A 251106-nucleotide genomic window follows, 5' to 3' on the forward strand; every position below is an offset into this window, starting at 1 on the left:
AGCAAAAGCAATCGTTACTTGTTTGTCGGGTGATCACCGCAAAAGACTCACGACAGAAGCCGCAAGGATTCGCAACAAAAGCAATCGTTACTTGTTCGTCAGGCGATCACCGCAAAAGACTCACGACAGAAGCCGCAAGGATTCGCAGCAATAGCAATCGTTGGTTGTTCGTCAGGCGATCACCGCAAAAGACTCACGACAGAAGCCGCAAGGATTCGCAGCAAAAGCAATCGTTACTTCTTCGTCAGGCGATCAGTGCAAAAGACTCACGACAGAAGCCGCAAGGATTCGCAGCAATAGCAATCGTTACTTCTTCGTCAGGCGATCAGTGCAAAAGACTCACGACAGAAGCCGCAAGGATTCGCAGCAATAGCAATCGTTACTTCTTCGTCAGGCGATCACCGCAAAAGACTCACGACAGAAGCCGCAAGGATTCGCAGCAAAAGCAATCGTTACTTGTTCGTCAGGCGATCAGTGCAAAAGACTCACGACAGAAGCCGCAAGGATTCGCAGCAAAAGCAATCGTTGGTTGTTTGTCAGGCGATCGCCGCAAAAAACTCACGACAGAAGCCGCAAGGATTCGCAGCAAAAGCAATCGTTACTTGTTCGTCAGCCGATCACCGCAAAAGACTCACGACAGAAGCCGCAAGGATTCGCAACAAAAACAATCGTTACTTGTTCGTCAGGCGATCACCGCAAAAGACTCACGACAGAAGCCGCAAGGATTCGCAGCAAAAGCAATCGTTACTTCTTCGTCAGGCGATCAGTGCAAAAGACTCACGACAGAAGCCGCAAGGATTCGCAACAAAAGCAATCGTTACTTCTTCGTCAGGCGATGAGTGCAAAAGACTCACGACAGAAGCCGCAAGGATTCGCAGCAAAAGCAATCGTTGGTTGTTCGTCAGGCGATCACCGCAAAAGACTCACGACAGAAGCCGCAAGGATTCGCGGAAAAAGCAATCGTTAGTTGTTCGTTAGGCGATCACCGCAAAAGACTCACGACAGAAGCCGCAAGAATTCGCAGCAAAAGCAATCGTTGGTTGTTCGTCAGGCGATCACCGCAAAAGACTCAAGACAGAAGCCGCAAGGATTCGCAGCAAAAGATATCGTTACTTGTTGGTCAGGCAATCAGTGCAAAAGACTCACGACAGAAGCCCCAAGGATTCGCAGCAAAAGATATCGTTACTTGTTGGTCAGGCAATCAGTGCAAAAGACTCACGACAGAAACCCCAAGGATTCGCAGCAAAAGCAATCGTTACTTGTTCGTCAGGCGATCACCGCAAAAGACTCACGACAGAAGCCGCAAGGATTCGCAGCAAAAGCAATCGTTGGTTGTTCGTCAGGCGATCACCGCCAAAGACTCACGACAGAAGCCGCAAGAATTCGCAGCAAAAGCAATCGTTAGTTCTTCGTCAGGCGATCACCGCAAAAGACTCACGACAGAAGCCGCAAGGATTCGCAGCAAAAGCAATCGTTGGTTGTTCGTCAGGCGATCACCGCAAAAGACTCAAGACAGAAGCCGCAAGGATTCGCAGCAAAAGATATCGTTACTTGTTGGTCAGGCAATCAGTGCAAAAGACTCACGACAGAAGCCCCAAGGATTCGCAGCAAAAGATATCGTTACTTGTTGGTCAGGCAATCAGTGCAAAAGACTCACGACAGAAGCCCCAAGGATTCGCAGCAAAAGCAATCGTTACTTGTTCGTCAGGCGATCACCGCAAAAGACTCACGACAGAAGCCGCAAGGATTCGCAGCAAAAGCAATCGTTGGTTGTTCGTCAGGCGATCACCGCCAAAGACTCACGACAGAAGCCGCAGGGATTCGCAGCAAAAGCAATCGTTAGTTCTTCGTCAGGCGATCACCGCAAAAGACTCACGACAGAAGCCGCAAGGATTCGCAGCAAAAGCAATCGTTACTTGTTCGTCAGGCGATCACCGCAAAAGACCCACGACAGAAGCCGCAAGGATTCGCAGCAATAGCAATCGTTGGTTGTTCGTCAGGCGATCACCGCAATAGACCCACGACAGAAGCCGCAAGGATTCGCAGCAATAGCAATCGTTGGTTGTTCGTCAGGCGATCACCGCAAAAGACCCACGACAGAAGCCGCAAGGATTCGCAGCAAAAGCAATCGTTGGTTGTTCGTCAGGCGATCACCGTAAAAGACTCACGACAGAAGCCATAAGGATTCGCAACAAAAGCAGTCGTTACTTCTTCGTCAGGCGATCACCACAAAAGACTCAAGACAGAAGCCGCAAGGATTCGCAGCAAAAGCAATCGTTGGTTGACGAAAATAAAGGAAAATATTTATCACTGGGAAGACCGCGTGAGGAAATGCGGCGGCAAAGCAACACTATCCTTCGATTAGGTGTGATAATCTCCTCATGCCGCACCAATGAGATATGATCATTGCTAAAACCCTTTGACGGAGATAGAAAGCAGAACTTGTTTGTGACAATCAATGTTCACTACACGAAGAAATTTGTCTTCAAACAGCACTTCCCCACATGCAAATCTGATGAAATTGCATGAGAATAGATAGTTATGTGCGAACAAGAGCCTGTTCAATTCTCTTTCATTTTTTTAGCCAAACAGCGCTAAGGTTTAGGGAAAAACTTTTGAATTTGGCGCTTCTTGGTTGAAAACCAATCAGAGCTGCTCTTTGGTAATTATTTCGTGCTTGTAGTAAACGGCTGCCGCTGCCGGAATCCCGCTGATTCCGCTATAGTTCTTACGCGAACCATTACTTAATCGTATACTTGTCATCAATGAACATTCGTATTGTATTTACCCTGACAAAACGATTATCGATTGTTTAATCACAGCAACTCTTTCGTTGACAAAAATATAAAACAGCACATTTCCAAAACTTCATAAAAACTGAAAACTCCAAATAAATCGTACCCTGACTTCATTATCACCACTGTAAACAGTATATTTCAGTTCTCATACAATGCTCATACAGTGCTCTCATGGTGCTCATTCAGTTCACACAATGCTCATTTAATTCACTTCAAGACTGGCAAAACTACAACTGCGCTGCCAATCCGTAAATTTGATATAGACCCTTCAGCTATCGCGTGTGCGACTTGCTTGTCTATTTAAATTTGTATGTATGGACGATATGTTCTTGTTATGAGTTTGCCAGTGAGCGCAAATTTATCCGACCGTGTTTAAACCAAAATCAACCTCTAAATCTTCGTTTAAAAGCTCAAATTAAAAGCACTCCGCTGATCCTACAAACAGAAAAGGAAAGCGGCAAACGACCCTATTAATTACCTCACCGGAAATTAATTTGTTGTTTTAACTGTATACTTTTCATATCGATTCAATGCACTCCGCTGATCCTTCAAACAGCAAAGGAAACTCGCAAAGCCTTCACCTATCGCCTGTGCGACTTACTTGTCTATCTAAACTTGTATGTATGGAGGATATGTTCTTATTATGAGTTTGCGCGTGAACGCAAAGTTAAACAGCGAAGGAAAGCCGCAAAGCCTTCACCTATCGCCTGTGCGACCTGCTTGTCTATCTAAACTTGTATGTATGGAGGATATGTTCTTATTATGAGTTTGCGCGTAAACGCAAATTCAAACAGCGAAGGAATACCGTAAAGCCTTCACCTATCGCCTGTGCGACTTACTTGTCTATCTAAACTTGTATGTATCGAGGATATGTTCTCATTATAAGTTTGCCCGTGAATGCAAATTTATCCGATACTGTATAAACCAAAATACAACCCTAAATCTTCTTTTAAAAGCTAGAATTAAAAGCACTCCGCTGAACCTACAAACAGCAACTCCCAGAGTGCATTTCGCTTCCACAGAGGGATAAAAAGTGCGCGACAAAAGCGCGACGGACATAAGCGCGACGAAATCACTATCCAAAGGAATTCAGCACGCCAGCATAAAGCGATGACGTCACACCATACGTCATCGCTTAAAAAGGTAGCCAAATCCTTTTGAATTGACGCCAAGTCTGCGCTCTGAAAATAATCGCAGTATTCTTGCAATCATTGTCTGGTAATCATATAGAATCTTTTAGACTTAGATATCCTTCGTGGATAGGGTGTCTTTATTAAATCAAATTAAATTCCTTGGAACAATTGACCAACTGAATTGAAAACCCTCTTACGGTTTTGCGAACATTATTTACCAAGTATGCTAACTGGGAAGTTTGAACTTAATATTGAAATAACAAGGCATCTGTGACTAATATTGCATACAGGGCTGACCCTTCGAGACCTTGGTGAAAATAGCTTTTATTCCAATTTTACGAGAAAGTTAATTCAATGAGGCCCTAATAAAAAGAGCTTTGACTAGTGAAACTTAAATAGGTGACAGGAACTTGTAGACATGACAGACAGGTAGACACGACAGAATATTTAGGAGTGTGACAGGCTGTTTGCGGTCTCAAAGTCGACAGTGAAACTTAATAGCGCGCGAAAAAATAAAAAAGCGTGGCGAGAGGAAGCTCGCCGCGCTTTTTTAATTTTATTGTGCGTTTCTTTTCGCGCTGCGCCTCAACTAACCGAACGAATGAAAGAGGCATTTATCAAATAGATCATAGTATCTGCCCGAATATCAAGCTCGAATCAAGCCGTTACCAGTTAAATATTAATCACACAGGTAATAAACCCCACCCAGACTGAATGATCACTTTATTGACATACAGTTAATACAGTAGAGATCATCCTGTCTATATAATGACAGACAAATCACTATCAATACTTTGATTCTGGATCAGTTTCTTTTTAAAGTTCTTTTTGCCGACATATCGTACACTCATGCAATGCTTTAACGATTTATGGCCATTCAAAATGACTTTGTTTTTTTGTTCCTTTTTAAAAGTTTGTCACAAGAACCTAATATTTAGAAGAAAATATTTTGGATCAATTTTGGCAAATCAGTAAAAAATATTGAAAGTTTTCCGCAATTTACTGATTTTCTTGCGAAAACTTGCAATCCTGTAAATATTCTCAAATTCAAAGACAATTCATAGAATCAGTTATAAAGGAACTTAAACAAATGATTTTTGAAAAACTTTGAAATACTCTCTATTCCTTTAATATATTTATCAGTGGACGAAAATCCCAGCTCCACAGCAATAGGAGAGCTAGATACCCATAAGCACTTTGGTTTTGGAGCACCAAAAATGACCGCGAGAAACGGAGCGGGCTTTCCTGTTACCGGGTTCGTTGCAGTGCACCTCTAGTCCTGTCTGACACTTCTTCAGGTGGCCAAGGTCTCTGGTTCTGATTTCAACTCTTATTTTGTCCAGGATCGTTCCCCCGAAAACACCTACAAGAAGTAAAAAAGGAAAACAAAAGACCTTCATTTTTTTAAAATCTTATTTTAGTTCATTTTATTTTACCTTTTTGTGTTCCTCTGCAAATATGTTTTAACTGCTATATATAACAAATCCTTCCTTGATTTTAACCGTTTCAAGTTCTATTATTGAGACAAATAATCCTTCATCCGTTGCATCAGTTTCTTTCAGTCCTTCCTCTACACAAAAACGCTGCAGTTTTGTTGCAGCGAGCTTCTCCCACTCAGCTTTTAGACTGCAAGCCAAAACAAATCAAACGAAACTCCGATTTAGGCAGAACACTAATCTAAGCCTGCGTATCAGCAAAGAGAGTTGTGCTGAGTTTGAGTTGATATCGACAACGCTAGCCATAATAGTTGGATTATATTACGTTTAAGTCGTATAGTTACACGAGACAAAGCAACGTGAAGTGGTGAAACTAAAGAATCCAAGGGCCACATTAATATCCCTTTTTTTGAGTCCTGTTATTCAACATTAAACCAATGGTAGGGAACTACTTAAATACCATTTTTAACGTGTCCCAAATCTTAATACTAGGACTATGGAGAAGAAATTAAAGCTTGTTCCTAAATCCCCCGGGGTTGGTTGTTCTCAGTTATTAGTATACCTGGAATCAGAGAGTCCACGTCTTCGTTGACTTCCGGCACTTGTGAGCAGTCCACTGTCTTGAAGTAGAAGTACGTTTTTTGATAAACTGGTTTGTCACTTCCGGGTCCAGTCTCTCTTAATAACAATTTGGAGGTGATCTCCGGTTTGAAACCATGTTCCTCGAGAACAACCTTTCCAGGCATTCTCCCAAGTTGGCATCTGTGTACCGTGGAAAAAAAAAGACATCATTAGTCCCTGTTCTGCCTCTAACTGCCACAAAAATGATATCACTTTAAAAAACTGAATCTAATCAAGATAGACTGGGCTCAGTTCAATGTCTCTCCGTAAATATTATCGTGCCATTTGAGAGCAGCAGTCGAAGTGTCAACAAATTTGAAAGTTCAAAGTTTAGTAACTTTACACGATTATGTCATCAGTAATATCCAGGTCTTCAAACAGGAAAAAAAGGAACTATTTTCCATATATAAAAAGAAATTGTTTTGTTATGTTTGAAAAGCCCAATTCAACTGAGGCGATTGTCATTTAAAATGAAATACTACTGATAAATGTAATTATTGAGTTATTAAAAATTAAGATCTCTAAAACTGGGATGGGGCGGGAGTGTGGAGTGAGTGAGTGAATTGTAGTTGAAAGACGTAAAATCAAAAATGTTCGGTGTGTAGCCAGGCATGTTAAAAATTGGTAAAAAAGGAATTAAATGGTTGTCACTGGCCAAAAATATGGCTATCGGACGTTTCGGCCACTACTGTTGCCTTCTTCTTATATCATGGAAACAGCTAGTCTCCTCCGCAGCCGTTTTTTTGGGATGTCACGCAACGCTCACATCTGAACAACATTCCTTTCACGAAATTAGCCAATCACCGCTTCCGTTTCATTTTCAAGAACGTTTTCGCGCCAAATTCGCCCTTTGAAACTTGTCCAATCAGGGACTGTTTTTTATTTTTGTATCCCGTCGTGGGAGATGTCACAAATGAACATACAGATTTCCGGCTTTTGTTTAGGGACGCCGCAAAATACCGGCGACGCTTGAACGAGCTTTCTATGTAGCTGAAGACTCTTCAAAGTTCAAGTTAATTATTAGAAGCTTTCAACTCCAAAAATTACTGTCGAGAAGGAAAATGTTTATTTTAACTTAATAAAGGAACCAGGAAATCGAGTAGCTTCGCTCGATTTGCTGACAGCGAGTTCTGACTGCCGCTCTTTCCTCCTGATTACAATCTGTAGGAAGCGTTTAGCCCTCGATTGACGCTTACAATTTGACATTTCGAGAAAATATATATTATCTCATGAGCACATGAAGCACTTGCACTTAGGACTTTCACTTACATTTGTTTTCATCCGTCATGATCGTAGCCTGCGAACATCGCCTATTTTTGGCTACGTGCGGCGTGAAACAAAACCCAGAAATCCCTCGCGTTTTCGCACCGCAGACCTTTTCGCGCGAAAGCTCACGTCATTCACACTTTGCTATTATGTGATTGGTCTGTTCAACAAAGCGCAAACAAACCACAAACACAAAAGGAAAAGAATGTGGTTCGGATGTGAGCAGCCGCTTCCTGGGGAGCGTTGCGTGACATCCCAAAAACAAACAGCTGCGGAGGAGACTAGGAAACAACTGACCTGCGGCATTCCACAAAGAAAACAAAGCGACGAATATCACAAGAATGTTCACAGTCATCAAGAAAGGCTTGTGAAGATGGAAGCGTTATCTTGAAATTAACTTCTGGTGAATAAATGACGGTGATTCCTCCTCGATTTTGAGAAAAAGTTTCAATGTAGCCCGAGATTTATACAGTGTGTTTGTTGTGTGATAAGCCTCTAACTCGAGTTCCTTGTTGCTGGGGCTTTCACTTTACTTTAGTCAGATGTTTGTTTTGATTCAGATATAAGGAGGAAATAGTGGCCCGAGCTTCCTTTAATTATTAGGCACCTTTTACAAAGAGGCAATTGCTACGCATTAAATGTGATTCCGACTTCAGTAAGACAACGTTTCTCATCGTTATATTGGTCAGATCCATAAAACACTTTGCTAACTCGAATACTTTATTCCCCGGTTTATTCGAAGGGAAATAACATCCCAATTCTAAATGAGGCACGTTTAGCGGAAACGCATATCAGTGGCGAACCGTCCACCGGGTTATTTGTTTTCCTTCTTTGTTTTGAGGTCAAGTATACGTTACAGCAAACTGTATATTAATTCTTATTTTCGGCTTATTCCCAAGCAGACTTTATTTACTTTATGTTCCCTGTTCCTACGTAAAGTGTTTTAACTTAACTTGCCTTGAAGTAACTAAGCAGTAGTAAGATCACAAACAAATCTTGCTTGCGGACTGTTTTCTTGATTTCCTAATTTGTATGTTGTAAGGACACGGTCACCGTTTGTACAAATAACAAGCGACTATTGCGAATACTTAATAAAATCTTCTTCTCTAACAGAGCACAAGCTCGTTTAGACGAGCAACTGTGCAATAACGGAGGGTCGACAGTTATTTATGCAATAGCGCTGAATAATCACGTTCTACTTAGTTTCATCTTCTGGCTAGAGCGCGTTTTACAAAGTGAGGTGCAACAAAGGATGATGGAATTTTCAAGATCCTGATTCCATTGTCTGCTGTATGTCAGGTACATGTTATGTTCTGCAAATAGCTCCAAGTTTCCCGTAATTCTTAAGCACGTTTTACAAAAGTGTGTGTAAAGCTGGGTAATCGATTGATTTCTTGGTTGTCTAGTTTATCGCATGTGACTACATGCTACTGTTTCCTTAATTCTTGAGCACGTTTCTCACAAAGGGTTTCATTGTTTGCTGTATCACGTCCATGGCTCGCTTTTACTTGCCTCTTTACCTTGAGCACCTCCCTTTACCTTGCTTGTTTTATCTCTCCTCGTCGTCAGTTTCGACGAAATTTCGTATCTGATCTCTAAATCCTTACCTGCTGTTTTCAAAACTGATCCAGATTTGAAACTCAAGATGACATGTTAATAAAAGACTAACCGAGCACCGCCGAACAACCTTAAAATGGCAACTTTAATTTGGTTTTTAGGTTTAAAATGCTTAATGTAGATTAGTTTAGTTAGCCCTGTTTCACTTTCAACGACTTTTTTCCATTAGAGCGGGGACAAAGTTTTCACTTTATTTTCACTCACTCAGATGGCAACATGGGAGAATTTTTGCTTTCCCCATACAAAACATAGAACTCGCCCAACGGGTTAAGCTCTTTGCTTTCTCGTTAACTTGAAATCAATCCCAACTGAGGGAACCACCCTTTCCCCTCCCTCAACAGGCAATGATATTGTTGCTCCTACCTCACTTTGCAAAACGTGCTTTCGCCAGAAGTAGAAACTGACTAGATTTATTCTGATTATTCAGTGTAATTGCATGTATCCAATAACTAGCCGTCGACCCTCCTTTTATTGTACTTTTGCCAATAAAACGATCTTGCATGAAATTAAAAAAATACACGATTTTATTTGCAGTTGTACATACGGTGACCTTACATCATGCAATTTAGGGAATTAAAGCCCCATTTATATGGTCTCGGGTGCCCGAGACAACCCTTCCCCCGGTTTACCTTGGCTGAGGTAACTTTTAGCTATTTCTTTGCAAAATTCAATCAACCGTTTACATTAGGATCGCGATCCCGTCTCGGGGAGCGAGAGAACTCGGGCGCGCCTCGGCAGGTAGGGTAACCCTGGCAAGCGGGACAACTTTTCTTAATATAAACGCTTTGGCTCGGCTAACCGGGAGAACACTCGGCGTTGCGTGTGTCTCGTAATGCCTAGATTCACTGAATCTAGGCATTACGTGTACGTGAAATTCGTATCAAAGAAGTGAAAATTAACTCGGCAAAACCCACTATGATCGGAATGACCGAGGGAAACTCAAAGAGGGAGGGATATTTACACATTTGATTATTCAGTTAGGGTTATCAATAATCATGTAGGGTCAACTTTGACTCGACCTACAGGGTCTATGTTTTCACATACAAACGCTCGACAAAGTTGCCTCGGGGGGAGGGGGCCTAAAACACAGACCACCATCCTTTCTCGTACCCATGTTACACGTGCTTGAGAGTTAAAGGAAACATTTTAAAAGTTATTCGTGGTTTAGTATACCTAACCTAAAGAAAACAGGAAAGCCATATAAGAGATGATCATTCTTGATTGTTTTCCTTTTTAGCTCTATATAATAAAACGTGCTTAGGAATTAGCGATAGACTAAGCTGTAATGGCCAACCATGTTCAGTTGCCTCTTTGTAAAACGTGCCTAATAGTTAAAGGAAGTTCGGGCCACTATTTCCTCTTTAGATCAAAACAAACACCATAACTGCAACAAACATCTGACTAAAGTAAAGTGAAAGCCACAGCAACAAGGAACTCGAGTTAGAGGCCTATCACATTACAAAGACACTGTATAAATCTGGGGCTACATTGAAGCTTTTTCTCAAAATCGAGGAGAAATTACCAGAAGTCAATTAATTTGAAGACAAGCGCTTTCATCTTCACAAGCCTTTGATGATGACTTTGAACATTCTTGTGATATTCGTCGCCTTGTTGTCTTTGTGGAATGCAGCAGGTCAGTTGTTTCTCATGATATAAGTGATTTTTATCTTGAGTTTTTACTTCTTTCAACCACAATTTCATGGGTTTTTTTTTTAATTACACAACAATTAAATTTCTCATTTATAGTATTTCATTTTGCATGATGACCGGCTGAGGTGCAATGCTTTTTACACAGATGACTAAATCTTATTTGGATGTTTGGCAAATTGTTTGTTCTTCCTATTTGAAGGCCTGAAAATTATGGATTATTAACTACTTAATAACCAAGAGTGAGGTCGTTACGGGAAAATCTCAAACTGAGGCCTTGCCGTATTAATACGGTATCATATCATATCCGTATCAATACGGTAGGCCGAGGTTTGAGAGTTTCCCGTAACGACCAAACAGTCGAGGTTATTAAGTTGTTTATTATATGGCTCATGAATTAAAGAAAAGAATTACATCCGGCGATGCGCGCGTTTACCGATTCACTGATCGTCTCAAACCCAGGGCAAAACTACACAGTCAGTGAACTTCACCACTGTATTATGTATTCCGTCAAAAACACACATTTCTCTACGGGAAAAATGATTGTCACAGCCTCAAAAAGTTATTTTAGCATAGTGGTGCCACAACTTGCTGGGGAAGTTTTTACGACTTTTGTGGCGAAACGTCAACGCATATAGAAAAGACAGGAAGTGCTTCAAAATAGTCCAAACAAACAGTCTTTCGGTGAAAGAAAATTCTAATGGTCCCGAATGCACTGCTCAGAATAACTCGATCTTCGCATTCGCTTTCGACAACATATCTTCGCCTTCTTCATTCTGGGAGATTTATGGATGAACTTTTCAAGCCTTGTGAACGTCTAAAACTTCCTGTAGTTGTCAGAAGCACTGCTGCCGACAGAAACTGCCCGATTGTTTACATGTGATGATCCTAGCACAGGCAGACCACCCTATGTGTTCGTGGTTAATAGTTGGTTATAGAAACGAAGAGAATCTATGAGGGTTATGACTAAAGCTCTGAAAATTGCATATCTAAATTACATGTTGGTCTGTATATCCCAATAAAGTTAAATGAAACGTTAATTACGAGTGGTGTTTTTTCGCCTTCCTGGGCCGTCTGAAGGGTCTTTTTACGAAATTACTTTTGGTCGGTTACCGGTAAGACCAAGTGATAACCTGCGATCATACCCTCCCTCCCGCATATTCCAAAAAAAAGAAAAAAAAAAAAAAAACCGCCCGAGCGGGTTAGACAAGAGTGGGAGAAGGGGATTTTCCTATCTAGACCGGCATCTGAATCGGTAATATTTCGCAGTGAAAAAGTTGCAAACTAAAATGCAAATGGACTATTTTCTTCTAATAATATTCATTAATGGCGGTGCCAGACCTCGGTCGTTGTGTACAGACCTCACTGCGTTTGGTCTGTACTCACCATCTCCGTCAAGATTCTCCCATACAGACCGACTGAGCTCGGTTAATAAGAGCTAAATAATGACCGCTAAGATCTTGCTCTTAGCCAATCAGAGCGCGCGTTATATCGGCCACAAGCCAAAGTCATATAATAAACTCCTGTAAATTTTCAAAGCTGTTGAAACTTCGACTGCTGCAGATGGCAACATACTAATTAGCAGGGGGTTAAAGGGACTGAACTGAGCCAAGACCTTGATTTTACTCTGACGTGGCAAACTAGATCTTCTTTTACATTGTTATCATTTTTGTGCTAGTTAGATTCCATTTTCGTTTTTGTTTTCACGTACACAGATGCCAACGTGGGAGAAACTTTGGACATGAGGATTTATGATCGCGACTTTGAAGTGTCGGACAATCAGATGCGGGTCATGCTGGATAAGGCAGCTCTTGAGGAACATGGCTTCAAACTGGAGATCATCTCCAAATTAGTGAGAGAGCCCGAATCTGGAAGTGACAAACCAGTTTACCAGAAAACGTACTATTACTACAAGACAGTGGACTGTTCACAAGTGCCAGAAGTCAACGAAGAACTGGACTCTCTGATTCCAGGTAATTTCCAAATGCTCTGTGGGAACTAACCTGAATTTCTTGTTTTTAATCCCTTAGTCAGCATACAGTAGATTGCTTATGATTTGCGACAAAAAAAGAAAAAAAATAAATCCGCAAATTTCAGCTCAAGCGTGAATTGCTGGTTCTCAGTGTCACGCAATTCAAAATAGACCAAAATAAAAAACAAAACCGGTCAATAGATAAAGTCCAGAATCTGGGAAATGAAAGAAGGTAAATATGCAAAGACTCTCCCCAAAATTCTGTTCACAGGAATTTTTCTTATGCGAGGTATGCGGAGAAATTTTATATCCAAATTTACAGAGATTTGTATGGAGACGCCATACTGGTGCCCATCCGTATCGGCACCAACATGGCGGCCGGAAACCAACAGAAACATCTGTCACTGAGTTTTACTACAAAAGCGTGAATTTATCCCTCGAGAAACTCTAAAACATTAAAATAATATATTTTCTAAGACATTAACTGTTCAGATAGCCAAGTTCCCCGAAGTAAGTCACTTTTTTAACCATCATGACAGCTCTCTGGGTCGTCATGTAAATGCTGCGTCACGCAAAAGCTTAGAAATTCAAGCGTAGTGTATCACAAAACCAAGAACCCATTCGGAGCGAAAATTTGTATGAATATTAGTTTTCAGCTGCTCTTATACATCATTAAAGTAAAATCTCAGGAAGACCAATAGTTTTGTAGTTTGAATTTTAGTGACGTCATGTGAAAACCAGCTATAGAAAATGCTGTTTCAATACTTCCGGCGGAAAAATGGAGCTTCTTTTGGTTTGGTCGATTGATAAGAATGGATTTACGTAACTGGTTCCAGGCCGGATGACTCTAGTTAATTTATTTGACCCAGTGCAGTTTGTTTTTACTACGTAGCCTTCTAGATGAGGTTTATCTTCAAGCAACATCAAAAAATGAACTAGTAATTAAATGAAAAAGAGCAGGAGACGTCGCCTGGAATTAACCTGACCACCAGTAAAACACTTACCCTTTCGAACGGTTAATTTGAACTGAAATTCCTGAAAGATTTTTGTTGAATGATAAGCACGCATCTAGCTTTCTTCCGATGTAGTGAAGGGCTAAACCAATCAGGTGTGACTAATTCCATCCCGGGACTTCGATTTCCGAAGGCTCAATTTCCGCCTGCTCTCGATAGTCCGGTCTGCAGGGTCCTTTGCCTACTAGAGAAATAGAAATACTTCGGGCAAGCAAGGCCAAAATTGTCAAAATATCTTGACCAACATTATACGCACAGCTTTTAAAATAATACACCATGCTCTATAGTAGTTAGCACCCTATCTAGACATTTTTATTGGCTCGTCACGTAATCTTTCAAAAAAAGATACGCTGTCTGTGTATGAAGTCTGAGCAAAAATGAACAGGTCATGATTTTGTATCATTTCAGGTGTTTTAGGAAGCGTCATCCTCACCAAAATTAGGGGGGAAATCAAAACCAGAAACCTTGACCACCTGAAGAAGTGTCAGACAGGACTAGAGGTACATTTTAAGGAAGCTGAGGGTTGCTATGGGAACAACAAGGCCCGGGTTACACGCCGCACCAAGCGTGGGTGCAGCTGGTGCATTGGGTGTTCATCGACAAGAGTACTTATCGGCAACTGACAACTAAAAGCAAGGAGAAGTCCATATCGCTTTATAGAGTACAGTAACAGCAATTTTAGTTGGGAATACCCATTTCCATTTTTAGTTACATGTATGTCAAGGAAATCTTAGTTTGACTGATTACCAGTCGTTTAGCCCCTAATCAGTTAGCTCCCAACCAGAAGTCTATCAGCCCCCATTCATGCTTCACGAACGAGAGAATTAGACAGTATTTTCGACTTGTAGTTGGGGGCTTAACGGTCAGGAGTTAATCGACTTGGGGGCTAAACGACCGGTGACCATTTTGAATTGATCTGCAATAATGTCTGTAGAATGTCTGTAACTGTAGTCAAGGTTTAAATAAAAGATATCAACACATGTATTCATGTCTGGTTGAAGCATTCGTTGGGGCGAAACTCAGTTTTCTTCTGGAATCCTAAGGGCTCTAATATGTAATGTTTGAAAATTGCTCAACATTCTGTTCAGTTCCGGTTTTATTGTGGGAAACTGTCCCTTGGAAATGTGCAATGCCGTGTGAACAACTCTGGAGAGCAATATTTTTAAACAAATCTAAGATCTGCTAATTTTACACCTTCAGTACTAGAATAGTCACGAAAATATGCCATGCTAGAAGGGAATCTTTGCCGAGGTCATTACTTATATTTTGCTTAATAAATATTTTACTTGAAAGATCTAATTGCAATATTTTTGGGCTTACAGACACTGTAGCCTTATTCGCTAACGAAGCCCGATTTTTTCAGATTTAGGTTGTTCTTCCGGGCATGTTCTCTCCAAAACAAAGTCGGTGACGCCCAATTTTTTTTTTTACATTTCTAACATAACAAGCCCATCATCTTACTCTGGTAAAAGTCTCAGAAAAAAAAATCAACAAATTTTGAATTACAACTTTTAAAGAAGAGGCCAGATCATCCATGTTTGCTTTTTAGCCGTAAGGGTCCTTTACCCAGGTCGGATTAGAATTTAGAAGTGTTGTTGTTGTTGTTGTTTTTTTTTGCCACACAATTCTCGTTGCTGGCATTCTTAAAGTCCATACTTTAGATTCTTCACTCATGCATGTGTAAACAACACGCGAACATTTACCATGCTTTGCATGGCGAATAAATGAACCCATGAAGCTAAGAGAAGTAGATAAAGCATGAGATATCAACAGTTCGAGTCACAGCGAGGTGTTCAGTAAATTCGAAACATCGAAGCCTGGCATGAAAGTAATGGCGTGTTCTTAAATGCACGTTGCTCTATTAAAACAAATTGTTCAAGTGGTCTTTTCCGGGTGTTCTCGCGCGGTGTCTATCACGTGAGGTATTTATGGAAATTAACCATAAAGCTTCCTTGACAGCTTTCTAACCTTTCCGTTATAACACAGACGACGATCGAATAGTATCCCATGATGAAATTTTCTACCTACGTGACACAACAGCGAAGTTATCATGGATTTCAGCGTGAAATAACGTGGTTTTCTCCGCGGTCTATTTCTTGTTTTTATGGCAGTGTAAGGTTAGAAAAGTGCATTATTTAAATCTTTGACACGATTATAATGATTTGTAAGTGTTTAAGAGCGCGCCCTTATAATAGTATTCTTGTCTTTGATTGTGCTATGTGACTATTCGCATCACAAAGTGTTTATTGACCCGTAACAAGGTCATGAATATTCGCTTTTCTTTGCACAGTATGTTGATGTCTTCGATTTTTGGGCATCACGCCACAAAATATAGACATAATAATGATTTTTGGCAAAGAAGTACCGAGAAGTACCCACATTTTTATGACCTTTTAAGCGATCGAAGTGGACTGAAATTTCGTAACATACCAGTGTTACGTGTGTGAATGTCTGCTTCAAGTCTCAGTTCGTTTGGCGGTTTATTCCCGAGCTTGGTCATCTTTTAGAGTCAAAATGATTATTTTCGAAGGTGTTTTGGTTACTATTCTTTCCGAAACTGCAAAATACTCAACAGCCGGATAACTAGCCTTAATAACGAAGTGTTAAACTTTGTAAATTTCGAGCCGTAATCAAGAGATGTCATGCAGCAAACGGCACAACACGGAGAAAGCCTGCTAAGAAGCGGACAAGAGATGTCAAAAGAAAAATCAGAAAACCCCTTAACTTCTCTTCAGAGAATGTACCTGTTTAACTTATTCGTATCAGCACAGGGCTTCTTACCCCAGCGAATAATTCGTCCGAAGGCAGGGACGAGAGGGACGAGAGCTCTTCTTCACTCGTCCATGCTTTCCACATAGCTTATATGTATTTCTCGACAGACCAACGAAACACAAGTAAACCCCTTCACTGTAACGGCAAAATTCTCCTTTGAAACGCAGTGAATATAAACTAACTCGGTACTCTTAAAAGCAGAAGCCACGGAATCCAGACAAGTGTGAAAACATGCCATGGCTTCATCGCGAGAGCGCGGAATAAATGATGACGTCACGTACGCAGTGATAATATAACCCTAAACCAGATGCATCATGGGATACTATTCGATCGTCGTCTGGCTATAAAAGGTCGCCAAAGCCCTTTTCAATCGACGCCAAATCTGTGCTTTGAACGATAACTTGAAAATTTCCGGCTCACTGTGGGGTGCAGTAAAAACCCGCATGTAAGACCCTGGTGGTTTTAAGAACCTGCTGGCAGAAATTTGCCATTTAATACCCAAAAATATAGGAACCTGTTCACCAAGCAAGATCAAGCAGGTTCTTATATGCATGTGGGTTACAGTTAAATTAAGATAACCATTTTAACCTAGGAGTCTGACTTTGAGATTGCAAATTTACATCACAAGAAAATACATAATGCAGTTGTGGATAAGTACTGTATATTCAAGGACCAAATGGTTTGAAACCCAAGTTTATTTATTTTTCTGGTAATCAGCTCATAATATCCTTCATCAAATTAAGAACCTAACAGAACCTACTTAGGCTAAAATGCCAATAATTACCCCAGATACAAGAACCTATTTTGCCAGACTTCAAAAATATATAGGTTCTTACACGCGGGTTTTTACTGTAATCATATGAAACCCTTATAGACTAAAAGATATCTTCGCTGATCTTGTACACATGCAGGGGTGTCTCCAGTCTAAAAGAGGAAGCCGGGTGTTCGGTACACGGTTTGCCTGGCATCACAAAAGATCATTTACTCCGCCCCAAAGCCACTTTAAGAGTAATTCCTTGCTCGCATTTCAGATCTCTTCCACCCGGGAAGAAGTTATTCCGCCCCCAAGCCAGTTTGAGAACAACCTCTATACATGCTGACTTAAGGGCTGCAGCAAATGTAGAATCCAGGTTAAGACTTGGAATGTTCCTTTGACAGTGAAGTGACGAACTGAGATAGAAAATAGTCCACCAAGTGTGTCGCACTAACAAGTTGTGCTGTTTTCCTTGACTTTTTATATGAAATAAAGTTGAATTTCTCAAGGCATATGATGAGCCTGTAAATGGTACAAACTTTTTCCCTTTTTTTTTTTTTTTTTTTTTTTAAATATATGTTGAACTATAAATATAAATATTTGGTAAATAGAGTTGATTTCACATAGCTTGAAACAGGCAAACTACCTTTGGCAGTCTCTCATTACATGAAAATGAATTTGTTTGAGTACTTAAGCATTCCCGTTTAGTGGGCTTCTATGAATTGCCTGGCAATCGCCGATGTCAAAAGCGATCAGTAGCCACGCACTGCTTTGATCACGCGTTTCTGCGTTCTTTCCTATTTCCTCTCGCCACGAAAACGGCCCCACAAACATTAAAGTGGTTCATACGGTATTACTTGTGGGAGGCGCGGTGACCTCATAGTTTGTACGCTCGTCTCAGGATTGAGCGGTCCGACTTCAAGCCCTGGCCGGGGACATTGTGCTACGTTCTTGGGCAAGATATTTACTCTCACAATGCCTCTCTCCACCCAGGTGTATGAATGGGTACTGCGGCGAACTTAATGCTTGGGGTAACCCTGCGATGGACTAGCATCCCATCCAGGGGAAGTAGAAATACTGCTAGTCGCTTCATGCTACAGAACCGGGGTAAGCTCCGGCCTGATGGGCCACTTGCAAACTTTACCTACCTTTACCTATGGTATTAATTGAGGCAAGCGCATAGGATGAAGGGCAGTGGGGTCGATCGCATATAATTTCCCCAATTCGAAGGAGGTAGGTCAGTATTTTTCTAGATGAAGCTCATTGTTTATTCCCCCTCCTGATAATTCTTGCGCAGTCCGTTAATACGTAGTCTCCTTCGCTGCCCTCATTTGGACCTTTCTAGCCAGGTGTCAAACGGAAAAACACGAACATCGGAAGCCAATTAGTCAAAGAAGGCGGCTTTCACCATCACAGTCCTTGACCCTTTGGCTTTTTTTTGTCTGCAGCTAAACATTGGCATCAGACGTGTACACACGGAAGCACGTAGACCACTAATCGTCTAGACTTATACTCTAATCTAACAATAATTGTTTACATATGTGGCATGATACCCTTTCTTAATTTTTACTCTGAGGAACATGTCTGGTGGATCTAGAGCGTGATTTGTATTATCTGTTATTACGTTGCAAACTTGAACATCGTCGTTTCAATCTTTTCTAAGATTTCTTGTTACATTGTAAAGCTTTGTTGATAAAAGCAAAATTTCCTTCCGACGGAGTTGTTTTATTCTATGAGCATTGTTTAATCGCTCTTGTATACTTTTTTGCAAAGACCTATGTTAGCTTATGGTCGCTGTTTACTTGTTTAAACAAATACATGTTCAAACAGAAGAGGATTGAGGCAATGACCTTGTAAAAATTATTGTAAGCATTCTTGTATGCCTTTAAAATAGCGAAGGCCTAGTTTGCCTCGAATCGCCGTTCTGTAAATAATTATATGTTTAAACAGAAGGGGAATAAGGCAATAACTATGTAAACATTCTAACAGCAGTGATGTATTCGCGGTGGCGATTTTCAGCAACGAGCAAATGAATGTAACGACAGAATGCAGTTTATTTCTTTTTAACAGTTAGAACAGAAATGGACCAACTTTTTAACACTTGAGTTGCGGACGTAGTCGTTTTTACAATTGCCTTGAAAACCAAAACTAAGAGATGTGGAAGAAACAAAGTCAGCAAAGTAATTTGAATTGTATCGTACAAAGTCAGTTTACATGATCCATAGATTTCCCGATTCCTAAAAATGTCGCGCTCAACATGATTGTGCTAAGCTCAGCCCTACCGACCGGGTTGTCTCTACGGATCCTGGGTAATTTCTTGAACAACTTATTACAGAGCTAGCGTGATGTATGTACCAGGTTCCTGCGCCAAGACGTCCAAAGAGGTCCCGATTCCTAAAAATTTTCTACATGATTGGTTTTTCCTCAGCTAACGTTATCTGTAAGGTCTTATCCGAAGCCTTTTAAGCGAGTTATCGCTTTTTGGTTTTCCTTTACTTAAATTATACCTTTACTTAAATTAGAAGAAACTTACGTACATCTATTAGCATAAGAAACAAACGATGGACAAGCGAACCATCCAGGTTGGAGTAGCAGTACTCTTAGTTGATTGACCTGGGGAACGTAACGGGAATACGTACTGGACGCTTGGGCTTCTGTGGGTAATGTGTGAATTTCCTTTTTTTTTAAAAAGCTCTCAACCAGTAACGACTTGATTTTCTCGCACAACCGCACAAGGTTCCCTTCGCCATCATTCAATACATCGTATTTCATTGAACTTAATTTTTTCCACTCTTTAAATCTATTACTAATTGTTAATGAAAATAATTCTAAAACAAGCCTACCTTTACCGTGGAAATCTTGGCTTGACGCTGAACATTCTTCCTTGCTCGGTTCTGTGATGTTCCCTTTTTCCTGATTTGCAAAAGCAACACTTGCACTAGATGACCAGAATGGTAAAAAAGGAGAAACAGTTTTCACTTAATCCAAAATAATCATGCACAGGTATCGGGCTGGCCTAAAAAAGAAAGTTGTGCGGTCCAGTTCCTCACCTCTCATCCATTTCCCCTTATCAACTGACGTTTGAAGTTTACCAACCAAGCCTTATTAACTTCGCGTTCGACCTTTATTTTTGCTGGTAATTGGTAAACCACGTGTACGTACTAGGAAGCCTTGAAGGTTATTGCCCGTAAGGTGGCTGAACACAGTTTTTCTGAGAAACGATCGAAATCTTAAATATTTTTAACTAATTAACGTAATTTCAAACAAACTGAATATATTCTGTCCATGCCAACTTTGTTCTTTATACCTACAAAGCGTCATCCAATGAATGGTAGTCACTCACAACCTATAGAGGCTGTGTTGAGCCACCTTATATGCATCAGAATGCGCACTTTTCGCCAGCAGATATTCAGTTGAAACGACAAACCAAGCTACTATCAAGTCTTTTACCCGTATCGCAATGACCGCATTAATTTATTATGAACTGCTATCTTGGAGTTAGTTATAAGTTAACAAATTGCATACACTGATTAAAACGTAACGCAAAACGAGAGAAGAAAGAAAAGAGCTACAAATATACAAATTCTGAAACGGTTAACAGGTGAAGTGGTCACAAAGAAGTGTTTGTTATCTATGGTTGGCATGGTAACATCAATTTGTCTGACAGGGGGTACATTAACGTAAAGGTTAAATAAGAAACTCATACCTTTCCTGGAGAATAGATCCCTGAAGCCAACCGACTTGACTACCTTGATGGAGCAACTGTAGGGCGTTTCTTGCATCTGGTCTTCCACACGGTTGGACAACTGTGCAGGCTTCGTATACGTTCCAAACGTTGCGCCACTCCAATTGACATCTCTCAGTATACTTCTGAGTTTGCTTTAACCTTTCACCTTTGTGGTGGAAACGGATAATCTTTTCTTTGGTGTCACCATGTTCCTCTTTCTTCAGGACTTCTTGGAACGGATGATGAAGACAGGGGTTTAATAAATTAAAAAGCAGCATCCCGTAGGCCCACATGTCCACGCGCAGTAAATCCTCAACTGTGGCTCCCCCACGTGAAATGTCACTTCCGATAAGTATTTCCGGCGCCATAAAGGGTACAGTGCCCCTGTCAATGTCCAAAGTTCTCGATTGGCACACAGATCTTGTTTGAAGAAATAATGACCTACTCTCACCAAAGTCAGTCAGCTTACATACAACCGGCTGGTGACTCCACGCATAAGCGAGTTTATCGCGATCTTTCTCCTCGCGATAATGGTGATTGCTCACTAGGACATTCGCTGGTTTTAAATCTCGGTGGGCAATCCCTCTTTCGTGCAAATAAAGCAATCCAGCGGCAATATCGGACGCGATCTTCGTCATGAAAGATCCTTCGATCCCCTCGCAATTGTGGGTGTCAAGGCAAGCCATAAAATCTTTTAGTGAGCTGACCTGGCCTTCTCCTCCGAAAACGCTAAGGTCAAAATAAACGTATTCCAGTGAAACAAACATATTCCAGTGCCACTGGATCGTAGCATACAGCTTTGAATCCAACTATGTTGTCGTGCTTGAGGTCGTCCAACAACCTAGCCTCTTTGGCGAACGCATCGATGAAGTCGAGTGAAGACCCGAGCAATTTCTTAACAACAACTGTTTTACCTTTCCTGGCCGAATCTCCGTCCTTCCTCCTTGTGTATTAGGTGACAAAAACGACTCCAAATGACCCTTGCCCAATAACATCTTGTCCGCCGAGATCAGTCCACTTAAACTGCGGAAGATCTTCGAAGCGACCGATTCTTTTTTCTTGGAAATAAACGTAATGGGTATTTTGAAGTTGTCTTCGGAAGACCGCATCGCGTAGAAAGAGGTACCATGAAGCACACAATGACGGATTATACGCGAAATTCCTGCCAAAATATCTAACAACCGACCGATGAGAGTTTCTGTGTCAGATAGCTTATAACATTATCATGAAATAGTAAATTCTCCTCAACTCTTGACTTAAAAAGTAAGCTAATATAAATTATGTCAACGAATACCGCCGGCACATCGTTCGGTATTCAATTACTGTATTGCTGGTTTTCAGTGTCACGCCACTCAAAATACATCAAAATAAAAATAAATTAAAATCAAAACCGTTTAATAGATAAAGTCCAGAATCTGGGAAAAGAAAGAAAGTAAATATGCAAAGACTTCCGCCGAGATTCAGGTCACAGCAATTTTTCTTATGCAAGATATCCGGACAAACTTTGTACCAAATTTAAAGAGATTTGTATGGAGACTCCATGCCGGCCGGAAACCAACAGAAACATCTGTCCCTGAGTTTGCCACAAAAGCGTGAGAAAATCAAAAACATTACAATAGTACCTTTTCTAATACTGTTCACATAGCCAAATTCCATGGAATACGTCACCTTTTTAACAAACATTACAGCTCTCTCGGCCACCGTGTAAATGTCACGTCACGCAAACCTTAAAAATTCAAGCGTAGTCTATCACAAAACCAAGAACCCACTCCACCTGTGTGTGCCATATTTTTGTCGTTAAGTAGTACGTCTTTCCATTAGAACTTAATAACGCTAGAACAAATATCTATTGCTGCGAAACTCAATTTAAAAACGTCACAGTACGGAGTTAAGGTGAATCGAGGGGGTTCGATTCTTCGGTCGGTGTAGCGGATCTCAAAGAGTAAGAATCGACTGAGATTTGAACCGCTCCACTATCCCGCTAAACATATATGCTTTAGCGTGCGATATAATTACAATGAATAATAATTCCCAGAGATTCCCGCTTTTAAAGATTCCCCGTTTTAAAGATTCCCGCTTTTAAAGATTCCCTGTTTCAAAGATTCCCGCTTTTAAAGATTTCCTATTTTAAAGATTCCCCGTTTCCCGTTCTCCATTCTCCATTCTTCATTTCCATTTCCATTCCCATTCCCCGATTCCCCGATTCCCTGTTCGCCGATTCCCTGTTCTTCGATTTCCTGTTCTCCACTTCCCCGTTCTTCGTTTTAAAGATAGCCATTTTTGGCTACGTGCGGCGTGAAACAAAACCCAGAAATCCCTCGCGTTTTCGCACCGCAGACCTTTTCGCGCGAAAGCTCACATCATTCACACTTTGCTATTATGTGATTGGTCTGTTCAACAAAGCGCAAACAAACCACAAACACAAAAGGAAAAGAATGTGGTTCGGATTTGAGCAGCCGTTTCCTGGGGGAGCGTTGCGTGACATCCCAAAAACAAACAGCTGCGGAGGAGACTAGGAAACAACTGACCTGCGGCATTCTACAAAGAAAACAAAGCGACGAATGTCACAAGAATGTTCATAATCATCATGAAAGACTTGTGAAGATGGAAGCGTTATCTTGAAATTAACTTCTGGTGAATAAATGACGGTGATTCCTCCTCGATTTTGAGAAAAAGTTTCAATGTAGCCCGAGATTTATACAGTGTGTTTGTTGTGTGATACGCCTCTAACTCGAGTTCCTTGTTGCTGTGACTTTCACTTTACTTTAGTCAGATGTTTGTTTTGATTCAGATATAAAGAGGAAATAGGTGGCCCGAGCTTCCTTTTATTATTAGACACCTTTTACAAAGAGGCAATTGCTACGCATTAAATGTGATTCCGAATTCAGTAAGACAACTTTTCTCATTGTTATATTGGTCAGATTCATAAAACACTTTGCTAACTCGAATACTTTATTCCCCGGTTTATTCGAAAGGAAATAATATCCCAATTCTAAATGAAGCACGTTTAGCGGAAACGCTTATCAGTGGCGAACCGTCCACCGGGTTATTTGTTTTCCTTCTTTGTTTTGAGGTCAAGTATACGTTACAGCAAACTGTATATTAATTCTTATTTTCGGCTTATTCCCAAGTAGACTTTATTTACTTTATGTTCCCTGTTCCTACGTAAAGTGTTTTAACTGAACTTGCCTTGAAGTAACTAAGCAGTAGTAAGATCAAAAACAAATCTTGCTTATGGACTGTTTTCTTGATTTCCTAATTTGTATGTTGTAAGGACACGGTCACCGTTTGTACAAATAACGAGAGACTATTGCAAATACTTAATAAAATCTTCTTCTCTAAAAGAGCACAAGCTCGTTTAGACGAGCAACTGTGCAATAACGGAGGGTCGACAGTTATTTATGCAATAGCGCTGAATAATCACGTTCTACTTAGTTTCATCTTCTGGCTAAAGCACGTTTTACAAAGTAAGGTGCAACAAAGGATGATGGAATTTTCAAGATCCTGATTCCATTGTCTGCTGTATGTCAGGTACATTTTGTATACTGCAAATAGCTCCAAGTTTCCCCGTAATTCTTAATCACGTTTTACAGAGTAAGGTGCAACAAAGGATGATGGAATTTTCAAGATCCTGAGTCCACTGTCTGCTGTGTATCAGGTACATGTTGTAGTGTTCTGCAAGTGGCTCCAAGTTTCCCGTAATTCTTAAGCACGTTTTACAAAGGTGTGTGTAAAGCTGGGTAATCGATTGATTTCTTGCTTGTCTAGTTTATCGTATGTGACTACATGCTACTGTTTCCTTAATTCTTGAGCACGTTTCTCACAAAGGGTTTCATTGTTTGCGGTATCACGTCCATGGCTCGCTTTTACTTGCCTCTTTACCTTGAGCACCTCCCTTTACCTTGCTTGTTTTATCTCTCCTCTTCGTCGCCGGGTCTTCAATCGGCGGTAGGGGAAATGAGAGTGGAGGAAAATGATGCCATTGAAGTTGTTTCCACGGGATCTGATTGACAGGCCAATATAGCCGTGTTGTGCAAGATTTAATATTGCACCAGACTCTGTTTCTCGGCATCAGACAGTCGTTGAATATTTATGCTGATCCGCAGGGAAATTTCGTGTCTGATCTCTAAATCCTTACCTGCTGTTTTCAAAACTGATCCAGATTTGAAACTCAAGATGGCATGTTAATAAAAGACTAACCGAGCACCGCCGAGCAACCTTAAAATGGCAACTTTAATTTGGTTTTTAGGTTTAAAATGCTCTTTGTAGATTAGTTTAGTTAGCCCTGTTTCACTTTCAACGACTTTTTTCCATTAGAGCGGTGACAAAGTTTTCACTTTATTTTCACTCACACAGATGGCAACATGGGAGAATTTTTGCTTTCCCCATACAAAACATAGAACTCGCCCCACGGATTAAGCTATTTGCTTTCTCTTTAACTTGAAATCAACCCCAACTGAGGGAACCATCCTTTCCCCTCCCTCAACAGGCAATGATATCGTTGCTCCTACCTCACTTTGCAAAACGTGCTTTCGCCAGAAGTAGAAACTGACTACAATTATTCTGATTATTCAGTGTAATTGCATGTATCCAATAACTAGCCGTCGACCCTCCTTTTATTGTACTTTTGTCAATAAAACGATCTTGCATGAAATTAAAAAATACACGATTTTATTTGCCTAGATTCACTGAATCTAGGCATTACGTGAAATTCGTATCAAAGAAGTGAAAATTAACTCGGCAAAACCCACTGTGATCGGAATGACCGAGGGAAACTCAAAGAGGGAGGGATATTTACACATTTGATTATTCAGTTAGGGTTATCAATAATCATGTAGGGTCAACTTTGACTCGACCTACAGGGTCTATGTTTTCACATACAAACGCTCGACAAAGTTGCCTCGGGGGAAGGGGGCCGAAAAGACAGACCACCATCCTTTCTCGTACCCATGTTACACGTGCTTAAGAGTTAAAGGAAACATTTTAAAAGTTATTCGTGGTTTAGTATACCTAACCTAACGAAAACAGGAAAGCCCAATAAGAGATGATCATTCTTGATTATTTTCCTTTTTAGCTCTATATAATAAAACGTGCTTAGGAATTAGCGATGGACTAAGCTGTAATGGCCAACCATGTTCAATTGCCTCTTTGTAAAACGTGCCTAATAGTTAAAGGAAGTTCGGGCCACTATTTCCTCTTTAGATCAAAACAAACACCATAACTGCAACAAACATCTGACTAAATTAAAGTGAAAGCCACAGCAACAAGGAACTCGAGTTAGAGGCCTATCACATTACAAAGACACTGTATAAATCTGGGGCTACATTGAAGCTTTTTCTCAAAATCGAGGAGAAATTACCAGAAGTCAATTAATTTGAAGACAAGCGCTTTCATCTTCACAAGCCTTTGATGATGACTTTGAACATTCTTGTGATATTCGTCGCCTTGTTGTCTTTGTGGAATGCAGCAGGTCAGTTGTTTCTCATGATATAAGTGATTTTTATCTTGAGTTTTTACTTCTTTCAACCACAATTTTATGGCATTTCTTTTTTAATTACACAACAATTAAATTTCTCATTTATAGTATTTCATTTTGCATGATGACCGGCTGAGGTGCAATGCTTTTTACACAGATGACTAAATCTTATTTGGATATTTGGCAAATTGTTTGTTCTTCCTATTTGAAGGCCTGAAAATTATGGATTATTAACTACTTAATAACCGAGAGTGAGGTCGTTACAGGAAAATCTCAAATTGAGGCCTTGCCGTATTGACCGAGCGATAGCAAGGTCAATACGGTAGGCCGAGGTTTGAGAGTTTCCCGTAACGACCGAACGGTCGAGGTTATTAAGTTGTTTATTATATGGCTCATGAATTAAAGAAAAGAAAAAAATTATTCGTGCGGAAGTCGTCAATTTACATCCGGCGACGCGCGCGTTTACCAATTCATTGATCGTCTCAAACCCAGGGCAAAACTACACAGTCAGTGAACTTCACCACTGTATTACGTACTCCGTCAAAAACACGCATTTTTCTACGGGAAAAATGATTGTCACAGCCTCAAGGTATTTTAGCATAGTGGTGCCACAACTTGCTGGGGGAGTTTTTACGACTTTTGTGGCGAAACGTCAACGCATATAGAAAAGACAGGAAGTGCTTCAAAATAGTCCAAACAAACGGTCTTTCGGTGAAAGAAAATTCTAATGGTCCCGAATGCACTGCTCAGAATAACTCGATCTTCGCATTCGCTTTCGACAACATATCTTCGCCTTCTTCATTCTGGGAGATTTATGGATGAACTTTTCAAGCCTTGTGAACGTCTAAACCTTCCTGTAGTTATCAGAAGCACTGCTACCGACAGAAACTGCCCGATTGTTTACATGTGATGATCCTAGCACAGGCAGACCACCCTATGTGTTCGTGGTTAATAATTGTTTATAGAAACGAAGAGAATCTATGAGGGTTATGAATAAAGCTCTGAAAATTGCATATCTAAATTACATGTTGGTCTGTATATCCCAGTAAAGTTAATCGACTCATGAGTGGTTTTTTATCGCCTTCCTGAGCCGTCTGAAGGGTCTTTTTACGAAATTACTTTTGGTCGGTTACCGTTAAGGTGGAATGGTACCCTAATTTTCGTCAAATTTGGTGAAATTGTGAAAAAAAGTTTTTAGTGAGTTTTCATACCTTGAATCATTGCTGATCACTATGAAAGATATTTTTTTGCACAAAGAGTAGACCTTCACTACTTTTTTTAAAGGTTTCTAAGGCACACTGTTTGGTTGCTATGGGCAACCGCTTTGTTTACAGCTTGTTTATTGACGATAACGGCCGAAAACAAAAGAAAAGTGCGGTTTTTCTGACTGATATCAACTCCGTTATAGATTGGGACATTCTGTGCTAGCATACATGAGTAGAGGAAGCTTTTCCGCGAAAGCCTGGAGCGGAAAGCTTGTTTTGTTGAGTCCTCCAGTGTCATCAGCCGTTTATATCTCTCGCAGACGATCAGAAATTTGCTCATTTTAGGAATTGTTCAGGTCAAAATCGTTCTTATTTCGCGTAATGCCAAAGCAACGTGCTGTAAGACGTCCAAAACGAAAATTTTCGGGCAATCAGTTCACGAAATCGAGCAGAAAGACAGCCGAGAGTGTGGTGAGCAAAGAACCATGTGCTTCGACCGACGCTAACGGGATACCAGAAGATACAGAAGATATTGCCTCAGTGTCTTCCAAAAAGGCTGAAAAGCTCTTCCCAGAGTCTGCTGATGAGCAAAAGGCTAAAGAGTCCAGCAAGGATGGAGTCAAGGATTCCTCCATTACCGGATATAGGTTGGTGGATATGGAGATTCTTAGCAGTGTGTTTTCGTCGCTACGGTGTGCTGATTGTGGATCTTTCAGTTTGACACTAACCGAGAATCGCTTCAAAAGAAGTGGTTGTGCCTCCTGTCTGCGGATTTTTTGCGAAAACTGTGGCTGGAGAAGTGAGTTCCACTCATCAAGGAAGCAGACGCAGAGCTTTGAGGTAAATAAACGCCTTGTTTATACAATGAGATCGCTGGGAAAAGGGCATGGAGGTGCCAAGAAATTTTGCACTCTAATGAACATGCCACCACCCTCAGCAGCAAAGCCATTCAAAAAGAGTAGCAACACCATAACTAAAGCAATCAAAACAATTGCAAAAAAGAGTATGTCAGATGCTGCTGCTGAAATTAGAAGTGCACAGAATGCCGAAAATAATGACATGGTCAACTGTCCTGTGTCATGTGATGGCACTTGGCAGAAGCGTGGATTTTCCTCGCAAAATGGATGTGTTGCTTTGATTTCCATCGACAGTGGCAAGGTTTCAGATGTAGAGGCTATGTCAAAAGCCTGGAAGCAGTGTCAACTCCATTCTCACCTTGATAAGGACAGTGTGGAGTACCAGTTGTGGAGAGCAGATCACAACAACTGCACTGCAAACTTCCAAGGATCTGCACCAGCCATGGAGCCTGAAGGGACTGAGCGCATATTTAGACGTTCAATAGAAACTCACAAACTGAGATATTCAGAACTCTATGGAGATGGTGACTGTAAAAGTCACAAGCAAGTTAAAGATGTTTATTCAGATGCTGGAATTGAAGTGACCAAACAGGAGTGTATTGGACATGTGCAAAAGAGAGTTGGAACAGCGTTGAGGAAGTTGAAGAAGGAAACACCTGGGCTGAGAGGAAAGGCAGATTAGCTGATGCAATGATAGACAAATTGCAAAATTATTATGGTATTGCAATTCGGAGCAATGTAGGAAACTTGGAGGGAATGAAGCAAGGGGTCCTAGCAAGCCTATTCCATTGTACCTCCAATCAGTCACGCAAACTCCATGATTACTGTCCCGTTGGACCTGACAGCTGGTGTGGGTACCAGCGTGATAGGGCTAGCTATAAACATGGTCCTGGCCTTCCTCTGGCTGTCATAGCTAAGGTTAAGCCAGTTTACCAAAGACTCAGCAAAGATGGTCTCCTTCAGAAATGTCTCCATGTAAAAACACAAAACCGAAATGAAATTTTAAATGGCATGGTCTGGCAACAGGACCCCAAAGAAGTGTTTGTTGGCAAAGATGTGCTGGAATTTGGCGTCTTTGATGCTGTTTCCCATTTTAATATGGGTGCACAAACTGTTTTACAGCTGTATGAAGCACTTTAAATTCCTTCTGGGAAGTACACTGAAGATGGTTGTCAATTCCTGGATGCAGAACATACTTACAAGGCAGTGTACAAAGACCAAGAACATAATAAGAAGCGAAGAAAGTTACTGAGAGGAAAGAAAAAGAGAAAGGAAGACAAAAATCAACGCACAGAAGGAGTTACTTATGCTGCTGGACAGTTTTAGTGTTTTACTGCAGTTGACAGTTATGGTATAGCTTGCGAAAACTATACTTAAACTTTAACTCTCTTTTTCTCAAGTATTAGATATTGACTGTAGGTACTGCGGCTCAACACTTCTCCTTGGAAAAGTATTCAACATAAGGCATTCATTTTTGCTGTAGACTTTAATCAATAGTGCTTCTGTGATATGAACCTAAATGAAGTCATTCCCTTTAATTTGTCATGCATTGTTTGGCCAATGTTGTTAATAGGTGTGGTCCAGAATTAATTACATTCCCTTGCACATTGTAAATTAAGGGCAAAAAGGCTTAAGCTGATGAGGTTTTAGGTTCATATCACAGGTCTATGTATGTTAAACATACGCTGAAAATTTCAGAATCAAATGTTTCTTTGGTAAGGAGATATAGCTGTTGACGTGGAGGATATAAAACAAAGGTTTTGAGGGCATGGCACAGTTGCCATGGTAACTATTTACGTCATAATTGGTGTCAAACAATTTCCCTCGTTGAACTTAATAACTGAACATTAAAGACAATTTGTTGAAACTTAATACAAAAATTTCTATGTTTGAGGGTACCATTCCACCTTAAGACAAGAGAGGGAGACAAGGTTTGCAACTTGGTGGCCGCCAGCCGCGACCTCCTCCTCTTCAAACTGGAATAAACGCCAAAATACTGAAAATCTCACGTAAATGGCGACGGTTGTTGATCGATTAGATTTTTCTCTTTCTCGTCGCCGAATTTGAACTTCATCCCTCCAACATTTTACGAGAAAATCGATGCTGAAATCACTAAAACAGCTTTATCAATATGATCGGTGCCAAACTCAGCGACCAGAGGAATTCAAGGCATGCAGGCCGTTTCAAATCTACCAATCAGCGCTTGGCATACCACGGCAACCAACTGTGATGCTGCTTATTATTTGGCTCTGTCTCACAAGGACTGGGAACTACCAAATTCACGAATTTTATTGGCTGAAATCCATATTGACCACGGTCTAGATTTTCCCATCTAGACCGGCATCTAGACCGGTAACGTTTTGCAGTGAAAAAGTTGCAAACTAAAATGCAAATTGACTATTTTCTTCTAATAATATTTGATTAATGGCGGTGCCAGAAAGCCTGATGAGAAAAGAAAGTAAAGAGGACGAGCAAACTTTGGCAGAATTAAATTCAGCTCATCGCTGCTTACAAGCAAAATGTCGATTTAGACCAGTGACATTAAACAAATCAAATTGTTCTTGTTTGCCATATAATAAACATCTTATTAACCGAGCTCAGTCGGTCTGTATGGGAGAATCTTGACCTCGGTCGTGTGTACAGACCTGAGTGCGTTTGGTCTGTACTCACCACCTCGGTCAAGATTCTCCCATACAGACCGACTGAGCTTGGTTAATAAGAGCTAAATAATGACCGCTCAGATCGTGCCCTTAGCCAATCAAAGTGCGCGTTATATCGGCCACAAGCCAAAGCCATATAATAAACCCCTGTAAATTTTCAAAGTTGTTGAAACTTAGACTGCTGCAGAGGCAACATACTAATTAGCAAAGGGTTAAAGGGACTGAAATGAGCCAAGACCTTGCTTTTACTCTGACGTGGCAAACTAGATCTTCTTTTACATTGTTATCATTTTTGTGCTAGTTACATTCCATTTTCATTTTTGTTTTCATGTACACAGATGCCAACGTGGGAGAAACTTTGGACATGAGGATTTATGATCGCGACTTTGAAGTGTCGGACAATCAGATGCGGGTCATGCTGGATAAGGCAGCTCTTGAGGAACATGGCTTCAAACTGGAGATCATCTCCAAATTAGTGAGAGAGCCCGAATCTAGAAGTGACAAACCAGTTTACCAGAAAACGTACTATTACTACAAGACAGTGGACTGTTCACAAGTGCCGGAAGTCAACGAAGAACTGGACTCTCTGATTCCAGGTAATTTCCAAATGCTCTGTGGGAACTAACCTGAATTTCTTGTTTCTAATCCCTTAGTCAGCATACAGTAGATTGCTTATTATTTGCGACAAAAAAAATATATATCCGCAAATTTCAGCTCAAGCGTGAATAGAAAATGCTGTTTCAATACTTCCAGCAGAAAAATGGAGCTTCTTTCGGTTTGGTCCATCGATAAGAATGGATTTACGTAACTATGGTTTTTCTTCAAGCAACGTAAAAAAAAATGAACTAGTAACGTCGCCTGGAATTAACCTGACCACCAGTAAAACACTTGCCCTTTCAAACGGTTAATTTGAACTGAAATTCCTGGAATATTTTTGTTGAATGATAAGCACACATCTAGCTTTCTTCCGATATAGTGAAGGGCTAGACCAATCAGGTTAGACTAATTCCATCCCGGGACTTTGATTTCCGAAGGCTCAATTTCCACCTGCTCTCGATAGTCCGGTCTGCAGGGTCCTTTGCCTACTAGAGAAATAGAAATACTTCGGGCAAGCAAGGCAAAAATTGTCAAAATATCTTGACCAACATTATACGCACAGCTTTTAAAATAATACACCATGCTCTATAGTAGTTGGCACCCTATCTAGACATTTTATTGGCTCGTCACGCAATCTTTCATGTTCCTGGTTGGGGAAGAATGCGTGACTAGCCCCCCAAAAAATACGCTCTCTGTGTATGAAGTCTGAGCAAAAATGAACAGGTCATGATTTTGTATCATTTCAGGTGTTTTAGGAAGCGTCATCCTCACCAAAATTAGGGGGGAAATCAAAACCAGAAATCTTGACCACCTGAAGAAGTGTCAGACAGGACTAGAGGTGCATTTTAAGGAAGCTGAAGGTTGCTATGGGAACAAGGCCCGGGTTACACGCCGCGCCAAGGATCACTGCAGCTGGTGCATTGGGTGTTCATCGACAAGAGTACTTATCGGCAACTGACAACTAAAAGCAAGGAGAAGTCCATATCGCTTTATAGAGTACAGTAACAGCAATTTTAGTTGGGAATACCCATTTCCATTTTTAGTTACATGTATGTCAAGGAAATCTTAGTTTGACTGATTACCAGTCGTTTAGCCCCTAATCAGTTAGCTCCCAACCAGAAGTCTATCAGCCCCCATTCATGCTTCACGAACGAGAGAATTAGACAGTATTTTCGACTTGTAGTTGGGGGCTTAACGGTCAGGAGTTAATCGACTTGGGGGCTAAACGACCGGTGACCATTTTGAATTGATCTGCAATAATGTCTGTAGAATGTCTGTAACTGTAGTCAAGGTTTAAATAAAAGATATCAACACATGTATTCATGTCTGGTTGAAACTTTTGTTGGGGCGAAACTCAGTTTTCTTCTGGAATCATAAGCGCTGTAATACGTAATGCTTGAAAATTGCTCAACATTCAGTTTCTGGTTTTATTATGGGAAACTGTCCCTTGGAAATGTGCAATATCGTATAAACAACTCTGGAGAACGAAATTTTTAAACAAATCTAAGATCTGCTCATTCTTACATCTTCAGTACTAGAATAGTCACGAAACTATGCCATGCTAGAAGGGAATCTTTGCCGAGGTCATTACTTACATTTTGCTTAATAAGTAGGGGATAAGTTATAATGCGAGTGCAAGGAAGGCTTTACACCAGGTGTGGTATATGCAATTTGAAAATTCGCTCAAATTTGGCCCAGCCTTCAGGTAAGTGCAATTTGCATGAAACAATTTTCAACTATCACAAGTAGGATAAATCCTTAATTCCTTGAGGTTTCATACAATTACTCATTTACTATATGACTGAGAAAATTATGAACGCATGTACATCCATTTACACTGTAATGACAAGATTGTTGGCTCTCGGTCAATCACAAAGAAGTAATTCTCACAGTCATGTGACAAAGTGGACTACTGGTAAATAGCGATTTCTAGTCAAAAGATACTACACCTGTAATATAGTTTCTACTCATTCTATCTACATTAGTTTTACAAACTTCTAGATAAACTTTGTAGAATGTTTTATCAATCTGTTTACATTAAGAGATTGAAGAAAAAACTTGATGCTTTAATAATACTTATGGTTCGTTCACTGTAATCTGATCCAAGATTGAGTTATGGCAAGTCTGACAAAAGTTTTGTTTTAACACAAGTACTTCCTGTCACAGGATAGGTGGCAAAGAACGATTACATTTACAGGATTATTACTTAAAAACTGCAAGAGGATTGTACACTTCCCATAAAATAGGTAACCATTGAGAGTCACTCCGGTGCTTCGTGTAGAAGTCTCAACAAGGGCTGTTTCATGAGAACATTTACAGTATGATGACTTGCCACAGTCTTTCCTTATGAGAGAAATTTTTAGGTGAGATAGATGATGAGAAAGAGGAAAGAAAACTGGGGATGAGCTAACAAGGTGTGCTACAGTCTATTCACCATCACACCTATGTAGCTTCAATATAAGTGTATTCAATGTTCAACAGGGTCAGCTGTGCAGGACAGAAATCACGTGTACTGTAGGTCTATCTTGACTGAGTCTTGTAACACGACTTTATGCAAGTTGTAGCCAGATATGATCCTAAAAGAAGTAACGAAGCCTTCATCCTGGTTTTTATGTTGCTGAAGATATGACTTACACTGTATCATGATATGCCAGTCACCTTAAGTAACAGGTTTTGTCAAGATTACCAGCACTTTCTTTTCTTGATTGACAAACAAGAGTCAGCGACTGTTTTTGTACATGTGCAATATACCTTGATGAGGCACAATAAACCACTTCTCCTTCCCAGTTGCAAAGGGGATAGGACAGGATGTACAGGGTATGGTTTTCCACCTCAACACACCTCACAAGGTAGAGGTCCATTGTGTTGCTTTTGCTATGATTGGTCTCAAGGCAGACATTGTGACAAGTATGGCCTCCTCTGTTCTTATCGTTCCACTTCCTTGACCAGGACAAGTGTTCACGTAATAGTCAAACACTAGAGATGGATCATTTGCCGGTAAATTCTCATCAGACTCTAAACTAGTCTCTAGTCCTTTCAATCCACCAAACACCACTAGCAAATGTCTAAAAGAAAAAGTACATCAACACTGTAGATACAGTATAGACAGCAATGGATTCACCCTACTTACGAACAACAAATTAAGTGTTTTCAGTACATGGGAGGATTTGACTATTTATTTTATATCCCCTCTGTGACATGTTTCTTATTTTTCTGCTTGCACTCAGAGCTCTCTGTAGGGTAGTTTGTATGAATGCTGGTATTTTAAAAAAAATTGACTTGTCTGTAATAAACTAAGGAAGTGTGTGTAAGAAGAAATTTGGCTATGAATTTAAGATTACAGCACTGTAACTTTAATTTGAAGAAACTTTTACAAATCATCCATGAATCTAAAATAATAGTAACTATAAATAAACAATCATTGTAGGTGCCACAGATTAACATCACATACTTGGGAAAATCAAAATTCTTAATTTAATTTGGAAGTTATTGGTAACATTCTTTGTACAGTACCTAAAGTTTGGTAGTTCTAGAGCATCTACCGAGGTCCCCCTTTCTGAAGTTCCAATGGTGATGTCATAGCCCTCTTTGTATGGACTCTGTGTGAACACTGCCCCAAATGAAGAAGCTAGCCTTACACTGTAGCCCCAATACAGTCCTTCTTCTGTTCTGGGTGTGCTAGGAGAAACAACCGCTCCAGTGTAGAATTTTGTGCCTGTTAAAATATGTGCATAAGAACCATTTAGAAGACAGGTGCAATGCATCAAGCGGCCAAAACATTCCTGTTCTATTTTATTACTGGTCAATGTTGGTAAGGAACAATGTGAGAGATTTAAATATGAATCTTTATAATACCATAACAAGCAATCTAGTTTGTTAGCAAATTATTTTGTTACACTTCAAGTAGATCGAGAGGCAGGGCACATTTGTATAAACCTACACTGCTCACTGTGAATTGAAAGGATAGGTAAAAGAGACAACACAAGAAATTCAATTCTGTTGACACACTGAGTTGGTTAAGAGGCTTAATTGATTCTTACATATATTAAGTAAGTGTTGTTTTAACCAAATAACTCTTGAGACAAGGCATTTTCCAAACTGAAGTTTGAGATTCTTGTAGTTTAATCTATATTAATCTCAGAGAGAAACACTTGTCATATGCACCTGATGTGTCCCCCATCTTGACCGTGACTCTCACACCTGGCTTGATGGATTTATCAATTCGCACCTCTTTCTGCATTCCAACATTCACAAACGAACCACTCCCTTTCTTGACAGGTCTTTCAAGGACCACTCCCTCCCTATAGGGGATGTCATCATCCACTTTCATATGATGTGGGGTATCCAATGGATTTAACAATCCTACAAAGCAAGGTTTCTCAAAATTATTTGATTCTTTAACAACAAACCTATTGCTTAAGTCTTAAATTATACTGATAAGTCATAAAACAAAATGGGAATTTGAGAGCACCAGGGAAATTAAGAGAGTATGAGCAGTAGGTCACCTGGTGAATGTTTTCTTCATCTCTCAAATAGCCACAGAGTGATTTATGTATCATGGTTGTCACTTCTTTATGATAAATATTATGCTTGATGATAAAGAAACAACAAACTTCAGGTAATGTATTTCTACACCTACATGTACATTGTACCTGCATATTGTAAATCACTGTGTTTTGGAAAGAAATTTTTCCTTAGATACTGAGGACATTCCAGATACTGAAGTATTCTTGCCAGCAAGATATTAGGGTCTGATTTTCGGTTCAGTCCACTGCTAGACTCACTCTTGGCCTTTCCAGACTCATCAAAGATAACAACTTCATCTACATTGAAAACAGCTAGAGCTCGAGCAATCTGCAAGAGTAACACTCAAAGAATTCAGATCTTTAAACAGGATTTGACCTGTCGGTGGGTATGGTTCTTGGATGAATAAACGGTCAGTTCCAACTCCATAGGAGACAAAGACAAAAGAATCAAACGAACCAAGACTTTTGTCTTTGTGGTGGACCTGAAAAGAGCCTTTTAGAATGGCTCCACACAGAACCATTTAATAATTTTGTTAATAAAAATGTTTCTTGAAATTATTGAACATGGAAGAAATAATTTTTTCTTTTAATTAGTTTCTGATTTTACTTGGCCGGTGATCAAAGTCATAGAGTATGCAAGGTTTCAAAGCAACTAATTTTGGAATTATAACAGGTTCTTTCCAATTTCAACACTCACGCATTCAGGCGTTGTGTAATCCTTTGGGGGCAAGAAGGCCACCATCTCCCAAGTCTGAAGGTACCTGTATACCTATGGTTAAATGTATCTGCGGCATGATGTGGCACAGCCTGTCAGGACGGTCTAAGTTAAGGGTGGCACCTACATATAATAAGAGCTTGACTCAAGGATACTGTCCAGACTGAAACTGGGCCAGTAGATATGGAGACCAGCTTTTCACCATATCAGGGAAAGGCATTCGTAGTAAATAAAAGCTTCCCCTTGAAACTGGCTAATGATGGGTACATGGACACAAGAATCAATTGTGTTATATGCAATTTAGCAAATGATTTTTCTCACCTGCCCTGCTAAGTATGTCCTCAGTTCTGGCGATTGCGCATTGTCAAGGATGGAGCCAGGTAGAGCAAGACTAACAGTAAATTGGCGACCTGCAGCAAAATGATACCATGTTTACTGTGCTATGATGATTCGGTTTATGGACATTTCGATGCTAAGTCATTTCAATACAAGTCATTTTGATACAACTCAAAGTCGATTCAATATACATATGAAGTCAATTCGATACAAACTGAAATCAATTTGCTACAAACTGAAGTCAATTCGATACAAACTGAGGTCGCAAAAGTAAACAAGAAATAGAATACTCTTGGGGGGTTTCAACTGCAATTTTTGACGATATCAAGGCCAAAATAATACTTGAACATGCTTGGCATTTCTGGACAAAGATTTATTATCCTAAGAAGAATTGAATGAGATATTCCCTGGTTCAGACTGCCGGGTATAGTTTTTTGTAAACACCTCTCGGCTGCCGGGTATCTACATGCGTCTGATTTAGCCCAAAGTTTACAGTGCAAAATTTCTGCAGCGAATTGAAACTACTTTAGGTAAATTGAGGTGATATTGAATTGACTTCAGTTTGTATAAAATCAACTTTAGATATGTATTGAATATTGAAACGACTTTGCATCGAAACGACCAGACATCGTGGATTCATCAATTCGTGCTAAAAACCACTGCAAAAGTGTTTATGTACACCTCTTATAATAATATTATTCTAAGGAACGGCGGAGCCAGGTTACTTATCAGTACTAGTACTTAATGGTGTCTCCAGTTTCCATAACTTAAACTACAAAGGAACTTAATTTCTGGATTAAATTACACCCCACAATCAAACATACATGTAAATTTTAAAGGCACATTATAGAATAAACAGTAAGGAAGAAACTGCATGTTCTTGACCTCTACATGTCGTAGAGCTGTTGTTCTCCGTTTTCGTCAACTTTGAGGGTAAAACACCATTATCTCGTACCAGAGATGAATCCCTCTTTCTCTTTTCAGGTTTGTGTTTCGCTGCAAATTAAAATTAATATTCAGGTTAAATTGCAATAACAGCTCAATGCAAATAAGAGCTTACAAGCGCAGTTGTCACTTAGAAAGATCGGATTTACTCAAGAGATTCATCAACACCCGTAAGAGATAAAATATAACTGACCTTTCTTTTTCGCCTTCTTCTTACGCTTTCCCTCTACCTAAAAATCACGCCAAAAATTTCAAGGTTTTGATAAACAGATAGGTGCTTCGTCAAAATTGTTAGAGCTTTTTAGTTTTACTCACCTCGTCCGCCATCTTGAAGATTGGCATCGCAAGGAATTGTTGATAACGCTGATGCACTCCTTAATTTCACCGCTAACCAGAACATCGCGGTCTCCGCAGATTTGTCGCTGATTCACGTGTGAAAAGAAGGGCTATTTTCGACTGACATTTTTTAACATTTAGGAAATTATCAGAACACAGATGCCAGTTCTTGATAAAGACACCGAGTAAGTGCTTGTCTTCTCTTTTTCTGTGTAGTTTAAGTCCATTTTCAATAAACGTAGCTCTCCTTTCAACTTCACCCAGCCAGACGCCATCTTATAAGCTTATGCAAACTTAAGCTTAAGCTTAGTAAATTTTTAATTCAGGGAAACTTTGTAATGCCCAGTCACTAGTAAGGTGGTAAAATTCTTGACTAATCTTATATTGTTTGTTCCTAGCGAGAAGCCAAGTTGGGCTGATCTAGTGGAAGAAGGAGAAGAAGGTACAGCTGATTCCTATTAGTCCAGTTTAATTTCGATTATCGAGAGCTAAACTACAGAATATACTTGGCCACTTATTTACATCTCATTGAACCACGAGAGTGTTTATGGTGTTATGCCTCGTTCTACAAAAGGTTACAAGATACTTGTAAATGAGGTGGTCCAAAGTGACCCTGCATTCTGTAATTGCTCTTATTGAGTTTACACGTATCTGGATCTGCTAAAGGAACTCTCCATTTTCTTTCCTATGAGAAACGACATACATTTTGATGGTAATTGTGATTTTGAGATTCTCATACATGAATACATTTTAATAACAAAGTACAAGGATCCAACTGGGGAAATTTTGGTTCAAGGTAAATGGACGTACTGGTTCAAGGTAAATAGACCAAGCACAGCTGGGTTCATCCAAACCAACAATTGATGTTCTCCCAGTAGGGTCCTTGACAAACTCAGTCCATAAAAGGTTTCTTATATAACAGAAAAAATTTTTCTGTTACATGTTTGTTAAACATTCTCAATTCTGAGCTGGACAAGACTATTTTTTTAAGTAGCATTTTATGGAGAGCTTTTCCTATTCATGATAATATTACTTGTAACCTTCATGTATTAAATAATTTATAAGTATGGTCATCATGTAGTGATTACACCTGTACTTTGTTTTCATTCAGACCACTTACCGCCCATATCAGAGGTCATTAATGGAGACACAAAAATTGTAACAGAATTTAAAAGGAATGAGGAGGGGAAGTTGCTCAAGGTTTGGACTACTAAGTCAATACATATTTTACTTTAGCAATATTAAATGTTCCCTATGATTAAGAACTTACTGGGCTAAATTTAGAAAGGAGAAAGATAATAAAAGATTGTTGATGAGGGCTCTGTGTGACAATTTACATAATACCAGTGATATGCTAAACATCAACAAACAAGTACTGCCTTGAATTGTTGTAGGCGACTGGTATCTATATTGTCGAATGAACACCATTTTTCACACTCTTTTCACATTTTTCACACTTTACACCTTACACTCTTGCCTACTCAGTTATTAAGGTAGTCAATTATTTTTAATCTTTGCCTGTAGAGCTGTATCTGCTTAACAAGACGGTGTACATGTATATTGTTGATGCTAATTACAGTAAAATTAAATGGTTCAGTCGATTCAAATGATGCCATTACAAGACTGGTTTTCCTATACATATAGGGTGCATTCCTTTGGGGTGATCTGGATCAGGATTAGTTATCCAAAATCACTAAGGTAATGGCTCATATGATCACAGATTCATCAGCTCTTTTGATGCACCATGATCCGAGTGATCCTGATCTAGATGACCCTAAACTAATGCGCCTGTAGTCCCTTGTTGTGCTAACTACGTACATGTATGGTACGTATGTAAGTATGTACAGGTACTAAAGACATTAGAAAAAGGATTCAAAAGACAAACACCATATTATTTTCAACCAACAAATGGATTCTTTAACTTGTTAGTTATACTTGAGATTATGAGTAAATTGTTGTGGATTTTTCTTTTTAATGTACATAGATTGTGAGGACCTTTAAAATTGAAACAAAACGGGTTTCAAAGACAATAGCAAAAAGAAAGGTAAAAGGAATATTCTTGTAATTGTACACTGTACTTTAACTCTTTTTTTAAATTACATGTAATTATCTCTAGTACATTTATGAATGAATATACTTATGAATGTCATAGATAATAATAATATTTTACATACAATTTTCTATGACTACTGATATCTGCTTCCATGCCTGTACCTGTAACTCTGATTAGCAGCACCAAGGAATCCTTCAATGTTGCCATGATTCACTTCAGGACTACATCAAGTTCTGTTCTCAATTCTCCTATGTTGAGGCCTTGTCGGTGATAAATTCTTGGCCAAGTTTGAAGAAACAATTTGGCCTAAATCCATGGTACGCACACAGTTTGTAGACGTACTGGATGAGGCACTTGGAGAATTAATTTTAAAAAGGTATCAAGAAATGTGAGGGCCTGTCAAGTGACAAGTACTAAACTTGTCAACAAGGTTTTGACGCTGTTTTCCTTATTATTTAGTAACTAACTAGAAGAAAACAAACTACATAATACAATGTAGTTGAAATTAAAATTAATTGAGGTCAATAATTAATAACAACACGTGCATGTATGTTGTGATTCCAATTTTTTTCGTCTCACGGTAATGGTAATGAGTATCACATAAAGGAAAATACGTATCAAACTAGTTTGAAAAATTCCCAATCTAAGACAAGTTTAAACTACAACATAAACATCTCTAATCGACAGGTTATAGATTCAATTGCACTTAAAATTAACAATCATTTCAGTTATGGAGAAAGTTTGGAGATGCAAAGAATGACGGGCCAGGTCCAAATCCATCCACGACGACAGTTACTGATGATGTGTTCCTTATCCTCACCACCAACAAGGAGGTAGATATTTTAACTGCAGTAAACACTGACCTTCAATAACTCAAACCTTGAAAGGTTGGAGCTATTGGGAGTTTGCATCACTGGGAGATGGAAACAAATCACTAGAAACTAGGGAATAAAACATTGTGCAGTTCTATCAGGTTTATTACAAAAGCACCATTAGGGTAAAATTGAGATGCCAATGAAAATACATGTAATGATGAAAGCAGGTTGACTTTTGTCAAAATTGTTTTACCAGCATAGCAAATCATAACAGATATGAAGGGAATAAGCGAAACAAAGCATCACAGCAGAACAATACAATGGTGGGGGCTACTGATAAGAGATTTGAAATATCAGTGGTTAAATTACTGTTAATGTACATGTAAGATTGTATACAGGGGAAAACAATTTTAGTTTCACTTACATGTATGTGTAGTGCAAAAGTTGAGTTACAGTGTACTGTTGGTTCAGGTTAGCAGGAGTCATTGTACATGTATTACCAGTTATACAATGTTATTTGAATGAAGTATAGCTGCTTAGCTCCTCTTTTCTTCTGTTATTTATATAATCTGGTAGTACATCAAGACAATAATGTACAGTTAATAACTCTAATGCAGAGGAGGTGATGTTGTAATTTGCGCCAGACAATGGTTTGTGGGAACAGACTGCCATCTGTTCTTAACCACAACACTAGTTTGAAGACTCTCTTGACCTCTGATCCTCTTGCATAAAATATTAGAACAATTAGTGTCATCTGTAGTTAATGCTTATTCTTTAGACCTGCTCACCTGACAGTACATTTGATATAATAATCTAATGCAAAGGCAATATGCAGATGTTCAGTGCTGTTGGATTTTTTTTCTAGGACCTACAACAAGATATGGATGACCCACTGAAGAAGCTGGGTCAAAGTACTCAGAAGATTGTGCAGTGTCGTATCTGTAAAGGAGACCATTGGACAACTAAGTGTCCTTACAAGGATCGACTGGAGGTTATACAGGCACAAGTCAAAGAGGAAGAAGCTAAACCTGCCACTGGTGCTGGTAATGTCTAGCTTACTGCTTGATTGATATGTACAATCTGTAAACTTGATGTGTTTAACATACATGTACTATAATGTCACATTGGTTCAGTCATGTCTCAAGCACCACAAGGCCTGCGCCAACATTGTTCCAATCATCACTGAAATACCACACCAGAATTGGTTGAATCATTGCATTACAGGTAATACCACAGGACCCACACAAACATTAGTACAATCATTACTTCACAAACATCATCATCATTATCATCATCTATCCTATCAATGCTGAGGTGGCAAACACTGCTTCAGATTCTGTGCAATTTGCTCCAGTGGACAGCCACTTGGTGGGTCTTCTCTTAACTCTTCCATCCCTACCACTACCATGAGGCCTTTTATTCCATTGTTATTCCATTGCACCTGTACATGTATGTACACATAAGCCATAAGATACCCAAGAAGTCCAGGCTTTAATGTTTATACTTTTGGAGTGTTTTAAATAGAGTTGTTGTAATTTCATGATGGTAGCAGGAACAGCAGGAACAGCAGGAGCTGGAGATCAGCCTGCGGCATCCAAGACTGGAAAGTACATTGCCCCAGGACTGAGAGAAGGAGCAGCCAACAGACGTGGGGAGGCCATGCCCAGGTCACAGAGAGGTATGTACTCACAGCAAAGTAACTGAGTTTCAAGCTGATGGAACTCTGCTTTTTAGACGCCCGCTTCATTTGAAAACCCACTTAGCTTATAACAGACAGTTTCATTTTTCCTCTTACATTAGCCTGAATAAAACCTGCTTTAAGCATTAGCCTGCTTAATGTGTACTTTCTGTGACACAATTGACATGTTCTTATACATGTACAAACTAAACATTGCTTTATGGACGCTGGTTGTGTGTGTACTTTATATTATTTTTTTATTTTTATTTTTCACGACTACAGCCTATGTTCCACACGTAATAATTATTGTTCCCTGTTGTAAAATGAAAGCTTTCTATGGGTTATTTTTTTTTAACATAATAGGATGAGATATTTGGCACTAGTCTTCCATCAAGTTTGACCTCTTAACATGAGGCCTTTAACATTTTGAATGGGCATAAGATTTCTGTAGTTTGAAACTAACTTTAATGTATTGGAGACATTATTCTGTTAGGTAACTATGCTTTAGTCTTTGTATCAATAAAATATTTGTGTGAGTTGCCTATTCTGATGGTCTCCTTCATAGACACTTGGTAAATGCTGACCCTCTGGCTTTTCCCTTTGGTGTCTGTATCATTCTTGTTCCACTTTACTTTAAAGTTAGAAAAAAAGGTTAGGTTTTCTTCAGCGAATACAAAATGACAAACGTGCCTGTGAGTAATACATTATTGTGATTTCAATTTTTGATGCATGAGAGGTAGATGCTGAAATTTATTGTTTTCATATGTCTCTTATTAGACGAATCAGCCACAATAAGAGTGACTAACTTGTCAGAAGATACCAGGGAAGCTGACCTACAGGAACTCTTCCGTCCTTTTGGACCAATTTCCAGGATCTTCCTGGCCAAAGATAAGCACACCAACCAGTCAAAGGTGATTGTTCTTTTGCCTTTTTGGTAACCAGAATAAAAGGCTGCATTTTTAACCGAGCGTTTGCGCAGTGATATGTTGGCGAAACGACCGGCTGCCACCTCGACAGGTATATTGAGGAAGGAAATATAGAAAATGAAACAGATTTGGGCGCCAACTACTCCATAATTTGCGTTAATAAAACTTCGTGCGAATCGACTTTGATTTGAGCCGAAACGACTTTGAGTTGGGGCGAAACGGAGTTGGGGCGAAACGACCTGTTTCCGCTATATCGGTGCTTTACCAAACTATAGGGATTTGATAGGAAATTACTTACCAAGGAAGGAAATTTCATTGTATGAGAACACTAACCATGATGTGATGTGATATGAAAGTGCTCTTAATGTGCCTTTTACTTAAAAACAAAAGAAACAATGACGTTTGCCTATACATTAATCTGACAAAATACCACAAAGGACTACAGATAGCATATAGCTACAGATCTTCATTACGGTTTCATAAGCTCTAAGCGTTTGTGTTAATGTACCTAATTGGGAGGGCAGTACCTGTGACAATGCTCCGAGGTGTTTCATGGCACACAGACTTAAGTATCTTGACCTATTACAAGGTCTTAAGTATTTTAACCTATCATAAGATCTTATGCAAGACATTTTCCTAAGTAATTAAAGTGATCATAGGGTGGTTAGACTTTAATTTTAATATCTCTTTCATCCACAGGGATTTGCATTTATCAACTTTGTTCATCGTGAAGATGCTGCACGAGCCATTCAGAGCGTTCAAGGATTTGGCTATGATCATCTCATCTTGAACGTAGAATGGGCTAAGTAAGTTGATGAATTGTTTTGAGGATAGGGCCAGGTACTTTTAGTTGGACCACCTACCTCACAGGATCTGTAGTTTTATTGAGATATCCCCATGTAATTATAGTGACGGAGAAAATCGATCTCTCGTGTGGGCCACTACTGATGTCACTACTGACACCTTCCCCATTTGTCCACACGAGACATAGTCTTCATGTAACACACGAAAAGGATACCGCCACAGGTCACTCCACTTCTTTAAGAATAGAGCTTCAAAATATTCTATTTAACATTTGTTAATTCTGTTTCTCTCCACAGACCATCAACAAACCAACAATAAAAATAGGCCTGAAATGATGCTTGTCACTAATTGAAAAAAAGAAAGTAATTAAAGCCTAAGATTACGATAGGCTGGATCATATTTTAACCTCTCTTATTAATTCATCTTATCTCATGTTTGATAAACAGCCACTCATTACCTACTCCACGAAGTAGATAACAAATATAATGCAGCTGCATCCCCGTTCTTTAGTAAGTCACGCATGGCGAGAAGCGTCACACGTCAACGCGCAAGGGGCCAGCGAAAGGGTTTGGCGTTCTTTTCAAGAGAAACGCTCTCGATGAGCTAGAAATCTAAAACTCCCTTCCCTCAATTTGCTGCATTTTTACTTCTGTAAAGAAGAATAGAGTGAGGTAATCAGTTTGTACGGCAATCACCCCCCCCCCCGCCCCGCCTTCTGTTTCGCCTTTCCCCCAAAAAGTAAGTCGAGCTAGCAAAATATGAACAAACTATCAAACATACTTAATCAGAGCTATTATTGTTATCTTCCTCATTCAAAATTTAGTCCAGGTTGCTCTGCGCTCTGTGAGATTCTGCATGATACTACATTAAAAGGAACCCAGGTGCCACTGGCCTTTTTGGTATCTAGAAATGTGCTTTAATTAGCAAGAGGGATTAAGGATCAGGGAGAGGATTTTGAGAAAGGGGGCATTGCGTGCGACAGCGTCATACCTTTGCCCACCGAAAAGTCGGCAAAGTCGGTTTCGAAACCGCTTTCTCTGGGGAAATGCAAAGATGTGTGAAATGCGAATTCAAAGTAAATGTGTTGACAACTGACCAATTTCGATGTATTAAAATTCAGCCTAACACAGTAGACCCCAGCACGAGGCTCTGGGGGAATAAACCCCACAAACTCTCTAGTTATTCTCCAGAGCCTCGTGCTGAGGTCTATGGTTTTAGGCTGAATTTTACTATATCAAAATTGGTCTATTACAAAATATTTATTGAGCCATGTAGACCCTTCAAATGGCGTCTAAATTTGAACAACGATACTTGTACATCCTAAGCCTCATATTCATGTGAAAAATCTTCTGTTTGGAAACCCAATTACGAGGCTAAGGATGTACAATTTATTGTTATTCAAATTTATGCACCATTTATGCAAAGGTCCATTGCTTTTCTACCCATTTATTCGTCAAAAACGTCTACGTTTATAACGTCATAACTTACTAAACCCTTCATAAGGAACTCTACTGAGAGAAACACAGAAGAAACTCGATGAATGAAGATCACTTTAGGACTAAAAACGTTCGATTCTTCGCTTAAGTAATTGACGATCATGGAGCGGGGTATTTCGAGTACGGGCCGCGTCTACTTTGGTCTAATTTGTTATTCAGTGCTCATTTTGCATTGAATCGCAGCCATCGTACCTTTAACTTTTAATATTTTATTTTTGATACTAATCTTATATAACAGGATAATGTTATCCCTCACTGCAATGGTTTTGTCACCAAGCCAACTCCGATTTTTCCAAAACCGCACGAACCTTACCTACAAACATTGTCTTATTTTTGTCGAATTTCAATTAGATACCTGGAAAGGGATTTTTTTGTATACAAAAATCTCTACCAGAAGCTTGACTCCAAACGCCAGAATAAGGAGTGAAAGAACAATGGCGACTGTATGGTCCAGATACCACACCGAAGGAAACTCATCAAACACTAATGCGCTGATAGCCAGACTAAATAAGAGCACGCTTGTAACTCCGTCATCTATACACAGAGAAATAAGTACAGAACTGCTGAGCTTCTTCGATATCCAGAACTCTAGAATAGTCAGCACACAGTACGTTAAGCTAAACCCCATCAGAATGGGCCACAACAAATTTGAATGCGTGGGCCAAGTTTTGTTAAGCAAGTGAAGACTGGATACGGCTATTGTAATGAGACCATTAATGGTAAAGACGATGCCAAACGCAATCGAACCGTATTTCTCTCTCTTGGGTCCTATTTTGTTGTTGGAATCGTTCCCGCAAAACCGCCAGATAACAACAGAAGCACTGAACATTGCCAGTAGAGTGTCAAGTGCCGACGCAAGAACAGAAGAGCTTTCGGTAGTGGCCGAGCCGAAAAATGAGGCTGCACAGAAAAGCACCGAAACGGCCAGGCTCGCTATTGAAACATTAATCGCAGCTTTTCTCCATTTCTGTCTTTCGATTATTTCCAAAACTGTTTCTTGTTTCTTTTCACCATTATCATCCGTTGTAAACGATACACATGGAGAATTTTCCAAAACATTGTCACTTACTGCGGCGTTCAATTCTGCCTTAAAGTTGGCTGCTAATTTAGGCGAACTTGGTGTGGACCAGCTCTCCTGGACATCGCAGACTACATTCCTTGAAGGGAACGAAAAGGTATTGCCTTTGTCGGTTTCTTGCTTTTCCAATGCGGATTTCCCCACCATGCCACTGAGGTGCAATGAATCATCACAACTGCTGAAAATGGGAACTTTGTGGAGTTACCTTGAGTACCATTAGTGCGGTGATAATGATGAAGAATGTGTTTTGCGATGATCTTAATAATTTAAATTGTAAATAAACGCAAGGGCTCATTGTTGTTTAACAATTGGGCGGAAGACTAAAGAAATCTCTCCATTGGATAGGGATTAACCCTTGCCTCACACCCACAAAGGGACTCGGACTTTGTATGCACGTACTGATCACTTAACCGTTTACCTTTAAAACAGACATTCAAGGACTTAAACATGAAGATATCGTTCCCTTTTTATGTAAAAAAAACCTTTCTATTCTTCAAGATTCGACGTGGCCGTCCCTCAGTACCTAAGTTATGTCAGCCAAGCGTGCATATGATCTCTAAATCAATATGCAATATTATTTGGTAAAACGAGTTCCATAAGACAATGACCGGACACAAAGCACGAAAATGAATTTAAATAATTCAATTCATTTTCTCTTGTTCGAGTGAATAGACCTTAAATCCAAATGTGTTTACTAAATCTTCAGAAAAGCTAACACGTAATTAAGCTAAGAGCAAACTGAGTCCTTATCCATAGCAGGTGGCATTGCAACAACGGTATATACAAATACCGTTCAATTTACCGTTTGACCAAAAAGAGGTTACCTAGTCTGCTTTTATACCACGTGACCCGAGGCCGATAGCGTCTGGTCAATCGAGCTACAGGAATGAAGAGAGGTTGAATCGCTTTTAATCCCGGCTTCTAATGTATCTGTTCGGTGAAGCTTACGAAATGATTACCACGGCAAAATGTAAAATGCCAGAGGAACAATGAACTGAGGGATGCGTCCCACCGGCGAACTGTTGCCTGGAAATGTTGAGACCCGGGAGAGCGGGGTACTCACTTATATGGGTTATATAGGTATGTGCGGCCCCAAGGGGTAGGGTTTTCAGCCGTTTTGTTCATAAATAGGGTATCGATTTTGGCCATTTTGGTCATAAATAGGGTATGGTTTTTGTAACCTAGTCTTGAACTGGTTATGTTAGAAGAAGCTACTTCTTCGTCATAAATAGGCCTGGGTAGGGAAAATCGCAGATTTTTGTCATAAATAGGATAAGGGTTTTGGGAAGCGGGCCGCACAACCCCAGCCAATTTTTCTGGGAGTACCCTACCGGTGTTGAGATTGATCGAAAATTGAAATTTCGCAATTTATCGGACATTGTGGCGTGCGCAAGTTTTTCTCTCGATAGAAGCCCCGTTGAACAAGCAACACAGATCTGGCGACCAGTGGTAATTAACAAAACAAATCTATGTGAAAAGACATGAAAACTGGCGCGGTCTACTCACCGATTGGCCACAAAAGTCCGAGAAGGCTAAATACCTATGATCAGTTATGCTACTGTGGTAAGGGCTCCTTTTGATAACAGAGTCAACTTTGACTCTGACTAGACTACCCTGGTTTAAATAAATAAATAAAATTTAAGGTGGTATGTTAACTTTCGTCGCGTCGATTATCATGCTCGGATTATTTCCGTGTCGTCTCGACTAACCACCTCCAGTTCTCCGAGTATTTGGTCAGGAATTTCTTTATTTTGGAACGAGTGGAAAATAAGAAAAGGTTGTGTTATATTGATAAAAGCGTCTCTATGTTCCGAACTTCTCTTGTGTTTTTAATGGCTTTTGGCTTTAGTTGTCAACGACATTTTTGGTAGAAGGGAAGAATTACCCTGCGAGCAGTACTCACTGACTGACTTATTGACCGGCTGACTGATTGACTGACTGACTGACTGACTGACGACGGAGGGACTGACAGACTTCTCCTAACTCAGTCTGACTGACTGACTGACTGACAAGCTTATTTTCTTAATTTTTTAAAAAATATATAAAAAATAATGTCTGTACTCAGAACGCAGTTAAAAATCATATTAACTGCGCTCTGAGTACAGAAATTATTTTTCTTTTATATATTTTTTAAAATCATGATTCCAGAGTGGGAAAACAATATTTTGGATTCTACTTTCTTCATTTTAACTTACTTATTTTTTTACTTACACACTACTGACTGGCGGACTGACTTACTCTACCGTCGTGACTCGCTCGCACACGTTTTCCAACGCTTCGACGGCTTGATGTATTTACTCAGTTCGAGGTGTGACAGGGTGACTGTACTGTCTAAGGCGTTTATGACTCGTCAGAGTGATAACTTTACTTTTGGTTTTACGACACTTAATTTAAAACAACCCTATTACGATTTATTTGCATACTTCACGTATAACGATTTTAAGCAGGATAAGCAACTAGCTATAGATACATAAGGAACCTAAAGAACAACTCTGAGTCATCAAGAGAGTATAATCTAGATCTACCTACATTAACTCTTGTGTTTAATACAGGACTAAGACGGTTAGTTCAGAGTGCCAATATATAGCATCATAAAATCAACGATTCCGATTCCGATTCCGGCAGATTGTTCTATTGCTGGCTAAATATTTCCAAGTATTGGACCAGGCATTGTCTCGACACTATTGAAATATTTTCTATCTTGTCCCCTGCTGTTCTAACTGAATTAATCTAAAAGTAATATATTCAGTCTTCAAGTTTTTATTCCAAATTACTTTTCCTTCTTTTCTGGTTTAAACACGATTTGTTTGTAAACACTAATCCTGATCTCAATAGAAATCGCATCACCTCGGCCAACTGGAAAGTTTTTCAACGAGACACCCTTTGGAAATCTTCAGGTGAACTTCGGCCAGACCAATGCACCCACTGCTGAAAAAATCCGTTTCGTAGACCCATTACTGTCGATCATTGTTACGTTGTATTCGCAGTATTTTGCAGAATGCTGTGCGGTATTTCTTGCTTCTGATGCAATAAATGTGGGGATTAACTGCTGAGTTGATAGCAAGCAGAGTCTGAATCCCGAGAAAACCTTTTCTAAATAAAAGCGGGTTTCCGAAAGGGCGGACAAAGGCTGGGAATAGAAATAAGGGCGCCCAACACAAGGAGTACGTTCCCACGACAATGAAAATGGTTTTGGCCACTTTTTTCTCCGCTGCGACCGCATCAGGTCCCAGAGGGATGTTTTGAACTCTGTTTTCTTGTCGTTTGGCGGCAACGAAAATGTAAATGTACATGATTAAGGTTGTAAATAGCAATGATAGGTTGTACATTGAGACGTAGAACCTTGAAATGAAATCGCGAGCGTACAGGGCCCCGAATGTAAGAGCAACTAACCAGATAACCACTATCCCGGCCAATGTATTTCTCGTTGTCATGACATTGACGTACTTGAAAGGGAATCTTATCGCGATAATACGATCGACTGTCACTGCAAACATGTTGGTCGCGGAAGCGACCATGGAGGCATGGCCAAGGAAACTTTTAGCGGAGTCAAATGCAACGTACTCGTCGGCACGAACTCCGCAATTGAGGCTGAAAATCATCATAGGCAGATACAGCGCGCAGACTGAAATATCGGAGGACGCCAGACTTGAGATGAAAAGATCAGGCATCTTGCGATGGTTTTTGAGATTGTAAACTGCAAGAAGCACCAATGAGTTTCCCAGGGTTCCGATGACGCTGGCCAAGGCGCAAACTACAGACAGGATTATCACTTCATCTTTAGTTAAGAGGACACCCATCTGGGACTGAAACACATTCGTGCCTTGAGGAATGCTAGTGGAACAGTTCCAACACGATTGGTTTAATGGTTTTAACGTGGTTTGAGTCATACTTTGATCTAGGAAAAAACTACGAGAACAGTGAGTTAGTAAATCAAACTTCTAGTTAGTTACTTTTTTATTAATAAATCTCTATAGGGATGGCGCAGTGGTGAGAGCGCTCGCCTCCCACCAATGTGGCCTGGGTTCGATTTCGGCCCGGTGCCATATGTGGGTTGTTTCTGTTGTTGGTTCACGCCTTGCTCCGAGAGTTTTTCTCCGGGTTTTCCGGTTTTCCTCCCTCCAGAAAAATCAACATTTCCAAATTCCAATTCGATCAGGATAGAGTACGCTCATGGAAACCCACTAGGGCTGAGGTGGCTTCCTCTCAATGTTATAATTTATTTATTTACTGACTTGGGATAAACTCAAAAAAGTTACGTAACTAAAAGAAAACGAATCACAAATATTTGAAATCTGAAAATTGAATCAAAAATTACTATATCTTTATTTAACTTTCTCTGCAGTTCAAATGATCGTTCCTTATTTTCATTTGCGTTTGTTTTTCTCCCTACGCCCTGGAGATGTATGTCTGATGATTTAAGGTTGTCTTAACCAGTTAGATTAAAAAACTAAATCGTGGGAATCGTTGATTTTTTTCTCCGAGGGTATCTGAGATTTTGTTTGCGTGTTAAAAAGTTAGCGAATGATTGATCGAATTATTTAAAGGAATCGATTTTAAGTTAAATCTACCAACCTTCAGTTATCCAGCCGGTCACTGTTCCGTCTTTCAGTGAGCAACCTGCCTAAGTCTGTGAGGAATGGAACGATGAATACAATATTCTCTGATTATATGAAGGCTTGCATTGAACCTTCAGTGCTCAGTTATGATTAAAGTTGCTATTGTGGAGTGAAAACGAATTCCTTCCTGTCCTGTTATTATCGTGGAAGATATTATCCATTTACATCTTCTTCACAGTTCTTTGGTAGGATAATGAAAACGATACTAAATTACTTACCTGAGGTATGGTTGAATAATCTTAACTTATGATTAATTTTCAAATAAAAAACTTCAAACGTCTTGCAGCCGCTTTTTGTCATTAGATTTAAGTTTTGCAACAACGTAATTTGCACATTTCGTGCGACTTTTTGGCAGAGTGTAAGTACTTATTCCTATTTTTAATTACGTTTAATTACGTTTATTGTTAAGTGTATGATCCATGTTTGATTTAGTTATGAAAAATCCTCTATTCAGGTCCCGAGAGAGGCGTGGAGCTTATCAGTTGATTTATTTACGGATGTGTATCGGAAACCGAATGTAAAGGAAGTGAATTACTTGGAAAATTCGTTCGCGCTTAAACGAGTTCAATTCCGAAAATTATCTTTTAAATGAAGTAGACCTGAAAATAGTAGTTTACTAAGATAGAAAAAGACCAAAGAGATAATAATAAACCATAAAAGAAAAAGGATGGTTTAGGATTGAGAAGATTAACACGAATTACAAACCACGAACTTGAAAATTCTAGGCTTAACTTTTCAAGATGCGCAAGCCTTGACGCATCTCCTTCAAGGGCCAAGATTGGGTTGGTCAACTGTTAACAGAGGGTTGGTATTCAGTCCTCCTGAGGATCAGTGATGTTATGATGCGCGTCAGTTCAGCGTAGATTGTTTCGTGAAGAATGAACTGATATATGTGTGGTAAAGCTTCTTCGGCTGTCCGCGTGATTAAAATTCACTTCACAGGATTAGCTAGGATTGACAACTTCTAAACCTGGGATCTCTGAAACCGAGAGAGATCACAGATAACTTGACAGGGATTACTTTTGGAATAAGGCCTATATGGGGGATTACCTCTCTTGCTCTTCATCTTCCAATGGCCCATTTCCCTTCAAGATCATGCTTGATACAGGACACATGGATTATATAGTTTTGATTCCCATCTCGAACATCAAGATGAATGACCATGTCATTGTTACTGAGAATAGAGAATTTAACGATCCTCGATTCCGTGCATCAAGGCTGATAGAGCGAGCTTTCTTTCGACGCAAACGAAAAACGACAAAACGATATTCGCAGAAAGATCCTTGAAACGCACCGAGTGTCTGTTGTACATGATTTTAGCTGTGTAAGGTTACCTTTTCAGCACTCTGCCATTTCATATGAAAATTGTTATTTAGACGGTTAATTTTAATCATCGATAATCCAGGGGCGGATCCAGAAAATTCAGAAAGACGGGGCTGAGTCCCCCACCCTCCCCCCCGAATGAAAACTTCACTTTTCAGGAGATGCAGCATACACGATTGTGGGCGTATTCGTGATGCAAAGTAAAGTAACGTCAACGTTTCGGAAGATAGAATTAAAGAACATTTTATAAAAACGACTTTCAAAGCAAAATCGCAGTGTTAGTGGTAGGCGAACTGTTAACAGAGTCATTACATTGCATTTATACATCCAGTATTAAACGAAATAAATCACTGCAGTGGTTTGATAAATTTCATCCTTCTCTGGTTTCGTTTGGCGTACTCGTCAACAGCTGCATCATAATTTAAAGGTATGTCTTTGTAAATAAAGAGCAATAACAGTGCATTTAGACGTTCTTCTCCCATGGTGCTGTGATAAACATTCTTCACAAAGCGCAGTGAAGAGTTGCTACGTTCAACAGTTGCACTTGCGACTGGGGTGATTAACAGGAGGCGCAGAATTGTATGGACATTTGCGTAGAGGCTTGAGCTGCAGGCTTTCAATGTCTCTTGCAGTGTCGTGAATTTTACGGTAGCGTTGTTCCTAAAAATGAAAGCAAGAATTAACACATATTTCAAGACAAGGTATAATCGGTTTTTTCAGCTTATCACAGTTTCACCATAAACTTGGTAACCCATGTATAGTCTTAACGCAGAATAACATACCAGAAGCACTTCCGCACTGCTTGGGGACGGCAGATCAGGGGAATAATGCTGAATAAGTTTCTCTTGACAAGACTCGTTAAGCTGCTGTTAGTTGGCAGGTATCAGTAGCAGTCCAAGCAATGCCGCTTCTGATCGTCCATTAAAGCGGGTATTTGTTTGCTCCAACAAGTTGTCAAGGAAAGGAAGAAATATTGCCCGACGAAAGTGGGCGACTGGTGTCCTGGCATTGGTGTTTCTTAATGTCTGCCTACCAAAAGTTCGAGGGATGCTTACTTTGACGTTTGCCTTCTTAGCCATCTTCTTGATCTTTTCATACACAGAACTTGCAAATGTTGTTTTAGCATTCTTGCGCATACCTTTCAGCTGTTCCTTCACAACGTTAACATGCTTGCTGCCTCAATAACATTCAGTGTGGAACCCTGTAACGAACGGCTGAGTCCTCCAGTGAAACGTTCCAGAAGGGAAACGTTACTTATCATAAAAACACCGAATGATAATCAAGCTTACTCTTTAAAACTCGCTTTCACCTGGCACAAGTAGAAACAGCTGATCCATTTTTGAAACATCATCAGCAAACTGTTATTGCTGTAATGATTCGAATCGTTTCTGTCAGAATTTTCTATCGAGAAATTAACTCAGGATTATAAATCAATTTACGCAAAACCTTTTGCGACAAATCATTACATTGAGTGCTTTAATATAAGCTGAAGTTTAATATTTTTACTTCATTTGCCTTTTTGCTGGGGCAGATGATCACCAAACGGCAAAGTCTCCAAGGCAGAGCTCGAACGTTACCCGCTAACAGACAGATACAGATCTATAAAAAAACCATTACGTTTAACTTAGGTCAAATAAGTAACGTACTCACCTGGTTCACAATGAAATGTAACCAGTGTCTTCTTTGCTTTCCTCGAAAACTTCAGAAAAATATTTCACTCTTCAGCAGTGCAGCAAGGGACACGGCGTGACAATATTCGTGTCCGGTGTTTCTCGTCATTTCAAACCGAAAGAAACGCCTGTTACATTTGGCGTTAACAATGAGCGCGAATTGTAATTTTTGGGTTAAGTTTGTTTGAATATTTGATAATACATTGTAATTGTTAACACAAAATATATTTTAACTAAGGAAAGCTCCGAAATTGAATACAATTGGCACCTGATTGTATAATTATAACAACACTCAAAGGACGCCGGTTAGAAGGGTTGGAGTCGTACAAAAACGTTTTGAAAAAACAAGAAAAGAAAGGGGGGGCCGCGGCCCCCTCGAACCCTCCCCTAAATCCGCCAGTGAATAATCAACTAAGTGGCTAGTTAACCATAGTTTTTCGTCCAGCGCGTTTAATTTTCACTGACCAAACTAACCATTTAGATATGGTATCCATTAGCATAGCTCTTTTTTAGAACCTCTTATTTGTCCAGATATCCGTATACTAGTAGAGTGACCCTCTCAAATCAGTTGAAATTTGGTAAGTAATTGTTGTATTTTTTAAACGGCCAAAAAATTAAAGCGGCAAATCGTGTTTACCTGAGATGAGAAATAGCTCAAACAAATGATCAAAGCGTAAATTACATACTATGTGAATATGAAGTCAAGGCAAGTTTCCTTCTCACTGTACCAGGGGGCCTGTTGAAAATGCTCAATTTTGCCCACTAGATTCCATCGGTCATCTTGGTTGATGAGGGGTATAACTTGTCCAGATTTCACCAAAATGTGAACTCGCTAGAACTTTTAAAGTATGTTTCTGAAAATAGTTCCCGAAAGGGTCTTTTTGATCCGTCGGCGGATTCTCCATATTTACAGGTAGTGGCCCTTAATTACCTAACATTTGCTTTCTTTAATAAGTTCACCTTTCTACTATTCTAAGATGTCTTTGTCTTAGATAACGTTGTCTATTAAAGGGACATAATTATAACATTACCGTATAAGTAGAAAAACCAACGAAAAAAGGTCGTGAATTTGATAAAGGGCCAGTTTACTACTACATGAGGTACGAAAGAAGATGCACATTAGAACAGTTCTGATAACGAATATGATGACAAAATACGTTGATGTGAAATAAGTTGCGGTCCGATTCCTGAACCGGGCGACTCACCCCAAGCAAAAATACAAAGGATTGTCCTTCTCCAGTAGCTATCGTTTGAATCATTTCACTTGGTGTTGTGAAAACTCTTTTTTCAGCATAAACAAAGAGTAGGTTTCCTGCATTTACTATACTGCAGTCTTCAGTTAATAATTATGGCAACGAAGACTGCGAACGTTTCCTTTATTTTATCAGTTCGATCACCAATTCGCCATACGACGTCCGATCGATCGTCAACAGCCGCCTCGTTCCCAGGATTTTTGAGTTTCATTAAGAGTATTAAGACTGGGTGGGGAGATGGCAAAACAACTCCGGAGGGGTCGGGCAGGGATGTTCATAGTCTTGCGATCTTCGAAACATATCCAGAAGTATTCTTAAACCTACAATCATGGACAAAAGTCTTGGGACAAATTTGCACTTTTGGCACTTTTGCACACATGCCAGACGTGAATACAACTTCTTCACCTGCCTAACCTCGCCCCCCATGTTGAAAACTAGTACGTGCAATTTCACCTGATTTTCCACATTGTGTTGGGTGGGAGGGGGGACAGCGACGTGTCTATAAAAGATATAGCAGCGTTTTTTTTCCAACTTCAGCTCTCTCCGTTACATTACGTAAGTGTCCCAAGGACTTTTCTCCACGATTGTAGCTTATACGACAGCATTTCAGTCGGTAGTCTTCGATAATTTTGCAAAATCTTCAGTCGGAACTCTTCGAAATGTCTTCAGTGATCATTCAAAACGTACTTCGACCTTCGAGAGTCTAAATATAAACTGTGCTTCGTTACCACGTTATGAAGTAAGCCTTACATTCTTACTGAGTGACTTTACTGATGACTATTAAGTGGCTTAATGTAACGTTCCAATTGCAATATTTGTCCAAATGCTGTGCGGTATTTCATGCTTCTCATGCAATAAATGTAAGGATTAACTGCGGAATTACAAGCCAGCAAAGTCTGCACTCAGTGGAAACCTTTTCCAAACTGAGCCATGTTTGTTGAAGGGTTGGCAATTGCTGGGAGTAGAAGCATGGGTAGCCAGCACAAGGCGTAAATCCCCACCACTGTGAAAATAGTTTTAGCTACTTTTTTCTACAACACTGAACTATCAGATGCAGTTCCCTGATGCCTTCTGTTTTCTTGTCGTTTGGCGACAGTGAAAATGTAAATGTACATGATCATGGTGGTGAATAACAGAATGCCACTGTACAATGCAATGTACATGTTTGACACCAACGTACGAGCGTACAAGAAACCGAATGTAAGAGAAACTATCCAGACAACCACTATGCCAACCAAAGCACGTCTTTTTGTCATGGCAGCCACGTATTTAAAAGGAAATCGTATGGCAACAACACGATCAACTGTCACTGCAAACATATTTGTCGCGGAAGCGACCATAGACGTATGACCAAAGAAACTCCTCGAAACTCCTCGAGTCAAAGATGACGTTGTCATCGTGTCCTCCCGTACTGAAACTGTGGATGAAGTAGGTGATCGACATTGGCAAAAACAACGCGCAAACAGTGATGTCAGAGAAGGCCAGGCTTGTGATGAAAAGATCAGGTATGTTGCGAAGATTTTCGTTTTTGTGGACGGCAAAAAGCACCAAAGAATTACCTGAGGTTACGATGAAACTGGCCACGACGCAAACTACAGAGAGAATTATGGCGTCATCTTTAGTTAAGAATGTACTCAGATCAGGAACTGTTGTTGTTTCTTGAGGAGGGCTGGTAGAACAGTTCCAGCAAGACTGGTTAAACAGGTTAGACGGGTTTTGAGCCATACTGGTAGATCGTGCTGGATCTAGAAACAACATCAACAACATTGAGTTTTTCAGTTAGGAATGTGGGGACTGCATTTCTAAAACTAATCCAGTGTTTTTTTTAAACTTTTAAACAATATACGCTAGTTCTCTACAAGTTTTATCTTTCCGTGAAATTATTCGGTCACGAAACCCCATCACTGTTTAGCTTACTTAGTTACGCGCCTTTCATAGTCCATTTCCATATCTATCACAAAGTGCTCAAAAGCTACCGTCTCCCGATTGCCTTCACGATCAGTGTAACATACTTAACCTTATAACAATGTCACCATATATACTCGCATCTGAATACTCGAAAGTAGGTCAATTTCCCCAAAATGCATCCACAGCGCGAGATATGTTAAATAGTTGACAATTATTGTGTCCCAGCATGACTTCATTTATGGCAACCTTTATTATGAAAAAACTTCTTCTTTGATAGTAAACATTACGAAGCTTGTATTTACGGTTGGTGTCTTATTCAAAGACAATCATGTTTTTTTTTCTTGACGCAATCTTTAGATTTCCAATGATGGCTTTCTTACTAGGCTCGATTTGGGTCGCTTTCTCGAGTCCGGTCTACGTTCCTCCCCGAGAAGAGATGGCTGGACGCGTGAGCGGCAAAGCATGTCTGTGACGTAACTTCATAACGTAATTCTTGCAGCGCTTCAGGTGGCCGGAAATGTCATCTGATGACAATCATAGGCAGGCCCATATGACGACTACGGCTCATAAAATTTGTGGCGCTTTCGCCACTTCTTTTAACTTTGGCCCTCCAACCTATTTTGTTTCACATTATTGTTGCGGAAGGGCATTACATACTGTGTTCTATAGAAGAGTGTTTGTTTTTTAAAAAAGTATTGCAGAGCTGTTTGATTATGCATCAGTCAATTCCAGCAGTGCCCATCCCCCCCCCCCGGGCTAACCCCCGGGCATTAGCATTTTTTTAAAAAAATGGGCAAATTCCCCGGGGTGGGGAAACATTAGCTGTCTAAATGCCCCGGGGGGGGGGGGGGGTCGAAGAAAGAGGGCAAATGCCCCGCCCCCGGGATCGTCGCCTTCCAACACCTCCGCAGTTTTTTAATTAATCAGTGAATACAACGGTCAACTGTTCAGTATTTTAATGCAACGGTAAGACTTCAAGGACAACAGTACGTGTTAGTTGATTCTGATTATATTTATTTCTTTATATTTGTTTTTAACAGTTTGCTAGAGGATAGCAGTTATTGTTTTGTGATAAACAAAATATAGTTCACCTTGTCGCTTATATTTATATGCTTACAAGTAATGAAGAAATATCTAAAATTGAGAAAACATAACTTTAAAAACAAGTTTCTCTAGTCCCTGACGGACAAGCCATTGTTCGACAAACGCCTCGTCTTTCCCGATGAACTCATCCATGGCACTTTCTAAAACACGTGTGTCGAATGCCCGGGGGTCGCCCCGGGGTACGCAAATGCCCAGCCCCCGGGCCGCGATAAAATTGTGGATGCCCCATCCCCGGGACTGACAACTTGAGCAAATGCTCCACGGTTGCCCGGGGGGGGGGATGGGCACTGCTGGAATTGACTGATGCATTATGCTGTAGCAACTGTCATGTCAAAGGTAACACATATGTTGGTGTGCATGGTGTTGACACCAGGTTTATGTTTTGCTAGTTCGGTTTACTTTGGCTCATTTAAAAATCTAATTTTGTCTGGCTTCTTCGCCAGAGACTGGTGTTGCTTCTCTTCAAGAAGACTAAGGTACACATCAATTTGACTGAGTGTTTTGTTTCTTGAAATCGATGTTTGCGTTTATCCCTCCCTTTGTTTACTTTGTTCGTTATCTCATATTCTGGCACCACATGATTCAAATATAGATGCTAACGTATAAGTCTGTTGACTATTTTGCGTGTTGTATATGCCACTATGGTTTAGATCAGGCAAGATTTCATCAGTTGACGGTATTTGGTTAAATATCCCACTAATGCGATCGCACTTCATATCGCACAACTTCTTTGCTACTGCGAGAAAGCTAATTTATGCAACCTGCTCGATTCAGGCAGGCAGATTTCTTATTGGTTGAAATTAACAATGCCAAGTCCACGAGTCCAGCCGTGTGTTCGGGGAAGGAGCGCGGGCTCTTTTCCCGAACAGCGCCTGGTAATCGAGCCTACTTTCTTACTCGCAATAAGTACTAAAAAGTCTGTTCTGTTCACGCTCATCAATGTCTCAGCCGAGTAACAAAGTGTCTAATCACAAAACTCGCCAATCGTTTACCTGATTGGACTCCATCTTTTGACTGAAATTTCACTTTTGAATTTTCCCAGAACAGTTTCCTAAATAGGTTTTTCCCTTCAATTTTGTCATTAACGTTATTCGCTAATTTCTTAACAGAACTTCCTGTCGCCCAATATTTTTCCTTCATCATAACCGCAATTGAAGAAATCTGACGACAGTCGCGCGCTTCTGTCCGATTTGGTTAGTCAAGCATATGAGAACTGACCGAGCTAGATTCCACTTTGTCCTATCTCCTTTATTAAACAAACAAAAAACAATGCATCAGTCAATTCCAGCAGTGCCCTCCCCCCCGAGCAACCGCGGGGCATTTGCTCACGTTGTCAGTCCCGGGGGTAGGGCATCCGCAATTTTATCGCGACCTGGGGGCTGGGCATTTGTGTACCCCGGGGCGACCCCCGGGCATTCGACACACGTGTTTTAGAAAGTGCCATGGATGAGTTCATCGGGAAAGACGAGGCGTTTGTCGAACAATGGCTTGTCTGTCAGGGACTAGAGAAACTTGCAGATGTTTTTAAAGCTAGGTTTTCTCAATTTTAGATATTTCTTCATTACTTGTAAGCATTTAAATATAAGCGACAAGGTGAACTATATTTTGTTTATCACAAAACAATCACTGACGTGAACACAACTATTTCGCACTTCGCATTCAAAACAGATCTTGCGAGGTTCCGAAGAAAGATATTATCCTCTTATTACCTTACTTAGGTGTACAAAGTGACCAAATGTCCAAGCGTCTGAAATCATGTGTATATAATCTCTGTTCATTTGTCAATCTTAAGATAATTTTTCAAAGCACTCGCCGAATCAAATCTTTCTTTCAATACAAGGACCGTCTAAATCGTTCACAGAAATCTAAGGTCATTTATAAAGCTGCTTGCTGGGACTGCAGTGACGTTTACATAGGCAAAACAAAACGACGGCTTCATGATAGGAAAACGGAACATTTCAGGGCTCTCACTAAGAATGACCCCACATCAGCCATTGCCGACCATATAAAAGCCACAGGTCACAACATCAAGTGGGATCATTTTGATATTCTAGCTTCTGGTAAAACAGATTATCATTGTAAAATTAAAGAAACTTTGCTCATCCAAGAACTTAAGCCGGCTCTTAACGTAAAGGTCAGCAGTGAGAAGCTGATACTTCAGTAATAAGCTTAGGCTTTTATTGTTTTACTGTTAAGAAACAGATGTTTCTTAATCTCATTTCCAGACCCCTTATTTACATTTCATATATAGTTTTCAAAAATTGTAACGGTCTTTATTCCACTTTTGAAAATGTATGTTGCGTAGCATACGAAACGTCAAGTTATTAAAATGCGTAAGTTTAATATGTTTATCACCGCTATTTGTGTTTTATTCCTCGTTAAACTACGATGGCCCAAGAACAAAAGCCTTTATCATATCTTACGTTTCTTTGGCTTATGCGCTTCGTAAATGTTTAAGGGAGTGAGTTATTAACTTTATCAAACTCATTAAAATCTATTTTATCAAACAGTGACTCCGTAGAGTACAAATAATCCGTCAAACGAGTTCGATGTAGTCCTCTGCATGCTATGTAAAGCACAGTTGGATCGATATCAGCAGCTGGGCAAAAGTGCCTCATCTAAAAGGTCCTAAAACTAAGTACGAATAATTACCAAAATCATCTTACACAACTCACAGTCATAATATAAAATTATTTAACAGTCATTAAAGGCCACTTTATCATCTTTATAAGTCTAACTTTTAACACTCCATAAAAAACTCATTTGAAGATACGACATGGACGTGACAGGATGAAGATGTGCTTCCCTTTTACACGTGCAAATTAGCAAATTAGCAAAATTAGCTGTGACTAAGGCTACATCAACACATACGTTTACACTTAGAAGAGCACACACCTTCACTAATCTTTACGTATTTCTGCCATACTTAATTACAATCATCTTTAAACTGAACGCTCTCCAAAGTGGACAAATTCTGAAACTTAGGGGTTAGGGTTGGGAGCGTACAAGGCGCCAAATGCAAGAGAAACAATCCAGACAACCACTATACCAACCAATGCATTTCTTGTCGTCATGATAGTGACGTATTTGAATGGGTAGCATATCGTAATAGCACGATCATCTGTTACTGCAAACATGTTGGTCGCGGAAGCGACCATGGAGGTATGGCCAAGGAAACTTTTTACAATCACGAAGATCTCGTTTTCACTGTGGTTGAAGGTGTAAATTGACGTCGGCAAAAACAACGCACAGACTGAGAAATCTGAGAACGCCAGGCTAGTAATGAAAAGATCAGGTATCGTGCGGAGAGGTTCGTTTTTGCGAACGGCAAGAAGCACCAAAAAGTTTCCCAAGGTTCCCATTACACTCAGTAAGGAGCAAACTACCGACAGGATTATCACTTCATCATCAGGAGTTCACTGACATGGGAAGCTGCCGTTGTTTCTTGAGGAAAGCTGGTAGAACAGTTCCAGCACGACTGGTTTAAACAGGTTAAACTGGTTTTGAGCCATAGTCGATCTTTCTTGATCTACAAACAAACAATAGCAACAATCTTTAGTGGTTTGGTGAACGTTTCGATAAATTTTAACCAAACTTATCATATCTGCGCCCATGTATGCCAGAAACATGATAAAAACTTTCATAGCAAATTTCTATCTTTTATTGCCGTGTAAGAATTACCATAATATAGAGCAACTTCGAAAGTTTGTTTTACATGTGAGCAAGAGTACCAATCCGATTAGTGAATAATCTGTAGGTTGCGCGCGCAATGCATGATTTCCAAGAGCAATGTCATGTCATTATTAGATTCAGTTTTTGTGATGTCCGAAATAACCAAGGTCTCGGTTGGTGTTATCAGCCTCAGCCTTCGGCTTCGGCCGATAACACCTACCTCGACCTTGATTATTCCAGATATCACAGAAACCTTAACCAATAATTGTTTAATTATTTGCGCCATATATCCTGTTATCCTGCCTTCACTAAACACACCTACAGCGTCAATAAAAGTTAGCGTGTTGTTTTACCGTAGGATCTAAACTTATCAGGAACCATAACGAATGTTTAGCCTACGTGCATGATTTTCATACCAAGAAAGCGATAAATACACTCAAAACAATTCGGAAACTGATATGAAAAAAGTAAAAGAAAACGTTATGTCTTAGTACCATTGTAAAATAGATAAGTGTTGAACGACAACGTACTCTGCATTGACTAAAACCCGATTTACATTGTAAATTGTCGTAAAATGAGTAAGATGACAAGGAACTTAAACCAACTCTCTCCTTGACAAGGTGGTTTAAGAAGTCGTGTCGTCCTAACTTACTTATTTGCAGATCATGTGTTTTTGAACCTTAACAGTTTAGCTTCATTGACGTTTCTTTCTTTCTAGCAGATATGCAGTTTCAGTTGAAACATTTTAGCTTTTTGCAATATGTATCTTTTTTTGGCAATAACTCTTTAAGGAAACCATTAGCTAGTTTCTTTCTGTGTTAACACAGGATGTGTACGGATAAACAAAATGAAAGCTTAATTTGAATAAGCCACGACGCACTCATACCTGTTTCCATGTTTTGGTATATTTTTCAGAAAATGTTACCAGACGTTGATTCAGGTTATCGGACGATTTTACAAATGCCACACTTTCCCCCAACAGTCTTCACTGGCCAGGCCGGTAAATTAATTTACTGGCATCTTCGTTTATTTGAAATATGAGGGCTTACAACATATTATTTTTGATAGTTAGTCTCGTGTTACTCTCGGCTTTTTTAGAGGAAAATAGTAATTTTACTCACCTTCCGTTTAGCCGTCAATATTTTCTCTTTTCCTTTAACTCAGTAATGAACTTTGCACTTTGCACGTCTGCTCAATAAATTGCGGTATAAAACATCCCACGATTGTATAAAGGATAGCGCTATTGTGCCATGATAATTTCAAGTTTAAACTCCCGCAGCCGGAGGTAAAAATTATGCAATTGTTTGGAAAGTGCTCCTATCAAATTCTAGCATTTCGATTGCAAAATGACTATATAATTGACGCCATTTTCAGATACGACTGACAAACTTCAGTGTATATGATGTTTTCCCGAGACTGCTGGTTGTCTAACGCTAACCAACAAGTAATTCACACTCGGCGAAATTTGCACACCTTGCAGCTGCTGTTTGACAGTTAGCGCACGTTTAATGATTGTAGTTATCCCTTTTCAATCAATCGAGTTGAATTCTTTTGTAATTTCTCCATGAAGACCGGCAAACAGACTACCCTTCACTTCAGTGTGTCTGATATAAATCTGTATTCTTTTGTCGTAATACGGAGCTGTTTGTTTTAAGCTTCATAAACATCATAAACGCCTTATTCTTCCCATCCATTATAAAGTTCTGGGACCCCCCTCACTAGCTGTGTTGGTGACTGCATGAGACGGTGAGACTCAGTAAAATGACGCCTAGAAGGTACAAGGATATTTTAAGAGGTACAGTTTCCAGAGACTTATAATAATAAATAAACATGAAATAAACGTGTTTAGGTACAGGAGGGGTCAATCTTAAAATTATTCACTCTATTGATATGTCACTAACTTGCACACAAAGAGCACGAAAAGGAATTTAAATAATTCAAGTGAATAGACCTTAAATCCAAATGTGTTTACTAAATCTTCAGAAAAAAGCTAACACGTAAACTAAGGACAAACTGAGTCCTTATCCATAGCAGGTGGCATTACAACAACGGTATATAAAAATGCCTTTCAATTTACCGTTTGACCAAAAAGAGGTTACGTAGTCTGCTTTTATACCACATAATCCGAGGCGTCTGGTCAATCGAGTTACAAAACTGAAGAGAGGCCGAATCACTTTTAATCCCGGCTTCTAATGTATCTGTACGTGAAATGAAACTCGGTGAAGCTTACAAAATGATTACCACGGCAAAATGTAAAATGCCAGAGGGACAATGAACTGAGTGAAGCGTCCCACTGACGAACTGTTGCCTGGAACTGTTGAGACCCGGGGGGTAGAGGGTACTCCCTCTTATGTTTTTTTTTATGGGCTGTATTGGTAAGTGCGGCCCCAAGGGGTAGGGTTTTCAGCCGTTTTGGTCATAAATAGGGTATGGTTTTTGTAGCCTTGTCTGGGTATGTTAGAAGAAGCTACTCTTTCAGGTCATAGATAGGGTACGGAAAATAGAAGATTTTGGTCATAAATAAGGTAAGGGTTTTGGGAAGCAGGCCGCACACCCTCAACCAATTTCTCTGGGAGCACCCCACCGGTGTTTAGACTGATTAAGAATTGAAATTTCGCAATTTATCGGACATTATGGAAAGTTTTTGTGACTCCTCTCTCGATGGAACCCCCGTTGAACACGCGACACAGATCTGGCGATCAGTGGTAATTAACAAAACAAAGCTATGTAAAAAGACATAATTAACAACTGGCGCGGTCAGATGCTGCCCACGGATTGGCCAGAAAAAATACAATGTCACGGACTTTGTGCCCAATGAAACGCCGACATTCCAGATGTTTTTGAAACTAGTCCGACAAGGCTACAAGTGCCCTGGATAAGTCCTATTGTGGTAAGGGCTCCTTTTGATAACAGAGTCAACTTTGTCTCTGACTAGACTACCCTGGTTTAAATAAATAAATAAATAAATAAATAGATTAATAAATAAATAAATAAATAGATAAATAAATAAATAAATAAATAAATAATGGTGGTATGTTAACTTTCGTCGCGTCGATTATCATGCTCGGCTTATTTCCGTGTCATCTCGACTAGCCACCCCCAGAACCACGAGTATTTGGTCAGCAAATTCTTCATTTTAGAACGGGTAGAAAATATTAAGAAAGGATTGTATTTATAAAAGCGTCTCTATGTTCTGAACTAGTCTCGTGTTTTTAAAAGGGATGTTGGCTTTACTTGTCAACGACTTTTTTGGTACGAGGGAAGAATTACCCAGTTAATTATTAACTGCGCTCTGAGTACAGAAATTATTATTTTTTATATACTTTTTAAAATCATGATTTCAGAGCAGGAAAACAATATTTTGGATTCTACTTTCTTCATTTTAACTTACTTATTTTTTTTACTTACATACTACTGACTGGCGGACTGACTTACTTTACCGTCGTGACTCGCTCGCACACGTTTTCCAACGCTTCGACGGCTTGATGTATTTACTCAGTTCGAGGTGTGACATGGTCAGTGTACTGTCTAAGGCGTTTGAGACTTCTCAGAGTGATTACTTTACTTTTGGTTTTGCGACACTTAATTTAAAACAGTCCTATTAAAATTTATTTACATACTTCACGTATAACGATTTTAAACAGCTTATAGCAGAGAATAAGTAACTACCTATAGATACACAAGGAACATGAAGAACAACTCTGAGTCATCAAGAGAGTATAATCTATTATCTATCTAGATTAACCCTTATGTTTAATACAGGACTAAGACGGTTAGTTCAGAGTGCCAATATATAACATCATAAAATCAACGATTCAGATTGTTCTATTGCTGGCTAAATATTTCCAAGTATTGGACCAGGTACTGTCTCGACACTATTGAAATATTTTCTATCTTGTCCCTTACTTTTCGAATGGAATTAATCTAAAAGTAATATATTCAGTGTTCAACTTTTTATTCCAAATGACTTTTCCCGCTTCTTTTCTGGTTTAAATATGATTTGTTTTTAAACACTAATCCTGATCTCAATCGAAATCGCATCACCTCGGCTGAACTGGAAAGTTTCTCAACGAGACATCCTTTGGAAATCTTCATATGAACTTCGGCCAGACCAATGCACCCACTGAAAAAATCCGTTTCGTAGTAGACCCATTACTGTCGATCATTGTTACGTTGTATTCGCAGTATTTTGCAGAATGCTGTGCGGTATTTCTTGCTTCTGAAGCAATAAATGTAAGGATTAACCGCTGAGTTGATAGCAAGCAGAGTCTGAATCCCGAGAAAACCTTTTCTAAATAAAAGCGGATTTCTCAAAGGGTGGACAAAGGCTGGAAATAGAAATAAGGGTGCCCAGCACAAGGTGTAAGTTCCCACGATAACGAAAATGTTTTTGGCTACTTTTTTCTCCGCTGCGACCGCATCAGGTCCCAGAGGGATGTTTTGAACTCTGTTTTCTTGCCGTTTGGCGGCAACGAAAATGTAAATGTACATGATTAAGGTTGTAAATAGCATCAATAGGTTGTAAGTTGAGACGTAGCGCGTTGAAATGAAATCACGAGCATACAGGGCCCCGAATGTAAGAGCAACTAACCAGATAACCACTATCCCGGCCAATGTATTTCTCGTTGTCATGACATTGACGTACTTGAAAGGGAATCTTATCGCGATAACACGATCAACTGTCACTGCAAACATGTTGGTTGCGGAAGCGACCATGGAGGCATGTCCAAGGAACATTTTAACGGAGTGAGATATAACGTACTCGTCGGTACGAGCTCCGTGAAAGAGGCTGAAAATCATCATCGGCAGATACAGCGCGCAGACTGAAATATCGGAGGAGGCCAGACTTGAGATGAAAAGATCAGGTATCTTGCGATGGTTTTTGAGATTGTAAACTGCAAGAAGCACCAAGAAGTTTCCCAGGGTTCCGATGAAACTAGCCAAGGCGCAAACTACAGACAGGGCTATCGCTTCATCTTTAGTTAAGAGGACACCCATCTCGGACTGATACAGATTAGTTCCTTGAGGAATGCTTGAGGAACAGTTCCAACACGATTGGTTTAAGGGTTTTGACGTGGTTTGAGCCATACTTTGATCTAGAGCAAACTACGAGAATAGTGAATTAGTAAATTAAACTTTTAGTTAGTTACTTTTTTTTCAATTTATCTCTACATGGATGGCTGAGTGGTGAGAGCGCTCGCCTCCCACCAATGCAGGTGGCCCGGGTTCGATTCCGGCCCGGTGCCATATGTGGGTTGTTTTTGTTGTTGGTTCTCGCCTTGCTCCGAGGGTTTTTCTCCGGGTTCTCCGGTTTTGCTCCCTCCAGAAAAATCAACATTTCCAAATTCCAATTCGATCAGGATAGAGGACCAGCTGGGCTGATGTGGCTTCCTCTCTTAATATTACGATTTATTTATTGACTAGGGATAAACTGGAAAAAGCTACGTGAGAAGAAGAAAACGAATCACAAATAGTTGAAATTTGAAAATTGAATCAAAAATTACTATAACTTTATTAACTTTCTCCGCAGTTCAAATGATCTTTCATATTTTCATTTGTGTTTGTTTTTCTCCCTACGCCCTGTAGATGTATCTCTGATGATTTAAGGTCGCCTTAACCAGTTAGATTAAAAAACTAAATCGACGGAATCGTTCGTTTGTCCTCCTAGGGTCTGAGATTTTGTTTGTGTGTCAAAAAGTTAGCAAACGATTGATTTAATTACTTAAGGGGATCGATTTTAAGTTGAATTTACCAACCTTCAGTTATCCAGTCGGTCACTGTTCCGTCTTTCAGTGAGCAATCTGCCTAAGTCTGTGAGGAATGGAACGATGAATACAATATTCTCTGATTATATGAAAGCTTGTATTGAACGTTCAGTGCTTTATAATCAAAGTTGCTATTGTTTAGTGAAAAGGAATTCCTTCCTGTCCTGTTATTAAGATGGAAAATAATATGTACTAATATCTTCTTCACGGAAAACGATACCAAATTACTTACCCAAACTATGGTTGAATAATCTTGACTTATGATTAATTCTCAAATAAAAATCCTCAAACCTCTTGCAGCCGCTTTTCTGCCATAGATTTAAATTTTACAATAACGTAATTTGCACATTTCGTGCGGTTTTGACTTTTTGGCAGAGTGTAAGTACTTATTCCTATTTTTAATTACGTTTAATTACGTTTATTGTTAAGGCTATGATCCAAGTTTGATTTAGTCATGAAAAATACCCTATTCAGGCCCCGAGAGAGGCGTGGAGCTTATCAGTTGATTTATTTACGGATGTGTATCGGAAACGGAGTGAATTACTTGGAAAATCCGTTTTAATTTTGGCCACTTATAAAATTATCTTTTAAATGAAGGAGACATGAAAATAGTAATTTACTAAGACAGAAAAAAACCAAAGAGATAATAATAAACCATAAAGGACCAAGGATGGTTTAGGATGGAGAAGATTAACACGAATTACAGATCACGAACTTCAGTGAAAATACTAGGTTAAAGGCCTAAACTGGGTTGGTCAACTGTTAACAGAGGGTTGGTATTCAGTCCTCCCGAGGATCAGTGATGTTACCATGCGCGTTGCGTAGATTGTTTCGTGAAGAATTAACTGATATATGTGTCAATCTTCTTCGGCTGTCCGCGTGAGTAAAATTCACTTTACAGGATTAGGTAGGATTGGCAACTTTTAAACCTGGGATTTCTGAAACCGAGAGAGATCACAGATAACTTGAGAGGGATTTTTTCTGGAATAAGGCCTATATTGGGGATTACCTCTCTTGCTCTTCATCTTCATCGTTCATTTCCCTTCGAGATCATGCTTAATACCAGGAGCCATAATCGGGGACGGAGACCGTAAGTCTTGGAATCCGCGCGCACCTATTGTAAGATCCAAGTGTAACATTTTTTCTATTATTCGTTCTTGCGTAATTTGTTTTTCCTTTGCGTACGCAAATTAGTTTATACTTCTTTTCGTCCTTTTGTTTAGTCTTTTTTTTGCGTCAATTTAGGTGTTTATTCCTTTCTGTCAGTTTTCGCGCCCTCGTTAGCGTTTCTTTGCTGTTTCATCTTCATTAGCGCCCTTCTAAGTTTCTATAGTTTTATTTTCCGCATGTTCTAGCGTATTTTCCATATCACAGCTTTGCAGTACAGTTTTGGGGCAGTTCATTTTGGTCCGCGCTTAGCGCAGTTCTATTTAGTTTTCGTGCTAGTCTCTTCGCGTTATTCGCAGTCCGTTTCACAACAGTTTTCTCTGGCCGAAACAATGTAAGTGTAATTCACAGTCCTCGTTTTGCAGTTTTGTTATTTCTTTATTCGAATTTAGCTTAGTCGCAACTTGTAACTTTTGCTCTTTTACTGTTTTAGTTTCAACCCACGCTGTTTGTATCCACGCTGTTTGTATCCACGCTATTTGCATCTACGCCGCTCGTATGCACACTCTTTGTACCACGCCGTTTTGATTTGTGGAGTTGTTTATTAAAGGCCAAGAGAGTTTTTTACGCTTATTGCAGTTTCACCTATGATATGGGACAATTTTTCTATTTTTAGAACAAATTGCGCCATCCTGACGTCATATATCCGCGCGGATCCACGCATATGTCGGAGGCTCCGCGTGGATGTTGTCACGTTGCTTGATAAAATGGTCAGAGTTGAGAGATTCTCTTGCGTATTTTTCACTGCGATGGCAGGGAATAAGGCAGGGACTAAGAACCAGGGCGCTTGCATGTAGTTTTATGCTCTGAGCTAATGGAAAAAGTGAGTTTTTCAAGATCGAAAGCAAGACTTCAATTTTGCGCTTTGAATGAATAATAAGATCTGCTCTCGCTAGTTGTAAGCTTACGCGTACGCTTTTGCGTTTGTTCTGACGTACGAATATAGCAAAAAACTCTCTACTCTGATATCGAGTTAATTTGTGAGTTGCTCAAACAATGCTTAAGGGCCATTAACCGATTCATGCGCGCGCTCGCGCGCGTTGCTAAGGAGGTGAAATTTCACTTCCGGTTACTTACGTGAGCCTGAACGCGGAAAATAAAAACAACTCAATAACTTGCAAATTCGCCTACATTTAAGATGTTTTTCTTTGTTTTTAACAAAATGCAAAGTAAAAAAAGTACAAGCAAAGGCAAAGTAAGAGAAAGATAGAAAAACAAGAGCAATACAAAGAGAAAAACTAACTCCATGTGGCTTTGTTTGATCTTACCGAAGTGCGCTGGTAGTGTAAATTGCGCACGCGCTGTTAGGCTAACTTCCAATACATATCGGGCGCACTTCCGGTTTCTTTAAATGCTAAAGGAAACGTGGTTTTACTTTAAATCCGGCCTTTTTCGACGAATTTCGATTAAAGCCAACGTTGGGAACATAGCTATGTATTCCTTTTTCGAAATCATGTTTTTTTCGGGAAATTACGAATTTTTCAATATTTTGAAATTCGCTCAAAATCCGACCTTTTAGAAATGAAACAAAATCTATGCATAGCGTTATGAGGATTTAAATTAAAATATTAAATCAATGAAAACAATTCAGATACAGTAATTTGCCTGGGAGTCTTTGCATTTTGTTAGAATTAGTCACATGACCATGGGCGCGGCCTGATGGCGTCATCACTATTGTTACTGATCATGAAAAAGTTAAAACACATGAAATAGCTCTGAACTAACTAAAATTGATGAGATTATATGAGAATAAAGTTTCCTTAGCAACGGCTCGAAAAGATCAGTTAATGGGCCCTTAAGTATAACCAAACCTGTTTTTGATGGTTTCTTATGGTTTCTGCTTGTTTGGCGAGTTTGCAAAAGTTTTTGAAAAGAAAATCTGACGACAAGTAGCTTATTTGCATGGTGCAGCCCGTGCACTTTCAAGTCTGAGTCCGTGTTTTCAATTGTCAACAAATTTTGACAAATATTTCTTTCGTTATTTTATGTGCTGAAATGCTGCAACAATTTTCACCAACGCCAAAGGCTACTAACATCATGTCTGTTTCTTTGACATGGTGAAGTTTTACACAGCGAAAATGAAATTGACAAGGAGTTTTGATAACTCGACCAACAAAATCGAAAGTTGAATAAAGAGAGCGTCATCGTAACTTTGCTGATTATTTCTCCTGTATTCAAATATTTTCAGCTAAGCTTTTAACCCTTTGAATACAAAACTTTCGCCAAAAAATACCGTTTTTAACCGTTTAGTCAGGTTTTTTAGCTGCCATGACGCTAAATAAGCCTGAGTTTTGCTAAGAAAGCTTTTTTTTCACTAAAAGGAGAGATTTTTCGAGGATTAGGTACAAAATTGAGCAAAATTTCAATTCCGGGCATTAACATATGCAAAATTTGGACTTTTTTTTTTTGCCATTAACCGTTCTCAATTTTGTTTGCTGCCCCTTCCTTTCTGTTTTTCTCGGCCCTTTTACACTGGCTACCTTTTGCATTTTATGTTCTTTCTGGCTGCCGTGAAAAGTTGGATGTTAATATTACGGGCGAAGCCTAGAAATGGACCTTGATCAATCATCCATAAATGGACCATTTTACCACCGTTTTTGCACCAAAACTGATGTTGTTTTTCGATTTGCGACGTCGGAATGTCGTCGATGTCTAAACCTTACCATTGTGCGGAAAGGCCTAGCCTAGCACTACTATCTGCTTATCAAGAATATCTGATGACATTTAAATTGATGACGTCACAGGTGGTACAAAGAGCACGACCATTAATTACGCATATATGCGTATATGCGTAGTTGGCATTCCCCGGCAAAGGGTTAACATGTTCTCAAACATTTATCAAACTTAAGCATATTTAAAAGCTATAGAGATATTATATGAGGTCGATGAACGTTTTCACACGAAAGTGGGGAAGTCTAATTTGTCACGTTTACTGACTGAACAAAACACGCTTCGACGGGCCCTCTTATCCATCGACAACAGACAATTTATTGGATCTTTACACAAACAAAACTGAGCAGTATCTACAGACGTAAACTTATTGGACCTTGGTTAAACATAGCATCAAGCGTTGCTTACAATTCAGGCGAAACTCAAACTTGCAATTTTGTTTTACTTTTCGGTCGCGACAGACTCTGGCGAAATCCCCGCAAGCGTCTGGTAAGAGGAGGGAAACTTTCAAGTCATAAAACACCGCTATATCCAAATATATCCAAGTATAGTTTTTCACTGTGTTATGGAATAGCTTTTAATCCCGCTCATGATATGTGAAATTTAGAGTGGAGTAACGTGGAGATCTTGTAAAAGAAGCAGCGGAACCCAACTTGGTTAGTGGTATAAAGCGGGACATATCTAAATTCGATACGGTCTTACTTCACTCAAATTGTGCAGCTTACGACCAAAATACTGAGCAAAATTCCAATAGACATAAACGTATTGAGTGGTGGAGCAAAAATCTCAAAAATTTCCGGAATTTTGGACGCCATTTCCCCCGGACTACATCCGCAGGTCAGAACCTCCCGCCTCCCGTACCCTGCTCTCCCACTTCCCGTACATTTATCTCTCGCCTCCCGCCCTTTTGCGTGCTGCTCCCGTTCCCTGTAAATTGGCAATCAAAGCACATCCTACTCATTTAGCTTCGCAATTCTTAAGCATTTCCTTTGTTTTTAAATAATTTAACAAGATTACCACTGCCATATGTTTCAATTCAATGAAGTTTTGACCTACTTGTTTATTTTCTTTGAGTTTCACCATTTCAGTCCATTTTCATCAGCTCTTCAGATTTGTTTCTGAAATCCGTTTTCAGTGACGACGGTCTCAAAAGTTAATTCTAAGTTGTCTCGTGTTGTGATAAAGTATACGCATTTCCAGTAACCAGTCCGGCGTTTATTGGGATCAGACAATTAAATCATAGACGTAGGTCGTCTCACCTTTTTGCAATTTGACGACTTACGCGACGCGTGCACTCATGCCGCTTGACATTCGTGACTTACGACGTAACCACTGTAAACGGGTTTACTATTTCACCGGAAGTAAGCCTGTTTTTCAGCCCAAGCGCAAATTTTCGTTTGCTCGTTTGCTCAGAAATCTCAGAAGTGACTGAGAAGACGTTAAATACAAGTCAAATATATTTTGGGTTCTTGTTTTTGAAAGTATTCTAACGCATTGTTGAATTCAACAAATTTGCGTTTCGCATTTCTCTCCCGCTTCCCGCCCTCTTAGAAGTCCCGCTTCCCGCCCTTTCCTCTCCCGCCTCCCGTACCCCTCCCGCCCCCTATTCTCCCGGGCTCCCGCCCCCCTGTCCTACCTCCCTCTCTTAATACTTATGGCAACGAAGACTGCGAGTGTTTCGTTTATCTTTTATCACTTCCATCATCAAGTCGCCATACGACGTTCGATTGATCGTCAGCGGTCGCCATCTTGATTATCGCTGCAAGCAATCTCGTTTCCAGGATCTTTGAGTTTCATTAAGGCTGCATTAAAGGTATTAAGACTGGGTGGGGAGATGGCAAAACAACTCCGGAGGGGCCGGGCAGGGATGTTCATAGTCTTGCGATCTTCGAAACATATCCAGAAGTACTCGTAAACCTAGCTTACACGATAGCATGTTAAACCCTTCGGAAACTATTTGGGCCACTCTGGCCTATCTTCGGTAGTCTTCGATAATCTTGCAAAATCCTCAGTCGGAACTCTTCGAAATGTATTCAGCGATCATTTAAAACATACGTCGACCTTCGAGAGTCTGAAACTGTACTTCGTTACCACGTTGAGAAGTAAGCCTTAAAATCTCGCTGAGTGAGTTTACTGATTGCTATCAACTGGCTTAATGCAACGTTGCAATCGCAATATTTGTCCAAATGCTGTGCGGTATTTCATGCTTCTCATGCAATAAACGTAAGGATTAACTGCGGAATTACAAGCCAGCAAAGTCTGCACCCAGTGGAAACCTTTTCCAAACTGAGCTAGGTTTGTTGAAGGGTTGGCAATTGCTGGGAGTAGAAGCATGGGTAGCCAGCACAAGGCGTAAATCCCCACCACTGTGAAAATAGTTTTAGCCACTTTTTTCTCCGCCACTGAACTATCAGATGCAGGTCCCTGATGTATTCTGTTTTCTTGTCGTTTGGCGACAATGAAAATGTAAATGTACATGATCATGGTGGAAAATAACAAAATGCCACTGTACAATGCGATGTACATGTTTGACACCAACGTACGAGCGTACAGGAAACCGAATGCAAGAGAAACTATCCAGACAACCACTATGCCAACCAAAGCACGTCTTTTTGTCATGGCAGCCACGTATTTAAAAGGAAATCGTATGGCAACAACACGATCAACTGTCACTGCAAACATATTTGTCGCGGAAGCAACCATAGACGTATGACCAAAGAAACTCCTCGCTGAGTCAAAGATGACGTTGTCATCGTGTCCTCCCGTACTGAAACTGTGGATGAAGTAGTTGATCGACATTGGCAGAAACAACGCGCAAACAGTGATGTCAGAGAAGGCCAGGCTTGTGATGAAAAGATCAGGTATGTTGCGAAGATTTTCGTTTTTGTGGACGGCAAAAAGCACCAAAGAATTACCTAAGGTTCCGATGACGCTGGCCAGTGCGCAAACTACAGAGAGAATTATGGCGTCATCTCTAGTTAAGAATGTACTCAGACGAGGAACCGTTGTTGTTTCTTGAGGAGGGCTGGTAGAACAGTTCCAGCACGACTGGTTAAACAGGTTAGGCGGGTTTTGAGCCATACGTAGATCGTGCTGGATCTAGAAACAACATCAACAACATTGAGTTTTTCAGTTAGGAAAGTGGCGACTGCATTTCTAAAACTAATCCAGTGGTTTCTTTTTTAAACTTTCAAACAATGAACTCTAGTTCTCTACAAGTTTTATCTTTCCGTGAAATTATTCGGCTACGAAACTCCATCACTGTTTAGCTTACTTGGTTATGCGCCTTTCATAGGCCATTTCCATGTCCATCACAAAGTGCTCAAAAGCTACCGTCTCCCGATTGTCTTCACGATCAGTGTAACGTCCTTCACCTCATAACAATGTCACCATTAAGACTCGCTTCTGATTAGTCGAAAGTAAGTCACTTTTCCCAAAATGCGTCCATAGCTGAACAGCAGATTTTTAATTGTTTAGTTTGCATTTTACGTGAGATAGGTTAGATGACAATTGTTGCCGGATCCCAACGTGACTTCATTTATGAAAAAAGATCTTCTTTGAAAGCTTGCATTTACGATTGGTGTCTTATTCAAAGACAGTGATGTTTTTGTCTCGACGCAATTGTTTGGCTTTCTCACTCGGAATAAGTACTAAAAAGTCTGATGTGTTCACGCTCACAGCTAACCGTAATTTTCAATTACAAAGTATCGACAACATGGCCACAATTTGTGTCCTATAATTAAATATATAAGTGCATAACAAGAACATGTCTAATTACAAAGTGTTATTAACAGCATGTCCAATTAAAAAGCGCCCTATAAGAACGTCAACTCATGATTGCACAGTATAATGCGATCATGTTCAATCACAAGGTGTTGTTGTGTTGTTGTAATGTAGTTTTCCCTGGGGCCATAAGGGAGACTAAAGTCTTTGACTGTAACTATGCACCGTATCGAAATAAAGTGTCATTCATTCAAGGTGTAAGATCATAAATGTCTCGCCGAGTTTCAAAGGGTCAAATCACAAAACTCGCCAATCGTTTACCTGATTGAAGTCCATCTTTTGACTGAAATTTCACTTTTGTATTCTCCCAGAACGGTTTCCTAAATAAGTTTTTCCCTTCAATTTTGAAATTGACGTGATTAATTTCTTAATAGAACTTCCTGTCGCCCATTATTTTTCCTTCGTCATAACCGTAATTGAAGAAATCTGACGACCGTCGCGTGCTTCTGTCCGATTTGGTTAGCCAAGCATATGAAAACTGACCGAGCTAGATTCCACTTAGTCCTATCTCCTTATTAAACAAACAAAAAATGAACACTTAACAGGACTAAAAAACGAAATAGAAAACACAAGGAAAACGTCGACAGACCGCCGGTTTTAAAACTGGTAGCAATTTTTAGAGAAAGTCATGCTCGTTTGGGTGACAAAGTGAAAGCGTTCATCGCTATGGTAGTGCTGTTGAACATTTTGTTTCATGTTGACTTCATTTCCTTCGCTTTGAGATCAGTTCGCTTTCAGCTACTCTTCACGGATTTTCAGTGTTTATCTTGGACTTTACCATTCTAAGTAAGCACATTTTCTGTCGCCCGTTTTTTCAATATTATTTTATGATATGATATATCGTTTTTGGTAACTTTAATTTTGAAGGTTTATTTGTATAATTCTCTCACGAAAGGCAGTCTGCTTTGTCTACATTCAAACAAGTTGCGTGAGGGGAATTCTCATGGGCAAATAGAAAACGTATTTGACTTGTTCGGTCACAGCGCAGGCCGTTTTGCTGTTGCTACCCTTTGACTTATCCCTCAATGACGACACTTCACATTATATAATTTATTTTGTGTGGAAAAATATGTTTTCAGTAGTATTTAACAACAAAACGCAGACTACTTACATGATCTTAACTGAATCGCACTTTGAGGGCTGAGGTGTTACCGTTATAGTGATTTAAAGTGATAGACTGTAATCTTACTCACCTTACTGATTAGCCGCGGTGAAGTTTCTCTCTTTTCCCTTTACATTCAATGTACTGAGTACTTGCATTAGTCTGTGCAAAGCAGAAGGGAAGAAAAATGCCATGAATATATAATGACACAGTTATTGAAACATGCCATCTTAAGTTAAAATACCGTGTGCGTTTTCCTCTTGAATTAAAAGAGTTTTACTTTCTTTAATCAGAATGTTTTCGAGATAGAATCATTGGCTAATCGATTTGGAAGTCTCCGTTCTCTTAAGATAACAAAAACTATATTTCATTTACCTTATTCTAGTTGTCTGATGCCAAACGATTATTCACAAATGGAAGTTTGAACACCTTGCGGGTGCTGTTTGTATTAGGTTTTAAAGTTACAGTTTTGCATCTTATTGGCAGAATTGATTCTACATATCGACCAATATAACATATCTATCAATCTGCCTAAAAACTGATTCAACACAGTTTTTGTTTATTTCTGGCAAATCCCCCTCTAAGTGCCCCTGGTACGTTTGCATATAAGGTTGCCCTATTGTAATTGGGTTTCCCATATACTGTTGGGATTATAGAGGAAGTGTCTTGTTTATTAAATTGGTTTTCCAAACGTTGTTCCGATAACGCGTAGGCGTGAGGAATTAAATACGAAGGACAAGATTAATAATTCGCGACCGGCTGTTTTTGTCTCCGAGGATTATTAAAACTTAAATTGATTTCGGTTTCTTTCTATCCGTTACGTATGGATGTCGACTAAGGGTTACGCTCTTTTCCCTCCGAAGACTATCATCGTCTCTTTGCTTTGTTTAACGTAGCCAACTTTTGATGAAGCACCTTCCCGAAATTTACAAAACGGTCAATGTCTTAGACCGCTGGTTTAATCGAAGGATGAAAACAAGCTAGCGTATGAGATAAGCACAAAGCGACATACAGCTTATACAGGCGCAGCTCCCCGAAATAATTGAGACCAACAAAGAAAGAAAGTGCTCGTACTTATCCTAATATTAACTATTTCTTAGATTAGTTCTTAGGGTAAGGGAGGGTGTGTATGGCAGCTGCAAGAGACTGCAGAATCTGCCTTCGCTTGCATGAATCTGCCGAAGCCGCGACAGACGCGATCGATCGCTTAATGCTTTAAAGATGGATTCCATCTTATGATGTTATCAGGAAAAGAGCGACTTAACGATGTGTTATTTCAACAAGTATTCAGCTGCGGTAAAACCTCACTATGTCGAACCCGGTTATCTTGAATTGAATTCCTCGCTATCTCAAACTCAAATCATTTTCCCTTGAATATACTTTTCAGTGACTTCCTATCGGCCAACCCGAAGCCCCGACATCTCGAACTATGCGTCGTTTCCCTTAAAGGGCCACAATCAACCATGAGCCATTGCGGACAGGTACTCCATCCGCTGCATTAGGTAATGGTAAAGTCTGCATGCGAGCCAAGTGACCCATCAGGCCGGAGCTTATCCCGGTTTCTGTAGCATGAAGCGACTAGGAGTATTTCTACTCCCCCCTGGATGGGATGCTAGTCCATCGCAGGGTTACCCCCAGCATTAAGTTCGCCGGTACCCATTTATACACCTGGGTGGAGAGAGGCACTGTGAGAGTAAAGTGTCTTGCCCAAGAACACAACACAATGTCCCCGGCCAGGGCTCGAACTCCGCAGTGTAATCGCTCGACTAATTCTATCTTTGCGATCTCAAGCCCAAATCTATTTGGCCTTTGTATGGAGTTTTCTTGATATTCACCTGTTTGATTTACGTGGTTATTTGCCTGCGATTGCTATGTTAATAGTGGAGGTCAACTGTAGTTCCCACTTGCGTAGCTGTGTTAGCCGTGTGCTTTTATATTACGTTGCTCCAATTTACACATGCACTGACTTGGATATTTCATGCCACACAGTTCTCTTCACAAAGCTAAAATCTTCAGATACTTTTAATTATTTCGATTTAATGCTACATCAACCTCAACCGTTAATTTTAGACTTGACAAATTTGTATATACAAAGAAAACTTGTAATTTGTAATATTATGTCCCTAATTCTTTAACGTTTTATTCGCATCGATTGGAGATTTTGTATAGTTATTTTTAACTGAAGGTCTCTTTACACGGCCATGCATGCTTAGCAGTTACAATCATCGTGATTAAATAAAAGTTATCTTATCTTACGTTTCTTTGGCTTATGCGCTTCGTAAAAGTTTAAGATAGCGAGTTATTAACTTTATCAAACTCATCAAAAATCTTTTTATCGAGCAGTGACTCCTTAGAGTACAGATAATGCGTCAAACGAGTTCGATGTAGTCCTCTGCGCGCAATGAAAAGCACGGTTGGATCAATATCAGCAGCTGGGCAAAGTACTTTACCTAAAACTAACTAAAAATAATTACCAAAACCATCTTACATAACTCACAGTCATAAAATTATTTAATAGTCATTAACGGCCACTTTATCATCTTTAGAAGTCTAACTTTTAACGCTCCATATAAAACTCACTTGAAGATACGACATGGTGACAGGATGAAAATGTGTTTCCCTTTTATACGTGCAAATAAGAAAATTAGCAAAATTAGCTGTGACTTAGCAAGACAGCTGAATCTTAAGCTACATATACATCAACACATACGTTTACACTTATAAGAGCTCACACCTTCACTAATATTTAGGTATTTCGCCCACACCTAATTACAATCATCTTTAACGTTCTCCAAAGTGGACAAATTCTTAAACTCAGAGGTTAGGACCGGTTAGGGCTAGGGTCGGAGTCTTCTTTTGTGCCTACCGGCATAGACTTATTCATTAGTAAACGCTGACATCACATCAAGCATGCTTTATGTTAGTCTCGTCCTTGGTGCTTCGTTTCAGTTAATGCTTTTAAGTGCTTTTAAGTGTTAACGATTCCTTGCATCTTTTTCGTAAACGATCACTGGCCTCGTGTGGACAAATAAACTTCAGTCTTATGCATTTAGAAAACTGAAACAAAACAAATAACTGAATCGTGGAAAACTTCGAAAGTTCTCAGTAATCTTCGAACGTCTTCAGATGTACGTCGAACTAATGTCAGTAACAAACTTGTGTAGAGGTGACTTATATATTACCGAATAGTCAACGAGTGTTCTGTTAGATTTCGATCAACATAACGTTGTATTCGCAGTATTTTTCCGAATGCTGTGCGATATTTCTTGCTTCTCATGCAATAAATGTATGGATTAATCGCAGAATTACAGGCCAGCATAGTCTGAACCCACGGGAAACGTTTTAGAAACTCGACGGCTTCCGTTGCAGGGTTGATAATTATCGGTAGCAGGAGTATGGGTAGCCAGAACAAGGCATAAATCCCAACCACTGTAAAAATGGTCTTAGCTACTTTTTTCTCTGCCGTGGAACCAATAGATGCCTGCTGTATGTTCTGTATTCTGTTTTCTTGTCGTTTGGCGATAATGAAAATGTAAATATACATGAATATGGTTGTGAGTAGCAGGGCGGTGCTGTAAAGTGCAAGGTACATCCTTGACACCAAATTAGGAGCGTACAAGGCGCCAAATACAAGAGAAACAACCCAGACAACCACTATACCAACCAATGCATTTCTTGTCGTCATGATAGTGACGTATTTGAAAGGGTATCTTATCGCAATGATACGATCAACTGTTACTGCAAACATGTTGGTGGCGGAAGCGACCATGGAGGTATGACCAAGGAAACTTTTACAACTGCGAAGATCTCGTTTTCACTGTGGTTGAATTCGTAGATTGACATCGGCAAAAACAGCGCACAGACTGAGAAATCTGAGAACGCCAGGCTAGTGATGAAAAGATCAGGTATTGTGCGGAGAAGTTCGTTTTTGCGAACGGCAAGAAGCACCAGAAAGTTTCCCAAGGTTCCCATTACACTGGCCAAGGCGCAAACTACAGACAGGATTATCACTTCATCATCAGCTAAGAGTTTACTGACATGGGAAGCTGTCGTTGTTCCTTGAGGAAGGCTGGTAGAACAGTTCCAGCACGACTGGTTTAACAGGTTAAACTGGGTTTGAGCCATACGTTGATCTCAGTTTCTTGATCTACAAGCAAACAATAGCAACAATCTTGAGTAGTTTGGTGAACGTTTCGATAAATTTTAACATGCAAACTTATCATATCTGCCGTCCTGTTTACGAGAAACATAATGAAAACTGTTGTAACAAATTACCATAATATACTGACAGCAACTTCGAAAGTTTGTTTTACATGCGAGCTTGCAAGTGCATCCACCTTTCAGCGGCGTGTTACAAGGTGGTTGTATTCCTTATGGATGAGATTCTAGATTTTGATCATTCAAATGAAAGCTAGCTAATGACCTGTAATGCGGTTTTTTATCAACAACTACATGGTGCTTCTAACCTATAAAAGGCTGTGTAAAACAAAAAAAGTGTAATAATAATAATAATTTGTTTAATAACCGAAATCATTTTGTAAAAACACAAATGATGAAAAACGCAGTTGAATTTGCTCTTAGAAAGAAGTGTAATTAATGTGGTTCACCTGCAGATCATCACCTCATAATAACTACATATATTGCCCCATACACTCAGTTATCCTCTCTTCCCTAAACACACCTACAGCATCAATAAAAGTTAACGTATTGTTTTATCGTAGGATCTAAACTTATCAAGGAACCATAGTGAATGTTTAGCCTAAGTGCATGATTTTCACACCAAAAAAGCGATAAATGCACTCAAAACAATTCGGAAACTGATTATGAAGAAAAGTAAAGGAAAACGTTATGTCTGGGTACCATTTTAAAATAGATAGGTGTTGAACGACGATTGACGTACTCTTCATTGACTAAAACCCGATTGACATTGTAAATTGTCGTAAAATGAGTAAAATGATAATAAACTTTAACCATCTCTCGCCTTGACAAGGCGGTTTAAGAAGTCGTGTTGTCCTGACTTACTTATTTGCAGTTCATATGCGTTTTTGAATCTTAATAGTTTAGCTTCATTGACGCTTCTTTCTTTCCAGTAGATTTATAGTTTCAGTTGAAAAACTTTTAGCTTTTCACAAAATATTTTTGGCGCTATACTGAACTCTTTAAGGAAACCATTGGTTGGTTTCTTTCTCTGTTTACACAGGATGTGTGCGGATAAACAAAATGAAAGCTTAATTTGAATAAGTGACGCCGCATTCGTATCATGCTGTTTCCATGTTTTGATATATTTTTCAGAAAATGTCACTCGACGTTAATTCAGGTTATCGGACGATTTTACAAATGCCACATTTCGCCCCAACAGTCTTCACTGACCAGGCCGGTAAATTAATTTACTGGCATCTTCATTTATTTGAAATATGAGGGCTTACAACATATCATTTTTGATAGATAGTCTCGTGTTACTCTCGGCTTTTTAGAGGAAAATATTAATTTTACTCACCTCCCGTTTAGGCGTCAATATTTTCTCTTTTCCCTTACTCAGTAATAAACTATGCACTTTTGCAAGTCTGCTGAACAAATTGCGGTGTGAAACATCCCACGATTGTATAAAGGGAAGCGCCATTGTGCCATGATTATCAAGTTTAAACAGCCGGAGGTAAAAAATGATGCAATTCTTCGGCAAGTGTACCTTTCAAATTCCAGCATTTCGATTGCAAAATGACTATCTAATTGACGTCATTTCCAGTTACGACTGACAAACTATAATGTATATGATATTTTCCCGAGACTGCTAGTTGTCTAACGCCTCGAAAAGCCAACCAACAACTAATTCACACCGCGAAATTTGCTCACCTTGCAACTGCTGTTTGACTCAGCGCACGTTTAATGATTGTAGTTATCCTTTTTTAATCAATCGTGTTGAATTCGTTGATGATTTCTTGAATAAACACCGCCAAATAGACTACGCTACACTGCAGCGTGTCTGATATGAATCTTTATTCTTTTGTCATAATACGGAGCTGTTGATTGTGCGCTTCATAAGCATCTTAAACGACTTAATATTCGCATAAATGATCCTCTATAAAGTTAAGAGACCACTCTCAATAGCTGTGTGGGTGGTGGGATCTAGGCGAGGGGTGGGGGGGATGACTCGCGATAAAAAAGGTGACTGCATAAGATTGCGAGATTCAGTAAAACGACCTGTCGTCATTGATTTTCAGCCCTATTATGCACCTAATTTTAACGAAGAAATTAGCGAAAATGGTAACAAAACAAGAAAAAAAAAAGATTTTAAGTTCGTCGTTGGTTGATAAAATTTAGAAATAAGATTTAAGGAACTAAAATGGAGCTTGCACCGGTAATTGAAGATCTCGACAAAAATTCTCCTCTGAGTTTTAATAAATGTTAACAGGGTTAGTTTCCAGCATTACTGCTAACGGTTCGATGGATATATGAAGGACGGTCTCAAAAGAGCTGCATAAAAACTTGTTTACCAAGAGCAGAAGTCCCCCCCACCCCCCGCCAGGAAGCGGAGAGGGAGGGTGGGAAGGGCTGCTGATGTTCTTAATAGTATTGTCTGAAATATGCTTATTTCGGTATCTCGCGATATTTTGCAGTGGGACCATGAAGCGAAAAAGAAGGAAAAATGAAACATAACCAAAAGGGTACCGGCATGAGTTTGAAAAAAACGCGTTCAGCCATCGCTTTAGGTGCTGCATAATATGTACAGGTTAGAAGTGATGCTTTATAGATATTGAAAAATAATATATTTCGTTTTGAAACTAGATTAAACCGGACAGACAACCCAAAACATTTTGTACGAGTTCCCAGAACACATGTTAGGTGTCCGCTCAAAACTAAACAGAGCTGTAAGGAATTCAATTTCTTTTTCGTTAACTCAATGAAAATACTAAATTGTTAAAAGCAGAAACACTTGGCGGAATTATTAACGAAACAATACTGCAGGCTAAATAGGATTTTCCGCTTGTTAATAATGGACATGGCGCTTTGAATGAATAATAAGATCTGCTCTCGCTAGTTGTAAGCTTACGCGTACGCTTTTGCGTTTGTTCTGACTTAAGAATATAGCGAAAAACTCTCTACTCTGATATCGAGTTAATTTGTGAGTTGCTCAAACAATGCTTAAGGGCCCATTAACCGATTCATGCGCGCGCTCGCGCGCGTTGCTAAGGAGGTGAAATTTCACTTCCGGTTACTTACGTGAGCCTGAACGCGGAAAATAAAAACAACTCAATAACTTGCAAATTCGCCTACATTTAAGATGTTTTTCTTTGTTTTAAACAAAATGCAAAGTAGAAAAAGTACAAGCAAAGGCAAAGTAAGAGAAAGATAGAAAAACAAGAGCAATACAAAGAGAAAAACTAACTCCATGTGGCTTTGTTTGATCTTACCGAAGTGCGCTGGTAGTGTAAATTGCGCACGCGCTGATAGGCTAACTTCCAATACATATCGGGCGCACTTCCGGTTTCTTTAAATGCTAAAGGAAACGTGGTTTTACTTTAAATCCAGCCTTTTTCGACGAATTTCGATTAAAGCCAACGTTGGGAACATAGCTATGTATTCCTTTTTCGAAATCATGTTTTTTTCGGAAAATTACGAATTTTTCAATATTTTGAAATTCGCTCAAAATCCGACCTTTTAGAAATGAAACAAAATCTATGCATGGCGTAATGAGGATTTAAATTAAAATATTAAATCAATGAAAACAATCCAGATACAGTAATTTGCCTGGGAGTCTTTGCATTTTGTTAGAATTAGTCACATGACCATGGGCGTGGCCTGATGACGTCATCACTATTGTTACTGATCATGAAAAAGTTAAAACACATGAAATAGCTCTGAACTAACTAAAATTGATGAGATTATATGAGAATAAAGTTTCCTTAGCAAGGGCTCGAAAAGGTCAGTTAATGAGCCCTTAATCATAACCAAAACCTTTTTTTCATGGTTTCTTATGGTTTCTGCTTGTTTGGCGAGTTTGCAAAAGTTTTTGAAAAGAAAATCTGACGACAAGTAGCTTACTTGCATAGTGCAGCCCGTGCACTTTCAAGTCTGAGTCCGTGAATTCAATTGTCAACAAATTTTGACAAATATTTCTTTCGTTATTTTATGTGCTGAAATGCTGCAACAATTTTCACCAACGCCAAAGGCTACTAACATCATGTCTGTTTCTTTGACATGGTGAAGTTTTACACAGCGAAAATGAAATTGACAGGGAGTTTTGATAACTCGACCAACAAAATCGAAAGTTGAATAAAGAAAGCGTCATCGTAACTTTGCTGATTATTTCTCCTGTATTCAAATATTTTCAGCTAAGCTTTTAACCCTTTGAATACCAAACTTTCGCCAAAAAATACCGTTTTTAACCGTTTAGTCAGGTTTTCTAGCTGCCATGGCGCTAAATAAGCCTGAGTTTTGCTAAGAAAGCTTTTTTTTTACTAAAAGGAGAGATTTTTCGAGGATTAGGTACAAAATTGAGCAAAATTTCAATTCCGGGCATTCACATATGCAAAATTTGGACTTTTTTTTTTTTTGCCATTAACCGTTCTCAATTTTGTTTACTGCCCCTTTCCTTTCTGTTTTTCTCGGCCCTTTTACACTGGCTACCTTTTGCATTTTATGTTCTTTCTGGCTGCCGTGAAAAGTTGGATGTTAATATTACGGGCGAAGCCTAGAAATGGACCTTGATCAATCATCCATAAATGGACCATTTTACCACCGTTTTTGCACTAAAACTGATAACGTTGTTTTTCGATTTGCGACGTCGGAATGTCGTCGATATCTAAACCTAACCATTGTGCGGAAAGGCCTAGCCTAGCACTACTATCTGCTTATCAAGAATATCTGATGACATTTAAATTGATGACGTCACAAGTGGTACAAAGAGCACGACCATTAATTACGCATATATGCGTATATGCGTAGTTGGCATTCCCCGGCAAAGGGTTAACATGTTCTCAAACATTTATCAAACTTAAGCATATTTAAAAACTATAGAGATAGTATATGAGGTCGATGAACGTTTTCACACGAAAGTGGGGAAGTCTAATTTGTCATGTTTACTGACTGAACAAAACACGCTTCGACGGGCCCTCTTATCCATCGACAACAGACAATTTATTGGATCTTTACACAAACAAAACTGAGCAGTATCTACAGACGTTAACTTATTGGACCTTGATTAAACATAGCATCAAGCGTTGTTTACAATTCAGGCGAAACTCAAACTTGCAATTTTGTTTTACTTTTCGGTCGCGACAGACTCTGGCGAAATCCCCGCAAGCGTCTGATAAGAGGAGGAAAACTTTCAAGTCATAAAACACCGCTATATCCAAATATATCCAACTATATCCAACTATAGTTTATCACTGTGTTATGGAATAGCTTTTAATCCCGCTCATGATATGTGAAATTTAGAGTGGAGTAACGTGGAGATCTTGTAAAAGAAGCAGCGGAACCCAACTTGGTTAGTGATATAAAGCGGGACATATCTAAATTCGATACGGTCTTACTTCACTCAAATTGTGCAGCTTACGACCAAAATACTGAGCAAAATTCCAATAGACATAAACGTATTGAGTGGTGGAGCAAAAATCTCAAAAATTTCCGGAATTTTGGAGGCCATTTCCCCCGCACTACATCCGCAAAAATCCACGCAGCATGTACGCGCGTGTGCCGCACGCAATGGCGCAATTTGTTCTAAAAATAAAAAAAAATTGTCCCATATCATAGGGACAGCCCCAATACTAAAAATGGCGCGCGCCTACGATCTCCGTCCCCAATTATGGCTCCTGTTAATACAGGATACATGGATTATACGGTTTTAATTCACATCTCGAACATCCAGAGGTGCTTAGAATAGTGAATTTAATGATCCTCGATTCCGAGCAGCAAGGCTGATAGAGCGAGCTTTTCTTCGACGCAAACGAAAAACGACGAAACGATATTCGACTGGGCACGTGGATTATTATATAGCCTGCGTAGCAGGCGTTTTCACACTGAAAAGCACGCGAAGGGGACGAAACTGCGAGTGAGCGCGAAAAATAAGGAGCAGAAGGGGAGGGGGGGGGTGAGGGGTGGGGTGATTCCTTTCTCCCCACCTCCTCCCGCTTCTCGCTCATCCCCTGCCCCCTTCTCCCCAATTTTTTGCTCACCCCAGGCACTTTTTCGCTCGCCCGCCTGCTCGCTGGCTTGTTCGATCTCTCTGCCTAGAAAAGGAAAGGAAACGACTGCTACGCAGGCTAATAGTTTTAATTCCCATCTCGAACATCAAGTGTTACTGAGAAAAGAGAATTTACTGATCCTCGATTTCGAGCAACAAGGCTAGTAGAGCGAGCTTTCCTTTCGTCGCAAACAAAAAACGAGGAAACGATATTCGCACAGAGATCCTTGAAAAACGTTCGGTGTCTGTTTGCAAGATTTTAACTCTGTAAGGTCACCTTTTCAACACTCTGACATTACATACGAAAAATGTTATTTAGTGAATTTTAATTAACTAAATCGTTAGTTAACTATAGTTTTTCGTCCAGCGCGCTTAATTTTCATAGGCCAAACTAACCATTTAGATATGGTATACCCATAGCATAGCTCTTTTTTAGAACCTCATATTTGTGGAGATATTCGTATACTAGTAGAGTGACCCTCTCAAATCAGTTGAAATTTGGTAAGTAAATTAAATTGCGATAGTTGTATTTTTCAAACGGCCAAAAAGCAGACCGACAAATCGTGTTTACTTTGAGATGATAAATAGCTCAAACAAATGATGAAAGCGTAAATCACAAACTGTGTGAATATGAATTAAGTCGAGGCAAGTTTCCTTCTTTCTGTACTGGCCTGTTGAAAATGCTCAATTTTGCAAAAATTATATCTGTCATCTTGGTTGATCGAGCGTTTTTCCTAAGTTTCCGAGATTTACCAAAATGGCTGGAACTTCTAAAGTTTATTTCTGAAAATATTTCCCGAAAGGGTCTTTTTGATCCGTCATCGGATTCTCCATTTACAGGCAGTGGCCTTTAATTACCTAACATTTGCTTTTTTAATTTCTTCTTTGTTCTAAGATGTCTTTATCTGAGATAGCTTCGTCCATTGAAGGAACATATGATACACAAGACATTGCCTTATAAGTAGAAGAAAAAAAACGAAAGAAGGTCCTGAACTTAATAAAGAGCCATTCCACTAACTACATAAGGTACGAAAGGGGATGAACATTATGAATTTTCTAATAAAGAGTATGATGACGAAATAATTTGGTGTGAAATAGGTTACCGGGCGACTCACCCCAAGCACAAATGCCAAGGATTGTCCTTTTCCAGTAGCTATCGTTTGAATCATTTCACTTGGTTTGTTTTAGCATAAACAAAGAGTAGATTTCCTGCATTTTCTATGCTGCAGTCTTCAGTTGATAGTGGTTGGGAGGGGGGGGGGGGGGGACAAGGGGGTCAGATCCTCCCGCCTCCCGTATCCTGCTCTCCCACTTCCCGTACATTTATCTTCCGCCTCCCACCCTTTTGCGTGCTGCTCCCGTTCCCTGTAAATTGGCAGTCAAAGCACATCCTACTCATTTAGCTTCGCAATTGTTAAGCATTTCCTTTGTTTTTAAACAATTTAACAAGATTATCACTGCCATATGTTTCAATTCAATGAAGTTTTGACCTACTTGTTCATCTTCTTTGAGTTTCACCATTTCAGTCCATTTTCATCAGCTCTTCAGATTTGTTTCTGAAATCCGTTTTCAGTGACGACGGTCTCAAAAGTTAATTCTAAGTTGTCTCGTGTTGTGATAAAGTATACGCATTTCCAGTAACCAGTCCGGCGTTTATTGGGATCAGACAATTAAATCATGGACGTAGGTCGTCTCACCTTTTTGCAATTTGACAGCTTACGCGACACGTGCACTCATGCCGCTTGACATTCGTGACTTACGACGTAACCACTGTAAACGGGTTTACTATTTCACCGGAAGTAAGCCTGTTTTTCAGCCCAAGCGCAAATTTTCGTTTGCTCGTTTGCTCAGAAACCTCAGAAGTGACTGAGAAGACGTTAAATACAAGTCAAATATATTTTGGGTTCTTGTTTTTGAAAGTATTCTAACGCATTGTTGAATTCAACAAATTTGCGTTTCGCATTTCTCTCCCGCTTCCCGCCCTCTTAGAAGTCCCGCTTCCCGCCCTTTCCTCTCCCGCCTCCCGTACCCCTCCCGCCCCTCTGTCCCCCCCCCCCCCTCACTTAATCCTTATGGCAACGAAGACTGCGAGTGTTTCGTTTATCTTTTATCACTTCCATCATCAAGTCGCCATACGACGTTCGATTGATCGTCAGCGGTCGCCATCTTGATTATCGCTGCAAGCAATCTCGTTTCCAGGATCTTTGAGTTTCATTAAGGCTGCATTAAAGGTATTAAGACTGGGTGGGGAGATGACAAAACAACTCCGGAGGGGCCGGGCAGGGATGTTCATAGTCTTGCGATCTTCGAAACATATCCAGAAGTACTCGTAAACCTAGCTTACACGATAGCATGTTAAACCCTTCGGAAACTATTTGGGCCACTCTGGCCTATCTTCGGTAGTCTTCGATAATCTTGCAAAATCCTCAGTCGGAACTCTTCGAAATGTATTCAGCGATCATTCAAAACATACGTCGACCTTCGAGAGTCTGAAACTGTACTTCGTTACCACGTTGAGAGGTAAGCCTTAAAATCTCGCTGAGTGAGTTTGCTGATTGCTATCAACTGGCTTAATGCAACGTTGCCATCGCAATATTTGTCCAAATGCTGTGCGGTATTTCATGCTTCTCATGCAATAAACGTAAGGATTAACTGCGGAATTACAGGCCAGCAAAGTCTGCACCCAGTGGAAACCTTTTCCAAACTGAGCTAGGTTTGTTGAAGGGTTGGCAATTGCTGGGAGTAGAAGCATGGGTAGCCAGCACAAGGCGTAAATCCCCACCACTGTGAAAATAGTTTTAGCTACTTTTTTCTCCGCCACTGAACTATCAGATGCAGGTCCCTGATGTATTCTGTTTTCTTGTCGTTTGGCGACAATGAAAATGTAAATGTACATGATCATGGTGGAAAATAACAAAATGCCACTGTACAATGCAATGTACATGTTTGACACCAACGTACGAGCGTACAGGAAACCGAATGCAAGAGAAACTATCCAGACAACCACTATGCCAACCAAAGCACGTCTTTTTGTCATGGCAGCCACGTATTTAAAAGGAAATCGTATGGCAACAACACGATCAACTGTCACTGCAAACATATTTGTCGCGGAAGCAACCATAGACGTATGACCAAAGAAACTCCTCGCTGAGTCAAAGATGACGTTGTCATCGTGTCCTCCCGTACTGAAACTGTGGATGAAGTAGTTGATCGACATTGGCAAAAACAACGCGCAAACAGTGATGTCAGAGAAGGCCAGGGTTGTGATGAAAAGATCAGGTATGTTGCGAAGATTTTCGTTTTTGTGGACGGCAAAAAGCACCAAAGAATTACCTAAGGTTCCGATGACGCTGGCCAGTGCGCAAACTACAGAGAGAATTATGGCGTCATCTCTAGTTAAGAATGTACTCAGACGAGGAACCGTTGTTGTTTCTTGAGGAGGGCTGGTAGAACAGTTCCAGCACGACTGGTTAAACAGGTTAGACGGGTTTTGAGCCATACGTAGATCGTGCTTGATCTAGAAACAACATCAACAACATTGAGTTTTTCAGTTAGGAATGTGGCGACTGCATTTCTAAAACTAATCCAGTGGTTTCTTTTTTAAACTTTCAAACAATGAACTCTAGTTCTCTACAAGTTTTATCTTTCCGTGAAATTATTCGGCTACGAAACTCCATCACTGTTTAGCTTACTTGGTTATGCACCTTTCATAGGCCATTTCCATATCCATCACAAAGTGCTCAAAAGCTACCGTCTCCCGATTGTCTTCACGATCAGTGTAACGTCCTTCACCTCATAACAATGTCACCATTAAGACTCGCTTCTGATTAGTCGAAAGTAAGTCACTTTTCCCAAAATGCGTCCATAGCTGAACAGCAGATTTTTAATTGTTTAGTTTGCATTTTACGTGAGATAGGTTAGATGACAATTGTTGCCGGATCCCAACGTGACTTCATTTATGAAAAAAGATCTTCTTTGAAAGCTTGCATTTACGATTGGTGTCTTATTCAAAGACAGTGATGTTTTTGTCTCGACGCAATTGTTTGGCTTTCTCACTCGGAATAAGTACTAAAAAGTCTGATGTGTTCACGCTCACAGCTAACCGTAATTTTCAATTACAAAGTATCGACAACATGGCCACAATTTGTGTCCTATAATTAAATATATAAGTGCATAACAAGAACATGTCTAATTACAAAGTGTTATTAACAGCATGTCCAATTAAAAAGCGCCCTATAAGAACGTCAACTCATGATTGCACAGTATAATGCGATCATGTTCAATCACAAGGTGTTGTTGTGTTGTTGTAATGTAGTTTTCCCTGGGGCCATAAGGGAGACTAAAGTCTTTGACTGTAACTATGCACCGTATCGAAATAAAGTGTCATTCATTCAAGGTGTAAGATCATAAATGTCTCGCCGAGTTTCAAAGGGTCAAATCACAAAACTCGCCAATCGTTTACCTGATTGAAGTCCATCTTTTGACTGAAATTTCACTTTTGTATTCTCCCAGAACGGTTTCCTAAATAAGTTTTTCCCTTCAATTTTGAAATTGACGTGATTAATTTCTTAATAGAACTTCCTGTCGCCCATTATTTTTCCTTCGTCATAACCGTAATTGAAGAAATCTGACGACCGTCGCGTGCTTCTGTCCGATTTGGTTAGCCAAGCATATGAAAACTGACCGAGCTAGATTCCACTTAGTCCTATCTCCTTATTAAACAAACAAAAAATGAACACTTAACAGGACTAAAAAACGAAATAGAAAACACAAGGAAAACGTCGACAGACCGCCGGTTTTAAAACTGGTAGCAATTTTTAGAGAAAGTCATGCTCGTTTGGGTGACAAAGTGAAAGCGTTCATCGCTATGGTAGTGCTGTTGAACATTTTGTTTCATGTTGACTTCATTTCCTTCGCTTTGAGATCAGTTCGCTTTCAGCTACTCTTCACGGATTTTCAGTGTTTATCTTGGACTTTACCATTCTAAGTAAGCACATTTTCTGTCGCCCGTTTTTTCAATATTATTTTATGATATGATATATCGTTTTTGGTAACTTTAATTTTGAAGGTTTATTTGTATAATTCTCCCACGAAAGGCAGTCTGCTTTGTCTACATTCAAACAAGTTGCGTGAGGGGAATTCTCATGGGCAAATAGAAAACGTATTTGACTTGTTCGGTCACAGCGCAGGCCGTTTTGCTGTTGCTACCCTTTGACTTATCCCTCAATGACGACACTTCACATTATATAATTTATTTTGTGTGGAAAAATATGTTTTCAGTAGTATTTAACAACAAAACGCAGACTACTTACATGATCTTAACTGAATCGCACTTTGAGGGCTGAGGTGTTACCGTTATAGTGATTTAAAGTGATAGACTGTAATCTTACTCACCTTACTGATTAGCCGCGATGAAGTTTCTCTCTTTTCCCTTTACATTCAATGTACTGAGAACTTGCATTAGTCTGTGCAAAGCAGAAGGGAAGAAAAATGCCATGAATATATAATGACACAGTTATTGAAACATGCCATCTTAAGTTAAAATACCGTGTGCGTTTTCCTCTTGAATTAAAAGAGTTTTACTTTCTTTAATCAGAATGTTTTCGAGATAGAATCATTGGCTAATCGATTTGGAAGTCTCCGTTCTCCTAAGATAACAAAAATTATATTTCATTTACCTTATTCTAGTTGTCTGATGCCAAACGATTATTCACAAATGGAAGTTTGAACACCTTGCGGGTGCTGTTTGTATTAGGTTTTAAAGTTACAGTTTTGCATCTTATTGGCAGAATTGATTCTATATATCGACCAATATAACATATCTATCAATCTGCCTAAAAACTGATTCAACACAGTTTTTGTTTATTTCTGGCAAATCCCCCTCTAAGTGCCCCTGGTACGTTTGCATATGAGGTTGCCCTATTGTAATTGGGTTTCCCATATACTGTTGCGATTATAGAGGAAGTGTCTTGTTTATTAAATTGGTTTTCCGAAACGTTGTTCCGATAACGCGTAGGCGTGAGGAATTAAATTCGAAGAACAAAATTAATAATTCGCGACCGGCTGTTTTTGTCCCCAAGGATTATTAAAACTTAAATTGATTTCGGTTTCTTTCTATCCACTATGTATGGATGTCGACTAAGGGTTACGCTCTTTTCCTTTCGAAGACTATCATCGTCTCTTGGCTTTGTTTAACGTAGCCAACCTTTGATGAAGCACTTTCCCGAAATTTACAAAACGGTCAATGTCTTAGACCGCTGGTTTAATCGAAGAATGAAAACAAGCTAGCGTATGAGATAAGCACAAAGCGACATACAACATAAACAGGCGCAGCTCCCCGAAATAATTGAGATCAACAAAGCGAGAAAGTGCTTATACTTATTCTAATATTAACTATTTCTTAGATTAGTTCTTAGGGTAAGGGAGGGTGTGTATGGCAACTGCAAGAGACTGCAGAATCTGCCTTCGCTTGCATGAATCTGCCGAAGCCGCGACAGACTCGATCGATCGCTTAATGCTTTAAAGATGGATTCCATCTTATGATGTTATCAGGAAAAGAGCGACTTAACGATGTGTTATGTCAACAAGTATTCAGCTGCGGTAGAACCTCACTATGTCAAACCCGGTTATCTTGAATTCCTCGTGACTTCCTATCGGCCAACCCGAAGTCCCGACATCTCGAACTATGCGTCGTTTCCCTTAAAGGGCCACAATCAGCCATGAGCCATTGCGGACAAGCACTCCATCCGCTGCATTAGGTAAAGGTAAAGTCTGCATGCGAGCCAAGTGGCCCATCAGGCCGGAGCTTATCCCGGTTTCTGTAGCATGAAGCGACTAGGAGTATTTCTACGCTCCCCTGGATGGGATGCTAGTCCATCGCAGGGTTACCCCCAGCATTAAGTTCGCCGGTACCCATTCATACACCTGGGTGGAGAGAGGCACTGTAGGAGTTAAGTGTCTTGCCCAAGAACACAGCACAATGTCCCCGGCCAGGGCTCGAACCCGGACCGCTCGATCCGGAGACGAGCGCACTAACCATGAGGCCACCGCGCCTCCCACGCATTACGGGACAGAAATTACGGAACTCCGCAGTGTAATCGCTTGACTAATTCTATCTTTGCGATCTCAAGCCCAAATCCATTTGGCCTTTGTATGGAGTTTTCTTGATATTCACCTGTTTGATTTACGTGGTTATTTGGCTGCGATTGCTATGTTAATAGTGGAAGTCAACTGTAGTTCCCATTTGCGTAGTTGTGTTAGCCGTGTGCTTTTATATTACGTTGCTCCAATTTACACATGCACTGACTTGGATATTTCATGCCACACAGTTCTCTTCACAAAGCTAAAATCTTCAGATACTTTAATTATTTCGATTTAATGCTACATCAACCTCAAGCGTTAATTTTAGACTTGACAAATTTGTATATACAAAGAAAACTTGTAATTTGTAATATTATGTCCCTAATTCTTTAACGTTTTATTCGCATCGATTGGAGATTTTGTATAGTTATTTTTAACTGAAGGTCTCTTTACACGGCCATGCATGCTTAGCAGTTACAGTCATCGTGATTAAATAAAATTTATCTTATCTTACGTTTCTTTGGCTTATGCGCTTCGTAAAAGTTTAAGATAGCGAGTTATTAACTTTATCAAACTCATCAAAAATCTTTTTATCGAGCAGTGACTCCTTAGAGTACAGATAATACGTCAAACGAGTTCGATGTAGTCCTCTGCGCGCAATGAAAAGCACGGTTGGATCAATATCAGCAGCTGGGCAAAGTACTTTACCTAAAACTAACTAAAAATAATTACCAAAACCATCTTACATAGCTCACAGTCATAAAATTATTTAATAGTCATTAACGGCCACTTTATCATCTTTAGAAGTCTAACTTTTAACGCTCCATATAAAACTCACTTGAAGATACGACATGGTGACAGGATGAAAAGGTGTTTCCCTTTTATACGTGCAAATTAGAAAATTAGCAAAATTAGCTGTGACTTAGCAAGACAGCTGAATCTTAAGCTACATCAACACATACGTTTACACTTATAAGAGCTCACACCTTCACTAATATTTAGGTATTTCGCCCACACCTAATTACAATCATCTTTAACGTTCTCCAAAGTGGACAAATTCTTAAACTCAGAGGTTAGGACCGGTTAGGGCTAGGGTCGGAGTCTTCTTTTGTGCCTACCGGCATAGACTTATTCATTAGTAAACGCTGACATCACATCAAGCATGCTTTATGTTAGTCTCGTCCTTGGTGGCTTCGTTTCAGTTAATGCTTTTAAGTGCTTTTAAGTGTTAACGATTCCTTGCATCTTTTTCGTAAACGATCACTGGCCTCGTGTGGACAAATAAACTTCAGTCTTATGCATTTAGAAAACTGAAACAAAACAAATAACTGAATCGTGGAAAACTTCGAAAGTTCTCAGTAATCTTCGAACGTCTTCAGATGTACGTCGAACTAATGTCAGTAACAAACTTGTGTAGAGGTGACTTATATATTACCGAATAGTCAACGAGTGTTCTGTTAGATTTCGATCAACATAACGTTGTATTCGCAGTATTTTTCCGAATGCTGTGCGATATTTCTTGCTTCTCATGCAATAAATGTATGGATTAATCGCTGAATTACAGGCCAGCATAGTCTGAACCCACGGGAAACGTTTTAGAAACTCGACGGCTTCCGTTGCAGGGTTGATAATTATCGGTAGCAGGAGTACGGGTAGCCAGAACAAGGCATAAATCCCAACCACTGTAAAAATGGTCTTAGCTACTTTTTTCTCTGCCGTGGAACCAACAGATCCCTGCTGTATGTTCTGTATTCTGTTTTCTTGTCGTTTGGCGATAATGAAAATGTAAATATACATGAATATGGTTGTGAGTAGCAGGGCGGCGCTGTAAAGTGCAAGGTACATCCTTGACACCAAATTAGGAGCGTACAAGGCGCCAAATACGAGAGAAACAACCCAGACAACCACTATACCAACCAATGCATTTCTTGTCGTCATGATAGTGACGTATTTGAAAGGGTATCTTATCGCAATGATACGATCAACTGTTACTGCAAACATGTTGGTGGCGGAAGCGACCATGGAGGTATGACCAAGGAAACTTTTTACAGCTGCGAAGATCTCGTTTTCACTGTGGTTGAATTCGTAGATTGACATCGGCAAAAACAGCGCACAGACTGAGAAATCTGAGAACGCCAGGCTAGTGATGAAAAGATCAGGTATTGTGCGGAGAAGTTCGTTTTTGCGAACGGCAAGAAGCACCAGAAAGTTTCCCAAGGTTCCCATTACACTGGCCAAGGCGCAAACTACAGACAGGATTATCACTTCATCATCAGCTAAGAGTTTACTGACATGGGAAGCTGTCGTTGTTCCTTGAGGGAGGCTGGTAGAACAGTTCCAGCACGACTGGTTTAACAGGTTAAACTGGGTTTGAGCCATACGTTGATCTCAGTTTCTTGATCTACAAGCAAACAATAGCAACAATCTTGAGTGGTTTGGTGAACGTTTCGATAAATTTTAACATGCAAACTTATCATATTTGCCGTCCTGTTTACGAGAAACATAATGAAAACTGTTGTAACAAACTACCATAATATACTGACAGCAACTTCGAAAGTTTGCTTTACATGCGAGCTTGCAAGTGCATCCACCTTTCAGCGGCGTGTTACAAGGTGGTTGTATTCCTTATGGATGAGATTCTAGATTTTGATCATTCAAATGAAAGCTAGCTATTGACCTGTAATGCGGTTTTTTATCAACAACTACATGGTGCTTCTAACCTATAAAAGGCTGTGTAAAACAAAAAAAGTGTAATAATAATAATAATTTGTTTAATAACCGAAATCATTTTGTAAAAACACAAATGATGAAAAACGCAGTTGAATTTGCTCTTAGAAAGAAGTGTAATTAATGTGGTTCACCTGCAGATCATCACCTCATAATAACTACATATATTGCCCCATACACTCAGTTATCCTCTCTTCCCTAAACACACCTACAGCATCAATAAAAGTTAACGTATTGTTTTACCGTAGGATCTAAACTTATCAAGGAACCATTGTGAATGTTTAGCCTAAGTGCATGATTTTCACACCAAAAAAGCGATAAATGCACTCAAAACAATTCGGAAACTGATTATGAAGAAAAGTAAAGGAAAACGTTATGTCTGGGTACCATTTTAAAATAGATGGGTGTTGAACGACGATTGACGTACTCTGCATTGACTAAAACCCGATTGACATTGTAAATTGTCGTAAAATGAGTAAAATGATAATAAACTTTAACCATCTCTCGCCTTGACAAGGCGGTTTAAGAAGTCGTGTCGTCCTAACTTACTTATTTGCAGATCATATGTTTTTGAACCGTAACAGTTTAGCTTCATTGACGTTTCTTTCTTTCTAGCAGATATGGAGTTTCAGTTGAAACATTTTAGCTTTTTGCAATATGTATCTTTTTTTGGCAATAACTCTTTAAGGAAACCATTAGTTGGTTTCTTTCTGTGTTAACACAGGATGTGTACGGATAAACAAAATGAAAGCTTAATTTGTGTCGTGTCGTCCTGACTTACTTATTTGCAGTTCATATGCGTTTTTAAATCTTAATAGTTCAGCTTCATTAAAGCTTCTTTCATTCCAGTAGATTTATAGTTTCAGTTGAAAAACTTTTAGTTTTTTACAAAATATTTTCTTTTTTGGCACTATACTGAACTCTTTAAGGAAACCATTGGTTGGTTTCTTTCTCTGTTTACACAGGATGTGTGCGGATAAACAAAATGAAAGCTTAATTTGAACAAGTGACGCCACATTCGTATCATGCTGTTTCCATGTTTTGGTATATTTTTCAGAAAATGTTACTCGACGTTAATTCAGGTTATCGGACGATTTTACAAATGCCACATTTCGCCCCAACAGTCTTCATTGACCAGGCCGGTAAATTAATTTACTGGCATCTTCATTTATTTGAAATATGAGGGCTTACAACATATCATTTTTGATAGATAGTCTCGTGTTACTCTCGGCTTTTTAGAGGAAAATATTAATTTTACTCACCTCCCGTTTAGCCGTCAATATTTTCTCTTTTCCCTTACTCAGTAATAAACTATGCACTTTTGCAAGTCTGCTGAACAAATTGCGGTGTGAAACATCCCACGATTGTATAAAGGGAAGCGCCATTGTGCCATGATTATCAAGTTTAAACAGCCGGAGGTAAAAAATGATGCAATTCTTCGGCAAGTGTACCTTTTAAATTCCAGCATTTCGATTGCAAAATGACTATCTAATTGACGTCATTTCCAGTTACTACTGACAAACTATAATGCATATGATATTTTCCCGAGACTGCTAGTTGTCTAACGCCTCGAAAAGCCAACCAACAACTAATTCACACCGCGAAATTTGCTCACCTTGCAGCTGCTGTTTGACTCAGCGCACGTTTAATGATTGTAGTTATCCTCTTTTAATCAATCGTGTTGAATTCGTTGATGATTTCTTGAATGAACACCGCCAAATAGACTACGCTACACTGCAGCGTGTCTGATATGAATCTTTATTCTTTTGTCATAATACGGAGCTGTTGATTGTGCGCTTCATAAACATCTTAAAAGACTTAATATTCGCATAAATGATCCTCTATAAAGTTAAGAGACCACTCTCAATAGCTGTGTGGGTGGTGGGATCTAGGCGGGGGGAGGGGGGGGGGATGACTCGCGATAAAAAAGGTGACTGCATAAGATGGCGAGATTCAGTAAAACGACCTGTCGTCATTGATTTTCAGCCCTATTATGCACCTAATTTTAACGAAGAAATTAGCGAAAATGGTAACAAAACAAGAAAAAAAAAAAAGATTTTAAGCTCGTCGTTGGTTGATAAAATTTAGAAATAAGATTTAAGGAACTAAAATGGAGCTTGCACCGGTAATTGAAGATCTCGACAAAAATTCTCCTCTGAGTTTTAATAAATGTTAACAGGGTTAGTCTCCAGCATTACTGCTAACGGTTCGATGGATATATGAAGGACTGTCTCAAAAGAGCTGCATAAAAACTTGTTTACCAAGAGCAGAAGTCCCCCCCACCCCCCGCCAGGAAGGGGAGAGGGAGGGTGGGAAGGGCTGCTGATGTTCTTAATAGTATTGTCTGAAATATGCTTATTTCGGTATCTCGCGATATTTTGCAGTGGGACCATGAAGCGAAAAAGAAGGAAAAATGAAACATAACCAAAAGGGTACCGGCATGAGTTTGAAAAAAACGCGTTCAGCCATCGCTTTAGGTGCTGCATAATATGTACAGGTTAGAAGTGATGCTTTATAGATATTGAAAAATAATATATTTCGTTTTGAAACTAGATTAAACCGGACAGACAACCCAAAACATTTTGTACGAGTTCCCAGAACACATGTTAGGTGTCCGCTCAAAACTAAACAGAGCTGTAAGGAATTCAATTTCTTTTTCGTCAACTCAATGAAAATACTAAATTGTTAAAAGCAGAAACACTTGGCGGAATTATTAACGAAACAATACTGCAGGGTAAATAGGATTTTCCGCTTGTTAATAATGGACATGGCGCTTTGAATGAATAATAAGATCTGCTCTCGCTAGTTGTAAGCTTACGCGTACGCTTTTGCGTTTGTTCTGACTTAAGAATATAGCGAAAAACTCTCTACTCTGATATCGAGTTAATTTGTGAGTTGCTCAAACAATGCTTAAGGGCCCATTAACCGATTCATGCGCGCGCTCGCGCGCGTTGCTAAGGAGGTGAAATTTCACTTCCGGTTACTTACGTGAGCCTGAACGCGGAAAATAAAAACAACTCAATAACTTGCAAATTCGCCTACATTTAAGATGTTTTTCTTTGTTTTTAACAAAATGCAAAGTAAAAAAAGTACAAGCAAAGGCAAAGTAAGAGAAAGATAGAAAAACAAGAGCAATACAAAGAGAAAAACTAACTCCATGTGGCTTTGTTTGATCTTACCGAAGTGCGCTGGTAGTGTAAATTGCGCACGCGCTGATAGGCTAACTTCCAATACATATCGGGCGCACTTCCGGTTTCTTTAAATGCTAAAGGAAACGTGGTTTTACTTTAAATCCAGCCTTTTTCGACGAATTTCGATTAAAGCCAACGTTGGGAACATAGCTATGTATTCCTTTTTCGAAATCATGTTTTTTTCGGAAAATTACGAATTTTTCAATATTTTGAAATTCCCTCAAAATCCGACCTTTTAGAAATGAAACAAAATCTATGCATAGCGTAATGAGGATTTAAATTAAAATATTAAATCAATGAAAACAATCCAGATACAGTAATTTGCCTGGGAGCCTTTGCATTTTGTTAGAATTAGTCACATGACCATGGGCGTGGCCTGATGACGTCATCACTATTGTTACTGATCATGAAAAAGTTAAAACACATGAAATAGCTCTGAACTAACTAAAATTGATGAGATTATATGAGAATAAAGTTTCCTTAGCAACGGCTCGAAAAGATCAGTTAATGAGCCCTTAATCATAGCCAAAACCTGTTTTTGATGGTTTCTTATGGTTTCTGCTTGTTTGGCGAGTTTGCAAAAGTTTTTGAAAAGAAAATCTGACGACAAGTAGCTTATTTGCATACTGCAGCCCGTGCACTTTCAAGTCTGAGTCCGTGAATTCAATTGTCAACAAATTTTGACAAATATTTCTTTCGTTATTTTATGTGCTGAAATTCTGCAACAATTTTCACCAACGCCAAAGGCTACTAACATCATGTCTGTTTCTTTGACATGGTGAAGTTTTACACAGCGAAAATGAAATTGACAGGGAGTTTTGATAACTCGACCAACAAAATCGAAAGTTGAATAAAGAAAGCGTCATCGTAACTTTGCTGATTATTTCTCCTGTATTCAAATATTTTCAGCTAAGCTTTTAACCCTTTGAATACCAAACTTTCGCCAAAAAATACCGTTTTTAACCGTTTAGTCAGGTTTTCTAGCTGCCATGGCGCTAAATAAGCCTGAGTTTTGCTAAGAAAGCTTTTCTTTTACTAAAAGGAGAGATTTTTCGAGGATTAGGTACAAAATTGAGCAAAATTTCAATTCCGGGCATTCACATATGCCAAAATTTGGACTTTTTTTTTTTTTGCCATTAACCGTTCTCAATTTTGTTTACTGCCCCTTTCCTTTCTGTTTTTCTCGGCCCTTTTACACTGGCTACCTTTTGCGTTGTATGTTCTTTCTGGCTGCCGTGAAAAGTTGGATGTTAATATTACGGGCGAAGCCTAGAAATGGACCTTGATCAATCATCCATAAATGGACCATTTTACCACCGTTTTTGCACCAAAACTGATAACGTTGTTTTTCGATTTGCGACGTCGGAATGTCGTCGATATCTAAACCTAACCATTGTGCGGAAAGGCCTAGCCTAGCACTACTATCTGCTTATCAAGAATATCTGATGACATTTAAATTGATGACGTCACAAGTGGTACAAAGAGCACGACCATTAATTACGCATATATGCGTATATGCGTAGTTGGCATTCCCCGGCAAAGGGTTAACATGTTCTCAAACATTTATCAAACTTAAGCATATTTAAAAACTATAGAGATATTATATGAGGTCGATGAACGTTTTCACACGAAAGTGGGGAAGTCTAATTTGTCACGTTTACTGACTGAACAAAACACGCTTCGACGGGCCCTCTTATCCATCGACAACAGACAATTTATTGGATCATTACACAAACAAAACTGAGCAGTATCTACAGACGTAAACTTATTGGACCTTGATTAAACATAGCATCAAGCGTTGTTTACAATTTAGGCGAAACGCAAACTTGCAATTTTGTTTTACTTTTCGGTCGCGACAGACTCTGGCGAAATCCTGGCAAGCGTCTGATAAGAGGAGGGAAACTTTCAAGTCATAAACACCGCTATATCCAAATATATCCAACTATAGTTTTTCACTGTGTTATGGAATAGCTTTTAATCCCGCTCATGATATGTGAAATTTAGAGTGGAGTAACGTGGAGATCTTGTAAAAGAAGCAGCGGAACCCAACTTGGTTAGTGATATAAAGCGGGACATATCTAAATTCGATACGGTCTTACTTCACTCAAATTGTGCAGCTTACGACCAAAATACTGAGCAAAATTCCAATAGACATAAACGTATTGAGTGGTGGATCAAAAATCTCAAAAATTTTCGGAATTTTGGACGCCATTTCCCCCGCACTACATCCGCAAAAATCCACGCAGCATGTACGCGCGTGTGCCGCACGCAATGAGGCAATTTGTTCTAAAAATAAAAAAAAAATTGTCCCATATCATAGGGACAGCCCCAATACTAAAAATGGCGCGCGCCTACGGTCTCCGTCCCCAATTATGGCTCCTGTTAATACAGGATACATGGATTATACGGTTTTAATTCACATCTCGAACATCCAGAGGTGCTTAGAATAGTGAATTTAATGATCCTCGATTCCGAGCAGCAAGGCTGATAGAGCGAGCTTTTCTTCGACGCAAACGAAAAACGACGAAACGATATTCGACTGGGCACGTGGATTATTATATAGCCTGCGTAGCAGGCGTTTCCACACTGAAAAGCACGCGAAGGGGACGAAACTGCGAGTGAGCGCGAAAAATAAGGAGCAGACGGGGAGGGGGGGGGTGAGGGGTGGGGGGGTGAGGGGTGGGGTGATTCCTTTCTCCCCACCTCCTCCCGCTTCTCGGTCTTCCCCTGCCCCCTTCTCCCCAATTTTTTGCTCACCCCAGGCGCTTTTTCGCTCGCCCGCTTGCTCGCTGGCTTGTTCGATCTCTCTGCCTAGAAAAGGAAAGGAAACGACTGCTACGCAGGCTAATAGTTTTAATTCCCATCTCGAACATCAAGTGTTACTGAGAAAAGAGAATTTACTGATCCTCGATTCCGAGCAACAAGGCTAGTAGAGCGAGCTTTCCTTTCGTCGCAAACAAAAAACGAGGAAACGATATTCGCACAAAGATCCTTGAAAAACGTTCTGTGTCTGTTTGCATGATTTTAACTGTGTAAGGTCACCTTTTCAACACTCTGACATTACATATGAAAAATGTTATTTAGTGAATTTTAATTAACTAAATCGTTAGTTAACTATAGTTTTTCGTCCAGCGCGCTTAATTTTCATAGGCCAAACGAACCATTTAGATATGGTATACCCATAGCATAGCTCTTTTTTAGAACCTCATATTTGTGGAGATATTCGTATACTAGTAGAGTGACCCTCTCAAATCAGTTGAAATTTGGTAAGTAAATTAAACTGCGATAGTTGTATTTTTCAAACGGCCAAAAAGCAGACCGACAAATCGTGTTTACTTTGAGATGATAAATAGCTCAAACAAATGATGAAAGCGTAAATCACAAACTGTGTGAATATGAATTAAGTCGAGGCAAGTTTCCTTCTTTCTGTACTGACCTGTTGAAAATGCTCAATTTTGCAAAAATTATATCTGTCATCTTGGTTGATCGAGCGTTTTTCCTAAGTTTCCGAGATTTACCAAAATGGCTGGAACTTCTAAAGTTTATTTCTGAAAATATTTCCCGAAAGGGTCTTTTTGATCCGTCATCGGATTCTCCATTTACAGGCAGTGGCCTTTAATTACCTAACATTTGCTTTTTTAATTTCTTCTTTGTTCTAAGATGTCTTTATCTGAGATAGCTTCGTCCATTGAAGGAACATATGATACACAAGACATTGCCTTATAAGTAGAAGAAAAAAAACGAAAGAAGGTCCTGAAGTTAATAAAGAGCCATTCCACTAACTACATAAGGTACGAAAGGGGATGAACATTATAAATTTTGTAATAAAGAGTATGATGACGAAATAATTTGATGTGAAATAGGTTACCGGGCGACTCACCCCAAGCACAAATGCCAAGGATTGTCCTTTTCCAGTAGCTATCGTTTGAATCATTTCACTTGGTTTGTTTTAGCATAAACAAAGAGTAGATTTCCTGCATTTTCTATGCTGCAGTCTTCAGTTGATAGTGGTTGGGAGGGGGGGGGGGGGGGGGACAAGGGGGTCAGATCCTCCCGCCTCCCGTACCCTGCTCTCCCACTTCCCGTACATTTATCTTCCGCCTCCCGCCCTTTTGCGTGCTGCTCCCGTTCCCTGTAAATTGGCAGTCAAAACATATCCTAGTCATTTAGCTTCGCAATTGTTAAGCATTTCCTTTGTTTTTAAACAATTTAACAAGATTACCACTGCCACATGTTTCAATTCAATGAAGTTTTGACCTACTTGTTTATCTTCTTTGAGTTTCACCATTTCAGTCCATTTCCATCAGCTCTTCAGATTTGTTTCTGAAATCCGTTTTCAGTGACGATGGTCTCAAAAGTTAATTCTAAGTTGTCTCGTGTTGTGATAAAGTATACGCATTTCCAGTAACCAGTCCGGCGTTTATTGGGATCAGACAATTAAATCATGGACGTAGGTCGTCTCACCTTTTTGCAATTTGACGACTTACGCGACGCGTGCACTCATGCCGCTTGACATTCTTGACTTACGACGTAACCACTGTAAACGGGTTTACTATTTCACCGGAAGTAAGCCTGTTTTTCAGTCCAAGCGCAAATTTTCGTTTGCTCGTTTGCTCAGAAATCTCAGAAGTGACTGAGAAGACGTTAAATACAAGTCAAATATATTTTGGGTTCTTGTTTTTGAAAGTATTCTAACGCATTGTTGAATTCAACAAATTTGCGTTTCGCATTTCTCTCCCGCTTCCCGCCCTCTTAGAACTCCCGCTTCCCGCCCTTTCCTCTCCCGCCTCCCGTACCCCTCCCGCCCCCCTGTCCCCCCCCCCTCACTTAATACTTATGGCAACGAAGACTGCGAGTGTTTCGTTTATCTTTTATCACTTCGATCATCAAGTCGCCATACGACGTTCGATTGATCGTCAGCGGTCGCCATCTTGATTATCGCTGCAAGCAATCTCGTTTCCAGGATGTTTGAGTTTCATTAAGGCTGCATTAAAGGTATTAAGACTGGGTGGGGAGATGACAAAACAACTCCGGAGGGGCCGGGCAGGGATGTTCATAGTCTTGCGATCTTCGAAACATACCCAGAAGTACTCGTAAACCTAGCTTACACGATAGCATGTTAAACCCTTCGGAAACTATTTGGGCCACTCTGGCCTATCTTCGGTAGTCTTCGATAATCTTGCAAAATCCTCAGTCGGAACTCTTCGAAATGTATTCAGCGATCACTCAAAACATACGTCGACCTTCGAGAGTCTGAAACTGTACTTCGTTACCACGTTGAGAGGTAAGCCTTAAAATCTCGCTGAGTGAGTTTACTGATTGCTATCAACTGGCTTAATGCAACGTTGCCATCGCAATATTTGTCCAAATGCTGTGCGGTATTTCATGCTTCTCATGCAATAAACGTAAGGATTAACTGCGGAATTACAAGCCAGCAAAGTCTGCACCCAGTGGAAACCTTTTCCAAACTGGGCTACGTTTGTTGAAGGGTTGGCAATTGCTGGGAGTAGAAGCATGGGTAGCCAGCACAAGGCGTAAATCCCCACCACTGTGAAAATAGTTTTAGCTACTTTTTTCTCCGCCACTGAACTATCAGATGCAGTTCCCTGATGTATTCTGTTTTCTTGTCGTTTGGCGACAATGAAAATGTAAATGTACATGATCATGGTGGAAAATAACAAAATGCCACTGTACAATGCAATGTACATGTTTGACACCAACGTACGAGCGTACAGGAAACCGAATGCAAGAGAAACTATCCAGACAACCACTATACCGACCAAAGCACGTCTTTTTGTCATGGCAGCCACGTATTTAAAAGGAAATCGTATGGCAACAACACGATCAACTGTCACTGCAAACATATTTGTCGCGGAAGCAACCATAGACGTATGACCAAAGAAACTCCTCGCTGAGTCAAAGATGACGTTGTCATCGTGTCCTCCCGTACTGAAACTGTGGATGAAGTAGTTGATCGACATTGGCAGAAACAACGCGCAAACAGTGATATCAGAGAAGGCCAGGCTTGTGATGAAAAGATCAGGTATGTTGCGAAGATTTTCGTTTTTGTGGACGGCAAGAAGCACCAAAGAATTACCTAAGGTTCCGATGACGCTGGCCAGTGCGCAAACTACAGAGAGAATTATGGCGTCATCTCTAGTTAAGAATGTACTCAGACGAGGAACCGTTGTTGTTTCTTGAGGAGGGCTGGTAGAACAGTTCCAGCACGACTGGTTAAACAGGTTAGACGGGTTTTGAGCCATACGTAGATCGTGCTTGATCTAGAAACAACATCAACAACATTGAGTTTTTCAGTTAGGAAAGTGGCGACTGCATTTCTAAAACTAATCCAGTGGTTTCTTTTTTAAACTTTCAAACAATGAACTCTAGTTCTCTACAAGTTTTATTTTTCCGTGAAATTATTCGGCTACGAAACTCCATCACTGTTTAGCTTACTTGGTTATGCGCCTTTCATAGGCCATTTCCATATCCATCACAAAGTGCTCAAAAGCTACCGTCTCCCGATTGTCTTCACGATCAGTGTAACGTCCTTCACCTCATAACAATGTCACCATTAAGGCTCGCTTCTGATTAGTCGAAAGTAAGTCACTTTTCCCAAAATGCGTCCATAGCTGAACAGCAGATTTTTAATTGTTTAGTTTGCATTTTACGTGAGATAGGTTAGATGACAATTGTTGCCGGATCCCAACGTGACTTCATTTATGAAAAAAGATCTTTGAAAGCTTGCATTTACGATTGGTGTCTTATTCAAAAACAGTGATGTTTTTGTCTCGACGCAATTGTTTGGCTTTCTCACTCGGAATAAGTACTAAAAAATCTGATGTGTTCACGCTCACAACTAACCGTAATTTTCAATTACAAAGTATCGACAACATGGCCACAATTTGTGTCCTATAATTAAATATATAAGTGCATAACAAGAACATGTCTAATTACAAAGTGTTATTAACAGCATGTCCAATTAAAAAGTGCCCTATAAGAAGGTCAACTCATGATTGCACAGTATAATGCGATCATGTTCAATCACAAGGTGTTGTTGTGTTGTTGTAATGTAGTTTTCCCTGGGGCCATAAGGGAGACTAAAGTCTTTGACTGTAATTATGCACCGTATCGAAATAAAGTGTCATTCATTCAAGGTGTAAGATCATAAATGTCTCAGCCGAGTTTCAAAGCGTCAAATCACAAAACTCGCCAATCGTTTACCTGATTGAAGTCCATCTTTTGACTGAAATTTCACTTTTGTATTCTCCCAGAACGGTTTCCTAAATAAGTTTTTCGCTTCAATTTTGAAATTGACGTGATTAATTTCTTAATAGAACTTCCTGTCGCCCATTATTTTTCCTTCGTCATAACCGTAATTGAAGAAATCTGACGACCGTCGCGTGCTTCTGTCCGATTTGGTTAGCCAAGCACATGAAAACTGACCGAGCTAGATTCCACTTAGTCCTATCTCCTTATTAAACAAACAAAAAATGAACACTTAACAGGACTAAAATACGAAATAGAAAACACAAGGAAAACGTCGACAGACCGCCGGTTTTAAAACTGGTAGCAATTTTTAGAGAAAGTCATGCTCGTTTGGGTGACAAAGTGAAAGCGTTCATCGCTATGGTAGTGCTGTTGAACATTTTGTTTCATGTTGACTTCATTTCCTTCGCTTTGAGATCAGTTCGCTTTCAGCTACTCTTCACGGATTTTCAGTGTTTATCTTGGACTTTACCATTCTAAGTAAGCACATTTTCTGTCGCCCGTTTTTTCAATATTATTTTATGATATGATATATCGTTTTTGGTAACTTTAATTTTGAAGGTTTATTTGTATAATTCTCCCACGAAAGGCAGTCTGCTTTGTCTACATTCAAACAAGTTGCGTGAGGGGAATTCTCATGGGCAAATAGAAAACGTATTTGACTTGTTCAGTCACAGCCCAGGCCGCTTTGCTGTTGCTACCCTTTGACTAATCCCTCAGTGACGACACTTTACATTATATAATTTATTTTGTGTGGAAAAATATGTTTTCAGTAGTATTTAACAACAAAACGCAGACTACTTACATGATCTTAACTGAATCGCACTTTGAGGGCTGAGGTGTTACCGTTATAGTGATTTAAAGTGATAGACTGTAATCTTACTCACCTTACTGATTAGCCGCGGTGAAGTTTCTCTCTTTTCCCTTTACATTCAATGTACTGAGAACTTGCATTAGTCTGTGCAAAGCAGAAGGGAAGAAAAATGCCATGAATATATAATGACACAGTTATTGAAACATGCCATCTTAAGTTAAAATACCGTGTGCGTTTTCCTCTTGAATTAAAAGAGTTTTACTTTCTTTAATCAGAATGTTTTCGAGATAGAATCATTGGCTAATCGATTTGGAAGTCTCCCTTCTCTTAAGATAACAAAAATTATATTTCATTTACCTTATTCTAGTTGTCTGATGCCAAACGATTATTCACAAATGGAAGTTTGAACACCTTGCGGGTGCTGTTTGTATTAGGTTTTAAAGTTACAGTTTTGCATCTTATTGGCAGAATTGATTCTATATATCGACCAATATAACATATCTATCAATCTGCCTAAAAACTGATTCAACACAGTTTTTGTTTATTTCTGGCAAATCCCCCTCTAAGTGCCCCTGGTACGTTTGCATATGAGGTTGCCCTATTGTAATTGGGTTTCCCATATACTGTTGCGATTATAGAGGTTTAATTGGTTTTCCGAAACGTTGTTCCGATAACGCGTAGGCGTGAGGAATTAAATTCGAAGAACAAAATTAATAATTCGCGACCGGCTGTTTTTGTCCCCGAGGATTATTAAAACTTAAATTGATTTCGGTTTCTTTCTATCCACTATGTATGGATGTCGACTAAGGGTTACGCTCTTTTCCTTTCGAAGACTATCATCGTCTCTTGGCTTTGTTTAACGTAGCCAACTTTTGATGAAGCACTTTCCCGAAATTTACAAAACGGTCAATGTCTTAGACCGCTGGTTTAATCGAAGAATGAAAACAAGCTAGCGTATGAGATAAGCACAAAGCGACATACAACTTATACAGGCGCAGCTCCCCGAAATAATTGAGACCAACAAAGCGAGAAAGTGCTTATACTTATTCTAATATTAACTATTTCTTAGATTAGTTCTTAGGGTAAGGGAGGGTGTGTATGGCAACTGCAAGAGACTGCAGAATCTGCCTTCGCTTGCATGAATCTGCCGAAGCCGCGACAGACTCGATCGATCGCTTAATGCTTTAAAGATGGATTCCATCTTATGATGTTATCAGGAAAAGAGCGACTTAACGATGTGTTATGTCAACAAGTATTCAGCTGCGGTAGAACCTCACTATGTCAAACCCGGTTATCTTGAATTCCTCGTGACTTCCTATCGGCCAACCCGAAGCCCCGACATCTCGAACTATGCGTCGTTTCCCGTAAAGGGCCACAATCAGCCATGAGCCATTGCGGACAGGCACTCCATCCGCTGCATTAGGTAAAGGTAAAGTCTGCATGCGAGCCAAGTGGCCCATCAGGCCGGAGCTTATCCCGGTTTCTGTAGCATGAAGCGACTAGGAGTATTTCTACGCTCCCCTGGATGGGATGCTAGTCCATCGCAGGGTTACCCCCAGCATTAAGTTCGCCGGTACCCATTTATACACCTGGGTGGAGAGAGGCACTGTGAGAGTAAAGTGTCTTGCCCAAGAACACAGCACAATGTCCCCGGTCAGGGCTCGAACCCGGACCGCTCGATCCGGAGACGAGCGCACTAACCATGAGGCCACCGCGCCTCCCACGCATTACGGGACAGAAATTACGGAACTCCGCAGTGTAATCGCTTGACTAATTCTATCTTTGCGATCTCAAGCCCAAATCCATTTGGCCTTTGTATGGAGTTTTCTTGATATTCACCTGTTTGATTTACGTGGTTATTTGGCTGCGATTGCTATGTTAATAGTGGAGGTCAACTGTAGTTCCCATTTGCGTAGTTGTGTTAGCCGTGTGCTTTTATATTACGTTGCTCCAATTTACACATGCACTGACTTGGATATTTCATGCCACACAGTTCTCTTCACAAAGCTAAAATCTTCAGATACTTTAATTATTTCGATTTAATGCTACATCAACCTCAAGCGTTAATTTTAGACTTGACAAATTTGTATATACAAAGAAAACTTGTAATTTGTAATATTATGTCCCTAATTCTTTAACGTTTTATTCGCATCGATTGGAGATTTTGTATAGTTATTTTTAACTGAAGGTCTCTTTACACGGCCATGCATGCTTAGCAGTTACAGTCATCGTGATTAAATAAAATTTATCTTATCTTACGTTTCTTTGGCTTATGCGCTTCGTAAAAGTTTAAGATAGCGAGTTATTAACTTTATCAAACTCATCAAAAATCTTTTTATCGAGCAGTGACTCCTTAGAGTACAGATAATACGTCAAACGAGTTCGATGTAGTCCTCTGCGCGCAATGAAAAGCACGGTTGGATCAATATCAGCAGCTGGGCAAAGTACTTTACCTAAAACTAACTAAAAATAATTACCAAAACCATCTTACATAGCTCACAGTCATAAAATTATTTAATAGTCATTAACGGCCACTTTATCATCTTTAGAAGTCTAACTTTTAACGCTCCATATAAAACTCACTTGAAGATACGGCATGGTGACAGGATGAAAATGTGTTTCCCTTTTATACGTGCAAATTAGAAAATAACCAAAATTAGCTGTGACTTAGCAAGACAGCTGAATCTTAAGCTACATCAACACATACGTTTACACTTATAAGAGCTCACACCTTCACTAATATTTAGGTATTTCGCCCACACCTAAGTACAATCATCTTTAACGTTCTCCAAAGTGGACAAATTCTTAAACTCAGAGGTTAGGACCGGTTAGGGCTAGGGTCGGAGTCTTCTTTTGTGCCTACCGGCATAGACTTATTCATTAGTAAACGCTGACATCACATCAAGCATGCTTTATGTTAGTCTCGTCCTTGGTGGCTTCGTTTCAGTTAATGCTTTTAAGTGCTTTTAAGTGTTAACGATTCCTTGCATCTTTTCCGTAAACGATCACTGGCCTCGTGTGGACAAATAAACTTCAGTCTTATGCATTTAGAAAACTGAAACAAAACAAATAACTGAATCGTGGAAAACTTCGAAAGTTCTCAGTAATCTTCGAACGTCTTCAGATGTACGTCGAACTAATGTCAGTAACAAACTTGTGTAGAGGTGACTTATATATTACCGAATAGTCAACGAGTGTTCTGTTAGATTTCGATCAACATAACGTTGTATTCGCAGTATTTTTCCGAATGCTGTGCGATATTTCTTGCTTCTCATGCAATAAATGTATGGATTAATCGCTGAATTACAGGCCAGCATAGTCTGAACCCACGGGAAACGTTTTAGAAACTCGACGGCTTCCGTTGCAGGGTTGATAATTATCGGTAGCAGGAGTACGGGTAGCCAGAACAAGGCATAAATCCCAACCACTGTAAAAATGGTCTTAGCTACTTTTTTCTCTGCCGTGGAACCAACAGATCCCTGCTGTATGTTCTGTATTCTGTTTTCTTGTCGTTTGGCGATAATGAAAATGTAAATATACATGAATATGGTTGTGAGTAGCAGGGCGGCGCTGTAAAGTGCAAGGTACATCCTTGACACCAAATTAGGAGCGTACAAGGCGCCAAATACAAGAGAAACAATCCAGACAACCACTATACCAACCAATGCATTTCTTGTCGTCATGATAGTGACGTATTTGAAAGGGTATCTTATCGCAATGATACGATCAACTGTTACTGCAAACATGTTGGTGGCGGAAGCGACCATGGAGGTATGACCAAGGAAACTTTTTACAGCTGCGAAGATCTCGTTTTCACTGTGGTTGAATTCGTAGATTGACATCGGCAGAAACAGCGCACAGACTGAGAAATCTGAGAACGCCAGGCTAGTGATGAAAAGATCAGGTATTGTGCGGAGAAGTTCGTTTTTGCGAACGGCAAGAAGCACCAGAAAGTTTCCCAAGGTTCCCATTACACTGGCCAAGGCGCAAACTACAGACAGGATTATCACTTCATCATCAGCTAAGAGTTTACTGACATGGGAAGCTGTCGTTGTTCCTTGAGGAAGGCTGGTAGAACAGTTCCAGCACGACTGGTTTAACAGGTTAAACTGGGTTTGAGCCATACGTTGATCTCAGTTTCTTGATCTACAAGCAAACAATAGCAACAATCTTGAGTAGTTTGGTGAACGTTTCGATAAATTTTAACATGCAAACTTATCATATCTGCCGTCCTGTTTACGAGAAACATAATGAAAACTGTTGTAACAAATTACCATAATATACTGACAGCAACTTCGAAAGTTTGCTTTACATGCGAGCTTGCAAGTGCATCCACCTTTCAGCGGCGTGTTACAAGGTGGTTGTATTCCTTATGGATGAGATTCTAGATTTTGATCATTCAAATGAAAGCTAGCTAATGACCTGTAATGCGGTTTTTTATCAACAACTACATGGTGCTTCTAACCTATATAAGGCTGTGTGAAACAAAAAAAGTGTAATAATAATAATAATTTGTTTAATAACCGAAATCATTTTGTAAAAACACAAATGATGAAAAACGCAGTTGAATTTGCTCTTAGAAAGAAGTGTAATTAATGTGGTTCACCTGCAGATCATCACCTCATAATAACTACATATATTGCCCCATACACTTAGTTATCCTCTCTTCCCTAAACACACCTACAGCATCAATAAAAGTTAACGTATTGTTTTACCGTAGGATCTAAACTTATCAAGGAACCATTGTGAATGTTTAGCCTAAGTGCATGATTTTCACACCAAAAAAGCGATAAATGCACTCAAAACAATTCGGAAACTGATTATGAAGAAAAGTAAAGGAAAACGTTATGTCTGGGTACCATTTTAAAATAGATAGGCGTTGAACGACGATTGACGTACTCTGCATTGACTAAAACCCGATTGACATTGTAAATTGTCGTAAAATGAGTAAAATGATAATAAACTTTAACCATCTCTCGCCTTGACAAGGCGGTTTAAGAAGTCGTGTCGTCGTAACTTACTTATTTGCAGATCATGTGTTTTTGAACCTTAACAGTTTAGCTTCATTGACGTTTCTTTCTTTCTAGCAGATATGGAGTTTCAGTTGAAACATTTTAGCTTTTTGCAATATGTATGTTTTTTTGGCAATAACTCTTTAAGGAAACCATTAGTTGGTTTCTTTCTGTGTTAACACAGGATGTGTACGGATAAACAAAATGAAAGCTTAATTTGTGTCGTGTCGTCCTGACTTACTTATTTGCAGTTCATATGCGTTTTTGAATCTTAATAGTTTAGCTTCATTGAAGCTTCTTTCTTTCCAGTAGATTTATAGTTTCAGTTGAAAAACTTTTAGCTTTTTACAAAATATTTTCTTTTTTGGCACTATACTGAACTCTTTAAGGAAACCATTGGTTGGTTTCTTTCTCTGTTTACACAGGATGTGTGCGGATAAACAAAATGAAAGCTTAATTTGAATAAGTGACGCCGCATTCGTATCATGCTGTTTCCATGTTTTGGTATATTTTTCAGAAAATGTTACTCGACGTTAATTCAGGTTATCGGACGATTTTACAAATGCCACATTTCGCCCCAACAGTCTTCACTGACCAGGCCGGTAAATTACATTACTGGCATCTTCGTTTATTTGAAATATGAGGGCTTACAACATATTATTTTTGATAGATAGTCTCGTGTTACTCTCGGCTTTTTAGAGGAAAATATTAATTTTACTCACCTCCCGTTTAGCCGTCAATATTTTCTCTTTTCCCTTACTCAGTAATAAACTATGCACTTTTGCAAGTCTGCTGAACAAATTGCGGTGTGAAACATCCCACGATTGTATAAAGGGAAGCGCCGTTGTGCCATGATTATCAAGTTTAAACAGCCGGAGGTAAAAAATGATGCAATTCTTCGGCAAGTGTACCTTTCAAATTCTAGCATTTCGATTGCAAAATGACTATCTAATTGACGTCATTTCCAGTTACGACTGACAAACTATAATGTATATGATATTTTCCCGAGACTGCTAGTTGTCTAACGCCTCGAAAAGCCAACCAACAACTAATTCACACCGCGAAAGTTGCTCACCTTGCAGCTGCTGTTTGACTCAGCGCACGTTTAATGATTGTAGTTATCCTCTTTTAATCAATCGTGTTGAATTCGTTGATGATTTCTTGAATGAACACCGCCAAATAGACTACGCTACACTGCAGCGTGTCTGATATGAATCTTTATTCTTTTGTCGTAATACGGAGGTGTTGATTTTACGCTTCATAAGCATCTTAAACGACCTATTATTCGCATAAATGATCCTCTATAAAGTTAAGAGACCACTCTCAATAGCTGTGTGGGTGGTTGGATTGGGGGGGGGGGGGGATGACTCGCTATAAAAAAGTGACTGCATAAGATGGCGAGACTCAGTAAAATGAGCCGTCGTCATCGATCAGTCTCCTCCCGCCATGATCATGAGACGCCTAAGGACTCTTAAAGGTGTGAAGTGTGAAGACACATTTTTAGCCGGAAGAGTCTTTTTTCATTTTATTTTTCAGCCCTACTATGCATCTAATTTTAACGAAGAAATTAGCGAAAATGATAACAAAACAAGAAAAAAAAAAAGATTTTAAGCTCGTCTTTGGTTGATAAAATTTAGAAAGAAGCTTTAAGGAACTAAAATGGAGCTTGCACCGGTAATTGAAGATCTCGACAAAATTCCTCTCGGAGTTTTAATAAATGTTAACAGGCTTAGTTTCCAGCATTACTGCTAATGGTTCGATGCATATATGAAGGACGGTCCCAAAAGAGCGGCATACAAACTTGTTTACCACGAGCAGAAGTCCCCCCCCCCCCCCCCATCCCCCGCCTGGAAACAGAGAGGGAGGGTGGGAAGAGCTGCTGATGTTCTTAATAGTATTGTCTGAAATATGCTTATTTCGGTATCTCGCGATATTTTGCAGTGGGACAAGCGAAAAAGAAGGAAAAATGAAACATAACCAAAAGGGTACCGGCATAAGTTTGAAAAAAAAAAAAAACGCGTTCAGCCATCGCTTTAGGTGCTGCATAATATGAACAGGTTAGAAGTGATGGTTTATAAATATTGAAAAATAATATATTTTGTTTTGAAACTAGATTAAACCAGGCAGACAACCCAAAACATTTTGTACGAGTTCCCAGGAGACATGTTAAGTGTCCGCTCAAAATTTAACAGAGCTGTAGGGAATTTTCCTTTTTCGTTACCTGAATGAAAATACTAAATTGTTAAAAGCAGAAACACTTGGCGGAATTATTAAGGAAGCAATACTGCAGGGTAAATAGGATTTTCCGCTTGTTAATAATGGACATACCAAGTCTTGTTTTATCACTTTAAAACATGTGATAAGGTCAAGGGTGGACTATGACTTGGGCTTTTTTCAACTATTGCCAATTTCTTTCGCACTTTTCATATTTACAGGAAAAAATTGCATATCTTATTGGAACAGTAAACATAAAATTATACTTTGACGTATAACTGCACCTGAACATAGACACTCTATGTTGATCTCTAAATAACACATTGCATCCTAAGCTAAAATAATACATAGTAGGTTATATTTTGTTAAAAGAGGTCTAAAAATCTAGAAAACCTACCTTTTGAATTCAGCAGTTTACTGCGAAGCACTGAATTACCATGCACCTTTGTGAAAACAAATATATATATATGTGTGTGGGCTTTATGCAGCCCTGCAGAGACGGCCACCTGGACTGTTGCCAGGATCAACAGTTTAATCCTGTTATCATCGAAAGGCAACCAGTGACATCGCGTTACAAGTTGATTATATATTATTAAGTAAGATACGACTGATGTTATATTCCAACTGATGTAGTTATGTAATCTTCTTCAGTAATCAGGCAGTGCTCAACGAGGCAAGTTGAGCCAATTTTAATTAAAGTTGTGCATTAAGGCAATTTCTGGATGAGGCTCAGTTATTAGCATTTTAATTTAAAAATTCTTGATTTGCATATAAATTCATGACAATCTCGAAGGCTGAGAAATGGAGGAAGTGCTCGTAGCTTGGTACCAAAACAGCACTAACACAGTCAAATAGAACAAACTTAGTTGTTCCCCAGAAGTATTTAAAAGAAATAAGAATGTGGAAATAAACCCGAGTAAAGCAGATAGTAGCCCTTTCCACGGTTAGCTTTGCTCATTTGCATCACAAAACCAAAATCCAATGTGGATGAGAGGCAATTTCGGGCTGAGACTATAATTACAAAATTGTTCGAAATTGCCCCATATACATGGTGGATTATATTGTGATTCAAATGAGAAAAGTTAGCTGTGGAAAGGGCTATTGAACTCTCAATTAATTAAGCAAAACATAATTAATCACAAAACATTTTAATGGATTCATCAAAATACTATACAAAATTCATTCCAAGATACATAGCTGATTCGAGGGAGGCTGTCCTACAAAAAAAAAAAGGCGTAAGCGACAAAGCCGACAGGTTCGGGGATGGCCGTTGTCAGTTTCGTTAGTTTATTGAAATTCACATAAACATGTGGCGTGAAGTGTAATAGACCATTTTACAGTTGTCTGTTCAGTGACCTGGCCTTTGGATGACAGCGAGGCTGCAAATGACCTTGGTTCGATAAAGACTTCACTGCGTTTGCTGTGTAAATCAACTTGTTCTTATGCTTACTAGTTTGCATTTCAATGAGAAAAGCAGAGAGGTCTGTATCAAAGCAAGACCACCTCCAGCCTCTTTTGCATTCATATAACTAAGCGCACAACTGTAAAATGGCCTATTGTACACATGCCTCCTTTTATGTCCGAAACTAACACTCCTTTTGAAGTCTTGCACTGCGTGAAATGGAAAGTATAATAGGTATAATGAATCCGTTGACGCAATGCGTAAGGAAAAGTATACTGGTATATACTAGGGTTTATGGGCATATAATTCATGGTGAGACACAGTTAGTCACCTTCCCTTTCACTCCTGAAATGCTAACCGCAAGCAAACAGCAGTAAATAAATGCTAACCGCAAGCAATCGGCAGTAAATAAAAGTAAACTCAGTCGAACGGTCGAACAGTCGAGCAGTCGAACCCCTATTAAGCGGCCACCTGTTAAACGGCCACCCCTATTAGGCGGCCAGTGATCAAAGTCCCGATGAGGGCTTTTCTATTGTTTTTACCTGTATTAAACTGCCAACCTCTTTTAGGCGGCCACTATCCATTTCTCCGAGTAATCACTGAAAACCCAGTGGCCCTCATATAAATATTTACAGAATAAAAAGATGACGCGTTAAAAATTAAAAATAAATATAGAAGGATTCTCTATGCAACGATAACATAAAAAACTAAGATATAAGACACACTAAAATATTAAAAAGCAAAGCATTGGATCAAGTCTAATAATTAAAACAAGAAAATTGAAAATTTAGATTATAAAATGGTCCAATTCCTTATAACTGTCCATAAAGTGTTAAAAACTGGATTTTTTGAAGCATGTAAGATTAGGTTGGCTTTTAATATGAGCAGGCGTCATATTTCAGAGGCGGCTCGTCGATTCTGAGAAAGACCTTCCACCCTCAGTTTCTCGTTTGAATCGGGGGCAGGCGAGGAACAGTGAGGAACAGTAAACAAAAGCATACGTCTGTTTCCTTACAGTAATGTATACTGTCTTGTAAAGATTACTTAGTGTAATGGCACGTTGCATGAAGAAAACTGACAGGAAAACAGACACATGGTTTGAAAATGTCATACCCTCAACCGGTTCAACCTGGTTCTCAATAGACCAGTTTAGACAATTTTAGTTTTGTGCTCAATTACCTGGCCTATGAATGCAAGCGAGGCTAGAGGTGACCTTGCTTTGATACAGACTTCTCTGATTTTCTTATGTAAATGCCAACTAGTCAGTATAAGAACAACTTGATTTACACATCAAAAGCAGTGAGGTCTGTATCAAAACAAGGTCTCCTCCAGCTAGCCTTGCATGCTGACTTTCAAAGGCAAGGTCACTTAGCGGACAACCGTAAAATGTTCTATTGTCAATCAAAATGTATAATCGAGTGTTAGCTCGAGGCAGGGGTTGGAGTAACTCACCAGCGAATCATGGCAAAGTCAAAATAAATTTAGCATAATTAAAGTATCATTGTCTCGGGGTGAGGGGAGCATGTGTGCCAGATGGCTCCAAGTTGCCTCAGTGAAGTAAGCAAGCTACATCTCAAGTAACCCTAAGTCTGTAGGGTTTGAAACTTTAGCCCACAGAAAGGTTATGTGGCTGATGTGAATGGCATTTAGTTTGTACGACGAATTTTGAGTTCAACATATTATTCTTTCTTCGTCAGCCGCTGATAAAAAATAGAATATTCAACGATAAGATTACGAGCTCAAGATTTTGACTGCGTGGTATTTGACGAGGGCGCAGCGGGCTCACAGACACTTCGAAATCGCAAAGAAGTGGCCGCCGGTTTTGTTACAAGCGCACACTGCTAGGCTGCTCACTACCTAATACAACAGAAAACTGATGGTGAGTAGCGTAGCCAATCGGAGAACGACATTCTTAATACAGCGCTACTAGATTTAGTGAAAGGCAACAGATGTGTACGCTCAATCAACTCTATTTGTTTATTTGTTCATTTTAGTACATTTTAATTTGTTGTCGTCTTAACAAATAATGAAGCCCTTTTCGCTGGTACATTGCAGATGCTTAGGCTAAATACCTTACATACGACTCTGTAATATGCTGTTTACAGTTACTTGATTTGATCATTCAATATCTAAAATTATTAACTAGTAGAGGAGTAAATCCTGGCGCATGAAGCCAGCCCTTGGCTAGCTGTATATATTGCGTACTGCCACTTTCTTAACATTCTTTCGGTTGATACAGTCCCACTAACAGCCATCTATTGCATGAGCCGGCCGTGAACCACACGCGCACTAGCGGACTAAACAGTAGATCATGAAATAGATAATAATAATTTTATTTAAAAAGAGAAAAGAGCACTCTACTGCAGTCAATTAAGGACTTACAAAATGGTGCCCCTCTATATGAGTACCTATTTACTCTTTCTTACCCATATCTTTTCAGTTCATGCAATTACCCAATACACGAGTCGCATTAGACACACGTGCGCCTAGCGTACCTTTTTATTAATTCTTGATCATATTTCGTTATAGTAGTCTAACTGAGCAATTACGCGATATGGGCCGTAAAACATACACAGGCCTTGCAAATCTATTTATCGGTACTTAATAACACATCTATAAATGGGACTGCAAAGTGTGCTCATTGTGCACCTATTTACCCATCTTCAGCTTAGTGTCGCTAATGCAACATGAGAACACGATAGCCTGAGGTCCATCGGACGAGTCACAAAAATCGCTCAATCGCTTTTTTTTCTTCTACCTTGTCATTTTTGCAAAATAAACGACCGCACCTGAGGAAGAGCCAGGTTGAGAAAAGATTGCGCGAACAAGCATTCGTGTGCCATCTTCGAGCACACACCTCTCAGTGTCGGAAGTCTGAGCAAAATGTGAGCAAAGCGGCTTGGCTTGTCGGGATACGAACACTTGATATAGTCCCGCAATGCATCAAGGGAACGATTTAGGATGAAGTCCACCATCTCTCTGTTTTTTAATCCTGAACTTGTCTCTGTAAGAAAAGCAAAATTATGTACACGTATAAGTAAACTTAAAAGAAATATTAAGGGGATATATTTTTTACCCTGTCATGTATATTTTGGCAAAGTTAAAGCTAATTTATTTTCCTGTTGATCACCTCTTTTTGCCGTAGACAACTTCAATCAAGTAGCCAGATACTCGGGCAATCAATCAATTAACCATCAGTCAATTATAGATCAGTCAATCATGAATCAGTCAATCAAACAGTTGTTCAGAGAGACAATAAATCAGACAGTCAGTCAGTGAGTCAGTCAGTCAGTCAGTCAATCATTCAGTCATACAATAAATTAGACAGTCAGTCAGTTAGAGAGTCAATCAGTCAGTCAGTCATTCAGTCATACAATAAATCAGACAGTCAGTTAGACAGTCAATATGTCAGTCTATCCGTCAGTTAGTCAGTCAGTCATTCAGTCAGCTAGTTAGTCAGTCAGTCATTCAGTCAGTAAGACAGTCAGACAACCAGTCAGTCAAGCAATCGATCAATTAAGCAAGCAACCAATTGATCGATAGTCTTTTTTCCGCAACACTTAGCACCAAGGAGTTAGTAAACTCGTGAAAGGAAACATTCTGTGCAAGTACTTTGCGAGTTGTTTGTCTTCCTCTTTTGCTGACTGATCTCCAGTGTTAAACTTTTCATATAATACTACGATTTTCATGCGCATCTCTTGACCTAATTTCACGTAAAAATGCCAAGTTTAGTCATGTAACAGAGGCAATAATCAATTTCAGAATGGTTCGAACGCCCACAAGTATAAAATGGCCGCCAGCTTTCAAAGCAGAGGTTTCATACTGTCCAATATCAATAAAAAGGAAGCTCACCTTGCTCAAATAGCATAATGGCATTCACACAGGCAAACTCCGCCATGTCAAGCTGCAAGCTTTGCAGCTTATAAGCGAAACACGCCAGTTGTAAGGACCACTGTTCAAGGACCATATTAAAAGAGTGCTCGGGATTAAGAAGCACATCTTTAGCTAACAGCACTGAGCCCTGATGAGCACCGGACCGCTGGCATATACGAAGAACCAATAATTCGAGCAAAGCTATGAACAAAATTGAAATACTTTTAATTTATGTGTATATTCCTGTGGTTATCTTCGAGGGGCTTAAAGTGCCACAGGGGGCAAACAGACGTGAGTAACTTAAGAATGATTCTCTTCGTACCTGTGGACACCAGACTGGCTTGATCGTCCCGATCCAGCTCTCCGAATCCGGGAACTTTATATGCCCAAGTCACTATCAAGTCTACTTCTTGTAGGACCAACTCCATAACGATTTCCACAGGGTTCAAAGGGTAGATATCGGCAAAACCTAGTTCCAAGTAGTCTGGTCTGTTAACGAAAATGTTATAATGAATACAAACTTATCCAAAACAAACTTCGAATAAAAATGCATTAGAGGTAATGCGTTTTTAGCCAGCATTTCCAGTGGTGTAACAACTTCACTAGACCCAAAGGAATCACAGCACAGCTAACGCAAAGAAAATAACCAAAAAGCAAATAATTATAAACCTAGCAAAACTCTAACAGAGAACCGAGTAACGCGACGGAAAACGCTGTTACTCCATTCACAATTAGTTTTGGATTTGCTCCCCACCGGTTAAAGAAAAAACGATAACGTCTGTTGCACAGCTTTCAAACCAATCAGAGGCCAAAAAACACAAATCTATAACATTAAACATAATTCATCTATTTTGCATCGCAAACGAAATCGAATAAGATCTACCAACCTTCTTTTTGGTGTGGCATCAGGGCGCGCCTGGATAAGCTGTGTAATCAACTCAGATGACACAAATGTGTCAGCGTTTTCTTTCATTCCAATTAATGACTTGATTCGTGGTCTGCCACCAGGTGCTCTGTCCTCTCGTACAGCTGATAAAGGAATACCACATGAAGACATGATTGATCATCGCAGTTATACACACAACTTAAGCAGTTGTGAAATTAAAGTATGAAAAAAAAAAAGAAAAATCAGGCTTGAACAGGATTTGAATCCATGACCTCTGCGATGCAGTGCTCTACCAACTGAGCTATCAAGCCAACTGGGAGCTGGTCACGTCCTGTGTTCAAAATCAACCCATCTCCATAACATAATTTATCTCCACCATCTACGGATGTATAATAATTGCAATAATTAAGCAATTATCGCGGGCTCTGGAGGCAGGCTCATTTAGTGTGAATGCCTAAAAGGGACAGTGGGGGCGCGGTGGCCTCATAGTTAGTGCACCCGACTTCTGGCCCAGCAGTCTGGGTTCAAACCCTGGCCGGGGACATTATGTTGTGCTTTTAGGTCAAGGCACTTTACTCTTACAGTGCCTCTCTCCATCCCCACCCAGGTGTATAAATGGGTATCGACGAACTTAATGCTGGGGGGTAACCCTACGACGCACTGGTATCCCATAGAGGGAGGAGTAGAAATACTCCTAGTCGCTTCATGCCACTGAAACTGGGATAAGTACCAGCTTGGCTCGTATACAGACTGTACCCTTTACCTTACCTATAAGGGACTATGGGACAGTCGTGGAGCGGAAATTGATCAAAGTGTATGCAATCATCTGCTTGGTTAGTTGTCTTTACCTTCTTTGAGCATTCCTAGGGACAAGCACTTCTGAAACCTGCAAAACTGGCACCTTATCCGGTTATTTTTGTCAATCTGGCATGACATGCTCTCCACGCATGTGTAATGTAGTTGTTTTTGGACAGTTCGCTTGAAGAAACTCTTACATCCTTCACAGCTTTGTACGCCGTAGTGAAATCCTGATGAGCGATCCCCACAAATGGCACAGATGCGGTTTGTGGTGTATGATTTCTCCATCTCTTGCTATTGGCTTGTTGATGTGATCCCTGCAAAAAGCAGCTCAGTCATTAAGCCTAGTTTGCAATAGCGACATATTGACATACCATAACGACATCAGAAGAACGTTACGTCGTTATGTTTGTTGTGTGAACATCCTGACATAATGAGAACATAAAGACTGCATGGTTCACACTAGCGACATAACGACATAACGACATTGTCACGAACGAAATAAAAAGATCGTTATCTCTACGTAAAAAGGACGTTATGCTTGTAGTGTGAACATGTAGACATAATGACATATTGTACATAACAACATGAACATTTCGACATAAAGATAAAACTGATCTTTTCCTTATGTCGTTATGCCGCTAGTGTGAACCAGGCTTAACAGCACGAACATAACGACATAAGGTTCATATACCATGCCATAACGACATTGAAGTGATCTTTTCCTTATGCTTTTATGTCGATGTTCACATTGCGACATAAGCTATTATGTCGACTATTTCATTGTGTCGTTATGTCGTTTATGTCGTGATGTCGCTAGTGTAAACTAGGTCTAAGCGATTGACTGATGCATTAATTTATCATACACTTACTAACTGCACGTAAGACGTTCGACTACAAGGCACTTTTATTAGAACGAACTGATCTCATCTGCCCACAATCTAGGGACATACGTCGTTTCTCTTAAAGGTTAATTAATGTACTCTTTGTTGTATAAGGAGCAGAAAATAGAAATTAAGCTTAAGTATTCACACAGCCTTAAACAAGTGAGTGAGGCTGTTAGAAATCAAAAGGTAGTATTGTAAAAATGGCCGGTTGCATGACATTTTAAAATTGAGTTGAATTAAAGATACATTTGCAGATAAAGTGGGAAGCTCTTTCTTTCTTTTATAAAACAATGCAATAAAACCAAAAAAAACCAACAACAACCATTTCATTCATGCAGACAAAACTTAAAGCTAAATGTAAACAATGCAATGCAAAAAAAATGCAAAAAATAAACTAGAGAAAAGATTTCACACATATAGTTACTAAATGATCCTATAGAAAAAAAATTAAGAACAAAAATCAAAAAGGCTTTTGTTCGAAATTACGAGGACATTTCATCGAGGACATTCGTTATTGCCATACATTTAGCCACAGTCTGTCTGCATGGAGTTTGCGATCAGAAATCAGTCGATTTTCGATAACCTAGTCAGCTTAGGCGGAGATTAACCGAGTTGGCATGGATCAACTGAATCTGGCCGGTTTTGGGAATCAGTGAATTTATTATATAGACACCATTGTATACTGAAGGACAACTGCTATCTCCAATTTGTCTTGATTCGAGCAACCGAAGAAAATTATACCAGTCTTAGATCTAGTCTCTTCAATTCTTTTCTCCCTTTTATCAGCTTTTCTTTCGCGTACGTATAAACACTTTGGCCGACAATCCAAACAACCTAGCTAACTTGCCTGGGACAATAGTGTTGGTGAAAAGGGGCCATCAAAACATCCTTTCATACTTTATTGGTTGCCAAATTCTTAAGACTAAGATGCTTGTCTTTGTATGGAAATGCTACAGAGAAATTGATCATTGATCACTAACAAACTGCAGTTGAAAGGATTTAATACTTGTCCGTGTTACACAACGTCGCCGATCGAACAGATAGTTAATCTAAGACTTGGAAAACCCTTGAACCAGGCTTACAATGATTATTTTTCTGTTTTCACGGCTTCTTTACTCATACAGACTGCCTTAATTAATATTCTTCAAAATAGAATCGCCAGTAGCTTACCATATTGATTGAGCAGATCATGTGAACAGCGCCTAATCATAGCGTGTAGAAAAGAATATCTTTGTGATAGAGTGAGCACAGAAATTCTGTGAAAATTACATATGTCGAGTAACGTTGTTATTGTTATATCGAGAAAACAACATTTTCATTTCAATAGGAATTTTAATTGCTGTTTCGATTGCAGGTATGGCTTTTTCAGTAACCTTTTTGAAAAATTAAACTTTCCTCCTAAAGAGAAATAAATGATATTTCATTCACCGGGCCGAAGTAGGCCTTTTTCGACTAGCGTCGGCAGGTGATGTCAAAAGGCGACCTGGGTAAAATCAAAGACTACATGACAAGTTGTTTTCGACTGTACATTTTAAATTCAGCGTGTTTATGTAGTTCGCAACGTACAGTTTATAATGACGGTGTTGTAATAAACAAGGAAGTTTTTCTTGAGCCAACTAGATTTCCACATGAACAAGCCGGAGTAATTAACCTTTTTGGAAGACCTGCACACATATTCGCTAAACAAACTTTATGTTTACCATAGTGAAGTAAATTGGCCGTCGTTTTGGCTTGCCGGTTAGTTCTTTACAGTCTTCGAATTAAAACGTCCAATGTGGTAAATTTTCTTTTAATTCGGCCCAGTCGAATAAAACGCGTTCAATTAAGCTTCACCTACCTGGTTAACCACAATGAAAATCTCCCGACAGTTTAGTTTCTCGGTTTCCTAACCGAGTATAAGAGATAAAAGTTGACGAAAGCCAACAAAACGCAAAGGTTATGAGACGTGCTGAACGAATCAACGACGACGGGAAAATGGCGATTGGCGTTGATATGAAAAGAGAGAGAGATCGAGAGAGAGAGAGTCAATCCTTAACTCCTTGAGCTAAAAAGTGTAATAAATTACCTGCGCATTAAAACAAAGCGTCATCAGCTAATTTCCTGTGAACGTTTTCGGCTCAAAAGGAGTTCTGCGCAAAATATCATATCCCTAATTACAAACTCAAATTTTAAAATCAATTTCCATTTGCAAGAGCCAATGAGTTGGATATTTATTGTTAAATGCTTTTGCCGGTGGGAAGTGATGGGAAAGATAAGACAGATGGATAAATGTTTCATTGTTAGTTTAGGAAACAGCAGTACTACAGCTGTTGCAATTCTCATTTCGTTAGCAAGAATTTAAATAAAATTTGTAAGCTTTATGTAAATGTTTGATTGTTACTGTTTGTCTCGTTAAGATATTATTTTCATATTACTCGATCGTAAAATTCCGCGAAGAGAAAAAACGTGAGGTTTAAGGCGTCAAAGTCATTTCCCTTAGTATTTACAGTACGTTAAACAAATGAAATTGCCAGCGAGAAGGGTTTTTTTCAATTATTTTTCAGGACGAAAGCTTTTCAAGTTAAACTAGTTTGCTGTTGAATAGACTCTGCAGCATATTGGCGATATAGAGTGATCGACCCCGCAGAGAGCAAAATTACACATCGTAAGGATAAACAGAGGCCGTTTTATTAGAGAATAAAAATACCCTGACACATGGACGACTTTTTGCGGATACCTAGGCCTCAACATTTAAAAAGGAGCCTTCTCGGCGAAAATGTTTACTTAACATCCCCACAAGTATGCCCTCTTTCGCCGATTGACTACCAACGCACCTGAACTATATGGTAAAGCATAACTGGAAGCCAGTCTTTCCGCAAAACGACTCTGTTTGAAGAGGGAATGTTTGCGCCAGCCGTTTTGCCAAAACAAGCACTGGCAACTACATCTTATTCCAATTCTAATAACGTTCTCTTTTTCAATATAGACTGACAAAATGGCTTTCTTTGTTTCCCGCTGAACCCATGAACCTACTTCGTTTTTTCTTTCTTCTTTCTGGTGGTTAATACTTAGCCCAGCGCCTAAGGACGGATAGTTCGAAATGAAAATCTAACCTTATTGAACTGAAATGTCAGAAGTTCGTGATCGCTCGGAAAGGTTTCAGTTAATCCCTATTTCAGGATTTCTGCATAGTTAAGCACCAAAAATTACCCGAAAGTTTTATGTGATAGTACAAGCTGACTGAGCAAAATTATGTTAAAAGGGAGCCGTGTTTCAGGCTCTTGGTAGTTTGACCTGTGAATGCGTTTATTCAAGTAGAAAACAAGATAAAACAAAGAGTAAAGTTTTTCTTGATGCAGTTACATTTTGAGCCGCGTTTCGCGCGCAAAGGGTTTTCGCCATTATTTAACATCGCCAAATCTTCATATCAGTAGCCATTATTATCTTCACGAGACTTCGTTTGAAAATCCGGCTTGTTTCGGCTTCATCGATTGAGTTAAGTCCAAAACAGTACTTAGAGCCGGGATTACAAAGGCGAGAACTTGCCGCTCGGGTCAGTAGCCGTCCGCGCGACTGTTTCAGCCACACAAAATTTGTTCAATAAAATTTGGTTTCCGAATTTCTCAGCTGTAGCGTTCTCGGCTAGCTTATTTGTACAGAAAACACAAATTTTAACTTCTTCTCATACTGAACTCAAACTACTCCATTCAAGCTACAGTTTTGAGACTCAGATCAACTCTGCTGGAGACGGGAATTATCAATAAGAAATATAATCGGTATAATTTGACTAGACTGACTTCCTGTCGTTTCAGTTTAAATATAAAATAAAGGAACTGATAAAACCCCTGAGCGGAACTTCGATCTATCTCCCGAAAATATCCCAATACCTACTCTAGTCAAAGGCAAATTTATTAATTATTCTCGCCGCGTCTTTACCGTTATCCGTTCAGCCTACCTCGATCTGTTTTTGCCGATACGAATTCTCACATGACCAAAGTCCATCAACTTACCAAAATTTGACAAAATTAGTCTGTTAAATGCCAGCGGCCTGAGCACTTTCCAATCGTCCTTCAGTACTGAAAAATTCACGAAAAGTTAAAGCACGTTACAACCGCCACGTTTTTAGTATTGAAAGATCTCTTCTAAAGGGACTGGACTTAAAAACAAAACAAAAAAACAGCCGGACACGCCTTGGCAAGCTAACCGATAAATTATTTCCTTTGTCCACTTTAAAATGAAAATATGTCAGTAACAACGTAGCTTTTAAAGTAAGCTGAACTAATTTTCTGCATTATCAAAGGAAGCGTTCATGTGAATTGTGACAAGATAATTATGATAACGGCAATTTATTTACATCATCAAAGAACAACTGAAAGTTCGCCTCACTGCCACTTATTCCAAAGTTTGATTTTTAATTTGGAGACCCCCCTGAAGTCATCAATCGAGCGCTATGTGAGCTTTTTATAAACAAGCGATTTCTTATTCAAAGATTCGGCTTTTGGCACGGTGTATCTTGCTATGTGAAGAGCATGCTTCGTAAATGTTATTCCGCTTGGTACACGTAAAAATCCCCTGGACGCTTTCTTTTTCTTTTTCTGTTGTCTCTGTTTCACAAGCAAACCGATGAGACTGGGAACGAAACGAACACAATTTGCCAAGGGTAAAATTTCGTAGTCAACAGGCAAAACGCCGACACGAAAGGAAGCTTTTAATTCAGTGCCTTGCCTATTTCGCCTCTCGGTTGTAGCGAACAGTTAGATGACTAAAATGGTAAATTTACCATTTAACATCCAGTTTCTGGTTAAAAGGCGAAAGTTTTCGTTTCTTAGTTATTATTGTATTGACGCCGCCTTGGTAACCCGGCCCATAAAGAAAACGTTTAAAGTTGTATGACGAGTGACGTGACCAACTAACAAATAGGAGATCTGATCTGCCTTAAAATGACCTCTGAGCCTCGCGTATCTGTTTCCTTACGTGCTGTGTGTTTCCTGTTCCCAAGATAAGAAAATAAAACGTCTCATTTCGAGACATTTTTTCCCTCCCTCTTAGCTTGCGTTCCTTTTGAGTTATTAGGATCAGTGATCCAAGATCAGTCAGATCATGGTGCATCAAAGGAACTGATGAATCCACTTTGGCCATGGATTCATGAGTTCCTTTGATGTACCATGATCGGAGTAAGCCCACCCATAACCACATCTTATGAAGTTGTATAAGGCAGGGCTTATCAGAAGTTTCCAGTATAAGATGAAAGTAGTGAGCAAATAAAGCTGGAGCCTGACTGGCCCATCAGGCCAGCTAGGGCTGATGGGCCGGTTTCCGTAGCATGAAACGACTAGGAGTATCTCTACTCTCCCTGGATGGGTTGCATTGCTTCGTTCGCACTCGAGAGAAGAACTGAATTTGTAATCTTAAAGGTACTTCTGTTCCTACGTGACATCTCGAACTTAATGGACTTATTTGCTGAAGCCACTGAGCGATCAATTGACAGCAAAGCCGTTACCTGAATTTAGGGTGACTTGATGGAATGTTTGACCATTTCCGCTTGCCTTTGGGTCAAGTCACCTGCACGCAGCTGCACGTCTTTTTTTTTTATCAAACTTTATCATTATTATCCATCAAATGATTTGGTTCGCGCGCAGTTGGTCTAAACGCGTTATTCGACTGAATTTGCCCCAAGACTGAATGTGCCCCTATGCCCCAGTTAAAACTGGGGAATATCCGAATGTTGTTATATGGCTAGCTCCGTGAGCGGGCAAGATGAGTCAAATCCTGCGCTGTGATTGGCTACCCGAGCGGGTAAGATGGAGCTATCTTGCCGCTCGGGACTATCCCGCTCGGGACTACCTGCCGTGTCCCGCAAGAAAAATTTCGCCGAAAGCCGTATAATAAATCCTTTATTGACCAAGCTTGTTCGGTCAAGATGGCTGGATATTGGTCTCGTTCTTTTTTTGCGAGTTTATGGACCGAGACGGAGTCGAGGTCCATAAACACGCAAAAAAAGAACTTGGCCAATATCCAGCTATCTTGACCGAACAAGCTTGGTCAATAACCATACATATTACCGCACATGTTGCGAAAAATATTTGAAGAATAATAATGAAAATGATAGCCTCCATCTGGCGCGAAAACATGCTCGGATATTTCTCCTTGGACACTAATTATGTGTTCCTCAAAGCTCATATGAATGTCTGAGGAGAGATAATGTCCGCGGACAATGGAAAACTATTACTCGGCTGTCCCGTCTCTCCCGTCCCGTCCCGCCCGTCCTCAGAACTCATTCGTCCTGCCTCAGGCAGGCCTGGTCCCAAGGTCGCCTTCCCCAGTCTTTCGCAGAACGCGGAAAACAACGCTGAGCGACATGTAATGTATACATGTAAAGATTAAAGTAGTCGTAAGTTCGTCATACGACTAAAGACTCAAATTTCTAGGTACGTTTACTCGACCTCGGTGTTAAACTTTGGAAACTACTACGTCATGTCTGGGACAAATTCCATTAATTAACAGCGTTGTCAACATGAGCTTCTTTGTTGTGAAAATGAGCGATGGAAGTTCGAGCAATTGCCCAAGCAACTGCAACGGCCATGGACTGTGCGTTGGTGGTTCTTGTGTTTGCGAGGTACAAAACCTTTTCGTTAGTGTTTTGCCTCTTAGTGTATGATAATGATATATTTAAGAATGCTGACTGAGTAGTTTTGTTGAAAAGATACTGTTTATGGGGGTTAACTTGGGAGATGTCGTTCATTCTCTCTTGAAAGTTGCTGTCGTCGTTAATGGCCGTTCAGTCGAACGGTAATCAGTACAATGTCTAGACATGGCTGCAATTAACCATGGTACACGCCATAGCGTGTACTATTGAGTTATAGATGCACGCGGGAGGTTGCTAAGCATGAAAGAAGCGTAAGAGTCGCACGAGGCGATAGCCGAGTGCGACTCTAGCTTCTTGAGTCCTTAGCAAACCTCCCAAGTTCATCCATAACTCAATAGTGCACGCTATGGCGTTTACCATTTGTTTTACAACATAACATTGAGACATTGGAACAACAGAAGTCCTTTTATTGAGCTACATCACAAAAAAAATGTTTGTGTAGTCTTACATGACAAGAGAAAACAAGCGCGCAAATAATTCATTCATGACAACCGACTGCACACCAGTAACTTGATAAAGTTTCATCTTCACACAACTGTGAAGACAGTTTCGCATTTATGGGAGAAGGATGTCAGCCATTACTTTGGAAACAATGTCTGTCAAAAGATTTGCTTTGTAAACATTAGCACACACGTCAGCAGCGTACACCCATGGGCAAATAGTAGACGCTAAATTAACCAATCAGAGTGCGCGCTTTGCTTTAGTTATGTTATAATTGCTAATGAATACTGTACGTAAATTTTAACCTTTGATAATTGAAAAGGTCTTTGCTCACAACATAATTAGACTGCTCGGTAATTCTGTAGCAAAGCAGTAGGTTATAAAATTGAGTCACCACGTGTAAGCAAATTTTCATTTGAAAATTAAGTTAAGCTTGATGAGCGTACAGTGCCCAGAGTAAGTTGCTTTCAATTATTAACATTTGATACCCACAGTTCCCATGAGTCCAGGTCAGGGATAGAGCATCTGGAATAGTAACCAGAAGGTCTTGGGTTCAACTCCTAGCTGTAGAACTCAGATTTCTTTTTCCCAGTATGCCTGTGTCCCTGACAGAAAAACCATCATTTCATATACTTAATTTCCAGGCTAAAAATCCACCATCTCAATTATTTTCAATGTTCTTAAATTTAACAGTGGGTTTAACTTGGAAAACAGATATGCTTTGGAGCTTATTTAGGAAATAAACATGTACATGCACAGGCTATTGCAAAATCAGGTTTGGGATTTTGCCTAGACACATAATTAGCCTGCTGGCATAAAATAAACAAGGTGGGAAAGAGGGGAGTCATGTTTGCAGGCTCAGCCGGCAGCCCTCTGGGGCAAAATGTGTTGTTTCAAATCTTATAAATATATCAATTTATTCAGTTAGCCACTATTGTTTTAAACGGATGTTATACCCCCAACTAAGAGGCAGTTTTCTACTGGGTGAGAACATATATGTGGTGTGCCTCAAACCTGTATAATTCCCTTCATGGAGAACAGAATTAACTACCTCCCTTGGGCAGCAACAGCTTGAACCTTGGACAAATTCACGCTGTCAGCCTTGAGAGGGTATCAAATGACACCAGCAAATGACGAGCCATTTTGGGTTATGTATGAAAACAATGTATTTATTTGTTGTTTTGCAATATGCAATGCAATGAATTGAATTTCAACTCAAACAAGGATACGAAAATTGCAAATTTGAATTAAGCTTTGTGGTGAACAATAAGATGTAACACAGGGCTCAAAAAAGGTGCCGTCCGGTTGTCCGAGACAAGAAGGTTTTCCTGCTGGGCAAGTAGCTTTTCATCCTCACTTGCCTGCTGTGCAAGGGATCAGGCAAGCTGTCTGCCAACTAAATCTTTAAAAGAACAAACTAAGACTTTCCCAGGTCAAGCAAAATTCGAGAGCTACTTGTCCCAAGGGCAAGCTAGAATTCAAGTTTTTTTCAAGCCCTGTAAAAGTGTCCTCATTTACAGAGAGTAACAAAATACTTTATGATTGTTCAAACAGGAAAGAGTAAGTTTTGTTTCCCCTAAACCTCCAATGCACATTCAGTTTTCAACATTGAGGATCCCAGGGAATTGTGGAGTTGTGACCTTGGCTTTGATTAAAATTAATATATGTACCCTATACATAATAGCTAAACATTATAGCTGTTGTGAATCTGTATATGAATGCAAACTTTTGCCATGGAAGAACTACTCCTGGCATTCATACTTTTTATTGGAGATGGGGTCACATTAAGGGTATATTTTGGGATTAACAATACAAGATACTGTATATTACGGTGACAGGGCTTGAAATTAACTTTTTTATTAGGGGCCAACTGGCGACTAATCCAAAATTGTGGTCACTAGATCGCCACTTTTGATTACCATTATTTTTTTACAGGTTATTTTCTTCCTTCAGTGTTTTCCTGATGTACACAATCTTCTTCATAATTCTAAGTTTACCAACACAGAAGCTTATTGGAAAGTAAAATTTTAAAGGAAGAACACAAAAACAACATTGCAAAATGATTATATTTTAGTGAAAGCAGCTGTAGTCGAGTTATCTGTGTTTTCTCTTCTTCCTTATTTAGTTTCTCATGTATACAATTTTTGACGCCAAGCCAAGGCACTCATGCAGTTGACGGACATATTGGAATTAAGCCCCCGTGTATACTCTGCTTTATTATTGGTATAAGTTGTACCAGGTTCCATACACACATAGTTTAGTGCGCCAGCGGTACCTCTTAATAAAGAAGCCCAGTCTGCAATTTAAGAATGGCATAAATGTACTTAAGCTACATGTATGTTTCAGCAAAGTGCAGAAATTTTTGTCTGAAATTTATCAGAAATGAAACAAAACGTGTCCGAAAATTAAACATCCAAAATAAAACATCCAAGAGTGTTATGTCCAAAATTCATTACATCACTTGCAAATAATTATTGTTTGCAAGTGTTAATAAAGTTACTTAGGGAGTTAAGTTGACATTTTACATTTTCCTCAATTTGTTTTCTTTCTTCACTGTAGGTCAAGTACAGTGGTGGAGCTTGTAGTGACACAAATATAGGATATTTTATTGGTTTTGGTACAGTTTTCTTCTTTGTTTGTGCTGTATCTGCAGCTCAGCTGGTACGTTATATATTTAAACTCTCAGTATGCCCTGGTGCAACTTTTGTTGAGTAGTGGCCAAAAGCTGATTTGATTTGTATTTTGTAGGGTAGTAATACCACATGCTTATTTTTAACTTTATACAATGTGATTCATGAAATACCTCTTTTTGTGTGTCATGCTAAATATGAAATTGAGAAAGTTTTACAGTTTTAATTTTTTTTCATTTGAGATATCAGTACTTGAAATGAGGGTTCACTTGTAACTTTTTTTTCCATTTGTTGCAGGTTCTTTGTGTTCGATCAGAGTTTAAGCAGTTGAAGAGACCAAGCCTGTCCAAAGCCTGCCGGCTAACAGTACAAAAGACACTTTACCTTTGTATGATTATAGCATGTGGCTCAAGAGGCACTTATTACTCAATCCAGGTGAAGCATAATTTATTTTTTTAAAATTTTATTTATTTCATCACTTCCACACACAACTAGAAGTCCCCCCCTCCTCCCCCCCCCCCCACCCTGTGCACACTAGCACCAAGTGCAGGTGTGTGAGGAAAAAGACCTTTTCCGCTTAACTCTAACCTTAGCCAGCCAAAAACAACACTTCAAGCAAAACTAATAGCACCAAATCTGATAATGTACATTCATAAATAATATGTTTGCTGAAAAAGAATTTTTTTTCCAGAGGTATCTTCCTGCCAGCTTGAGAATGAATTTGTTCAACGCGTATTATCCAGTTATTATTTCTGGTTTCTCAATAATCATATGTTTCTGGGCTGAGGTAAGTGATATTCCGATAGCACAAGTCCCAGCAATGGTAGCCTGATTCTCAGACAGTCCTGGTTGCTAGCGGCTACGTATTCTTTAGGGAGAGAGAGTGGGTGGCCATGAGCGACCTGGACTGTCTGAAAATCAGGCCAGTCCCAGCCAACGTGGTGATAGAGGCACAAATAAAAGTTAAATTTTGTTTTTTGGGTGGAAAATGAATGTCAGTTCTCAGGCCTTTTTTGTATTGGCAAAAGGCTTAACCCCGAGGGTTCTCATTTTATTTAAACAAATGTTAGTGTAAGTTATTTTTGTTAAATTTTACAGTTCACATACAGTGGAACCTCGCCTTACTACCACCATGTTAATATGACGACCTAGTTATTACAGCCACTTTATTCTGGCCCAGAAAAAGCTCAGTCAGTTGTTTTCTTATTTAAAGAACCCCTTTAATTAATACGACCACCCCATTAATGCGACCAATTTTTCATAGCCTGAAGGTGGTCATATTAACGGGCTTCCACTGTATTAATTTATTTTATTATATGGCTTTGGCTTGTGGCCAATATAACGCGCGCTCTGATTGGCTAAAAGCGAGATCTGAGGAGTCATTATGCAGCCGTAATGCCCACGGGCCGATTATGGATTATGCAAATTAGGAAGAGCCCGGCTCGGAAAATTCAAGCGCATTGAAACGATGAAAGCCGATTAAAAACAGTAAGAGAAGTAAATTTAATTCCGAGTAGCTAAAAGTTTAGGGATTTTTCCTTAATAAAATTTATATAGAAGTCGTTTTTGACTTACCGGTAACCTTGGCGAGGACCGGTGAAAAGCAATCAAAGTTTGCCGAGTGTGGAGTAAAGCTAAAATCGCTAAGTGTAAAACACCATTGGCAGATGTGTCTCGTATCCTGAGCAGAAAACCACAAAGAAACTTATAAGTTATCATCTTAGTCACAATAATTACCGAAATATTGAACTCCCTTTCAGTTCTCATCAAATAGATTCCCTCGCTTCAACACAAGCAAGTGAAAATCAGCTTCCAGGATCATCAGATGTAAACAATCGGGCGGTTTCTGTTGGTAGGAGTGTTTCTGATAACTGCAGGAAGTTTTAGACGCTCACAAGGCTTGAAAAGTTCATTCATAAGTCCCAGAATGAAGAAGGCCAAGATATGTTGTCGAAAATGAATGCAAAGATCGAGTTATTCTGAGCAGTGCATTCTGAAACATTAGTATTTTCTTTCACCGAAAGACCGTTGGTTTGGACCAGTTTGAAGCACTTTCTGTCTTTTCTATATGTGTTGACGTTTCGCCACAAAAGTTGGAAAATCTCCCTCATCAAGTTGTGGCTCCACAATACTAAAATACCTTTTTGAGGGCCTGTGACAATCATTTTCGCCGTAAAGAATTACAGTAGTGAAGTTCGCTGACTGTGTAGTTTTGCCCTGGGTTTGAGATGATGAATGAATCGGTAAATGCGCACATCGCCGGATGTAAATTGACGACTTCCGCTTGAATAATTTTTTTTTTCTTCAATTCGTGAGCCATATAATAAACAACTTAATAACCTCGACCGTTCGGTCGTTATGGGAAAATCTCAAACCTCGGCCTACTGTATTGACCGAGCGTCAGCGAGGTCAATACGGCAAGACCTCAGTTTGAGATTTTCCCATAATGACCTCACTCTCGGTTATTAAGTAGTTATTAATTAACCATGTATATAACTAACAAGTAAACTTCCAGCTTGAACTTTTTGGGTTTCCATAATTTTGGAGACTTTGGACTCTTTCAGGTCTGGTTTTAACTTGAAAGGATTGTTTTTGGGCGTAACAAATGTCTTATTTTCACCTCCCTGGGAGAAAATGCGTGTACAGTCATGTACATTGTAACTTAAGGGCCCATAAACCGATCTTTTCGAGCCATTGCTAAGGAAAATTTATTCTCGTATAACCTCATCAGGTTTAGTTAGTTCAGAGTTATTTCATGTGTTTTAACTTTTTCATGATTAGTAACACTAGTGATGATGTCATCAGGCCACGCCCATGGTCATGTGACTAATACTGAAAAAACGCAAAGGCTCCCAGGCAAATTACTTTATTGGGATTTTTTTCATTGATTTAATATTTTAATTTAAATCCTCATTACGCTATGTATAGATTTTGTTTCATTTCTAAAAGGTCAGATTTTGAGAGAATTTCAAAATATTAAAATATTCGTAATTTTATGAAAAAAGCATGATTTTGCAATAGGAATGCATAGCTATCTTTTCAATGTTGGCTTTGATTGAAATCTGCCGAAAAAGGCTGGATTTAATAAAAAAAAAACGTGTTTCCTTTAGCATTTTCTTATTTTGTCTCTGCTTGTACTTTTTTTACTTTGCATTTTGTGAAACAAAAAGAAAAACATCTAAAATGTAAGTGAATTTGGAAGTTATTGAATTGTTTTTATTTTCCACACTCAGGCTGACTAAGTAACTGGAAGTGAAATTTCACCTCCTTAGCAACGCACGTGAGTGCATGCATAAATCGGTTAATGGGCCCTTAATAATATTAATTACAAGTGAGGAGTTCTTCCTGCCATGTTCTGTTGGATCAATGCCACCTTAAATTTTCACTGATTCTATTACATTTGATCACATAGAAAATTTGTTTGGGAAAAATTTGTCAAAAATGGTGTAGTTATCTTATGGTGGCTCATACATTGTGTTGATCACATAATTCATGCGGGCTGTATGGATTAAATTAGGGATTAGGGATTAGGATTACCAGTGAACAGTCAACAACTATGATTCTAGCGTATGAGATGCGTGTAATCAACATATGACAAAACATGAGAATTTAAACAGAACACAAAATTGACAAACAAATACCATAAATCCTCGAATCAGCACCCTCTTCGAATAAGCACCCCTGCTATCGGCTAAGATTTAAACTAAGCACCCCCCTCCCCCAAGTAATGAGACAGCAAAGGATGTATAGTTTTTGTTGTGTAGTATTAGATTTGTATATTGTTTCAGTTTGTGACCACGTGAATTTCTAATGGTGTCGCGAATTAAACTTTAGGATCAGCTTTTTATGTCGATAAACAGCTTATGTTGTGGTTTACGTGCAGATTGATGTATTAAAAACATGACCATTTCAAGGTCACGATTTGGGAAAAATTGAATAAGCGCTCCCCACCCCCTCCCCTTGCGATTAAGCATCCCCCTCGAATAAGTGCCCTCGTCTTCTCCTAAATTTGAAATAAGCGCCCCGGGTGCTAATTCGAGGATTTACAGTATAGTAATCCCAAACCTAGGAGTCACATTTCTATGAGTCCTAGCTTCATTTTGCCATGTAATAAAACATTTTATGAACTTAGCTGAGAACTTTGGTATGTATGGGGAATCTTGACCTTGGCCGGGTGTAGTCAGACCTCACTGCATTCAGTTTGTACTCACAACCTCGGTCAAGATTCTCCCAGACAGACCTCATGCCTCGTGGTTAATAAGAGTGCCTTATAATTATTATTCCCAATGTGTTCAACTTTTGCATTTGCAGTAGTTGTTATTGTTGCAATATTATTGTTAGTTACAACTACACTACTGTATCTCTTGTTTTTTTAACTGATATAAATTGTCTATTTTCAGACATTTCATGTGGTTGGTCTAAAACTAGATAGGCCACGTTTCCTCAGCAAATCAACAATAGCTTTTATCCTGTTTAATGTCTTCATGTACATTGTCTTCTTGGTGCAATTTATAACAACGGAAGTAACGGATGAACATACAAAGGTTAGGAAAATGCATGTTATATTAGTTAACAGTGATTGTTTCATACTGTATTTTATGGTTAAAATGTTTTATTTTCCTCCTACATATTGATGGTTAAGAATAGCAATGCAGACAGTAGGTGTTCCAATCCAATTGCCCTACAGTATAGTAGTTAATACATGCAGTCATGTCCTCTTCAGTCTGCTGAAACCTTTACAGTTGCTGTATCGCATGCTAGGAGTAACTCATTGTGAGGAAAATTTTGCTGTTTTTAACATGCAGTGTAATATCCATTCTGTTCTCTTCAAGGTATACTTATCCAACATATTTACTGGCTTTTTTGTCATTCTCATGTTTTTGGTGCTCACTCTGTTTCTCATCTATGGAGTTGAGTTATTTTACAAGGTATGATTAGTCAAGTAATGTTATTGTTATTTTTTACCAGGGTAAATGCATTGTTCTCCCTTGATTTTGACAGAAACAATTATTGAGCAGGACAAGCTTACTGTTGTAGATAGTGAGTGAGTAGTGAGTGTTTGAAGTTGTTAGCAAAATAGCAGCCACTTTTTCACATTTTCGAAGTGTCTGTGAAGAGGAGCTAGATAATTTACTAGTTAAGTCTTGAATGACTAACCAGTAGATTTAAGCTAAAACAATTAGATTATTTGCTCTTGATTTCTGTGTGGTAGAAATCAAGAGTGAATAATCTAATATTGTTAAGTACAAAAATGGAAAATGTTTTGTACTGTAGTCTAAGGCCTATTTACATAAAAGCCATTATGGACTATAAATTATGGAGGTTGTGAAAGTGTGATTATCGATTCCAGGTCCGTGGTGCATTTATCACAACAAGAGAGTCTTCAAATGTCGATGCCACACAGGCTGCCATGTCGAGAGTTGGACTGGTCTCACAAGCATCACTTCAGGTAATTTATGGTCGGCACAAAATGCAGACTGCAGACAACTGGGTACAAAATGCAGGCTGCAGACTGGGTACAAAATGCAGACTGCAGACTGCTGACATTGTGGGTACAAAATGCAGACTAAGAATAAAGACTGTTTTTCGTCAAATACATGATAGCATGTCATTTTATAACTTATCAAGTGTCATGCAATCACTTTTTTGCGGTCATCTTCGAAGAAAACTTGTATTATTGAAGTTTATCATTGGCCCGTTTCTTCATATAAAATCTTCATATATAAGCTATCTTTGCACTTAAGGTTATGTTTAATACATGTACTTGTACATGTTTTATGCCAATGATGCATCTTTTCTTGACGAAGCTTGTTTGGTCAAGATAGATGGATATTGGCGTTGTTCTTCACTTGTTGATTTAATGCATGACCTAGACTGGACCTCCGCCTATGGAAACGAACTCAGCAAATACCTAGCCATCTTGATCTTGTGCTTGGCCCCTGTACATGTATCTAGTGTTTGAGCATTGTAATCATGTTATCACTTTGACTGTGTTATTGCCTACAGCTTCTCACTTCTCTTTTTCTCCTTGGTGATATCATGGGTGAAAAATGGAAAGACAAGTAAGTTTTATTATATTGTATTATATTATGATTTCATTTTTCTGTCATGTTACAAAAAGAGCTCAGTACTCCCCCACACCATGGAACTTGTGGTGGTTCCCCTGAATAGGACACTCCAGTTCAGTCCATTTCAGGTAACCACGTAAACTTTTATTGCCCTAATAATTAGTAATACTGTAGATCTATTAATACCTTTATTTAAACAGGATTTCTTACTCATTGTAAACAACGTATAGCATCAGTAGGAGTCCTAACAATTAAATAAAGAAATATTTATTTAATAATAATGATGATAATGATAATAATAATAATAATAATAATAATAATAATAATAATAATAATAATAAAAATATAAGAGAGAAGTTAAAGACAATGCTAACTCTTCATATTAGTGCTAAAACAATTACACTAACCTAATGGATGGAAGGAAGCACTGTGTCAAAAATAAGGTGTCTCTCCTAATGGCAAAGCACAGTGAGTGTTGTTTGCTTCAGGATAAGGTTCTGTATGGTTCAAAATTATGTTGCCTTACCTTGTCAAGTCATGCTGTTGATTAAACAGTGTGTGTTCACAATTTGATTGGTTGTAAGTTTTGCCATTGGCCTAGGGTTACACCTCAAGTTGCTTGATGCACTCACTAACCATTAGATCACTTCATATCACAGCTTATTATTTTGAATTTTTTGTATAGATTGCCCATAGAGGGGAGGAATGTGTTAGACATTGTGTTCAGATTGTTTGAATTGGGTGTGGCTCTATGGTTTTCTTGCTGTCTCTGGAATTGGAAGAGGTGGGTGTACAAATATACTGTAATGTTCAACAACCTCCAGTCAAACCAGAATGAAAATTGTTTTAGACCAGGCTGCTCTGCTGTTCAGAAGAAGCTCAGGGCAAGTTGTTGAATGATGTCAATGGTAATAGTATAGGTGGGTGTTGTGGATGAAAAATGATTGTTTCAGTTTTGGAACAATGTTGCCAATTCTGAGAGAAAAGTACTTTCAATTGTTTAATACCTTTCAGATCAATAATAAAGGGTACAATCTGTGTTGGGCCAAGTGGTCCATAATACCAGAGCTTATTTTGGTTTTGGTAGCATTCACCAAAGAAACTTGGAGTATTCCTACTCCCCTCTTAATGGGATGCTAGCCCATCACAGGGTCACACTCTAGTATTTTAAAATTCACTTGTACCTATTTATACACCTGTGGGGAGAGAGCTACTGTGGGAGGAAGAATACCTCAAACCTAGACCATGCGTTCTGATGTCCAGCAGGGTGATTATTAGGCTGCTGCATCTCCCAAAGAGATAATGTACACTTGAAATTCTCTCTTCTTTAATGTACAACGAAAATGGTTATTTTTTGTTCGTTTTAGTAAAGAGATCCTGCATTCCCAGAATTTATGGAGGGTTGGTGAAAGGAGTGGGGGGGGGGGGGGGGGGTTCAATCAAAATACCTTCTGTGGGAAGTGTATGGAGATTTCCTGGAACAACACATTCTGAAATATGGATTTATCATATTGAAGATCATAATTTATAACAACTTTTAATTTCTGCTTTTCAGTCCAAGTCAGTTGTGGATTTTGAACCCTAAGCGACTCCTAGTACATGAGACAATAGAGGTACTATGTTCTATGTTTTTTACAACCAGTTTGCTCAATAAAAATTCTCCTTACTGGCAAACCTCCATAGGTTCAGGAGAACATGTTGAAGACTAATTTTCGTTTTAAGAAATAGAAACATTTAATTGATTTGATCGAGTTATAGAAACACAGGAGGAAGTTTGGGAGATTGAGAAATGCTGTGGGAACACAGCCACAGGCGAGTGTTTCCACAGGTTTTTGAGTTCTCCCAAGCTTTCATGAGTGTTTCTTGTATTCGGTAGATTCAAGAAGAAAATATTTTCCTTTCCTTTTACAAGACACTGTGCAAAACAAGAAGGGAAAGTCAGTTGTGTAGTTCAATGTTCAGTGTTTCTCGTTAGTATGCACTTTTTACAAGATGTTTTCTAATTAGTTTTGACCACAATTCCATTATATTGTTTTATGCTCTCAATTATAGTTCTAGAGAGATTCTCCTTCCCTTCAGCTTATCTTTATGTTTGACACAGATCTAAAGTTACTTACTTTACATTTTAACTAGGGTATCTAAAAGATAGTAATGCTGCGGCACATTCTGTTGATAGTGACATATTTAACGCCGTGATTCATTTACCTGCGCGTTCCAAGACTTACATTAACTGTTATTTCTCAAAGTAGTCTCAAATCGTGGTGTCACTTATCTGTCGTTGTATGCATCAACTTCATGCATGATGACGCATCGATGGCGAGGTGTGACAAAGGATCGAGACAAAAAAGCACATTGTGATCTGAAGTATGTTTGGACATAAAACGATACACATCAGCCTCTCCTTTACCAGATCGCGAAAATCGAAAGATGTGGAAATTGTAAGAGCAGAAATCTAACTTATAAATTCTGTACTGGCACGCATTCAATATCTCTAGAACTCGACAGAAGAACACACAGACCGTGTCGAGAACGTGTCCACCGCGATGTGTGAAAATGCTCAAGCTTTAGCTTAAATTCATGTTTCGATGAACAGGAATAGATTGCAGCATTTATGAAATCAGCGTGTTCCACGGTTTTCGTTTGTTTTAATTATTCTACAGGCTTTAGTAACGACGATTTCTCTTCATTTAAGAATTCGGCGAAGGAGGCGAGACTGCTAAGAAATGACATACTAAGATTAAGATGTCACAATTAATCGTCCAGATTTACAAACTTTCACATACTGCATAGCAAGAGTTGTGAAAGTCAAGCACGATCTCCTTCACATCGCTTTACAGGTAAATCAGAGCAAACTTTCTCAGTGGAATCCATGCGAAAAAGGACGACGGCTCGACGAGCATGACATCCTCGTGTTGTTCGTGGCGCAATGCACTCCAGTAAAAGTGGCGCAGTGCAGTCTGGTTAACTGCAATGCATTCTGGTAAAAAGTGATGAATTCGAGAATTCGTACCCCCTTCTATATATTCTTCTTAAATCCTGATTATGTTGCTGCTCGCTCGCTACGCTCGCTCCGCAGCAAAAATCCTTAACTTTGTATCCTACAGTGAAAGTAGTCCCAATAAATATTGTTTTTCTTTCAGGAAACGACGCATTTAGTGGGAGGCAGTCATCGATATAATTGCTATGATGCTATTGAAACGATTGGAGGTGAGAAGTACCATTAACTGGTAGCATTGTTTTCCCATTGTCAACAACAGAATACAACTATGTAGACCAGTTCTTATACAGAAGTACAGTAGTAGTGTCGAGTTGTAAGGGGGGTGGGGTACATGTATATGTAAATGAACGCAGCATGTTGTTCACTTGTCGTTGTTGTATTTGTTGGTAGTGTACTGTAAGTCGTGTAGGTATTGTAATTTAAATAGTGTACATAATTAGAGCCATATAGTATAAGTAGAGTACAGTGTTGTAAGTAGTCTAAGGAGCGTACTGTTCGTAATTGTATTGTAAGTATTGTTTCCCTTGTATTGAAAAAAAAACTCTGTGTACGTGTTGAGGTATTTCGCAAACACTCGTACAGCAGACAGGCTTCAACATTGCAGCTGCACTGGCCATCTTGTAGGTCTCAAAAGAATTGCTAACTGGTGACATTCGTTTTATTTCTCTTCCGGTTTGTTATATAAAAAAAATGACGTGTGTGTGCAGACAGTGTTTACAAACTATTATTTACAGTGTGGTTTTAGTGTATTTCATTCACTGCATACAGAGCGATCAAGAGTGTGATTCTCTTTAAATATAAATAATTAAACTAATGTTAGAATGACTATTAGCCAAATAGTGTTCAACTTCTGTCCTCACCCCACAGTTCTCATCCACTACAGTGTATACTGACTGACTAAAAGATTGAACCTCATAGACGAGTGTAGGCAGACTTATTTGTTTAGTTACGTAATCACCGAGGTTGAGTTGAAATACGAAACGATAGGATTTCTTGCAAATAATTGCTGAGATCGTTAATTTATCTGAAATGTACGGCAGAAGTTGTAACTTTGAGGGACTTGACATGACTAGAACGCAAGTGAATCACGACAAAAATAGATCATCTGTTGCTATAAGTAAACGAGAAGAACTATCGCGCCAACACGTAATATAGTCGAAGCTTTTTTCCTTGTTTTCTATCCTCGGTGGTCGCCAAAAATAACTTTTCAACGCTTCTGTACACCGCGCTTTGGAGTTGTAAATGGCAAAGTTAAATGTACTCAGTAATTTCTTTACGCGAAGTGGCAATTTGCTGTATTTTAGAGTCTTTTCGGATGTGTAATGGCTGATTATCGTAACCCGGTCTTTCGTGTTATATTTACACTGACGTCACGAGATCACGCCGTGCCCAAAATAACTTCTTCGTAATGCATTATCGTTCGGCATTTTGAGCAACTTGTGCAGGGCTTCATACTCAATGCATGCTGATTGCCACCGTTAACTTCAGCTCGCGTTTTGTAAAGCACTTTTACAATGGAGCGGCAAAACTCCTTGAGGCTGTCTATTGATACGTTAGTCCCTCCTGTACCGTGCAGCAGGCATCGAGGATTTCTTGGTAAAGTCCTCTTTTCTCGGTTCTTTGTTTGTAGTTTAGCTAAATCTTCCAAACCTGCAGTTTCGTCTTCGACTGTTCTTCGTTGCAAATCAATAATTTTGCTTGCCTTTTACTTATAAGCATACTATTATTTATACCTTGTTAATTTTTCTGTGGGTAGATTTTTGTTCTCCGTGCTTTTTGTCTTTACACGAGCAACACAGAGCAGAGTCACGCTCGATGTTCACACTGTCTAGCCTGAATATTGTATTCACTACATCAATACAACTATCAGAATTGGTCTTTCAGAATATTCTCTACACGTTTGAACGGTGTTTTGCATGAAATGTAAATGGAAGTATCCAGATCTATATAATGTTGTTGTTGTGCGTAGGCGATCAGATTCAGGTGTATGTAGTCTCAAGATTGATCAGCGTGAAATTTACACGATTACAGTGTTATGAGAAATATATGGGGACCAGAATTTCCATGTTGATTTTGGGAATTGTGGCCTTTAAGTACCTAGTGCAAGTCACAGTCTATTAATTAGTGTCCTTTTTGAAAGCCGGCCAAGAACATTGTCTTAGCTTTAAAGGTGCAGCTAAGTAAGGCTTATTCTTTGCTGCTTCTTGTGTCTCCAATCCTCCTGAGCTGTGTTTTACTGGCGACAGCGGGTGTCAGTCGGAATGCGTGACTTGCTTTCCTCTTTTATTGTCTTAGTCGACTTTTCAGGGTTGATAACGTCTAATACACTATACAATCTCGCCTTACGTCATGAGATTACTATTCTGATAAGTTTCTGACACACAAATGGTGGATCTTTTCCAAGATTTATGCCACAAAAACGTGTCATATTTGTGTTGAAAAATCATTGTCAAACTTCGCAGGCACTTGCCATCACGGACATCATTACTGTTAGTGTCACTCGGAGCACAGTTAATAGAGGGGAATGGTTATGAAACTTGACAAAGTTCTTTGTTGTATGTTTTCGTTTTCTTGGCCTTGACCGTGCACAAAACACAATGGAACTAACAATAGAAATGTTTTGATCACGTAACTCATGCATAGGTCGTGCACGGTCGTGGACCTTCCAACATAAATCTTGGCATCTTTGCTTGCTCCTTTGATGTTTGCCGGACTTCATAACCATTCCCCTCTATCAACTATGCTCAGAGCACTTCCGGATCGTAACGTAACGCTCTTCTCCACTAATGAGGAGCAGTTTATCAAAATAACGGAAGTAAACTACAGTTTTATTAACGTATTCTTCATTTGATTGGCAGATTTAGACGCTTCTCGAAGTGAGTGCTGGGTTTGTTACGACAGCGAGCGTACAGATGCTGGTCCAATGATATTTCCCTGTCAATGTAAGGGAGATGTGGCCGCCGTACACCATGACTGTCTCAAGAGATGGCTCATTGAGGTACAGAAGCGCCGTGAACGTAAATTTCATGTCTGTTGTTGTTGAATACCGGGAAGATCAGTCCCTCTCTGTTTCTTGCGACAGCCGTTGAAAACGTAATATTTTAGCTGTCTTCACCGGCTGAAATTGACATTTGGTGGCCTCTTTGCTAACGTGGCCACGGTTAGGAACGGTTTTGTTTGTCTTGAATTCGACCGCCCTCAAGTCTGCAAATCAACCCTAACCTGGAGCTAGCAGTACCTCCCCTCCCCTTTTCCCCCTTTCCCCTCTCCCCCTCTCCCCCTCGTGCAAGGCCCCTAGCTGAGAATTTTTAGTGCGCACTTTTTACAATTTATTATTACTTGTAAAATAAATTATTCATCACACAAACGAGTTATATAGTGAAGAGTAAGGTGAACATACCAGGTACTCGTCATGTGAGAGTAGACTCCACTTGGCTCGAAATTGATCGCTTGCAAATAGCTAAAGCTTCGCGTATCAAAATAGTTTTCTTCATTATCGCTAAAAGGAAGGAATTGAAGAGGTTTTAGACTCAAAATTCTACTTGAAAACATATTTTCCTGTCCAGTCGTAATCAAGATGTGATAATTTAGGACGGGATTACTTTAATTTGATGCTTTTTGTTTCTTTTGGTTTTCCAGTCATCTGTGGATAGTGGAGAGGATAACCGTAAGTGCAAAGTTTGCGGAGAAGAGGTAGGCTTCAGTTTTTTCTATCTGTTAACCCTAGGCTACCAATTGCGAAATATTATTTTTCATTTATATTGATCGCTATGCATTTTGCTTAAAACTTGAACATCACCTCGGGAATCACTTTCCCACCACACGCTTTTTACACTTCCCGACCTGTGCTCGAAAAGTCAGATTGCAGTCGCAAATGGTAACATATACAGTATAATTACACGAGAAAATCCAGCGATCACCCACAAATAGATCTATGCACTTCACAGCATAATGTTACCAAATAGCAGCCAGCAACATTCGCCCTTTGTCATAGAGACATGTACGTACTCAATCCATCTATCAGTGATTGTCGTAGCTGTAAATATAATACCAGTATATTTTCGAGACTACACAAAATGCTTTCGGGACAATTGAAAAAATATATTGATGTAAAAATTTAACCCTGCTCTTGCCTATGTAAGTAACGTGATCTATTTGAATCTCTGACAGTACAAACTGGCAACGGGAAGGGCGTGGTTACCAAGTGGTCTGACTGTACGGTAAGATGTGACATTTTTCGTTGTTCAAGACCTGTATGACCGTCGTGATTTCGTGTAACTGATTTCTGCAAGTTGCTTTCAGCTACTATAACTAACCAATAACTCACTCACTTATCCCTATCGTCCTGGCTGGGACATAAGGCCATCATGACATTAGCTCTCTACTTCTCGGGTCCCCGGCGATCTTTTTAACCTCCGCTCAGACAAAGCCAAGTGCTTTGACCCTGCAATATTCGTGTTGTTGATTGTAGACATTGGGTTCAGACGACTGTAATCCTGTCCATGATGATTGGAGCGCCAATCGGTGTTTACATGGTTTGCTTATCTAGCATACCTCCTGCTTGTAAGATTCTGGTCATAGGACTTGCTGTTGTGCTGGAATACGTGTGTCTTAGGTGAGTGGGACCTCATAAGTTAACTGGTTAGTCATGAACAGAGCAGGTCAGTTGTTTGGTTGATACAGTCAGTCAGTCAGACAGTCAGTCAGTCAGTCAGTCAGTCAGACAGACAGACAGACAGACAGACAAACAGACAGAAAGTCTTCTGTCTGTCTGTCCGCCAGTGAGTTCTTTAGACCGTCAGGTCAGTCTTTCAGTCTGACTGTCACTCAGTCATTTTGGTTATTCGTTCATTGCTAAAGTCACTGACATTCTGTTCATTTCAGACTTCTTGGATTGAACATGCTACTCGTTTACCGCAGAGCACGTCTCGCCACGATGAGAATTATTGGTGTGCCTGTGACCTCTTCTCAACCTCTCGAGGAGAGCCATCTTGCGCCTGAAGCAGTCGATATCACTACAGCATAAGCTGTAGGGTGGTACTTCACAAATAATACTCTTTAGGGAGTTACTCTCCATGAGCACTACTGAGGCTTTCTGTAACATGTATGTGGAACATACACAGAGACAATTTCTTTTCATAGGTAATTTCTTTGCGGTTTGTTTTAAAGAGTTGGGGACTGATCGGTTATGATCTCGATGACATGGCTCGTTGTGCTCTGCACTTCCTCAAACTGGATCCAAATGTTAATTTTATGAGCTGATAGCGCGGAAACTAGAAGCTTTTCGTGGAAAACCTGTCAGACTGTACCAGTTTTTCATTTGATGATCTAGAGAATCCTTCTTCATGTTCGCTTGAGGAAACAAGTGTCCATTTTGGCAAATCTTCGTTAAAGCGCTCGTCAAGTGTCCGATTTGTGTTGTCCAATCAGAGAATAGCACGAACGCTCAAGTACCCCGACAGTTGTCACACCGTTATGGCGCAATCAGTTGCTTAGCAACTACTGGACGAAAACTGCTGGTTTAGTCCGGTCTTGGAGACCGGAATTCACCATCAACTCGTACTTGTTCCCCTTAGGGACTGTATTAAATTTAGCCTAAAGAAACTTGTCGCTTACGGCATAGTTAATAGTGGGAAATGGTTATGAAACCTGGCAAAGTTCTTTGTTGTATGTTTTTGTTCGTTATTTTAGGTTTTCTTCCTGCAGAAAACGTGGCAAAATACAAAAGGCGGGTATGTGGGTTCATACAACTAACCAATAGAAGCATTGCGATTATGCAGTCAGTGAACATGAAACAAAAGATGCGCAGGGTCAAGGACCTTCCAACTTGAATCTTAGCCTGTTTTTTTTACTTCTTTGATGTTTACCGGGCTTCTTTACCATTTCCCTCTATTAACTATGCCAGCGGCAACGTGCGAGGATTGTCCTGATATTGGTAAGGGAACTGAAACGTGGTTTCAAGGTAGCAAGGAAACATGTGGCTTAATACGTTGCAATATTTAAGAATATTGATTGTGATTGCCAAACGAAATTCAGTCTGTCGTTTCGGCAGACATAAATGTTTCAAGGCTAGTGGTCAACCACTTTTTGTGATTTCAAATTTGTTATTTAAGCGCGACCTCATCGCGAAGAAAAATGGATTTATTTAGTAGACATATGGGACAAGTCTTTAATTTGTGTCCAAAACATGTTCGAACCTGTTGCTAGCGAAGATTTTGCGCTCTTGGGTTCAGTTTTGTAGGAACAGGTGATAATGATGGATAGACGACATCAGTGACAACAATCCTGTTGATTTGTGTTGGTGTTCCAGTCATTACCATTGTTAAATCAAGCGCGCTTAATAGTGTACAGCTTGTAGTTGAAAACTGTAAGTAGGTTTAGTTAAATGTTTTAGCACGCGTCTCGTCACTATATATTTTTTTGGTCATTATTTGCGCATATCCCCGCGGAAATGGGAAAACCGATCTCTTTAAAGTGAGCTCTTGTGTATTTCCCTCCCCACCCCTGCACCTACAGTTCAGTTAAAACTCATATTTCCATTTGATTTATTCCTGTTGTTTGCTTTATGAGGTCGTTTGACCATGACCGTGGCTTGACTAAGCTGAGGGTGGATAACAGGCTTGTTTACTTTTATGCGCGTAAAATAAGTTATAACATCTTAGTAGCTGTGTTTTTTTTCCTAAGAATGGCGTCTGATATGGGAAAGATGATGATAAACTTAGTTGTTATAACAACTGGATATTGTTGGTTACATTCATTAAGTAAGCTCGAAGCAGGCGGGTTTTTTTTTTCATTTCCTATAGATTTTTTTTTTTAAGTAAAGCCAGTTATTCCAAATTATGGAGATAAATATGACTTAATTGTTAGAAACGTGCAGTTGTCATAAAATGAATTCCACGTTTCTATTTCAGTATTGCCATTTACCACGTTTGATTAGTAAGAATAATTTATTTGTAAAAGAAGAACTTAAAGGTTTGAAATCAGTAATTAAACTTCAAGTTTGCACTAGTTTGCACTAGTTGTCTCTATATTATGCTGAATTATCTCCATTTCTCCTCCCTCCCCCGTCCCTCTAAGGGTCTTTAGGGCCCTCAACTTCAGTGATGCTTCACTGAATTTTTAAACCCCCTTGCTTGGGGTCGAGTTGGGAGTGGTGGGGGGGGGGGGGGGATTTGTAAGCTGAAAAAAGGTTCTTTTCTAGACCCGGTTTAGGCACAATTGAGGTTAATAGGCTGATTTAGCAACAGGACGGGAACGTCAGATGACTGCAGGGCGCGCGGAATAACCTGGATTCTGTTCTAATTTGACCATATTTGGGTTTTTGTACTGCGCGCGCGGTCGTCAAGTGACGTTCCCGTTCTCTTGCTAAATCAGCCTAATGATAGGGGCATACGAACGCGAGATCCCGTTTCCATCCAGCAGAACCTGGCTTTGCCGAGAACCTTGATGACTCCTAAAAGTAATACCATTTGGCCACCAGGCATAGACAGGCCTTCAAGTTGCCTTTAAAACTGACCAAGTGTAATTGTTCCCGTTCATGACAAGCGCAGGATTTGCAAGCCGCTGATAAAACTGGTGTATTTTAAATAGTGGTGGTTAGTGTACAGACTAAGGGCGTGTAAACCTGAGCAGTGTTTCTCAAATTTCAAGTCCTATGATTCTTTTAACCGGTGAAACAGATTGGCATGCACAGTTCGTTGCGGATGAGAGGGTCAATTGGAAGCTATATTCAGCCCACCCTTCCGGATATATCTTTGTTAAACAAGAAAACTGTCAGAATTTCTAAGGGCAGGTCAAAGTTTATTCACGGCTCAGTAATGCGCTGTATTAACATTTTTGCAGTCATCAGAGCGTGGATTGCCGCCCGGCGGTCACAGTAGATGTTCCCAAGTTCTCAGAACAGAAAAACAACTGAGGACAACTGGTCGACTCTGGTCGATAAAAGCTGGGTTGACGGTGAATCTGCTTGGCTTAACAAAGGTAGGTAGCTAATAGGATGAAATCATTTAAAACAACTCGGTCAAAATCAGACATTGAGTCAAATATTCTGAATCGAGAGAGGCAAAGTAGAGTTTTGTTTGGATCTGTCGTCAACGACCACTTCAACAATTGGTAACTAAACGTCGAGAGATTTACCCTGTTGTCTTTTCAATGATGTTATTGGGATGAGTAGCCACCGACGGACAGAAACTTTCCTTACTGCCATTAAGAGACTTGAGACTTAATACATTTCCTGCTTGTTCGGTTATCCTGAACTTGAGTCACGATAGATTCATGAAAACGCTGCTCTCACGCTCGGGCACCGTTTATGCTCATTTCCTCTGGTACAAAACTTTAACAGCTTATCTCGGAGAATTTTTCATAATCCCTGGGCATTTTATGTAGGGGTGATATGTTGCGTAACATGTAAATACAACAGCAAGTTTAAATTGTTTAGTGGTAGTGCAGCCCGTTTCTATCAAGTGGCGCACAACACACGATGACATCGATGACATAACACTTTGTCGTGCGCTCTGTCGCGCGATTCAAGTTCGTAGAATTTCAAGTACCTAGAACGTCACCCGGAACGTCATCATTTTCGCTGTTCTTGGAACATAGAGACAAACCACAGTCTCAATTTTACGCGAGTAACATGTTATAGGCTTGGACGCTAAGATGCAACCCGATTTCCATGCCTTACCGGACTTGACAGTGAATATGGGTAGTATCTGTTTTCAATAGCCTCACTGACAATAATGTTTGGAGTGTTGCATACGATTGAGTGTTGACTCTGACTGTTAAGTGCTTTACCCGTAATCTCTGCCGGCTTGATAATTGTCACCCATGACGTATTTAAATACCGCTTTTGCCGTTTTCCATGGCTTCAGTTATTTCCCATTTTTTTTTTTTTTTTTTTTTTACAATCTCCACATTTTTCGAGTTGTTTCTTCCAGCAGATGTGCAGTGGGTCTCAGGGTACTGGGTTGTCTACTGCATGCAAAAACTCAGGTACCGCGGCCAACATGATTGCTTGACACCCGGACGGCGTGTATTGTACCGACTGTTGTATCACCCTGCGCAATTCTAGTTCAGCCAGCCAATCAAATCTCGCAAAAACGGATCTATTAGTTATAAATTAGTTTAGTTTTACTCCGGTGAAAAGGTGGTTAAGAGTTAGTAACTCTCATCGCAGTCTCTGCGCTTTTCATTCTCATCTTCTGATTTTCCATGTTGACATCACAACTGTCACCTCGCCTGTCGCAAGAAAAAAAAAGAAGGAATATTAACGCCGCGCTTATGTAGAACAATCTTTTATCCCTAACAGGAAATTGCTGATGAACTGTTCTCCGGAAATGAGACGAGTTTCAATACGATCATCCTTGCTTGTTGTGTTTCTTCTAACACATGTTTTACATCGTGCAACTGGTGAGTGATTGGTCCATGACTGAAACATCACTGTGTCTGTAGGCCTAATGTCATCACCATCACCATCACCATCACCATCACCATCACCATCACCATCACCATCACCATCACCATCACCATCACCATCACCATCATCGTCATTATCAACATCATCACCGTAGTCGTCGTCATTATCATCGTTACCGTCATAACAATCTTCGCCATTATCTTCATCGTCTATTCTCTAGAATCTTCTTTACGCACCATAATGCCTGTATAGTAAATGACTCTGTCAGGTCTATGCGCTGTTCATTTACCCCAAGTTTGTTAGTTTTGGATTGTGTCCGGGGCTCCTGGTTGTGTTTTCTAGGGACTGGGGGGAGACAAAAACCACTCAAAACTTCAGTATGACAACATACGCCGAAACGGCAATGTACCAATCAGACGACTCGAAGCAAACACAAACCCTGATAAGTCTCGATTAAGTCAAAAGTGGAATATATTATTGTATTTAACTTGTCTATCGATACAAAACTGTATACAAACTAACAAACAGAACGCGTTTTCTTTTTATTTTAAAAGCGAGGATTTGCTACCACTGTGACTCTCGTAACGAAGCTTGCCCAGAGGACTCCGTCAATGGCACAAGTAGCACAACCTGTTCAGAAGGAAATAACTTCTGTGTGGTTGTAAAGGATGGCAGGCACGAGGAGACAAGGTTCCATCGAGATTGCATTAACAAATGCGACAAGGAATTGGTAGACTGGAGTAAGGATGGCGAAGAATACTGCAAGATGTGCTGCGGCGAAGATTACTGTAACGTTGGTCGGTGTAGCTCCAGTGTGTTCACACCGTCACACGTATTCTTTGTTTTAAGTGCTATCGTTACCTTTAGAAAAATGATTGTATTAGCTTAACATCAACAGCGACAGCCGAATATGAGCCATGGATATGATAAAGAGAAGGCTATTCAGTTACTGGACAGTAGTGAGGTGTAGTAGTTTGTGATTCAGTAAGAAAACTAAATACTGTGAAGTTTACATGAAATAATTCATATTAGAACTGCGGTTGTAGATGAAAGTGCAGAATGATCATCGCAGTAAATTTTCCAATTTAAGCAATTGGAAAGAAGAAGCCTGAAAAAAAAAAAAAAAAAAAAAATTCAGGAAGCCCTGAAGCCCTGAATTTTTTCAGGCTTCTCTTTCCAATTGCTTAAATTGGAAAATTTACTGCGATGATCATTCTTCACTTTCAGAAATAAATACTGTTTGACCGTACTGCTGCCGCATTCTTCAAACAAAGTGCGACTGACCTTTTGGGTCTAATAACTTGTTATGTAGTACCTTGGTAGTTGTTGTCTGAATATCAAAATACAATACGGTCGCTAAGTACTTCATCTCTTGATATTAGAATATATAATCACATCTCTTCCACGAGTCGAAAGGCCGCCATCTTAAAACTATGTGCAACTTTTCGGGTCTAGTAACGTTTTATGTAATGATCTGTAGTGCCTCGGTACTTTTTGGCCGAATGTCACGATATACTACTGTCTCTAAGAACTTTACTTCTCGATATTGGAATCCCGTGTCTTTCATAGATCGAAGAGTGTATGATGTCAAACATCGGCCATGTTGACAAGTATGGTCGCCATTTTAAAACAAAGTGCAAATGTTCAGGTCTAATAACTTTTTATGTAGAACCCTGGTATTCTTTGGCTGAATATCAAGATAGGTTACTGTCGCTAAGAACCTTCTCTCTCAATATTAGAATCCCATCTCTTTCACGGATCGAAAGGAGCATGATGTCAAACATCGGCCATGTTAACTGGTCTTATATGGCCACCATCTTGAGACGAAGTATAACCTTTGGGCTCTAATAACATTTGGACCTTGGTGGTTTTTGTGTGAATCTCAAGATATAACTCTGTCACCTAAAACTTAGCCTCTCGCTATTAGAATCCCATCTCCTTCAGGCGGGGGCGGTTAGCTTACAACTATTAGCAATAAGAGGAGCTATATGAGAGTGAAATTTTGACCAGGTTAGCGTACTCAATTCAACACAATAAGACTATTAGATAACCTTTTGCTGCGGACGTCTTTCTTTGAAGTAGAAAAGGCCTTGAGACACGGGGGGGGGGGGGGAGGTACTACCATATATGGGCTATATAGGTATGTGCCGCTGTGAATTGGGTATGGTTTTCAAGCAGTTTACTCCAGGATAGAGTATATAAATCAGAGCGTTTGGGTCTAGAATAGGGTATCATTTTTTCACAAAACTGACTGGCTGATTGAAAATTTTATCTAGAGTAAGGAAACCAGGAATTGCCACCCAAAAATATAAAAAAATCAAATCGGCAAGTTTAAACTTACGCAAATCAGCCTCAACAGTGTGGATAGATGGGGGATTTGGGGAGTTTACTCTAGTATAGGTCAGCAAAATTCAGCTGAACTAGCTCTGGTATAGGCTAAGGGTTCCAGGGTCCCAGCAGCACATCCCCACCCATAAGTTCCCAAAGTAGCCCCCCCCCCCCGGGCCTAACGCCTTGAGACGGCCCTTGAGACAGAAATACATGTGTTCCCACAATGTGCGAGTACACATTGCGAGCCTTTCTCTTCAATAAAGTGGTGCCCAGTCTTCTGTGAGTACGAAGTAAAGATGGCGGCTAGTTACAGCTATACGGGAATGGGACAACGTGGTCAAGGATTTCTGTGTATATGAATGCTTTTCCCGTAAGCTGAATCAGCCCAGCGTTATTAACGGGAAACGGGACCAAATTAGTGGCTGTTTAAGAAGTTATTTGACTGATTTATCCAGGTGAGCGCACAACTTAAATAACCATGTAAGCGGGACCTTTACTAAAGGTGGCTCCTTAGAGTATATCAGTAATTACGAACACCCTCCCTATAGAGCGCGAGTTAGAAAAGGAAACTTAATTAATTTCTCTTAAAGTTTTCCCTGTAGAGATTTACCAGTATGGGTATTGTTAAAATAAGGCTTATGTTTTGGTTGTCAGGTTTTGGATTAAGGCCGTTACCATGGCAACATCTCATCTAATGACAGGCAGATATATTCCTCATTTTGACGTAAACTCCTTAATATTCATACTTTTCTTTGGTGACATTTTTCATACTTTGCCACATCATGGAAATGATATATTTGCCTGACATTTTGAATTAGTAAAAAGTCAAGGTTGTTCAGACAGTTTTTCCAATATTCTGTAATTTGTCATTATCCTAAATATATTAGATTAGCTCTGACAGATTTTAACAAAAATAGGGTATTTTATAGGAATTGTATTTGGTTAGAACTGAGCCAAATTAAAAAAGAATTCACCGAAGGGAACGCAAGGAAATTAGCATTTTTTTGGTCACGCTGACGCCACAAAAATAAAAAAACATGCATGGTGTCACGTGTGGTTATTCATTTAGGCGCTTGCTCATGTGACACCATGTATCGAGTGCGAGAAAGCAAGAGTAAATTAGAACTCTTTTACTAGTTATTTATAGAGCTTTTTTGTCATATCTTTTTGGCCCTAGGCTTAAACACATGTTTGAACAGAGTTTGAAACTATTGCTACTTATACCAAATTAACGCCTTTCAAGTGCTGAAGTGATTTCGTTTCTTCTTAGGGTTACTTGCGTCATTTTTGAACACTTGATTAATACTGATGTTTGGCACGCAGTGGTACTGTGCGCTATTGAGTCTCAGAAAAACTGTAGTAAGACACCTTAATGCTCGGGGTAGCCACTTGATAAAATCGATAATTGATAATATTCAATAAAAATTGGTAAACTTAGTCAATAATATTGAAAATCGATAAAAATCAATAACAGGATTTGTTGATAATTATCGATTTATCACTTAGTGCAATCGATTTTATCGTTAAATATCGAATTGATCAATTTTAGCTTATCTTACAATTTATCGAAACAAAACCATCAAAAACAAGCTCACAAAAACCACCAATAACAACTTGCTTGAACGATTATCGATAAAATTTGCTTTGACTTCTCTTAAGTCTCATAAAAAACGATATTTGAATATTGAATGATAAAAATTCAATGTGCAGAGGACGGTAATGATATTTACTATCATCCCGTTCATACAGTAAAATCCTGATTATTCGAACCTCCAAGGGAAACAAAAATTGGTTTGAAAAATCGGTTAGTTCAAGAAATCAGCGGTAAAATTATTGTTGGACTGGGCTGAGGGAAAAGAATTTTGGTTAAGGAATCATGAACTTTGAAAAAACACAATTCCAATTCAATTAAATTTTGGTTTTAAGGTGATTCCTTAGTATTGCATTGCGCATCCCTAATGCGCACGATTTTCGTGTCATTAGTGCCACACATGAGCGCGTGTGTGTACAAAATGTAAGAGATTTCCCTCAAACTAAGCTCGATAGCAAAATAAATGCTCCTTTTCTCTTAAACGAGCGCGGTGACCCCCATTTTTTGTTTCATAATTTCAATGAGAACAATATCCTCAATAACTGAGAAAAAAATTAGCAGAAATCTATGGCTACTTTTTTGGCAAATGAAATAAATACTACAGAGGGAGACATAATGGGCCCAACAGCGCATGTCCAAACTATGTGTCCTTTAAAGGATTAAAAAATGCAGGGTATTGGAAGACATTTTTTCGGGGATGTAGATGAATAAACAATCAAAGAAAGTCAAACTCTGTGTGATATAACGCGCTGCATTGAAAAATAATCAAGCTTATTTGTTGCGCGCGGAGATTACTAAAAGTCACCTAAATAACCGTGTTTGTCAGCATTGTGGTGTGAAAACAAGCATGGTGACCCCCTCTTTTTACTACGTTTTTAATATCTCCTTGTCCTGTAGCAATGTTCAGCATACCAAGTTTCATCGGAAATCTATGGCGGGTTCTTTTACTAGGGAATGACCTTAATAATTAGTCTAATTGAACATGACCAAAACTATTAAAGTGCTGTACCTAGTAAATGAACTTAGCCCGCCTTTTAATTACGTTGCTTGAACCAACTAGTTTGCGATATTCTGAATAGTTTCCAGAATGCAGCTTAGTGAAATATTTGCTCCTGCAAAAACCATATTAACAACTTTGAAACTGCTCTATAAACCAGTAAAACAATATAAATGATGACAAATTAATATAAAAAGTATAGTGAATGGAAAAAATGATGGATAAGTGAAAGAAATCAGTAGTGTACACCTACAAAATCCAAAGTTAAAAAGTCACAATCAATTGATTAGTGTCGATGGATACAGTTTTAAAGCATAAACAGTTACAGTTACATGCACAGGTACTCATGTTTTTGTCATAGTCAATATACTGTGAAATTTTAAGACATGAAATATGATCTGGATAATCAGACTTCCTCATTATGCCATTGGAAAATGAAATGGAATTACCATAGGGGTGGTCCAGTTTCAAACAAAATTATTGCTATGACTGCTATTTAAACTGATAATATACAGATTTAGCCAAAGCTAAAAACAAAGTTCTGGGCCGGGTTGTTGAAAGCCTGATTAAGCTAACCCAGGTTAAGCGAGAATTTTGATTCAAGTTTTGTATTTTTGTGGTGAGATTTTCTGTTTTTATTGTGTGGCCTTCTGTTTTGAGTTTGAATAAGCAATGAAGAACATTTGTATACAAGAGAAACATATACTTTGGTTAACTTTTAATCCTGGGTTGGGGTTAACTGCCTTCCGAACAACCTGGCCATGATCGTTAGTATAGGTAATCATACGGTTTCGAGTTCAATTTGGAATTAATTTGCACGAGTGAGTTTTTCAAAAAGCTGAAATTGCATGAGCCGCTTCGGCGAGCGTAATTTCAGCTTTTTGAAAAACTCACAAGTGCAAATTAACTCCAAATTGAACAAGAAAAACGGCATGATTACTTATTAATAATATAAACATGAAAAAATTCGCATGGAGGAAGTGCTGGAAGATCTTTCTTGAAGTCATTTTTTCTTATTTGAGAAAACTTTTTTCAAAGTTTCAGCACAAAATTTTTGTCATCATTTTACGTGATATCATTTTCTTAGAAAAGTTCCTATTTTCTTTCGGTCAATCATAATCCAGAATTTCGATGTGTAATTTGCACTGGTGTTACAATTTTTGCACTGATGTTACACTTTTTGCACTGTGTTGAACTGCACTTGAACTGCACTGCTCTTAGCCAATCAGAATTGAGTAATTTTTTCATCTGTATTATTAAATCTGTTACATCGCAAGTGTTCCGTAATTGTGTTTGTTGATTGATCGCATCTTTTGTTCAGGTTCTAGCATTGTTAAATTTATGTTTGCCACAAATTTCAGGGTGGTCCATTTAGGGTAGTCCATGAGTAGTCCGTTCAAGTAGTCCATGGACCAGGTCCAGCGGGGTAGTCCATGGACAAGGGGTCAGCAAAATGTACCATTTCATGGTCAATATGAATATGTCCAGACTGCTGACTGTGGACTACAGACTTAGGGATAAAACACTGACTAAGCATTACAGACTGGGTTACATTGTACAGTAAAATAAAACACCAACTCGGGTATAAAACACGGACTGTGGACTAAGTGCGGCCTACCGACTGCAATCCGTATATTTTAATTACTGACCAGTTGTAACTAATATTACATAATACACATATACACGAGAGCAGACCCTCTTGTGTGTACGTGCTTTGCGATCAATTCATTTGTTTTCACCCTTGCTGAAAGGAGGCCAATTTCACGTCTACCCAACAGCTCAACTGGCACAAAATGCTGTTCCTAGAATTTTTATTGTACCAAACCTACCAAAACTCGAACGCACTCTTTAATCTACGAATACTACTAGTTTTCATTGTGGCAGAAATGCCTGGTCAGAGAGTCCAACCAGGCTAAGCTTTTACCTGTCAAAACCTCAAATTTACCGGACAACTGTCCAATGACCAACTGTTGTTTGCAAGCTTGACAGTGACATGTTTTTGATAGGCATTAATTTTGTTTTAATAATTGCCAAAGGTACATTACTTTCAAAAATTTTGGATGTTTAATTTTGGGACGCTTTGCTAGAACATAGTTTAGTTAAATGTTCACCTACGAAACTTGAGTCAGACTGGAAAATTTATGGAATTGATCTGCATTTCATGCATGTTCTCATAAAAGAAACAAAAATTTTGCTTTCAGGTGATAAAAACAACAAGCAAATCATGATTCAAGATCTTGCCTCGTCATTCTTGTGATGGCACTGTCCAAGAAGAAAGTATGTACTTTATACTGTACTGTAAATATTTTGCATGCTTAAAATTTCAAGCACTTACAAATTTCAGACAGTTATAATTTTGGAAATTTTTTGTCCGAAATTAATGTTGTCTGAAATTTTTTGCAAGTAACATATATGTAAACTATTTAATTTTTATTTAGATGTCCCCCAGTTCAGAGGTTTTAAGTTGCTCATTTCAAGCTTATTTATTCCTGGGTCAACAGTATTCCTTGGAATGATTCAGAATTTGTTACCTCTGGCTTCAGAGTTAATGTCTGGTTCAGAATCACACATCCTAACAAAGAACATCATTGCCTGGCTCAAGGCCAACATTCTTCTGCAAAAACATTGATTGATTGCTCAAGGAATTAGTTTGTTTTGGTGGGGTAGAAATGTTTGGGTGATCCTTTAGGAGGTTTTGAAATTCTTAAGACTCTAAAGTAAAATTTTAAGAGAAAAGAATTATTTGCACATTGTTTTTATGCAAGTTTAGCAAAAGTCATGTACAAAATAGTTACTAGTTACATATTGGATTTGCAGGCAAGTTGTTAGAGACATAGATCAGAGGATCAAGGACCGGAGACCCAGGACGACCCAGGGCAGAGGACCCAGGACAGAGGACCCAGGACAGAGGACCCAGGACAGAGGACCCAGGACAGAGGACCCAGGACAGAGGACCCAGGACAGAGGACCCAGGACTAGGAACAGAGGATCAAGGAGCAAGGATACGACTGAGGACTGACAACTGGGGATCAAGGACAGTGGATGAAAGCAAGCCTTGGATGATGAAGTTTCATAAGTTGAATTATAGATATATTAAGGTATATGAGATATTATCGTCAGCAGAAATGGCACAGTGCACCTTACCCTGAGGGTTTTTCTCTGGGTACTCCGGTTTCCCTCACTCCTGAAAATCCAATATTTTCAAATTCCAATTTAACAAAATTGGTAACACATTGCTGTGGGCCAACTGAGATGAAAAATTCTCTGACTACTCAAGGTAAACATTTGTAATACCAATTTATTTTTCTCTGTTTATTTCCTAGTTACATGTGCACATGTGGATTCACAGTCTCCTTTGCAGCTGTTATTTTAGTTAATGATCAAATTGGAAAGAAGCTTTATTCAATTTGTGTGTTTTTCAAAGATCTCTTTTTTAATCATAGGTAAAGGGAAATTACCACGTCAATCAACCAACCAACCAACCAACCAACCAACCAACCAACCAACCAACCAATCAATCAATCAATCAATCAATCAATCAATCAATCAATCAATCAATCAATCAATCAATCAATCAATCAATCAATCAATCAATCAATCAATCAATCAATCAGTCAACCAATAATGTAATCAATCAAAAAAATCACTCAATAACTCAATTAATAGTTAAGATAAAAAGCCAGGATATGCAGCTAACTAAAATAGCAAATACCAACCGACCAAATTTACCAAATTAAATTACTACCAAATCAACCAAATACCACTTTGGTACGCATGTAACAAGTACCCATGTAAACAGAGTATTGAACTGACCAGTGTGTTGTGTGGGTGTCGTTCATTTGCAAATAAGTGGCTTGCTTGTCACATTTACCATGCAATTCATTATTATAGCAGTCATCAATAAAAATTAACTGAAACTCAATTATGGCAAAATCTGTTTCTGTGAATTTAAAGTTTGGTAATTCTTGTTGTATTTTCATGCATACAGACATAAAACAAAAGAGAGCCAACATTTTGTTCAAAATTACCTTAAAAAGTAAATTTTTGCAACAATTATTATTATTTTCGAATTCAGAAACAGACAATGAAATTTCCAAAACCCATGCAGAAAATAAACCAAAATATATTTTAATTACATGTAGAAGTAATTGATGAAATGCTCTTTATCAAAGAAAAGAAACCTAAACTGAACACTCAATCTGACTCAATCAAAGCAAAACTATTTAGTTCTTAATTAACACTCTCTGCAGTTCCACTTTGTAGAGTTTTTAATCAGACTTTCAAGACTTTCACATACATTCTTGGTATATAAAAAACTCATAAGAATCTGACTTTTAGTTTTACAAATTTGAAAATGATGAATGAATCATCAAAACATCATTCAAAATAATATTATTATCACTGATTTTTGTTCTTAATTGTTTGTCCAAAGCCTCCGTTACTAGAAAATACAGTCAAAACTTATTTACCATTTTATTTATTTTTTACATGTGTACAGACATTTTGAGTGCTCATTAAAAATTCTCATTTTTAAATTCTAGGATGCTCTTAAGTGCAAAGCCAATAAATATTCCTATGGAGTTCTAAGGACAATTTATTTCAGTTCCTAAAAAGAAATTGAAGTTACACTTTTTTGATATATGTACAGGCATTTTGTTATACCACTAAAGAAGTCAGACAGCAGGATATAATCATTACAGTGAATTTGATTTTGCAGAAGCCACTTATTTGCTCATGAAAACCTAGTTTCTCCTTCTCACAAGATTCCTATTGAGCAGCTTTATGATGAAATCTGTTCACTTCCATTGGTTTTCCTCGGAAGTCTTAAATTGAGTTTGGAGTTGGAAAAAAATGTCTTTTGCCAATGTCAACATAAGAAACCTTTTAAGGTTCTCTTCATTTTTATGTCTGATTTTGAAAAAAATATACATGTATGTGGTACTTAAAATACCATTGCCAGAATGCTAAACTAGTTGCTTTTCTTGAGAAAGTTTTTTCCTGTATTTACTTTCAAAAATAAAATACTTCTTTGTAATCCAAATAAATTCGTTTTGGGAAAGTAGCTGCTCAATAGGAAACTTGTACTCAAGAAAATATTTTACTTTTGTTTTGTAGTTTCAACGTGCATCATGCTCTAAAATCATTAGCTAATTCAGTTCTCACTGATCACAATTGTTTTCTTCGGGTGAGCAATATTTTCATCTTTGTCACTGTTATTTTTTTTTCCAGATCAAATCAATAGCATGATGGTGCTTGAAACTATGGTATTGTTTTTTTTTTATCACCTTTGAACAAAGGAAGCTTCCTAAAACTACCCTTTTGTGGTAATGCAAGTAAATTTGATTGGCTGATCAAGAAATTATTAATTGAATGCAATACCAATCTGCTGCTTTTCACAAATTTATTCAATTCACTAAGTGTTATACAAAATTGTTATTTACTACTCGATCAGTATTACAAAAAATTCTGAGCTATGTTTTCCCAAAATAATGCATTTAAAGTATATTCAATTGTAGGATTAAGAAATTATGAAATCAAAGCAATAGCAATATGTAGGATTCCACAAATTTATAACTAACACGCAATTATTGTCATACAAAATTGTTATTTCTTACTCGATAAGTTTTTAAAAAACGATTTTTTTTTTCAAAAATAATTTCTTTTCCTCCTTTGTTTAAAGGTGCCACAGCAAGCTCATTAGCACAGAAGTAAACAATTACTAATTAACTCAGCTAAGAAAACACTACAAATTTTGGTGTCGTAAGGTCTTCACATTAGCATTGACACTAACGTAACGATAGGCCAAACGTGGGGATAGTCAGAAGAACAGGGGTGTAGAACAGACCCTTCAGATCTAGTGGGCATTCCTGGTCAGCCATAATATTGGCATCATATAACATATACAATAGAGAGAAAAATAAACCTTATGGTTATTTTCGTAGGGTTTCGATGCAGTAGTTTTCAGTAGTTCAAAACCACTTAGGGAATCGGGCTTTTTAATCCTACTTTTCTCCAAAACGTGTTAATCAAGGCAGATTGAGTATGTCTAAGTATTATTACTACTTAAGTATCAATTCAATAGCAGAACTAGTTAGTTAGGGTATAAGTTTTTTTTTAACTCAAGTGAATAGTTTTTTTACTGTGCTAATGAGCTTGTTAGTTTTTTCTTTGTAGATTTGATATTTCCCACATAACTTAGTATATTTCAGATTATTTTCAGGATCTGAGATGGCCCATACACCTGCACACAACACAAATGGTCAGATTTAAATCTAGCCGATCGATGTCCCTGCAGGGTTGTGGAAACTCTTGCTCTGAGGACGGTGTTTCTGACGTTGCTCTGCAATATTCCAACTGAGAAATCCTGGTGAGTTTATCTGTTCCGCTAATTTTTGATGGAGGCACTTGGACACTTTGATGGTGTGGTCGTTTGCTCTCAAGTGGAGAAAGCATCATGGGGGAAGGTGAGGGTTTGCTTTTCATGTCTTTTTGGCTTTACTTGACTACGTCAGAAAACCACACCTTTATTACAATTGGCTTGAAAGATGTTTGTTTTCAATCATTGTTTCTAGAAGTTTTCTGTTGTCGAGGCCGTAAAACAGTAGTGCTTTAGTGTAGGTCATGGGTAGTACATTTCCGGGATGTTGGGGTTAGTTTTGAACAATGAAGGTCACTGATCTGGCTTGACTGGAATTTCACAAGCGACACTAGATTGAGCTGATAGTCATCTGAGATTCTTCTGAAAGAGCTGATTCTCGTTTAGGGTTTTTCTTAACTAAAAATAATAATTTTCCTTTCGTTTAAATTTTGAAGATAAAAACAAATTAGGTATCGAATAAAAATATATTAGTCACAGTTATCTTAAGAAAAGAATTTATTAACACTATCAGTCCACAGTTCAAAGAAAAATTAAGAACATTAACCGCTTATCTGGAATTACAACTTTGGTTTTTTTTTCCTGATTAGCTCCAGGAATTAGTTAACCCAAAAGAGCTCAAAAGCAGTCTCCTGCGCTGGCGTTACTTGAGTTGTCACGCAACACTTCTTCCTGGGGTGTTGCGTAATGATACAAATAACGCCTATGAAGGAAGCTTCTTTTTGGAAAATTTTAATCTTAGCTACTAAACATATAGTTACATTTTCCGTGATCAAAGTTCAAAGCGTAGGCCAATTGTTCATTTTGACTTCCAAAACGTTTAACTAACCTCGTAAACATTTTTTGTATATGAATTTTGCACTTCTAGAGTTTATCTTGCCTTCTTTAACTTACTTAATCTTGAAGTTGGTATTTAATTTTTTTTTTCACCAAACTTTGGCCAATTTCTTATTTTGATTTCCAAAACCTGAGATTTACCGCGGAAACTTTATTTTTTGACTAAGTACATAACTGCAAGCTAATTAACAATTAGACCCGTGGCCCTTGAGGGCGAAGGGTCTAATTGTTTTAGTATCACCCAACTAGTCGGACAGAAAAGGTAATAATAAAGTTAGCAAATGCAAGTTGAAGAAATATTTATTTGGGAATAAAACGAAAGAAAGCGTCGCGCTCGATGGCGCCAATTTCGCTACTCGATGACTATTACTAATAGTCCCCTAGTAGCGTAGCCAATCAAAATGCAGGATTTGCATTAGTCCACTAGTTGGGTGATACTAATTATCAATATTGCATTCCAAAACTATAAATTCAAGTTCTAAAACCAAGCATATATTTCGTTTTTTTTTTTTAATTTCGTAGGCCAATTGTTTATCTTTACGTCTTAAACAAACTAAACCTAGGAAACGTTTCTGTTTTTTTTTCCTAATACTTGCTCAACTTCGTTGTTATCCTCGGGGATGCAGCGGCACTTAATCGTGACGGGACGAAGTAAACCGAGCGGTAAAACCTTTCGTCGGGTCGATTTTGCCGCTCGGTTTACGTCGACTCTTCCGACTAACTGCCCTAAGTTTCCGAGGATTCTTCGCTGTTTAATGTTATTCAAAGCCAAGATTAATAATTACAAAAGCACAAACAAATTTCAAAATTCCACCGTGTTTGCCTTTTTTTTAAAGACGATTTCAACTGTGAATATTTAATAAGATTTACTATGAATATTTAAACTACGATTCTTTCGAAAAATATTGGGATTTTCTTGTACAAATTAGACTCGATCGATTTTAAATAACTGAAATTAAATATCAAAACAAAGTTAACGCAATTCTAGGTGATGTGAACGGACCAAAATCGCCCGTTTGCTTTCGCATTATTAGAAATTTATTTACTTTAGCAAAATACGCTTAAACCTGGAAACAAATTACTAATCTTTCATCGCTTTAACTTTGATCTTATTTAAACATAAGCAAAAATTCCTAAGCTCGTATCAGTTTGGACGTAGAGTTTCAAGTGACTTGTGTTCTTTTGGTGAAGTTTGTGAGGGGACAGTCGGCAGGAGGTTTGGTCGGCAAGTCAGATCAATGATTTTTTGCCTTGGATTCTTTTCTTGGCATCCATGGAAATTACTAAACATGACTTGTACTTTAGCGCTCCTGTTTTCCTTGTCCCCCCAACGGAAATTTCTAGATACAGTGCTCGGAACACGCATCTTAAATTTTACTATTTTGGCACTAATCTTTTCGCGCATTATTTACGGCTCTCAAAGCTAGTTAAAATTCCAATTCAAATGGTGTGGTATTATGACGTATTAAGTGAAACCGAGAAGGCATGGGAAGCAAACTCTCACCTCCCTCATTATGCCATCTCCACTTGAGAGCAAACGGCCATATCATTTAAGTGGTCAAGTGTCGTCATCAAAGATGGCGGAGCAGATAAACATACCAGGATTTTAAAGTTGGAATATTAAAGAGGAACTGAAGAAACACTTTGACTCAGAGCAGAGTGAAAACAACCCGACAAGCAGGGACAAGATCGGCTAGATTTTTTTAATTATTTTTTTTAACAATAAAAACGCAAATAAAGAGACAAAGAGACAGTTTTGTGTGTTGTAGTTTTTACCAGCTGTCCATCATAACTAACCAGGTAAACACTTGTGTCCATGACTAAGTCCTGATATCCAGTGTAATCTGTCACGCAACTTGTCCCGCAATCTTCTCGAAAACGGCGTAACAAGTTAATGAAACATCGAGCCGTGTAACACAACGCGCAACGGACAAAACGTTTGCAAAGCAAGTCGCTTCAACGGTCACAGAAAGTAGAACTAAATTCCAACTTTCTCCAAGCGCTGTAGCAATTGTTTCGCATAAATTCTGTCCGTTGCGCGGTATGATAACAACCCGATGTTTCATACAACGCACTTGTCACGCCGCCATCGAAAACATCAAGAGATTAGTTGCGTAAGAGATTACACTGAATAAGAGGACCACAAACCAAGTTCTGCTTTTAAGAAAACCACTACTTAAACAAAATGTCTGCCATAAAACTCTCATTGTACTTGTATAGCGTTTTCGCTGTAGTATTTGGGAGTTGCAAACTGTACTTAGTTGCTCAAGAATTCAAATTTACAGTAAGTTGGCCCTTCCCTATTCACACTGCGCGTAACTGTCAAAGAACGTTTTTCCGAAAGCGTGACGCAAGTCTTTGCATGTCACGCTATAATTTGGCTACAGAAATCTAGACGATTCACAGGCGTAAACTCCAATTAGGCTGTCCTAATTTAATAGAAGCACGGGCGATTGAAAATCTCGAATTTGCGAGATAAGAACCTGTAACTCACTGTAGCTCCTTGAAAATAACCAAGAAACCCTGCGATAAAATTTTAGCAGGTAAAAGAAAATGCTAAGTTTTTAAAAACGCGCGGAACGCGACAATGACTTTTTTTGCCCGATGTTGACGTCAAAAACGTTGGTCCCGAAAAAAAAAAAATAGTAATCCAGAAAAGCCGTTTTCCAAACTGAGCAACTACGTACATTTTGTGCCTTGCAAATACAGCAATAAAATGAGGCACTACAAAGACGCACTACAAACGGGATTACAAAAACAACGACTAGATAATTTAATGCAACTTTAAATTGTGATAGTAAATTTCCAAATAATTTTAAGAATTTTGCAATATTTCAAGACAATTAATTTTGTAAAGTATGAATTAAAGAAGTTTCCAGTATTTCGAGATAAATATTTTAACATGAATTACAAATTAAATTGTATCCAAGTTTAGTGATGGCTAAATCCTCAAGAAAATTAAGTGCCTTTTTATTTTTTCCCTGTAAGTGTAAATTTATCGAAATATAGAGAGAGCTATATCCTCAAGTAGTGCGTCTTTGTGGTTGTGAGAGCTTTATTACATACATTACATTTCAGCAGCGATTTCCTTGTACCCTCATATCACTAACTTTACAATGGCCCATATTGTTTTGCAAGAGACTTCACTTAAAGCAGAACCCAAATGGGGTGTAATTATTTTCACGGATTTTCCGCGAGTTCTGGACCATAAAACAACCAAGACTTCATAGCCTAATTTCAAAGGAATTAATAAACGGAACAGGTAATTGACATTTATTTTGTACTTATCACTTCAGCAAAAGTTCAAACACAGGTATGACAGTTTAGTTTTAAAAAGAAATAAAATATCTGAATCACACAGTGAAATCCCAATTTTGATTTCTAAATTTGTCAATAGTGCATTGCAATGAATCTGCATATTAAAAGTGATGAGAGTTTGGCAGAAATGAAAATTAAATCTTTTTGAAAACTCGCAACGTTTCTGAACTCCATAAAAAGCCAACGATAAAACCACTGAATAGCAAAGTGGAATCACCATTTTCATTTTCTGCTGATTAATTATTCGTTTTGATAAAGCCTTATTGTCAAAGTAATTGGAATTCAGTAGAAATCGAAACTAAATCTCTTTGATTGAGGTGATACTCAACTGACGTTTTGGAACTTGAAAACACCCGTCCCCCTGCCCTGTAGAACTTTTGAATACCAAAGTGCAGTTACTCTTATTTTTCTTTTCACTCAATCAACGATTCATTTAACACTTGCACATTGCACTTAACTGGTGATTAACAGATTGAACAAAGCAAAATATTTCAACTTTTTCATTGCAGGTCGTCATATTTTCCAAGTATTTCGCAGATTTGGGTAACTTGCAAAGTGTATTGTTTTCAAACTCGTGCTGAAGGGATAAGTGTTAAATAAGTAAACTGAATGGTGAAGTCATATTTGTACCAATGGGCCACTGTACAGTAACTACAAATACCGCAGACATGTATAGCCAAACAGAGGTCAAATGAAAACTAACAGACATTGCAAACAATAACATTCATTCTAAATAAATTCACTGAAAGTGGATAACACCTCAGAGAAGAATGTGAATAAACATAAACAAAGAATTCTTCACAAAAAAATTACAGGCAAACCATAGAATTTGTAAAACAACTTTTCAGAGAGTAATATTAGTTACTCAATAATTTTATTCTAGTTGTCAATTGTAACAACCACTACTAGAATCAATCAGTCCTTAACATGTTTTGATAAGGTATCTTCAATTTAGTAGTTACTCAATTATCAATTTGCCAAATTACATTCACTTTCTTAGCAATTAATTTATCAAGACACTGTGGCCACAACAGCAGAGTTTTTGTTCAGCATGTCAATAAAAATTCATTGGATTACAATGAATTTTGTTGTTTGTTGTTTTGAAATTGTTAAAGGAGACGGTCACTCCAAACCACGTAAATAAATGTACATTTTTTGTCAACGCTAATAAAAAAACCTCGCACTAAGTTCTGTTCCAAGAAGCGAACAGTTTTCCAAGAGCATAGCTCAAGGAAAACTGTGAGCTTGGAGGAACAGATAATGTCCAAGGACAAATATCCGAACATATTTTTGTGTGAAATGGATCGAGGCTATTGTGTTTATTATCCTTCAAATCTCTTTTGCAACAGTTTTGAAAATTGGGGAATATTTTCGGATATTCCCCAGTTTTGGCTGGGGAATATTCAGTCAAATGACGTGTTTAGACCAATGGCATATGAGCGAAAATATTTGATGGATTATAATTTAAAATATACATGCACATGTAGAACAAGAATGAATGAAATGATAAGTCATCTACATTCAGAAGTGTTCTCACTCTCCTGAAAAATTATTGTATTTCCTCAGTTGGCCCCTTCCCTCTGTAAAAAGTCCAACCTGCCCATTTATTTTTACTTGTTGTTCAGTACCCCTATCAGGGATAAAAGCAGAATTATACCCTCCATCCTCCTCCTCCCTCCTCCTCCTCCCCCCCCCCCCCCCCACAAAAAAATAATATTTTCTCCATCTCTCTGTCAAAGATTTATTGACCTGTCCATGGAATTTCTTCTTGACAACCTGCCTTAAAGTTTATCTGCAGCCCTTCAACTATAAGAAATCAAAGTTTTGTAGTTTTTTTCTGAAGGCAAGAAAGCATACAATGTAGATACCCCCAGGTGTACTTTGTTACACGTACCTATAAACTGGCAAGATTGCCATGTTGTAGTATGCTTCTCCCCTCCCCCTTATTACTTCTATGCCAATCTATTTTTTTATTCCTATGATCTAAATGGCAGGGAGTTGTCTAGAATGTGAAACCAATCAGGGGTACACGTATGCGCATTTCTTACAATATTACAGAACAATCTCTTCCACCGATCTTTAGGCCCATTTGTATAATGACACCAACCCAACCCCTGGTCCAGTACAATTTTTTAACAACGATGATAACTTGCAGTTTGCTTGCATTTTTTTGGAAGGGGAGAAGGAAGGGGGAGGGGGTGTTAGATGATGAATTTTAGTCAGAGTTTCCTTTCAACTCCTTCTATCCAGTATCCCTTATAATTAGCCCCAATCTCTTTCTTTTTCCTGTTTTGATCCATATGGTGGGTGATCATATTACAGAGTAGCAGTGAAACAGCAGCTCAGCAATCTTTCAACCTTAAATTTCTAAGCCCTTCCATTTGAGGTCAAAAAGGACAGAATTTCCTGGTGGTGTCAACAATAAATTTATACAGATCATCTGATTGTTTTGTACAATCCCAGAACTTTGAATTGCCAGTATTGATTATATCAAGTCTCCATTCTAATAAGGAAGTCTTTCCAAATCTCCTGTTCAACCTACAAATTGCAGTTTTGATATTTGATTTACTATTATGCCCTTCTTCCAATGAGCTTCCCCTTCTCACATACATGTATGGGCAAAAATCAGGAAGTCCAACAGGGGTTTCAAGGAGGAAATACAGTAAAAACATAAAATATAATCAAATGAAATGTTATCCACTTTAAAACTAATTTATTTACTGAGTCAATGAAAGCATTTTAAATCATTTACATGTCTGCGGTATTTCAAAATTAAAAGCAGAACGTGGTTTACATCAAGGAATGCAATGATCAAATCAAAACTAACCCTTAACCTGGGGAACCCTGGGAAATAACAGTGAATCATGACAAGGTTGGGGAGTGACAGGGGGGGGGGGGGGTGGGGGGAATGAGGAAGTCATAACAGTACGTCTCATTCTGAGGTGCACAAAGGAACAACTGTCAAGTTGCCAACCACAAAAAAAAGTGCACAAGTATCATTATGTAGTCTGTCTAGCGTGAAAGCACTGATGCCGCTATGAAAAGGTGCATATTATTAGTAATCAGTGACTGATCAGTTCTGGTCTGATTCAACTGGTTTACTTTTGGTGAAGTTTGTGTTGAGGCTGGTTGAAGGACATCATGTGAGTTCTGTTGAAGTCAAGAATTACCATAGTGACTTCTGTAGGGGTGAGTAGTTGTTGGTATAAGTTGAGTAGTGTCTGTTCTTACATTGTAATTAGTATTGAAAGTGTGTTGTACTATAGGTTTTAATTCGAATGGAGTTCAGTAGTTTGGTCTAGTTATTGTTTTTTTTTCAAAGGAACAGTACAAAAGGGAACCTTCCCATTTTTCAATTTATTCCCTGAACTTTTCCTGATTTTGAAAAACAAAAATTTCCCTGACTATTTTGGATCCTATAATAATAGTGCATTAATTAAAAAAAAGAAAAAAAAGTGGTGCATTTTAATTGTTTTCCTGCTGTAGAATTTGATGACTTGCGTACCTTGAAGGGATGCCCTTTGGGGGATTCCCCTGTAGGAACCAGGTTAAGTTTTGATTTGATCATTGCATAAGAGCACAAGTGTTTACCTGGTCCTGGATTGCAAAAAAGAACAAAAAAAACAAAAAAAACATCATTCTAGAATAAAATTGTGGCTAATATCCTCCTCCTGTCTTGTCCTCAGGTAATTTGTCTTCAGCTGTTCAAAAGAAGGAATAGAAAAATTTAGATACTGTACATCAAATGTTTATGGTGTAGTGGCATATCACCAGGTGAAATGGTCCCCAGATTAAGGAGCCTTCCCAAAGTCCTTGAGTTATGATCTTGAACACCGCACTTTACTCAAACAGCAACTTCCTTCACCAAGGATTATAAATGGATACCAGCAACCTACGGTGGAACCCCATTAATATGGTCACCAACGGGCCATGAAAATTTGGCCGTATTAATAGGTTGACCGTATTAATGGGGTAGGGTCAAATTTCATGACTGGTCTAAATTGAGTGACGTCTTAACTGAAGTAACAGATATTAATATCACAATTGCACTTCTGAACCACTGTTCTTTTATAAACATCCGCAATGTAGATAGAATTTTGAAAAAATTGAAACAAATCACGCTGGCAAAATCACTCTCACAGCTGGTCAATTTGCCTGCTGCCCAGCACCTAATGAAACCCCTGATTTATTATTAAGGGACAGTGTCATAGACTGCGCATGTGTGAAATCTTGAGTGGTGTTACAGAATTCTGTGTTCAATATACCATTTGAAAGCTCAATGAATGCAGATTCTTAAGAAGATGAAGATACATGCAATGGGTGCAGATTCCAGAAAATATCCATGCCCTTACATCTCCATCTAAACCCCCTTCTTGGCTTTGGAAATTCCACAATGCTTAGGAATTCAGTAATTATTCAACTGCCCCCTTCCCTAAAAAAAATTTACTTTTTCTTTACAACTGATTTGAAAGGCCCTCTCTAACTTCCAGATACCAAAATATTATACCCAAATTCACCCTTTGAAACTTTCTCTCTCCTTCTCTAATCTGAAACTTACCTACATGACCCGTAGCCTGCAGAACAGGCAGATTAGCAGGGCAGAGAGCGAAATGTGATACACGAGTGCGGAGCGCGACCATGAGCATGAAGCGTGTGGCAAAAAAAATCCACCTGTAGTCACACCATTGTTTATGCTCTACCGCACCCTTGAAATGATTGGCATGAAAGAATGAGAATTTATTGGCCCAAAAAGAAATGTCTCAAGTAACCAGTTTACAAATGTATACATGACACAAAACAGTCAACAGACGTGAGCATCTAAATTTAGCTAAATTTAAATAATGTGGTGCCAGAATGAACAAAGGAGGTATAAACCTAAACATGTAGCTCAAGAGACGATCAACATTACAACTGACTTGTCCCTCCAGAGAGAATAATTAAAAAGAGACACAACATACATTTCCGCAGTAGAAATGAAGCAAGACAAACCACACTTTATCACTCGGCACATGGCAAATTACAGAGGTGTCAAACTCTACAAAACAATAGATAACAGCTGAAACCGTGCAGAGTTCTGACCTCTAACACTCCAATGGTTCTACTCAACTTTTAAAAAAGTCCTTGTGATAACAAGTACCCTTCAGAAACAAATGAGGAACAAAATAAAAGGTCAAGAGGCTGGAATTAATAACAGAATGCAAAGTAGAAATGTGACGAGCCGTAGGAGTCTGTGAAGGCCTGTCACCCAATTTAACACATTTTGTTTTTTCTCGCATCTGACTTCACATGGCTTGAAGCAACCAATCAGCAAAAACCGTTTGCCAGGCGAACAGTTCGAAGAGCATAAACAATGGTGTGACAAAGGGCGGATTTTTTTCGTCTCGCACTTCGCGATCATGGGCGCGCTCTGTGCTTGTGTATCATGTTTTGCTCCCTGCCCCACGAATCCACCTGTTCTGCAGGCTACATGACCCGTGAAAGTACAATGTATTTTGTCAGATATTCTTGCAAAAGGGGAATTCCTAAGAAACACTAAAAAGCAAGCCCAACCTACCCGCTCCAAACTTATTTACCAATTTGGACAGGGGTTACATATCAGCAGTAAGAGACTGATCCAAGTTTTCCTTCACAATGCTTTCAAGACTGACAGCTGGACACAAAGCTTATGAAGGCTTACCCTTCCTTCACATATTCATCAAATACCTTTTCCTAATTGCAGTTGCCTCTTGTTCACACACCGCAGCTAGTTTTCACTTGTTCCATTACTCATCACCATTTTGAATTTGTCAAACAAACTTGAAAAATTTAGCCTAAACTTTTTAAGTTGTAAACCAAGCTTACCACATGCACAATTCATTACATTGTCCCCTTAAGTTTCATGGAAATCTTTGAAATCTTGTTGAGAGAGGAGGGCTCTACTTAGAACAAAGTCAAATAGTTTTACCTTGTTGTGATTTCAATTTACATGTATCATTGTTTTAATGTACTAATTACTAAATATCTGCTCATTGCTCAAAATAGCGAATCCAAAATCGAGTGTTTGCAACCAGATATTAAGAGCAGCTTGCTGTAACAATCACCTTTACCAACTGTATGCAGGATAGAAAGAAATTGATTTTCCTCAAACTCTGTCAGGGAGAAGGTTTTCAGTAACTTGTTTCAAAACTGTAACTTTGAGGTTGTTTAATATTATTTTCTTGTTGAGACAGCCTTACATGTACATATTTTGCCCTGTAAAAAGCACAACACAACCCTAAAATTACACTTTTTACAAATGCTAGCAAGCCAAACTAATAAATCTGGCTGGAAAAGCTAACCCATAGTACTAAAATATTATCTTTCAGCAGTTATTCAGCACTGTCAGATTTGTATGTAATTTAACCCCAAATTTTCATCCAATTTTAAAAATTATATGCTTCGACAATGTTGTGTCATGTCAAAATTTAGTTCAATTTTGTGGACCGTTATCATGGTACATGGTTTACATGTACCTGTCAAACAATTTTTCTGGTTAAAAGTATCCCTTAATCCAAGTTTTTATTGCAAATCTAGCTTCGGCAAGACAAAAAAATGAAATTATAAAACACAAAAATTCAGAGTATCTTGAAGACTAGGCACTTATTATAAGGTAATTGCCTCGGACCTTCCACACGGGGATCATTAACTCTAACATTGATCCAGAAATATTTGCCTGTAGGTCTAATTTCAGGTAAAATTGTCTTTAGGTCTCTAAGATCAGTTACTGCAATTGAAAATACATATCAGGTTACAAATGAGCATTTTAAGCAAATGTTAATTTTGGATAAGAAATCATACATTTGACGGTTGGTGACTACAGACAACACACGCAAAAAAATATCAGATGATAAATCAGCATCAAGAAAAAATCTTTGAGACAGCAAGTAGAATACTTACAGTAGTTGCCAAAATTTCTTATTTTAATTTAGCCTCTCTTGATAAAAATTAGCTGAAATGGTAACATTGCTTGCAAGCTTTCCAGGTGATCTGTGACGTCATTGCGGAGGCCTGGGGAAAGAAATTTTAATGCCGTATCCCATAAACAAATGCGCGCACCAATTCAATCTGTTTTCGAATCATGGTGGCTGGTCGGCGTGATGTGAGCTCGATGTTTTAAAAATACTTCGCCATCAGCGAGTGAGAAGACTTGTCACTGGGTAGCTTGTACAATGCAGTTATTGCCAAGAAGAGAAACTCTGCTTTGTTAAATGCTTTGACAACTTTTGGCGACGAGCGTTGCAGACAATCCAAACATAAGCTCGATATACTCCTGCGTTGTATGAAGTTAGCTTGTTTATTTCTTTGTTATGTACTGGACATTGGCTTTATCAACAGTGAATGTTACTCGTAGTAAAGCTGTTATTGGTTTTTGGGAATGGTGTGTTTGTCTTAATTTTATTTTTTTATGTGCTGATTTTAAAGAAGTTTTGATGGAGCCTTCGTTGCTCTCTCGAAGTCAGTTCCATTGTCGCGGGTGGCACAATTCTTGCGGGCATTTTGACGCGGCGACATCCAACATTTAAAGTAGTTAAGTATTGTTTCTTTTGCCGGCTACTTGTTTTTATTATGGCTTTTTATTGTTTGTTTGGATGTCTTGTCGAGCTAAGGAAAATGTGCTTAACGCCGAGTCAGTAATTCGTCGTCATTGCCCATATCAAAACTGGTAAATTTTACAAAAACAAAAAGAGTTTAAACGAACATCTTTGTCTTTATCCGGAGCACAAACCGGGTAGCTTGCCAACCTCCCGGAAACGGGTTTCATTTAGACAATGCGCAGAAAAATTTCTAGACGAGAGTAATCCTTATTTAAGGAGGCAAAGGGTCAGTGAGCTGCTGAACTGTCTGAACGATGAAGAACTTGTGGATTTAGTTTTACCAAGGATTGCCAAAATTGTGTCACCGGTCGACTTTGTACCGCACGGAACTGTTGGAACTCGCTATTTTTTACAGCAAATTATGCAGAAATGAACTGTCCCTCCACTACCCAGAACTTCAAGTGCTGTTTTGTCCAGAGCCCTCACCAAGCACTGGTTTCTACAATCAGAGGCCAGTGTTAACTGAAATAGTTCAAAAGAACAAACCTTATTTTTGCGACTAGCTCCTCGAAATTGACCATGGTTCTTTTTTCAAGGATGTTGTTATGCCTTGTGTTTTTCGAAAACAGCACTCGGCATTTATGGAATTTTCTTGTGGAATTGTGAGGTCACTTATGATTGGACAAAAAGAAACACAAAATATACTGAGAAACAAGTGGGGGAAAAAATTGGAAGGGCCCATTGGCATCAATCCAATTTTAAGTAAGGATGAGATTTTTGGTCATCTGAATGACACCCGCCAAGAATTACTGAAACAAATTGGTCTTACTAGAATTCAATGAATTTGGAGAAGTGTTTTTAGGTCATGTCGACATTGAAAAGTACATTTCATTGTTTCCTACCCAACTTGGTACTTAGAGTGTAATCAATACAGCCAATAATAATTGTCTGATTCTAATGGATTACACTGATGGCTTTCCTTGGCTGAAATGGTCTCGTCATTTGACAGGAGAAACCAGTGTAAGGAGTGAAACTAACTGAGCCTCACAATTTACTAAGTACAGTTAAACAAAGACAAATAATTCATCTGAGATAAAATTATTCACCTTCTAAGGCAGATATAGCCATTCGCGTGTGTGTGCGTGGGGGGGGGGGGGTCAACACTCGCGGGAATACTGAAGATAACGCCGGTGGGGGGGGCAACACTCAGGAAAATACACATATGGCGGGGGGAGGGGGGGACATACATGATGATGTTTTTTGCAGAACGAAGCCAACTTAGAAGCAAGCTAGAACCCGATCAAAAGGGGAAGAAATAAATATTAATATAGTCAACAATGTTACTATATCAAATATATTTTGTTTGTCCAAAAAGCTTACCTGCAATCCGAGTTCAATCGCCTGCCAACTGAGCTCTCCAGCTCCAAGCGCAGATCTTCCCTGAATATACAACAGGTACACTGATAAGGAGAAAGTCCTCCATACGAACAAAGCATGAAAGCACTACAAGGAAAGGTACTAAATACACAGTGAATAAGGACAAATTAACCTTTTAGTCTGCCTTTTTTCAGCCTCGTTCAACTTTCGCGGTTCAACAACATGGACGAACTGTTGTTGCAGAGAATGCTGGGAACGTTCACTCATCTCGCGCGTCACCCGCGCGAGTTGGTGTCGTGACAATGTTCGCTAAAAAACCATATACTCTTTGGGGCCGCATATACCTATATAGCCCATATACCTCCCTATTCGTACCTCCTGGGGTGAAATTTATAGGTAGTTAGGTGGTCAGCCATCAGGCATTTTTACAAATAATAATAACTTGAGTTTGTTAGCACGTGAGGGCAAAACGCGCGAGAATTCCTCTCATGGCTAACCCTGAATTGAAGAAAGCTACAAGAACCTACAAGAACGAAGAATTCTATCGCACTGCTATATCTCTCCAGCCTGGTTGTAATGGCGTTTTACCATCTCGCGCTAACAAAGTCGGCTATCTTACGGAAGGGGGTGTTCCACGAACATTTGGGTGGGGGGTGTGCGGCGCGTCGACACTTTAAAACCAAACAACGCTATTTTCCCTACTCTTTTTCAAACCTGATCCTTACAAGTAAAAAAGTACAAGCAAAAACAAAATAAGAGAAAAACAGAAAAACAAGCGCAAAAAGAAAATGAAAAACATGCGCATCATGATTGCCCTTTGTAACTTACGTTTCTCATCGTTGTGGTACAGTTGCTTATGTACACATGCGCATTCAATCTGCCGTGATCACAAAACGTTTATTGTAATAAGTGTACTACAAGGATCTTACTTTGACGGCAAAGCACCATAAAGGTCAAAAACGTTGAAAAAAACTTCAAGAAAAACACTTACCGCATATGTAACCCCCACAACAAATTACTCACGTTTCTATTGCATATACATATGCACCTTTTTTAGGTACTCTCCAAGAGAAGACATGGACAAGATGCTTTAGCAACTCTAAGAGAACTGAAATTTCCTTAGCAGAATGAGGATGTTATATTTTAATTCAGATGTTCTCTAAGGTTTGTAGAGCACCCCCCCCCCCCCGCCCCCGAGCGCGTGCTACAGGTTACCTGATGACAAAAACTTTACGCTGCGGTGATATGCCCGCCTCTGTGCACAAAAACACGATTTTATCAGAATAATGAATTTTATTATCGTTCAAAATGGGTACAACTACACTTCTTAAGCGTAGAGAGTCACTTTGGACTAAACTTTCAAGGTTATTCATTATCTGGATTTCGTTTGTAAAACAATAATAATAATAAAAAATACGCTTGTCTGCTAAACCTTTATAAAAAGAGAGAGGCAGCTATTGACAAATGCCTCGTAACGTACAGTATGGTTTCCAACCTGCACGTGTATTGTTATCAAAACAAAATAGGAAGTCAAACGATTTGGCTATAAACGAACACTTGTTTATCAAGCCATAGTTAATAGAGGGAAATGGTTAACAAGCCCGGGAAACATCAAAGAAGCAAACAAATAGGCGAAGATTTATGTTGGAAGGTCCTTGACACTGCACATCTTTTGTTTTATGTTCACTGACTGTGCATGAATTACATAGTCGCAATGCCTCTATTGGTTAGTTGTTTGAGCTCACATAACCATCCTTTGTATTTTGCCAGGTTTTGTGCAGGGTCAACCCCTAAAATAGCCTACAAAAACATACATCAAATATCTCTCTCAGGTTTCATAACCATTCCCTCTATTAACTACGATCAAGCTAAGCTCGGCTATATGCTGGTATACGTGAATGTTTGAATGAGAACGACGCATGGACAGCCTTGCAGCTCTTTTATCTCACCTTTCTCATTCCATTCGGTTAATATCAATACCAAACTTATATTTACTTTAATAAAAAATATAAAAAAGGAAACTACTCCTAATTTTGTACTAACGCTAAACAATACATTTTAGCACTACGTAAACTGATAAAAGATATCGCAAAAAACAATGAGTTAAGTTAAAGACAGCGGGACATCCTAATTGCACTTAACTACGTTTTTAAACCCTTTCGAGTTGTGAACAAAGATTTCTGCGACATATTTAGCTTTACTAAGCTCTAACTGGAGCTTAACGCTTTCAAACACGAGAAATAAACCCTCGGTTGGCGTTTCATTTCACAGAAGCTTTCAGTGGCTTTGGAACAACCTCTCCCAGAAAAGTACCCATTAGAATGTGTGCCCACTTTCTTATTTTTGTTTTTGTTTATATGTTTCGTTCTTTTTATAGTAAGAACTTTTGATTACTTTCGACGAACTCAATAGCTAAACAGAGATGGATACAGAGTTACTCAAACGGGGGTCCCGAAGTGAAGAATGGGCCTGACCTTACGAAGGGAGGCCTTAGCATTGCTGGGCTTCTTCTTATTAAAAAAAGTCAGCAAGGGAAAATGTTCCACGTTTCGTAGTCCCCGCCATCAATCCCAAGATCCAACAATGTCCAGTCATTTTCCATTGAGATTCCCAAAGGTGGGAGAGCACCTTTCTTTAGCTCTATTACATGGCTACAAATATACTGCATACACATTTTTAAGGTATCAAAAAAAACTCCCCAAAATGGGAGGAGGTTAAAACGAACGCTAACAGTTAGTGCTACACGACGTTGACTCACGGCTTTGACTTTCTCTGTATACCCAAGAAAGTGCAAAGCTCCTCAGTGTGCGAAGGCCAGCTTCATCTTAGTATCATTTTGTCCCTGTTTAATTTACCCCTTACATGTTACTCTAAGTGTTAAAATAAGGTGGCAGTAGCAGCGGCAGCACTAGCAACTGCAGAGCAATGCTGTGGCGGTCGGTAGCAGTAGTGGTAGTGGTACTGTTACTGGTTGTGGTAGTGATAGTGGTAGTGCTAATACTAAGTAATTTAAATACAAAGGCGCACTATTAAAGAGGGCTTCCCAAGGAAAACCGGGCTACATCTGTCAGTCAATGTGGGGAACACAAAAGCTTAAATTTAGTGAAGAATACATTTCGCCAGTCAAAGTTTCGTAATTGCTTTAGGCATGAAAAGTCGAAGGTAAGAACTCTTCAGAGGCATTACAACGTTTAGCATCTAAGTTCAAACTTCCACAAGTGGAAGAGAAGCTTAAGAGAGAAGCTTAATACCTCTTATAGTACGCCTTCAAGTTTAACTAATGAGGTTCAGGTGCTTGCTTTAGAACCATTAAAAAAACTAATTTAAGTACGGCATATTTTAAACTATTTCAGTTCTATCGTGGGAGGACATTTGATGCTACCACCTCGCCGCGTTTAGGGTTTCGCCTTACGTTTGTGATTCTGCAATGGACGGACTATTATCTTCCAGTACCAACACCGTTTGGCCAGCGTCCGGCTGGGTAAGCGTTTCATATCGAGCTCCCTCTTCCTTTTCAACTGTAACCTCCGTTTGGTCATTCTTTGGTTCCTTGCTCTTTACGGAGACTAACGATTCGTAACGCGCCTCTTCCTGGTCTGGTGTATCTATGCGCACGGTTGTATCTTTTTCCTTCTGGACAACAATCTCCACTTCATCAGCCTTTAACTGTTGCCCCTCCCCTAAAGGTACTTTTTGGGGCAGCTCTCCTGCGGCCTCAGCGAGGTTGTCATTCTTGCTGATAGACTCGACAGCACTGCCATCTGCGTTTATGCTCCCCATACCTATCTCAGCATAAATAGGATTGGAGACTCCGCCTGCTTCCGTGTGTTCTTCGAAGGGGGCAAAGATCACTGGAGCCACGTCGTCATAGTCCTCTGCAGCAGCAGTACTATCATATCCCGGATTTTCAAAGGCAGTGGTTTGAATCTTCGGCTGCCGATTGTCGTCCTCTTTCACGTAAGGTATATTCATGGAATGAGTCCTTCTTACCCTGATAAGTGATGACAATAATTAAATTACGGTTATTCCCAACTAGACTGTGATAAAAATAAATGTAGAATACTTCACTTCACAGCTCACCATTAAATTTTCTGCGATTCGTATTGATTTAAATCGATCACGTGACGCGAAAGTGTTCTGCCATAGCGCCCGTCCGAGGAAAATACCCGGATGGATAGTACTTTTCCGTGAAATTTTTTTTCTGTAAACAAAGAGACTTGTAAAAAAAAAAAGTTGAAAGCCAAAAAAGTTCAAAACAAATTCAAATTTTACAGTAGGCGTTCACGCCTTTCATCTAGAAAAAGGTGAAAATAATTCAAGATTTTTGAACTGGCGCGCGGAAGAAATATAGTAGTGAATAATTAAGACAATGGAGCGTTTACGTCTCGGAATTATCAGTCTGATAGTCGCCCCTTGGAAATTTGATGCTCTTAAAACTAGCATATTTTTTTAAAAGCATCAAATTTCCGCGAGGCAACTATCAGTCGATAGCTCCTCGACAGAAACACTCTATTGTTTAAATAGAGGTAGCAAAATCTTAACCTAACTTATAGGGTACACCTCCACCCAGATTAAGCTCAACTGAAATGTCGACACCATCTTATGGGACTGAAGCGTTGATTTGAGCAGCACAGATTTGTGTTCTTAGCTCGAAGTAACGTTCAAATTCTCAGCTAAATGATCCCGATTCTTTCGTCTACTGAGGTTCAGAATATTGTAAATGCATTGTATGTGTTCTGGAATGAGATGAGAAAATTTCAGATAATGCTTACCTGAAATACCATACAGCGATGGCAGCAATAATGACGATAAGTACCAAAGCTACGACTATCCCAGCAACTAAACCTCCACTTGATTTTCCGGTCTGTGGTGCACTGGTAGGTACTTCCACAGGTTTTTGCCTGACTGACAATACCTCTCCTCCAAGTTCGTTTCCAATCTCATTAGCTTTGGTCTCTGTCACATCAGCGACGAATTTACTTGGCACTACCACAGGTTTGCCATCCGCGGCAGTTCTGACAACAGCATACTCCACTTGGATTCCGCCATCGACCTCCTTTGGTTTCGTAGGCAATTTGATGTCTTCAAATTTAAAAGGACCTTCCACTGCAGCACGTTTAACGATAGATTCAAGACTTAAACAGTGAAAGGATGAACACCAAATCAGTCAGTCATTCCCAACAATTGAGTAAGTGAGCAAGCAAATTAACTTAAGTATGGAAGGAAGGAAGGAAGGAAGGAAGGAAGGAAGGAAGGAAGGAAGGAAGGAAGGAAGGAAGGAAGGAAGGAAGGAAGGAAGGAAGGAAGGAAGGAAGGAAGGAAGGAAGGAAGGAAGGAAGGAAGGAAGGAAGGAAGGAGAGAGGGAGGGAGGGAGGGAGGGAGAGAGGGCAGGCGGGCAGGCAGACAGGCAGGCAGGCAGGCAGGCAGGCAGGCAGGCAGGCAGGCAGGCAGGCAGGCAGGCAGGCAGGCAGGAAGGAAGGAAGGAAGGAAGGAAGGAGGGAAGGAAGGGTAGAGGGTGAGGTAAGAATAGTATGTAGCTACGTACGAGAGGCAGGTAAGTAGCTAAAACATGAGGCTGGTAGGGAGGCACATGCAGGTAGACAGGTGAATAAGTAGGGTAGCCAAGGTAGACAGGTATGTAGGCAAGTATGTAGGTAGCTAGGTAGATGGGTAAGTAGTTATTTAGGCTGAAAGGTTCGTAAGGTAGGTAGTTACAATGTAGGTGGGAAGCTGTAAAGGTAAGGAGGTTAAGGGAGGTAAAACAGAGGGGAAAGTAGGTACGAGGGTGGGTAGTTCGGCAGGCAGGCAAGGCAGGCAGGTTGGTATGGTGCGGTGGGCAGACCGGAAGGTGGTATAGTAGATGGGTGGGTAGGTGGGAAGGAAGGAGTGGTATGAAGGTAAGGTGGTCAAGATAGTTACGATGGTCGGTGGGTAGGCAAATTTACAAAGTTAGTAAATATTCTAACCTTTCACCAGTCGAGCATTCTGGTTTGTCTGGGTTCGACGCACATTCTTCGTTGAGTGATACCACGATGATAAGAATGAGCACTGTTTCATTGTACTAGAGGTATGCAAATAGATAGTAAGTATTAAGGCTGGAGGCTGCAGTTCTTTCTCGGTCACATGGTACCTAATGTGGCTTATTTCCGCGGAGATACAATTTTTATACTTTTATACTTTTATACTTTTGGACTAGCAAAAATTTCTTAACTTCGTATTCAGCTGGTTATTTGATTGCCTGAGTTGAACTTACATCTACCAAAGTTTGTTTGTTTTATTACTTTTTTCTCTTCGTCTTTAGGGCTCTTCCATTCAATATTTTTAGCAGAAACAAGCCAAACGATCTTATATACTTGGTTTGCAACTTTCTCACAACGAAAGTAATGTGAAAGTAATAAGGTCTACAGTACGTCCACATTTTATTAACTGTTTCAAGGTTTGCACTGGCCAGTCGCGCATTAAAGGAACTACGTCACGGTTTGCGCATATTGAAAAGTTTAGCCTCAATTTTTCAAATTCGTCGTGTGTAATCCGTGTCAATCTTCTCCATCCTTAGCCATCCTTGTTCCTTTATGGTTTTTCATTATCTCTTTGGTGTTTTTCTATCTTATTAAACTGTTATTTTCAGGTTTCCTACCATTTAAAGGTAATTTTGTATTTGGCCAAAATATCTCAAAATACCGTGACTGAGCTCCTTTAACGTCGCTGTAAATGCCTGTTAAGATGCCATTTCAAGTAAATCCGGTCCCGTCTATTAGCCAATCACAACGCGCGTTACATCTGAACAAGCTCTAGTAACATTAAAAATACAATCCATTGTGCCTGGTAAGCTGTGTTACTAGTGATGGTTAAATTGCTTGTTGCCACACGTGCACAACAAATAATTAGAATGAGTGGCTCGTACCGGGAACAGTTATTAACTGAAGAACTGAGCGACGTACAATAAACAGTGCTGTAACGTGTAGCGTACTTCCATTGTTTCGGAACTTTTATATAGAGCAGTTTTCAATGAGTGTCGAAAAGCGAAAAGTTATTAGTTTGGCTTTACTACGCTACACGATTGGCTTAAAACTCGCGCCACTTTTTCATCAAACCAGAAGTAAAGGCGAAACCAATCACAACTCGCTTCCACACGTTTTCCCGCGCTTTAGGACGGCTACATGTATTTACTTCGAGTTTTGACTGATTCATTGGATTGTCTTCAACCTTATTGATTGGACAGACTGATTACTTTTGTTTTGGTTTTAAGACATCCAATTGAAAACCGCTCTATGGCCACGTGTTTAGAGCGATCGGCAACTACGCGTCGGTTGTATTTTTGAAGGCCATCACCCATGTAGTTACAAACAGACTCACCTCTACTAAAGTTATGCCGATAGTCATTTGGACCACTTCAGTCTCTGCAAAAGACAAGAGTAATTTCATTCTGTAAAACCCACTGACCGACTAACGGGGCAAATCTCCAATATAATTGCTTACACTGTGGTCGTCTGGCAATCGGTACATGGCGCAAGGAGCTGTGTTCTAAGGAAACTGACTTCTCATGTAGGGCATTGACACTTGACTGTAAATGCAGAGTTTCAAAACTGCATTTAAATGCAGGGCATCAAAACTGACTGTAAATGCAGAGTTTCAAAACTGCATTTAAATGCAGGGCATCAAAACTGACTGTAAATGCAGAGCATCAAAACTGACTTTAAATGCAGAGCTTCAAAACTGACTTTAAATGCAGAGCGTCAAAACTGACTTTAAACGCAGGGAGTTGAAAACAACTTTGTATGCAGAGCCGGGCGTCAAAATCGACTTCTAAAGCAGGGCATGGAAACTGACTTCATATGCAGGGCGTAAGAGCATGTTGTTTAATAGCTAGGCAAATACCTGAGTAGACAAGTAACCAAAACAGCTTTTGTACTGCTCAATGTTGCAGAATGTCACCTGAATAGGCAGTCGGCTATGTACCAGATGATAGCCGGCACAATTTTGCAAGACAATTTTTAAACCGTCATTGACATGCTGTTTGAAATTAACAAAAGCACACATAAATATGTACAAATTAAACTTACCATAGTTAAGGGAACATGTTATGCCAGCAAAGTAGGGCTGACAATCACATGAGAAAGAGTCGTCGATTGTTTCACATGTTGCATCATTCTCACAAGGGTTGGACGCGCAGTGGTCAGGAGTGGTTGGAGCTTCCGTTGTGGGTGTGGTTGTTGGAGGCTGGGTTGGTGTAGTGGGTGGTGGTGGCCAAGTAACAAACGATACGGAACAATCCTGTGCATCTTCGATAACCGTTGGACAATCACATTTATATCCAGATGGAACTTTCAGACAAAGATGAGTGCAGCCACTGGTGCCACTCATACAGGGATGTACAGCTAAAGAAACAGAAAATAATAAAAAATAAATAAATAAAAATATCTTAGTTGACCACTTCCCCTAAGGAGCTTTTCAGGACCAATGGAAACAAGCAATGAAACAAATAATGTAAATGAACGTAACATGGTTAAAAATCCCAACTGAGAGAAGGCAGACGAGTAGGGTATCTACAAGTGTGGCCAAACGTTGAACCAAGTACTACCAAGGACAACAGCCGTCTGTGGACAGAACAGCACCTGGACCCCTGACCAACATGTTAAATAACTGCATTTAAGCAATTGATTTGACTCTTGGTTGATTAAACCTTGAACCATACACACATACATACATAGCTCAAGTAATAATACTTTTATTCCGTGCACTTGACTAGCGTGGTCATTGAAGTGTCACAGAGTAGGAGAGAGTTTATGAAAAATGTAAATTAGTATCTGAAAAGGCAATACTTACTGTCTCGCGTAAATTTGCCCTTTTTAACTGCAATTCCTCTGGGGTCATATGTCCCTTGAATTAAAGCCTCAACAAAGTCATCATTTGCAGTCTTATTCAATCGGAAGACATATCCATATGCAAAATGTTCAGTCCAGTACACGTACTCATCATCGACAGCAATTCCATAGGGTAAATAGAAATACCAGAAACTCTTAATCAGTGTCTGGACAGTGTAATTTGCAGAACCAAGATCGATGTAAAGTAGAGAATATTCGTGAAAGCTCACAAAATAGATTCGATTCATTGGCACATCCAGTGTAAGGCCTCTGGCATCAATAGTGTCCCCATAGAAAGTCACTCCCAACTCTGCAATTATACTTCGGTTTGACCCATCCAGTAGTGCACGTTCAATAACCCCTTCGGCCGACCAGTACATAACCCTAAATGATAAACAGATAGCAGATGAATACACTAGGTGTGATATGTTTCACTTTAGTGCTATGCTTCAATTGGTCAGGAAATTATGGTAAACAAATGGTAAATTACATGTAGTATTGATGCTGCTACTCAGCTTCTGATCTGTGTACCTATTAAGGCCCTATTTCCCAGTTGGCAAATTCGACATGAGGACCCAGGCGAACTGATCAAGAAAGAGTCGAAACTGACATAACGGTGAACAAGAATCCAGCCTTAGCCCACTGCTACTCCAAAAGTACTCTGCTTCTTAGTGTTTAGGCATGTACCATTCCATCTTTTTTATTATTGCACATTACAACCATAGTCTTGAGGAAAACGGGTTCGTTGACTGGTTATTGAGGTGGGATGCACAATAGAGGTGATAATTATTACATTACATGTACACCAAAAAATGCAAAATTTTAATTTTTTAATTAAAACAACAATAACAAGAAAACGCGAAAATAGAATAAAAATGGCGCATGAATCCGAAAGACATGGCACCAAATGTTTACACTGTTTGTTTGACAGAACAAAACCATACTCATAAACTTAGACTATGACAAAATGACTCCAATTCCTACCCTTTAGTTGTATCCAAAGCAATGTCTACTGGAGCTGAAGACAAATTGTAAACTAGTACTTTCCAATATTCGCCACTCAAGTCTGAAACTTCGATGGTCCTATCACCACTGTTTATCCAGTATACATTTCCCGCCACAAGATCTAAATCGATGCCCCGGGGTGCTGTGACATTGGAATGAATGATCGCCTGGTTCATACCGTCCGTTGTAGACCGGTAAACAGTACCAAGTGTGTAATCAGTCCAATACACACGTTCTTCGAATGGATCAAACGCTACATTCATTGGACTCTCAATATTGGAAAATGGGAGGGGAGAGAGAATATTTCCCGATAGTGGTGACAAATATATTTCATCGTGATTAGCATCCGCAACAAATATCACATCGTCAACAATACCTGCAAGAAATGCCAAGGCAATTACTATGTTGAAGAAGAAACAAATCATCCCTCTCTTTAACAGGACGATCGAAACCTCTAATCTTTGCTGATTGCGACGACCTGTTATCTTCACAAGTGAAAAGATCACCGTTGCTATGGTTACATAATAAATCATGCCTTTCGCATCAAAAGTGAAATGATTTGGTATTTCACTGGTGTTTACATAATAAATTAATAATCCATTGCATGACTGCAAGGACATTTAAAATTTCTCTTCGAGTGTCGAAAAATTTTTCACGAATGAGCACAGGGAACGATTGAAATACTTTTCAACACGAGAAGAGGAATTTCGTGTAAGCCCGTCGAAATGTAAGTGAGGGAAATACGGTTGGTTTTGGACTTCTGATTGGCTGAAAGAGAGGGGCAAGTTTTTTAAGCCAATAAGCCAATCACAATGCAAAGGTAACTACTCATTGACATTCAGGTGAAAACCGCTCTACATGTATGTTTAACAATGTTACATGTATATGTTATATATAAGGCAATTTTTCCTGCATTTTAGGTAAAAGCAATGCTAAAATCATGACTGAGTACCTTCATTCGTGTACGAAATTCTCCTTGAACATCAAGATGAAGATATAATATGATATTTTGAAACGATACCAAATTGCAATCAGTTTAAAGCGATTTTCAAAAGAGAAGACGACAGAATTTGAAAGTCTGCCAGACATCACAACTTTGAGCCTGAGCAGAACATTATACTAATTTATAGCTGCAGTTACATAGTAATTTTCAACAAAACTAGACTATTATATTAAGGTTTCCGTAAAAATGTGTCTCTCCAGCGTTTGAGTTAGCCTTCTAAACAGACACCCTTTAAGATCATCATGCAAGCTTACTTCATTGGGAAGGAATGCATGATGAGCCATAAGAGCGTCTGCGTAGGAGACTGGGTTTGACTTTACAAAGTCATGCTGAAGGACTTTTGGTGGTTTGACTTTCAGATCAAGAGGTCCATGTTTGCGCCAGAATTCTTGCATGTGTCCCATCCTTGGGTGAGACAATTTACTCTGACAGTACTACACCCACCATAAATATAACTATTATAAGTACAGACTCAGCAATTTAAACGCCATTCCCTCAAGAGTGATAATACCACCTTAAGTCGATCAAGCTTAAGTTCCAGAGCCAATAAGCCATTTGCCTTCGTCCATCCCTACATGCATGAACAGACTTAACCTTTATCATAATTGATTCCAAATTTGTTTCAAAACCTAAGTATACAAGTACATTTTACGGTTGCACAACAGTATACAAATAAGACACGTACAAGATGTTCCATCTTCTGCAACGCTCATGCCAGCTTCACATCTGCAAGTCCGACCATTGGGTTTTAAGATGCAGAGCTGGGAACATGCTCCATTATCCTGGCAAGCAGATTGCACTGCAAGAAAAGAAAGCAAATTTATAAACTGTGTCAACATGTCATCTGGCAACGCTTGGTTCGTGTTCATTATAGTCTTACTGTGTTATAATCTCGTATCACTGCATCACCATTAAAAATAATCGACCACAATGTTATTTTAAACACAAGGGACAACTAAAGTCTTTTTGCACCAAGCAATCACTAACTCATTATACCTAGTGCAAGTTGACTCTTGTTGGTACAATTATAGTGGACAGGCCCGTAACAAATTCTATCATTTCTTATAATTTATAACAAACTTGATAACGGCTATTTTACCGACATGTTATTTAAATTGGCACAAAGTTAATCAATCCAGTTGGAAGATTAATGCAAATGAGAACGTATTACTCCTCCATAAAGACAATTAGTACGTAAATGGCATAAATTAAACACTCTTCAAAATGAAATCTGAAGGACATAAGGCACGAGAAACAAAGGTTTACGTGAAATTTTACCTATAGGGACAGACTCTCCAAAATTAACAGGACAAGCTTGAGCCTTACAAATAAAGTAAAGGAATGTTTCAAATTTTGTTTATTTCTATAACATGAAAAATACATTTGGCTAAACGTTATCCTACCTGGTATATCAGTTTCCATGGAATACACATATATTCCTTTTGGTTTCCCAAAACTAACAGCCACTGTTTGTGCTGTAACGGGGTTAGCCGTTACGTTTGCTTTAAAGACGGCTCCTGAAAACGTGCCATCACCCTCAGCAGTCCAATAAAGAGTGTCTTTAAGCAGCGCTAGACTTGTTGGTTTGTGAAGGTTTCCAGAAAGGATAGTGCGAATCTCCATATTGGCCAGATTAATATACCGTATCACATCATTGGTTTGGTCGGAAAAGAATAGACGGTTGTTGAGCTTATCAAGAACCACGTCAACCAATGTATCATCTCCAACGAATGACAAATTTGCCAGGAGCATTTGGTTTTTGCCGTCCATATCTGTTCTGTGTATTTGAAGACTATCCCCAAGCGATGAATAATACATGTACCTGTGTATCACAAAAAAACAAAACAATAAAATACTATTATTATTATCATTATTATTACTATTTCTATTACTATCATCATCATCATCATCATCATCATCATTACAATTATTAGTATTATAGTGTAATGAGATAGCGTCAACACAAAGAATGGTAAGGAACTAGTTTGAGTCTTTTCAGTTTAATATCAGCAACAAGGTAATAATACATGCCTGACACACAATTGACTAAGCCTTACCCATCAACACTGTCCAAAGCAATGCTTTGAGGATTCTGCACGTCGACAAGGATAGCTTGATAACGGCCGTCAAGAGAGGCAACTCTGATGTTATTGTCATAACTGTCAGCGAAGTAGACGTTCCTTCCAATAACATCTACTTCAATACCCATTGGAGAACTCGCGCCTCTTACCACAGCTTCTTGTGATCCATTAATTAAGAAAGATCGATAGATGTTTCCATAATCATCAGTCCAGTAAATCTGTTTCTCTTTTGGATCGTAGGATATCGCTGCTGGAGCATACTCAAATGCAACCTTCAGTGGGATTACCTTTGCTGGAGAATCATGGGGGAGAGGGATGAAGTGGCACAGTGTTCGACCAGATTCACAAAACATCGCAAAATTGTCAGCATCTGCAATAACATGTAAATAATGATTTAAATTAGTTCCAGTTGTCTTTTTATAATACTTTGAAGGTAGCGAACCAGGTGTACAGAACAGATTGTTTCAAATGTTTTCAGGATCGATTTTGATATTTTTCAACAATTCAGGTTGTATAGCACAATGCATTGATCATTTGACCAGTCGTTGCAACCAAGGAGGTGGAATTCGACATCAGTGGTTGATATTTAGGTGGGGAATTTGGTACCATATGGAAGGGGTTGGGTAGGGTTTGAACAAGTTACCTCGAGATCATGATGAAGCATCGCAGAAGGCATCAAGAGACAACACCGTTCTTTGTACATGTTGTAGATCAAAAGCAATACCTTTAAAAAGTTTGTACAGTGGAAAGACTGAAGGTGGATCTAAAGTCTCACAAGTTTGTGAAAATCTTGCCACTTCAAGAGGTACAATTATATAATTATATAGTACAAATTGTATATAAAAGAATTATTCTTGGCACAGTGTAAGTTGTAAGTGGTTATTCAAGGGTGATTGTTTTAACAACTTGTTTTTCCCCTAAGTGTCCCGGTGGAGGGGGGGGGGGAGGGGTATTTGATGGCAAAAACTGACTCTAAGGTGGGGCATTTGAACAGCATTTTTGCCTCCGGGGATAGGAATTTCTCCAACTATAAATTCAAAATGTCTTGCATTTGTATAGCAGGGAAGTTGCCCAGGAGTAAGTTAAAGTTTTGAATTGACTGATACATAAATAATAACAAATTGTCACCAATGAACCCAGTATATAATTGTTACTCTAGCAGAAGTTAAATAAAAGACTTTAATTGTGATACAGAACTTCTCACATTCACCACATTAAAATTCACGTGGAATTTGTTCGCTCAATTTTTTTTTAGCAAAGAGAAGATCTCAATCGATCTGTTGGGTTATCCAATTCGTTTCTGTGCATTTTTTATCACCTATTTTCCATCTGAATTCATTGCCTCTTCGTCTGTTTAATCCTGTATTGGTGTCACAAACCTCAGCTATCCGGTGCCAAACGTTTTCGAATTAAAATAACGTGAGCAAATTACAACAAATGAAATGTTTCATTTGCTCCAAGCAAAAAAATCAGCCAGATGACAAATTTGAAACCGCGTAAATAAAACAACTACCGATAAGCTTTTTTGAATAGCTACACAACATGTACAGTCTCTTAAAGAATGTTTGTCTATTAAAACGGACAGAAACAAAGTAGCTGGCTCAAGAGCGTAATCTTACCAAAACTTCCCGTGTAATTGGAGCAGATGACCGATGCATCTTCAAAGTGATAACAGTAGCTGTTAGCATTCCAGTCTGCATGCTCACAATCTTCAATCGAACTTTCGTTGCCAAGGCAGTGAACATCACTTAGCCATATGTGACCATTTCCTTCACCAAAAAGTGCTTCCTTAGGAGCAGCAATGGCTTCAGGATACCCGAGTTCCCTACATACCACTTGCGCATCCTTGATATCCCAATAATCGTCACAAACAGTACCCCAGTAGCCATCATGAAATATCTCTACTCTTCCTTCACCTTTTCTTACTCCATCAGCCAGTCTCAATTTTTGACCTGAGAAAGATTACTTGCAGTAAATGCTACAATACCAGTAATAATTATATCATGATTCCCCTGTAAGAAACCCCTTGTCCCTAACGGCAAATGAACTTAATCTTAGAGAGGACACCATCAATGACAGAGTTGGATGATCAAGTCATGTCAAACTTTTCTATGTTGTCTACTTTCCAAAGATTTGATCCAGTGAGAATGAACGGTAACAGAGTTAATCCCCATATAGACCTTATTTGCAAGGTTATACCTCTCAAGTTATTTTTAGACATGGTATCTATTCTTCTTCTGGTGAATTTTATCACACAAGTTGTGTAGAATATCGATGAGTAGCATCTCTGTCACAGGATCGGCTATTTCAAGACCCTCCTGGGATTTCTGAAGCACGGAGTAATTTAAATATATTTTGAGAGGGATTAACTACCTTGAGAATAAGACCTATGTGCAGGAATAACTCTCTTGAACCCTTCATCCTCTCTTGGTTGAATATATTACACAATAGCGACACTGGGTCACGTCTTATACAGCTAACTTTCCTTGGATCATGCAAATGTGTTTTAAATGTTTTCTAATTTTTCTTTCCTTCAGTTATGTATCATGTGTCTTTGTTTCCTAGTTGCACCGTACTACACAAACCCGAGTTGAGCACAGAGCGCTACGCACCAGGCTTAAGAGGCTTTACCAATATGTTTAATCCTTCCTTTTTGGTTGCCGGCTTGATTGTGTGATAAAATAAATATTCATTTTTAAGAGCTTGTGCATTTTACATTGAAAACTGTTGAGCTAATTCTACGTAAACGGCTGTTTTCTTTAACTTTCAGAACAAGTTTGAAATATTCTACCTGAAGTTGTTTCCGGTGTAAACTTACAAACCACTCCCACATCTTCGCTGTGCCTGCAGTTGTGACTTCCCCACCCTCCATGACTACACTCTGCGATACTTGTTTCATCACCGACACAATGGACATTATCCAGCCAAATTTGCTGTGGTGCAGTGAATCCCTCATACCAGCCACAGCAATGCGTACTCCAAGCTCCCTCTGAATACCCCAGCATGCGACAAATCACATTTGCTTCCTCGATGCCCCAGTTGTCGTCACAAATCGTTCCCCATGTGCCATTAAGAAGTAGCTCTACTCTTCCCTGATTCGACGTCATTCCAGACTGTAAACGAACCTTTAACTCTGGATGAAGAATACGCAAAGACAAAAATTATCATCATTCGTAAAACATTTGCATCAGCTCTAGATATTGTTTTTTACAAATAGAAGTCAGATGCCGGTAATTTCAGGTAAACAAAATCCCAATTGAGTCAAACCAAGCAAAAAACAGCAGCAGCAACAACAACAACAGAAGAACTAGAACATCAACATCAACTCACCTGGGTGGGGTCCTGGTGCCAGAGTTGGGCCTTAAAAAAATAATGAAATCATGCTAAGCCATGTCAAGGGACAAAGAAAAGGGACCAGGCTAAATAAATTAAATCCTATCATAGCAAATAGCTACATGTACGTGCTTGGTTGTTCCAGCTGTTAATTCCAACAGCAAAATGTTGCATGAGTTTTAGTGTGATCGGTATTTTAGAAAACAAAACATTCCCAATAATAGACACTCAATTTTCAGCCCACCTGCCATATTTCAGCTATCAACCAAGTACATTATAATTGCAAACACAGGAAAAAAGTCAGTGTTAAAGTTTCTGTACAGATCCTGTTGCAGTGGACATCTCAGAACACAGTTCAGGAATATAATCATCGCTTTCTTATTAACCGTACATAAACAAACGAACCCAAATCGTTTTACGATAGTGAACTCGTGGGCAAAAAAGCAAATCTTTCTATTCTAAGAACCTTTCTATAAGAACATTGAAGGTGCAGTAATTGAAACAGCCTGGCTGAGTTTTAGTTATTAAGATCTTCTGTAGATTTTACTTGGCTACGCAACTTGTAATATTGGTGCTTTATATATAGAAAAAAGTGCACGTCTCCCAGGTTGCAATGTATATAGATATATATAAGGACCTATGAGAGGGACCCAAAAGTACTAATGAAAATAAGGCCCAAGGAGCTGAAAATATCTCGAACTCCTACTTAAACAAGGGAGGGCTTAACTTAAATCGATCACACGACACTCCTTTGTTTTCAAGAAAGACGGGGTTCAACTTACTTACTACTACTACTACTGATCTGCAACTTTCTGCTCAAAAATCATTTTCGTTTACCTGCAGTTGGTGGAATAGAGTCATTTCTGCACACAACTCCTGCGTCAAGATCATGGTCACAGTCATGTTTTCCCCAGCCTCTGTGACGACAAGCAGCAATGCTTTGCTCATCACCGCGACACTTGACATTATCCATCCAAATGGGAAAGGATTCGTTTCCTGCACCAAAGTAACCCACATCGAAGGCTCCAGAAAAGTTGAGCATCTTACAAACAACGTCAGCCTCCTTCAAGCCCCAGTGATCAAGACAGACTGTTCCCCATTTGTTGTTATAATATACTTCAACAAGACCCTCATGCGAGAAGCTTGACCCAGTAAGACGTACTTCAAGATCTGCCAAAAAAATATATATATATCAACCTAATTAGGACGGATTCCAATCAAAGTTCGAGCAATAAGTGCAACTATTATGACTAAAAATCTATTCACAGCACGGTAACCTTTTGAGTACTATTTAAAACATCTCACTGTAATTCATTTTTCTAGGTGACCCAGCGATTAAATCCTAAAGCGTTCTCGAGAAATTTAATGTCAAACCTCGTAAGAATGCTTAATGCGCGTGTTCTTGTGTTTTCAACTGACGTGAAACGTCCGTTTTATTGAAATATGGATAACTTCAAGTTCAATTTTCTCTCGCGGGGTCAGCTTGAGAGCTTAAGTCTCGATAAGATCTTCTTATTTTCATTCAAAATATGACCATGCTATGAGGCTTTTTTGGTAACTTTATTTCTGCCATTATTGCTCGAATGTTCTGCGGAAATCACCTTAATCTCTTTTTTTTTAATTCCATATAATATTCTCAGTATTGGACTTGAACTACTTTGCGACTGAGGCTAATGCAGGGAGTCTTTTCAAATGCAAATGACACTAATCTCTTTTTTTAATGATATTCCCCGCATGAGCCTCCATTGCAAGCTAGTTCCAGTCCAATACCAGGAATACAAATATGGTCTATTGTCTTGTGCTCAGTAATATATTAATTTTACTTTGATCAAATAGTGCGTGTACTGTGATCTAATAGTTTGTCAGGTCTTTGAACACTCTCATCTCATTGAAGTTTAACGCTCTGGCCATTTTATGGTTGTCCATCCACTTCTGTGTTATGGCCATAGCCCTGATTAAACTAGTATCATTCCTCTCCACTTATTTTAAGGACGTTTGCACCCAAAATGTTCCCTGGGACAGATTTTTTTTTAAACTTTACCATGAAGAAGGCTTTTACCAAAAAGCCCCCAAAAATGAGGGTCACCGCGCTCATTTTTAAGATAAGGTGCATTCAAGGCCATCCGTTTTTAGAGGTTTTTGTTATTTTGAGATGATGTTAGCTTATAAAAAAAGCTATGTTAGTGAAATTTAGATCTGGTAAACAAACTCAGTTTAACACAACTAATTATATTAAGTAAACTTTTTGAGCTGATGTTGTTCCCTGAGGTAGAATAGGCCTAGAAAAGAATAAATAATTACTCTTAACTTGCCTGTCCACATTGGAAGAAAACTTCACTCGCACGAGAGTAGAAAAAGACAGATTTTTCCAGGCTTTTGTTAAAATGGACAAATTAAAAATAGATAAGGGAATTAATCTACAGAAAAAAATATAGGGGTCACCGAGCATCCAAGAGAGTAAATTGTTGGCAAAGTTAGCGCAACCTGTACCAAGCCCCACACTTGCTTATATTTCCTCCTTAGCGCGTGCTTGATGTATGGCATGGCCTGAAGTCGCGACATGAATTTCGTGCGCAGAAAGGATGTGCAGTAACAATGGGTGTGAACGTCCTTAAATTGCCTAAGAATAAAAATATCAAAATAAATAAAAAACAGTTCACCTGGTACAGGTGTTGGTGGCGGTTGTGGCTTGGTCACTGAAAAAGAGAAATAACAGTCAATATCACATGTGAAAGCAACACAAGAAATTTAAATTTGAAAACTGTTGTTGAAGGTTATCGTTTTCTGGCTTTTTGCAGGCTATCTAGAAATCCTTTGTGCACACGTCATGTAGTAATTTTATGTACTTGTAAACCGTCAAGTCGTGGTAAGAGAATACAAGTCTGCATATGCAGGGTTGATGAGCAAACCTTGGTTAACCAAACTGCTAGCTTTCATGTTTTCAGTGCATATAGTGAAACAAAGGTTAGTATCCCACTGATTGTAACAGTAAAAAAGATGGAAAGCAATGTTGTGCCAGGTAGCACTGATATTAGAAGCTGGCAAGCAGAAAAACAAAACCTTCAAGTAGTTTGGAATGTTGAAAATCAACCAAGGAAACATAAGACTATGCAAGGTAAAGAAAACTTCAAAGACCTCGGTGGGTTAAACGGATAAGATAACGCTTTCTCTGCCAACTGAATCACAAGGCCAGATGTGAGCAGGTTGTGGCGTTAATAGATCATTTTACAGTTGTCTGCTCAGTGACCTGACCTTTGAATGGCAGTGAGGCTGGAGGTTTCCTTGTTTTGATACAGACCTCACTGCTTTTGTTTTGTAAATCAGTTGTCCTGAAGCTAAAGAGGTTTGTACCAAAGAAAGGTCACCTATAGCCTCGTGTGCATTCATAGGCCAGGTAACTGAGCACACAACTGTAAAATGGCCTATTCGTCGCAAGGTAAATATATAGCATTTGTAAGTTGTCCTTCTGCCCTTCAGTTTGTCAAAATACAGTTGGCATGCATGTATATACAGCATCAATTGGAAGGACTACCTATCAAGCATTTAAAACTCTTCAACAAACTAATATATATGTCATTTATTACCGTTACTGCAAGTCTTATTTCCAGGCAATAATTCAACTCCATTTGGACATGCGCACTTGCTTCCTCCACCAGGAGCCAATAAGCAGAGATGGCTGCACCCACCGTTGTTTATACGACAAAGAGGTCTGTTCAGCGGTGAAGCTTAAGAGAAAAGACTTGAGCTAGTAATGCATTTACAGAAATCAGAAATTACATTTGGACAATCAGTTGCCTTGGATACTGATGCACAGTGAGCATATATAAGTGATATCAGTGTTCCTGGTTCCTTAAGGGTTTTGAGGTTCTTAGGAAATCTAAATCTAAAATGCCCACTAACTAGTATAGGTAATTGTACTCATGAATGCGACTTCAATTAGGATTTACACTACCAGTGTTACTTAAAAATTTCTTAGAAAATTGCATGTGAACTATTGGGCATCACGGAAACAATTTCTCAAAGCAGAATTTTAGGCTGGCTTCTTCATAGTTTTTTTGCAACTTCTTAGTGATCATAATAAGCTAACAAAAGAGAAGTACAATGGCATCATATGAAATCTACTTACCAACTGGTTGTCTCGATTCATCAGATACCACAACACCCGCAAGTTGACCATCTGTAAGATGACCATAGTTAAAATGTAGGCCTGTGGGCTGTGTCGTGTTAAACCACTGAATACTGCGACTGTTCCTGTCTGCCCAGTATAAAACATCACCATACAAAGCTAGATCAACTGGACGCATATTTTGTGTAATATGAGCCAAACTGTCCTTGTTAGTTCCATCTAAGTCTGCGTAATCAATGTAATTGTCGTATCTATCCATCCAGATAATGCGATCAGGATCATGATTATAGTCAACGACCACACTCATGGGGAACCATGCGTAATACCAGTCAACTCCAAAGGAAACTAAGCTCCTGCGATTTTCACCAGTTAAATCTGCTCGCTCTATTCTTGGAGAATCAAAGCCAATGTCTGTCCAGAACATGTACCTTGAACAAAACAAGATACAATAAAATGTAATGCAAGCCAATGCAACACCCCGCAATACACTGCATTGCAATGCACTGCATGTACAAGGCAACACAGTGAATTTAATAAACAGGTAAAACAATGCAATCCAAAGCATTCACCCTGTTACAGTGTACATAGCAGTTTGATACAACATTTAAAACACTGTTTTTGTCCTTATAATCTGAAAGATCATAGCATGTGGAATGGCTGATAGAGCCTTGGACTGTGGCTCGGATTATCTCTACGCCAACTCGGGAAGAAGAAGGCTTGCTATGGTCTTTATCAGAGTACAAAGACAAAGAAACGGTGGTCTTTATTCGCTAATTACGTTAAGGTATTTTAACCATTTCAGTTCAGGTAACATGTACAACACTGCATTACAATGAAATGGATGCCTATAACTTTTTTTTTAATTGCGATACTACACTTAATGCAAAATTTTACAGCTCCTAAAGTTACTTACATCACTATCACAACTTACAAATTACAAATTACAAAACCAATCAACATTGCTTACAACACTAACAATATAACAACCTATTTAAACAGGAGTTAACTTTTAACAACAACGATATTACTAATAAGGACAAAACTAATAATAATACAACTAACAGATACAATACTACTGCTGCTACTAATACACTATTCTAACGACTGACGAAAGTAAATATGAACGAAAAATATGCATACAACTTGCAATCCTAAAACTTACCCGCTCTTTGAATCAACAGCGATCCCACGGGGGCTGTACAAATCTTTTGTAATCAATGTCTTTCTGAATGTGCCATCAAGGTTTGCCACTTCAATTCTCTCAAAGATGAAATCAGCGAAGTAAATCTTCTCACTTTCCCATTCAACGGCCAGTCCATAAATTTCCCCCAGGTCGTCTCTTATGATCACCTTTATCAATGGATTAAAAGACTGATTAACTAAAAATAAAAATGACATTTTTATCGCAGAGAAATTCCACGGATAACGAGTTCAGGTTACTTTAACTTATTCCACATTGAAGTAAACAACACAGCAGTGGAAGCCAAAACAACAACAAAGATTTTCACAATGGAAAACAGCAAAACAAATCTAAAGCACTTGAAATCGAACTTCAAACAATGATCGTATCTCGTTGAAAAGGAAAATTACACTTGACATTAAAATGGTATAAACTAAACCAATGCCCAGGTGGGCACTACCCTATATGGGCTACATAGGTACAGTGTGTGCAGCCCCAAAGGGTATGGTTTAATTTTTTAGTGGTTGTGGTCAGAAATAAGGTATCGATTTTGGCCATTTTGGTCTCATATAGGGTATGGTCTTTGCACTCTAGTATTGAAATGGGTATGTTTGTTTTTTTAGAGAGAACTACATTTTCATCATTATTGATAAGACCATCAACAAAAGCCTTTCACAATGCTTTCACATTGGTCTGAAGGGAACTAATCATCGGGCGGGTCTGAACCAGGGTATTGATTTAAGGGTCAGGTCTTAAATAAAGTCAGGTCATAAGTAGGCCGGTAGGGAAAATCACAGATTTTGGTCTTAAGGATTTTAGGGAGTGGGCTGCACACCCCCACCCCACCCAATTCTTCTGGGAATACCCAGTAAGTACCCAGTGGGGTCTTAGGTCAAAAAGCCTACATGACTTGACAAATTAATAGAAAATTTGTAATGATTTGGTGGGAGCAGTGGGAATTGACTACTTCGAATTTTTTGGTTGACACCCAACCTTGAAAACTCATCTGGAACCCTGATTACCACCCCTCGGAAACCTATGCAAGACGTTTTTCACTCTTCTCAGACTGTTATCGCTTTATAAGTTCACAGATAAATATGTACCTCACTTTCACCAGTAACTAAACTCATTCTATTTATAGTCCACAGGGCGTTGTCACTCCAATATATCATCCTTCCTTGATGGTGTATATCGACTGCACCACCCTGGACAAGACCTGACTTCACGGTCTGTACACTGACGTAAGTTTGGTTAGAGGCTGTTAGGTCAATGCATTTGATGTAATGTTCGTCAATAAAATAAAGACTGGGATCTTCCGTACAACCAAATACATCTGAAGAGGCAAATTGTAATTTCCAATTACATTCTTGACATTGTTTAAGTAGGGTGAGATCTTTATTGGGGAAATACTGGTGCAGTTATTCATTTTGTAAGATTATACAACAACCCTATTACGTTAAAGAGAGGTTACAAAAAAAGAACAGTTCTCTTATTTAATGAGAAGCAGTCCTCACTGTAATCTGTAATGCAACAAAATGTAGACCAATTAAGGAGCCAATTAGGTTATAAAAAACGGACAGATAACATTGATTCAAAAGGAGATCTATAAGTATTGTTGTTGACACTGGGAGACTGAGACAGATTAAGACTGATGAAATTGAAAAGGGTAGGATGTGCAGGGCCATAGCTAGGGAAAGGAAAACCGAAGAACTTCCCCCAGTCATAATTTTTCTCTGGCTATGGCCCTGATGCACAATCCCTCAAAGCTGTGCAACTTACTGGTAACATGAGTGCTCTCATTGCATGGTATGGCAGACTCGTTCACTGAGCACACACACTTGTAACCACCAGGTTTTAAGAGACAAAGGTGACTGCAACTGTCTGCACATGAGTGATCTAAATGTAACAAAAGAGGAATAACACATACACGATTTACAGATATTGGAGAAAGAATTAAATTTTATAGTAACTATTAGACGTAAGTAACAATACAAAACAAAACTAAATCCTCAACAATGCTCAATCCCAATCTATTTATCAATAACTTTCTACATGTACATACACACATAAAAAATTCTCTTTTGTTGATCTACCGGTAACCTCCACAAATTGAATCTTCAATTATCTGTACACACACACAAAAAAACTATACCTAAAGTGTAGGCCTGTAGATATTACTTAATACTGTCTTTCCATGTGCTTTTGGCATTGTTTTTTAAGTGTCCTGAATGGGAGAGTGTATATCAGAAACTCAAATCAATATTTACAACAGAAATACTTACTGTCTTGCGTAAAGTTGCCTTTTTTAACTGCAATTCCTTGGGGATGGTAAGTTCCGTGAACTACAACCTCCACATTATCATCATGTACGGTTTTACTTGTCCGAAAGACATATCCAAAAACTATATATTCAGTCCAGTAAATATACTGGTCATCCACAGCAATTCCAAATGGGCCATAGAAATACCAGAACTGCTGAATTAGGGTCTCGACTCGGCGTAGACTGAGTTGAGTCGAACTCAGATCAATGTAAAGAAGAGAATACAAATAGTAGCTCACGAAGTAGAGTCGATTGGTGTCGACATCCAGCGTTAGGCCTTTGGCATCAACAGTGGCCCCGTACCAAGTCACTCCCAGTTCAGCAATTACACGTCGATTTGACCCATCCAGTTCCGCTCGTTCGATAACTCCTGCAGCTGACCAATACATGAACCTGAAGGAGAAACAGATAGCAGACGAATGAAGCGAGTGTGTAATGTTTCGTGTTAAACTTATCCAGGTACGTCAGTATTAGTGGAAAACGTTTGCAAACTTCTACTGCACTGGCCAAGCAAGTGGAGAAATATAATGTTGATCCATTGTTAGTTGTTTTTAAGTAAACCAACAGTTACAAGAAAAGTCTGGCATTATGGTCATCAAGAATTCAGTCTTATGCTTTTGTGATGTCAAGGTCAACTGTTCGAATTAAAAATAAATAGGTTTCTTGTAATTTCACTACTTCTTTTTAATGTGAAGTTGGACGTTTCACCCTAGCGTTGGTCCACGATCCACCTGCTACATGTAGTTCAAAAGAGGGTGCCTTCTAGCATTATTTTGCACGATGTCTTCTACACTATGTTATTTCACATAGAATAACATACTAACGGAGAAACAACAACGTGACATTAAGCATAGCCTTGGAAAAAATGTACTCGTTTATTGGTGCTTTTGCATGGAACTATTGGTAAGAACGAATCCGTACTTAAAAATAAAAAAAGCTTAGGTTATGCGAAAGTGACTTCACTCCTACCCTTTAGTTGTATCCAAAGTAATGTCCACTGGAGATGAAGCCAAATCAGAAACTACTACTTTCCAATAATCGCCGTTCAACTTTGACACTTCAATGGTCCTATCACCACTGTTTATCCAGTATACATTTCCTGCCACAAGATCTAAATCGAGGCCCATGGGTTCTGTAACATTGGAACGAATGATCTCCTGGTTCTTGCCATCAATTGTGGACCGGTAAACAATACCAAGTTTGGAATCAGTCCAATAAACGCGATCTTCAAATGGATCAAAGGCTATGCCAGTTGGACTTTCGATATTTGAAAATGACAGGGGAACGAGAATGTTTTCCGACAGTTGTGAGAAATATACTTCGTCGTGATAGGCGTCAGTAACAAATATCACATCACCAACAGTGCCTGCAAATAACGACTTGAAAATTACCATGCTGAAGAAAGCATTCCTCTAAATGAAAAATACCAGATATATACCATGCAATAGAAAATACAGCCAATGAGAATATAGGAAAGCCATCGTATATTTCACGGTATTACATCCAATTTTCCCATCATGCGCTGCGCGTATGTCGCATTGATTGTGTTGGCCACTGCATTTTCAATGGCATGGTATAAAATAGTTCTAAAATAGTTTCATGGCATACCATGGAATATCCCACTTGTAACTTGTGTTTTCGTGGTATACACACTCACGTTAAGGCTTGTGTGTACATGTATACCGAGTAAATACAAACAGCTCATGGTATGGTATACACACTCACGTTAAGGCTTGTCAATAGTGCCTGCAAATAACGACTTGAAAATTACTATGCTGAAGAAAGCATTCCTCTAAATGAAAAATATATACATTTATACCATGCAAAAGAAACTACAGCCAATCAGAATATAGGAAAGCCGTCGTATCTTTGGCGGTATTACACCCAATTTTCCCATCATGCTCCGCGTGTATGTCGCATTGATTGTGTTGGCCGCTGTATTTTCTATGGAATGCTATAAAATAGTTATGCAACGCTCTCTCGTGGTATACCATGGGATATCTCACTTGTAACTTTTATTTTCGTGGTATACACACTCACATTAAGGCTCGTGTGTGTACCGAGTAAATACAAATGGCTCATGGGATATTCCACTCATTACTATATAATAATATTGTAATTCGACATGAAATAAATTAAATACATGACAGTATATAACTAGTAAGATATTAGCAATATTGACAAATACTATTACCATGAGCCTCTGGCTCGGGGGACTGGGAGACCACCCCCTGTGTAATTTGACATGAAATAAATTATCTTATCTTATCTTATCTTATCTTATCTGGTATACTGTTATGTAACCGACAGACGCTACGCCAAGTTGTGTCGTGCCTTTATTACCCATTATGCCTTTTCAACTTTGCAAGGTGATTAACGATGACGCACACATGACAGTATACTACTTGAAAGCGTTGCACTACTAGTATTTAACAACATTTGTTGCAAGTGGAGGTTAGGTGCCCAGGGAAAACACACCCAACACTCACCCTGTAACCCCAGCCCCATGATAAAGGTCCGCGCCCGCGGGGCAGGCACTGCCTGCAACTCAGCCACGAGCCCCCCACAGCTGCAGACAACCTGGGCACCACACTGAACAACAATTCCGAAGGAAACGTAAAATAATAACCCGTAAATACTGATAAAAAATTTCAGTAAATAAAGTAAAGAATCCCCAAGGGAGGATCGGGAGCGGAAAAAACGCGAAGAACGTACAAACACCCGCCTGGTGAGCACGATGCGACGGAAGCCTGAGATGCCGAGAAAACCGCTGACTGTTGCTAAGACTGGGAACCCAGCAACCGAAACCGCTGACTGTTCAATGGTGGAATGGACTCAAAAGGGCCTCTAACCACAGGAATACATACCACGACACACCTGGAGCTCGCAACTCCTGAAAAACGCTTTAAACGCTCTTACATTTTGTGCTCATCCGAGGCACTTTAGTCTCAAGAGTCTCCACCTACATGAGGTCCGGTGAAGCTAACACAGTACTTGATACATTCTACAGCTTAACAACAATATATACAACAAGATTTGGAGACTTACAGCTTATTCCATCTTCGGCAAGTTTCATTCCAGCTCCACATATGCAAGTTCGACCATTGGGTTTCAAGACGCAGAACTGGGAACATCCACCATTATCATGACATGGAGAATGCACTGAAAAAGAGTCCAAATTCATAGTCAGTGAAACTTTATCTGGCAAAGCTTAGTCAGTTTTCTGTTTAGTCTTACATAAACACTTCGATTTCAACTTTTCAAATTTTTAAATTACAGTACTTTCCCATAAAGAAAAAAATTCTATTTTGTTTGACATTTGATTACCTGGTATTTGATGATTTCCTATAACAAGAAAAGAGCGTTTTGTTAAATATTCAGCTACCTGTTATTTCAGTTCCCATAGAGTTGTGTGCGTATATCCCTTTTGGTGTTCCAAAACCGTCAGCCATTGTTTGTACTGTAGCGCTGTTAGCCGTTAAGTTTGCTTTAAAGATGGCCCCTGAAAACGTGCCATCACCCTCAGCAGTCCAATAAAGAGTGTCATTCAGCATGGCAAGACTTGTTGGTTTGTGAAGGTTTCCAGAGAGGATAGTGCGAATCTCCATATTGGCCAGATTAATATACCGTATCACATCATGGCTTTGGTCGGAAAAGAATAGACGGTTGTTGAGCTTATCAAGAACCATGTCAACAAATGTATCATCTCCAACAAATGACAAATTTGCCAGGAGCATTTGGTTTTTGCCGTCCATGTCTGCTCGGTATATTTGAAGACTATCTCCAAGTGATGAATAATACATGTACCTGTGTATCACAAGAAAACAAAACCAATAGGGTGCAATCTGATAGCGTCAACAGCAAGATGTTTAGCAATGAAGCTAAAGTTAGAGACAGTTACACACTAATTAAAAACGTAACTGGAAATAAACAAAGGAACATTACATGCACCTTTCAAAATCACACAAACTTGAAGACATTCAACACTTAACCAAAGAATAAAAGGTATTACAGATCATCAAAGTTTTGTTTGCAAACTACATGTTGAAAGTTGACATCCGCCAATCAAAGCCAAAACACATGCCACATGAAATATTGTGTACAACATAATAACTGGTTGCACTGAAGGGTATAGAAAGGCACGCAGCAAATTGTCAGCATTGTATTGGTGTGTTGAATAATATAGACTTTGGCACCAAACACGGACGTTTCAATCACTCTTTGTGCAAGGACTCTCTCTTTCCAGGCATTGAAGGACTCTTGCTTTTTCTCCATTAGCTTCTACTATATGTGCTACTTCAACTAACTTAGAAACTAAAATGCACCTAGCTGAATACCTAAATTATGGACTTAATTTCGTTTTTGGACCATGTTAAGTAATGGGAATTCATTCCCAATCAGCCTGTGAATACAGCCGTCTCCTGTCGCTCTTGGCCAGATGGGAGGCTGTATATGTATAACCAGATCATGGCTTTTCAAAAAGATGTTGAAGTAAGAAGTAAGTCTTCGTTATGTATGGCATGAGAATTCAAAATGCGTCAAATATTTTTGAAGTTGGCCTGAAATATTAAATAGTGAACTACACCAAAATCTCATAGAGTTAGCAAGATTGCTCCGCACTATGGAATATTGTTTTGCAAATTGATCGACCTGAACATATTATCTGATATACAAGTAGACCTCAAGACAGCATACTATTTAGGACTTGACTAAGCCTTACCCATCAACACTGTCCAGAGCAATGCTTTGAGGATTCTGCACATCAACAAGGATAGCCTGATAACTGCCATCAAGTGAGGCAACTCTGATGTTATTGTCATAACTGTCAGCGAAGTAGACATTCCTTCCAATAACATCTACTTCAATACCCATTGGAGAACTCACGCCCCTTACCACAACTTCTTGTGATCCATTAATTAAGAAAGATCGATAGATGTTTCCATAATCATCAGTCCAGTATATTTGTTTCTCTTTTGGATCGTAGGATATCGCTGCTGGAGCATACTCAAATGCAACCTTCAGTGGGATTACCTTTGCTGGAGAATCATGGGGGAGAGGGATGAAGTGGCACAGTGTTCGACCAGATTCACAAAATATCACGAAATCATCAGCGTCTGCAATAACATAGAATTAATATTATTTTAATCTCATTCTTTGTTACCCTTACAGTAGTTTTAAGACAGTGGCTATGGCATTCAAAACAAAACCTTTTTAAATTTTTTTTGGCTTATCAGAGTTTAAATTCAGGTTGTAATCCCGCCGACGAACTACAGTGATGGAAACGTCTGTGTGTAAGTGTGAAGACCAGAATCATAACTCTGATCATCTTCGAAGCGCATTACACTACCATGCACTGACCAATGCACTTTGGTTGAAATACCTAACCATAATGATTCTTTTGGTTAGGTGTTTGGACATGTGTCACAACCAGTTGTGTTTTGGGCATGGTCAAGGTACTGTACAGTGTAAGGAAGTAAAAAAGAGAATAAGGAATCCACCTGTCGAAGCATCATAAACATGTCCCACTCATAACCAAATTTTAATTTTGGGAATGAAAACGTTAACCCACCTAAACTTCCAGTCTCATTGTAGCAGATGACTGATGCATCTTCAAAGTGATAACAGTAGCTGTTAGCATTCCATTCTGCATGTTCACAATCTTCAATCGAACTTTCATTGCCCAAGCAGTGAATATTACTCAGCCATATGTGACCATTTCCTTCACCAAAAAGTGCACGCTTGGGAGCAGCAACGGCATTGTGATACCCGAGTTCCCTACAAACGACTTGCGCATCCTTGATATCCCAATAATCGTCACAAATAGTGCCCCAGTAGCCATCGTGAAATATCTCTACTCTTCCTTCAGCTTTTCTTACTCCATCAGCCAGTCTCACTTTTTTACCTATTAAGAGAGATTACTTGCAGTGAATACTCTAATACTGAGAATGACTATTTTATTCTGAACTTTGCTGTATCAGTTTCTTTTATACATTTACATCTTTATAATTTATTCTGAAACTGACATTATACCTCTACTCACATTGCTCTGAGTGTTATTACACTGGTGACAGAGGCTTCTTCACTTTACTGAAGCGAAAAAGCCAGTGAGGGTAGTCCCAGGCGAGGGATAATGACTCGACACGTGTGTTGAGAAAAGAGAGGAAAGAAAACCTCTGGGAACAGAGTATTGTGCCTGTTGAATGTATGACAAACAATGCCCCCTTAGCTTGCTGAGATGGTACCCTGTATGTAACAGTAGGCCATCGCAGTTTACAGTGTACCTCGCACCCTCCAGCAGGTTTCCCTGACAGTCCCATAAATGATCCTACATGTAGGCTCGCAAAGATTCATAAAAGGATACAAAATTTGTATGAAGGCCTAGAAGGCTCACAGTTCAGTTGCGGTTTTTGACACAGTTCAGTTGTGATTTTTGAAATAGTTCAGTTGTAATTTTTCACAGTTCAGTTGTGATTTTTGACAGAGTTCAGTTGTGATTTCTGACACAGATCAGTTGTGATATTTGACACAGTTCAATTGTGATTTTTAAATTACAACTGAACTGTGAAAAATCATAATTGAACTGTGAAAACTCACAACTGAAGTGTGAGCCTTCTGGGCCATCGTACATTTGGGTTCACTTGTTTTTTGGTTGAGTAGCTTTTATAAGTATTTTTCCTCTTTCTCAAGACTTCCACATACAGTCACTTGGAAATAAAAAATTTATGGTATCACACGTACAGCGAGGACCAAAAAGGTAGAAAATCTTCTCTGGAAATATCTTTAGTGACTCAGGTGCTCATAAACGAAAAAACTATCAGTGATATTTTTTTTCTTCACGAGTATCAGTAACTAAACATAATTCAAAAGAAGATACTGGCATTATTTTCAATTGCCAGTTTTCAGAAAAAGTTCGAAATATTCTACCTGGTAGCGTTTCTGGTGTATACTTGCAGACCACTCCCACATCTTCACTGTGCCTGCAGTTGTGACTTCCCCACCCTCCATGACGGCATGCTGCGATACTTGTTTCATCGCCGACACAATGGACATTATCCAGCCAAATTTGCTGTGGTGCTGTGTTTCCCTCATACCAGCCACAGCAATGTGTACTCCAAGCTCCCTCTGAATACCCCAGCATGCGACAAATCACATTTGCTTCCTCAATGCCCCAGTAGTCATCACAAATTGTTCCCCATGTGCCATTAAGAAACAGCTCTACTCGTCCCTGGTTCGACGTTGTTCCAGACCGCAAACGAACCTGTAACTCTGTACGTAGAATACACAAAAACAAAAGTTGTCATATCTTTCACTGTTTTGCAAAATACTAATTTGCATCAGCTTTTTATGGCAGATAGCAAATTTATAGAGGCAGGTAATGGAAACAACTTATTTGAAGGAAAGGAACAACATCAACTCACCTGGATGTGGTCCTGGTGCTAAAGTTGGGCCTTAATAACAAAAAAAGAAACAAGATAAGCCAAACGATGTTATCAAACTTCGACAACGGTACTGCAACATTACAACAAGTAAGGTGTTATGGCAACTAACAGGCCACATAATTAAATAACTTAATAATTTATCAAATAAAGTGATAGCAATCTCCGCAAACTCATGCCGGTAAGTTAAACGCTTGCTAAACACTCGATTGGTATTCTCAAATGCATAACTAGCAATCACAGACATTCGGCTTACTGCTGTGAAACCAAGACACACCTGCGAGATCCCCAGCTCAAAATTAATGACTTGGATCTTAAAAGTTATTTTCGTCTTCCAATTCACGATTCCTGCATCACGATTCCTGCAAGGATCTATGGCAGGGAAGTTAAAAAGACTCTCCTTAACTACCTCTTATGCCTAACGAAGTATCAAGCCCAAAAGACTCGAAGGTAAATTCACTCAATCTCCTCCAATAGTGGAAAAACAAACCGTTCACATAACGCTGCGTCCAGTTAAAGAAAAAGAAACAGGCTGAGCTCAAATTCACTTGTATTGGTGTACCAACACAAATCCCTTTGGAAGCACCTGTGGATCAGCTATTTACCTTCAGTTGGTGGAATAGAGTCATTTCTGCACACAACGCCTGCATCTTCTGCATGGGAACAATCATGTTCTTCCCACCCTCTGTGACGACAAGCAGCAACGCTTTGCTCATCACCGCGACACTTGACATTATCCATCCAAATGGGAAAGGATTCGTTTCCTGCACCAAAGTAACCCACATGGAAGGCCCCAGAAAAGTTCAGCATCTTACAGACAACTGTAGCCTCCCTCAAGCCCCAGTGATCATCACAAATGGTTCCCCATTTGTTGTCATAATAGACTTCAACACGACCCTCATGTGATGAATTTGATCCACTAAGACGTAATTTGAGATCTGCAAAAAAAGCGTTTCCAATATGGATAATGAGCTCAGTCTCAACGGTCCAAAAATAAAAAAAAAAAAATTCTAACTAGAAGTTTTGTATTCTGTACTGTCTTGTATTATCCACCTGTGATCAGAGACTGAATAAAGGTCAAAGAATAGCATGGGCAACAATAAAATCATTACCCAACGTTGCCAAAGGAAGTACAAAAGTTCATTGATTCATCAAAGAATAGCTGTAGTATGACTACATGTAATCCCTGGCTGTACTACTGCTTAAAGCATCACATCATATGTACAGCTGATTTGAGAAAATTACTGTGTTTCCCCTTCAATCACTTTAAAGTGCTTAGGAATAATAACAGTTTACCTGGTACAGGAAGTGGTGGTGGTCCTGGCTGGGTCACTGAAAAATTGAAGAAGATATAACATAGCATAAGAGCAAGGTAATCACTAAAGCCCAGTTCTTGAAGGTTATTGAACCCCTTCCTGATTGTCATCTACAAATCCATCCAGAGTACACGGATCATCTAATAAATCTGACAAATTAGGTATTTTTAAATCTTCAAGTTGGGCAATATTGATAATCAAAACGCAATAAATGACAATTGATTATGCTAGTCACAGCTGAATTGCCAAAGTGCAAACTCTATGATCTCACACACTCAGCTACAAAACCTATACTGTAGACAGATATCTGCTTTACTGCTCGGGCTTGCGTATACAACAGACTGTTGTGAGGTCACAATATTTTCCTACATTTTCCTTTATGGGTTTTTTAAGAAAAACCTTCATGCAAATGACACATCTAGTTTCATTACCGTTACTGCAAGTCTTATTTCCAGGTAATAATTCCACACCATTTGGACATGCACACTTGCTTCCTCCACCAGGAGCCAATAAGCAGAGATGGCTGCATCCGCCATTGTTAATGCGACACGGTGGATGATTCACAGCTTAAAAGAGGAGCAAACTCGTATTAGTCACAGTAGTGTCCAAGAATTAGGAGTCACTCATAAACTTACATTTGCACCATGGAATAATGTGTTAGTTTTGCTAATGTATTAGCTTTTATTTGGGATGCCTTGTAAAAGTAACAAGGGTCCACTGTTTAACAAAACTGACAAGTTTCATTGTACACCTTTAATGATTTGTCTTTAATGTGTTTTCTCCCTAAAAGGCCATGGTTAGAATAACCAGCATTGAGTATTCCACTGACAAAACAATATGACAAGAACTACATGTATCGTATTGATACAATTTTTATATCAAATATCACAATTATCAAATGAATCTTCTTACCAAATGGTTGTCTCGACTTGTCAGATACCACAATACCCGCAAGGTAACCATTTGTGAGATGACCATAGTTGTAATGCAAGTTAATTGGCTGCGTCATGTTAAACCACTCAATGCTACGACTGTTCTCGTCTGCCCAGTAAAGAATATCACCATACAATGCTAGATCTGCTGGACGTATATTTTGTCTAATATATCCAAGCTCTTTCTTATTCCCCTCGAAGTCTGAGAAATCAATGTAATTGTCGTATCTATCCATCCAGATAATGCGATTAGGATCATGATTATAGTCCACAACCACACTCATGGGGAACCATGCGTAATACCAGTCAACTCCAAAGGAAACTAAGCTCCTGCGATTTTCACCAGTTAAATCTGCTCGTTCTATTCTTGGAGAATCAAAGCCAATGTCTGTCCAGAACATGTACCTTCAATAGTCACAATAAAATGTAAGAAATATAAATTGCATATACTGTAAATAAATATAAAATATAATGTAATATTTATGTTTCATACAATTAGAAACAAGAAAACGTCACACAAATAAAGGACAAAAAGAAAACACAACAAAACACAACAACAGTCCAACATGAAAAAACAGACGAAGGGAATCTGAGTGCTACCAAATCTACCGAGAGGAACAAGTCCTGTGTTGTGCCAATAAAAGTTTTTTCTGTAGCAAACCAGATATGTTCGTTTAAAGAATTAGGTATAATGTCAGACTTTAGAATTCTTTTCCATTCAAACATTGCAATTTCACAAAAGCAATCGGACATCCGTTTAAGTCTTTACAATTATCATAATGTGAAAAGATCACCTCGTAGAAAGGCTGACATAACCTTTGCCTGTGGCTTGGATTCTCCCTACTTCATCTCAGAATAAAAATGGGTCCTACAATTAATTAACTATTAATCAATTAATGCCTGTGTCCCAATTATAACCGAAGGCATCATCTCGTATTAACCACTTGCAACCCTACAACTTACCCACTCTTTGGATCAACAGCAATCCCACGGGGGCTGTACAAATCTCTTGTAATCAATGTTTTTCTGAACGAGCCATCAAGGTTTGCTACCTCAATTCTCTCAAAGATGAAATCAGTGAAGTAAATCTTCTCACTTTCCCATTCAACGGCCAGTCCATAAATTTCCCCCAGGTCGTCTCTTATGATCACCTTTATCAATGGATTTAAAGACTGATTAGCTAACAGAAAAAAGACGTGTCACATTGCTCCCACACACTCTCTGTAAGGGGAAGACAAATCAAAGGGAAAACAATTTCCGATTACATATGAACTTTCACTTAATATTTTGTATTGAAGCAGACAACAAAAGGGATAAAACCACTGGGAATCTACTTCGAATAGTATGATGGAAATCTGTTCAGTTTTGACAAAGCTGTGAGGTAGGTATCTAACAAAGAAGGAAAAATATACTTATGAATGGTATAAACTAACCAGAGGCAAGAATCTACTGTACATAAACTTTATGTATACTTTTATCTTATAATTGTTAGTGTACTATAAGTTAACATCCATATGTATTTACCTCAGTTTCACCAGTAACTAAATTCATTCTATTTATAGTCCACAGGGCAATGTCACTCCAGTATATCATCCTCCCCCAATAGTGTACGTCGATTGCACCACCCTGGACAAGATCTGACTTCAAGGTCTTCACACTGACATAGGTTTGGTTGGAGGCTGTCAGCTCAATGCATTTGATGTGATGGTCATCAATAAAATATAGACTGGGATCTTCTGTACAACCAAATACTGGGGATGCAAATTGTAAATTCCAATTACATTGACATTGTTTAAGTAGGGTGAGATCTTTATTGGGGAAATACTGGTCTGACTAGTTACTCATTTTGTAAGATTATACTACAAGACTAAGAGAGGTTACAAAAGAACAGTTCTTTTTTTCTAATCAAAAGCAGTCCTCATTTGTGGTCCATAATGCGACAAAATATAGACCAATTAAGAAACCAAAAGGTTAAAAACAGACAGATAACAGTGAGTCAATAATTAGGACAAGGATAATTTTTGAAATTGGGAAGTCATTGAGCCATATCAAGAATGAAGAGACTGAAAAGCAAAGAGCAGGGTGTGCAATACATGAAAGCTAAGCAACTTACTGGTAACATGAGTGCTCTCATTGCATGGCATGGCAGACTCATTCACTGAGCATGCACACTTGTAACCACCAGGTTTCAACAGACAAAGGTGACTGCAACTGTCAGCACATGAGTGATCTAAACATAACAAAATATGGAATAATAAATCATACTGTACATGTAAATGTAACAGATATTTGGATAAAACATTTTTAGTTAATATGTAACTCTGAGAGGTCAGTATTTTCTAAGGGAGGCAGTGTGGTCAAGTGGTTTAAGATCCCTGGATCAAATCCTCCATTCTACCACCATCTGGATTTGTTCTCTGTAGTCCCAAATTCAATTCCTCTGCTGCCTTTTGTCAAGCCAACGGGTCAGCCTCCCACCAACTGGGATTCTTAACAGTTTATGTTTTGTTTACAATATTTGTTTATTGTAATACATGTACATTGCATTTGCAGTGTCACCAATTACATGTAACACAGTGTTAAATACATTTATTACATGACTGAGGAGAAAATTACTTCATTGTGATTGGCTGAGGGCAGGCCAATTAATAATTGTTAATTCCTAATTTGCACTGCAGTGCAAATTAGTGCCAGGTGTTCGCAATTTTCTCAGTCATAGAGTAAGTGAGTAATAATATAATTATATGAAAACTTGAACAATTAAGAATTTTACACCACAAGTGATATTTGAAAATAATATTCTTTCAAATTGCACAAGCCTTTAGGCAAGTGCAATTTAAAAGATTTTCAAAAAATTATCACTCGTAATGCAAATTCTCAATTGCACTTGCATTCATACAAAGAATTTTTTCTCATTTTACTAAACAATGCTAATTCCAATCCCTTAAACCTTCGATATGCACACATGAAGAATTCCATTTTGATCTATTACAAAACCTTCTCGAAATTTTCTGTTACATGGCACATGCACCTGTACATGTACATGTACATGTAAAGTGTAGATATTACTTGATACTGTCTTTCCATACACTTTTTGCATTGTTGTTAAAGTCCCTTGGATAGGAGGGTGTACATGTATATCAGAAACTCAAATCAATATTTACAACGGAAATACTTACTGTCTTGGGTAAAGTTGCCTTTTTTAACTGCAATTCCTTTGGGTTCGTAAGTCCCGCTAATTACAACCTCAACATCATCATCATGTAAGTTCTTACTTCTCCGAAAGACATATCCATAAACTATATATTCAGTCCAGTAAACATACTGGTCATCCACAGCAATTCCAAATGGGCCATAGAAATACCAGAACTGCTGAATTAGAGTATGAACTGGGCGGAGGCGGAGTTGAGTCGAACTCAGATCAATGTAAAGAAGAGAATACAGATGGTAGCTCACAAAATAGAGTCGATTGTTGTCAACATCCAGCGTTAGGCCTTTCGCATCAATAGTGGCCCCATACCAAGTCACTCCCAGTTCAGTAACTTTACGTCGATTTGACCCATCCAGTTCCGCTCGTTCAATGACTCCTTCAGCTGACCAATACATGAACCTAAAGGATAAACAGATAGCAGATGAATGAAGTGCCAGTGTCATGTTTTGTGTTACACTTTAAAAAAGTGTAGTATTGGTGGAAACCATTCACAAGCTTCGGCTGTACTAACCAACCAGTAAATATACCATAAAAATATTAGGGAGAACGTTGATCCATAGTTACATGACTTTTTGTACAGTTCTTTAAGGTTGTAGCTCAATAAACTAACAGAAAAGAAAAGTCTGGCATTACATTGTATGGTCTGCAAGAATCCAGTCTTATGCTGTTGTCAGGAAAATCATAGCACATGATCAAATATCCAACTTAAAAATAAATATTAGGTTTTTTGCAGTTTCAAGTTTTACTCATGTGAAGTTGGATATTTCACCCTAGCCTTGGTCCAAGATCCACTTGCTAATTCAGTTGAACATGCCTTCTAGCATTTGTGCCACGTCTTCTACAATATGTTAGTTCACATAAAATACATGTACATGTAACAAATTGGCCCTGGAAAAAATGTACTCCTTTAGTGGTGCTTTTGCATGGAACTGTTGGTGAAAACAAATCCATGCACAAATGCATCCAACCCCTAAACGACTCAATAGTGAAAGCTGAGACTACTTATGATTTTAGAAGGTTATTAAATGTTGAGGTTCATAGACCAAAAACAGAAGTGGGAAGAACTTCCTTTAAACATAGAGCTGCATTATCCTAGAACCTCCTTCCTGATGACATCAAGAACTGTTCAAACCTGGCTTCTTTCAAGGAAAAACTTAAGGAAAATAAGAGCATTCTAAAATCTATCACTTTTGCTAAAGCTTCTTGCAGCATTTCCAACAAATCTTTAGACTTTAAATATTTTTAATATTTACTATATATTGTCATTAATATTTATTTATTTAAATTATCATTATTTATTCACCCATTTTCACTTTATTAATTAATCATTTTCGATAATGCAAGTCCACATCAGGACTTAACGTCTTGCCGATTCTTCAACCTGCTTTATCAGAAACATAAACCATGTATGAATGTATGTATGTGATATAATAAGTTATGGGAAAGTGACTTCATTCCTACCCTTTAGTTGTATCCAAAGTAATGTCTACTGGAGAGGAAGCCAAATCAGAAACTACTACTTTCCAATAATCGCCGTTCAACTTTGACACTTCAATGGTCCTATCACCACTGTTTATCCAGTATACATTTCCTGCCACAAGATCTAAATCGAGGCCCACGGGTTCTGTAACATTGGAACGAATGATCTCCTGGTTCTTGCCATCAAATGTGGACCGGTAAACAATACCAAGTTTGGAATCAGTCCAATAAACACGATCTTCAAATGGATCAAAGGCTATGCCAGTTGGACTTTCGATATTTGAAAATGACAGGGGAACAAGAATGCTTTCCGACAGTTGTGAGAAATATACTTCATTGTGATAGGAGTCAGTAACAAATATCACATCACCAACAGTGCCTGCAAATAACGACTTGAAAATTACCATGCTGAAGAAAGCATTCCTCTAAATGAAAAATACCAGATATATACCATGCAATAGAAAATACAGCCAATGAGAATATAGGAAAGCCATCGTATATTTCGCGGTATTACCTCCAATTTTCCCATCATGCGCTGCGCGTATGTCGCATTGATTGTGTTGGCCACTGCATTTTCAATGGCATGGTATAAAATAGTTATAAAATAGTTTCATGGCATACCATGGAATATCCCACTTGTAACTTGTGTTTTCGTGGTATACACACTCACGTTAAGGCTTGTGTGTACATGTATACCGAGTAAATACAAACGGTTCATGGTATGGTATACACACTCACGTTAAGGCTTGTGTGTACATGTATGCCGAGCAAATACAAACGGCTCATGGAATATTCCATGGTATACTGTTATTTACCCGACAGACACTATGCCAGGTTGTCTTGTGCCTTTCTTACCCATCATGCCTTCTCAAGGTGATTAACGATGACGCATATATGACAGTATACTACTTGAAAGCGTTGCACTACTAGTATTTAACAACATTTGTTGCAAGTGGAGGTTAGGTCCCCAGGGAAAACACACACAACACTAACACTGTAACCCCAGCCCCATGATGTACATGTAAGACTGCCCACAGGCCAGGCACTGCCTGCAACTCAGCCACAAGCCCCCCACAACTGCAGAGAACACGGGCACCACACTGAACAACAATTTCAGAGGAAACGTAAAATAATAACCCATAAATACTGATAAAAAATTTCAGTAAATACAGTAAAGAATCCCCTAGGGAGGATTGGGAGGGGGAAAAACACAAAGAACGTACAAACACTTGCCTGGTGAGCACGATGCAATGGAAGCCCAAGATGCCGAGAAGACCACTGACTGTTGCTAAGACTGGGAACCCAGCAACCCAAACCGCTGACAGTTCAATGGTGGAAGGGACCCAAAAGGGCCTCTAACCACAGGAATACATACCACGACACACCTGGAGTTCCCAATCCCCAAAAAACACTTTAAACTCTCTTTACATTTTGTGCTCGACCAAGGCATTTTAGTCTCAGAGTGCCACTCTCCACCTACATGAGATCTGGTGAAGCTAACACAGCACTTGATATATTTCACAGTTTAACAACAATATATACAACAAGATTTAAAGACTTACAGCTTATTCCATCTTCGGCAAGTTTCATTCCAGCTCCACATATGCAAGTTCGACCATTGGGATTCAAGACGCAGAACTGGGAACATCCACCATTATCCTGACATGGAGATTGCACTGAAAAAGAGTCCAAATTCACAGTTAGTGAACCTTTATCTGGCAAAGCTTAGTCAGTTTTCTGTTTAGTCTTACATAAACAATTCATTTTCAACTTTTCAAATTTTTAAATTGCATTACTCTCCCATAAAAAATAAATTGCATTTTGTTTGGCATTTGATTACCTGATATTTGATGATTTCCTATGACAAGAAAAGAGCATTGTGTTAAATGTTTTTATTTAGCTACCTGTTGTTTCAGCTGCCATAGAATTGTATGCGTATATCCCTTTTGGTGTCCCAAAACCATCAGCCACTGTTTGTGCTGTAGCGCTGTTAGCCATTAAGTTTGCTCTGAAGATGGCCCCTGAAAACGTGCCATCACCCCCAGCAGTCCAATAAAGAGTGTCATTCAGCATGGCAAGACTTGTTGGTTTGTGAAGGTTTCCAGAAAGGATAGTGCGAATCTCCATATTGGTCAGATTAATATACCGTATCACATCATGGCTTTGGTCGGAAAAGAATAGACGGTTGTTGAGCTTATCAAGAACCATGTCAACAAATGTATCATCTCCAACAAATGACAAATTTGCCAGGAGCATTTGGTTTTTGCCGTCCATGTCTGCTCGGTATATTTGAAGACTATCTCCAAGTGATGAATAATACATGTGCCTGTGTATCACAAGAAAACAAAACCAATAGGGTGCAATCTGATAGCGTCAACAGCAAGATGTTTAGCAATGAAGCTAAAGTTAGAGACAGTTACACACTAATTAAAAACGTAACTGGAAATAAACAAAGGAACATGACATGCACCTTTTAAAATCACGCAGACTTGAAGACATTCAACACTTAACCAAAGAATAAAAGGTATTACAGATCATCACAGCTTTGTTTGCAAACTACATGTAGAAAGTTGAAATCTGCCAATCAAAGCCAAAACACTTGCCACATGAAATATTGTGTACAACATAATAACCGTTTGCACTGAAGGGTATAGAAAGGCACGCAGCAAATTGTCAGCATTGTATTGGTGTGTTGAATAATATAGACTTCGGCACCAAACACGGACGTTTCAATCAAATTTTGTGCAAGGACTCTCTCTTTCCAGGCATTGAAGGACTCTTGCTTTTTCTCCATTAGCTTCTACTATATGTGCTACTTCAACTAACTTAGAAACTAAAATGCACCTAGCTGAATAACTAAATTATGGAGTTAAGTTGGTTTTTGGACCATGTTAAGTAATGGGAATTCATTCCCAATCAGCCTGTGAATACAGCCATCTCCTGTCGCTCTTGGCCAGATGGGAGGCTGTATATGTATAACCAGATCATGGCTTTTCAAAAAGATGTTGAAGTAAGAAGTAAGTCTTCGTTATGTATGGCACGAGAATTCAAAATGCGTCAAATATTTTTGAAGTTGGCCTGAAATATTAAATAGTGAACCACACCAAAATCTCATAGAGTTAGCAAGATTGTTCCGCACTATGGAATATTGTTTTGCGAATTGATCGACCTGAACATATTCTCTAATATACGTGTAGACCTCAAGACAGCATACTATTTAGGACTTGACTAAGCCTTACCCATCAACACTGTCCAGAGCAATGCTTTGAGGATTCTGCACATCAACAAGGATAGCCTGATAACTGCCATCAAGTGAGGCAACTCTGATGTTATTGTCATAACTGTCAGCGAAGTAGACATTCCTTCCAATAACATCTACTTCAATACCCATTGGAGAACTCACGCCCCTTACCACAGCTTCTTGTGATCCATTAATTAAGAAAGATCGATAGATGTTTCCATAATCATCAGTCCAGTATATTTGTTTCTCTTTTGGATCATAGGATATCGCTGCTGGAGCATACTCAAATGCAACCTTCAGTGGGATTACCTTTGCTGGAGAATCATGGGGGAGAGGGATGAAGTGGCACAGTGTTCGACCAGATTCACAAAATATCACGAAATCATCAGCATCTGCAATAACATGAAATAATATTACTTTAATCTCATTCTTTGTTACCCTTACGGTAGTTTTAAGACAGTGGCTATGGCATTCAAAAGAACCTTTTTTAAAATTTTATTTGGCTTGTGAGAGTTTAAATTCAGGTTGTAATCCCGCCAATGAACCATAGTACTGGAAACGTCTGTGCGTAAGTGTGAAGACCAGAATCATAACCCTATCATCTTAGAAGCCCATTACACTTAACCATGCACTGACCAATGCACTTTGGTTGAAATACCTAACCATAATGATTCTTTTGGCTAGGTGTTTGGATATGTGTCACAACCAGTTGTGCTTTGGGCATGGTCAAGGTACTGTAAAGTGTAAATAAGAGAATAAGGAATCCACCTGTCTGGGCATCACAAAAATGTCCCACTTATAACCAAATTTTAATACTGGGAGTAAAAACATTAACCTACCTAAACTTCCAGTCTCACTGGAGCAGATGACTGATGCATCTTCAAAGTGATAACAGTAGCTGTTAGCATTCCATTCTGCATGTTCACAATCTTCAATCGAACTCTCATTGCCCAAGCAGTGAATATTACTCAGCCATATGTGACCATTTCCTTCACCAAAAAGTGCACGCTTGGGAGCAGCAACGGCATCGTGATACCCGAGTTCCCTACAAACGACTTGCGCATCCTTGATATCCCAATAATCATCACAAATAGTACCCCAGTAGCCATCATGAAATATCTCTACTCTTCCTTCAGCTTTTCTTACTCCATCAGCCAGTCTCAGTTTTTTACCTATTAAGAAAGATTATACTTGCAGTAAATATTTTAATACTGATAATGACTATTTTATTCTGAAGTTTGTTGTATCAGTTTCTGTTATATAATTATTTACATCTTTATAATTTATTCTGAAAGTGCCATTATACCTCGATCTACTCACATTGCTCTGAGTGTTATAACCCTGGTGACAGAGGCTTCTTCACTTTACTGAAGCAAACAAGCCAGTGAGGGGAGTCCCACGCGAGGGATAATCATTTCTGAAAGACTTACATGTACTCCTCTACTTTATGACTCTGACACGTGCGTTGAAAAAATAGGGGAAAGAAAACCTCTGGGAACAGAGTATTGTGCGTGTTGAATGTATGACAAACAATGCCCCCTTAGCTCGCTGGGATGGTACACTGTATGTAAGAGTAGGCCATGCATATTGCAGTTTACATTATATCTCCCACCCTCCAGCAGGTTTCCCTGACAGTCCCATTAATAATCCTACATGTAGGCTCGCAAAGATTCATAAAAAAGATACAAAATTATGACATTTGTATGATGGCACAGAAGGCTCACAGTTCAGTTGTGATTTTTGACACAGTTCAGTTGTAATTTTGACCCAGTTTAGTTGTGATTTTTGAAATAGTTCAGTTGTAATTTTTCACAGTTCAGTTGTGATTTTTGACAGAGTTCAGTCGTGATTTCTGACACAGATCAGTTGTAATATTCCATACAGTTCAATTGTGATTTTTAAATTACAACTGGACTGTGAAAAATCATAATTGAAAACTCACAACTGAAGTGTGACCCTTCTGGGCCATCGTACATTTGGGTTCACTTGTTTTTTCGTTGAGTAGCTTTTATTATTTTTGCTCTTTCTCAAGACTTCCACGTACAGTCACTTGGAAATAAAAATTTATGGTATCACACGTACAGTGAGGACCAAAAAGGTAGAAAATCTTCTCTGGAAATATCTTTAGTGACTCAGGTGCTCATAAACGAAAAAACTATCAGTGATATTTTCTTTTTTTTTCATTACAAGTATCATTCAGTAACTTGACATAATTCAAAAGAAGATACTGGCATTATTTTCAATTGCCAGTTTTCAGAAAAAGTTCAAAATATTCTACCTGGTAGAGTTTCTGGTGTATGCTTGCAGACCACTCCCACATCTTCACTGTGCCTGCAGTTGTGACTTCCCCACCCTCCATGATGGCACTCTGCGATACTTGTTTCATCACCAACACAATGGACATTATCCAGCCAAATTTGCTGTGGTGCAGTGAATCCCTCATACCAGCCACAGCAATGTGTACTCCAAGCTCCCTCTGAATACCCCAGCATGCGACAAATCACATTTGCTTCCTCAATGCCCCAGTAGTCATCACAAATTGTTCCCCATGTGCCATTAAGAAACAGTTCTACTCGTCCCTGGTTCGACGTTGTTCCAGACCGCAAACGAACGTGTAACTCTGTACGTAGAATACACAAAAACAAAAGTTGTCATATCTTTCACTGTTTTGCAAAATACTCATTTGCATCAGCTTTTTATGGCAGATAGCAAATAGAGGCAGGAAATGAAAAACACTTATTTGAAGCAAAGGAGCAACATCAACTCACCTGGATGTGGTCCTGGTGCTAAAGTTGGGCCTTAATAACAGGAAAAAAAAGATAAGCCAAAAGATGTTATCAAACTTCAACAAAAGGTACTGCAACATTGCAACACGTAAGGTGTAATGGCAACCAACAGGCTACAAACTGTAATTAAATAACTTAATAGTTTATCAAAAAAGGTGATAGCAATCTCTGCAAACTCATGCCAGTAAGTTAAACGCTCGATTGGTATTCTGAAATGCATAAATAGGAATCACAGACAGTCAGTTTACTGCTGTGAAACAAAGACAGACCTGCCACATCCCGAGCTCAAAATTAATGACTTGGATCTTAAAAGTTATTTTCGTCTTTCAATTTACGATTCCTGCAAGGATCTATGGCAGGGAATTTAAGACCCTCATCAACTACCTCTCATGCCTAACGAAGTATCAGGCCCAAAAGACTCGAAGGTAAGTTCACTCAATCTCCTGATTGGTGGAACAACAAACGGTTCACATAATGCTGCATCCAGTTAAAGAAAACGAAACCGGATGAGCTCAAATTCACTTGTACTGGTGTACAGTGTACCAACACAAATCCCCGTGGAAGCACCTGTGGATCAGCTATTTACCTTCAGTTGGTGGAATAGAGTCATTTCTGCACACAACGCCTGCATCTTCTGCATGGGAACAATCATGTTCTTCCCACCCTCTGTGACGACAAGCAGCAACGCTTTGCTCATCACCGCGACACTTGACATTATCCATCCAAATGGGAAAGGATTTGTTTCCTGCACCAAAGTAACCCACATGGAAGGCCCCAGAAAAGTTCAGCATCTTACAGACAATTGTAGCCTCCCTCAAGCCCCAGTGATCATCACAAATGGTTCCCCATTTGTTGTCATAATATACTTCAACACGACCCTCGTGCGATGAATTTGATCCACTAAGACGTACTTTCAGATCTGCAAAAAAAGCGTTTCCAATATGGGTAAGGAACTCAGTCTCAGAGCTCAAAAATTCCAACTAGAAGTTTAATGTATTCTGTACTGTCTTGTATTATCCATCTGTAATCAAAGACTGAATAAAGATCAAAGAATAGCATTGGGCAACAATAAAAACATCAACCAACATTGCCAAAGGAAGTACAAAAGTTCATTGATTCATCAAAGAACAGCTTTGGTATGACTAATTCCTGGTTGTGCTATTGCTTAAAGGATCACATCATATGTACAGTTGATTTGAGAAAATTACTGTGCTTCCCCTTCAATCACTTTGAAGTGCTTAGGAATAATAACAGTTAAACTCATGACCAATTGATGAGCCTGGGACAGGTGCCTTAGGGATGGTGGAGCCGAGATATGAGCCTGGAGCAGAGCATGCAGGTATCCACTGCAACCCTGAGAGCGGCAACCACCAGGTACAGTGGAGATACTTAGCACCCCATATACTTACTATCCCAGTGAAAGGGTGGAAGGTGAGAGAGCAAAAGCACTCAAGAGGCAAGAATGGCACTCAAAGGCAAACTGCACATTCTCACACAGCTGGCAAGCAAAACATGTTAGCCCTGCATGTAATGAGACCCCACCGAGTATGATTGCCCTGAGAGACCACTGACCAGCACTGTCTCAGCTCAAACTTTGCCTAAATTACATTTAGCCCCATTATTTTCACCTGGTACAGGAAGTGGTGGTGGTCCTGGCTGGGTCACTGAAAAATTGAAGAAAATATAACACAGCATAAGAGCAAGGTAATCACTAAAGGCCAGTTCTCAAAGGTTATTGAACCCCTTCCTGATTGTCATCTACAAGTCCATCCAGAGTACAAATGTACATGGATCATCTAATAAATCAGGCAAATCAGGTACTTTTAGATATTTAAGTTGTGCAATATTGATAATAAAAATGCAAAAATGACAATTGATTATGCTAGTCACAGCTGAATTGCCAAAGTGCAAACTCTATGTTCTCACATGCACACTCAGCTACAAAACCTATACTGTAGAGAGATAAATTATCTGCTCTGCTGCTCGGGCTTGCGTATACAACAGACTGTTGAAAGGCCACAATATTTTCCTACATTTTCCCTTATGGGTTTTTTAAGAAAACACTTCATGCAAATGACACATCTAGTTCCATTACCGTTACTGCAAGTCCTGTTTCCAGGTAATAATTCCACACCATTTGGACATGCGCACTTGCTTCCTCCACCGGGAGCCAATAAGCAGAGATGGCTGCATCCGCCATTGTTAATGCTGCACAGTGAATGATTCGCATCTTAAAAGAGGAGCGAACTTGCATTAGTCACAGTAGTGTCCAAGAATTAGGAGTCACTCATAAACTTAAATTTGCACCATGCATGTTAAGTTTTGCTTATGTATTAGCTTTTATTTGGGATGCCTTGTAAAAGAAACAAGGGTCCACTGTTTAACAAAATTGACAAAACAATATGACAGGAACTACATGTATCATATTGATACAATGCTTACAGCAAATATCATAATTATCAAATGAATCTTCTTACTGAATGGTTGTCTTGACTTGTCAGATACCACAATACCCGCAAGGTAACCATTTGTGAGATGACCATAGTTGTAATGTAAGTTAATTGGCTGGGTCATGTTAAACCACTCAATGCTATGACTGTTCTCGTCCGCCCAGTAAAGAATATCACCATACAATGCTAGATCTGCTGGACGTATATTTTGTCTAATATATCCAAGCTCTGTCTTATTCCCCTCGAAGTCTGAGAAATCAATGTAATTGTCATATCTATCCATCCAGATAATGCGATCAGGATCATGATTATAGTCAACGACCACACTCATGGGGAACCATGCGAAATACCAGTCAACTCCAAAGGAAACTAAGCTCCTGCGATTTTCACCAGTTAAATCTGCTCGTTCTATTCTTGGAGAATCAAATCCATAGTCTGTCCAGAACATGTACCTTGAATTAGTCAGAATGAAATATTAATAACAAATAGTTAGAAATAAATTAAATATAATTATATTTAAATTGTAATAGCAGAGCTCCGGTTATCAAGTGACCATATCGTGGGCTCAAGTTTAGAACTCATTGAGGTCACATGTTTTCTTTAGAGTTGACCACTGACCAAGTGTTGGTTTTCGATTGGATTGCAGGCTTGTGTCAGGTTAACTTGTTGTAATCAGGGGCCCGTTTCTCGCAAGCCCCGGAAATTTTTCGGGCACGGAAAGCCATAGCAAAATCTCAAACATTACAATTACAGAGCTGTTTTATTCACATATTTTTAGTATGAACAGAGGTTCCCTTTGTACAAGAAGTAATTCAGACATATACACCTCTCTTTCTTTAAATACCAATTAACTAAAAATCGCTTTTCGGGCCCAAAAAATTTCCGTGGCTTTTGAGAAATGGGCCCCAGGGCCAGGTTGTTTGGAAATGCAGGTCAAGACTAACCCAGGATTAAAAGTTAACCAAAGTATAAATTTTTCTTGGATGTAATTGTTTTCACAGCTTTTCAAACTCAAAACAGAATGAAAAACAATATAATGCACAAAACCTCACCACAATGCAAAGTTACAAAACTCAAATCAAACTTCTTGCTTAACCTGGGTTGCTCAAAGTCCACTTAAGCTAATCGAGTCCACGCAGGGCTCCGCTTTTAGGCTTGGCTGATACATTATTTATGTGTCATAAATACAAGACAACACCACACGAGAAAGGACAACAACACAGCACAATAATGTTCACTCAACTCAAATTTACAGAGAGGAACAAGTCACATGTTGTGCCAATAAACAGTACTTGGTACCTCAAAAAAGTGTTTTCAGTCATGTTCTACATACAGTACATTCATTAGCAATACTGTCAGACTTCTAATTATAACTCATTATATTGCAATTTCACAAAAGGAATGGGACATAGATTAACGTTTGTTATCATGTAAAAAGATTATCTTGGAGAATGACTGACACATGCTTTGTCTGTGGCTTGGATTCTCCCTAATTAATTGTCTTGCAAGAAAAATTTGTGTCATGACCACAGTAATTAACTACATGTATTTATTAAATTGAAACTTACCCACTCTTTGGATCAACAGCAATCCCACGGGGGCTGAACAAATCTTTTGTAATCAATGTCTTTCTGAACGAGCCATTAAGGTTTGCCACTTCAATTCTCTCAAAGATGAAATCAGTGAAGTAAATCTTCTCACTTTCCCATTCAACTGCCAGTCCATAAATTTCGCCAAGGTCATCTCTTATAATAACCTTAATCAATGAATCAAAAGACTGATGATTAGCTAACCAATAGAACTAAATTTTTAATTAATATATATACATGTATTGCCCCCATATACTTATGCGATTTTTGATACAAGCACCAAACTTTGTAGGATTATGGGCATTCCCATGCTAATCAATTCCTGATATAGTGCCAAGCTCAATTTTATAATTCGATCCAGCTAGTTAGCAATAATTAGAGTTTTCACTCATTAGACCCCCTGCAAAGTTCTTGTGAATGTTCTTTTTCGAAAATTAATTAACATTTTTACCTAAGGCTTACGTTTTGACGTTGTTGATTACAATTGTAATTGTTCTCCCTTTTTATTCAAATAGTGGAAATTTTCCTGCTAAAAATATTAAATAAATGAAGGCCTTAATTTGCATAAATCTGAATTTTCTCTTGCTGCCCTTTCTCTACATTTCTGCAGCACTTTCTCTTGGTTCGGATGGTAGGAGTGGCATCTCATCCTAATTTATTTCTATGCAATTTGATGCAACTACATACAGCACAAGCGTTTGTTAGAAAGTCAACATGTAAAGGAAGAAATGAGTTGATTTGAGAACATTTGGATGAGAAAATGGAATTGCTAGGACATTTGAGTCATTGTGCCACTTGACATAAATCTTGTCCAATTCAACAGAACTAAACAGAACCAAACTGGATCACATATTCAAAAGGAAACTGTCTCGGCCAAAGAAGCAGCAAACATACGTACAGGAAATATTTTCCAGACAGCAAAATGTTCCAGTATGTTCCTTTTGGAAGGAACCAACAACCGAGGTTGATATAAAGGAGGCGTGCACAATGGTTGCCGACTACGATCCTGCGTTCGATCCGTTGCGCAAGAGTTATGCCATTTGAATCTAATATCTAAGCTAAGTACAGTTGACATGATTGCCCTCGGAGCCAAATATAACATGAGATGTCTGGCAGAGCTGGTCAACTGCGCGCGACAACATAACAATGGAAAAGTTATCAGAAAAAAAGAAAAACATAACTACCAATATCTTACTAAAGCTGAGTTAATTTTCTAGAACTCGACAGCTGTGTATTACCGTTTTCAAGCTCTCAGACTCAAGAAATGAGTTTTGCAAAAGGCATGGCGGCAGACAAGTAAAAGACACACTCCACGCATGTTATTGATTGCTGACACCCAAGTTAAAGAGGTATTGTTAATGTTTGACAAAGACAGGATGACTGGTAGTATTTGTACGCTTCCTCTGCACGCTTCCTCTTCCTCTCTGTGGACCTTTTTCTCATAACTGCCAAAAGGAATCATTGCCGCAGACTTTGCTGGCATTGGTAGCCATGATCCTTGTGAGACAAATGCTAAATTCCAGTCATGAAGCCTGCCCGTAAATCTAAAGAATGCACTTGGCATGTCAAAAGTCAAGAGACCCCTTTACTAGAGTATGTATAGGCTGCATGTTGCACGCAAATCTCCTTAGGAAAGAAATTGTTGACAGATGGCATGCTCTTGGCTTGTTGATAGTCAAAAGCAACAGTGCTATGTTTGTCATATATCAGATCTGGCAGGAGTGGTAGATGCAGTTGTGAATGGGCATGTTATCCCCTCCTAACCTGAAAACAGGGGTTTTAACTGCAGAGTCCACAACACGTCGACCACAAAATCGACCGCAATACGTCTTCAACAACCGCTATAAGTTTCCAATTGGCACGTGCGGTATCCCACTGATCCAACAACCTAATGAAGCGCGTCACATATCAAGGAGGATATGTGCAGGAACAAGCAACCATTCCAACCATTCCAACCATTCCAACCACTGTACTTCCCGGCTTTCTACACATCTCGGTAGAGAGGGCTAGATGCAGCCAAGATGGATTACCCACAAGCAGCAGCTGCTGGCCGTAGTGCTGGGCTATTGTCGTTGTAAAACGAGCAGCAGCAAAAGATGTAAATTTGTTACATGCACTTCCCTGAGCACTTTGTGTGGTGGCCAATGCATTCGCGAGTGTGTGATACGGAAATTTACGAACACCTAAAAAATCTGTAGGTTTTATTGCAGATAATAATGGTCTAACCAATAGGAGGCCCATCAACAAGACGCAGAGCTTTCTTTTATTTTCAATAAATGTGGGATTTTAATTTTTAATTTCCATAGCAACACCTAGTTAAGGGCAACATGCCTTGGTAAACAAGTTGGAACCATTGAAATGAAAGTATATTTGCTGATAACCTAGGTTAAACAGAGAAATTGCATGAATTTTAATACATTGTGGTTTCCATGGAAACCAGTGGATGTCTATCTGAAAATGCTCGCATATTGGTGACTGCTATCGATGTGCCAAATTTCATGCTTGTATCAAAAAGTGCACTTTTCCTTAAATTTCGAGCTATGCTGCCAGACTACTATCTATTCTGTGATAGATAGTGAGTAGTGTAGCAGTGTACCCTTATTAACAAAATGACACCCGCTTCTTGGCATTTTCCAAGTGCCTGTGAGGAGGATTTAGATTAAGTTTTGAACAACTAGTAGATTTATACTAAAACAATTAGATTATGAGCTCGAGATTTCTATCACGTGATAGTTGACTCGGGCAGCACCTGAGTCAACTATCACACTTGGAAATCTCGAGCTCATAATCTAATTGTTTAATAGACAACAGCAGCAACAGAAGTAACAACAACAACAACAGCAAGACAATGTGTATGTGTATACATACTTAATTGGTCACTCTCCATTGGGGCTTTTCAGGACCAATGTAAACAAACAATGATAAATAAAATATTCAAATAAACATAACTAGATTAAGAATCCCAACTAGCTGGAGGCAGACCAGTTGGCTACATGTATTTACAAGTCCAGCTGAGAAGTTGAACTCAAGGCTACCGAGAACAGTATTAGCTAGCAGTCAGAATGGTATTTGAACCCGGAACCTGCAGATTTCAAATCTGGCGCTCTAACCACTTGGCTACGCTGCCTCTGCCTGAGGCAAAAACAAGTGTAAAGCAGGTTCCGATGCATGAGAGGGATCTATCAATAGAAATCTGACTTCTATGCAGCTGTTTGGATCCTCCTTTAATAACAGACAGAAACGGTGTCCTTTGTGGAGAAACATACACCAATGAATGGAAAACCAAATGCACTGCATCAAGACTCAAGACTCTCTGCTTTTAACTCTTACTATTTTTAAAAAATACTTTAATTTTAACTTCTAGCATTAAAAGTTTCAAGTTATTTACCTCACTTTCACCAGTAACTAAACTCATTCTATTTATAGTCCACAGGGCGATGTCACTCCAGTATATCATCCTTCCTTGATTGTGCATATCGATTGCACCACCCTGGACAAGACCTGACTTCACAGTCTGCACACTGACGTAAGTTTGGTTAGAGGCTGTTAGGTTAATGCATTTGATGTAATGTTCGTCAATAAAATATAGACTGGGGTCTTCTGTACAACCAAATACATCTAGAAGGGTAAAACAAAACAACTAATTATATGAATGTTAATAAATATGGGTATGAAGTCTATTAAAGGTGAGCTCTGTGACCTACATGTATAATCACTATTAGAAAACAATCCTGAGGAAATATGTGTGCTGATTGGTTAAAAATCTTGTTTCTATAACTTAATAGAAACACAGAACTAACATGAGCTGTTGACGTAATGATGGTGCGAGCAAAGAGAATTTACATTTTGATAATCAAAGTTGACAAGTAAATACTGTTGTTTTCCTTTTTTCGTCGTGGTGTTTTCTAAGAGAAATAGAAAACATATTCCCAATGTTTCTATTGAGTTATAGAGACACTCATTTCTTGTCATCCCAAACTTCCACTCGTGTTTCTATTAAACAATTAGATTACATGTATGAGCTCGAGATTTCTATTTAAACAATAGAGCGTTTCTGTTGAGGAACTATCGGCTGATAGTTCCGAGACATAAACACTCTATTGGCTTTATTGTTCAGCACTAAATTTTCTTCCGCACGCCAGTTCAAAAATCATACATCCTCGGAGACCCAGGGGCAGTTAGTGGGGGCGGGGAAAAGTCTAAATGGGTGAGAAAAGTCAAAAACAAGAGGAAGAGTTCTCTTGTTCTAGACTTTTCTTCACCCGAATTTTTTTTTTCTCAGCCTTTAAGACTTTTCCCCGCCCCCACTAACTACCCCTGGGTCTCCAAGGATGAAAATCATATTGAATTATTTTCAACTTTTTTACATGAAAGCCATGAAAGCCAAATGTAAAGTTTGAAAAAGAAAACGTCAAACAAAAACCCTCTTAATACAAATTCAATTGTTTATTTTCTATAAGCCCGCTTGTTTACAGAAATATTTTCACGGACGAGTACTATCCATCCAGGTATTTTGCTCAGACAGGCACTATGGGCTGATAGTGTCTCTCTGTGGACGAGCACTATCGCGTCACGTGATCAATTTAAACCAATAAGAATTGCAGAAAATTTAATGGTGAACTATCACGCATAGAAATCAAGAGCAAATAATCTAATTGTTTTAGTATAAATCTACTTGTCGTTCAAAATCCTCAAGATTCACAGACACTTCAAGAATGCCAAGAAGCTCTGGGGCCGTCATTTTGTTAACAAGGATACACTGCTACGCTACTCTCTATCTATCACAGAATAGATAGTGAATAGTGTAGCCAATCCTGATCTGTCCTCTTCCAACTAACATAAACAGTAGCTGTACCTTTACTATTTTAAATTAGGTCAACGAAATGGTTTTTCTTGTTGTTTTTTAATGCTGTATTTTTCCCTTCTATTTTATTAGTTAATTTCTGATTTCGTATATTTTTGTAATTCAGCTATTAAGGAATGGCCCGCCTGGATTAGCCTTTGCTAGTTGTGGGCATGCCCTTTTTTTGTAATAATTTGAAAATAATAAAGTGTATAGAGTGTATAGGGTGTAGAGTGCCAATCAGAGAACAGCATTTGTGATAGAACACTAGTAGATTTATACTAAAACTCGATAGAAACATGGTACATGTTTTCTATTTCTTTATTTATTTAATATATGCAAGGTGATTTCAGGAAAATTGGTAGGGAAATCATGGCAACTTTTGAGCGATCCTAGGCAATTTTAGTCTCAGGCAACTAAAGCAACTGAAAATAAATTTTTTTGAGAAATTTCACCACCAGCCTTGTTCCTAACTTGCATTAATATATTGTTTTTTTTTTTTTTCTCAACAGCCCATTTACCAGCATGCAAAGAATGTCCCAGTGTATGAGGTTTGCAGCTGGTGTAACGTACTTTAAAAGTTTGAGTTTGGCAGTCTGCAAATGTCATGCACCGACATATAATAATGGGCATTCAAGTCCATTCAAGTGCTTGTTTGGAGCTTGTTTTAAGCTAAATTTAAGCTTAATTCTTAGCTAAGCTGACCCTGGTGCATTAATACATGTAAAACGATCTTTAAGACCACAGGTCACCCAAGCGTAATATAACAGTTTGTATGGAGAACAGTGGCTAAAATATAAGAGTTTGTATGGAGATCAGGAGTTGACATTAAATTTGTTCAATGTACGAATTTAACGTCAACTCCTGATCTCCATACAAACTCCAACTTACATTTTAGCCACAGTTCCCGGGGGGGGGGGGGGGTACTTTGGAAATTTCTGGGTGGTGATGTGCCGCTGGGACCCTGAGACCCTTAGCCTATACCAGAGCTAGTTGTTCTCCATACAAACTCTTATATTACGCTTGAGTCACCTGTGTTTAAGACTTAGATGCGATATTTCATGTGTCGTTCTCGAAATTAAAATTCCGTTTAAGTAATTCAGCTGATAAAACTATTGGAAACGATACTTGTGTTACCTTAAACTCTCATGTAATGGCAACGAACATCAGTTGACAACTGCCAAAACCCGTACCCCGGACCAAGAGCTTGCCCTAAATTTTGACCCGGGAGTTTGAGGATTTCTCGAATACAGTCTCATTTAAAAACTGAAATCATTCAAGAATAAGTACCGCAAACGTGTAGAGTTGTTGGTAAAAACGCCAAGACAAGTTCAAAGTGCAGAGGATGTGAGAGAAAATCAGGCTAGTTCTGCACTTTTCAAAACGGCGCCTGCTAGGAGGAGCCATCTTGAAAATCGTCCGGGAGACGACCTGGGGTCGAGGTTGAGGGATATATCCTCGAAGAAACCCGCTAGTTTTGAGTAGTGCTCCCGGCCCAGACATTCACACCAATTTGCCTCCTGGCCCGATCAGTGAGATAATTCTTGCAAATTGGTCAACGTTTTAAAAAACACATCCATTTTTTACATACATTCATAGACATAATTTGCATTGCTTCAATGAACGCACGGCGGGGCGTCCTTCCAACAAGAAAATGAAATCTGAACAGTTTTGAATGACGCAATGTGTTAACACGATTAATCATTCTTGTAACGTATCAATCAGCACTGGTAAACTGATCACTTAAAAATGCTACGGGTAAGTTTACACAGGCAAACACTGGGACAGTAGCAATAAAATGATTTACTACGTAGTACAGTGGCTTCAAAGATATATTGGCAGCAATTTCAGCACTGATTTTTTTCACAACAATATTCGCAAGAGTGGCAGAAAGTTCCACTGAGTTTATATACTTCCGTTTAAATCATAATCGAACACCTGAATTATATTTCTCATAAGCCAAAAACAGAATATACCAAAATTATAAACTTCTGTCAAAAGATCATAATCTGATCATAATCTCTTGCTTCTGTATTTACTTATGTAACCCGACACTTCTAGAGTTCATTACTCAAGACACGCCTCACCAACTCCTTTATCATAAAATTAGAATGCATGGGTGGTTTTTAATCTATACAGAAATGGCAAAGTTCGTCAACCAGTTTCCAAGGGCTTTTCCATTGGAGATTGGGAAGGACCGCACTCTTCTCCCCTCCCCCCCCCCCCCCCCGCTCCCCCTCCCGTAATCTCCAAGGGAAAGAGGTTGAAAGGTCATGATGGTGGTACGGACGAAAGAAGCTAAACAGAAAACGTTTTTGAAAGATAAATGGACATAGATGTCCACAATGTAGCGATCGTCAAATAAAGAAATCATGCCATTGAGCTGAGGGATTCGAACGCGCACTGGTTTGTTAATGACCAACATGGCGGCGATGACGTCACGTAGAAAATCCAAATGAATCATGATGACTCAGCGAATGAGAAAGGAAAACTCTGAAAGCTTGATTCTGAGCGGAGACTTCTTATCCTCAGGAAGTTTAGTAATTCACAACATAGATGACAATACTCCCAATGTTTAATAGGCACAACTGGAAAGCAAATATCTGAAATTTAAACTGGCAAGAATGTTTCTGTATTTGCATAACAACAAGATTCCAACAGTGCTAGCATTCAAGACTAGACGTCCAGACGTATATTTCAAGTAGCCAAAGACGAAAGAAACTTATAGGAAACCTTACTGAAAGCATCAATTGACTAAAAGATGCCAAACAAGGAAAACAGTGCAGCGTAGAGCGTACGTAGGGACAATACAATAACTCGGATTAGGTCGATTAGCCTTCATCATTTATGCGCTGAAATGATCAGCGAGGAAAGGGTTTAAGATAAATTTTGTTGTTGAATGCCAATATGGCTGCCGTGACGTCATATGAAAATCTCCATAGCCTTAGGGTTTCATATGGGGTAACAAGACAGCAATTTACCAATGGCAAAACCAAAGCCAATATGTTTTATTAAAAAGGTGTCTTTTCAGAGTTTTATAAATCAATCTTCTTGTAACAAATTCAAAAACTGCGAAAAGATGTGTAAATGTGAGTTCCTTTCTCAGTCGAGTAAGATAAAGAATGATTACAGCAAAGGGATTATTCATAATTTATTATTGTTTGTAAACTATGCGAAACTTTTTTCTAGAAGTAAATAATGCATTGAGCTGAAACATGAAACCGCAACGGTCACGAAATACTTTAGTTTTAATGGTATTTTGATTGCGGCGGTAATATTGTAATAATATAGTCTTGAGTAGTTTTAATCAGTATTTAATTTGTGATTTTACCTGATGAATTGTGATATTAGCGTTGTTTAGCTGTTAGGTTTTCATTAGTTATTAAGTGGAATACCTGTAAACTAGCACTCAAGCTAAGCGTATATCCACGTTAAATAAAGCATTCATTTTTTCATTCATTCATACGTTTTAGGCAGGGACAAAAACGCCAGAAAATTCGTTTCAAACTGTTCTTTATGGAATTTATGAAGCATCTTCTGTGTTGACCAGAGCAAAAGACGTCGTTTGAAATGTAAAACGGCTTACTAAACGCAATGCAAGGACGTGGAGTTGGCATGCATGCATGAACCCATTTCCTCTCTTCAGAGCAACCGACAAAATAACGTTATCAGACTTCTTGAGCGTCTTTACTGTACATTTTATTGTTGTGATGCTGATGTTGTTAATTATTGTTGTGATGCGCTTTTGAATATTTTATAGAAAAGGCGCAATACAAATAATAAATGTTAATGTTAATGTTAATGTTACATTTTAACGCAACTTAGCCTATTCATGAATTCACAAGTTATTGAAAACTAAATACAATACAATAAAATGCTGTTACTTTTTTGCCTACCAAAAATAGACAGATTATGAAAACCCTATGCACTAATTTAGACTTTTGCGGCACTCCGTTTTTAGGCCCAACATTGATCAAACTATTGCAAACAAGCAATATGTTATGCGTGATGCAACAGAATAAATTACTGTAGCATAAAAAAACAGTTCGGGCATAGTTCATTCCTGCTTCGGTGTGCCAAATCCATGAATTTTATGAACCCCTGTAGTTAAATCCAACGAGGTGTTACCATACTTCTTTAACATCGCATTAGCTCCTAAACACTATATCATGAACACTGGTACTTATGAGAGTTATGAACCATTCGATCTTCGAAAAAGGTCCGAGGTGTATGTAATTCTCTTCCAAGCCTATCCTTGCCGGCGTTATGGAAGCTTGTTCGAGTAACCTCTTAAGGCACGCAAAGGATATGAAACGTCTTACTGCGACCTGATTTGTCGTATGCTGGAAAATTTGCCCGAGGCAGGAGAATATAATGTAAAATCAGGCGTGACTGAGTTTGCTGCATGGAGAAAGAACATTAAACAAGTGAAATTTGTCTTAAGGCGGGACTGTTAAGTTTTACCTTGCACGGCCAAAGATCCGAGAAGAGCCACGCATATGACAAGACTTCGTGAAGACAGCGGTGCGGAGGATGGGAGCAAAAGCATCGTGACAGGATGATGCTGCAAACAAAACAGACGTAATCAGTGTATTTTCAAGTAGGTTTCGTCGAAAAATGGAGACCGACGAAATGAATCGTGATCAGTCTTTTCGAGGTAATAGCTGCTTAAAACTGACCAAATTAATTCGGCCACGGTTACTCTCGGTTAATCGTAAACTATGGTCTAAAAAGTCACTCCTATCCCCTTACCTTCGACTCCACTTTTCTGGAAAAGTTATGTTTTGCGGTCCAAAAGCGAGTCAAAACGCACTTACAAAAGAACTCGACTTTGGCAGCACAATGAATTGTTTTGCAGTATGAATCTTGAATAACTTAAGTACTTAAAAATCTAGTTACGTAACAGCAGACATTATCCAAAGAAAAAAGAATCACCGATGCATGTAAATTACGGCCCGGTTATTGCACACGAAAGTTTGTTGGTTTCAAAATTAATACCAACACCAAGCGAACGAAAAATATTGACCATAACAAACAGTGCACTTACACATCATCTTAAACATGATCGCTTTTAGATCCTTTATAAATTATCGTGTATTTCACTTCGATGCCAGCCTCAACAAACAACGGAATTGTGATCGTTCACTGTGAAGTTTTGGTATTCCATCAAAACCTCTCTTATTAAGACTTGTTTCCCGGGGGCAAATTTTTGAGGTTGGCCAAATGAGCTCTTTGGTCAAACAAAATCGATATTGCTGCTTGTAAAATGAATATATTGTTACAGAATTTAGATTGCTGCCTCTCTTGGTGATTCGGCAAAAACAGACTACACTTGCACCTTTTGAACTGAAGGACCTGTTTTCACATATTCAGCAGGGTTTTGATGTTTGTGAGCATGACTGCCCGCTCCTTTGGGACGTACGTCCTCTAGACTATGACAAACAGGCAGGTCACACAAATACAACAGTTTTACTTATCAGTTTACATCCAAAACCAGTCGTTTTAATCTTTACACCATGCAAATAAGGTGGAGCAACTACAATGATGGCACAAAATATTCAGAAATGTTTATGTTGTTACGGTTCACTTCAGTTGATCTGGTTAAGTGGTTACTAACAAAGGAACGTTATTGCTGCCAATTTATTGTGTTTATAATGACTCGTGCTAAATGCACACAAGTTCGTCTACGTTTAAATGTGTCTCGAAACATCTTGTTTTTCTTTACATTGAATGCAAACCAAAGTTCTATGTGATATTGGTGATACTGAATTATATTTTACGGGATTTGTAAATAAACAGTTCGTCACAACAAACAAGTCTTGAACAAAAAGAGCACCGACACATAATTCATTTGGCACCTAACTTGAACGCTAGAAAATTAATTGTGCAGGAGCTACGAAGACCGCGATGGTTATTTTTCTGATGTGCAATATTATTTATAACTGAATTGAAAGTTAGCTCAAAATAATGGTCTTCTAAGGTAGAAAAACGCCCACATGTAAAGCAGAAGTAATCAAAGGAAACTAACCAAGGTTAGTTACGTCTTAGGAACATGATGAGTATGAAGACAAGTTACGAATGTTGGCTCTTTTAATTTTAACACGTGCTTACCGCGTGACGTGGTTTTCTGTTTGAAGGGCCGAATCAGGGATTAATCATAACCAAGTTAAAAAGTTAAAAAACATCGACCGAGCAACGGGCTGATTTTCTCTTAATTTACGGATGACACTGGCTAAATAGGAGTTTCAATGAATTGACTACATAACTTAACAAATTGAACTGTCAAATAAATAGTCATGTCACTTTTGTGTAGTTTCCTGACTTTGGTCCCTAAGAGCAATAGCTGTGGCTGGCTGATAATAACCTTGGCTTATGACTCAAGGAAATCATGTCTTTGCACGTTTCTCGAAGATTCATTGCCCCTCATCAAGCCAATACAGATATCCGGCATTTGATTGGCTGAAAGGAATTATTTTTTAGCAGCGAAAAGTTAACTATAGCTCACGCTAAGACAATACTGAGCTACTTCAGTTGTTATGACTAGCTTAAAGCACTAACCAAAATGCACCAATGAGGGCGCTCGATCTACTACTGCTGCAACATAAATAGTATTGGACTGAGTAAATCACGTTCCTTACAATCATGTTTAAAAATAAAAGAGACGGGGAACGGTTAAGCATACCAACACGTTCTGGTACAATGTGCTTTAGGCAAATTTGGAGTTAAATCTCATTTATTTCTTCTGCCATTTTTTTCTCTCGCGGTTCAGTTAAGATGTTAATTTCCATCAGGTCGTCGTAACGATAAATCATTTGATCCAACCTTTCATAATAATGCATTTTTGTTTACTATTCCTGCACTTTAAATCCATTAACTGCCTGTTTAGTCTATCATTTATATGATTCTTTTCTTGTTAGCGTATTGGTTTCGCACTGAAAGACTATGCAATCGAAGTCTAAACTTGTGAGTCATCGTCTGCGTTGGTTCAGTGGAACGAGGCACAAAATTTCCTAACAGTCGACAGTCAGTGGCTTCCTCATGTCTGGTCCTTCTGGTCGCTTTTCTTTTCTTTTGTCCTTTCCATTGCCCGTCATTTTGAAACCGGCGGCCTCGTGTGGAAGTCTAGGCACATTGATCATTGCTTGATCTTTTTTTTATTATTGACACTTATTCAATACACAGTCTGGAAACGATCACTTGTAATAGAGACATTGAGGGTCGACATTTGAGTTCCAATAAGAGTACCAGTACGAAATCGACTTTCAAAGACTTTGAATCCATTGTCATTTCCGGAACCCTGTTCGTTCTTTCTGAAGAATGTTCGTTCTTACTTTTCACTGGATGCAAACCACAGTTCCATGCGATATTGTTAATACTGAATTATATTTTGCTGGATATATAACTGAACAGATCATCACAACAAACAAATAAGTCTTGAATAAAGTAAGCACCGACCCATAATTCATTTGGTACCTTGAAATGATCAAGGAGCTATCTCAATGAAGAACGCGACAGTTATTTTTCTGATGTGCAAAGTTATTTTTAAATTGAAAGATAGTTCAAATAATAGTCTTCTAAGGTAGAAAAACGTCCACATGTAAAGCAGAAGTAATAACCAAGGCTGATGACGACTGCTTAGGAACATGAGGACCAATTACATATGTTGGTTTTTTTTTACACGCGCCGTTGGCGTGACGTAGTTTTCTGTTTAGAGGGCCGAATTAGTGATTAATCATGACCAAAACGCAAAAACACCGCCAGAGCAACGAGCTGATTTTCTCTTAATTTACGGATGACGCTGGCTAAATAGGAGTTTCAATGAAGTGACTACATAACTTAACAAACTGAACTGTTAAACAAATGTGCATGTCATTTTTTTGTGAACTCTCCAAACATTGGTTGCTAGGGACAATACTTTTGACCTTAGCTTAAAGATTCAAGGAATTCATGTCTTTGCATGTTTCCCTTCAAGAAGATTCGTTGCCCCTCATCGGGCCAATTTAGATATCCAGCATTTGATTGGATGAAGGGAATTATTTTTCTTTATTAGCAGCGAAAAGTTAACCATAGTTCACGCTGAGACAATAAAGCTGCTTTAGTTATTATGACTAGCCTAGAAGCATTAACCAAAATGCACCAATGAGGATGCTCTATTGCATCGTAGATCACAATCACAATCGTAAAAGAGACGTCGGGGAATGATCATGCATAACAACACGTTCGGGTCCAAAATGCTTTAGGCAAATTTGGAGTTAAATCTCATTTATTTCTTCTGTTATTTTCTTCTCTCATTAATGTTAATTTCCATCAGGTCCGGCGCCGTAACTAGATCATTTGATCCAACCTTTCATAACAATGCATTTCTTTTAATCATCCCTGGACTTGAAGTCCATTAATTACCCGTTCGTGTGGTACGGTATATACCAAAAAATATGGCGATGTTCATGAAAAATTCCATCTTTTAAAAAATACAAGATTTGAGACCCTTCAACACTTGTTAAAAACATTTTGAAACGATCTTGCCGAATTTACCTCTAGGTAAGTGTGAAATTTAAGGAAAGTACGCAGTGGTATAAATTTTTTTACGTAGCAAAGGCCATAGCAACAGCTGTTTACAGTAAAAAAAATGACCAAGAATATAGATTAGTTTAAAGATATATGAACGATACTTTGTGGTAAAGCTGTAAAGAGATGCACAACTCGATTGGTAAAATTACTTGGAAAAAGCTTTGCCTGATTTACCATCACAGGCTCATTCAGTTCCCTTATGAAACTATAGTTTATTGCATAGAACGAAACAGAAACTTACAAGATATGCTTGTTTGAAAATCAAATCTTGTTTTCTAAAAGCGCAGGAACTGTTGGCGTCAATGCTGTAAACTAAAACTCCAAAAGGCCGTGGCTGGTTGCCATAGCAACCATTTTCAGTAAAACCTTCAAAATTTATTTTCTGTTCATGAGTGTAATCGCACGCAATTGATCTTTCTTCACCATATTTAAACAAACGTTTTGGTCCATTTTAGGGGACTATTCCACCTTAAGTCTATCATTTGGATGATTCTTTTCTTGTTAACTGTGCAATCGAAGTCTAAACTTGTGAGTCATCGTTTGCGTTTGTTCAGTGCAACGAGGCATAAAATGTCCTAACTCGACAGCCAGCGGCATCCCTCTCGTTCCTTTTCTTTTCTTTTGTCCTTTTGATCATAATCTTTCATTTTATAAAACAATCGCTCACAAAACTAATTACTGAACCATTTGAGCAGCAGGTAATTAAGCTGCTGCTAGGATACTCATCTATGGTCTAGCTAGCAGGGTGCTTTAGAACTGAGCATGTCATCATGCAGGAATGTGTCCAACGACTCTTCCATCCATCGATCAAGCTCATCGCTTCTTTTCTCGTTCAGCCCATTAGGTTGAGGGAGGGAGAGACGAATGGCATTTCGGAAAACTCCAAAATTCTAGATGACGAGCTATTTGTTTTGCTTTTGATTATTAACCAACATTTGTTAACTCTGTCGATAAACAAAGAACTGCGGCGAGACACTTTGCCTCGTTTGCATTCAACATCGAAGCATTGTGTCATTCAGTCCGCACAAAGATAAACAGAATTTGCGAAAAAATAAATGAGATTCAGAAATTCCACTGGCGCTGTAAGCAACTGATATTCCATTCAATGAGCCAAAACTGCGCAACATACTGAACATAGAAAAACATTTTTCGTTCTAAAAGTGTTATGCATACGTTTTACCAACCTAAAGATGATAATGGTGTCTAATTATAAGTTAACCGCTGTAGCGAACACACTACGGTAGTTTAATTTACCTTTACCCATTTAACAATTAGATCATGAGCTCGAGATCTCTATCGCCTGATAGTTGACCGGGGCGCAGCCCGAGTCAACTATGACGCATAGAAATCGAGAGCGAATAATCTAATCGTTTTAGTATAAATCTTCTAGTCGTTCAAAACTGTATCTAAATCTTCTTAAAAGACATTTCGAAAACGCAAAGAAGCGGCCGTCATTTTGTTAACAACTGCGCTCTGCTGGCCATTGGCCATGATCACTATCTGCAACAGAACAGATAATGATGAGTAGCGTAACCAATCAGAGAATCGAACGGTATTCGTGATAGAACGCTGGCAGATTTATACTAATCCAAGTTATAAAAAGCTGAGTATTTCACTTGCCCGTCGACGCAGCACAGGATGTTCTTTAGAAACTAATAACTCTCCTACAACAGTCGGGCTATTTAGGATTAAATGCAACCTGCAGCATAGTTAACCAAGCCCGCACGTCTAGAAGTGTCAATACTCAATGGTCCCAATACTGCACCAATATTGGTACCTTCGTGTAGGAAGAAATAGTTTTCATTGTTGAACGCAATGACAGCTGCGTTTAATAAACAATATCGTGCACTACTTTTCAAATCTACGTCATCGTGTGCTATAGAATATCACATTTGGCACTAATCTCCAAAAGGAGGAACAGAGACTCTGGGAATGACACTCATACTCGATTTCGTACTAGTAGTCTTATTGCTATCCGATTACAAGTGATGTTTTCAGACTTTGTATTGGATGAGCGTAATAAAAAGATCAAGCAATGATCAGTGTACCTAGACTTCCACTCGAGGCGGTCGGTTTCAAAATGGCGGGCATACCAAAATCTTTTGATGTCAGAGTCTTCAAGGGTGCTTATTTTCCGGTTCTTTGTTGCATCCTCCAAATTCCGAAAAATTTATCTCCAACTCTTTACTGCTATATCTGCGTGCAACATTTGTAAATACAGTAATGTACTTCATGTAGGAACCTACAACAGTTTTTTGAAGTCAGGCAAAATACATGTTCTTGTATTTTGGAGTAGATATTGGTAACTTATGCCAACTGGGTTCTTAACTTGTAGGTTCCTAATTTCTATAAAGGAGATATAGTTATTGATTACCAAAAAAATAAATAAACTTGGGTTTGGTCCTTAAATATACAGTATGTATTCACAACTGTGTTATGTATTTTCTTGTAATATAAATTTGCAATTTCAAAGTCGCACTCCTTGGTTAAAATGATGTTTATCATAATTTAACGGTAACCAACGTATAAGAGCCTGCCTGATCTTGCATGGTTAAAGAGGTTCTTATTTTTGGGTATTAAAAGGGCAAATTCCCGCCAGCAGGTTCGGCTTAAACCATTGGGTTCTTACACGCTGGTTATTACAAGCATATCCAGATGAGCTCCCAGTTCATCAGCTGGAGAAGTTTGTAAGTCCGAAAGGAAGCAGTCAAGGGTTGAATTGCGTGGTGCAGCGGAATGACATCTGAAACAAACTTTGAGCGATCGCCTTGCTGGAGTAATCAAATTAGCAGTAACAGCGATAATCTATAAAATCTTGATAGGAGTTTTACAAAGTTCCGAAGACATTTTCTTATTTACATAAATTTTGCATTTTAATTATTTCCTACAAATCGGCTGGTGATACCGTTGAATCTACCCACATTAAAATCGAATTCCTTGCTCAAATGTTTGTGTTTAAAGGTAGATGTTTTATCTGGTGGGTAAAATATATTCTATTTTTTCTTATGTTAACAATTTACAGCGTCTCTTAGGATCTTCTTTCTAACAAAAGCACTGATCAACAATTCAAATTAAATCTAAAACAATACCATGAGACACTGTGAAAAATAAATTCAGTGTCAACTGCATGTAAACACGAGATCGCTTCAAGTTACTTAGCGCCTCACAACTCCTATGGAATGACTCATAACGATACTGATTTTCGCTTCGAAATTCAATTTTTTTCCTTCGAAGCGATACAAATCATTTGCAAAGCATATGTTTTGTCCTTCATTTTCAAACTATACTGCATTTAGTATACGAAATCTATTCCAGATGTTATTAATGCAGCATGCTCCTTAAACGTACGTTTATAATATCAAGCAAAAGGTATTCGATAGCAATTTAAAACCTTCAAATTTTCCGGAAAGCATGCTTAAACTAAGTCTAACAGCAGGCCCGGTAAAGGCTTACCTCGCTTAATTCGTCACTCCGTTTTCGTTGTTGTTTAGTCCAGAGTCTTCAGGAGGTTCTGATTACGGAGTATGATAATTCTAAAGCTCTTTGTTTCATAAATATGTATTTTTTTTTCAATGTTTTCCTTTTCGTATACGTCACTTAACCCCAGACGTTCTTTGAAGAAAGGACTCGCTCTCTAAACGTCACTGCTTTTGTCGTAAAAAAGATATATTTACATCAAGTGATTCAATGTTGCCAAATGGACAGATCGTAACATTTCTTATATTGTTCATAATTCTGCATGGCAAGCGTCCAACTAGGCTACACTGCACCCTTGTTACCAAACTTTATACGTAACTGGCTACCTTAATTTGGTAATGCCTTAAGCTATTATTGGTGGCAAACAGCTGGTAAGCTAGACTAGAGAGTATTAAATAATGACTAGAGACCGAAACAAGAAACTGAGAGGAAGAGGTTACATGCCCCTAGCACCCAGCACTTGGATGGAGAACAAGGCAACAATGATTGCTCACGCTTTTTCGTGTTAGCTTTGCCACTCATAGGACAATGAAATTGCTCAAAAAGCAACGCAAACAAGAAAGAAAGACGTTTGGGGGCGAGCATATGTTGACCTCCTTTACTGTCTTTGACGTCATGTGTCGTCTAAACAAGTTTGCAAAAATGAAGATGTGTCATTATATACCAAGACTAAAAAACTCCAATTGTGTCTTCATCGTCATACCAAGTTTGCAAAATTTACGTTGTGTCGTCATAGTTTTTAAAATAAGGTTGGTATGACCAGAGTCTCGTCATACCAAGTTTGCAAAGTTGTGTCGTCATACACTAGACTTGCAAAACTTTTAAGTTTTGCCGACATAAAAGTCTACAAAATTTAGGATGTGTCGTCAAGATCGCACCTCGATTCCAAAACTTGAGATGTATCTTCACACAAAGTTTGGAAGACTTAAGAATCAAATCGTGACTCGCGACATAAACGAAGAAGAAATTTACGTTAAACCTGTTAGGTCGATAGTGCCAACTGAAAAACGCACATGAGAGAAATATCATATGACCATAAATTCCGCATTCCGACGTTAAACTCCGGCGTTATTAAACAATTATTGGATGAGGTTTTTGTGATATCCAGAATAATCAAGGTGGAGGTACGGCCTATCAGCCGAAGCCGAAGGCTTCGGCTGATAACTCTTACTGAGACCTTGATTATTCTGGATATCACTAAACCGAATCTAATAATTGTTTTATTATACATGGAACGGAAAAAAAAAGGAAATCATGTTTTTGCTTCTTCACTGACGGCAAGCAATACAAAGCGAGCGAACTTAACATGATTACCCTTAGAAATCATGCACCGCGGTCATACATGACATGATTACCTGTGACCTTGAGTGTCCTTGACCTGATTATTGTATAATCTGCAGCTAGATGACGTCACCGGCGCTGATTCCGAAAATTCACTGTACGCTTTCGGCCAATCAGAAAAGAGATAGTGGGTTCAACGTGTAATAATTGTAATTATAGAAACCGAGTAAAAGCTGTGATAAGGCCTTAGAAAAAAATTTATACTTTTTGTATATTTGACATCAAACTATGTTTATTCTAAAAATATTTCATACCACTCGTCAACTGGCATTCGCGACGTTTTTCCTCGACCGTAGCAAACCTGCATGTAGGACCGAAATTCTAAGGTACAAAGGTATGAACTCAATCACAAAAATGCAACTTGCACAAGTTTTGGCGTTATCAAATTCGGAAACTAATGCAGTTATAACTGTCAGTACACAACGCAAAACACTTTGGTTTGTTTTCATCGTGTTGTTATTGCTCTTTTTTTTCTCTCCTCTTTGACTTTTCCTGTTTAGCAATCCATTTTTTTTGCCGGTTTATATATATTAGATTCACTAGATTCAAACAGTAATCACCGCGCCGAAAGTGGCGACCAAGCTGCAATCAAGCAATAAAACTCCATGATGTCAGCATATCTCGAAAGTAGCAGCCTTCATGTCAATAATGACAAAGGTAACTTCATTTTAGTATTATTTAAGTATTACAAGACTAACTGAGAAACAAAGGAAAAATAAAAGATAGAGAAAGCTTTTAAAAAGGGGTCTCATCTATAGGTGTGATGCACAGCTTTTCCTTTCGGATTTTCCTTCTTCTCATGTAATAGCTATAACAATTCTTTCCTTGTAAGTAACATCGAAATTTTATCTTAAGTAGCTGTAGTTTGAATGTAGTGTCCATTTTGTTTTGTATTGTAAGTAGCTGTAGTATTTTAAGTAGTGTAAGTGCTCTAATAAAGATAAAATAGAAATTCTTTTCAACCTGACTTTTGTCTTCTTCTTTTTTGTTTTTTACTTTTATTTCATTATTTTTTTTTGCAACAATAACATTACATTACATACAAAAAAATACCTACTCTACTTACAGTGCTAACATAACTTACGATTTAACAATACTAACACAATTTACAATACTAACATTATTTACAATTTATTAATATCTTAAAATACTTTCATGTAGGACGGTTGCTACAATAGGTGGCCGCTTTCTTACATATTTTTGGCTTAGATTTATGTTTCGCAATTTTAATTTTATTTGTCAGAATCGCTAAGAAGGCATCCATCTTCATCCATTCTTTTTCGTTTTGCTGAGCATAAAAAAAAAACTTATTCTTTACTTTGTTTTGTCACAATCGATTGGACGCAGTGGGAAACTAAAGTGACAAAACCTTGACAATAAATCACAGACAATCAGAAAATAGTTATGATGGAGAGATAAATTGGCCATTGTTCTGTAAATTAGTGCACGGTTGCCATTAGCCATCTTTCTGTTAAGGAAATGAAACCAGTAAACACTGGCACCATAGAAACTTGACATCAGTACACAAAATAATCAAGAGGGCTTTGATATAACTTTTCTCGTCGCTTATGAAGAATCGAAAAGAAGAGCAGATCATGACGTTTGCATGAGGCGAACGTCGCTTTTATCGGTATGATATGGTGAAATATTGCTGTCGTGGTATTCTATATATTGCAAACACTCCATGTTACGCGGATTTGAACTAGCAACTTTTGGCAACGAAAAGAGAAATAACCTGCAAATTGCATCTGGCTCGTCTCTTAAAGGAAGCAAAGGCAGAACTTGTAACTGCATATCTGAAACTTCGTCGCTAAGGATCAAAAGAAACCGAAATCGTACGCATCACACCCGAATGGCATTGTGGACACTCCACAGTTTCCTAAGCTGTGCACTGCTCGAATCTGCTAGAATTTCGGTTCACTTAAAAATAGCGACAAACACTTTTGAATCTTTATTGCAAATCGTGTAAATTTGGAATATTTTAGAATTGTTTGGGAAAAACATCCGCTAAGGGCATACGTTTATCAGTAGCAAAACTATTTGCAAATCAACATACTTACTGTTCTTTTGTAATACAAAATCTGATTAAAAAACCACGACGACGTTCCGCTAGGTGAGTACATGACACTATGTAAATCATCTCCAGATAGTAAAGAAGACCTGGATATCCCTGAACACAACAACAGTTCTAATAATGGAATTTAATACTGGTGCATATGCCATATGGCTTTTCTTTAGTAATATCATCAATATCAGTTTGGTTTCTCTTGTGGTCATTTTTTTTTCCTGTTATCAGACATTAATCATAACAAACCTATCTTTGTTTGTTTGAAACAAACCGTAGTTTTCCCCCGGGGGAGAGGGTATTTCGAGAAAAATTGAGTAGGGATGTGCATGTGCGGTCCGCTTCCCAAAACCCTTACCCTATTTATGACCACAATCTGCGATTTTCCCTACCCTATAAATGACTTGATCAAAAATTGGATACCCTATGTATGACTTGATCCTAAATCAATACCCTGTTTCACCCCTGCGTTATACTTAGTACCCTAGTTCAGACTGATGTTAAAGGCATCGTGAAGGGCTTTTGTTGAGCGGTCTTAGCAGTAATGATGACAAAGTAGCTTCTTCTAAAAAATCATACTCGGTTTAAGACTAGAGTTCAAAACCTTTACCCTATTTATGACCAAAATGGCTAAAATTGATACCCTATTCATGACCAAAACGGCTGAAAAACTATGGCCTTTATGGTCGCACATACCTATATAGGCCAAATAGAGGAGTACCAACCCCCCGGTAGTTTTCCACATCCAACTGAGAGCCTTCTTCAAGTCCATGCAATTAGCAAATGACCTCAGGCTGAAAAAGTTCTATTTATGGCTACTTCAGAACATAGCTTTCTTTGTTTTGTTTCACCGTTTTGTTGCATATGGCGTGGTTTACGGATGGGCGAGTCCTTTTGTGACGCCCCCGCCGAAAAGTTGTATGTTAATTGCTACTTTCGAGATTTATTTTCAAAGTAGGCATTCATAGTCAAAAGAATATAAATGATGGCTGCTGATTAAGTGTCAATATGCTGGTGGCTTTCAAAACTGAACTTCACATAGTTGTTTAAGTCATTCCTTAGTTTAACCAGTATTGAGTTATTAACTAAAGGTGATAAAGCTTATGGAAAGTCAGGGAGCGTTTTAAACTACTGAAACTAGCTGGGGTCATTGAGTAAGAAGAAACCACCCATAACACGGAATCAAGTCGGCATAGCGATATTATTTATTTGGTAAGTATAAAGCACTTCTTGAAGTTTTTTTAGCTGTAGTAGTATTGACTTTAACCTATTAAGTGTTATAGTAAAGAATACTCAACTAAACAGTAGTGTAGAACAGTCAGGACCAATGCAAAGTTCAAAATTAAAAACAACGTAAGAAATTCAACGTTTCGTTATCGTTCATTGGAGGTTTTGTTTGTTTCGTTAATAGGTTAAAATTTTCATCACATGCTCTTTCCACTCCAAAGTTTTGCTTCCTAATATTTTTGGCACACGGTGGTAGTTCCATCGAGAATTTTGTGTTAGTGATACGCCTTACGAAGGCTTGCTTGCTCTATCCAGCGTGAACGATTGTTATGTGATCAATGTGTTCAGAATAGTTTTGTTTGTTGCTTTAATCAAGTACTTACCAGGCAGTTTTTCTTTTGAATAAGACGGTTTTCAATCTTCCTAAGCCCAGCTGAGATCGGAAAAAAACCCATGTATTTGAATTTGACATTACGCGGCGAGTCTAGAGGCTAACAATAACAGCTTTGACACTGTTCGGTTGTAAAGTTTCAAGAAAACAAAATTGATACCCTTTAAATAAGTCTTCATTACTTGAAAAGAAAACAATTTTTGTTTTATTTAGGTATAATCTTAATTAATGAAGTAGAGCTCAGTTGGTTCAGATTTTTCAGCCGTCAGCACTACATTCTTGAATAATGTGCTGAAAACATATCCACATGTCTGAAGGTCTGAAACGTTCCTCACCTACTCGAATCGAAAATCTGGAACGTTATTACCAGATCAGGCTTTTACAGTCACCAAATCCATAAATGCTATAGACTGTAAAATTAAGACTGCTTAAACTGCTCTTACAACTTACACTAGTAAGAAAGAAGTCTTAGCGTTCAACGCTAGCTAAACCATTGTTTCATTATTTTGAGCTGACGGTGAGAGGTTTCGAGTGCCACTTCACAAAAAATCAAACACTAAATTCAAAGGTGTTGCGGAATAACGAGGAGCTGTGTATAGTGTTAAGGTGAAAATATTCTCCCTTACATTAACATGCCCTTTTGGAGGGGCTGGATAAGGTTAACTCACAAATGACCAAAGGTCCAAAAGGCCAACATTTCAACTAGCTTCAACTGACAACTGAAATTTGTAGTAGGCTTTACTAGCAACTGATGAACATCCAGACCCTGTTTTTGGAGTTAGCTGGCTCGCAGAGTACATCAACATTCACATTAATCCGTCCCACCTACCTTTCCTTCTATGTTCACGACACAGCTTGTTTTATAGATGCACAGTTTCAACAGTGTGAGGCGGCTATCAGTTCCTTCTCTTCTTATTGCAATGCTACTGTAACAATAAAATCTCGCTAACCAAGAGACGTGTAGTTATGTTTCTGGAAAGAGAAATGTAGGCAACTGCAAATAAGGCTGAAATTACGGTTTCGTATGACGTTTCGTTTTACGTTTTCGTTTTCGTTTTTCTATACAAATTTCCAATTGTGGTTGCATTCTTGATGTAATTTAGGTAATGTTAGGTTTTGATTTTGTAGAAAGACCACCGCATACACTGCAAAGCTTTGTATTTTAAACATCGTGTTTACTACAGGCATGTTCCTCTATCTGTTTATTTGTCTATCTGTCTATGTTTGCCTAAATGTCAAATTTTTGAGGTTTCATGATGTCATCCACACCACCACCTCTTCCTCACGCCCGCCCTTTGTTTCCTCCCTCCTCCAATCACAGCACACGTTCTGACGATGAATCTTTTGAGAGGCACAAAATAGAACATTCATTCGTTTATTTATAGCTTTGTGTCACCTTCACGAAATTTGATGGTAAGTATAAAGCACTTCTTGAAGTTTTTTTAGCTGTAGTAGTATTGACTTTAACCTATTAAGTGTTATAGTAAAGAATACTCGACTAAACAGTAGTGTAGAACAGTCAGGACCAATGCAAAGTTCAAAATTAAAAACAACGTAAGAAATTCAACGTTTCGTTATCGTTCATTGGAGGTTTTGTTTGTTTCGTTAATAGGTTAAAATTTTCATCACATGCTCTTTCCACTCCAAAGTTTTGCTTCCTAATATTTTTGGCACACGGTGGTAGTTCCATCGAGAATTTTGTGTTAGTGATACGCCTTACGAAGGCTTGCTTGCTCTATCCAGCGTGAACGATTGTTATGTGATCAATGTGTTCAGAATAGTTTTGTTTGTTGCTTTAATCAAGTACTTACCAGGCAGTTTTTCTTTTGAATAAGACGGTTTTCAATCTTCCTAAGCCCAGCTGAGATCGGAAAAAAACCCATGTATTTGAATTTGACATTACGCGGCGAGTCTAGAGGCTAACAATAACAGCTTTGACACTGTTCGGTTGTAAAGTTTCAAGAAAACAAAATTGATACCCTTTAAATAAGTCTTCATTACTTGAAAAGAAAACAATTTTTGTTTTATTTAGGTATAATCTTAATTAATGAAGTAGAGCTCAGTTGGTTCAGATTTTTCAGCCGTCAGCACTACATTCTTGAATAATGTGCTGAAAACATATCCACATGTCTGAAGGTCTGAAACGTTCCTCACCTACTCGAATCGAAAATCTGGAACGTTATTACCAGATCAGGCTTTTACAGTCACCAAATCCATAAATGCTATAGACCGTAAAATTAAGACCGCTTAAACTGCTCTTACAACTTACACTAGTAAGAAAGAAGTCTTAGCGTTCAACGCTAGCTAAACCATTGTTTCATTATTTTGAGCTGACGGTGAGAGGTTTCGAGTGCCACTTCACAAAAAATCAAACACTAAATTCAAAGGTGTTGCGGAATAACGAGGAGCTGTGTATAGTGTTAAGGTGAAAATATTCTCCCTTACATTAACATGCCCTTTTGGAGGGGCTGGATAAGGTTAACTCACAAATGACCAAAGGTCCAAAAGGCCAACATTTCAACTAGCTTCAACTGACAACTGAAATTTGTAGTAGGCTTTACTAGCAACTGATGAACATCCAGACCCTGTTTTTGGAGTTAGCTGGCTCGCAGAGTACATCAACATTCACATTAATCCGTCCCACCTACCTTTCCTTCTATGTTCACGACACAGCTTGTTTTATAGATGCACAGTTTCAACAGTGTGAGGCGGCTATCAGTTCCTTCTCTTCTTATTGCAATGCTACTGTAACAATAAAATCTCGCTAACCAAGAGACGTGTAGTTATGTTTCTGGAAAGAGAAATTTAGGCAACTGCAAATAAGGCTGAAATTACGGTTTCGTATGACGTTTCGTTTTACGTTTTCGTTTTAGTTTTTCTATACAAATTTCCAATTGTGGTTGCATTCTTGATGTAATTTAGGTAATGTTAGGTTTTGATTTTGTAGAAAGACCACCGCATACACTGCAAAGCTTTATATTTTAAACATCGTGTTTACTACAGGCATGTTCCTCTATCTGTTTATTTGTCTATCTGTCTATGTTTGCCTAAATGTCAAATTTTTGAGGTTTCATGATGTCATCCACACCACCACCTCTTCCTCACGCCCGCCCTTTGTTTCCTCCCTCCTCCAATCACAGCACACGTTCTGACGATGAATCTTTTGAGAGGCACAAAATAGAACATTCATTCGTTTATTTATAGCTTTGTGTCACCTTCACGAAATTTGATGATCTGGCAAAAAAATAAAAAATGAATTAGCCTCTTCGCAGACGCTACCCACCCCGGGTTACTAGTTATTTACAGGTAAATTTCCGCCTGCAACTTAACACAGGCTAGCAAGAGCGTGTAACAAATTACATGAGCATAATCTCTCATTAGGCATAACTTATGTTTCTCTCACTCAGTCGTTTCAGACAGTACATATATTAGCTGTGCGTCTTTAATGCAGTATAGATGGACGTAGGAAGAACGAGTCGGCTTGTACACGTAAATGATGTATTTGCTTCAACGTTTTAACTTGCGCAGTACTATAATGACTAATCCACTCCCTCAACTCTGCCCAGTTCCCTGCTCTCTCTCTCTCTCTCTCTCTCTCTCTCTCTCTCTATCCCTATGTAAAAACTGGACTACACCATTGACTAATAACGAGTCGGGTTCTAACCCAAACACTTCTCTTTGTAGATTTAACTGGAGTTGAAATGGCTGAAAGAAGATGAATGACACAATCACAAACTCATTGAACCTGTCACACTGCACAAGCTGTTCTGATGTGTCGCAGGTTGACTGGCACCTGACTCTAATTACAGTTGTGACTTTACCTCTCATCGATGTCCTTGTTTCCATTCTCGGGATGCTCGGGAACGGCCTTGTGTTACTGGCTATCGCAATAAACCGCACTAACTTTCGCTCTGTACCAGACTTCCTCATCTTCAGCTTGTCGTTAGCTGACCTCTTAGTGACAGCAATTTACTTGCCTCTATTCGTCATCTACATAATCTGCTATGAAGAACTGCGGATGAACGATGCCTACAGCATGGTCAAGAGTTTTGTAGGTCACTTGGCCTTATTGGCCTCCATAGGGAGTATATTTGGAATCACAATAGACCGACTCACAGCGGTACGATGGCCTTTGCGATACCCCAAGCTAGTGACGAAGAAATTTGCTTTCATATTTATATTTATTGCATGGTTGATATCTGCGGTCTTCGCTTCGTCTTATTCATTTTTCGAACCGAGCCATTTTTTCCTGTTGGGTTACTGCATGGCATTACTTCTGGCCACAATTTTAATGTACTCGTACATTTTCAAGGTCGCTCATGCACAACGTAAAAAAATAGTCGCTATGAGATATCGAGACCAAGAGGACCAGAGGCCTGAACTATCCGCCGATAACCAAGAGGAAAGGAAAACCACAAAAACATTAAAGGAAAGGAAAGCTGCCAAAACATTTGCCATAGTAATCGGTGTATTTGTAATCACCTGGATTCCTCTCTTAGTTTACCCGCTTTCTGTTTCGAGATCTAAAAGATGGTTCTTTGAAGGTTTTCTTTGGGCGGAGACGTTTTCGTTATGGAACTCTTTCATAAATCCATACATTTATTTCGCCAGGAGCAAACGATATAAAATAATGGCCCTGCAAATGCTAGATTTTAGACAA

The 251106-nt window shown here is 39.0% G+C and overlaps 16 protein-coding genes, 2 long non-coding RNA genes and 6 pseudogenes across 22 annotated transcripts in view; 8 read left to right on the forward strand and 16 right to left on the reverse strand.

Annotated features, from left to right (window-relative positions):
- Positions 1–10446: 10446 nt before the first annotated feature.
- Positions 10447–14126, forward strand: LOC145483778 (uncharacterized). The gene is made up of 3 exons (XM_081462354.1): positions 10447–10504; positions 12234–12509; positions 13912–14126. Exons 1-3 carry the CDS (start codon positions 10447–10449, stop codon positions 14124–14126), a joined length of 549 nt encoding a protein of 182 aa, XP_081318480.1.
- A 13312-nt stretch (positions 14127–27438) lies between these two features.
- LOC145483600 (uncharacterized) lies at positions 27439–30113 on the forward strand (annotated as a pseudogene).
- A 4280-nt stretch (positions 30114–34393) lies between these two features.
- Positions 34394–38408, reverse strand: LOC145483610 (28S rRNA (uridine-N(3))-methyltransferase-like). Its single transcript, XM_081462149.1, has 8 exons — positions 38389–38408; positions 38267–38303; positions 38014–38124; positions 37114–37202; positions 36204–36405; positions 35716–35913; positions 35065–35266; positions 34394–34616 (listed from the first exon to the last, which is right to left on the reverse strand). The coding sequence occupies exons 1-8, from the start codon at positions 38398–38400 to the stop codon at positions 34394–34396; spliced, it is 1074 nt and encodes a 357-aa protein (XP_081318275.1). The 5' UTR covers positions 38401–38408.
- Positions 38409–38488: 80 nt separating this feature from the next.
- LOC145495089 (eukaryotic translation initiation factor 3 subunit G-like) lies at positions 38489–45103 on the forward strand. The gene is made up of 10 exons (XM_081474662.1): positions 38489–38594; positions 38808–38851; positions 39521–39609; positions 40394–40453; positions 41191–41295; positions 42143–42320; positions 42827–42955; positions 43733–43866; positions 44581–44687; positions 44982–45103. The coding sequence occupies exons 1-10, from the start codon at positions 38569–38571 to the stop codon at positions 45001–45003; spliced, it is 894 nt and encodes a 297-aa protein (XP_081330788.1). The 5' UTR covers positions 38489–38568; the 3' UTR covers positions 45004–45103.
- A 1392-nt stretch (positions 45104–46495) lies between these two features.
- Positions 46496–47406, reverse strand: LOC145483870 (transmembrane protein 163a-like). Its single transcript, XM_081462467.1, has one exon. The coding sequence runs from the start codon at positions 47404–47406 to the stop codon at positions 46525–46527; it is 882 nt and encodes a 293-aa protein (XP_081318593.1). The 3' UTR covers positions 46496–46524.
- Positions 47407–50213: 2807 nt separating this feature from the next.
- LOC145483961 (melanocortin receptor 3-like) lies at positions 50214–51149 on the reverse strand. The gene has a single exon (XM_081462582.1). It carries the CDS (start codon positions 51147–51149, stop codon positions 50214–50216), a length of 936 nt encoding a protein of 311 aa, XP_081318708.1.
- A 1775-nt stretch (positions 51150–52924) lies between these two features.
- On the reverse strand, positions 52925–54706 carry LOC145483620 (uncharacterized; annotated as a pseudogene).
- A 2174-nt stretch (positions 54707–56880) lies between these two features.
- LOC145484054 (histamine H2 receptor-like) lies at positions 56881–57849 on the reverse strand (annotated as a pseudogene).
- Positions 57850–61892: 4043 nt separating this feature from the next.
- Positions 61893–62648, reverse strand: LOC145483628 (galanin receptor 2a-like; annotated as a pseudogene).
- Positions 62649–66960: 4312 nt separating this feature from the next.
- Positions 66961–67896, reverse strand: LOC145484141 (adenosine receptor A2a-like). Its single transcript, XM_081462804.1, has one exon. The coding sequence runs from the start codon at positions 67894–67896 to the stop codon at positions 66961–66963; it is 936 nt and encodes a 311-aa protein (XP_081318930.1).
- A 5365-nt stretch (positions 67897–73261) lies between these two features.
- Positions 73262–76312, reverse strand: LOC145483640 (melanocortin receptor 3-like). Its single transcript, XM_081462179.1, has one exon. It carries the CDS (start codon positions 75489–75491, stop codon positions 74541–74543), a length of 951 nt encoding a protein of 316 aa, XP_081318305.1. The 5' UTR covers positions 75492–76312; the 3' UTR covers positions 73262–74540.
- A 3973-nt stretch (positions 76313–80285) lies between these two features.
- On the reverse strand, positions 80286–81932 carry LOC145483649 (adrenocorticotropic hormone receptor-like; annotated as a pseudogene).
- An 8070-nt stretch (positions 81933–90002) lies between these two features.
- LOC145484235 (histamine H2 receptor-like) lies at positions 90003–91795 on the reverse strand. The gene has a single exon (XM_081462909.1). It carries the CDS (start codon positions 90972–90974, stop codon positions 90003–90005), a length of 972 nt encoding a protein of 323 aa, XP_081319035.1. The 5' UTR covers positions 90975–91795.
- Positions 91796–95313: 3518 nt separating this feature from the next.
- Positions 95314–97152, reverse strand: LOC145483656 (alpha-1A adrenergic receptor-like). The gene has a single exon (XM_081462197.1). The coding sequence runs from the start codon at positions 96932–96934 to the stop codon at positions 95987–95989; it is 948 nt and encodes a 315-aa protein (XP_081318323.1). The 5' UTR covers positions 96935–97152; the 3' UTR covers positions 95314–95986.
- An 8633-nt stretch (positions 97153–105785) lies between these two features.
- LOC145484337 (histamine H2 receptor-like) lies at positions 105786–106994 on the reverse strand. The gene has a single exon (XM_081462988.1). It carries the CDS (start codon positions 106734–106736, stop codon positions 105786–105788), a length of 951 nt encoding a protein of 316 aa, XP_081319114.1. The 5' UTR covers positions 106737–106994.
- A 4595-nt stretch (positions 106995–111589) lies between these two features.
- On the reverse strand, positions 111590–113166 carry LOC145483665 (alpha-1A adrenergic receptor-like). Its single transcript, XM_081462208.1, has one exon. The coding sequence runs from the start codon at positions 112678–112680 to the stop codon at positions 111733–111735; it is 948 nt and encodes a 315-aa protein (XP_081318334.1). The 5' UTR covers positions 112681–113166; the 3' UTR covers positions 111590–111732.
- A 5979-nt stretch (positions 113167–119145) lies between these two features.
- LOC145495116 (retinoic acid receptor RXR-alpha-like) lies at positions 119146–128452 on the reverse strand. 4 transcript variants are annotated; one of them, XM_081474696.1, is made up of 6 exons: positions 127618–128452; positions 122792–123058; positions 121945–122086; positions 121380–121546; positions 121037–121258; positions 119146–120188 (listed from the first exon to the last, which is right to left on the reverse strand). In XM_081474696.1, exons 2-6 carry the CDS (start codon positions 123027–123029, stop codon positions 119947–119949), a joined length of 1011 nt encoding a protein of 336 aa, XP_081330822.1. In that variant the 5' UTR covers positions 123030–123058; positions 127618–128452; the 3' UTR covers positions 119146–119946. The 4 variants fall into 4 exon arrangements, with proteins under 4 accessions (XP_081330822.1, XP_081330839.1, XP_081330814.1 ...); XM_081474713.1 differs by lacking the exon at positions 127618–128452 and adding an exon at positions 125694–125838; XM_081474688.1 differs by lacking the exon at positions 127618–128452 and adding an exon at positions 125466–125838.
- Positions 128453–129081: 629 nt separating this feature from the next.
- LOC145495107 (uncharacterized) lies at positions 129082–149458 on the forward strand. The gene is made up of 16 exons (XM_081474683.1): positions 129082–130223; positions 133254–133355; positions 133622–133759; positions 134016–134111; positions 137725–137868; positions 138157–138252; positions 138675–138773; positions 139331–139386; positions 140078–140176; positions 140948–141005; positions 142533–142599; positions 145249–145388; positions 146030–146083; positions 146561–146610; positions 146862–147005; positions 147275–149458. Exons 1-16 carry the CDS (start codon positions 130122–130124, stop codon positions 147414–147416), a joined length of 1587 nt encoding a protein of 528 aa, XP_081330809.1. The 5' UTR covers positions 129082–130121; the 3' UTR covers positions 147417–149458.
- Positions 149459–150000: 542 nt separating this feature from the next.
- On the forward strand, positions 150001–153905 carry LOC145495140 (uncharacterized). The gene is made up of 3 exons (XM_081474724.1): positions 150001–150370; positions 151695–151795; positions 152357–153905. Exons 2-3 carry the CDS (start codon positions 151705–151707, stop codon positions 152689–152691), a joined length of 426 nt encoding a protein of 141 aa, XP_081330850.1. The 5' UTR covers positions 150001–150370; positions 151695–151704; the 3' UTR covers positions 152692–153905.
- Positions 153906–154290: 385 nt separating this feature from the next.
- LOC145495150 (uncharacterized) lies at positions 154291–161301 on the forward strand. Its single transcript, XR_014050378.1, has 3 exons — positions 154291–154588; positions 158923–158998; positions 159539–161301. It is a non-coding gene; the product is annotated as an uncharacterized LOC145495150 (long non-coding RNA).
- Positions 161302–168945: 7644 nt separating this feature from the next.
- LOC145495158 (uncharacterized) lies at positions 168946–177360 on the reverse strand. The gene is made up of 3 exons (XR_014050380.1): positions 176355–177360; positions 176186–176245; positions 168946–170953 (listed from the first exon to the last, which is right to left on the reverse strand). It is a non-coding gene; the product is annotated as an uncharacterized LOC145495158 (long non-coding RNA).
- Positions 170953–175901, forward strand: LOC145496946 (uncharacterized; annotated as a pseudogene).
- An 80-nt stretch (positions 177361–177440) lies between the features above and the next one.
- Positions 177441–242081, reverse strand: LOC145495165 (uncharacterized). 2 transcript variants are annotated; one of them, XM_081474746.1, is made up of 51 exons: positions 241399–242081; positions 233842–233941; positions 227923–228152; positions 224514–224701; positions 222973–223397; positions 222591–222725; positions 222124–222159; positions 221082–221414; positions 220478–220507; positions 219988–220329; positions 218549–218881; positions 217708–218101; positions 216373–216794; positions 216031–216144; positions 214451–214847; positions 212958–213388; positions 211892–212008; positions 211303–211529; positions 210742–210929; positions 209759–210183; positions 209278–209412; positions 208827–208862; positions 208136–208468; positions 207513–207542; positions 207019–207360; positions 205664–205996; positions 204815–205208; positions 203480–203901; positions 203143–203256; positions 201064–201460; positions 200057–200487; positions 199554–199670; positions 198878–199107; positions 197757–197944; positions 196595–197022; positions 196053–196193; positions 195129–195164; positions 193306–193638; positions 192466–192495; positions 191927–192268; positions 190755–191087; positions 189112–189505; positions 188458–188876; positions 187740–187853; positions 186031–186427; positions 185009–185430; positions 184246–184560; positions 183539–183582; positions 182149–182243; positions 180955–181317; positions 177441–180173 (listed from the first exon to the last, which is right to left on the reverse strand). In XM_081474746.1, exons 2-51 carry the CDS (start codon positions 233924–233926, stop codon positions 179591–179593), a joined length of 13143 nt encoding a protein of 4380 aa, XP_081330872.1. In that variant the 5' UTR covers positions 233927–233941; positions 241399–242081; the 3' UTR covers positions 177441–179590. The 2 variants fall into 2 exon arrangements, with proteins under 2 accessions (XP_081330872.1, XP_081330880.1); XM_081474754.1 differs by lacking the exon at positions 241399–242081 and adding an exon at positions 234130–241387.
- A 3741-nt stretch (positions 242082–245822) lies between these two features.
- Positions 245823–251106, forward strand: part of LOC145495211 (alpha-1A adrenergic receptor-like) — a 5737-nt gene continuing 453 nt past the window's right edge. The window contains exons 1-2 of the mRNA XM_081474799.1: positions 245823–246040; positions 250131–251106. The exon at positions 250131–251106 is cut by the window's right edge and continues 453 nt beyond it. Coding sequence (XP_081330925.1) covers positions 250162–251106 — 945 coding nt within the window. The 5' untranslated portion in view covers positions 245823–246040; positions 250131–250161. The remainder of the gene's footprint in view (positions 246041–250130) is intronic.

The sequence above is a fragment of the Orbicella franksi genome, chromosome 1 (assembly GCF_964199315.1).
Source record: "Orbicella franksi chromosome 1, jaOrbFran1.1, whole genome shotgun sequence".
NCBI lineage: Eukaryota > Metazoa > Cnidaria > Anthozoa > Scleractinia > Merulinidae > Orbicella > Orbicella franksi.

What these genes read in the sequence shown, in the direction of transcription:
- LOC145484337 (XM_081462988.1), bottom strand. Translation starts at nt 106,736, where the DNA reads ATGGCTCAAAACCCGTCTAACCTGTTTAACCAGTCGTGCTGGAACTGT.
- LOC145495089 (XM_081474662.1), top strand. Translation starts at nt 38,569, where the DNA reads ATGCCAGTTCTTGATAAAGACACCGA. An exon ending in AGACAATAGCAAAAAGAAAG is followed by an intron (nt 40,454 to 41,190) that starts GTAAAAGGAATA and finishes CAATCATTTCAG; the next exon opens with TTATGGAGAAAGTTTGGAGA. An exon ending in TTGAACGTAGAATGGGCTAA is followed by an intron (nt 44,688 to 44,981) that starts GTAAGTTGATGA and finishes TTCTCTCCACAG; the next exon opens with ACCATCAACAAACCAACAAT.
- LOC145495107 (XM_081474683.1), top strand. Translation starts at nt 130,122, where the DNA reads ATGAGCTTCTTTGTTGTGAAAATGAGCGATGGAAGTTCGAGCAATTGC. An exon ending in TCTCACAAGCATCACTTCAG is followed by an intron (nt 138,774 to 139,330) that starts GTAATTTATGGT and finishes TATTGCCTACAG; the next exon opens with CTTCTCACTTCTCTTTTTCT. An exon ending in TCAAGAGATGGCTCATTGAG is followed by an intron (nt 145,389 to 146,029) that starts GTACAGAAGCGC and finishes TTGGTTTTCCAG; the next exon opens with TCATCTGTGGATAGTGGAGA.
- LOC145483778 (XM_081462354.1), top strand. Translation starts at nt 10,447, where the DNA reads ATGACTTTGAACATTCTTGTGATATTCGTCGCCTTGTTGTCTTTGTGG. An exon ending in GTCTTTGTGGAATGCAGCAG is followed by an intron (nt 10,505 to 12,233) that starts GTCAGTTGTTTC and finishes TCACGTACACAG; the next exon opens with ATGCCAACGTGGGAGAAACT. An exon ending in AGGTAATTTCCAAATGCTCT is followed by an intron (nt 12,510 to 13,911) that starts GTGGGAACTAAC and finishes GTATCATTTCAG; the next exon opens with GTGTTTTAGGAAGCGTCATC.
- LOC145483656 (XM_081462197.1), bottom strand. Translation starts at nt 96,934, where the DNA reads ATGGCTCAAACCCAGTTTAACCTGTTAAACCAGTCGTGCTGGAACTGT.
- LOC145484235 (XM_081462909.1), bottom strand. Translation starts at nt 90,974, where the DNA reads ATGGCTCAAAACCCGTCTAACCTGTTTAACCAGTCGTGCTGGAACTGT.
- LOC145483640 (XM_081462179.1), bottom strand. Translation starts at nt 75,491, where the DNA reads ATGGCTCAAAACCCGCCTAACCTGTTTAACCAGTCGTGCTGGAACTGT.
- LOC145495165 (XM_081474746.1), bottom strand. Translation starts at nt 233,926, where the DNA reads ATGCTTTTGCTCCCATCCTCCGCACCGCTGTCTTCACGAAGTCTTGTC. An exon ending in GCTGTTGATCCAAAGAGTGG is followed by an intron (nt 210,184 to 210,741) that starts GTAAGTTGTAGG and finishes TGACTATTGAAG; the next exon opens with GTACATGTTCTGGACAGACA. An exon ending in AACATGTTCCCTTAACTATG is followed by an intron (nt 183,583 to 184,245) that starts GTAAGTTTAATT and finishes TGTCTTTTGCAG; the next exon opens with AGACTGAAGTGGTCCAAATG.
- LOC145483961 (XM_081462582.1), bottom strand. Translation starts at nt 51,149, where the DNA reads ATGACTCAAACCACGTTAAAACCATTAAACCAATCGTGTTGGAACTGT.
- LOC145495140 (XM_081474724.1), top strand. Translation starts at nt 151,705, where the DNA reads ATGAACTGTTCTCCGGAAATGAGACGAGTTTCAATACGATCATCCTTG. An exon ending in TGTTTTACATCGTGCAACTG is followed by an intron (nt 151,796 to 152,356) that starts GTGAGTGATTGG and finishes TTATTTTAAAAG; the next exon opens with CGAGGATTTGCTACCACTGT.
- LOC145483665 (XM_081462208.1), bottom strand. Translation starts at nt 112,680, where the DNA reads ATGGCTCAAACCCAGTTTAACCTGTTAAACCAGTCGTGCTGGAACTGT.
- LOC145495116 (XM_081474696.1), bottom strand. Translation starts at nt 123,029, where the DNA reads ATGGAGAAATCATACACCACAAACCGCATCTGTGCCATTTGTGGGGAT. An exon ending in CCTAGGAATGCTCAAAGAAG is followed by an intron (nt 122,087 to 122,791) that starts GTAAAGACAACT and finishes TTCCTTTATCAG; the next exon opens with CTGTACGAGAGGACAGAGCA. An exon ending in GATGCCACACCAAAAAGAAG is followed by an intron (nt 121,547 to 121,944) that starts GTTGGTAGATCT and finishes TTTCGTTAACAG; the next exon opens with ACCAGACTACTTGGAACTAG.
- LOC145484141 (XM_081462804.1), bottom strand. Translation starts at nt 67,896, where the DNA reads ATGGCTCAAACCACGTCAAAACCCTTAAACCAATCGTGTTGGAACTGT.
- LOC145483870 (XM_081462467.1), bottom strand. Translation starts at nt 47,406, where the DNA reads ATGGTGGGGAAATCCGCATTGGAAAAGCAAGAAACCGACAAAGGCAAT.
- LOC145483610 (XM_081462149.1), bottom strand. An exon ending in CAGTGATTTACAATATGCAG is followed by an intron (nt 35,914 to 36,203) that starts GTACAATGTACA and finishes CTTGCTTTGTAG; the next exon opens with GATTGTTAAATCCATTGGAT. An exon ending in CAAGATGGGGGACACATCAG is followed by an intron (nt 35,267 to 35,715) that starts GTGCATATGACA and finishes ATATTTTAACAG; the next exon opens with GCACAAAATTCTACACTGGA.